Raw genomic sequence first — 288,358 nt, forward strand, 5'->3', positions numbered from 1 at the left:
CTGAGACTCAGTTTTCCTATCAGCAAAGTGGGCCACAGGATCAGAGAAACGGGTGGTCTCTAAGTCCCTTTGCTGTAGGTAGTAGGGGAGGGGGCTATGAGATGCCACCTTCAAATCCAGATCGTGTGAGACATTCTCTCGTAATGAGGATGATCTTACTCCGAGATATTTCACTACCCTGATTGCAGGCTGCGCTATTGGCCAATGAACAAGGTACCAGTTGAGGGAGAGGCGTGTAATGAAATCAGCTATTTAATAGGCTGAGTAAAGGTTTTTAAGAATTGCCATCTCGCATGTTGTGTGGCAGTGGGCGTGCACATTACTGAGCCCTTGTGCTTCTCCTACTCTCCTTTCTAGAGAGAAGATTGAGGCTTATCCCAGGGTTGGAAATGATGTTAGGCTGGGATGAAAATGTAGCCATGAATTAAAACTCCCTAGACTCAGTGGTCGCTGACCAAGTGTATGAATATTTGACTCTCTGTTTCTGCTGTTAATGGCAGATTGGAAGACGATGTGCAGGAACTGTTTCATTTTACTTTACCAGGCTCAACTAATGTAGGTAATTAAGATTCACTGCCTAATTAACTTCAAATGGCTATACAGAGAGTAACATGATTCTGTTACTTTCCAAATATCAAGGTTTATCCATACAATAAAAACAAAATTATGTAGAATCGAAGGTCTCACTATTTGTTTGTGTTGTATCGTTAGTGATGTGCCACCCTTTTAGGATATCACACAATATTCACGCAGTGCCCTCTGTTTACCAAGAGCGGACAAGGGGTCCCAGAGGTTAATGACTGTGCCAGGTCTCACAGCTAGTTGGTGACAAAGACGAGTCTCGAAGAAGCTCTCGTGGTAGGTTAGTGCTCTTTCAAATCAGTCATCGAAAGGATTCCTTTGTATCAAGAGGAATTATTTCTATTTTATCGTTCATGGCTTATTAACCAATTGGGGATCAAGGGCATTTTTGACATTGGGCCATGGAGGGGGTTGGGTGTAAAGGAGGCAGATTCCTTGATTTTCAAATTTACTCAAGTGTAATTTACTTATGTCTCCAAATCTACCAACAATACAAGCTAAACCCCAACCCTGTGCCTCAGGAAAAGATAGTATAAAGGCACACTTGAGAAATAAATTAAGCCAGGAAATGTATCACCCACATTGGGCTCTGAACAATTTGTAACAGGACAAGGCAAAGTAAGTAATGCCCCCTCCCCCCAGTGGAATGATGAGGGGTGCCTGGCTGGCCCCAGGGTGAAGTTCCAGGGCCTAGGGCTGTGTGTGCAGAGTTGCTACCGAGAGAGACCCTAATGCCAAGGACCAAGGGATTAAGTATGAGCTGCATCCTAAGGGTGGTGCCCGCATCAAGCCAGAGAAACTCACTTCAGCCGTTAACTGCGTGTATGTACAGGGTGTGCTCCAGCCGGTAATAGAAGACAAAGTCCAAAGGCCAAAACCCAAGTAGATTCTCAGGAACGAGAGCAGTAGGAAAAAAATCAAGTTCATCACTGGGCCCATGGCTAGAATATTCGTGGTTTATTTACGGCCTCCTGGTCTTTGGGGTTCACCATATGAATTAGTGGATAGATGAATGATGGCACCCTGATGGGACCTTTTGTGCTTTAACATTTTTTTAAGTTTATTTATTTTGAGGGAGAGAAGGAGACAGGTTGCTGAAGGGGCAGAGAAAGAGGGAAAGAGTGAGAATCACAAGCAGGTTCCGCACTGTCAACTCAGAGCCCCGTGCAGGGCTCGAACGCACAAACCGCAAGATCATGACCTGAGCTGAAATCGAGAGTTAGATGCTTAACCAACTGAGACACCCAGGAGCCCCTGTGCTTTAACATTTTAGACAAAGCTCATCCCCAGGAAGGGAAAGTAGAGAGAAGACGGGGTTCCTGAAGTACACATGCCTGAACATACCTTAGCTGACATTTGGGGAGGCAGCTATGTTCGAAAACTAGAAGTTAACTGGGAGAGCTAAAAATGTTTGTATTCTGACCTGATAGCAGGATAGACCAGTGTGCAATAGCACTCTGACCTGGGTCAGCCTTCGGCGCCTTCCTCCTCATTGCGCAAACTTTCTATTGGAGACACCTGCTCACCACCCCTTCACACCATCCAGCCACCCTCATGTCTCTTGGGAATAAATGGCAGCATCTCCACTGGCCTGCCTTGGCCCAAACCTCAGCTGAGTGACCTTGAAAGTACATGTCCTTGCCAGTTTTGCTGTCACTTCTCCCCTGATCACAGCCCCAGGGAGTGGGCAGCCCCAAACCGAAGACTCATTGTAGCAGAAAATGATGACCTCCTAGGTCTACAGCCACTATGGGAGGGGGCCTGGACCAGTTATCGTGCTTGGATGCAACTCACAAAGGCCACCTCCTTCCCAGCCACCAGTGCTTCTTTGCCAACTGAAAATGAATCCCCTACTTTCCCTCCTCTGTCCTCCAAGACCCAGTAGGGAGAGGAGAAAGACACTATATGGGAGAACCTAGTAATCATCAGAGCTTTTACTCATTGTTGATGGCCAAGAGTGGGGGGGGTGGGGAGAGGTTGAACATTTGTATTCTAGAGATAGAATGGGCACAGCAAGTGCACTCCATTACCACGTAGAGGACATACCTGTTTCAGAATGAACAAATTAATTAATGGATGAATGGATTAATTATGTTTATAGGAGATTTGTCCTGGTTTAAAGGCACTGTCAGGACACATTGGCCTTTAACCATACCTCTTTCTGCATGAAGTAACTTAAGCACTACCAGCTACTGTCCGCCTTAGCTACAACCTCAGACAAGTTTGATCAGGTGCCAGCTGATTTGATCTGAGCCATTCCCTAGGAAGGCAGAAGGTCAGGCCTGCAGCCCACCGTCCCTGCAAGAGGCTCTCACAAGCTCATCCTGAATCACCAATGCTGAGACTCAATGCCGAAAGTTGACATTGGTGACCATTTGGAAAGAGCATGTTGAATGTTGAACAAGTCCCAGCCAGCAGGACACCAAGGTTCTGAAGCACAATCCCATTTTACTACTCAACAGGAGAGTGGAAGAGATTCGTCTCAAAAGTTAGCCTAGTGTAGGAACTCAGCAAAGCAAACAGGAGGGAAGAGAGAGCCAGGGATGGAGGGAATGGCCTCCCTCATGAACTTGCTTGCCACGGTGACCTCCAGGGAGAGGTAGTGAAAATACTTTGTGAACCACGTGCTGCCACGGAAGTTTAAGAGTTCTGTAGAGTAAAAGTTAGCTCCTAAATGTCACAATTCAGTAAAGAAATCTGACAGTCTCTTCTAGAAGGACACAGGATTTTCCTGTATGGAACAAGACCCAGTTTAGACAGTCTGTACCCTGGTTCACAGTCCCCTTTATTTTGGAACAAGAGGGGATGATTTCTTTGGCTCTACTGAGAAGTAAATATCCTGGTGGCACAGGCCTCTTGTTCACACTGTGACAGGACTTAACAAAGCTGCTGACACCGGAGTGAGATCCAGGATGAGACGGTAACTGGCTGGGAGGGAGAAGGAGGTATGTGCCAGCGGTAGGATGCACCACTAGGTCAGGGGTCCCCAGGATAACTGCACTCACATCTTCAGTAATTCTTTAAAGAGAAACATGTCCTTAACCATTTGTTAGGCTTTAGGCAACACTGTTGAATAGACAAAAACAAAACAAAACAAAACAAAACAAAACAAAACACAGGTTCTATAACCAGACTGTCCACGTTCAAACCATGGCCTTGTTTCTTTCTAGCTCTAAACCTAGACAGGTCACTTAACTTCTCAATGGACTTGGGAATGATAACAGTACCTACCTTGCTTGTGAGCTTGTTGATAAGGTCCCATGAATGGTCACAGCCACAGGCCAACTGTTTGGTGATTGTCTGCGCTTATGACTCCCTCGAGATGAGCAGGTCAAATGCTCGAATCAAAATTGAATAATTGCAATGGAACAGGTGTTGGCCAAGTGATAGGCATGTTCACAGGCGGTATCTCATGTAATCACATATACTTCAGTCTTTACAACACGGCGAGAGAGGAGTGTTTTCCTTATTATAGATAGGAACTCTGAGGTTATAACTGGTGTTCAAGATGACACAGCTGATAAGTGCTCAAGTCTGGGGTCGACCCAGACCTGCATCTCGCAAAATATCACAAGCAAGAGCTGTGTTTGCTAACATAGATATATTACCTAAACCAGGAGGATATGCATAGACAGAACAGTGGTTTTTGAAGGGTGTCTGAGCTTGACTCCAAAAGCAGTGGGAAATTAAATACTCGGTAGATGGACACAGAATACACTACCATAACCAGAGAGGCATGTAAAAAGGCCTCACCCTTGGTCACAAGCATGGAAGCTACACGCCAGGAGTTCTTAGGCAGAGGCATTTAAAATGCTGCTCCTAATCTTTGATGAAAGCTCAAAGCCCAAAGATCCTCTATTTAAAAATGCCCTTCAGGTTTTGCCCAGCTGACTGGGAAAAAAAATACCCAACTCAAAACCTTGGAAATACCTGGGGATGTCAGAATGTGGTATTTTCACCGAAAACCAAGTAATGAGGGGCCAGGTCTCTAAGGAAGGCTTGGTGAAGTCCATGAAGGCCAGGCTCACCAGAGAGGTAGCAAGGAGGATTCTCTCCCCTTCCTGGACGGATGGTCTGGGACAGTCTCGGGGAGTTGGAGAAAGGGAAACGTCCTGGGGCGGGGACTCATCCCTAACCCTCACCTTATTTCCCACCAAGTTCTCTAGTGAAACTTTCCACCACACCAAAGGGAGAAGAGGTTTTCTTTCCATGTTTTATAGACTTGCTTGACTCGTGGAGTGGTGACACAGAGAATACCATTCTCCTCCCTGTCAACCCTGCGGGATGAACACAGATTATCATAGGCTTTACTTTCACTTAATAGGAGGAAGATTATTGCCAATAATGTATATGAAAGTGCTTTGTAACAAACAAAAGTAAAGCATTATACAAACGTATAAGGCATGATAGTGATCATGGTCAGAAAGATGAATTTTATGCAGCAAAGGAAAACAAAATCTAAATGTTAACATCAGAAGCATAAATAAATTATGGCTTATCTGTACGATAGGGGGCTGGACAACCACTAAAAGTGATTTTATGAATAACTTTTTATTATGAAAGAAAATGTGATTACTGCTATGTGAAAATCATACATTGTATGCCTGCAGGTGAGCTAGACGGATGGATGGACAGATGGATGGATGAAGACAGTGAGAGGGAAGAAAATGACAAAAATATATAAATAGGATTTACCTCCGAGTGGCTGTACCATGCTTGAGCTTTATTTTCTCTTTCATTTTTATTTCTTTAGTTTTACCCTGCCTTGTTCTAAAAACAATTTAAAGTTGTTTACAACACACATACAAGATAAAATTAAATTTGGAAAAACGTAAGCAAGTGAGGAATAAATATGAGAAAGATAAGACAGAACCAGCAGGTTGGCTGGTATATAGAATGTGTTCCGTGAAGCCCTGCACATTAGATAGAGATCGACTGCATATTCACCCCTAAGCTTTCTCTCCACCAACAGAGAGAGAGAGAGGGAGACAATAGACCCTGTGACTCATGAAGACGGGACAAAGCATTAGCAGGAAAACAAAGCAAAATGGTTCTGTTTAAGAAAACAGGAAGGAAAGCTCTCCCAAGGTTCTTGGCTCAAGGGGACACTGTGGAAGGTGCTGAGTGGTGGGGTAATGTTTGTTGTCCTCTGTGACCCAGGGAGTCACCTCCAGACCCTGCCAGTAGCCTTCGTGTAAGCTGAGGACAGAGTGCCAAAGCATAGGAAAGAGGTACAGCCCCTCCTTGTAGGGGTGGTTTCTAGCCCCACGCTCTGTGCTACGTGGCTGTCACTCTGTCCCATCTGATCCTCACCCCTACAAGGTATCATCATCATCCCTCCCAAACCTCGAAACTGGTTTAGAGAATAGCTCACATTCAAGTGAAAGGCAGGGCCAGAATTCGCACTCCGCATGCCTGACGTGTTTCTCCATCTTTCTCTTTATACTTTTTAGTATTTCTGAGCATTGCCAATGATTATGTTTATTTTTACATTATCCACCCTTTTGGATTCCCTGCACCGCCTCTCAAGCCCACCTGGCTCCCACTACTTTCAGTTGGTTTTAAGCATTCTCGAGGCACGTCTATCTCCTCGCCAGAGGAGGGACCTTCTCAAGGATGCAGAGAATGGTCTTGCTCTGTAAGCTCATCCTTACAGGGCAGCTTCTACAGCTCCAACGTAATGCCCATCAATGAGCTGTTTCTATGAGGCGGGTTCTCAAAATGAACCCCAAGCCACTGGGAACACATTCCTGAGCTTCTGCTATGCAGCCCCTCTCTGCCTCACTTATTTCTTTGAATGTTTTTGTCACGTCCCTTTGGTCAATGTTCTATTCAATCCAATATGCAGGGGAGGATATCGAGCCCAAGGAATTTTAAGTGATACTAAACTGACCAAAACATTTACTAGAACTGGTAGTGTTGATTGGAAATAAATGCCCCCATACACTCACACTTGGAGTATCAGTAAGAATAACCTTCATTCTTGGGGCGCCTGGGTGGCTCAGTTGGTTGGGCTTCTGACTCTTGATTTCAGCTCAGGTCATGATCTCATGGTTTGTGAGCTCGAGCCCCGTGTCCAGCTCTGTACAGACAGCACAGAGACTGCTTCAGATTCTCTTTCCCCTTCTCTCTCTGCCCCTCACCCACTCACACTCTTTTTCTCTCAAAAATAAAAAATAAAAAATAAAGAATAACCTTAATGTTTCAAGACAGTTTTACAAAGCACACCAATACCACTGACATTGTACCGAGCCTTTGACCCAGAAATTCCACTTGAGTAGATTATTTTAAGGAGACAAGTATAAATTAGCCACTAGGATGTTCCTAACACTGTTTGTAATAGGGCAAGACTGAAAAGCAAATATCCAAAACTAAGAATTTATTTAAATAAATTGAGATCTATCCTTATAATGAAATAGCGTGCATCCGTGTAAAGATGTGTAAAAGAATGAGTTATATTTATTTACTTTAAAATTATTTTTGTTTCTAATGTATTTAAAACGAGAAAATTGGATTATAAAACAATTTGTGTCACCTGATCTCATTTCTTAAATAAACACTGTAATATTTTTGTGGAAGAAAAAATCTAGAATATACAAGGATATACTCTAAAATATTAATAGTAGTTATTCCAGAAGTAAGGTATTACCAGTAGCTTTTAAGTCCTTCTTTTTGAATGTATGTATTTCTAATTAATTAATTTAAAAAACCATTTTTAAACTGTTAACTTTTGAGAGAGAGAGAGACAGAGACAGAGACAGAGACAGAATGCGAGTGGAGGAGGGGCAGAGAGAGAGGGAGAAAGAGAATCCCAAGCAGGCTCCACACTCAGCACAGAGCCTGACAGACATGGGGCTCAATCCCATGACTGTGAGATCATAACCTGAGCTGACATCAAGGGTCAGATGCTTAATTGAGGCACCTAGGCACCCCTGAATATATTTATTTTTAAAAACTTACCTATGGGGAAAATATATTACCCTGTGAAGAAGAACAAAGAATTTAAAAACAAAACAGGCCAAATATACCAAAGCTTCCGTTTTGCATTTTTCTCTATATGGGAGAAAAGAGCCAAGATACGGATAAAAAGGCTGATAAGCTAGGTCAGAACATTCTTCTGAGTCTGTGCCATTGCCATAGGCAGGGCTAAAGATTGAAAAGCCCTTCACATCAGGTGGGGGTTGATGGAAGACATCCAGGTAAGTATGGAGCTGTCCCTCGAGGCATGCTAAGCTAGGACTGTCCATAAAAGTAACCCAAACCTTTTTCTCTCTAATGCTTTCAAGTTCAAATTTAAAGCCATGGCTACGCAGGGAGATGGAAGTCAACACAACTGTTATACTGTTTATAAGAAAGTTCCTTCCACCCAAGCCTTCCCCATCTTGATTTCGCAAGAGCACACCTGCCCCACTGGTCCCTGCGGCAGCTTATTATAGCTTCCATGCCAGCAGAAAGCACTTGGTAATCAAAGATAATTCTGCTCCCACGTGAATAAATGCAGTTCGGACTTGTCTGTCACTAAAAGGCCTCAAAAGACTAGAAGACATAAATGGATATAAATTTAGTTCTAAACTGTTTTTAAAATACGTTCTAGCATGTTTCATAGCAGAGCAACTAATGGATGTCAGCTCTTCTTTTTCTTGAAAGCTGTTTCCATGCGTTACTGAATAGAAAGATGGTTCCTGGGCCTTTCATCTAAAATAGCAGCCAATAAAGTGAATGTTTTCATTTACCTCTTTCCCTATTTGGGGAAACTTTCATTCTCTAACAAAAATTTATTGCTTATCTACGAGCAAACACAAATGTGAACCTGTCCTGCTACAGTGGCTTTCCAATAAGTAGGAAGCCACTAGAAGCTCCTTTGCTGTTTCAGCCAGACAAGCCACCAAGCAAATTCTGAGCTTCCATGTAAAATGTCAAGGACTTGCAAGGCTTAAAAATGTTAAAAAGTCACACTCCAAAGGGCAGTGGGGATACAAGGCCCCTCATGACTTAACCTCAACTTTCCTCTTTCCATATTCTGTCTTCTCTACTGGAACCAACTTCCTACCCTTGGCTGTCTAGAGAGTGCTGACTCATCCACTCGGACATCTTCCACGTTGTAAAGCATCCAATGAAAATAGCCCTTTCCACATTCCCCAGTAAAGTCAACCACTCCAGGGTCTACACTACACAGAATCCTGTTAGAATCCTGTTATTACATGAGTCACACTCCAGCTGAACAATTTGTCATATGTACCTCCTCTCTACCAAAACGTAAGCGTTTTGAGAGCAATGTCTAGACCATAATTTCTTCTTGATTCCAGAATTAGCACAGTGCTCTTCTCAAATCTAAGGACTCATAAAACTTGATTGACCTGGATGAGTGTGTCAGGTCATCAGAAATAACGCAGGAAAAGGGAAGAGGGAAGTAGGGGGAGAAGGACAGGATGGAGAAAGTGGGGGGTGTGGGACAGGAAAGCAAGAGGGGAGTAACAGGTGAAATGTTCAAGACTATGGTGGCTTCTGGGTCTTAAATTCTGATTGTTGTGGCTAAAATTTCTTTCTTGTATCACATCTATTATCTGATATGAAAAATAGATGAGCAAATAGGACAGTAATACGAAAATTGTGTGCTTCTAGGTGAAAGTGAAGTGTTGGGGAATCTGTGGGCTGATATTAGGACAGAAAGACATTCTTAAAAGTACAGTGAAAAGAGTTGTTGAGAAAATATTGTTAGGTATCTAAATATCTTTCACATATTTTTAGCCACTTGGCCTTCAAAACTCTCTATGACAACATTTGTTTCATGGAATAAATAGTGGGGGAGAAAAAAATATAATAATTCTCTGCTCAAAAAACTTTAGGAAGCATTAAGTTTTTTTTTTAATGGTTTTTCTGCATACCCAGGTTTTTAAAAATTTTCTTATGCATTTGGAATATCGAAGAGCATGCAGAATTTCCCTCGGCTGACCAGAGAATCCCAGTACATCCCGTGACTAGTGTCCCTTCAAACACATCTTCGAAAACGAAGTCCTGCTCACCAGGTAGGTAGATATAATCCTCTCCCTGTTTATAAAGAAGGGCATTGATGCTAAAGAAATGATGTTACCAAGCACATATGGTGAGTACGGATTTCAAAGCCAAGGACCGGAGACATTTGTTCACTGGGATTCCTAATAGCCTTGAATATAATGCAACTTAGATCTTGGAAGTGTTTACTATTTCCTGAATAAAATTTCATACTGCAGGATGAGGTGTGGGACTTTCAGACCCCAAGGCTTTATCTATAGAGTCCCATGTGCACAAGTGGTCCTGAAATGGGTCTAATATAACAGGAGTTTTAAAGCCAAAGACAAGACTTTAGGCTGGGCTCCGATGCTAGGCAATTAGACACAGATGGAAAAGGACACGCTCAGGTCCTGACATGACCTGTCCTCACATAAGTGCTCTTTTTAAAATGTACACTTTTATAGATTTTAATGGAAATGCACGGTAATTTCCTAGTGCCTAGATCCTAGTATGGATGATATTTATTGGAGTAACAAACAACATATACCCGAAAAAAGAAAGATTTTCACATCGCTACTTAGACAAACTCCTTCTGTCCATCAGTGTCACTGGAAATGAAATCATCTGTTTACAATATTCCTCATATAAGAGTAATCCCCTAAAATACAGAAGTTACTTGAATGTATAACCTCCTTTTTAGCATTGTGCTTACTTTTTTCACCACCAAATCACTATAGATTCATACAATCTGTTTTCCAAATTGTTCAAAGCCATCCTAAGGAGCAGGAATGTATTTCAGAAACTCTCAGAAACAGGATGTATTTCAGGAAAAGCACTGCAACAGGGATCAGGAGACTTGGCTTTGTTGTCAACTACTTGCACAACCTTAGGCAAGCCATTTGCTCCTCTAAACTTTGTTGTTCTGATCCAGTGCTGTCCCCTACGGTAGCCACTGGCCTTTGGTGGCTACTGAGCACTTCAAGTGCACCTAGACTGGTTTGAAGTATGCCGTAAGTATAGAACACATACAGAATCCCGGATATTTAAAATGAGAAAAAGTGTATGAATATTTCGCCAATAAATTTTATAGTGAATTTGTATTGAAATGATAGTGTTACAGATCTACTGGGTTGATGAAAATATATTATTAATTTCACCTGTTTCATTTTACTTTTTTTTTTTTAATGTGGCTACTAGAAAATTTAAAATTACATACGGGACTCACTTTGTATTTCTATTGACAACACTGGTCTAATGTGTCAAATGGAGTGGTGGCTTCAGATTACTTCAGGGCAGGGTGGCCTGCCAGTTCTAAACTTTGAAGCTATAGCCTTTGATGGAATAGAACTGGGGAAGGTCTGAGGTATAAACGTTGATAGAAAGAACCAGAAAGGATGATGTTTGAGACAAGGCACTGAGCATTAAAAATCACACTGGAAACACAGGGTATGGTGGAGGGGAATGCAAAGGGGCAAGGGGACTATGGGGAGGGGCAAGGGGACTTCGGGTGCTTTGGAGGGTGGGGTTGGCATCAACTTAACCTTGGAGTCTAAATCAATGTCATGACTCCTAATTAGACTAGCCTCAAAGTTTCTGAAGTGGATCCTGCCATACAGAGCAGGATAAAAGATAATGATGCAGATTTTCTGTATTAGGACTGCACTACTACACGTAAGTTAGAGACGTTCTGGATAATGGATAAACCTAGAGCCAGGGGGAAGCATTATACTCGTTGATATGGAATTTTTCGAGTATGGTTTCACAAACTGACTTATTGAGCAATGAACGTGTGGGGCAAAAAGTGGGAATCCCAAAAGTAAATCTCATGTCATTAAGAGAATCAAAGAAAAGACACTTCAACTATCATTTAATCCAACACCCTCATGTTGGGGATCGGCGCACGGAGGCTCAGACGGGGTAAGTGGAATTGCCTTTGCTTGTGAAATGATGCTACTCACCTGTAGCAAAGTTGAGCAGTATCGTAGCTCAGAAGTGGGTCTTGTAAAGACTGCTTTCCCTCAAGAAGTTCTTAGGAGCTGAATTTTCTCCCCTTGTTTCTCCCTGCTTTAAAATAACTGAAACAGGTGGTATTTGATGCCTGGACTCTTCCTATTAAAAAACAAAGCAGGGATGACCTTTAAATCTTTCTAAAGTAGAGATTAGTAACATCTCTGCTACTGGACCCAGTAAGCTGTTCAACGCTATATAAAGAATGTGACGTGTTGTTTGTTGAGTTAGCTGCGTAGTAAGTAACTGGTTGTAAAATCTTGACACCCCCACCCGATATCCATTATCTGTTGGTTGGCTGGCTCTGCCGAACTGTCTAATAATGGTTTCGTGGTAATAATGTTGGCTTTCCGCTTCCGGTAAATTGGATACTACGTTTGGAGAACTTTTGCTTCTGGCAAAGAGGGAGATCTTCCAGGCGCAGTAATTATTTCACCAAAAACGATCAGAAAAGCAAGATAAATTAAACAAATACACATTTCAAAGAATCAGTGAAGAAATGAGAACTAAGACTCTAAAACTCCAGAGAAGGAAGCTCCTTGCAGAGGCATGTGGAGAACTTTTCCCTTTTTGGGAGGCATGTGCCAATCATTGGTGAGGGCTGACAGCCCAGAACTGGGCCTCTGTCGTGAGACAAAATCCAGCAGAGTGATCTCCATGCAAAAGACTGCAGTGATATTTCCTCTCTCTCTCTCTCTCTCTCTTTCTCTGTCTTTCAAAATAAATAAACTTTTCTTTTTTAAATGGGGTGCCTGGGTGGCTCAGTCAGTTAAGCGTCTGACTCTTGATTTCAGCTCAGGTCATAATCTCACAGTCTGTGAGTTCAAGCCCCCCATCAGGCTCTGCACTCTTAGTGCAGAGCCTGCTTGGGATTCTTTCTCTCTCCCTCTATCTCTGCTCCTCCCTTGCTCTCTCTCTCAAAATAAATAAACGTTTTAAAAAAATTAATTAAAATAAAAGACTGCAGTGACAAAACTTGGGTATCACACTGTCTCAAAGAGTTCATTTTCACCATCAACAAATATACTAACTTCCCATGGTGCACAGAGCAGGAGACTGAAGTGTTAAGTGAATTCTTCCCAAGAACAGAATGGGATTTCCTTCAGGTTTCCAGGGTTAATGAAACAAAACCCACTGGGAGAAGACCCACGAGACCTACAGATGGGAACTGAAAGCTCTAGAAAAGGGGACTGGTCAGTGAGGTATCCACCACTTGTCTAGGGGACACTGGCCTCTCTGAGAAGATTTGGAGACTGAGGATGCAGTCCTAGCCCCCAGCAAGAGGCTGCTGCTGGGATACACAGAACCCAGCAGACCTGAAACTTTATACCCCTTGAAGAGCAACTCCCGATTTCCTGCCCCTCAGCCACTGGTAACCACCATTTCGCTCTCTTCTTCTATGAGCTTGACTATCTTAGATACCTCACATAAGTACAATCATGTGGCATCTGTCCTGTAACTGGCTTCGTTCTCTTACCATAATGTCCTCAAGATCCAGCCATGTTGTCTCAAACGGCAGCATTTCCTTCTTTTCTTAAGGCTGAATAATGAATGTTCTATTGTATTCTACTATGTTGTAATATTCTACATGCCACATTTTACTTGTCCATTCTTCCCTCGATAGACAAGGTCTAGAGATCTGCTGTACAGTGTAGTGCCCATAGTTAACAATACACTTAAAAATTTGTTAAGAGGATAGATCTCCTATTAAGTGCTCTTACCATGATGAAAAGAAGAAATAATGAAAGAAAGGAAGGTAGAAAAAAGGGAAAGTAAAGCTCTTGAAACAATGCCTAGTACATAGCAAGCACTAGTAAACGTTAACAGTTTTAATCCATCCCCCTCCCACAAAAGGAAGAAGCCCACAAAGGTTACTTGGGAAGAAAATAACAAAATAAGAGGTTGGAAGGACCTCAGTACTGAAGGTGGCCTCTGCCTGAAGCCACAGCCCCCCACAGGGGTAAGCCCCAAACCTCTCACTGTGATCCTCACTTCCCTAAGCCTCCTATTCTCTTCATTATGGAGGTTCTCTTGGCCTTATGTTCACACTCCAAAGAAGATGTCCCATCTCTGAGACTCAACAAAGAACAATCAGCCATTTTTTCATCATACTGAATCTGTCAGAATTATCTTTTTGGGTTAATAGCTGCTGTCTTTCCATGACCAATTACATAGACAAAATAATGTATTTGAAAAGTAATCTGCAGCACCAAAGATCAAAGCTATCCAGGGGAGGCACAGGCCATGGAGCTGGAGAAGAAAATAAAGGCATGTGGTTGGGGGGGAGATGTGAAGAAGCAGAAAGGAGAAAGATAAATCTGAAGCCAATGTCATGAAGGCCCACGGAGACCTCATCACCTGCCCCCTGCCTCCAATTTGTACAAAGCATGTATTGTCTCATAATTAGTTAATTTCTCTCAGGTCTCTGTCTCATTCCTCCAACTCCAGGTCAATTGTGAACTTCTCAAGGAGGAGGTCTCGAACATCCCATAGCAACTAGCTCTGCGGTGAAGGCAGGAAAAGGTCACAGAAAGAGAAACAATGCCAGTAAGAAGGGGGGGTAGTTGAAGAAAGGAAGGGAGAAGGGGTAAGACTCAAAAGTCAAACAATACAAAATATATTGTGACATTCTCTTATCACTGAGCATTGACCAAGTCTCATTTAAGGTCTGGTGTGTCCACCTTATAGATGGCTTCCCCGGGTCCAGCCTTAACTTCTTTTCTGATGGCCTGCTCAGAAATGAGCTAAAAGGCACTTAAATGAGTACCAGTAGGTTTCCAGTTCTGCATCATCTGCATCACTTTTAAGGCCACGCAACTGGCCCCCATCCTTGTGGAAAGGCAGTAAGACCCCTGTGAGGATTGTTACACCTGAACAAGAAAAGAAATGGAAAGTGCTGATTTGATATAAAATTAAAAGCTCCTATTTATTCATATGCGTTTGTTGTTTTTCATTCTCCTTGGGTATTTGTTACACGGTCTCCTAAACTAATTACCCAATTACAGAGGGTGAAGGCATTTAAAGGATTAAAGTGAGATCCCTCACATGTAATATGGAGGTAGAGATGTTTATTAATTTCTCCATCTAAAAATGCTCCCACCCTTTCACAGCTGCTGAATTATTCATTAATCTGCCCCCGCCACCCATGTGTTTAACCAGCATTAATCCCTCGAAGGTACCACTAAATACCACCGGTCATTTATACTAAGCCCTTTAATTAATCACATTAGTGGTCATGTGTTGACCCTCTTCTCTCCCACATGCCATTCACACAATTTCCTGGGGAAAGAACCAACTAGAACACACACTTCTAGCAATGGCTGTAAGGCACTTTGTAACAAATTATTCCTTTAAAATTGAAGCCACCAACATTTCAGACAAGAGAGGTCAAAACTGTGGCTATTTTTATTTTGACATACAGATGTGGTTGACATTTTTATTTTGCTCTATGTAGAGGAGGACAAAAAGGTATTATACACAAGGAGGAACCTACTGCTCAAAACTATTGATCCACAAATCAGAGATCTATGGAAATCGGCATGCCCCTCTTCTTCAGTGCCAGTGCCCCTGGGAGATGCATTAGTGGATGCATTAGTATTTCCAACAGAGTACAGTGCAAGAAGAAAAACTCCCAAAACTCCACGAGGGAAAGGGTTGATGTGTCCATTCATGCAGATTCTAGTGCAGGCCTGAGTGACACTTCTGTGTTGCTCAGTAGTGCGTTCGCTTCAATTGGGTGGCCCCACCATGTCAACACGAAGTTTCCTGCCTGGTGGGGAAAGAGAAAGGCAGCTGGAGAATTGCAAGTGGGATTTCCACTGTGTCAGCCTGGGGTGACAGATGTCGCTTCCAAGGCAGGTCATATAGTCCTACTCAACTACAAAGCGACAAAGCTTTTATGCGTCCAGAAGGGAAGGGGAAGCAGGTAATGATAAACAATACTCTTAACGTCTATCAAAGAAAGAGAAGGTGCACCAGTTTTCACTTCAAGTACTTATTGGTTATTGATGTGGTCTGATATGGTAAATGCTATTTTACAAAGAATTTCCCATTGCCTTCCATTTTCCATGACCTTCTCTTTTTATTCTATCTTGTTTTATAGCTATCGCAGCCTATCGTGTTTTCTTCTCTTATGTCACTCAGAGACAAAACCCCAAGTGAATAGGGATTTAGTTGGGAAGTGCCTCAACTCTACCATATATATATTTCCATTATGTCAGTTCTCATCAGGCTTCTTTTTTTTTCTTATTTGTTTAATGTTTATTTATTTGAGAGAGAGAGAGAGAGAGAGAGAGAGCACAAGTAGGGGAGGGGCAGAGAGAGAGGGAGACACAGAATCCTAGATCATGACCTGAGCCAAAGTCGGATGCTTAACCTACTGAGCCACCCCGGGGCCCCTCATCAGGCTTCTTAATCTGGATGCCATGATTCAGAGATGATAGGGACTTCCTAGGGCAATGTGTGTGTAATTTTTCCTATGAAGAGGGCCCATACTTTTCTGCAGATTCTTAGAGTTTTCCCTTTACTGGTCTATTGAGTCCTTGGAGGCTGAGACGGTCTTTGTGATCTTTTGACCTTCCACAGCATCCATCAAATGCTGGGCATGGTCAAGTGGACAGAACAGATTGCTGACAAAGGAATCTAGGAAAAGAAGTTGGGAGGGAGTAGGAGTCCTGCTAGGGAAAATGTATAAATGGGGTTCAGTAATTGGAGGGATGGGATCTGGCCAACAGGTCCGGTAGAAGGGCATTAAAGACTTGGAGGGAAGGAGCCAGGAGGCAGAATGAGGGCACAAAAAGAGAACGAGAATATCTAGAAGACAAGCATTTATGTGCTTTGCAAAGGGCTGGGAAAAATCACCTTGCCCACCCCCACCCCCCACCTCCCGGACAGGGAGGCTTTGCCATGAGAGCTTGCTTAACACTGAGCTCCTGGTTAGAAGAGGTCTGGCTGTGCACCCAGATGCATTAACTGAATTTTCTGGAACAAGGGATTAGCATATACACCAAAGGTTTTTAAATGAGTGCTGTGATTTATTTAGCACGTTGACTCACATATTAACTTTAAAGAAATCATCCCCTACAGTATCATTGTGTGAAAGCTAGAAGGAAGATGAAAGGATGGAACTCTAATGCAGAAAGAATTGATGATGTACACAGCAAACTAAATAAAACATTTATAGAAAAAATTATGTTAAAACAAAATGCTGCCCTACAAAAGATAGAAATCCACAACTAATTACTAATACTACAGCATACTTCAATGTTTTAGGGAGGCTGAAATTGTTTTACTTTTTTTATTCTAAAACCAAGAAAGTTGGGGGCGCCTGGGTGGCTCAGTTAGTTAAGCGTCTGACTCTTGATTTCGGCTCAGGTCACAATCTCATGGTTCATGAGTTCAAGCTCCGTCTCGGGCTCTGCGCTGAGTGTGGAACCTTCTTGGGATTCTCTCTCTCTCTCTCTCTCTCTCTCTCTCTCTCTCTCTCTTTCACCCCTCCTCACCCATGCTCTCTCTCTCTCTCTCTCAAAATAAAGAAATAAAACTGTAAATAATAATAATAATAATGATAATAAGTACATAAAAATGAGAAAGTTGGTTTATTCTGAAATCCCAGGAGGTTCTTTAAAATGTGACAGTGTTTGTACAGTTTCCAGGAGACATGGTGGCTGGAGCTGGTGAGCACAGCTTTTTCCACACTTGGGAGTATTGCCCCGGCAGCTCAGCTGGGCCTGAGCACTGGCCCTCCCACTTGCACTTCCGGGGGAGGGGGGCGGGCATCACTCTGCTTGAATTGCAAAAATTGAATTTTAAATACCCTCCCAACTTTGCTTTGTCAATTGACACCACATCTGTGCTTCCGAAGCCAGCTGAGAGATCCCCAGCCCCACGCACTCGCCAGCTAGGACCCACTGACAGTGCTCTTTCATGACAGCCACTCAGACAACAACTACCATTTCTGAGGATGTGCCTGTGCCTATAAATATGTCGTCAGACCTACAGATGAGAAAACTGAAGCCTGACCCTTCAAAAACATCATGGTACGGATCTGTTACCCATGGTACCCATGGTGGACATCTAATCCCTCAAAAGAGGGGAATCCCTCACCATTTCATCTTTGATTTTACTCCCGTGGTGTCTGCCAAATAGCAAGGACCTAATAATGTCTGCTAACGAGGAGGGGGGATGAACGAGGCTCAGGTAGAAACAAGTTGTCGACACCGACAGTAAGGATCAGAGGTGGAGTTGGAACTGTTGGTGTGGCCACAAAACTACCTATGAAGGTGCCTCTCTGCACCTGTGAGCTACTCTAGCCAGTGGGGTACATTCGGGAAATGAGGGGAGAGGGACATCCCTGATTAGTTTCAGCCAGCTGAGGACAACTGCCCCCATAAAAACTAAATGCTGACTTTTTGCCACGCCCTATATATGGGCGTGTTCTGTATGCTTTGCACGCCCTAATATATATATATATATATATATATATATATATATATATATATATATTTTTTTTTTTTTTTTAACTTAAAAACTGTGGCGTAAATATGGACACAGAAAGATGCATAAGACAGTGAATGTTCAATGAGTTATCGGAAAGTGATCTGTCAGGTAAATGCAGCCCATACATTATAATGTAAAGAGCACTCTCAGAACCAGAACCAGCGAGAAGCATGTCCCTCCCCACTCTCCTACCCTTCAGAAATCACTGTGCTGCCATCAGGATAATAATAATATTCTTGTTCTGTTTTCAGTTTGACCTTCTATACCCTTGCATTATCCTATCAAATTATACAAGTTTCTTAACTGGTAGGGTGTGCAATCACCATCCGTGTCCTAGGAGCCAGATGTCTGGAGTATAGGTCTCGGCACCATGGCCCTGTCCAGCCGCGTGAGGACAAGAGGCAGGGCTGCCTTCCCAGGAGCCCCAGGGAGTGCCTTCTCACCCCTCGGTTTGTTTGGACCTGATCCCAATATTTGCCCAGAGCCTCTGATCCCCAGCTGCTAAAGAGTTCACGTTCAAGATTTCTGAGCTGGTGTCACCTCCCAGGCAGCGCAGTGGGACTCATGCTTACATCTGGCAACAGGCCTGTGTTCCAATCAAGCCCGCATGACTCAGCTAGGGGGATAAACAGAAAAAGGAAAAAGTCAGTAGGGGGCTATCCGGTGCACCTTGTCCCTGCCAGCACAAGGATGTGCTGGCTTGAAGCTACCACACTTACACTGGAGGGTCCCTGATGCTGTTTTATATGTGAACAAACTCTTCATGTAAAAATCCTGCTAATTCAAGAGGTTGGACGGAGTCCAGAAATCACCCTGTCAAACCCTCTAAGATTTGAAAAAAGCAAGAAACTCAGGCCCAGGAAGGGAAGTGATGACTTGTTCAAGGTTGCACACTGTGATAAGGCACTGGGGCCGGTAATGAGGGTGGGTAAATGCAGCACCCAGCAGAGGTGAGGTCCTAATGGTATTTACTTTCCGTTCTGGGCTGGCCAACCTGGTTGGTTCATACTCCATTTCGATGAGGTTCTGGGAAACAAGCCAGCTAACTAGAGGGATTTAGATAAAGCTAACCGGTAGAGTTTCACTTTTGTCCCTGAGCCCGACTTTGAGGCCGGAGTTGAGTGATCCAGGCAAGGGGAGTTCCTCACTGTCCTGCAGCCACACAAAAGACCAGAGGTCACTGGCATAGTCATCAAAAATCCCTGGGGAGGGGCGCCTGGGTGGCTCAGTCGGTTAAGCGTACGACTTCAGCTCAGGTCACGATCTCGTGGTCCGTGAGTTCGAGCCCCACGTAGGGCTCTGGGCTGTCAGCGTGGAGCCTGGAGCCTGCTTCCGATTCTGTGTCTCCCTCTCTCTCTGCCCCTCCCCCATTCATGATCTGTCTCTCTCTGTCTCAAAAATAAATAAACGTTAAAAAAAAAAAATTAAAAAAAAAAATCCCTGGGGAAACTGGGTGGCTCAGTTGGTTAAGCGTCTGATTTCAGCTCAGGTCATGATCTTGCGGTTCGTGAGTTTGAGCCCCACATTGGGCTCTGCGCTATCAGCAGGGAGCCCACTTCAGATCCTCTGTCTCCTTCTCTCTCTCTCTCTGCCCCTCCCCCCATTCACGCTCTCTCTCTCTCTCTCTCTCTCTCGCTAATAAATAAACATTAAAAAAAAAATTTAGGGGCACCTGCGTGGCTCAGTTGGTTGAGCATCCGACTTCGGCTAAGGTCATGATCTCATGGTTCATGGGTTCCAGGCCCCAGTTGGGCTCAGTGCTGATGGCTCAGAGCCTGGAGCCTGCTTCGGATTCTGTGTCTCCCTCTCTCTCTGCCCTTCCCTCGCTCATACTGCCTTTCCTGTCTCTGTCTCTCAAAAAATAAATAAATGTTAAAAAAAAATTTTTTAAGTAAATAAATAAATTAAATTAAAAAAAAAAAAAGGAACCCCTCACACTTGCAGGAGTCTTTAGGGGGTGCTATACGGTTTATACAATGCTCTCACACAGGTTATTGGGTCCCTTGGAAGGGGCAAGTCTGATCATTTTATTCCTAATTTTCAAGGAAGAAACTGAGTTTTTTACCCAGGATCATAAAACTAGCGGGGCCGGGGTGACCGATGCCTATTCCATCATGGCCTTAGGTGACAGGAGGGAAGAGAGCCTAAAAGAGGGTGACACGTGCTTCATGCTGGCCTCCATGACCACGTGACGCTGAAATATCACAGTAGCCCCTTCCTCCATCCCCCACGGTTCTGCTTTCCAAGGTTTCAGTGAAGCCAAGGGGGTTCCCAGGCACACGATACAGCCTCACGAGGTGGACGGTAGCCTAACCTCACGTCACGTCATCAGGTTGGCCTTTTCTCACCGCACGTCACCACAAGAAGAAGGGTGAGCGCAGGACAGTAAGAGATTTTGTGAGAGAGAGCACATTCAGATAACTCTTATGACAGTGTATTGTTATAATGGTTTTATTATTAGCTGTTAATCTCTTACTGCACCCATGTGACAGTGTAAACTTTATCATAAGTATGTTTGCATAGGGAAAACCATAGTATACATCTCTGTGGTTTCGGGCATCCATGGGAGTCTGGCACATACCCCCGCGGATAAGGGGGAGGGCTACTGTGCAAACGGCTCCAGTGACTAACTGTATCTCAGTCATCTTTATATGTCCCCAGTGTTGAAGGGTCTCGGGGGATAATCTGAGTTAAACACAATGTTGCCCATAAAATTTTGTTGGAATCATGAAAATCAGTTAAGTATACCATTATTCTAAAACCGTTCAACCGGTCATTATTTTCTATGGCATCCCTACCTAATTCAGTCAGCACGGTTGAGCTATAGGGAACTTTACAAATAACCTGATTCGTTTCTCTCATTCTGTGGGTGAGGAGACAGGCCAAAGCAAAGGAATTAACCTTCCCCAGCTGACATAACAAATTTCTGGGAGAGTCAGGAGAAACCCCCAATCTCCTGAGCTCCAGTTCCACGTTAACCCACCGACTTTCCCCAACCCCCCGTCCTCCTTTCTCAAGTGCCTTGTCCTCCCTTAGAGCATGGCCCCACCTTCCCTGTTCTTAAGGGGTTTGTACTTAGCGTTTTGTCGGGACTTCTGAGGGTGTCCTGTTTGTCGTAACATTATCTCACTGGACTATCTCCTCCAGTCACCTCCTGCCTGACACTTCCCCTCTCTGAGCCTGAGGTCCTCAATTCCAAAACGCAAGTAACCCCTGTGCCTCCTGGCTCACACTGTTGGGAAGAATAAGCTGATATGCACACCGGAGAGGCTAATTATCAATATTTATTCTTGGATTTGCATTCTATGCAATCTGAGCAAGACACTAGACCTCTCGGTGCCTCGGTTTTTCTACCTGTAATGGGGAGATACCACTCTTCAGGATCTAGTCTGAAGCGATGCCGGAAAGGCACGTGCGGGTATTAACACAACCGAATCTCTTCCAAATAAAATGCATTCAAGTTATCAGTGTCTCCATCGAATAATTATTCCTATTCCACTGATCTACATGAATCACGCTTTTATTTATTGAAGTCACATTCACACTATACCTACTGTGTGCCCAGCACAATAAGGAGAGGAAGTGCGCACAAAAGCAGCAGACCTAGTCCCTGCTTCTAGAAGCAGACAGTCCCCAGACACAATGAAGGAGACACGAATAAAATAGAATGACTGAAAAGGGGTGCAAACGAGCATTCCAGGGAGGTCAGGAAAGTAATGTCTTGTTCCTAGATTAGTCCATGAGAAGGAACACCAGGTCCAGAAAGGGGGAGTGAGGGGCACAGGACATAGGCTTTACCCCACCCCCAGAGTAGCTGGGAAACTGCTTTTGTAAAACTGCCATTTTAGGGGCACCTGGGGGGTTCAGTCGGTGGACGGTCCGACTTCGGCTCAGGTCATGATCTCACGGTTCGTGGGTTCGAGCCCCGCGTCGGGCTCTGTGCTGGCAGCGTGGAGCCTGGAGCCTGCTTCCGATTCTGGGTCTCCCTCTCTCTCTGCCCCTTCCCTGCTCACAGTCTGTCTGTCCCTCTCTCAAAAATAAATAAACATTAAAAAAATTTAAACTGCTATTTTAAAAACAGTCATCACCACTGCAAACAGAGGCAGACACACACTATAAACCAGATACAGAGCGTGGTGAAGATGCAGGGGTGTGCCTCAGCTTTGGTGCTGCCCTGCCCCGCCCCCTTTCTGCAGCCACCCAGCCCCTCAGGGCTGTCTCCCAGTCCCTAATGCAGGGCTGTGCATTCTGGCTCCAGATTCCTCTCTTTTCCATTTACCACCAAAACTCTACCGAATGCCTGCATCCACAGGATGCCAACCTATGGATCCATGCCCACGTGGTCTCCTGAAAAGCTCCTTGAAACTACTGGTATCTTGTCCCCCACCACACACACACACACACACACACACACACCCTGATTCAGTCGTTCCTGAGACCGGGAATGTGAGTTTTAAGGATGCTCTCTGATTGGTTCTCATTTATACTCTTGGTTGACACCTATAATGGACTCAGAGTCTATGTAATTCACAAACTAGAGAGCAGTCCCATAAGAAGGTGCGTGCTAATTCAAAGCCTCCCAGAGACGTGGTGACCAACAAACGACCCGAGTCTCCACATTCCCACTCCAGGTCCAGGTTGCCCTTGTTAGCACAACAGAGTTGACAAAAGGTAGAAAACTAACTCTTCTAGTCCTTCTCCCTTCATTCCAGAAAGAGGACTCAGTGGGGGAGGGGGAAATATATATATTTATATTTATATATATTTATATTTAAATATATAAAAATATAAATATATTTATATATTTATATATATTTATATATTTATATATTTATATACTTATATATTTATATTTATATATATTTCAAATATATATGTATATATTTCAAAGCATTATAAACATACACTTTCAGTGAGTGTCAGTTGACACTTTCAGAGAGCTCAGTCACTTGAGCTTCCAACTCTTGATTTTAGATCAGGTCATGATCTCAGGGTTGTGAGACTGAGTCCTGCATCAGGCTTTACCCTAAGGATGGAGCCTGCTTGGGATTCTCTCTCTCTCTCTCTCTCTGTCTTTCTCCCTCTGTCCCTCTCCCCTGCTTGTGATCTCTCTCACTCTCTCTCTCTAAAACAAAAGAGAGAGAGAGAGAAAGAATTCTTCTGATGGGTGGTAACTAGACTTTTGGGGATGATCACTTTGTAGTGCATAAAATGTTGAATTATAAGGGCATATACCTGAAACTTATAGAATAAAAAAAAAAGAATTTTTTCAACGAAGTATAAGTATAATGTGTGTACTATGTACACTGTGAGAAATACATAAATATTTCCATTATGCCCAAAAATATAGTCAGTTTGAAAATATTTATGTGTTCTAGAAAAGAAAACATATCTTCTATTTGGGAGGTGTAAAGTTTGATCTGGATGCCAATCTATACTTTTACAAGTAAAATAAGTCTATAATTAAGTGGCATATAAGAACATAAATATAAAAATACATAAATATTAATAAGTGTATATATATATGGAAATGCTACATTTTTTGTTTACTAGATTTTTCATAGCCTTATTGATATAAATTAATATCTGAATTGATTTCTATTAATTCTTTTGTGTATTTCCCACATTTCATTATGTAGGTATTATTACACTTTATTTGTTGCATAAAGATTATTTGAGTTAAAATCTCATTTTGTGTTCTCCTTGCTTCATTAACACCTTTTGTCTCATATGAAACTTTCTTTGAGATAGAAAAAAGAGAATATGGTTTCAACACGCAGCTTGCATTTAAAAACAAGAAAACAGAAAACAGAAAGTGCTGTGTCTCAAATTTTCTCTTAAAACCAGCCATGCGAATTAGATGAGAGAGAATTTCCACCAGTTCTTCAACCTGGGAGAAGATGACCTGAGGATTTCATAAGTAGCTACTCTCCTCCATATGGAATTTCTTTTTTGCTTTTCTATAATATATTATTATTTGTGATATTTTGAAAGTCACTTTCAAGATAATAAACTTGCAAAATCAAAGTCTCATGGTTGCACAGGGTTCTTGTGACAAAATAAATAGCAGGGCAGGAGGAAATTGTTAGTGTCTCATTTTAGTTAAAACAACTCATTTTGATGAAGGTCCTCAAGGGCAGAAGGCAATATATACACGTTTCAAATTGACGGCATTACATCTAAACAGAGATATTAAGGGAAAATGCAGTAGAAGATTGTGTTATCCACAAGTGGGAACAGGAGGACCCAGTCCCTTTGGTGCCAGAGCAACATTCAACACTCTGGCTGAGGTCAGCATTCCTGTGCTCCTCAATAATAATAATAATAATTACAAGTGCATGCTTACTTCTACCAAAGAATGTTAATAACCAGAAGGACAAGATTTTCTCTCTTTATTAACCATGAATTCAAAGGATAATTCAGCAGAATACGATGAAGAAAGATCCTCAAATCCTGGACAATGAACACTGCTCATTTTCTGACCTGAGGAAACAGACTTAGATACACAAGGCAAAGCATTAATTGAAAGGAAGTAAAAGAAGGAAGGAAGGAAGGAAGGAAGGAAGGAAGGAAGAAGGAAGGAAGGAAGGAAGGAAGGAAGGAAAGAGAGAAAGAAGGAAAGAGAAAGAAAGAAAGAGAGAGAGAGAGAGAGAGAAAGGAAGGAAAGTGGGGAAAACAAACATAGATGGAGCTGTTGACATTGGGTTTTCATCTTCTCTTCCATCTGAGAAAACTCTTCTATCATTAGGTTATAAAAAATTTTCAATTCTATTAAAAAATATTTATTAAGAACCAAGAGAAACACAGTGTGAGATTAAAAAAGAAAGAAGAAAAAGAAAGAAAGTATCCCTGGTTTTGTTCCTACACCACCAGGGACCCCAAATACTACTAGTGGTCATATTAGTCAGGACAGATCACACTCTGCTGGGTTAACAAGTCAATCCCCAAATCTAGGTCATTGGCCACAAGAAAGCTGTCGTTGCTGGTTTGAGTCACTCGTAGAAAATCTAAATGCAAGTCAATTATGTCTCTTTGGCAGCTCTCATCCCTGGTTGCTTCTGTTTCCAACCCCACCCTTGAGAGCTCCCCCTTGGGAATGCACGGACGGAAGAGGCGAAACCTGGAGAGTTCTCAAGGCTGCTCTCTGCCTCAGGCCGGAGGCAACATATCGCATCAGCTCCCCTTCACCCTGGTGAGGCCCTAACCATGGGGAAGCTGGAAGTAATCTTCCTGTGTCCCCAGGAAGAGAACTAGTGATGAGAACACAGCTTTGTCTCTGCCACAGAAAAACCGTGAAATGTAGTGGAGCATCAGATGCAACAGAGTAGCACAATTCTGAGGGGCTAGGAGTTTTCAGAGGTAAGAATAGAGTCACCTTCCAGGATAGACTAGGCGGGGACTTCAGAGCACCCGCGATGTGGAAGGAACATCATGATCAAAGCTCTAAAGGCAAGAAGTCGTGTTGTGTATTTGGAGAACAGTACGAAAATAAGCCCTGCTGGATGATTATTAATAATGGAAGACAGCAATTCAGAAACAGCTGGGGGTGGCTCATATTTTGCAGAGCTATGATCTGTAGGACAAAGAGTAGAAATACTTTTTCATAAAGCAACTTGCGGTGCATGGAGCCAGTCTGCCCAGGTCACCCCAGGCATGACTCACATGTCTAATCCAGAGAGCTATAAATCACCCACCTCATCCAATTATCCCAATTATCCAGGTAGTCGCCAACCCCCATTGATCTACTTCCTATGGATAGCTCAAAGCCCCGTGTTCTATATCGCCACTACCTCTGCCTTATTCCAGGCCCTCAGCGTTCGTTTATCCACTGCCATGGACTGAATGTCTTTGTCACCCAAAAATTCATGTTGAAGTCCTAATCTGGGGGTGGTGAGCCCTCAAGATAGCATTAGCGCCCTTAATAAGAAGAGACAGAAGAGCGTTTCCTGTCTGTCTGTCTCTCTGTTCTTGCTCCTCCCCCCATGTGGCCACACGGAAAAGAGGCAGCTGTGTGCAAGGCCGGGAGAGGTTCTCACCCTGACCGTGCTGGCACCTTGATCTTGGACTTTGAGCCTCCAGAACCGTGAGATATAAATTTCTTTCGTTGAAGCCAGCCAATGCGTGGTATTTGTTATAGTGGCCTGAAGCTTTATAAGACACCTGATCTCCAGCCACAGCCTGGTCAGTGATCTCACCTCTGCCCCTTTCCCCCTTCAGTATAAATGGGACACTATGGGCCAGAATGGTCTTCCTAACACCCATATCTAAAGTGGTTTCACATAAGGTCCCCCCCAAGCCTATTGCACATTCTACTAACACGAAACCACTTTGAGGTTTTGTGGAAACATCAGATTTGTCATGACCCTTGAGCAATTACATATGCCGCCCCTCTTAACGGAAAGACATCACTGTTATCTTCTCAGAAAAGTCTTCTCCATTCTGCACAGTCCCTCTGTATGACAGCCTCCTCCTGACCCCTCCCTTAGTTACTAATTGCCTCTTCTGTGCTAACTTTTACACGTTTCTAAAACATTTTATAGCTCCTATTCATTTGCTTTCACTCATATCCTGGTCAGCTCTCCGTGTCCAACATGAGGACCACTGGGAACAGGACATGTGCTCTCTTTACCTTGGCTCTCCGGGAGCAAGCCCTATATCTGTTCTGAGCACAAGTTCAATACATGCTTTGAAATCAAATGTCAAGTTAATACTGTGGATAGTATCTGAGCTATGTTCTGGGTCTCATACTCAGATTTAAAATTATGACTCCGATATGACAATAATCATCATAATACCATTATACAGAACATTATAAAGGCAGAATACAGAGAAATAAAGTGCTTTGGACTCAGCAGGGCCGAGTTCTTTAATCATACCTAATACTTACTAAGACCTCATTCTGGGCCAGACACTATGCTACGTATTGTTAATACATTATTTCACTTAATATTCACCAAAACCCCTTCAGGAAAAATACTATTATTCGTATTTTAAACATGACTAAACTGAGGCATATGGGCATTAAACATCTGACCCAAAGCCACACAGCTAATAAGAGTGGAGCCAGGATCTGAATCCAGGCACTCTAAGACAGAACCCACACACAAAGGCTACTCTGCTGTGTAAAAGGAACAAGCTCAGGTACTAAGATCAGAGGCAATGACATGGAGAGAAATCAGGACAGTGTTAAAGCCAGAGAGACGATGGAATGGGAGCCTGGGAATACACACACGCTACGTTCCTTGCCCTCAGTGATTTAGAAATAGGCCGAATGTGCGTTAGGAGGAGTGCTATGTTAAGTATGTGTTTTTAAATAGAAAGCACACTTTATTAACTATGTGCAATATCTGTGGTTAGAGTCAAACTTAGGACAACTGGAAAATAAATAAATACATCATTATAGATATAGATATAGATAGATATAGATACACACACACACACACACACACACAATTACCGGACAAGGAAAAGAAAATGATTCAGCCTTGGTAGTTATAACAAAGCACCATGACACCAGAAGGCAACACCTAGAACAAGTGAAATGTAAATCTAAGTGGCTACTCTACTCATTATGGTTTGAAAATAAGCACTTTTCCCCTTTTACTAAATTCTAAAGTGTCTCTATCAATTATCAATGTATCGATTACAAGCTTACCATAGATGCCCTACCCTATAGAACAGGTTGTACGAGGAATTTAAGCGGGAGGGGAAGGCAGGGAAGATGCAAGGAGAGAGGGAAAGAAACACAGAGAATTCCTCTGATTCACAATTGCTATCACTATCAGTGCAGTTCTGTTCAAGAAATATGCATTAAACTTCCACCTGGTAGCATGGAAAGAGTTCAGTGTTGAAGATCCTGGCTGGGGTGGGTGCCAGGGAGACATCACAGATACGGTCCCAACTCCTAACGAGCTTACAGCCTTGTAGTGCACATAGACAAAGAACGAGCCTATGTCAGATCGTAGGGAAAGAACAGGGTGCAGTAGCAATGCTGTGAAGGGCACCCACGGCAGATTTGGTAAGTCTGGGAAGGCTGCCAGGAGGAAGTGAATTTAAACTGAGACCTGAAGAACAGACTTTCTTGCCAGGGGAAGAGTGGAGGATAGAATCTTAGCAGGCGGAACAGAAGCAGTAACACGAAAAAGAGCAGCAAAGCAGAGAAACAGGTAAAAACAAATCTCCTTAACCAGTACGGCTGAAGCAAAAAGCCAGAGGGCGAGTAGCAGAGGATGAGAAGATCCAGTGAAGGGCTGGATCATGGAGCCGTGCCTGGGCTTCGGATGTTTTCCCAGCATCCGTGGGAGAATTACTGAGGACCGTATGGAGAGCAGGGCAGGGAAAGGGTGTAAAGATATGCATGTTGTACAAATCACTCTGGTTGCAGCATGGGAGATGGCTGAGGGAACCATACTGGGGAAGCAATGAGGTTGCAGCACCAATTTCGACGGGAGTTCCTGCTGACTTGGGCCCAAGATGGCAGCACAGGAATGGATTGATGCAGGAAGAGGAGAAAGATATGCAGGAGGGAGAAACACCAGGAATAGAGTATGGCCACGTAGGGGCTTGAAGGTGATGGGGAACATGATGGTGCCCAGGAACTGGCTCGCAAAGAGGGCAATGGTGCCTGTCCACAAGAGGACATACCAAAAGGGAAGCACCGCGTTCCAGAAGGTGCTCAGCCTGGGACATACTGCCCTTTGGGTGTCTGTGGAACAGCCCCAGGACATGGCTTCTAGGCTGTTGGATATTTGGATCTGTAGTTCAGGAAAGAGATGGGGCCTGGAGATTTCCATTAGGGAATCATCACACAGAAATGTGACGCAAGTCAAAGAAACAGACAAGATGATGCAATGAGAGAGAACGCATTGAGAAGAAAACCTAAGAACTCTTAAGAACAGAATCCTGAAGAAAACCCATACCGAAAGGACAAGTTGAAGGAAATGAGCCCACAAAACATCATAAGAACAACAGCCAGAGAAGTTGAAAGGAAACCTGGAGAGTGAGATACAACGGAAGGTGTAGAAAAATTTTATCTCAATAAGGAGGAAATAGTCTGCTGTGCCACATGCTTCGAGAAGGCAAGTAAGATAAGAGCCCAAAAGCACTCATCAGATTCAATACCAGTGGATCACTGGTCCCCCTGGTAGGAGCTGTTTGGCAGAGTGATGGCGCAGGAGATCCCTGTGGTAGGTTGGGATACAATGTGTATTGACAACTCCTCTAGGACAGGAGTGTATCTCAAAGGAGATGCATAGTCAGGGGACGGCCTTAAGATAGGAGAGAATAAAAGTGTTTACATGCAACTGGGAAAGGAGCTGGGAGAAGACGTAGGATTATAAATGAAGGTGAAGCAAAGAGGTGGGAGGTTCTTGAAGAGACCCAAGGAGACGGCATTCAGTGCACAGGGGTGTGGACTGATCTTTGCCAGAAATGGGGCCGGAAAAAGAACTATACCACAAGGAAATCAAGCAATACAAAAGGCAGAGAAACTGTGCTTTGCAGGACAACCCAAGAATGTCCATCATCAATCAATCGTCAAAGGAGGAATTAACCATCGGGGAGCAGGGTTTCCTTGTTGACTCAAGTTCCTGCTCTAACCACAGCCTGTTAGACAAGTGGACTGGGGTGTGGGAGTTTAAACAACTGAAGAGAGAGAGTAATCCTCAGCTCTGCCACACAGCTATAAGACTTTTTAAAAACCACTTGACTTCACACACCTTTGAATGCAAATGGATACATTTACCAGTTTAGTATACCCAAGTCTAAAATGAGCCTTGCTTCTGTTAGCAATGGACCACAGAACATCTACAGAACATAATTCCAAGTATTTATCCAGAGCCTACTCTTCTAGGGCTTCACTGTACCCCAAAGAATAAGAATGATTTCTTAAATTTGAGAAGTGCTTAACCGGTGGTTGCTCTGCTGCCTCTAGAATGCTTGGGGAGACTGTTTAAAATGCAGATTCCCAGAGCGTATTCCAACATTAGGTTTCCCGAAATCTGGGGTAGAGCCTGCCTGCAAATCTGTAGTTCTACCAGGCTCCTGATGATGCCAGAGGACCATTTGGAAACCCAATACTGCTTCTCACATAGCAAACCTTCTCACACGCCGTCTAATTCTGAGCCTGGGCTAGTTTCTGGGGCACTCCGATGGGTGAAAGCAGAAACAAAACCAAACACTGCCAGCTCAGTAAATAAAATGGTGATCATTGCTCAGGCATGCATTGAGTCAGGCAAGGTGTCTATAATGATTGTGTGCAATGCACTAGACCCCAGGCTCAGCAAAGGGATTATAAATTTGAACTGGATTTGTGGCTTTTCCTCAAAGAATTCTTAGTCCATTAAGGAAGAAAGAAAAGAAAATCAACCAATGATACTAGTTCAGTTTGAAAAGTGTTTTGACACATCCGCCACATCTCAAGATGTAGGCGAGAGGACAGACGCATGTCGGGGGTGGGGACTGATGCTCGAATGGGTTATAAATTTTCATAGATGGTAGATGCGGATGGCAGGGAAGGACCTTCGAAACGAAAGGAAAAGCCAGAGAGCATATGTGTAATAGTGACCCAGACCTACCCAGAGCTCTGCCATCACTGTCATATGGAAGTGACCCCATGCAAAAGGTATGGACTCTCCTAAAAATCTGAGAAGAACACCAAGAAACGACTAATACTGGGCTGAGATATCTTTGTATCATCCACATCCAGGAGCATGTTCAACCCACAAGTGCTACAAGTTTTTCCCAGAGGACATCTATGAGTCTTCAAAGGCAAAATGATAAGAAGCCACTAAAAACATAGGAAGGAACTGGGAAAATGTGACAGTGTGGAATCACAACTTAGAAGAGGGCACCTCGGAAGAAACGGGAAGTGAGAGCATGAGCACATACAGAGGGGTTAAGGGGAAGCAGGATTCTCTTTAGTCTTAGCTGCAAGGGGTTGACCCTGCCATTTGTGTGGTCTAGAAAAAAAGTAGAAGGCAGGTAAGATAGGCACATGGAGGTGAATCTAGAAAAAAAAAATAAGTGGGAGACATAGGACAGTACCCAGAGGGGACTGACGCATCCATTGTTGATTTCCTTAAATCCTGGGTGATGTGAACATGCTGAGACCCTAGGATTTCCATCAATGGAAAGTGGATCTTCAGAGTGAGAACAGACACTAGGGGGAAAGGGGAAGGGGAATAGACGATTTGCTGTTCAGAGATATTTCTAAAATAAAGAAGGGTATACCTATCAGGATAGTTTCCTGCTGTAACAAATAGAAAACATTTTGGTGGCTTTAACTCCGTAAGATTGGTTTCTCCCTCACATCACACTTCGATACAGAACGTTTTAGAGGGGAAGTCTCCTGCTGTCCGTAGTCATTCAGGAACCCCTGCCTCCTTCCATCCAGGGGCTCTGCCATCGTTTAAAGCCTCAGATTCTCCCATGGATCCTCTACATACATCCCAATGGGATAACACAGGTGTATGGGAGATCATGTTAATGGTTTTACTTTCAGGGGCCAAGCCTGGATGTGGCTTACTAAAATTCCACCCATATTCCACTGGTCAGACTCAGTCAGATGGTGCCCATCAAACAGCATAGGCATGCAATTTAGCTGTGTGCCCAGAGGAAAGGAAATGGGATTGGTGAAGCTGTGCTACTGTCTCTGTCCCAGAGGTGCAAAGTGTTCTTTAGCCAAGGTCAGGGTGGGTATGTTGGGTGCCTAAGGTGGTCAAGGACAGGGAGAGAGTTCATGAAAGGCTAAATGTTAAGGAAGGACATACAATTAAAGGTTTTATATATATGTATATATATGTATATATATACATATATATATATATATATATATATACACTCTGCTGTACATATTCTTCACACAAGAAAATGTTCATTTACAAACAATTCAAAATACTGCAGGACACAGGATGTGATCCGCTCCAGGGCTTGCACACAGAAATCAATACAGAGCTTTAGATGTTGAACTAGTTACGGGATAGACAAGGCTCTTACAACCTCAAGAACGAAGCAGTCCCACACCCCAACCAGGGACAGCCTTGGACACCCCATCTTAGGTTAGCTCCTCCCTGGGTCAAAGGACAGACAGAACTGGACAGTTGTCCTAACAAGTAGGACATGGAACCCTCTCCCCTCATCTGCCAATGAGAATAGCTATAGGTAGCATTTATTGAAAGGTCACCATGTGCCATGAACTGTGTGTATGCATGATCGCACACAACTTAATGAGCTACATACTATTTGACCACATTTTACAGTTGAAGGGACCAACACCCAGCAGCTCCAAGTTACCCAGATGGAAAATGTTGAAGGAAAATTCAAACTAATTGGCTTCCAGAGTTTGTGCTTTTGATGACTCTATTTTTCTTTTGGAAAACTACATTTCCTCCCTGCAAAAAGGCAGGATGGGGTGAAGAATAATAGACAAAACAATTAGCAAACAAGATTTTGTGATGCAAATAAAAGCTAAGGTTTTTTGATAGTGAACTCCATTGAGTTGACTGGCCTATTTCTTGGTTTATTATCTTTGTTGTTGCCAAAAGCTACAAAGAATAGATGCATGTTCCTTATTATACGTTGACTCCTCCTTTTCCATATCTCAGAGTCAGTGTGTTCTCTGCCTTATATTTCAAGGTGGGCTCTCAGGGTATTTCTTCTCCCTTTGATTACTAAAACTTTAAGGTTTTTTTGTTTTTTTGTTTTGTTTTGTTTTGTTTTTTGTTTTGTGTGTGTGTGTGTGTGTGTGTGTGTGTGTTTGGTTTTGTTTTTTTACCCCTACAGAAGGGGACGGAAAGGAGATTCAAAAAGTTGCATGCTGATGTTTTAAACTTTTGGCACTATATTTTGAAGCCCTGACAATATTTTTTTGTTCATTATCCTTTAGAATGTTGGGATAGTAAGCAAAGAGGAACCACCTGCTTATGCTGTAGTCTGGAACAGTTATGTGATAGGACGGCTAAGACAGAACACGGCATCCCAGCAAATACCTTGTGAATGTGCACAAGATTTGATCCTGGGATGGACAGGAGGTTAAAAGAGAGAGAGAGAGAGAGAGAGGTTATTCAACACCAAGTGCTGAGCTACTTTCAATGACTCCCTCACCTCCCTCTCAGACACCAGTAACGAACTCTTCAGATATTCCCTCCCAGAGATCACTAAGTCCAGTTCATAACCGGACCAATGACTCACTTCTCAATTTCGGAGGCCACTTGTTCAATTCCCTTGACTTCAGGGCCAAAACCAGTTGTCTATCATTTATAGAGAGTATAAAAAAGGTCATCACAATCTGTGGTCGGTTCCAAGGATGGCAACTTGTATTCTTATAACTTGCACATGGCCAAATTTCTGAAAGAGATTTACCTACATCAAATGTATGCAGATGGTCATTTTAAAACCATTTTTCCAGCTATCCGTATCAAACATCTAATTTTGATAAATCACTGTATTTGAAGATTATGGGATAAACAGAGACCTTCAGAAAGCAGTTGGACAGTGCTTAAACAAAATTGTCTACCAAAAAATAAAAAAATAAAGGTTTTATAATGTGTGTCAGTGCTCAGGTAACTTCCCTGGGACACCAGGTTTGTCTTATAAAACAAGATATATATATTTTTTAACCCAAGGAACAGTACAGACAGGTTAAAGATCGACTTTGGAGTTCCACAGACCCTGGAGAGATTGCTGTCAATGCTATTTGGGCCTCTGTTTTCTCATCTGTTGTGGTGCTTGTACCAGAGAATTCTCTCCAGAGGCATTAACATTAAATCTCACCTACTTAAACCTCTTAGCATAGTGTCTATCCACTTATAAGTAGCCAGTACATGTTGGCTATTTCCATTTTTATTATTGACGATGGAGCCCGTTGTACAGCCGGCATTGTGAAAGACGTCCGGAATACAAAATTGTGTAGAGCGCAGGCCAATCCTCCTGTCCAATCGTTCACTTTGTAAAGAGCAAGAAATTGAACACAGGTTTACCATTAAAAAAAGGGGGGGAGGTTAGAGCTCTAAGAGTCTATGCCAACTGCAAAGGGCGCACAAAGAGGAAGCACCCTAGTCTCCCTGGGGAAAGAGCAGGCTTCACAGAAAAGCTTTCAGAGCCCAGTCTCGAGAGTAGAACCAGATGTCTAAGTGTTATAAGCGTTTTAAACTGTCGCTCTAGAATGTCCTATGTATGAAAGTCGTCTTTTCACATCCAATATCCAGAACTCGTTCATTCATTAACATTCCATCCAGAAATGCAATCATTAATTACTGCTGGACACCCTTCTGCCACGAAACCAAACAAAAATCCCTAAACGAAGGCAGTTCTGGGGCTTGGCCGTTGGCATTTGTGAAGCTCTCCTTTCATAGAAAATTGCAGCCCAAATCATAGGCCCAATTAGGGAAAGGGCTGGCCAAGGTTCAGATTTTTCAGTAGCATTTGTCAAAGGTGCTCCTTTTAAACCGGGCGCCAGTGCTGGGTCAGCAGTTTCACGCGGATCCGAGAAGAAGCTGACGCCGTGGGCACAATCTGCAAAGCATCCGTGCCGGCAGGGAAGGGGTCTGTGGGCAGATCAGCCTACGGCCGTCGGGCACCGAGACTCCTGGGGGCCCTACCAGGGCCCAGGTGCCCGGCTCCGACAGCGTCGCTCCCCGCCCCGGGCCGCCCTCAGTGCCTGGGTACACGGGGGTTCTTCACCCGCAGACCCAGCTTCGTCGCTGGAGTCTGTACTCCCAGACACAGAGCTCGGGCCGTCAGTCACGACCAGCTAGGAAAAGCCGGGGGGCGACGGTGGTGGCGCGCAGCGGCGCCACGCAGCGGCGCCGCGCCCCTCGCGCGCTCCCCGCGGGTTGTCGCGCCTCCACTCCCGGGGGCCGTGCGCGTTCCGGTGCACCGAGGCCGGGCGGGCCGGGGCGGAGCGCGCGCTGGAGACCCGCCCCTGCTCCCCTCCCCCTCTCGCGGAGATTGACGCGGCCCGGGCAGCCGCCCCAACCAATGAGCGCGGCCCGGGGCGGGCCCTGGAACCAGCTGCTCCGGCTACTTAGAGTCTTGGGCTCCGCCGTGGGAAAGCAGAACGGAGTCGGGAGTACCCAGGTGGACCGGGCACCCCAGCCAGCCAGCGCGGACCGGCAGGCGCACGGGCACCGCGCCGGGTACCGCACCGCACCGTTCCGCGCGGGGCAGAGCGGAGCCGCAACCCCACGCGCCTCCCAGGACCCACCAGCCACCGCCGCCTCCGCAGCACCCATGGGGACCAGGAGACTTTAAAGGAGTTTGGGGTTTCGGGAGCAGGGAAATCACGGGTACGGAGAGGCGGCTTTCTTTGCCTTGGAAACGGTTTTTCTTCGTCCGACTGTTTGGACCCTGTGCCGGGTAGGAGGGAAAAGGGGTCTTTTGGCTGAAAGTGGACCTCCCTACTCAACCCACGCCCACACCCGCACCCGCACCCGCACCCAGACACCGCACTGGCTTCCCCCATCCTTCCCTTTCCTCTTTGTTAGGTTATTTTAGAACGGCCTCGCCCTGGCGCAGCCCGACTGGCCCTGCTGGGGAGAAGGCAAGAGAAGTAAGGGGCGGAGCGCACCTGCTTGTGTGGGCAGGTGTGCCCCCGGTGCGTGGGTGTGCGTGCCCTGGCGAGCGTGCAAGCGTGGGGTTAGGATTGTGTGCGAATGTGGGAGTCTGAGTGTGCCGTCGCGAAGGTTCGTCATGGTGTATATGTGACACTATCACACCGATATACTCGCCTGTCTGTGCCTGGACTCCCAGGTGAACAAGCTTTTGCCGGTGTCGTGAGTGCCTGCGAATGTGCCCGAGTGTCATTGTCCGAGGCGCTGTCAGGGGAGGAGTACGACCTAGCGCAAAACTGAGAGGGGGGCTGCGAGGGTGGGGACAGAAATGTGAGCGCAGCTTGCTCCAAGCTCTGAGGCCCGAGGCGCCCCTTCTTCCTTCCAACCTACCCCTCGGTCCTCTCCCGGGTGTCGGTCTTCTCGCTGCTAACAACCGGCTCTGTCGTCCCCACTGGGACCCCTCGCGCCTTCCCGCTGCCTGCCTCTTCTCTTGTGGGAGTTGTACCGGGTTCCCGGATGGGGTCCGAGGCTGTGTGGTGGCGTCTGCTCCTCCCCGAAGGACGGGTGGCTTCTGCACCTGTCCTGACGCTGGGGAGGAGCGGGTGACTCCAGTGCCGGCGCGTGGGCGGGCGGACGGGCAGGTCCCAGGGGCACTGCACGTCCCGGGGAGGGGCAGCTGGACTCTGATCTTGTCTCTGCCTCTCGTCTGTGCTCCCGCAGATCCCGGCTCCTGGCCCTCGCCTCGCCGCGTCATTGATGGGCAACCAACTGGACCGCATCACCCACCTCAACTACAGCGAGTTGCCCACAGGGGACCCGTCGGGGATCGAGAAGGACGAGCTACGAGTTGGGGTCGCCTACTTCTTCTCGGATGAGGAGGAGGACCTGGACGAACGCGGCCAGCCCGACAAGTTCGGCGTGAAGGCCCCCCCGGGCTGCACCCCGTGCCCAGAGAGCCCCAGCCGCCACCGCCACCACCTGCTGCACCAGCTGGTCCTCAACGAAACTCAGTTCTCCGCCTTCCGGGGGCAGGAATGCATCTTTTCCAAAGTGAGCGGCGGCCCTCAGGGCGCCGACCTGAGCGTCTACGCTGTCACCGCGCTGCCCGCGCTCTGCGAGCCGGGCGACCTGCTGGAGCTGCTGTGGCTGCAGCCGGCGCCCGAGCCGCCCGCCCCCGCCCCTCACTGGGCCGTCTATGTGGGTGGCGGGCAGATCATCCACCTGCACCAAGGCGAGATCCGCCAGGACAGCCTGTACGAGGCGGGCGCGGCCAACGTGGGCCGGGTGGTGAATAGCTGGTACCGCTACCGCCCGCTGGTGGCCGAGCTGGTGGTGCAGAACGCCTGCGGCCACCTGGGCCTCAAGAGCGAGGAGATCTGCTGGACGAACTCGGAGAGCTTCGCCGCCTGGTGCCGCTTTGGTAAGCGGGAGTTCAAGGCGGGAGGGGAGGTGCCGGCCGGCACGCAGCCCCCGCAGCAGCAGTACTATCTCAAGGTGCACCTGGGCGAGAACAAGGTGCACACGGCCAGGTTTCACAGCCTGGAAGACCTCATCCGCGAGAAGCGCCGCATCGACGCCAGCGGCCGCCTGCGAGTGCTCCAGGAGCTCGCCGACCTCGTGGACGACAAGGAGTAGCCTCGTGGGGGGGCCACCTGCGCCTCCTGTCTCCCCGCGCCCCGCTCCCTTCCCAGCACCCGGGCTTCCTGGCCGGCGATCCGCGACCCCCGTCCCCCCTCGAGCGCCCTCCTGCGGCGGCCGGTGCCCAGGCTGCACCCTCGCACCCCTCCGCAAGTGGCCGAAAGTCTCAGGAACTGGCCCCGGGACGAAAGGGCAGCTGTGCGCGCCTGGCTGAGCCCCCCCCCCCCCCCCCCCAGTGGTGGTGATGGTGTTGGGAAACCCAGCGTGCGCTTTCCCCTCGAGTTGTAACGGGGGAAAGGAGAAAGGGCTGAAGGGAGCAAGCAAGGACGTGGCTTTCCCCACAGGTCGCTAGTCAGTGACTGTCACCCGACCTCCTATAAAGGGACCATCACCGCCCCCAGTGCGCACACACAGACCAGTCGGAGGTGAGAAATGATCTTTCCAGGGCACAGTTCACCTCCCGTATGAACGTGTCCCCAGATTGCAGGATTTCCAAGAAATCGAGCCTGTCCCTTAGGCACTTGTGAATAAATTCCACAAGAGAGCACTTTGGGACTCCGGGTTATCCCGAGGCTGCCCGGGACTTTTCCAGCTCTCCAGCCCCAAGTCTCCTGACATTTGTATTCCAGGCTCCGGGCAAAGCTGTAATGTTTGCTTCCAGTCCTTTCCACCGAGGGAAGCGACCGCCACCCCCACCCCATTTGCCTGTGAGTCTCCCTCGCTGGCAGAAGGGAAGCCTTCCTGGTCCCGGGAGGAAAATGGCTCAGCTGATTTGGTGAGGAGCGCGGGCCCCGCCCCCGGCAAGGAGACGGTTCACCTGGTGTCTGGGAACTTGAATGTGTGGAGACGGTCGCTTGTTGTTCTTAACCCTAGTTTGCTCCCTGATGGGGCTGCATTTCAGAAAGAGTCCTATTTTTTAAAGGGTTGGAGGAGAGAGAGAGAGGAGGAAGATATGGCAACATTCAAGAAACCAGCATTATTACAACACCATAGCCAGAATATTTAGTTTGGCTTTTCCTAACATAGCAATCTTAGACGGTGGGGAAGTGGAAATAAAGTTTTAAAAGTGAGAGAGCAGTTTTCCAACTATGTCAACAAAGCCTATCGTGTTGATGTTTTTATTGACCATTTTAGCAACATGCTAATAAAATTTCAAATTGAAATTTTTATTTTCATGGCTTTAATCCATGATAGTTTAAATAGTGGGGGCCATTAAGAGTGGATTTAGCTAAGAGCTTAGCTAACATTGCCTTTTCACTCTATTTTTCTCAAATCTTATGAGAATTCTGTTTTTGCATATTGTAGTTAATTTTTGGCTTGAAACGGCAGTCCTCGTAATGGTGAAGGTGTTAATCAATGTGTATGTTGTACTGAATTTCTGTCAGTTAAGGGGTTCACTGCTTGGGTGGAAATTGCTAGCGGGTTCAATGAGGTTTCTTTTCCCCATGTTGTATACCATTACCATTTCACATTTGCATTTCTTTTTCTTCCTCTCCCCTTGATGTCCTTAAGAAAGGACTTTAGAATCGGTGGCTTTTTCCCTTCCTCTTTAGCCAATCCCACAATTCATTCCTGAAAACCAGAAGGAACTTGTAGGACCAGGGCAAATGTGTGTGTGTTCCAAAAACTTAAGGCCGTTGGAAACCCCTTCCTTGGCCAAGGATGTACCAACTTCTCTCCCTGTGCTGCAGCCCCAGCCTGACTGACTGTTAATTGATTCAGTGTTAGACACCTACAGCATCTACGTCCCTTCCCAGGGAATTTGTCAAATAATGGTGTTTAGCTAATTGTGGCAAGCAACTGCATTTTGACAGCTGTGATTTAGTTGGACAAATATGGCCAAAGCCAGTTTCTTGGCATTTCAAAAATAATGCAATAAAAACTAGTCGAGGTTAGCTGAGACTGGAAATGCCTTTTTTCATGATGAAATGGTTCATTTCTGTTTTGTTTTTTTTTTTTGTTTCCACCTTGGATTCATTCCCTGATCTTGAATCAAAAGGTCAGATCAATGAAATATGAACTAGAGTATTTTTCTTAAGCCTATTGAGTGATTTATTTTTTAAAAAATGTTTAAATGCATATGCTTTTCTTTCAGCGCATACAACGGCAAAACTTTTGTAATAACTAACTTAACCTTTGCATGTATGGGGAACTAAAAGTCACTTAATTCCCTAACTTATTCCTCTTTCAAATAGCAGATGGCAGATCATAAACCGAAGTTCTTTATTGTGTCTACCTTCTCCACATTCTTTACTGTGTCCTCCCACTGTATCTTGGCTCTCTGCTGTATTAAACACCATCCTGAACACTTGTTCCAGCAGAACTTCTTGACATTTTGTCCTCCACCTGTCACTCAGAGGGTGGGGCTTAAGCAAAAGAAATGCATCGGTCGATCACACCTAATACTAACATTTTATTTCCTCTGATGGCACATAATCTGATTTTTCTCTTACCGAGACGGTCACTATAAGAACAGAGGACTGGCCCAGCACCTTTATACTTTCTGAGACTCGACTGTCAGTAAAAGTAAGAGTTTGGCCGCCAAAGTAGCATTCGTTCCTGTACTGGTCTGTCAAGGACTGGGTTGATGGTAAGACTCGTACAGATTCACAGTAGGAGAACACTCCTTACAGAGGGGACCCCTGGTCCATGTTAATAACAGCCAATGGCAAAACAATCCTAAGCATCGTGCACCACGGAGAGGATATTCTCAAGATATTATCTAGTAACTTTCTCCTGAAAACGTGTATTTTGAGGGCACTGTTAACAGTGTGAGTGAAACCAAATGGGTGGGTGTTCCTTTGAAAGATGCCATGGGCATACTTGATTTTTTATTTTGAGTGAATGCAGGATCCCCGGATTTTATCAGAGTTCTAAAAATGAAAGCCAGAAGCCCCCTAACATTTTGATAGAGGTCAGGAATTTACTTTGGGTGGGAGTTCTCCTCAAGAGAACGGAGCTTCACTGTACTTTTCATGATGCTGAGTGTGGCCGAGCTGGAACTGGGTTCCACCTGCTCTCTGGTAGAGAGGAAACCTACCCTTGTGCCTCTGTTGCTTGTCCACCTTCAGAGGCTGACCCTGAAAAAGCAAATACTAAAAAAGAATGAACGTTTGTACTCCGAGGAGTGCTTTGCTACAGATTTTGTTATTAAAAAACAAGCAAAAACAAAAACAAAAACAAAAAGCTGGGGAGGAGGAGAGAGGATGGGCATACTTTAAACAAAACCAGGTCTGAGCTAAATAGATACATATATATATATATATATATATATATATATATATATATATATATATAAAGTTCCTCAATATTTAAAAATTTAAATCCCAGTCATGACTGTGTATTATTAAAAGAAAGACTAAATATGGATTCACTAGCAGATAACACACATTTGCACCAGGTTAGAACATCAAACGCAGAAGCAGCTGTAAGGCCAATTATGTGACATGATTTTACCACCTTTAAAAAAACATGTTTGATATTTATCTTCCTCTTTGTGTCGTGTTTCATGGTGAACACTTTTGTTTGAATAATGATTTTTTTTTTCAGAAATGCATGCCATTGGTGTTCACAAAATAGTGAATTAATCTGAATAATCAGTATATCCTAACAGTCTTCAAACATTACTTTATTGGTTAATTACATGTTTATATGTTCTTTCCTTCCCTAAGAGTTCAATCTCTTAGTCATCGAATAAATGGAGCAGAGTGGAATTTCAGTGAAATTAATACCAGAGGCACAAACATCATAGAGCAACCTAATTTCCTTTTGTCCATATGCGTACCTTCAAAGCTTTCTGCTTTCTTGCTTTTAAACAGGTGAAGAGAGTCTTGTTAAGTTTGGCTTTCAGACATGACTTGCCACACGGATAATGGGTTTGTAGGTGAAAAGTACAGACTTTCAGGTTTCTAGAAACACAAAGAACTGTGTTTAGAAAATGGTTAACACCGAACTTGACCTTTTTGGTTGACAATTACTAGCTATTGGCAGAATCTGTGTGTGTGTATGTGTGTGTATATATATATATATATATATATATATATATATATGTATACGTATATATATATGTGTATATATACAGATATACACACACACATTTACACACGGACATCTGTGTACACATACACATTTGCATATACACATATACTTACTACACGTTTACATAATGCATGCATTCCATCTGTGTCCGTAGATACATTCCTACCAACAGCTAGTAATCGTGTTTTCATTCAGAGATATATACAGACGTGTGCACACACAAAGATTATTTAAGACAAAATGGAGAGTGACTTGAGACCTACAAAAACAGGTGACGTTCTCTGGGGTCCTCACAGCTAGTGAACAACTGGACAGCCAGCTGGCCATCCCTGAAACGGAGCATAAAGAAAAAGAAGAAAATGTGGGAGTCGCAGTTAGTTTTGTCTCAATTACAGAAGTATATGTTCCTTGTTTCTCTAACTAGAAAGACTTAAGATTCAAAGGAAAGCTGCAAAGATAAGAAAGTAATTACAAAATAAGACGCAAGAGCAAGTGGGAAAGCTGGAACATGATAAAAGAAATGAATAAGTTTTGCAACAGGGGACGCCTATTCTCTAACCAAAGGCAGGAAAGCCGAGATCTTATTTTCTGACCATTTAATAATTTATAAAATCCCCTTGATGCCATCACTCACATGTTGTATGTTTACCTCATTTGAACCTACAATAGAAGAAATTTGGGTATTTGAAGATGTTGGGGAAAAGGAAAAATCGTCTTTGGCTTTGTGGCTGTGGGTGAGTCGTGATGCTTGCATTTACTGGCAACAAGCACCCAGATGAACAGTCCCCTGTGCTGTGGAGCGTAATCAGTCTGTCTGGTTCACTGCGACTTGTGCTGAGGCACAGAGTAGGTGCTCAGTACATATAAGGCTAAGTGAGGCATGTCTACACCTCAGGTGTTCTCGGTGACACCTGATCACTAGGAAAACCAGGAATCCCACCACGTGGCTTCTCTACAAGGAAACCTAAATCACTCTAATTGAAATTGGCAGGCTTTTCCCACCTCAGAAGACCCCACAAAAATATAATTTATAAGGCTTAAGACTAGTATCAGGGGAAAGGTATTCTGAATATTCTATTTGCTAACAGGAAAAAAAAACTATCAAAGAATCCAAAGACAAAATGTTCTTGTCATTTGGTTAGAAAGGGGAAAGCAAACTAATAACTCTGACTATACCTTCCCACAACTTCATCTCTCATTTACGTCAAGGGGAGATTTTTCTTGCATGAAATCACAATATTACTCCTTCAGAAAGAAGCTTATTATTAAAGCTCTTGCTAAGAATTTTCTTCAGTTATGTAAGGAAAAACCTACCAGAATATGAGCTTAACTCTCTGAGAAAATTAGATTTGACGGAGTTTGGTCATGGGTGTTTTTCTGAATAAACATTATTCATTTATATATGAAAATATCCAAATAATGGCTATGCCCATTGGCTTTTATAATCCAATTACTTTTTTATGTGAACATGAGTTCTGAACTTAATTTTGTCCAAAGGGGAGAGGCTTGTAAAATATTAGGTATGAACAGAGCCAATGTCTTAAATTCCAAGCACAAAATAAATGCCTCAAATGTTAATCTGAACTGTATTCAGTCTTCCAAAAAATAGAAAGAGATCATATAAGGCTACTGCTTATGTGCTTTCCAAGAAAATTCTTGCCATCAATCTACAATATAGACGTTAATGTTCTATTCATGCCACAATGGGAAACTTGAGGGCTTCTCTGTTATGACTATACTGATATTTGCTTTAACAAATACATTATTATTCTAAATTCAATCATTTTCCCCTCCAACAGTCCTGCAACATGCCAGCTCTTTGCTCACTGCCAAGCCCCTTGTTTTCAGATTCTCCTGGGGAATGAGCAAATCCAGGGGGATCGTACTGACAATGATTCTGTAAAACATCTCCCCGGCTCTCGGCACATGCTTTGTTTTGTCCTGCCTTCTGCTTCTCAGTGGAATTGTCTGCCCCAGGTCTGAGCCAGAGAAAAGCAAGTCTCAAGGGTAGGGTTGCCCAATTTGGCAAATAAAAATATAGGCCAATCAATTACATTTCAATTTCAGATAAAGACTAATCATTTTCATATAGGTGTATCCCATGTGATATTTGGGACACACTTATACTAAAAATGATCTTTTTATTTGAAATTCAAATGAAACTGCATGTCCAGGACATCACCTGGCCACTCTACTCAGGGAGGACCTTACATCTCTAAGAAGCCAGAGACCTCTGATCTTTTAGAGTGGACAAATTAAGGACACATCCTCTATCCACAGCATGGAAGTGTATTATCAGATTGCTCATGAGTCTTTTAAGACCAAGGCCAGATTCAGGTCCAGGGACAAGCACATAGTCCAGGAGAAGCCGCAGAAGGAAGGGTTCACATACTCCCTAATCACTGAGAGAGTTGGTTGCATGTTTGTGTTGATGGGTGTTTCATGCATCTCTATTCTTGTACTCTTTTGGTTGTTTTGTTGGACTTGCCATCCTTTATCTGAGGATATGAGGAGCGCTTTTCCAGATACAATCAGAAATACTCTATGTCACTGTTTCTAATCCCACCTGCTACTTATCCCAATCCGGGTCCTCACGTCCCACCTGGCTATCCCATACCTCCCCTCCTGTCTCTATCCTTCTGGTGCCTCTATCCAAATGTGTGTGGCTACAGTGATCTTTAAAAAAAATAATAATGTTTATTTTTTTTTTTGAGAGAGAGAGAGAGAGAGAGAGAGAGAGGAAGAGAGAGTGCAAGTGGGGGAGGGGCAGAGAGAGGGGGAGACACAGAATCTGAAGCAGGCTCCAGGCTCAGATCTGTCCGTATAGAGCCCACCATGGGGCTCTAACTCATGAACTGCGAGGTCATGACATGAGCCGAAGTTGGACGCTTAACCTACTGAGCCACCCAGGTGCCCTGATCTTTTAAAATACACACTCATGCTCACAAGATAAAGACCAAACTCCTTATGAAGCAGTCAGTGTCCTCCATGGTCCAGCCCTTGTCTGCCACCAGCTTATACTAAGGCCACATAAAATAGTAGGCAGAACATGTAGTTTTCATTCATGCTTTCATGACTTTCTATGTTGTCCCCTTTATCTGATTGCCCTTCTTGATTCCTGAGGGGAGAACTCTTATTTACCTGCCCTTCACAGTAGCGCCATGTTACTCCCTGATATGGCTTTGGTAGTTTTCTTCTGTGTGTTCCCACTGAATTTGTTTATACCTCCCCCAGACTCTCCCCTACTATAAATGTTGTTTACATCTGTCTCTCTCTAGACTGAGCTCTATTGGGAAAGGCTCTGTGACTTACTCATTTCTGCACCTGCAAAGTCTAGCACTTGCAATAGATGCTCAGTCAGAGTCTCCTGAATGAATGGAAGAAGTGGGGAGAGGGAGAAAAAACCGGCCCCTCCATAAGAATGTGGGACATACTGCCCGTGGTTTCTCTCTGAGCCAAACCACAGTAAGAATGGGTTAAAAGTGTCAACATCTACATGATTCTCCCTAAAAACCCTACCGTAGAAAATTAGTTTCTGTTTAGAAAATAAGCTAGAATTGTGAGAAATCTATATTAGACTACAGATGATGGGAGATTAGCCATACATAGTTGAAAAGGCTTCTCTGCCCTCATTATACTGATGCCAGCATTTCTTCATGAATGAACGTTATGAGTTTCATTATGATGGAAATGCAGATTTGTCTCCTCTTGGCAATTCAATCTCCACCTAGGTGAGACAGCTCTGTGAGTTGTAAATTTAGAAGGCAGCTGGGGGTTGACTTGCACGAAGTAAAAATGAGACAAGACATTTCCCATATGGGCTACTTTAGTCAGTGGGCCCTCAAAGACCAGAGATGTTCCGTTGGCGCAGAACACGTCTGAAACATCCAAGTCCTGTTCACCTTTTGGAAAGTAACATCTTTCCCAAACTTACTAATAAGCAAATCACCTATGGCATCTGTGGAAGGAAAACAATCCCCTTGCCTAACATTCCAGCAGGGGGAGCAGGAGAAAACCAGTCTTCTTGGATTGATGACATTTGGACCTCTAGCTAGCTGAACGGCTAGAATAACTTGAAATAATTTGAAGTGCAATTGAGCACTAAAAATGTACCTACATTAATGTCTTATAAAATATATATACTTTTATATTTGAGATCTTCCCTGAAACTCTTAGGAGAAGCACCCTGTATTTTTCCAGTGAAATAGTATTCTCTGAGCACCTCTGGACATTAATGTAGTTTAATCTGGTTTTGGTCATGGTTATGGCTATTTGTACTTAAGAAAAGGTATTTTAATTTGAGATTTTTAAACCATAATATCCTGCTGAGGAAAAGAAGTGTCAAAACTCAAGAATGGAGTGCTTCTTTGGAATGAAATACTACTAACTTGGGATTAGATACCTAGGTAAATACGGGTTATGGTAAAACTGCTTTTGCCCAGAGAGCAATTTCTAGAGGAGACAGCAGATGAGATGTTTCATTATGCAGCCTCACCATCCTCATTTCAGAATCAGTGCCCCTTGCGTACATCTGTTTTATTTGTGTGTAATTTTATGAGACAGGATCTACACAAGGAAATGGGAGCAGAGGTAGTTACTTCATCCTCTACAGACCAACAAAGTAAGTGCTTGGCAGCCCAGATCTGTTCTGCCCATGTTACTTCCTTAAAATCTTTAAGGGTTTTCCATAACTTGCCAGATGAAATCCAGACTGCATGGCATCATTCGAGCTGTGCCCCGTCTGTCCCCTATCCCCCAAACTCTGAAGCTTCATCCCTTGACTCATCACAGTAAATTGTCCCTATGAGTCCTCTGTACTGAACCACTTACCTTTCTCCAAAAACCATGTCATTATATGCCTTTGCTCAAGCTTTCATCTACATAGAACATCCTCCCCGCCTTCTTATCCACATGTCAAAATCCTCCTCATCCTTTCATTCACAGGACATTTATTAGCTGTTCCGTGAAGCCCTCTTTCTCCTGCAGTACATTCTACTTCAACAACAAGCCAAATTAATCCTTCTTCACGAGCTCCCATAGTTCTTTATCTGAGCATTTAACATTCACTCTACTCACTTAATATTCCAATTTTCAGCCCCTAAACTATGTCAAACACAATTTACTTAAGTTAATGGGAACCAGATTGCCTGCTGAATTGGGTTTTAATCTTGAGGTAGGGATCTTGGCATTCTGATCTTTGGTTCCTTAGTAGCTAGTATCTGGTCACATTGGATGCTCAACCAATGCTGACTTCATTTGACTCAGTTAACTTAATTAGAAAGCAACTCTTTTGCTCTAAGAACAATGGTAAGCGCTTTTTAAAAATTAATGTTCTCATGGGAGATCAACTCCCTAAACATTTGGTGGGTCCCTATTATAGGCAAGCCTTTGTTTTACATCATGTGGATACAAAACATAGTCTAGACTTCAAGAACTCCATCTGGTAAAGGAGAGAGGTACACTATTAGCCACAATCCACTACAGCCTGGAATGTAGGTCATTACCAAGGTACAATGAAAAAATATACTATAGAAGGTCAAAGGAAGAAGCACTTGGAAGGAGACATCAACTTCAAGAAATGAGTCCTTGACTTGCGTAGAAGATCTGAATGGTGTTTTTAAGACAACTACACATTTTTGTTGAATCTTTATTAACAGATGGGAAAATAGATAATTTTGGCATGTTATTTAAATCCAATAGACACTCTTTTGTCATTTTTATGTAAAATGCTATTTTTAGAGTAAGTTTGGTCCTACAAATTCTGTAGATGTGAGATTTACATATATTGAATCAAAGCCATTTTGCTGTGGAACTACTGAGATTGGCAGGTTATTAGCATTTAATTTACCAGTTAATTCGCCTCCCAGTACATCTCTGCAGGCAAGATTTTGATTGATAGGTGAACTGGTTGCCTAAGATTTAGTTCACAGGGTTAGGACAAATTCTCTAGCGAGAAACTGTGCAAATTTGGGACTTCTTGGGGAAGGGCTGGGGGCCCTGAGCAGTGATGGTTTTAGGCCATCTGAGAAGATGCTCTCATACAGGGAGAGAGGCCAAGGCCACAGACAGGAGGGCAGAACAGTTTTAAGGGGCAAGGTAACTGTAGAGAAAAAAGCCACCAAAATGTCAGAAACCATGAGGACATTACTCAGATGCACTGTGCAAAATGTGTCAAGATTAAGACCATTTTGCCAGGCAGAATTAATAGCTGACACGGAAATATGGCCGGCAGGAAACTGACAACTCTGAGAACTGATACCGGCTCTCAGTCTATATAAACATTCCAATTTCAAAGTGCATTGTGTTTAATTTAAAAATGGCCCTGTGAAGAAAACAGGAAATCTATCAACTTTGACAATATTCCTTCAATTCAAATAACAGAATTTCTTTGAAGAAAAATAAATCTAAGCCTGTTGCAGAAGGACACCCTGAATTTGCTCAGGTCTTTCCCATGGGCTTTGATGCCAAGTGTTGGCTTTCTAAATTCTTCTAGTAATTTTAATACATGTGTCCATGAAATCTAGCATATGATATAAGCAAGTTTTTCCTTCTTGTGTGGAATTCTCATTTGCTTGAAAATGGAGAAATCCCAGATTCTTCACAAAGACGGAGAAATAGTCAAAACGTCCAGGTGTATATAGGTGTGACTGGAGAGCAATTCTTTATGTGTTGAACCTCATGTTAATGAATTCCAAAGACAAACAGCTGACTTTATGCATTTATTTTAATAAGGCCGTGAAAACAGTTCATTTACAGTATAAAAACCCCTTGTCTTTTAAAAATGCTAGACAGAATATTTTAATAAATTAAATTTGTCTGCCTGTCAAATCTGTCAAATTGACAAGAACCCTCAAGGAGTATTGCTGATGTTGTAGGTTTATTCTTCCAATAGGATTACATTTGGAATTTAATATAGGCTGCTTAGTGGAAGAATCCATCCATCAGAGTAATTTTAAGTAACAAACACTAACAGAATATCCTAAGTCTCCAACCTTCTAGGGCCAGGGTGATTCTATTTCCTTTGCAAACTATTTTATTACCCATGATAGTGTCCTGAATATTAGATTTGTCTACAGTGATGAAATAATCTAAGGAGGCAAATAAGTCCACATCATCAGAGTAATAACTACTGACATTACTCAGAGATGTGCAGCCTACACAGTCATTGTCATCCTTACAACTAACCTGTGTCAGATCTCACTGTCCCCTTTGTACAAACGGGGATACTGAGGCTCGACAGGGGTAAGCACCCAGCTCAATATGACACAGCTTGCATTGAGTAGAAACAGCATGTTAATTCAGGTGCTCTGATCTGAAGCCATTATGTTTCTCTGTCTCTCACAAGATTTCCCTGGAACAATCAAATGTCTCCTTCCACCCTTTTCTCGTAGGGAAACTCCACTTCAAGTTTCCTACTAACATGGGGGGGTATTTTTATTATGCCTCTGCTAGCAGTTGGACAAAGAAGAACTCTTAATTTTTCAAAACAATGTACCTAAGAGAAGTAGGTATTAGGGTGTTCAAAATCACAACCACAATCAAACTCTGGACCGACTGTTTAACACATAGGCTAATCGCCTCAATTTGATTATCTGTCTCCTGGAATAAAATTCTCAAACGCATGTCTAAATGTCAAAATGGAATCAAGCTTCAATGTTGAGGTTCTTCTGTTTTTCATCCTGAACTTCAGAAATAGAGATTCACCTGTTAGATAATATTTAAGGAGTTGCTGTCCGTCACCAGGAGTCCAAGGCAGTCCTCACCTCAGAGTCATTTATTGGTCAATAAATATTAAGCTAATTATAGTATTTGGAGGAAAGATCTCTCAAAAGTAAACAGAAGGAAAAAATAACCAATATATACATACTCTGCTTCTAATTCCTTACAAGAAGTCTAAAATTTTGGATTAAAAAAAATGTATACAAGACTTCAATTAAATTTTTCTGGCAGCAGCCTGTAAGAGTTGTACAAAATGATGCCTGTTTTAATAGCTGGCCAGCCCTAACAGCAGGGTAATGGCATGAGTCAGGCCCTGCACAGCTCTGGCTGTAGGACATATTTATACATATGAAGAGACCTGTTTAACTCAGCTACGAGAGCATTACCATGAGATGCTGCAGTGAATGAATGTTTACCCATGGCCAGTCTCGTGAAAGGATATCTTATGTCTCAACCTACGGCATTTCCATTTCTGAAGGAGATTAGTGATTCCTCATGAACCATGAACTCACTAGAGACTGAAATAGCCTGGAATAAATAAAACTAAGTAAGTAAATCATCTAGCAGAGGATGGCATAATGGAAAGAATGTTGGATTTTGAAAACCACATGGTTACAAATCTGACTCCTCACTTCCTGGCTGTGTGATCTTGGGCAAATCACTGCCCTGGGCTCCTATCCCTTTGCCTTTGAAAAGATCATAAATTCTAACTCACAGGGTTAGGAGGAAGTTAAAATTTTTTTATGTTTATTTATTTTTTAGGGACAGAGAGTGCAAGCAGGGGAGGGGCAGAGAGAGATCCAAAGCAGGCTCTCTACTGACAGCAGAGAGCCTGATGTGGGGCTCAAACTCACGAACTGTGAGATCATGACACACACCGAAGTCAGACACTTAACCAACTGAACCATCCAGGCGCCCCAGAAGTTAAAATTTTTAATGGCGGTAAAATTTCCACCTACAGTGCTTTGTAAATAAAAGGCATGCAGTTGAATCCAATGAATCTAAGCTATTAAGTGAATTTTCTTTTGCCGTTGAGACTACAGGTTTCATAATTATTTTTTTTAAGTTTATTTTATTTATTTTGAGAGAGTGAGCACATGAGCAGGGGAGCAGCAGAGAGAGGTGGGGAGAGAGAGAATTCCAAGCAGGCTCTGTGCTATCAGGAAGGAGCCCAGTGCGAAGCTGGAACTCACCAACCTTGAGATCATGACCTGAGCCAAAACCAAGAATCTGTCACTTAAATTACTGAGCCACCCAGGTGTCCCAGGTTTCCTAATTCTTGAATGGGTTTGCATTGTCTCCACTCAGGTGGTAAATCTTTGGAGAGAATGAATCTTATCTTACTCATTTTCTATTCTCCTTAACAGAATTTCAAGTATGTAATAGTTGTTCAAATATTTTGATAAAAATCAAAGATTTACTGAAATTTCACCTAAATAAAGATGCTGTGAGGAAGATACAAATGGGTGTGGTTTTGTTTGTTTGTTAGTTTTGTTTTGTTAACGAAAGCAGGAACTACTCTATTAGGGGAAGGAGAAATAACCCCCTCCCAATATGTTATTCAAAAATTGCATCTCAGCTGCATTGGAACCCCCCAAAAAACTACCTGTGGTTGTGTTTCTGTGGCCAGAGAGTTAGTTCTCCAGGCATTATATCCTCCTTCATGGAGAACCAGTCCACTCTTCATTGCATTCCCTCCTTTCGATGGGCCCAACACTTACCATTAACTTCTCTACCCTTGAAACTGAAAACTGTGTTACATGGTTTGCCTCTGGTGCAAATTGGATAGGGATCTTACACAAATGGCTCTTTATTATAAAAGTATGTTTTCATTGGGTGTTTAGTCAGATTTTTAAAGTAAGAGGAAACTTTTATACATATGCTATTCCTCAATCTGTAGAGACATCTGTTTCTTAGACCCAATCTCCCCTTTGGAGTACCTGCCTAGTTCATTAGCATGGTGGTTTTCAACTTTCTGGATCTTTGGGTTCCTGTAAGTTATTGGGAAGCCCACCAGAGCTTTTGTTTATGTAAGTTACACCCATCAATATTTGCCATGATAGAATTAACAGTCACATTTAGAAAAAGTATTTATGTGTTTAAAATAGCATAAATGCTCTGTCTCTCTCTGTCCCAAAAATAAATAAACGTTGAAAAAAAAAAAAATTTTAAAAAAAAAAAAAAAAAAGAAGGGGCGCCTGGGTGGCGCAGTCGGTTAAGCGTCCGACTTCAGCCAGGTCACGATCTCACGGTCAGTGAGTTCGAGCCCCGCGTCAGGCTCTGGGCTGATGGCTCAGAGCCTGGAGCCTGTTTCCGATTCTGTCTCCCTCTCTCTCTGTCCCTCCCCCGTTCATGCTCTGTCTCTCTCTGTCCCAAAAATAAATAAACGTTGAAAAAAAAAAAAATTTTTTTAAAATAGCATAAATAAACACATTAAATGTTACATAAACAATAATTTTAATAAAAATAACTATATTTTCCAAAAAGAAAAGTGAGAAGAGTGCTATTGGCTTACGTTTTTGCAGATTTCTTTAATGTCTGGCTAAAGAGCAGACAACTGGATTCTCACGTCTCCTTTGCATTCAATCTGTTCCTTCATACATCATGTAACCTCTGCAGAACTCTGCAAAAACATTCGTGAAAGAATTAAAGTAGAAAAGCCAAAATCTTAGGATTATGAAAATAGTTTTGACCTAGTACACCCCATGAAAGGGTCTTAGGGACCCCACAGAGTCCAGGGCCCCACTTTGAGAACCAGTACAATTGGATCTTGCCACAGTCTTCCGAGTAGCTTCCACCCAGCTGCTTCCAGTATTCACACCCAGGAAATCTATCTGCCAAATTGCCACACTGTCAGTGAAATAATTGGCATTAAGTCATAAAATCGAAAGCATCTTTTTTTTTAATCCTAAATACACTCATGAAGGGTAGCTTCTCCCCTGTCACTAGATGAAGTGAGGCAGATCCCTGAGATTTTCTCTTCTCTCTTAGATCGAAGAAAATCCCATTTGTCACTCTAAACACAAAACACAGTCTCACTTGGTACTTGGAAAACTCAGACCCTTGAAGAAGCCAATTTCCAACTTTATTAAAGGTTACAGTCCCTGCCTCTGGGACTGTAGAACAGCTGTAGAGCACCCGCCCTGCCTGTCTTCTCTTTTTTCTTCCTTGATAACTATAGATTCCCATTCCTTTGGAGCGTGTGTGTGTGTGTGTGTGTGTGTGTGTGTGTGTGTGCGCGCGCGCGCGCACCTGGCGGGGTGGCAGTATACATGGACAGGATGATGTATGTGGAGAAGATGGTGGAGAAAGGCTGATAAAGAGATCAGGAAATGTAAGACATCTGGTGCAAGGAACACATTCAAGTGTCCTTTTACTGGATAAACCTGGAAGTGGGCCAGTCTCTTGTCTTCGGAATGTCCTGGGAAGGAATCCTAACTGCTACATTCATGGAGCTCTCCAATCGTTCCCTGAAGTCCTTCTTGCTAGACTTGAGCTAAGGCAGGATTGATCCACTGCACCTCTTGGTGGGGGGTGTGTGGCACTTACAGTAAACCAGCACCCCCTCAAAGATCCTCTCCTTTTGTACTTCCTTGGTGCAAGACTGAGTTATCTAAATGAGTTCTTCACTATCTACAGTGGATTTTTTCTAGTTCTTATTATAGCATCCTACCTCTTTTCTATCTGTGACTTAGTCAAAGCATCCAGTTTAATATCTTGTTATCCACTTTAAAGAAACCAGTACCCATTGGCTGTTCCCTAGCTCCAGGAGCTCAGGTGGCCTCATAATTTGTTGTTTCCTTGTGCTCAGGAAAAGTACTGACAGCTCATAATTGGTCATATTTCTTAGGAAATTTGCATTTAATCTGTGAACAATGCTTGCTTTTTTTTGGTATAATTTGTCTTACATTTTTGAAAGTAATAACTATTCATTAAGTTACATTTGAAAAATGCAGGAAAAAAGGAAAACATTGTCTATAGTCCTACTGCTCATATAAAACCACTATTCACTTATATGTATTTTCTTCTGATAATATTTCAATACATGTCTCCATTTTAGCTGTATTCATATAAATCAAATTTTATATCACATATTTTATCGCATATTGGTATGCTATAGGCATCACCAATGTCAATACAAACTCCATATAAACATCAATTGAATGCTTGCAAAGTATTGTATTAAATGGATATGCCATGGTTTATTTAATCATTATCTTTATTGTTAACGTTTACATTGTTTATACTGTTTAGTATAGAATACCATGCTGCAATGAACATCTTTGGGTAGACTTTTTTTCTATATTTTGATTTACTTCTTAAACTACATTTCTGAAGATGGACTTATTAGGGAAATGGATATGAAAATTTTCAGGATACACGCACCCACACACGTGTCTATATAAATACACACAATTTCACAAAAGGAGTTCATAATTCAGGATGCTCAGCTGTGGAGCATGAGTTTATCATATGCCTGTGTTCATGACACATTATCATCATTAATCCATGTAACCTCTCATTCTTTATTGGTTAATTTCCTTTATTTCCATCATCATTCTTTCTACCACTGCCCTCACCATAGAAGATCAATCTAATATGCTTGATATACATTCCTCTATTTGTGTCTGGTCACAGAAGCATGCATTTTTATTTCGCGTGCACATATGTTAAATGTACACAAATGACATTGTGCTATGTACCTCATATTGTTTCTTACTTTTTTCATCCAACACTTTTTAAGATCTATCCATATTGTTCTGCGTAGATCTCATCTACGATTCCGGAGGGCTGTATGACATTCTGTTCTGTGCATCATACTATTATACTTCTCTGTTTCCTAGTGAGTAGACTCCCCCAGACTGCTTCTAGTTCTGTACCACAACAAGGGTGCAGAGAGGAACTTCCCTGTTAGTGTCCCTCATGCATCTGTGGGAGATACACACCCAGAGAGAGACTTCTGGGTCTCAGGGCAGACCTCTAACTGGACTAAAGTCTGGTTGTTTCCCAGAGTGATTGCTCTGGTTTGTACTCTGTGCAACAGAGCATGCAAGTTCCTGCATTCACACTTTCCGCCAACACTTGGCATTATCCGACTTCCTAATTTTCTCACTCTGATACCAGCAAAGTGATATACTGTGGTTGTTTTCTTTTGCATTTCCCTTAACACCCATGAGCTTATGCATCTCTTAGCATGTACATTATTTATGTTTCTTAATCTGATTGCCTGTCTATATCTTTGTCCATTTGTCTGATAGGATTCAAGGTTCCCCCCCCCCATTGGTCTATATATTATAAACATTAATGATGTCTTCATATGTTTAATAGAATTTTAGATTTTTTTCTCTGAAAATCTGGTAGTTTTGCCTGTTAGTTTGATTCATACATCTTTTAGTTAGCTATATCTAAATTGAATGTACATATATCAAATTGGTGATGAAGTCTATTATTTTGATAAATGCTATTAATTTTTATGTATTAATCTTCTATCCAAAAATCTTGAACCTTTCTTTTTATTTCTGAACATTGTCAGTTACAATAACTTTAAAAAAAAATAAAGCTGTCTGTTTTTTACCCCTAGAAATTTATAGAAGCTCTTCACATGTTGGGGATAATCAGCCCTTTCTTTGCCTGTAAATAAAAGATTATTGTACCCTTTGTTGATTAATGAGTTGTAAACATTTTTGCCTGCATTGGGATGATTTGCCATGCTATTATGGAATAGAATTTGTTAATCTTTCATTTTATAATTTACTTAGAAAGGTCCCCCTTTTGGGGCGCCTGGGTGGCTCAGTCGGTTAAGCATCTGACTTCTGCTCAGGTCATGATCTCATGGCTCATGAGTTCAAGCCCCACATCAGGCTTTGTGATGACAGCTCAGAGCCTGGAGCCTGCTTCAGATTCTGTGTCTCCGTCTGTCTCTGTCCCTTCCCTGCTCGTGCTCATGCTCTGTCTCTCTCTCAGACATAAACATTAAAAAAAAAAGAAAAAAAAAGGTCCCCCTTTTTAAGAATTTTCTTGTGCTCTCTTCTAGGAGCTTTATACTTTCATTATTTTACATTTAAATATTTTATTCATAATTTATTTTGATACAAAGCATGAAGTATGGATCCAAGTTTATTATCATAATGGCTATGTAGTTGAGTAAGCCAAACCATCTTTCACTATTGATTTGAAACATGACCTCTATCATAGGCTACATTTTTGCAATATATATGTGAATCTATTTCTTAATTTTATATTATTTTCCATTGTTCTGTGCCTTTTAATGCTTCAGGTCTATACCATATAAATTATTAGAGCTGTATATTGTGAGGTTAATAGCCAGTAGCACTCATCCTCTTTCATTCCTTTTTCTATCTTTCTTAAATACCCCTATTTATTTTAGTTTAGTTTAGTTTAGTTATTTGCTTTGAGAGAGAGAGCATGAGGGGGGGGAGGCAGCAAGAGGGGGAGAGAGAGAATCCCAAGCAGGCTCAACGCTGTCAGCACAAAGCCCAACGTGGGTCTTGAGCTCACAAACCATGAGGTTATGACCTGAGCCGAAACCAAGTATCCGATGCTTAACCAACTGTGCCACACAGGTGCCCTTATTTTATTTCATTTTATGTGTTTTACCCCACTGACTAGAATATCCGGTATAAGATTAAACAGAAACAATGTTATCAAGTCCTTTCACATCGTTTCTGAGAGTAGCAGAAGAACTTCTAAAATTTCAACCTTAAGCATAATGTTTGCTGTAGGTGTTTAGTAGAAACTCTTTATGAAGTCAAGGAAGTTCTCTTTTATTTCCTTTTTACACTATATACCAACCATCAGATCAAATGAGAAAGACTGACAAGTGCTGGTGAGGATGTGAAGCTCCTGAAATTCTCATACGCTACCGACTGGCATTTAAACTGATCCGGGTTCTTTGGACAATTCCAGTCTCTACTAAGTTTGGAAATACTCATACACTGTGACCCAGCAATTCCATACAGATATGAGGCCCTAGCAATGCGTATACAGGTATAACAAAAGAGGTGTACGAGAACATTAATTGTGGTTTCAGCAGTAGTAGCAAAGAGCTGGGAATAACCCAAATCACCACCAACAGCAGAGTGGATAAAGAATTTGTGCTGTGTTCACATAGTGGCTTCTATAGCAATAAAAGCCAGTGAATTATGCTTACATGTAATAACATGGATAAATCTCATTTACATGATACTGAACAAAAGAGCATATGTATTATTCCTTTTAAAAACAGGCAAACGAATCTGTGGTGTTATATATAACCACAGTGGCTATCTTTGGGTGAGGAGCAGTGAATGGCAGGAGCATTAGGAAGACCTCCGAGGTGCTGGTGGCCTTCTGTCTCTTAATCTGGGTGGTCATTATACGGTTATGTTTTTCTCTATCTAAATACATTTTTTTAAATATCTAAGCTTGCCAAGTGACCAAATAAATGAAACAATGAATGAAATTTGGTGTAAATTAAACTGGAAAAGACCCTTGCTTGTACTGGAAATGACATATGTTTTATTTGGTTTGGGTTTTGTTTTGGGGTTTTTGTTTGTTTTGGTTTTTTTATTTGTTTGTTTGTTTTTGCCCTGGTTCTGCCTCTAATGAGCTATGGGATTTGTTTTTCCAGCAAGTTATTTCCCCACTTTGAACTCCTGTTCCTAATTTCTAAAATGAGGAAGCTGAACTAAATAATCTTTACATTCCCTGCCGGTTCTAAGATGCGGGAAGTCACCTGAATTTCTTATTTTTGATGAACTTTCACTGAATGTGAGGAAGAGCTGTTTCCTTTTGTTCTTTCTACTCAACCAGCAACATCCCAATTATACTTTGGCTTTCCTTAGTAGCTTCCCAGATGATTGTTAACGCAAACTGCCCGTGCCAATCGATAGTGATTTTTCTCACTCTAAATTACATTCTTTATTTGATTTCTATATCAAACTTTTGAGAGTCTGTTTGGCATAATCTATGCCCATATATTTCTGGACCTATAAAACTGAGGAACTGTTTCTGGTGATTCCACCTAAATGACCAGTTAGTTGTCTTAGAAACCACTGCTCCATCACACCCACCAGACTATAAAGGAAATCAGTAAGAACTTCAAATAATCCGCTGATGGCTCCTGGGTTTAGGGATGGCCCTACACACTCTGGAAAAAATCCATCCTCTCTTCCTGTGACAGAAACTGTTCGCTGTATGCCCATCACTATTCTCCCTTTCTGTAGCAGGAGCAACTATCACACTTAGATGTTTATGTGGCTTCCAAGAATAAAGACCATGTGCCAAAGCCTTCCCTGTGCCTACGTGTGGTCATGTGACTGAGTTCTGTCAAATGAGATGTGAGCAGAAATAGTATGTCCAATGCCCTGAATGTGCCCTTAAAGGACATGGCTGCATCCTTCCTTTTCTGTTTTCTCTGTTGTGCTGGCTGGCAGGTAGATGGAGCAGTGAGCAACTTGCCTTCAGAGACAGAGACAAATCCCTGGAAATGTTAAAGATATGTTAGAGAAGGTCAGATAATGGGCCTGGGCTCCCGAGAGATTTATGACTCACATTTATGCCACAGAAGCTAACACCTTTAGGAAAAAGCAAAATAACTTCTATCTTGTGTAAACCCTGTTATTTTGGATTTTTGTCACAAGGCACAGAAACCATATCCTAACTCATATCCTCCTTAAATGTGTTCCTGGAACCACACACCATGACTGGAGCCTGTCTATACATGGAGAGTAAATGGGGCAACTGTTCTATACTTTTTCCTAAGGTTTTTACATTTAAGGTTAACGTTCACGACAGGACAGCTTTTCTCTTCTTCTTAACTTGGCTCTGCATCTTGCACGAGGCCCAAAATCAAAGGAAAGAAAATTCAACATCCGGGCTGCTACTCAAACTGACCTTGAGATATAGGCAAATCAGCCAATTACCGTAGTCTGGGCAGCGTGGTGGAGTGTTTTCAAAGAAGCCAGAGGAAATGGCTTGAGGAGAAGAGCAGTTTAAAATGTAGGGCCATCTGAAATCATTAAAATCATCCATTAAGGAAATAAAGAGGGTGGTTCTTTAGAGTGGATAGTAAAATGTGTTTTGGAAATTTCTCCTGTTGGAGAAACAGAAAATGTCTCTAATGGTAAAGACCAGGAAAGAGAGAGGTGGACAAGAGGCGAAGAGTTAGAAAAGAAACAAATAATTATAAAGGACTAGAGATACAGACTATATAAGCACTATGGTATTTACAAAATTGATCCACCTTAAACATAGTAATTTCTTTTAGGACAGGGGCATCTTTTCTCATACTTACTATCTGCCATTACTGCCGTGAGAGAAGAAGACAGAGAGGATACTGCCCTCAGACTTGGTTACTGACTCAACAACAACTATGTGCTGGGAACTCTTCGGGCGCCTGAGTGAGCAGAACAGAATCTACGCCCTCACGGAGCTCACATAGGGACACATACAAAAAGCAAATCAACAAACGTGCACAATATAATGCCAAATGCCCACAAGAGCAAGAAACAATAATAAAGCATGAAAAAGGCACAGTGAGTGATGGGGGTAAGGAATGTGCTATTGCAGAATGAATGGTGGGTCTGCTTCTCCAATGAACAGATATTTAAACAGAGTTTTGAATAAAGCGACAGACAGCCATATCTAGAGGAAGACCTTTCCAAACGGGCAGAGGCCCTGAGGACGGACAGAGCTAGATTCCTTCAAGCGTGGATGGCAAATACATCACATACTCTCCCCACTTCTGCCCAGGAAAGACAGCCACACAGGGGTCAACCCCGGCTAGTACAGCCAGGCTAGTATAGCCTCGGAATCCTTCTGAACCCAATAGTCCGGTAAACTAGTGATAGGTAAGAGTCAAGACAGGGATCAAAGCCATTTGTTACCACTGCTTTAGAGTGTAGACTTCTAAATTCTACCCATAATCCTATCTTCGGCTTGTTTGATTTTTCCAGTGTCAGGGATACCACCTCCCACTGTATATGGTTGGAAAAAACATCAGGGCCAGGAAAATCTCATTGCCGTGGATACTTTTACTAAATATTTACTATTAAAGTTAAAATATTTATTATATGCACTATTTATCGTGTATTAAAATTAAAATATTTACTCTTCATTAAATATTAACATACTTATCAAAATATTTACTCTTTGGTATCACTATGGGCACTCTGCTAAGTCTTAAGGATCTAGGAATAAAACATTTCATTACCTCATAAATCAGAAAGATACAAAAGAAAAGTCATTTACAATATGGTGAAATAGATACTGTAAGAACTCTGAAAATGGTGTGCCTAACTTGACAAGTAATGGGCTATTATTAGGAAAGGGATCACGGAGCTACCAAGAGCAAAGACTTTAGGCGTAAACAGACTTGTGTTTTCTAGTTGGCCGTTTTTAAGCTAGCGTGTGACCTTTGTGGCATTCAGTTAACCTCCGTGAGCTTTGATATAAAAAACACCAAAGAAAGCACATGGCATAGAGCCCCTAGCACATAGTAGACACTCAATAAATAGTTTTTTGGGACGGCTGGGTGGATCAGTCAGCTAAGCATCCGACCTCATCTCAGGTCATGGGTCATGGGTTCAAGCCCCACGTGGGGCTCTGTGCTGACAGGCCTGGGAGCCTGTTTCAGATTCTGTGTCTTCCTCTCTCTCTGCCCCTCCCCCACTCATGCTCTGTCTTTCTCTCTCATGAATAAACATTAAAAAAATGCAATGAATAAATAAATAGTATTTTGTTAAGGTCAGTTTGAAGCAGGAAATGTTTTTGTGATAACTGCTGCGAGTTCGGATCATCAGTTGTGTGAAATAGGGAAAAAGAAGCGAGATAGACTTCTTTCTATGTGTTTAGTCAAAGAGGCATGAAAGGACCATAACATCTATGGGGATTACATTATTACGGCAGGTACCACTAAGACAAAAGCAATGTGCGAATTAGTTACACAATTCCATTAATCCTAAAACACATTCCAATAGCAGAGATGTTGAAATATGAAAAACATACACTTTAGAGTCAACAAAATTGGTATCTAAGGTTTTTTTTTGGTTTTAGAGCTGTAACATAAAATACAGAAGAGAATGAAAAGAGGCTAGATAAGTAAGCTAGAACGGGTCATGGTGTGTGTGTGTGTGTGTGTGTGTGTGTGTGTGTGCGCGCGCACACAAATTTAAATTTAAAAATTTAAATTTAAATCACAAATTTAAAAATCAGGGCATTATCCTGTGGCCAAACTAGAGTCTTTAAAGATTTTAAGTCAGAAGAGATAGGAGCTGTTTGGAGGTATGGTGGGAAGAATTGGAAAAATGGCCTGACAGCAGTCACTTATGAATATGTGGTATCCTTACAACCAGAGATTGTGGTTGTTGTAAGACTTGACTGTGCATTTCAGTCACCTATGAAGATTTTCAAGGAATATGTCCATTTTGGCAAGTTGTTTTTTCATTGGCATAAAGTTTTTATAATGTATGCCCATTGTCTCTGAATCTCTGTGGACTCTGCAGTGATGTGCCCCCATTCACTGTGTTTTCTATCTTTTTTTGGCTTCATAAATCTAGTAAGAAATTTATTGGGTTTATTATTCTTTTTCTTGGGCTCAAGGGTTGTGTAGAAGGATGTTCCTTTAGTTTCCAAATACTTTCAAGATATCGTATTGTTTCTGATTTCTACTTTAATCCCAGTGTGGAGAGTATATTCTGTGTGATTTGAATCCTGTGAAACCGACTGAAACAATTTGTGAGCAATATAGTGCATCGCAGTGAATATGTCATATGCACATCATGCTTACAGTTGACTATTTATTGACTATCACCCTAAATCAGAAATTTAGACCCAAAGTATAAGTCCAGGCCCAGAAGTTTGGACTTGCATATTGACGTTTCTTTTCTTGTGTGTGGACTGTAACAACTATTTAAAGTATTTACTATTAAACCATCCTAAACCTTTGCACATGAAAAGAAAGGAACTTATCTTGACTCCCTACTTTGCAATGTTTGTAATTCTTTTCCTATTTTTAATCCTCCTGCTTTAGGTTTTCTACAACTATACTGATAATGGGTGTGCCGTATCTGTAAGGCAATTTTTCTTATTTCTAATGGAACTGCAAACGTGTTACACTACTTGTTTGTGTGTAAAGTGTCCTGAATAGTTGTATTTTGAGATTTTTTTCCCTCATAGTTTCATATTATAAATACCTACTATCAATAGCTTTGCACACCTTGGGTTTTTTTTCTTCTTCTTTTGCATTATTTCCTTGAAATAACTCTTCTAAGAATTATGCTATTGGCTAAAAGGGTATGGGTACACCTTGGATGTGCCTATTTGTCTCAGGCGCCCTTCAAGAGGCTGCACCACCGCTATCAATTACCTCCCTAAGTCTCCTCCTTCTTCGCCTTGCTACCATTGCCCTTGACATTGCTACTCTCGAGCATTCCTGTCCTCTTTAGTACACTCCTTTCTTAAGACTCTGGATGGACTCCTTCTATTCTACTTCCAAACTCAAATGTCACCTATAAAACTCTGCAAAATTCCCAGGAGGCCTGGTCACCACCCTCCTCCATTCTAATAACATTCCATGCCCATCTGAAGCGTGACAATTACGGCATTCAAGTTCCCCGTTCTCTCCCCCACCCCAATATGTTGTCAATTGTCTTATTAAAACCCCTTAATAGGGGCACCTGGGTGGCTCAGTCAGTTAAGCATCCAACTCTTGATCTTGGCTTAGGTCATGATCTCACAGTTCATGAGTTTGAGACCCGCGTTGGGCTCTATGCTGACAGTGTGGAGCCTGCTCAGGATTCTCTGTCTCCCTCTCTCTCTGCCTCTTCCCTGCTCATACACTCTCTCGGTCAAAATAAATTTTAAAAAATTTCATTTTTATTTATTTTTTGAGAGAGAGACAGCATGAGCAGTGGAGAGGCACAGAGAGAGAGAGAGAGAGAGAGAGAGAGAGAGAGAGAAGGAGACACATAATCTGAAGCAAGCTCCCGGCTCTGAGATATCAGCACAGACCCCATTACGGGGCTCAAACCCATGAACCGTGAGATCATGACCTGAGCTGAAGTCTGAGGCTTAACCGATTGAGCCACCCAGGCGTCCCAAGTAAAAACATTTTAAAAAACACCTTAATGCCCACAGTAAGTGACACAACAGAAGATATTTGACAAACTTTTATTGACTGAACTTTTATATTCCTCAAGCAATAACAAACAGGCTTTGTTCTGCACAGTCTGGCTAACTGTAAATTAGTTTTATCATTTTATTTTCCTCTTTCTTGTTTAATGGCTTATATTTATGTTTACTCAGTAAAAACCTAGATAAACACCAATCTGGGCTAGCTATTGTGATTTGTGACATAGAAGAATTTTACTAAAGTAAGAAGAAGTTGGTTTTAACCAGAGTTATTTTTTTTTTCTGGATTTCTTTTAAGCATTTAGGAAAGTAAGGTTACATTACCTGTAAGGGACTGTTATCCTGTTAGAACCTCTACACTGGGCAATCGCCAGATAAATATCCAGCTCCCACCTCTATCCCAGGACGGTCAATACAGTCCTTCAGAAAAGCTATTAAAGGTGCTGAAATGAGAATATAAAGCTACCTGACTGCTGCCTGCACTCACCATTTAATCTAACCCATTCGCTATCTCTTCAAAATTCATTCTTATTTCTACAGAGAATTAACGATTACAAAATGACCCGTGTTAAGCTTAGCTACAGTGAGGAACAAAGAAGGTATATAAAAAGTGCCGATCCTATTTTTTTTCTCCATTTAAAGACAACTCCTATTTTGATCAAAATTTGGAGGAAATTAAGATAGGAAGTTTCAAAATTGTGAAAACAATGACTTACAAAATCCACTGATTCAAATATGGGAGGGAAAAATGTTACTCCCCCAGAAAGGGAGAGAATCAAGAAAAGATTGAAGGGAATGGTTAATTACCTAAAAGGCTTAGGAAGAATGTACAGAAAATATAGTTACGGGAAATTATATTTTTGAAAGTGGTCAACAAGAGACAGCATGTAAGTGATTCCAGTCACACAATAATATTAAATAGAGAAAAAAACACCACTCAGCAGGTAAGAGGCTTCTTCAATTCTGCTTCCTTTGAAAGTTACATATTAACTTTTGCATTTGGCAAAAATCACTCAACTTTGGGTCAAGAGTGGGAGCTCGTCAAACATCCCTTGCATAACATGACAAGGAGGATGAAGGGGGATGGAGAAGAAGTCAGCCCACTGGGCAGCCAGGCTGGGGAGGATGAGGTTGTGGCCATGGCTGGGAAAATGGAGGGGATGTCATTCTGTGACTGAGAGAGACACTGGACAGGTGCAGCATTTGGGGCTTAGGATTGGGTGGGATGTCATATCTAATCTGAAAACTGGAGAAGGCTGAATGGCTTGGCATCTCTGAAGGTCCAGAAGCTCTTGAATCCAAAGGGGTGTTGGGAGATAGGCTAGCTGCAGAGATCCACAGTCAGAATAGTCCATGAGGGCCTGTGGGTGACTGCCTGAAATACATTTTGTTGTCAAGCTGTTTTCTGTGTACCAGCCACAGCTTGAAGCACGGTTGAGTGACCTGTTTTTAAATCCAGGAGCAGGATGCATAAAGCCTTGGTAAATATTACCAAATTGTCTCCAGAATAATTTTACCAATTTCTACTCCCACCAATGGAGAATGAGTGGACTTCCTCACCACCTCCTTGCCAGAATAAGGATAAATCCTTTTTTTCTCTTACTTCTTTGTCAAATTGGCAAAGAAGAAAAATAACACCTTGCTTTCATTTGCACTTTTAAGTTACCAATAAACATGTTTTTATATCGTATTTATTTTGATATAAATTGATAGCGTCTTTTAGATTCATTTTTATCACTGCTTTAAAATGTTCATAAATGTTAAAAATATGGCCATTGTCATTTGTTGAAATCTTCTACATGTATTTTGATTCCAGTTATGACCCATGACCTAGTTGTAAGCTATGTCGCCGAATTTCTCAAGATTTTCTCCCAGTGTTTTTTATATTTACAAAATTTGTTTGTTTGTTTTCCAAGCTGAGGGCATTTAAGAGCTAACATTTACTTTATGAATTTTTTTAAATAACTTTACTTTTTACAATAAAAAACTTAATTATCTGGGTTTTATTTTGACTAGAGGCAGTGATATGTACAGGGCAGGCAAGAGAGCCAGTTGAGCAACTTGATGCAGAGAGGGATTTACTAAGAAGTTTAAGCTAATTTTCTGAATTATCGGCAGGGTTAGGGTGCCAAACAGTTGACAGCAATACAGACAAAAAAAAAAAAATCCCCAGGTGCATCATGGGAGCATTCTAGGGGACATCCACTACTGCCCCCCGCTGGGGACTGGTGAGCAGAAACCCCACAGCAGGAGCCCCAGAACAATCAAGTGTCTTTGCCACGAGACCCAGCTTCTTATCACTACTGCCAATTCTTGATGTCCATTTCCGTGCTCCCAAGGACACATGGCTGTGTCCCCTGGGTGGTATGCTAGCTGCAAAGAATTCTGAGAATGTGAATGCTAGGAGCTGACACTACGCGATGCCAGACATTGCCCTATATACGTTTACAGATATTTAACTAAATTTCACAATCTCCTACAGGGCAGGAATTATTATATCCCCATTTTGCATATGACAAAACTGAGACACCAAAAGTTATCACCCCACCCGACAGCTAATGGATGGTGGAGCTAGGATTTGTACCCAGGTTGACAGGCTCCAGAATCTGTGCTCTATAGCTAATGGTTTTAGGCTTCGCAGCCTCTAAGGTACAAGAAGCCAAAGCTAGAAAGAAGTGGGAGTGGGTGGTGAATGAGTCCATTGGCACAGTTGTATACAGCCACTGATCTAACCTTTCCAAAGGACCTTTCAAATCTCCATGTCCTTCATTAAATAACCTTGCTTTTCTTACTGACTTGTAACTAATGGCCTTGTGCACTGAGTGGGCACTCGACAAATATTTGTTGACTGAATGAATGAATATTTTGGATCCTTATTTCAGGACTATCTATTTTGGCCCATTGTCAATTTTGCCATTTAGTGTGATATTTTCACTTGCCATTCAAGATGTCCTCTCTGGATCTGCCCTCTATGTCTACCCTTATCTGTCCCCTACTTTCTGATCTCCGTGGATGGCATCAGCAGGCTCTTTTGCCCCTGGGCAGAAGGAAGAGGGATCAGGCTGGAGTATGTGATGCTACTGTTTCTTCTTGGTCATGTGGCCTTGGGTTAGCCTCTCCCTCTGCTGAAGAACCCAGCTCCTGTCATATGTCCCTCCTGGCCACTGCTCTCCTATCACTGGTTTTGTAACTGCCCTCTCCACTCCACTTCAGGCCTGCGGACTCTCCACTGTTGCTAGCCTGCAGTCCTGCATAATCCCTTTTTGGTCTCTCTAAAATCTGCCCACACTTTTGTAAATAGTCCCTTTATTAAACTCTCCTCAAATTACCTAGTCTGTGTGCAGCATCTGCTTCAGTGAGTCAGGAACAGAAGCTGTTTTAATCATTGTCATTTTCAAACATGTTTTAACATCTGGTAGGAAAAACAGTCAAGATTTTCCCCAACCTCAAAATCTCCTCTCCTATGTCTTTGTTCTTCCAGATTAGAACCACTCTGAAATCTAAATTATAATCTATTGAATTTTAAAAATTGAAATATTATTAGACCTAAAATTACTTTTTTTCTTTCCGAATGAGGACATAAAATGCCTTTCCATTTATTCACATCTCCTTAATGTCTTGCCGTAAATATTTTCAGTTTCCTCATATTCCTCATATGCCTTGCATATTTCTTGTTGTTCCTGGGTTATGTTAGAGGATGAACAACATTTTTTTTCTATTGCAATCTTATTTTTCTCCCCTGTAATTTCTAGCTAGTCATATCTGATATCTACATAAGCAGTTCATTTTTTTATTTTTAAAAGCCAGACACATTACTAAACCTGCGTTCATTTAAACAGGTTGCTAATTCTCCTGAATCTCCTAGATAATTCTCTTCGGTTTACTATATGTGCATTCATATATCTCCTACCAATGATAATTTTACTTCTCCTTTCTTATGTCTGTGGTATATATTACTGAACTGTCTAAAGCTTCTTGAGAAGGCATGATAATGGCCTTTAAGATAAAATCTTGACTTGCTCCTCAGTATAATAGAAATACCTGTAATGATTCAACGTTAGCATTCCATTAATTTTGGATTTTAGATATTCTTTATAATCTTTGGGAAGTGTCTGTATATTCCCAGTTCACTGCAAATGGTTGTATGTTTATTTCTTTCTCTCATTCATCTGGAATGGGTGGGTGATAAATTTCATTAAATGACTTCCCAGCACTTTTACAGATGATTAAAAATGTTCCTTCACTAATACATCAATAAGATGAACTAAAATAATACAACTAATTTTATATAATATCTTTTTGTTCCAAGAATAAAGCCTATGCAGTCACAGTATACTAATTGTTAAATACAATTCTAGATTTCAATTTCAATTTCTGGACATTTTACAAAGTTTTTTTCTTTCTATCTATTTTCAGAATTACAGGCGAGATCCTGGTTCCCTTTTCTGTGCTATCACTGTCGGGTTTTAGTGTAATAAATTTGTAAATATTTCTGTCTTTGCTTTGGAACAATTTAAATAGCACAGGAATTATTCCATGAAAACATAAAATATGTAAAACTGCCCAAGCATGACATCATGTAGAAGCATAAATTTTCCACTAATTTTTTTTTCAACTCTATGGTTTACTCAGGTTTTTCATTCTTCTTGAATCACTTTTAGTCATTTCTGTTTTCATAGGAGATTCACTTGTTTTTTTTTTTTCCTTGAGATATTCAAATGTTTAGCACAGAGCTTTTCATGATTTATTCTTACTCCAAATTTTTAAAATTGTGCTTTGAATTGATCAGTTTTACCCTTTGATTTGTAAATTAATTACCTTCTGATTATCATTGCTTTTTCTCCCCTATGGTTTCTTTAATGCTACTGTTCCTGCACTTAGTAAAATTCCCGAAATTTCATGCTTAATTAACTTAATACATTTGGATCTTTTAAATAATTACATTATGAATATTATTCATTTCACTACAAGTACAGGACTCATCTTCTACCGTTTCCTGTGTGTTTCTTTTACACAGTTTCTAATATGCATATTGTACTTATGTCTGTTTAAACATAGCAATTATTTACACAGTGCTTTTGAGTAACTTTCTATTAGTAGCTCTTTGCTTTGTTATTGCTGCACTTTTCAGCTGTTGTTATTAACTCCCAGGGTTACTTACACTACTGGGATAAGAGACAATAACCTGCAAGTTGTTTCTTGTCAAAGTTTAAGAGCAATACAGTTATGACTTGCTAAAATACACTGCATTGCTATAATATTATCACCCTAAACCTTGAGGTCAGACCCTTAAACAAAGAAGAAAGGGGGCACCTGAATGGCTCAGCTGGTTAAGTGTCCAGACTCTTGATTTTGGCTCAGGTTATGATCTCCCAGTTTGTGAGATGGAGCGCTACGTAGGGCTGTGCACTGACAGTATGGAGCCTGCTTGGGATTCTCTCTCTCTCCCTCTCTCTCTCTCTGCTCCTCTCCTGCCTGTGCACGCTTGTGTGCTCTCTCTCTCTCTCAAAATAAACTTAAAAAAAAATAACAATAAAAAAAAATTTCAAAGAGGGAAATAAACACTAAGACCCAGACACTGGCAAGCATACTCCAGACTCCGTATCGTCCTCCATACTCTGGAAGGGAGACAAAGGCTCAATCCAAGATTGACCATTGGGCCCATGATCTCTACGTCCATCCCTCGAACCCACTCTATAAGCCCCCATGTGCTGAGGCAGATAGGAGTGGGCGGGGAAGTCTGCATTGTCCAAAGGCAGCCTCATGCGCATGTATTTTGCCTTTCATTCAGACACAGAAGAATGGGCCTTGGGCCTGAAACTCTTCCTTACCAAGGGATAAAGAGCTCGCACAACCCATACCAGGCTTATCACTTCCATGGGAATGTCTTCCCCTGGTACTGGGTCAGTGAGTGTTCTTTGTTCCCGGTAAGCAGGCACATCGATGGTGCTGACCAAGGTCTCAGTCTTCAAGAGTTCCTACTTCAGCTGGTAGAGGGAGAGCTCCTTCCACTGTGGCATAAGAGTGATAAATTCAGGCCAGTTGCCGTGTACTGCCTGCCGGGACCTGCTGACACCCATTACCAAAGCTGATCTGTCTCTGGCTCTTTCCCATATGGGTAAAGCTTGTCCTACTCAGTGCATGACTGTGTTTTGTTTTCCTTGGTCACTCTGATACAAAGATGCAGAGGACAAAAGTGTGGCCTTCTGTTCCTGATGGCTGGCAACACAATGGGGATCTTTGCCATTCTCCATGTAGTGGGAGTCCTCCTCTGGCGCTGGGAACTGGTGCCTGGTGTTCTGCTTAACACAGAGGATGGCAGGTGACTTAGTTTCCATATCTTGTCCCTTGTGCTTAGTGGACCCTGCCCATCCCTAAGGGAATTAGTAGGAGAGAGGTGCTCCTGTCATTCTGCCTAGGTCATTAGGCCCTCTCATAGACGTTCATTATATCAAATTAAATAGTGGATGAGAACAATGTCTTGTTACCAGTTCCATGCTATGCAAATACAGAAAGCTATTATCTAAAATTGAATGTGGTACAGTATAAGAAAATAATAATATATAACTTGTAAAAATTTGGAATATATTTGTCCAAATGTCCTTTAATACATTAAATGAGAACAATTATTATTTCTAACAAGTGTATACTTTTCTGGGATTTTCCAAAGTATCTGTTCTATTTTTTCAGGCAACCATTTCAGACCCATTGTGATATGTAAGGATTTGCATCATTTGACAGATGACATCAAGTATCACCTAACAGGTGAAATATTAAGGACTAAGAGCGTAAATTCTGTGCTTAATTTCACAAAGATAACATAAATAGTGAAAGGAATATAGATATCTATAGATCTAGAAAGGAATTTCTACAATCATTCCTTTAAAATAACCCAGGGCCCACCCATACCCCCTGATGCTGTCTGGGCTGGGTTGGGGGGTCATGCATCCTGGGACCAGTCTAGCTCTAGCCCTTACATGTTACTTTTTACAGCACTCCCATGCCATGTCCCTGTATTGACTATTATTTCCTATTTCTGGAGCCAAAGCTTTATTGACAACACCTGTTCTCCTTATCCATCTGGACTGGGGCCTCCTTGGTGAATGGGCTCCATGAATGTATAGAATGATTCACAGAGGGGAGCATGCCAAGAAAATGGGCGGATTGATGAAAACCCGGTTAGCGAGATGTGGAACATTTGCAAGATTTCAGACCAGTGCCTTCGGCAATGAAGGCCAAAGAAATATTGAGGACATTTCAGTCAGTTCTGAATAAAAAAACAATCCTTGATACATGAATAAGGTGAAAGGGCTTCAGAACCAATCTAGAAACATATAGGAGTCAGGATGAAAATGTGAGCTTGATTGCTGGTAAAAGTGGACAAGCAAAGTTGGAGCTGGCTTGGATGAGAGCCCAGACGTGCTTCATCTTCTCCCTCTGCCGACCCCTGCTGCTGCAATGGCATTTACTCTGTGTCACATACAGTCTCAGGAGGACTGAGGGATTCTCCCAGCAGGGGCAGAGCCTGCCCTAATGATTTAACACATGGAAGAGAAGCCGGGGACACATCTGTCCTGCAAGCTAAGGAGGGGCTATGGATCTGTCAGGACCTTTTCCCAGATAGTATCAATCAGGTAGGTCTCTTCTCCTCTGGAAAGGAAAGAGTAAAGTGGAGAAAATGACAGGCTTCCAAGTGGGAGATCTGTTATCATGAGCCAGCCGGGTGTACCAGGAGAGAAAGAGAGCAAGTGAGCATGATTTCCTAATCACTGCCTCTCAAATTATTAGTGACTATGTTAATGGTTTCTGGTGTGTCCCATAAAAAGGTATGAGGTTTCATGACAAAGACTTTCAGCGTGGGGGGTGAGTGGTGCACTGGGGAGTGAGTGGTGATGGGAAAGGAGAGCGCAACATGATGTGTGAAGGCCCCTTGCAGAAAGCCTCCAGGAGGCTCTGACGTCTTCCCTCGCTCCAGCCCTGACCTACATCTGCTTGCTACCAGGTATCTTAGCAATGGGCAACACCCCAAAGCTAAAAACCAAACATGAAGGAAAATAAACAAGTTGTAAAACTTTTGTTCCATGACAGACATACATTATTTCAGCAATATTAAAACCAGAGCCAGAATAAGTGATCAGCACAACCTAGTTCTAACTTATCATATTGTCCAATTCCAGTCAACCCACCTATGTTGGATTGACATGGCAAAGGGATGTGAGGAGAAGGTAGGGCCTGGGGACTCTGAGCTTGTGATATGCCCTTTTGAGCCTATATTTTTGGAATGAAATATATTCCTTGGAAGTGTAGTGAAGTAGAAAAGAGGTGCCAGAAGGGGTATCAGGAAACGTGGGTTCTGGTTCCACTCGTATAACTTCCTAGCTCTGTGACCTCAGGCAAGACACTTGATTTCCCTCTGTATCTAAGTTATCTCATCTGTAAAATGATGGACCAGAAGATGTCACAAATTTCTTCCTAATTTTAAATTTATACATTACTTTCAAGTCTATCAAAGGTCAATACAACATAAAAATTGGTATCACTAGGCTATGTGTAACGAGCTCCGCTAGATTTGTGTAATCTCGTTTAATCCTCCCAACAGCCCTGTGGAGTAGGTATAATTATCCCCATTTTATAGATGAGTAAACTTGAGCTCTGAGGGGTTAAGTGATTTGCCCAGAGTAAGTGGGAGAGCTGAGATTAAAACCCATATGTTGCTCCAAATCTCCCTCTTCATTTTTATCATGTACTCCTTTAAAAATAGCATTTGCAAACTCTGTCAAACATTCAAAACCATTTCATGACCTTGAACTCCTAAAAAATCACAAGACCATCTGTTTTCAGTTCCATTTTTCAGATGAGCAAACTCCAGCTCCTAGAAAGTGAGCTGCCCAAGGACATTAAGGTCGTTAGCATCAGAGCTGAAATTTCTCCCACATAGGCTGAGCAATCTAGGGCTTTTTCCCTGAGGCAGACAACATTTGGCCATTTCTTCCAGAGCCCTGTGTTCCTCAAAGAAACCCCAATCGCTGCGGTAGGCATGCTGTGGCTACTTCTGACTCAGGCAGACAATTCTATTCATTTCCTCGGATGGAGGTTTCTGAAATAACTCTTTTCTTTGACACAGTCATATCTTCATGAGGCAGTATTTGCTGCCTCTTTGATTAAATCCATTAGCTATTCAGACACAGCTGCCCTTCCAGAAACAACATGCCTCCAAAGCCACACATTTGGCAGCTAAATGATTCTGGGCCAAACCAGAGAGATCCAACCCATCCAGCAAATAGGCAAACACGAGCAAAAGCACACAATATCGGAGCTGGAAGGGGACTTTGAAATCATAAAAAGTTTCTGATCCCTCATTGTATAGATGGGGAAACTGAACCTCAATACCAGGAAGGGACAGCCCATGTCAGACACCACTGGAGCCAAGGTCAAAGAGACCTCCCCAATCAGAATTTAGTGGTTTTCCATCTAAGGTTGGGGATCTCAACAGCAAGAGATGAAATCCCATTATGACATGGGCTGGGAGTGGGAAAGATGGTGGGTACCATCCTCACTTCCACGTAGGGATATGCACATCTCAGAGCTCTCTTGTGTGCCTTGTCTAATTTCATTTTCACAACATGCCACAGAGTTGGGTTTTTTGTTTGTTTTGCTGCAGCAATAAACGATGTGGCTTGCAACAACAAAGATTTTTTGGCCCACATACCTGTCCAGTATGTCTTGGCTATGACTCTCCTCCACAATATTTTCACTCCAGGACTCAGACTCCCAGAGTAGCTCTATTTGTGCTAGTTGTTACAGACTGAACTGTGTCCCCTCAAAAGATGTTAAAGTCCTAACTCCTCAGTTCCTGTGAATGTGACCTTACTTGGAAATAGTGTCTTTGTAATTGATCAAGGGAAGATGAGGTCCCTAGTGTGGGCCCTAATCCAGTATGACTGGTGTCCTTACAAAAGGAGGAAATTTGGACACAGAGGCAGACATACATACAGGGACAATACCATGTGAAGACGAAGAGAGAGATCAGATGATACATCTCCAAGCCAAAGATTGCCAGCAAACCACCAAAAGCTAGGGAAGAGTCAGGGAACAGATTCTTCCTTCCAAACCTAAGAAGAAACCAACCCTAATGATACCTTGACCTCAGATATCCAGCCTCCCAAATTCTGAGACATCTCTGTTGTTTAAGCCACATGTTTGTGGTGCTTTGCTAGTGCAGCCTAGAAAACACACTGGTCTTGTTGCAGAGAAAAGAAATAATGGCAAAGCACATACTACCCGCCCCCCAAACCTTCTGCTCACATTCCATTCCGTTGGCCAAAAAACATTACACAGCTAATGTCAATGGGTGGGAAGGCCAATCCTCATATAAGGAGTGGCTCCTCAGGAAGAAGCAATCTGCAACAGCACTAGTATTGCAATAGATAGATGAGCAGTGAGACACCTTGAACTGAGGTCCATACAGGCCATGTAATTGGTGGAACTAGTATGAATTTTCTGCCCCAAATCCTGGGTTGGTTCTTCTGTATACCCCAGGTATTCTAAGTATAACCAAGCCAGACTGCCTACATTTACTTCTATCCTGGAAGGACTAGTACAACTCCCCTTCATAATATCAGCTACTTGGTTAAGGATAATAGAATTATCTTCCAAAAATACATAAAGTAATTTGACTCACACCATAGTCCAGACCCAGCTCTCATTCTTTGGAGCTTGCTTAAAGCCCCTCCTTAAAAAAATCTCATGTGAGCTTATTTCTTGTGAAAATGCATGTATGAATCCTGAGAATTGGTTTGATTGTTGTTTCTTATTAGATAGTTCTGTGTAGATTTGTCTGGGAAGAGAAACCTTTGAAGGTCTTACCATGAGCCTCTTACCATGATTCTCTAAATCTTACCATGAGCCCTTCCTACTCACAATGTTTCAAGAACCAGGAGTTAAATAGGCCAATGAGGCCAGCCAGGCCCACCACAGCACATGGGGCTGTGCCTGCAGGACAGAGCTCTAGGAGGGCAGAGCTGGAATGGACCTTGCCAATAAGGGTGACCAGCTATCTGCTTTGCCCAAGACCAGGGGATTTTCCAGGACAGATATTTTCAATGCCAAGACTAGAAATCAGGATGGTTAGTGACCTCAGGACTCAGTCCCCCAGTGAATCCAAATCTAGAATTTTATATATGGGAAACCCAAGACCAAAGAGGCAAGGGCTTAGAGTCAGAGATATAAGTTGGAAAGGGACATAGACATCACATATCCTGATGTTAGGAAGACCAACCATCCTAGTTTGCCCAAGACTGAAGGGCTCCCAGGAAATGAGACTTACAGTTTTAAAATTAGAACAGTCCTATGAAAACTGAGAGGGGTTGGTCACATCACTTTATGTCCTATTTTACAAACAGAGACGGTGAGACCCAGAGACAAGTGAGCTGTCTAAGGCCACACTGGAAGTAGATGCAGGAAGCATCTGTAATTGGTGTTATACTACTTTAACCCCTAGTATTGGTGTCATGCTAGGCTGCATTAATAAAGCACCACAAACATGTGGCTTAAACAACAGAGGTGTCTCAGAATTCGGGAGGCTAGACATCTGAGGTCAAGGTATCATTAGGGTTGGTTTCTTCTTAGGTTTGGAAGGAAAAATCTATTCCCTGACTCTTCCCTAGCTTTTGGTGGTTTGCTGGCAATCTTTGGTATTACCTGGCTTGGATGCATCCACACAGGAAGGAAATTGCCAGAAGGTGGCTTCTCAAGCCTCAGGGCTCCTTCTGTAGTATATACTACAGATTTTTATCTATCATTCAGTGTCTACGTATTCACATTATCAGGCAGGCTTTCAAATTTAGCTGCACCACTTAAGAAGCCTAAAAAAAAAATGCACCATTGAATGGGAGAGTGGCTCAGAGATGGTCCTTTTCCTAAAACCAGCTTGTTGAGGCCAGAGGAGTTTGACCTTGCTCTGGACCTCAGGGTATTTGTTTTCTAGGATTTCTAAGCTCAGGAGGCCACCTCTACAGGGTTCTCATAACATCAGTCACAGAGAAGAAGTTAAGCCCTTTACTTCTTCCCTAACTGAAGCCACTTACACAATAATCCCAGACAAGAAGAAGATAGACAACTCCAGTTCTGCACGCTGGACTCAATGCCAACGGATTTGTTCTCCTTATCTGATCCAAGCACTATGTCACAGTTACCACATCTGGATGTCTGCCTCCATTCCGAGACTCCAGTCCCTAATGCCCAAGCTTTGTGCTGCCTAGATTCTTCTAGACCCTTAGTTTTAGTGGAAATAGTATATATTGTAGACCTTCCAAGAGCTGGGTTTGAATCACAGCTCTCCTATATAATGGTCACTTGACTTTAATAATATCGCTTAATCTATAGTGGCTTCAGTTTTTATTATCTATCACATTGTTGTGAGGATTGAAAAATAATCACTGGAAAGTGCCTGATACACCAATTATGTAATATACTAGTTATGGCAGTATATAGTATAGTAATATATAGTAGGAGCAGTAGGGCCTATAGTGGTCATGTAATAAATGGCAGGGTTGTTTGTCTTTCAATGACGTATTGTAATAACTGGTTCTCAGATTTCAGAGTCATATCTGGTTTTGAATTCAAGGTCTATCATTTATTAACATTATGATCGGGAGTAATATACTTAAAATTCCTGGGGCTCTGAGTATCTTTGAAATGAAGATTATGGATCCATAGTCCTCATTCTGCGAGGTCACTGTATCTGAGTTTCTACCAAATGGGTACTCAATACTGTAGCTATCACTCAAGGTAAGTTATCAAGATGGCATTGGGTTAGAACATAAACCCTCTTCTTCTGCCTTTTACACCCCTTCTTCTCCAAGAAGTTCCCAAAGAAGGAACGAACACTGAAAACAGTAAATGCCAAATAAACACATAACCTTGAGGTTCCCACCATCCCAAACTCCCAAGGCAGTGCCATGGAAAGCTTCTTTGGTCTTGTTCATAAAGAATAGGTTTTTTTCTTCCAACGAGAACTGAAGCAGGGCATTCTTCTGAAATCTTCCATGTACTTTTTCTTTTTGTGCATAAATTTATTTGAATTATTTAGTTTTTTATCTCTTTGAATTATTTAATTTAATTAGTTTTCTATGTATGGCCGTATATCAGTTCATGTTGCATTCAATAAGAAAACCTTATGGAACATTGATTAAACAAGATGGAAACCTATAAAATAAGTTGAGACACAAGCAATCCATGATTGCTAAGGCTGCCCGCCCTTCTCAGAGACGCTGAATCTATCTTTCTAGGCTTCCATCCTTGTCACATGGCTTTTCGTCTTCAAGGATTTCCCATGGTAAGAAGTTAGCTGCTGGAGGGGCGCCTGGGTGGCTCAGTCGGTTAAGCGGCCGACTTCGGCTCAGGTCATGATCTCACGGTCCGTGAGTTCGAGCCCCGCGTCGGGCTCTGTGCTGACGGCTCAGAGCCTGGAGCCTGTTTCGGATTCTGTGTCTCCCTCTCTCTGACCCTCCCCCATTCATGCTCTGTCTCTCTCTGTCTCAAAAATAAATAAACATTAAAAAAAAAAATTTAAAAAAGAAGTTAGCTGCTGGAGCTCCAGCTACAGTGTCCAGATTTCATGCAGGAAGAATAAAAGAAAGGTAAGGTCAAAAGCCCCGTCCCACTAGCATCAGGCATATCATATCACCTTTCTGTAGCTGCAAAGAAATCCTGGAAGGAAGATTTTTCTGAGTCTCTATTCCTCAAATTCTAAAATGAAACATTAGGCTGTGTAATCACTGTGTTCTCTTCCAGTTCTTAGTATCTGAGCTAAAAAGGGCTCTATTTCCTGGCTCTCTTTGTAGCCAGAGAAACATATCTTTAGGCGACTGACAAAGAAGAGTAGGACTTCGGGAATACTCTTCCAGGGACCTTGACTCAGATGAAAGATCTTTTAGTTGGTACCTTGCTACTCTGTATAACATTAGGGGTCTATTGCAGAGAAAGAAGGGACAATAGATATTAGATAAGCAACTTGCGGTTTCATATAGAAAATAATTCTGCCATAATAATTATGGAATTATATTTTATATTCAAATAATCCATATAATTATATTTCATATTCAGTTACTTTCCATAGGTATACCTACTCCCAAACCTTCCCTCTGTTGCTTTTAATATACCATAATAGTTGCCTGCTATGACCAAAGTTGGTCACTGAATCCCTACTCTTTGGTGTGAGATGTCGGTAGGATCAGTGGAATTTGGATCAGCTGAATTTTCCTTGTGATCTGACTATGTCAAATTATATTCAGTTGGTGGAGCACATTCCCTAGGTTATTTACCTTTACAGAGATAAAGAGCTGTGTGAGTTTATAGTTCATATGGCACATAACTGTTTCTATTTGTTCTAAGTAATTCTCATACAATGTTCACTTAGTTGCATTCTGTGGATGAAAGCTCAGCTCAGTCTCCGCCTACCTAAAACAACACATTCCCCATAGAAGCATAATCACCCAGCATAATCAGAACTGAATTCTTAAATTGTCTACACTATTCAATGTCATTCTATGGATATTTTAAAACATCCCCATTTTAACACTGTATATATGATATTCTTTTCTTAAAAAATGATTTATTTTTGAAGTTCAATAATTTAAATACCCTATAAAATAAAATAAACTGTACTAATAGTCCATTTTCTATATAATATATATATATGTTATATTAAATATATAATTAATTAAATATAATTAATAAATAATTATATTTATAATTTATAATTATAATTATATTATAATATAATTATATAATATAATAATATATAATATATTATATAATATAATAATTATATAATTATATAATATAAATATATTATATTTATATATATATAAATATATATAAATAAATATATATATATAAATATTATATATATATATTATATATATATAATATAAATTATAATTATATTATAATATAATTATATAATTATATAATATAAATATATTATATTTATATATATATAAATATATATAAATAAATATATATATATAAATATTATATATATATATTATATATATATAATATAAATATAATTATAATTATATTTATAATTAATAAATAAATATAAATAATAATTAAATATAATTAAAATATTATATATTTTTATATATATATATATATATATATATATATAAAACTTCAGAAGCAAGACAAGGATAATGCAACACCTGCAAATGATATCACCCAATAACCATGAGATGGTTCGTGAGGTTGACTATATAGCTATTATACTGCTGTTATCCTCTTAATTTTAAACATGAAACAACCAAGACCTAAAAAGCCAGTGACTTCTCTAAAGACAGTGATTCCCTACCCCCTCTCTCATCTGAAAATTTTGAGCTCATTCAATTTGGGGCTTTTTCTGTATTTGCTGTTTCTATAATATGAATCAGGCACTTGACAAGCCCTGTTTGTGAAAAATGACTCATAGTTTTCAGCAGAAATACCAAACTTGACCGTGTACAGCACAGTATTGGGAAGGGGAAGTGAAATTTATCCTATAAAGGAGGAAATGCAGAAAAAAACAAAAACTGCCCTCCAGCACCCTACCTCAAAAGTGGCCTGTGCTTGGTCATGAAGGGAGCAAATTAAAAAATAAATAAATAAATGAAATAAAAAAATAAAGAAGACGAAGAGAGAAAAAAAGACAATAAACGCAAAAGACTTCTGAAGGTAAAATATGTTGTAGAAATGAAGATGTTTAAGTCATTCACGAAAGAAAATAAGGCTCCTTTGTAACGGGATACAGGATGCAAATGCAACAGTGACCTATTCTGTGGACCTATCATTTGAACCATGTCCTGAATTCTATCAAGCTGCTTTTCGATGAGCCTGGAAACATTCTCTTCTTTGGATCAGTGAACAGCAGAGTGTTTATCGAGAGCCTACTATGTACCCAGTCCCATGCTGGGTGATGGAGACAAGGTGAATGCAAAGCTAGGATCTGCATGTAATACGGTTTCAAGGGCTCCTAGTTGCCTCTACGCTCTCTCCCCCACCCCCTTCAGAATGCCCTCAGCAACTTTAATCCCTTCTGAATTCAAAGCTACCTTCAGAAATGCAATGATTTAAATCAAGGCTCTGTGTCCTGTTGAAGTGCGACACAGAGGCTCTATGAACAAAAGCCAGGCTTCAGTCTCTATGAGTCACTTACCTCTTTGTGTAAATGGGTTTATTGAGTGGAGAGAACACAGAACCTGGGGCATAGTGCCCATCACCCCTCAAGGGCTATTCCGGAAGCTGTAGTTAAGCTCTCTGCAGATAAAACCTGGCCTGGCAGATATGCATCTCTCAGCACTAACCAGCACTTTCCAGGAGGAAACAATAAGTAAAATAATTCTTCTGTGGATGGCAACCAACACAGTATATCTGAAGCCATCGCAAATGTGCCACCTGCTTTGAAAGATCCTCCACAACTTTCCTATCACTTCCACCATGACAGCCCCAGGTGCCATAGTTGGGCTACTTCCCCCAAAGTACAGAAATATAAGGTATTTTTGAGACAGAGTGTTCCATTTCAAAAGAATATTCTTTTCCATTATCTCATCTGAGCCACACAACAATCCTATAGAGAATGTATAACAGATTCTATTTTACAGATGAGGAAGCAGGGGCCAAGAAAGGAGCCAGAGAAAGACGGCTACAAGACACACAGATTGGTTTAGGGTTTTCTAACCTCTGCTATAGCATCCCGTCTGTTAGAAAAAAATTCACCTTATAGTTTTATAATACACATCAGTTCACAAAGCTTTTTCACACATTACCTCACTAAATCCATCTAATTGGGCAGAATTTTTTTTCTTCTACTTCTCCCCAAAGACCTCCTTAGGCTGAACTTGTTTCTTGGACTTTTGCCATAAGAAAGCATAGGGAAAAGGCAGACACATAAGGTGAACGTCTATTTTCATAAAACACATAAATAGCCAGATAATCAGACACACAGAAAAAAAAATTATGTGGTTAAAAGGGCAATGGCTGGGGCATCAGGACCCTGTGACTGAATCCCAGATTCATAATTTGTCTTGAACAAGTCAGATTCTCTGAACTCTCTTTCTAAAGCTGTAACACAGCAATCAGATGAAGGGATGGGGGTGAAAATGTTTTGTAAATCGCTCTGTGCATGTAAGGGGTTATAAACATCGACAAGAGTGGCCACTACAGGGAGGGCTTGGAAGTCTTGGGCTTTATTTACCTCCACAAGACACAGCATAAAATAGGTCCAGTAAATTGTTTTGAACAAATGATCAAATGCACTTGTATATCAATAACTTGTGTATCGATAACTTGTGTATCAACAGGTGAGCAGAGCCTGAAATGGTGATGGGGAGAAACAGTATTTGACAGGTAGGAGCAGGGAGGCTGGTTGTAAACTATGCAGGATGTTTCCCTCATCTTGCCTAAAAGCCCTCTGCTCCTCTGATGCAAATTCTCTCATCTACTATACTTCCCTGTGAGGTCACCACCCATGGGCTCCACATCACTCCCTTCTATGCACCAAAGACTTCCAGGTCACTCTCTACCTCTACATCTCTATTCCTATCTTTGTTCGTGATAATTTCAAAATCTGGGTGGATGATCAAATCAGTACAATGGTCTCTAAATTTCTTACCTCCAAAACTCTACTTCTACTTCATTTATCATTCACCTCCATTGGTACATCCTTAGACCTTGTCACTGTTAATAACATACTTTTTCCAACATTTCTATTTTAAATATCCCAACCTTTGTCCACATATTTCCTTCCAACACACACACACACACACACACACACACACACACACACCCCTTCCTCTAGTAGCCTGACTCCAAAATCTCCATGACACTAGCAACTGACCTCATACCTTTTCACATTCTCACATGGTCATGTCCTTAGTTCTGGCTTCAATTTATGGTCTACCACTGTAGTTCCTTTGCATAAACCCTCACCTCTCTTGGACCTCCCTCTCCAGCCTGGCAGCCTAAAAACTATGATTAAACCCTACTCTACTGTATACTCACATTCGAACAGCTAAATAAAACTGGATGGGAAAAAAGTCCACATTCATGCTGATAAATCTCAATGTAAGTTCATTATCATAAACTTCAAATGGGCCTTCCATGCTGCCCCCAAATACACATGCATTTCCATTTGTTCTCTTATTCTCCAAGGTCACTATTTCATAATTAATCTTTCTTCTTCAAAACTCAAAACATTTTTTCCTTCCTCGTTCTCAGCTACTGACATTGACTCATTTCACTAACAAACCAAAAACAGCACGTAAAGTGTCTATATTCTCTTACCACCAAATCCATAAGCCTACCCAGTATCTGTACCTAATTATTATTTCACAGAACTTTAAAAACATGAGTTTTTACTCATGAACATTTTACTCATGACAGTTTACTCATGAACAGCACAGCATGAGTGTTGATCCATCTGAATAGACAGCATCTTTGAACACCCTGAACGGTCACAACAGTGCACAATGCTGACATCTCAGCCCAGTCTATAGCCACATGCATTCATCAGACCACACACACATGTGTGCCTCCAAAATTCTAGCTGCCTAGGCTTTTCCATCTCTGTCTTTGCAAATCATGGAAACTGAGAGCTCTGCTTGGGCTCTCTTTCCCTAGGCTGGGATCTGGGAATGGCCTCCAGGAAGAAAATGGGGAGATCATGGGGCTCATTCAACTTGTTTCCCTCTTCTCAGAGATCACATTGTCCTATGCAGCCTGTTATCCGGTGTCTTGAAGCATTTTTTTAAATATATTTTGACCAATTTTCTAGTTGTTTGCAGTACGAGAGCAATTCCCAGTGTTCACTCCTTCACAAGCCAGAGTGGGAGCCATTCTGACTCCTTTTCTCATTTAACTGATCCATTTAAGACTACAAGATCCAGTTCTCATCCTTCATTTGTAAACTTGGCATATGGTTATTTGGCTTTGACATTTTAGATTTTATTTTATCTTCCTGTGTCTAGGGAAATTTTAATTTCAAACTCCTCTTATAAAAAGCTCAGAAGTCAGTAGTATGGAAAAATTACACTTATTCACCTAATAAAGCTGGAATTAAATTTGTTTTCACGACATACTTGTTTTATGATCTTAAGCACGTCATTACTCTGTGTCTCTGATTCCCCATAAAAAGTGTGGGTAATAATTCCTGCCCCACCCATCTCTTGGGAATTACATATTGATCAAATGAAGGGATGAGTGGCATAGTACTTTGGAAAGAGTAGTGTTTTAAACTGAGGAAGGCAGAAAGAAAATGCAGTCATCTCCATGCCCCCCATCACATATCAGTAACTGTACGGTGATTAACATTCATTATTTAATGGAGACCATGTATCTACCTCCTTAGAAACCAATAACATTATCCCCCCTTTTTATTTTATTATTCTTGATGCAGTAGTTGAGGGAGTGAAAGCAAACTTGCTCTTTTTATGGAGCTACTACAGAATAGAGCTAGAATCTGAACACTGTATCATGCTGCTTGGTTTTAAAAACTTATCTTTCTTGGACATAAAATGCTCTTTTCCTTTGCCTTCAAAAGATGTCTTTTTCAGTCTTTTATGGGCCAACTGGCATGCCTGCCATTTGATGTGTACTGTGTATCTGTAAGACTGCTTATAAATACATTGCAGTTTCCTTTGCATTTCACCATTTTTTTAATGTTTATTTTTTTAGAGACAGAGTGAAAGCATGGGAGGGGCAGAGAGAGGGGGGGACAGAGGATCCAAAGCAGGCTCTGTGCTGACAGAAGAGAGCCTAATGTGGGGCTCGAATACATGAACTGTGAGATCAGGACCCAGGCCAAAGTCGGATGCTTAACCAAAGCCACTCAGGCAACCCTGCATTTCACCTTTAACAAGGCTGTTGTCAGAATTTTGTCTTCATTCCCCAGAAATACTAGTTTACAAATTAGAGCTGTTCCAGGCCACGATCTTATGAGGTTCTGTAGTGGGCAACCCTGAAACATTTTCAGGAGAAATCAGACCATTGCTTATCTTAAGTTTCAAGACCCCTGCCAACTTTTTCTTTTCACAAAAACTGTCAAACCCTGTGGCCTACCTTCCACCAGCTAGTCAAGTTCAGACACAGCGTATGCACATCCTTTCTGTGCCTTTCTAGCAGGGTTAGTGTGAGAAGTTGAATGCCAGGTTAACGAGGACTGGACAAATTCAAAATAAATGTAAATCAAAACCCTGGTTTGACTACTAACTCTGTTGTCTAATATGTGAAGAGATGTCATGGGGAAAACAAATCAGTTATTCTGTAGAAATCCAAAAAGTAGTGTCCAAAGGACCTCTGATAGACTTGAAGGGAGGTACATTTCAACAATATAAGAGGAAGAACATTTTAAGAAGCAGGACAATAACAGAATGAGCTGAGGAAGACATAGGTTCTTTCTCCCCGGAGAAAGGATGAGAGGGTGAGGGTGTGGTGAAAGACCATGTTACCGGGGATTTGGATACAAGAAGTCCTCCACTTGGGAACTACAGAAGCCCCAAGAGGCCTATGAATCCCTTAAAATTTGTGTTTATGAATGCAAAAGGTTTTCAGGGGAGAGGGTTTATAACTCTCTTTAGATAGTCAAAGATCTCCAGACAATAAATCTGGGAAACCCAAGGATATCACATTATGCTTTGATTCTCAGAGGAGATTCCTATTTTGGAAAGGATATTAGATTGTTTGATCTGATGTCCTTCTTTACCTGTAATATTCTGCTTCCAAATTAAGTGCAAGAAGGACTACATAAATAGATCTTTAAGAACTGTAAGCTATAGTTCCCACCTACAGCTAATACAATAATAAAAGGAAACATTTAAACTATGTCTTAGCCACTTCCTGGATCCATTTGCAAATAGTCAAGATGTTTTCTCCTAAGCAGAAGAACCAAATTCAAGTCTGCTTCTGGCCATTGTCCAAAACGTGCCGTCACTCAAGAATTTGATTTTGAAGAAGTCAGTAGGAGGAATAATACCCTAGAATTGCATGAACCAACTACACAAGAGTCCAAATTAGCATTTCCCTTTTGCAAAAGCAGGGACTTCGAGATGCAACAAACCAAGTATTTAAGAAACACAAGCATCCTATTTTAAAACATCTGAGAACGAAAGGGCAGATTCCAAGTGAAAACCCCAAATCGTTTCCCGTGTCAGAGCACGCCAGAGCACTCAACAAGCTGGGTGTTCACATATATCCCCTGGCCCATCACACATGTCATCTTACTCCAGCCCATCTCTTCTCACCTCTCCCAGTCTCTTTTCTTGGCCCAGAAACAACTTTCCTCTGGAATTTTTAGATGTGCCTTCCAGTGCACCCACTCACTGGTCCTACTTACAGAATCAGGACCTTTAAGTCCATTTACAGAATTTGCAAGACAAAAACGGACATGGATTTCCAGGGCTCTAGGCTTCTGCAGCATAGGATTTAAAAATATGCCCTGTATATTTCAATTCCTCATTAAAAAAAACCTTCCATTTACATAAAAAAAAAAAAACCTTTCACTTCTATTCACTCAGGAGGATGGCTCACTTCCACAAGCTCCTAAGACTTTTTAAAACATTTTGAATCTCAGTCATAAAAAGAATGCTCTACCACAAGCTGTTTTAAGTACCTTATTTCTTTGTCCAAAATACTGAGGAATCTTATAGGAATAAATCATCAATATAAAAAGGGAAATATGGAGGGGCACCTGGGTGGCTCAGTTGGTTGAGCTTCTGGCTTTTGATTTCAGCTCAGGTCATGATCTCAGGATTCATGGGTTTGAGCCCCCTGCATTGGACTCTGTGCTGACAGTGTGGACCCTGCTCCAAATTCTCTTTCTCTCCCTCTCTCTCTCTCTCTCTGCTTCTCTCTCTCTCTCTCTCAAAATAAATATACTTTAAAAAGGGGAAATATTGAATAATAAGCATAATAAAAATATTATTTCATCCAGTTATTCTTTTAACAAGTTATATACACAAATTTTTTAAGTAAATTCTATGCAGATTAAGATCTGGATATTTCCTGGCTACAACTAGAAAAAAAATAGATGAAACTGAATAGAAGTAAAGAAAAATAAGTTTAGAAAATAAAATAAACTTACCTCAGGTAGTCAACTTAAATCTAATGACTGTGAACAATATTTTTATGAGATTAAGGTAAAATCACCCAATAATAGTTAAGTTGATGCTTCAGTCATAGAAAAGTAACTTTAAAAATGTAATTGACTTTAACATGTGGCAGTTCTATATTATTATCAAAATAGGGATAACACATGCTCAACTTTGTTCATATCTCATTTCCTGAAACGATGTGCAAGAAGACGGACTTAAGCGTGTTGAACTATCAATCCTCCAAACTGGCAGGAATAAGATAACCAAGAGAACACAAAAAAAAGGACAGATTTTTCTAATGGCCCTTACTTCCAGGATGGAATGTTAAATGTTAAGGAAAAGAGACAAGTTCTGGTAAATGCTAGCCAACTTGAAGACACCTACCTAAGATGATTCCACTTTCAGGAAACAGATTATCCAAGAGAAATCTTCCAAGATTGACTCAGTCATTGATAACCCACTGGATTACTAGGGATCTGAATTAAAATCCCACATTTTCTATTAATTTTATCAAGATACCACAACCTCAACCACCCAGGTTAAAAATGCTTTCAGAGGAAATAAAACTGGCTTGGTTCCACATATGTTTTTAATTTGAAAGATGCCCAAATGGATTTTACTAAGAAAAAAATTCATTTATGTGAAGTAAATATTCTAGTTCAACTGATATCTTTAAATTGTTTTAATGTTTATTTAATTTTGAGAGAGAGGGAGACAGAGCAGGGGTTGGGGAGGGGCAGAGAGAGAAAGAGGGAGACACAGAACCTGAAGCAGGCTCCAGGCTCTGAGCTGTCAGCACAGAGCCTGATATGGGGCTTGAACCCACAAACTGCAAGATCATGACCTGAGCCGAAGTTGGACGCTTAACCGACTGAGCCACCCAGGCACCCCAACTTTCATCTTCAGTATCAATACTATTGCCGTTATTACTCTTACGTTAGTGCTTTGCCTGTCTGTTTACTGCCAGTTGAAGAAGAGACTAGAAATTCTTGACAAGTGAATATGTCTCTGGTTTAAATGTCTCTAGTAGGTTTTGTGATCTCCAGTAGTCCAGTCTAGTCAGACTAGAAACATCTAGGGGGAAAAAAATGTCCTTCAATGCACTTCAGCCAGTAGATGGAATGCAAAACATAAATTCTCTGGTAAAAGATCATGTTGGAACTTTTCATCTTAAGAGATTTGCTGCTTTATAATTCCATATGCACAAGTGTCTTCATGTGCCCTGAGAATAGAGATTACTTGGGGCCAATGTGCTCCCAGGTATCTACATAGGCTGGCAATAACAGAGGATTGATGTCTGCTCAACATCACTCATCATCAGGGAAATACAAATCAAACCACAATGTGATCCCACTTCACACCTGTCAGAATGGCTAAAATTAACTCGGGAAACAACAGATGTTAACAAGGATGTGGAGAAAGAGAAACTCTCTTACGCTGTCGGTGGGAATGCAAACTGGGGCAGCCACTCTGGAAAACAGTGTGGAGGTTCCTCAGAAAGTTACAGATAGAGCTACCCTATGACCCAGCAGTTACACTACTAGATATTTAACCAAAGGACACAAGAATACTGATTCAAAGGGGGCACATGCACCCCAATGTGTATAGCAGCACTATCAACAAGAGCCAAACTATAGAAAGAACCCAAATGTCTATCGACTGGTGATGAATAAAGAAGATGTGGTATGTATTTACAATGGAGTATTCCTCAGCCATAAAAAGAATGAAATCTTGCCATTTGCAACGATGTGGAAGGAACTAAAGTGTACTACGCCAAGTGAAATAAGTCAGAGAAAGAAAAATACCACATAATTTCACTCATTTGTGGTATTTAAACAAAACAGATGGACATAGAGGAAGGGATGGAAAAATAAAATAAGATAAAAACAGAGAGGGAGGGAAACCATATGAGACTCTTAACAATAGAGAACAAACTGAGGGTTGATGGAGGGAGGTGGTGGGGGTGGGCTAGGTGGGTGATGTGTATTAAGGAGGGCACTTGTTGTAACGGGCATTGGGTGTAAGCGATGAATCACTAAATTCTACTCCTGAAACCAATACCACACTATATGTTAACTTGGATTTAAACAAAATCTTGGGGAAAAAAAACCATGCAAGTTTGATATTGAATCTACTTATGGTTTGGTTATTTGAATATTTTCTATCAATCAGTTTGATCTGCACATGGCTGCCTCCTCGCGCACAGCCAGGATGAAAGGCCCACCAGGATTAGGAGATATTTGGTCTTAGCATTGAAAACTGGGAAATAATTTTGTATAGGGAGAGGAGAAAAAGGACTTTCTAGGCAAAGCAAAAACACCTATGTGGTGACATAGAGAAAATGTGTATCCTGCATACAGCAGGAGGCAAACTAGAAAAAGAAAATAAATCCATTTTGCTGTAGAACAACACTCACATATGGGAGCAACAGAAAATGCGGCCCAGGAGGGACACTGTGAGGAAGCTTGGACTTCCAGCTTGCAAGCCTGTGTTTCACTGTGGTGGCAGTCAGGCCCCCCCGGATGTTGGCAACTGGCCTGACGTATTAGTTTCCTATAGATGCTGTAACAGATTACTGCAAAGTTAGTGGCTTGACCAACACTTTCTGATTTATTATCTCACAGTTCTGGAGACCAGAAGTCTCACTAAATCAGGGCATGGCAAGGCTGCATTCCTTTGGGAGGCTCTAGAGGAGAAGCTGTTTCCTTGCTTTCTCCAGCTTCTAGAGGCAGGGTGCTTTCCTTGACTCATCCTCTCTTCCATCTTCAAAGTCAGCAATCACAGAACCCCCGCCTCTGCTTCCCTCTGTGCACCTCTCTGTGAGCAAGCCTCCTGCCTCCCTCTTTCCTTTATTGATGATTATACTGAGCCCACCCACATAATCCAGGATAACCTCCCTACCTCAAAATCCTTAACTTAATCCCATCTGCAAAGTCTCTTTTGCTACATAAGCTAACATGCACATGATCCAAGAATTAGGATCTTGAGTCCATTGTTTTTGCCTGCAACCCCCAATCACAGCCAATTAAATGGAGCCCAAATAACATTAATAGGAAACCTGTTTCATATGGATGATATACAAGGCGTTATTTTAAGCACTTGATAGATGTTAGTTCATTGAGTCCTCAGAGCACTTTTTTTGAGGGATCTGAGACACAGAGAATTTAAACAGGTTGGTCAAGGTCACAGTTGGGAAGGAGTGTGACAGGGATACAAACCCAGGCCATCTGGTTCCCTGAAGCCACACTTGGAACCACCCCACAATGTCATCTCCAAAGTAATTTGAAAGTTTGAGAAAGAATCTTTCCTCCTATTCCATCATGTTTCTTTTCCTGTTATATATTTAAACCTTTACATTTATTAGTAGTGAGATTACGCCAACAGAATGTAAAGAGTGACAATACCCCAGAATAAGCACCCTTTCAGTGTTGTTGGCTCACATTAGTGTCCTCAGCAAACCATAAAGTTATTACAAAACAATAAGATAATGCCTGACTTGCAGCCAGTAGGCTCTGAAGCGCTGGTCTAACAACTGTTTAAATACTCAAGTTTTGATACAGCTTAAAGGATCTACTTGAAGGGAAAAGGTTCTTAATTGCTTCCCCCAAAATTGAAGAATGGAAGAAGGGTCTTGAAAACTTGATTTCCTTACATTTAGGGATGCTTTTGATATAAATTGACTTCCTATAGTTGCTAATGTTTGTTAAATACAGTGGATTCTGAAAGAAAATGAAAAGGCAGAGAAAGTAGCCCAGAAGAAAATTCACAATGAGCTGCTGATAAGATACACAGGGTATTTCCGAGAGAATCTTTAGAGTTGGTGGAATTAAATTACAGCTCTGGGTATCTATTTTTTAAGGAAAATGTGTATTTGCCTAATCCAATTTCAGCATAATTCATATCCCTGTAACACTCCGAGAACACTGGCATATGGTTACATGAGATATAAATTGGAAGTATGATTAAAAATCACTGGCGTTTCGATTTCAATTATATTTCACAAAATAGACTCTAGGGAAAAAATTGTGCAAGCAAGACCACAACCCACTGCAAGATGAGAGGAGAGAAAAATCTCCACATGCACATGCACACACACCTATGCACACACACATGCGCATATCCCTCTGGAGACCTGACCAGGCACCAAATCCCCCAGGTGAACTCCCAACCCTGCTGGCTTCTTCTTGGTGGGCAGCCAGCACTGCCTGACTTGACTTGAAGCCAGAATTCAAAGGTTCCTGGAAGCCATCTGTGATGGCTGAACCAAAGAACAGTCCAGTCTTCTAGAAATTTGGATTCAGAATTTGGATCAAATCATGAGGATCACTGTTTAACCTTGAGCAATCTGGTTAATCTTTCTTTAAAATGACCTTGAAGAATAATTGTGAAGACTAGGTGAGAAAATGCTGTAAATCTCTTGACACATAGTAGGTGCAAAATATAATGTATTTAAGTCAAAAGAAGTTTTCACAGAACTTAGATCAGGCACCTTGTTTTATTCATCTTTGTATCCCTAAACCCTGACAGGATTTCTGGCACATACTGAATGCACAACATATTTGTGGAATTGAAAATAACGATTTAGGCTTTCCATTTTTCTACTCCTAACCCCTCTTATCTCTTCATAGGGATATTGCTCCCAAGTGATATAAAAGGGGAGAGGTGAAAAGGAATCACTTTCATTAAAGAAAGATTTTAAGAGCAAAAATAAATTCTTCCCTCCTTAATCTTGACAGATGGGAATTTCAAGTTCCTCATTTTGTTTTAAGGAGCTAATAAGGAGTTCATAAATCTCAATTACTTCTGCAGAGTTAAAAGCAGCCGCAGGTCTGCTAAGCATGATTCCAATCTCTGATCAGGCGTAGTACCTTTATTGAAACACTGGGAGAGGTGAGGGGCCAACTCATATTTCAACCTTGAGCTGACATCACAGCAGTAAAATTTCCTTCTCAATCTGGTCAGAGTGAAGAAGGAACACAGATCAGTCCAGGAACATCCACAAGATGCCATGTCACACATGAAATTATATATTGTCGGTAGCTTAAGAAATGGCCTCCCTTGAGTTCCTGGAATTGGCCAATCTCCATTCATAATCAATGAAAAGATCAATTAACAAATATTTATCTCCTTTACAAAACTCAATGTCTTTTCTTTCCCAACCACTTACAGATATAGATATAGATATAGATATAGATATAGATATAGATATAGATATAGATATAGATATAGATATAGATATAGATACACACACACACACACACACACACACACATACAGTGGACCCCCTTCTCTCCATCACTCCTTGTATTAGTTTGCCAGGGCTGCCACAACCAAATACCACAGACTTGGGGCTTAAATGTTTAAACAACAGAAATTTATTTTCTCACAATCGTGGAGGCCGGAAGTCTAAGGTGTTGGCTTCATCTGAGGCCTCTCATCTTGGCTTGTAGACAGCTGTCTTCTCCCTATGTCCTCACATGGTCATTCTACTGTGTCTGTGCCCTAATTTCCTGTTCTTATAGGGACACCAGTCAGATTAGGGTCTGCCATAATGCCCTCATGTTAATTTAATTTCATCCTTAAAGACTTTATCTCCAAATACAGTCACATTCTGAGGTACTGGAGGTTATAACTTCAGTATATGAATGGGGTGGGGGGATATAATTCAGCTGATAACATTCCTTAAGAGTCAATCAGCCCCTAGCTCTGGTTGATTCTACTTTTCCAATGATTCTGAAGTCTGTCCATCCTCTAACTGGACTGCCCTACACGAGCCTTTTCAGACTCTCTTCACATTTTATTAATCACTTTTCCCACACACCCAGGCTATAAGAAAGGCATTTTTCTTTACCTGAGTACTTTCCCCCCACACCAAAATCTCTTATATAATGTTCTCCATATGTCAAGCTCCAATTCAAAAGCGAGGTTCTTCTCTAGTCCTAAATAGTATTGGACTGTCCACTCTCTGCTCTCCCTCATCAGCTTACACTGTACTAGTAATTTGTACCAAAGAGGCAGTGTGCTGTAGTAGAAAGAGCAAGCATTCTGGAGCCAGGTAGTCATAGCTTAAAATCTCATCTCTGCCACTACTAGCCGTGCAAGTTTGGGCAGGTCACTTAATCTCTCAAACTCAGTTTCCTTATCCATGAGAATGGTACGGCTATGCCCACCTCCCAGGATTATTGTGAGGATGAATATAAATATATTAAATGCATTAAAATGTCTGGCACATAGCAGACACTCTAAAAACACATTGTTGCTGCTGCTGCTGCCGTTGTTGTTGTTGTGACAGCATTTTTATCTTTTTTAATTTTTATTTTCCACTGACCATTAGCTCTCTGAGCACAAAGACTATAAGTTGATCACCTTTCTATGCCCTACAGCAACAAGCCCGGTGATTTTCATATTTTAGTGCTCAACAAATATTCATTAAAATCATGTTGAGCTCCTCTTCTGAGACCCCTGATGTCCATGACATGTTGCTCAGCACTATAAGGAAAGTATTTATCTCTATAATTGGGATGATGACCATAATAATTCATAAAACTGCTCTGAGGATTAGATAGAACAATCCTTATAAATTATAAAGTGCTATACAAATGTTAACAACTCTTTAGGGAAAAAAATTATACAAGGTGATGTTCAGAGGTGGGGTCGTGTAAGATGGGAAGAAGGTGAATAGGGGAGGTGAGGTTGAGCACCTGAGTGGAGGTCTCTGAAGGGCAGTGAGCTTGACTGACACGGAGATGGTGTGCTGACAAGTAAGAGGCCTAGTGTTGCACTAGGCAAAGTCCTGTAAATTCTCTGCTGTGGGGCAAAGGGTGGGGGATCTATGACGAATACAAGAAAGAATCTATACAGTTGACAGGTGAGGACATTCCGGGCTGTGGCTGAGAGCCCAAAGGACTTCTGTCTCAATGGCAGGTAAGGTACAGAAGAGGGTATCCAAACCATGGGGCAGAGACGATGAGTGCATCGAAAACAAACTCATTAATTCACTAAAACTGATTAAACTATTTATTAACCATGATGGTGGACTCTAGTGTACAGAAATGAGTTCAGATTTCCTATCTTCACAGTCTAGGGGAACAAACAAATGTTTAAACAAACAAGTACAATAAAATGTTCTGGATGCTATGATAAAATCCTACACGGGCTGGAGTGGGGGCCTGGAGGAATGAGTACTCAGTCATACCTGGGAATAATAGCAGAGGTTTCATAGAGATAATGAGCCCTACGCTGAGTCCTGAAGACTCAGTTTTGTGGTGAAGAGCAGGGAAGAGGACATAAGAGGCTAATGAGAAGCAGGAACAAAGGGCTGGGTGCCATGTTAATTACAACAGTTTAATTGAGCTGGATTAGAAAGAAGCAATGAGAGAGAAGGCTGATGTGACTGGCAGAGACGAGGTCATAGTGAGCCTTTTACAGCAAGAAATGTAGGCTGGGTTTTCACCAGTAGGTTATTAGGTGCTACTGAAGCACTTAGGAGAATAACATGAGATTTGTGTTTTAGAAAGATTACAATAAAATGGAAGCAGTATATTCTAAATCCTATTTTGATTAATTAATAAAACAGCAGATACTGAAAATAGTTTTTAGTCCTTTAAGCACCCAGTATAGTGCTAGATATCATGCAAGGTAAATGAGCTAAGTAGTGTGTGTGTGTGTGTGTGTGTGTGTGTGTGTGTGTGTGTGTGTACGCACACACGCGTATTGTCCCTTGGAGCTAAGTGAGGGCTGGACTAGTCAGGTAAAATCTCCATAAGGAAAGAAAGAATTGAGCTGGGCTGTGAAGAAACAAAAAACATCAAGCTAATGAGAGACAAGAGAAATCTAGATACCTAACCTTGCTAAATCTCATTTCTTGTCTGTGAAATGCAGTTGGTCATTAAGCCTACCTTATGTGATTATTAGGAGTAATTGACTAAATGTGCATAAAAAGATCACCAACCGTGCCTAGCCCATAATAGTTTCTTAATCAGTGGTATTTATCCAAATGGTAAGAGAAGAGTAGACTTAAGATATACTAAAAAAAATTGTAGAGGGCTGAGTCAAATTGAGTTAATATGGTGTAGGACTTACTAAATGCTAGTGTTGGTACAAAGTCTCCTCGATGTATCATAGCATATCATATAATCCCTAGAATAGATCTATGGTATAGAAACTATTATTAATATTTCCATTTTACACAGGAGAAAGCTGAACTCTAGAGATGTCACGTACCAGCTCTGACATTTACTTGCAGTGTTACCTTGGCAAACGTTAGCCTCCGGGGGCTAGTTTCTTCACCCACTTCCTCTACCATCTGACCCCATCTGTAGACTATATTTCTCAACTTCCACTGTAATTGCGATTGGCTGTCAGATTGAGTTCTAACCAATGGACGATGGGCAGAAGTGATGTATGTTGTAACTAGCTGAGTCGTACTGGTAGTGGGCGTTAGCTAATGTTGACCACCCTTAAGAAGGTATTATGATACAAGAACTCATGGAAGGATTGGCTGGTTTATAAGTGGAAATCTAGTGAAGGGAGGAAGTTCAGAGATCTGGGAGCATATAGGGTTAGAAAATCCAACTGTACTAGTTCTAAAATCTTACATTTAATCAGTTATAAGATGCACCTTTTTCATATTTTAATGTCTCTGAAATTGCCATGTGCTTTATAATCCCTGTCATTTCACAGTTGCTATCAGCCAGGGTACAATTGTGACAGACTTCTCATTTCCTGTACATATGTAAACTAGCGCTTACTCCTTTGTATTACTGAATAATAGCATCCCTTAAATGTTTCAATTAATAAACCCTTAATAACCATTTGAGGAAGGAATACGAATAATGGTTGTTGTCTGAATGCCTTCTATTGACAGGTAGTCAACCTCTTATAAGATTAAAAACAAAAATCAAAAATGCCAGCATCAAAATTTACAGAATGCTTATAATCAGCTAGAATGAAAACCTTGGGGACAATAATTGAAGACTGTTAAAAAAAAAATGCTGCATCACCAGTATTTTTGATGGCATAAAAGATGAGACTATATGAAAAAACACAGACATCCACAAATAAGTCAAAAAGTGATTCAGAAAATGATTCTGAACTGTGAATGTGAAGAACTATTTTTAGAACTATTTAACCAAATTATTTGCTTATATTTCCAAATGGCATGCTTATAAATGACATATAATATTAAATATATGTCAACTTTCTTTCTGGTATAGCTGAATGAGGTCCTATCAGAACAATCCTCCAGGAGATAACAAATATAAACTTTGGAAAATAATGTAGACAACAACAATAACAACACTGGAGAATTAATAACAGAGACTGGAAAACAATAAAAAAAACACACACAGGAATATTCTAGAGAGGCGCTGTCCCTAGGAAACGCACAATAGCACTGGATGAATTTGTTGCCTTTTAGCCTGACAGAAGACCTCAGCCTTTTCACTGAGAAAAAAATCTGCAGCCTTTCTAAACTACAGAATAGGAGGACAGAAGTTACATAGCACATCCCCAGCAGCTGGAAAAGTGAAGGAAAACGTTCAGAATGGAGAGGCAGAGACCTGAATTCTATGGGAAGATTCTACCCCAAATCTCTGGCTGCACCCTAAATTTTAAATGCTCAGAGAAGACTCTAAGCACTTAAACTATGAACAAATTAACTGAATTGAGGTTTGAGCTGCCAGCAAAAGGATAGCTTGAGCCCAACCGAGTTAATTGCCAGCTAAAGCCAGCTTCCCCAAAATGAATAACATTCCTTACAAGACTATAACATAATTTAACATAATTGTGGTTTTTACAACATAAAACTCACAATTCCCTAATATAATCCAAAAGTAGTTGATGCACAAAGAGACAGAAAAATCTGATACATTCTCAAAGGAGGGGTCAGCAAACTACTGCCCAAGAGCCAAATCTAGCCTTTGGCCTGTTTTTGTATAACTTGTTAGCTAAGAATGGTTTTAACTTTTTTGAAGAGTTTGTTAAAAAATAAATAAATAAGAAGATGAATGTATGACAGAGACCGTGAGAGGCTCCTAGAAAGTAAACTCCTTACTGTCTGTCCTTTTACAGGAAAAGTTTGCTGACCCCTGCTTTAAAGGAATAAAGCCTAGCTCTTGGGTGACTTTTTGGATGTTAAAATCAGCAGACAAGGATTTTAAAGCAGTTATTATAATTGGTCACATTCCCATAAAGGAAGTATGGACTTAAGAAATGAAACAAGAAATCTTAGCCAAGAAGAAAAAACCACTAAGAAATTGGAAATTCTAGGACTAACAAAGGCAGTATCTGAAATAATACATAAATACATAAATAAATATAAATAAATAAAAGCATTGGATGTGCTTACCAGCAGAACAGAAATGAAAGGGGACAGAGTCATTAAATTTAAAGGTAGATCAGTAGAAATTATCCAGTATAAATAACAGAGAAATAAATAAGAGGCTCAGGGACCAAATAAGCCAATATCAAAAGTTCAAACAAGAAACGGGAGTTCGCAAGGAGAGGAAAGAGATTGGGACAAAAAGGAGAAGAGAAGAAATAATGACTGCCATATCCCAGTTTTGAAGAAAGACATAAATTCAAGAAGCTCAATGAATCACAAGAATAATAAACATGAAGAAAAACATGCCTATGTACAGTACAAACTGGTAAAAGTTGAAAACTAAAGTAACAAACTTGGAAGTAGCGAGAAGAGGAAAAGACTATATTCTTATATATATAATACACATATTATAAGACTATATAACTATATAGTATTCCCTATTAAGTATAGGAAAATAATGATTAAATAACTACTGGCTGCTTACTAGAAACAACAGAGGAGAGTGGAACACAATAATTAAAGGAGAGAAAGAAAGAAACCATGCCCACAAATCTATGTCTAGACAAAATATCCTTCAAGAACCAAGCCAAAATAAGCACATGCTCAGTTAAAAGAAAGACTCCAGGGAATTTATTGCTGAGAGAACTAAACTACAAGTAAAATTGGAGGAAGTTCTTCAGCCAAAGGGACATAATGTTAGATGGAAATACAAACCCTCAGGAAGGAATGAAGAATATTAAAAAAAGAAAAAAAGGGTAAATATTTGAATAACTATAAAAACAACTTCACTTCTTACTTTCTTTAAAATACTCGGAACTGTTTAACAGTTACACTGTCTTAGAAGCTTTATGTTTAGTACATATGTAATACACATGAAGAAAAAGATAGGTACCATAAAGAACAAGGATAAATTGACCCATGTAGTTTCAAGCTTTCTACATCTTAGGTGAAGTAGTATAATACTAATTCTAAGTAGATGGTACAAAGTTAAAGGTATGTAAAGTAACCATGAATACCACCAAAAAAAAATATTATATACAGCTAAAAAGCCAATAACTGAAATGAAATGGAATTATAAAATATAATCAAATCACCCAAATGAAGAAAGGGTAACAGAACAAAAGGCGGCAAATAGTAAAATAACAGAATTTAACCCAACCGTGACAATATCACATTGTACATTAATAGGCCAAACATTCCAGGTAAGACAAAGATTGTAAAAACTAATAAAATACAAGATTTCAATATATGCTATTTACAAAATACACACTTCAGATATGAAGACAGATGGATTGAAAGTAAATGGGAGTCAAAAGGACATACTATGCTAACAGTAAACGTAAGAATAATAAGTCTTATATTAATATCAACATTAGTCAATGCAAAGAGCAGTACTAGATAGTAGGAGGAACTCTGCATAATGGTTAAAGGATCCAACCACTAGAAAGATATAGCAGTCATAAATGTGCTCCTAAAAATGGAGCTTTAAAATTCATGAAGCAACAAGTAACAGAATTGAAAGGAAAAATAGATAATTACACAATCATAGCTGGCGACTTAAGTACCCTTTCTCACAAATGGATACTAGACAAAAATCCATCAAAGATCCGAACCCGTATAGATATTGAACCAGTATCAAGTACCGTGACCCAAATGATATTTATAAAACACTATACTTCCCAACTGTGAAATAAACATTCTTTTCAAATGTTCTCGATACAGTCGCCAACTCAGATCATATGCTAAACCACAAAACAATTCTTAATAAATTTAAAAGCTGTGTTCCCTGACCCCAATAGAATTAAATTAAAATCAATAGAACATTTTCTGGAATATTCCCAAATACTTGGAAATTAAATAACACACTTTCAAATAATCCATGGGTTACCATAGATATCATAAGGAAAATTTTAAAATGTTTTGTACTGAATGATAATGCAAAACAAAACATATAATTTAGGGGATGTAGGTGACACAATGATTCAAAGGAATTTTACAGCTTTAATGCTTTAGAAAAGAAGAAAGGTTCAAAACCAGTGACCTAATAGCCTAGGAGCTAGAAAAAATATGACAAAGTAAACACAAAATAAGTTTTAAAAAAGTATGAGCCAAAATTAATTTTTTTAAAAAAAGACATAAAATAGAGAAAATAAACAAAGCCAAAAGATTTTTCTTTGTGAATATGAAAAAAGAAAACTGTTAATTTCTCAAAACTAGGTAAGAGAGAGAGCAAACACAAATGACCAATATCAAGAAAAAAAAAAGAGTTCTTCACTAGAGTTTTTAGGGAATACTATGAGCAACTTTTTGCATAAAATTTATCAAATTATGAAATGGAGAAATTCCTTGAAAAATGCAACTGGCCAAAACTGACACAAAATGAAACAGAAAAATTGAAAACCCTAGTATTAATTAAAAACATTTAATTACTTATCAAAAGCCTTCTCATAAAGATAACTCTAGACCAAGATGGTTTGACTAGTAAATTCTATTAAACAATGAAGAAATAACACCAGTCTTATACAAACTCAGAATTCAGAGGAAAAGAAAACACGTCTCAATCATTTATATGAGAATAGCATAACCCTAATACTAAATCCTGCCAAAAACTTCATAAAAATTATAAATTCTTCATGAATACTGATGTAAAAAATCCTCAGCAAAAATTTTAAAAAGTAAAATCTAGTGATGTATTATATATCTGTGCCAAGTAGGATTTACCCTAAGATCACTGAGTTAATATAACACTAGAAAGTAGGAGAAGCAATATGATTAATAGACGCAGAAAATGCAATTGACAAATATGTCACCCATTCGTGATATAAATTTGTATTCTAAACCCTCATCAAAATAAGAATAAACAGAAACTTCATTAATACGATATAAGGCATCTTTGGAAAACCTAGTTATAACATTATACTTGATGAAATTTGAAATGCTTTCCCCCTAAGATGTGAAACACAAAGATGACTACTCTCACCACTTGTGTTCAAAACTATGTTGAGAGTACTAAAGATTGCAATAACACAAGAAAAATAATTAAATGACATATACATAGAAAAGAAAGAAGTAAAACTATCTCTATTTGCAGATTACATAATTGTTTATATGGAAAATCCTGAGAAGTCTATAACACAATTGGTTGCAGAGAATTTAGCAAGGACTCAAGAGTCCTGGGAAGTGTTGAAAGACAGAGCTTCAGCGAGGAGCAGAATTAAAGTGGCTCTTTAAGTGTGGCAGTACAAGTCAATGGGTCTTCTAACATCATGAAAATTCGTAGGATTCAGCCTCAGGAACACCCTGTCTCTACTCCTTTCCCTGCTCATACTCTTCAATGTCTTTCACTGCTGCCTGACTTCCCATTCACTAAAGAATAACATTTCTTTGAACTGGGTTCTGCTTTTTTCTCAATTCCATGTTAGGCCTCACTCCTGCCCTTATTGTGCTCCAATCACACTAGATCTCTTTTGTTCCTGCAATATGTCCAACTCTTTCTGGCCCAGGGCATTTGCACATGCTGTTCTCTCTGCCTTGAGGACAATGTCCCACCTTAACTCTTCATACCGCCAGCTCCACTAATCCTTCATTTTAAGTGTCACCTCACTGAGATAACACCCCACGCTTACCCCAAATGCATTCTCCATTTCAGTCTTTGGTTTGTTTTTCTCGATGTACTTACCACCACTCATAGTTCATTTTTAGTGGGTTAACTTTTAGGATGTTTCTTTCTTCTAAAAGTAAGAGATTATATGTGTCATGTTCACTTTTGTATAACCAGCAAATGGCATAGTACTTGGCATTTAATAAATTTACTCAATAAATATTTTTTGGGGGAAAGCTGAATCAGCAGTGGCTCACACATAGCTGTGAATACTTCACATGCCTCTGCAACCTACCACTTCAGCCATTAAGGAGGCATCAAAATACTGAGTCTTCCATATTTGGATTTACAACTGGGTTAAGAGCATGGAGTTTGAGTCAGATAGATGAGAGTTTGAATCCTGGGACTAGTCATGGGATCTTGAGCACATTTCTTAATTTTTCTAAGTTAATAGTTCCTTATCTCAAGTGTTTCTTGAAAAAAAATCTGAGTAAAACCAACCTTACTTCATAAAATTTTGTGAGAATTACAAGCCATAATTCATACAGAATACCTGGCACACAGCAACATTATTTTTGGTTATTAGCATGGCTTCTTCTTCTTCTTTTTTTTAATCTTCACTAGATGCTAATGAAGTTCCCCTGATATTAACAAAGCGCGTGGTCAACTCAGAGTAGTGACCCAGGATTCATCTTCAAAACACTTGAGTTACAGAGAAGTTCAACAATATACATTGGAAGCTGGTTTGATGTTTTATGATTTTGACACCATTGCTTTCATCTGGAGTTCAATTACATGAAGAAAGGTGCAATCTCTAGCTCCAAGGAAATTTAGAGTACTCTGCTTATATCCCTCATTTCCATGTGAACATTTTCCGTGAAATAGTCACTAGAAATTATTCTGTATTCCCTAAAAGATCTATTTAAAGAAATGTGCCTGTTTGGAAGAAAAGGGAGACTTCCTTGGGAACTAAAATGTGTTTGTTGATACTCAGAAAAGATATAAACTTGAAATATTTTAGTAGACATGTAATTTCTATACCTAGCTTATTTTCTAGTGCTATATTATCATTAATGACCAGCTCAGAGATAAGACTTGGACTGATCAGCCTCTCAGAATAGTCAAAGAAGTAGCTTTCCAGGGATTTTCCAAGAGGACAGCAGAGTTTGTTCAACAAAAGCTAGGGTCTGCAATCAGATTAATAGCTGAATCCCAGCTCATTTACTTACTAGCTATGTGATTCAGGGAAATTTCTTTAAATTCTCAGTCTCAGGTAAAATAGGAGCATAAATACCTACGGTTCTGTGTGTTAATGAGTGTATATGAGGACCAAGTGAAACAATGAGTATATAGATGCTTTAAAGGTACTCACCATGCACTTATAATCCCAGGTGATATAACAGTAGCAGGTAAGACTGCCAAGTTCAGCTACATTATGGGAAAATGTTGTGATGTTTAGGGTCCAACCTTTCTCATTTCTGTCCCATAGCTCTCCCCAGACAGGAATCGGAGTGATTTCAATAACCCATCACTCACCTCCTCATCTCTCCCTTTATTCCCTATCTTTGCTAAGGGTCCCCCTCACCTTACAGAAAAGTCTAAAGATAAAGCCATGTGTTTGAAGGACCTGACTCCTAGACAGTTCGCCCTTTTGCCAAAGGCCAACCCCAAAACTGTTCCACATTTTTCCTGGTTGTCAATTTCCCAATGGACTCCCTTCCCCCATCTTTGAGTACTCTGAAGTTGTATGTATATACTGCCTGTCCTAAATTTTTAATGGTTTATTTTTTCCTTTTATGTCTTCTACAGAGTAAAAAGGGACAAAAATTTGAAGACCTGGACTATAATGGTGCTTCTGAGAAGATCTGGCTGATCTTGCCATTTTCTTGTTTGTTTTTAAGTTGGATAGGATTTAAACCTTAAACACTTCCTTTAAAACACCTCCACTCCTTTAAAACATTAATCATAAATTGGAACACGTTCAGCAAAACCCACTGATACTCTTCATACAATGAATTGAAATCTCCTAGTAATAGAAAACTGAACCAATATTTTATTGTCATATCAAATCCCATTATTTTTTCCCAGGTTCAATTTGGAACCAAGGCCAATTGAAAAACAAAAGCAAACAATCAAATGAAGACCAGAAGAAAATTTTAAGCCAGGAAGGCATGTTGTGATAACCTTCTGGTAACTGGAAATTTACATCCAGGAATTAATCTGTATTCAAAAGCTTCTGTAACCCCGTTTTATATGACACGTATCCTGGCAGGTTAAAGAAAAGTGGTACCTACTGGGAAAAGATGATGGTGAATTTTGGTTGATCTTTGGGTCTGTCCAGTTTAACTATTTCTGCTTCCAAAGCACTTCGATAAAGTTATTCACTGAGGCTTTATAAAAAAAAAAAAAAAAAAAAAAAAAAAAAAAAAAGGCTTCTATATTAGTTTTCCAAGGCTGCTGTAACAAATTATCACAAACTGGGTGACCTAACCAACATAAATTTATTGTTTCACAGTTGTGGAGGCTAGGAGTATAAGATTAAGGTGTTTAGAGGGTTGGTGCCCACGGGCATTCACAAAGAGAGTCTATTCCATGCCTGTAGTTCCCAGACATCCTTGGCATTCTTTGCCTCATAGACAAATCACTCCAATCTCTGCCTCTCCCTTCATGAAGAGTTCTGCTTCGTGTCTCTGTGTCTTCTCCTTGTCTTTTGAAGACATTAGTCATATTGGATTTAGGATCCATCCTACTCTAGTATGACCTCATCTTAACTCCAATTACATCTTCAAAGACTCTTATTTCCAAATAAGGTAATATTTTGAGGTTCTGGGTGAACACGAATGAGGGGGTGGGCATGATATAACCCCATAGAACCTTTTTTGGGGAAATTAAAACACCTGACTGGGACATATGTGCAGATATGAACAATGTAATTCTATCCATTTTGACTCAGCAAGTATCTATTCATCTAGAAAACAAACAAACCAACCAAAGGCCTTGCCTTTATAACTGGAAAGCAATCACTACAGTGTTTACAGTTTTATGAGTTGACCAGAAGGCAATACTTTTTAGCAGACTGGGGAATGTTTCCATCTGTATACCTTCCCTCTTAACTGGCTCTTACTTTTCTTGTGGCAACACCAAGAGAGAGAAGTTGATGTCAGATTCTCTCTCAGAGGAACCATTTAATTGCAGGGGATCAATAAGAACCCTCAATTTTGTAGTCCCACTTGGGAAGTATCTCCATGGGAACCCAAATATTAAATGACAGTGCCTTAGCATAATACCTAATGTAGAGAACAAACCAGATTTATTTTTATCAAAACTAAATATGAAACATTTCCTTCAAGAATGAAGTTAGAATGGGGAAAAAAAGGTAGTTGAATTGATTGGTAGATAATATGGCCAAAAAGGGACTCAATTTACAAGTTCAAGTGAATAAGAATTTTCCAAACAACTTTCATGGACTGAGCCCTATAGCTTTGCAGAACTATAAAGGGGATTCAATGGAATCAGTCTGGCACACATATAAAAAATCCTGATGCTGGGTAACCTCATGTTTCATAATTCCACATCCTTCCATTTACCTGCCCCTTTCTGGCTTTGAAGATATTAGAGATTAAATATGTACCAGTGATTACACAGCAATAATGATAGCTACCATTGGTAGTGAGCACCCACTATATTCTAGGCACTATAATTTGCATTTAACATACATTATAACATTCAATCTCTAAGGCAAGAATTATTACCTCATTTTACAAACGCGGATATTCAGCTTATGAAGACCACTTTTTCTATCATACAACACTGCCTCATCAGTCCTGGTACACAGATGGATCAATGTCTTATAAGGATGACTCAATAAACCTCCTCCCATCTCATCTGAAACACCAGTTTAATAGTTTCCAATGTAACAGTCTCATATTTTGTCAAGTTTTCATCATTCCTCTGAAAAAAATCAAAGGAAGTTACTTAACCTCTCCAAGATTTGGTTTCTTCATCGGTCAAATGGAAAAAGTAATATTCATCTTTCAGGGATGTGATATAGAATACATACATTAAGAGTTCATTAAGTTGTTTATAATAGTTTTCACTGGATTTTAGTAACTGGCTTACCCTTCAGTGGGGTGACTTTCTGTAGATTTTCCCAAAACACTATGACATAGTCACCTAAGGACAGAATGTGCACGATGTCAGGTGATGGGGAGTTTGAAGAGTTTTTGTGGGAAGAGGAGGGACAGGGACACTGATAACTGTGAATAATCTCAACAAGTTCTGGGAACCACATTGTCACTCTGTGGATTCTGGCCACATTTTCAGATGCTCAAAAGGGCACCTGGAATTCACAGCTTCTGCTGCAGAGCAAGAGGGAGGAGGCTGGAGACAGACACAGGGCCTTCTGGAGGATCACCCCGGGCACACCGTGGTGTGGCACCCATGTGGGGCACTCCAAGTACTTGCTGAACAAATCTATTATTTATTATCCAAATAAAACACTGTACTGAGAATCAGTGTATTACAACTGTAACTTTTACAGCAAAAGTTTGTTTGCTTATTTGTTGGCTTAAACTAACATTTGAATCCAGGGAATCAAAGACTCTTAGATTTGGAAAAGATTTTCTGGAACATTTAATGTCAAAATAAATATGGATTTTATGAGTAGAAGAATTAGGGCTTGGGATTAAATGGTTTGCCAAAGATCACACAGCTAGTTTAGATAAAGCTAGACCAAAGATTCAGTTTCCCTCTGCAAAGAACCTCAAGATGGGGCTTCTCAATCTCAGCACTGTTGTTTGATGTTTCAGGCCAGACAATTATTTGCTGTGGAGGGATGTTCTGTGCATGATAGCAGCATCTCTCCACCAAACAGAAGCCAGCAACAGTCTCCCAGCACCCAGTATGGCCATGCAAAATATGTGCAGACATTGCCAAATGTGGCCTCTGAGTAAAATCACTCCAGTTAAGAATCATCACTGTAAGGGTTTTTTTGTTTTTTGTTTTTTTGGAAAGTTAAGTGGCATAATGAACGTGGATTTGCTTGATAAACAACAAAGTACTAGACATTATTAGATCCAGAAGTTCTGCCACCCGGTGTTGTTCTCAATCTCTCTCACACACACACAAAGGAAATGCTTGGTCAAGAGTGAGAGAAACCCCCAGGGGACAAATTGGAAAAAGGGTTCATGCTACCTTTGGAATTAAACCATGGATTCACCTCAGGATGGTTGATATCATGGTTTCACTCTGCCTAATGAACCCTCCCACATTCATCTGAGTTTGGCTAATTCTCAAGCATTCCCCTTTAGGAAGTCTCCCTGAAGCCCCACTCTGGCTCTCAGGCTGATTGCCTTTCGCTGTGTTCCCATGATCCCTGGCATGTCTCCATTGCTGCACTCAGCATGCTGTGTTACAATGATCTGTTTCCTTGCCTGTCTCTCCCCACAGGCATGAAGACTGTGTATTATCCTTCTTTATCTATTTGTGTAGGGTACAATCTAGAAGATGATCAGTTAACATTTGCTGCACAGATAAATAAATGAGTGATGGAATAATTTTTTAAAACAAAAATGAAAATAAACTGAATGGACAGGCTTTAGAGATGCAAAGATATGCAGGCTTTACACATACAATTTACTGTAAATCATAAATAGAGTGAAGGGTTCCCAGGCTGGGCAAAGATTTATCTCTGAATTTAGCCAGACTAAAGAGCAAGCCAGCAGGTAGCTGCCTATAGCACTGATTCAAAAGTGTTCTGAAACATCTTTGGATAAAAACATGTGTGTGCAAGTATTACAAGAAGATGAAGTTAATCTATGAGAATCTACCTTGTGGAGAAGTATGTGGTGAGAGGCAATATTATGTTAAGCCGGGTTAACTAATGATAGATGGTCTTTAAGCTGTCTGTGAAGGCAGGTAGATGCAGTTTTCTGCAGAGCACTATTTTGCTGAGTGGGAAATGCAAAGTTGGGCCAGGGAGGAACAACTTTGGAATGACAGAGAGGCTGAGTGCTGCCGTCGGGCTCCTGCTTTGATGCTTCTCTAGGCAGAGTTCAACTTCTCCTCTAAAGAAGTGCTGAATATTTAAAGAACATCATTTTGAAGAGAAGCCAAATGATTGGCCTGGCCCCAATTTTAATGTAATTGGAAATATTATCACAATTAAAGAGAGATGCAAGGATTGTATCGGAAAGAATGTCAACAACGGAAGGCTAGGGAAGGACGAGCTGCTGAGGGAGATTTTGGAGTGGCCATCGAAGTCCCCTTAGGGCCACAGGTTACCTGCTGGGCCACTCAAAGCATTCCATCAACCCAACGGTGAGCATCGCCTATGGTGGAGGTGGATACATGAAGCCCCACACAGTTTATGCAACTATCTACCTTTCCCTGATTCCAAGCTTACCAGGGATCTTGACTTCCTGTGTTGTTGGCATATAGGGAGTATACTGGGTAAGCCCAAAAGAAGGGTTGGCCTGTCCTACAGTTCTACATCTCCTGGTAAATAAACAAGATTTTTCCTAGTGTATATACCTGGACTTACTCAGAATAAATTGGCCTTCCCAAACATGATCAACTCTAGTACATTGGCTAAGTTGAGTCTCGTCCTATGAGACTAGGGGCTGGAGCTGGGACTTCTGCGGTTTCACCAAACCAAATTTCACCAAAGCAAATAGCAAGCAGCAAGCCCTCCCAACAGCCAGTCTTACTCTGCCATCACATCTGTCCTTGCTAATGCCTTTCTTTCCGATTTCCCCACAGAGCATTAAAATATCCATCCTTGGGATTCAGTCCAACTGTTTCATAACAAATTGCAATTATAAACTCCTACATTGTGTCACAATAGCATCAATTCAATCATGATTTTCTTGCCAAGTAAGCTCTCCTGAATATAACTATGATTGTTTTTCTACAGAAACCACTCCATCTGGGATGCACAGACTCAGAGAGAGCAGTGCATCTCCAAATCTGACAGATTCCAAGACAACTCACTTCAAATTTTGTTGTCACTGTTTTTTTTAAGTGCCAGTCCTTCCCAGGATTCTGAGAAATGTTCTGGTTTTGTCATTTTAAATCTGTTCTTTCTCTACAAATAGGACCTATTGGTTTGTGATTGACAAGTCTTAGAAAATACAAAAGAAAACTTAGGCTGACTAATGCATTTTTAATATTTACGGGGCACAGACCATATGTGTGTGTTTGGTCTACTGCCTAGTGCTCGTTGGAGCTCAGAATATGAAATAATAAACAGCCACTCGAAAAGCCTCTCATTAGCACAGAGCAGGGTATACACTTTTCCCAGAATACCTTGCAAGTAGTTAGCTCCCAATATCACCCTGTATATAGCAGATGTGGATGTGCTACATAAAGCTGAAGAAAAAAAACCCCAAGATTTATAAATAGCGATATAATCAAGGTAAAGAGCAAAAGTCAAAACCCCGAAACGTCTTGTACATGTTGACTTTCTCTCTTGCCACCTCCCTCCGGTCATCTTCTTCCAGTGCCGAAGCTGGTTTTCTTCCAAACTGGGGAAAAGGAAGGCTTGTGAGCAGTTCAGCAAATATTCCAGCGTCACTGCTGAGAGCACACAACTAGTTGTGCCATCACCCACTGGCTTCACTGTTAGGGGCTGTCAGCACACTCTGTCCGAGGTGTGCACACACCTCTGAAAGCAGAAACTTCCACCCTACCATTCACTCCGCAGAGAATCATCTGCAGAGAATCTTTGTTGTTACCCATCAGCATGGAGTCGTCAAGGAAAATGGCCATCCTCAGGAAAAGTAGGGATAATAAAGCTTCAGTAGAGGGAGTTTCGCAAAAGCACAGCCACATTTCAAAGCCAAACTACCTGGGATGAAGGCAAAGCCGCAGCTGCACCTCCCTAGTGATGGGACCCAGGAAGAGGCAGACACATCTGTTAGCTCCGGTTTGCTTTCTATATTAAACCTGCCAGAGTCCTCAGACGGCAGTCGTTAAGCACTGCTGAAGCTGTCATTCCACTAGGTAATTAAGTTACCCAGGATGTTCCACACCATACTTTGTTGGGGGAAATATTAGATTGTGGCAGGAGTGTTTCAAATTTTTTTTCCCATGGAGTTCACATTGAATATTTCATGTCTGAATTCTTAAATTTCTATTTGGGTCATAACTGGTACTTTTATGGCATTTCACAGCTTCTAAATCACTTCCCTATGCATTCTCTTTTAAGTTTGGTCACTAATCCAGAAGAGGGGACTGTGACATAAACGCGGAAATAAAGGCTCACTGCCATTAAGTACAATTTCTCTGTGATTACTCAGAAAGGGGAGAAGTGAGACTTAAATCCTGGACCTATGATTCCAAATGTTATTCTCTTCAAATCTTGAAACGTACAAATTTTAAGCAAATAGAACACACAGCTCTGGAATGGGCGCTCCCAGACTCTGTGGTAGGCCTTGCATTCTGTCCCAAAGATTCACCTGAAAATACCTAATTTGGACCTTGGAAGTTTTTAAGGCTTACTGAGGTCTGTATATTATATAATGCATGTACATATTATAGAAACACATGCATATACTCATACTTGTGGGTGTGCATGTGTATGTGCACTAAACTATTGGACTTTTTTATTTGCTCAAACAAAACTGTGATAGACTCTCTTCTCAGACAAGTTGGGAATATGGAGGGTACTTGGGAATGAAGGTGGGGTATGTTTGGCTCTAAGAACTAGGAGACATGGAAGAGACCAGGTCCAGTGAACTGCTACTCAAGCAGACCTTATTCAGTGATGTCGGCACTTGTAAAGAAAGAATATGCCATTGTAAATGAATGGTGAGCACAGAAAGAGGAATTGAGTAAAGAAAACTGCCATAACCCTGGGTGGGGAGGGATTGATCACTAAAGGAGTCTTCCTTGGAGGGAAGTGTGAGCAGAAATGCTTCATCAAGCAAGTAACTGTGGGGGACCTTTTATGGTGTCTGAGTGCACAGGTGAGCAAGGCTCGAGATTACTCTCCTGGAGCTCACAGTAAGATAGGGCAACAACAAACAGACCATATGGTGCAGTTGGTAAGTAAGTCTGCCACAGAGGAATGCACAAAAGACTGTGGGAAGCCAGAAAGGGACAGCAATTCCACTGGGGCATTCCAAGGATGTAAGGGGGAAACTAGGAGTCAGAGGTTCACTAGATGAAGTTCACCAGCCCATAGTGGGGAAGGGCAGGAAGAGAAGTGGTCTCAGCATTTTAGGCTTACGTTTAGGAATATGATCAGAAGGCACTCAGGAAGACCCTCCCACCATAGTACCCAGGGTGCCTAGAGGCGGGTGAGATTCGATGATTTGCAGTTGGCCTGCAGGCAAGCGCTAAAGGGCTTGAAGTCATCAGGCTGGGCTGGAGATGGAGGAAACAAGCGACACGTAACTACTCGTGTAGTCTGCTGCCCACTCCAGAGGCCCCCCACTTCTGCGCTCCTACTTCCACAATCAGACCACACCCACAGGGGCCAAACTGAGCCCACATGGGGCCTCACTACCTCCCACCCTTGGACATAATGACTGGTCCCAGGAATGAGCACGTGAGTAAAACCTGGACCAATCAGCAGGCTTCTGTAAGGCCTTTCAGCTATGAGCAAGAGGCATAAAACCCTTTCACCAAGCAAGACCCCAAACATCTGGCAGTCATTTCTCCCAACGAGAAGTAGCCTGTCTCCACTAAGTGAGAATAAAAGTGACACAGGAAAAGCTAGAGAGTAGAGAATGGAACAAACTTTGTGGCTTCGGGGTCTATAATTCCAGATATTTGTAAGGCCATCTCAGCCTTGAAAGTGCTTTGTGGGCCAGTTATCCCCTCCTTTTCTGCTCAGGTTTCTTTGCTTTGGTGTTAGTTATTTGGAACTTTCCAAGGTTCTTAAGTAGAACAGTGGGAATGAGAGGAAGAGGGACAGGATTGCGAGCTCAAAAGAAATGGAATTATGGGACCAGGAAACAAAACATAGGTGCATCGAGTCTTAATGGGGACTAGATTTAGGAGTTGGCAAACTTTTTCTATAAGACAAGATAGTAAATATTTTAGGCTTTGCACACCATATGGTCTTTCTTACAATTTCTCAGTTTTGCTGCTGCAACATGAAAGCAGCTGGAGACATATGTAAATACATTGGCATGGCTGTGTTCCAATAAAACTTTATTTACAAAAACGGGTGGCAGGTCAGATTTAGCCTGAGAGCCATAACTTTCCATCCCTGGCCTATACAGATCACCTTTTTTTGCTTTAATTCGAAGCTCATCAAACCCACTTTTGTTGCCAGTTCCATCTCCCAGATTACACTGATATTAGATGAAGGGGTAAGCTGGGTTGAGGAAACGGGCATCATCTTATTGGAAAAGGACATCTCTGATTGTCTCTTTAAAAACTGGTATTTTTAAAAAAAATATTTATCTATTTTGAGAGAGAGAGAGAGTGTGCACGAGCTGTGGGGTGGAGTTGGGAGGGGGAGACAGAGAGAGGTGGGGAGAGAGAATCCCAAGCAGGCTGTGCACCAGCAGCAGAGCTCCTAGCCATTCATGGAACTCACGAATAGTGAGATCATGCCCTGAGCTGAAATCAAGAGTTGGACCCTTAACTGATTAAGCCAGCGAGGCCCCCCATGGCATCCGTTTTGTACACTACTCTCTAGGTATGTCTGTCAGTGTTTGACCCCGAGCATGAGCTATCTGTGAGTGTACCAAGAAGGTCTAGGTTCTAGCCCTCAAAGCCGGGGCATCAGAAGCCTCGTGGTATCAAATCCACTGAAACAATGACCCCCAGCAAGGCTGCCTGCCTTCTCTTCCCACTAACCCCTTGGCCACAAACATGACCACCTCCCCTCTTGCAAACTTTGTCAGTAATTGTGTAATAGAAACAGCACCCTCGGTGACTCTGTAGGAAGTGCAGCATGGGAAAGTGGCCTGATACCCTATTTCCAACTGAAGTTGAATTTACCCCCTGCCTACTCGTTCTTATAGTTTCTATTGCATCTTAATACTTTTTACCTTCTGTTCGCTCTGTTTCAAACTGCTAAAAAGGTACCAGATGCTAGATTTTCCACTTTGGGCACATCTCTTAGTTTCCCTTAATGCCATTGTGCTCATCTGCAAATAGAGGAACTAAACTCCTTACACAGGGTCGCTCAGCTACTTAAATTAGATAATAAATATGAGAATGTCCATCACAGTGTCTGGCCTGCAGTGGGTGCTCCGTGCACGCAATGTGGTCCCGGAGGGCAGAAAAGGTCCTGGGTTAGTTACGCAGACTCCACGGCCCTTGATCATCTGTCCCAACCCACAGAGAGTGGCTCAAAAAATTATTCACTCAAGTGGTTGCTTCTTCTGTCTGTGTGGCCTGGAACCTGTTGGAACAGGATTGATCCAATACCCTGCAAGCCTCTGAAGAAGAGAATCTAGGGGAAACCAGGCATGGGTGTTTTGTAAATAACTTTAGTAACAGATGGGTGGAGTTAGATATTTTGTCAACATAGAAATCACTTTTCCAAAGTGAGTTTCCCCATCTAAGGATAGTGCCCTTAATTTCTACAATCAAAAATACCTGCCATATGTTAAAATCTTTTGCAGCAGCTCTCAAGTGAAAACTAGAAACTCTCCAGAATCCTTTGCTATGTACAGGCAATTGGAATTAAGGCAGTGAGGAGACTTGCGTTCTCGCACCCAGGCCTGGCTCTCAGGGGGGTCAGCAGGGCACTCTCTACTCTGGGCCTCGTGTCCTTGGTTGGGAGCAAAGAGAGTGAGTCAGTGATTTCTAACACTGTCTGCCTACTTGATCACAGACTAAAATATGCATAAAGATGAGGCTGAAGAACAGAACACTTTTCAGAGAAAGCCTCCCTTAGAATGGTACCTCAGCAGTGGAGTAGGGGGTGGGGGATGTGTGGATTCAGGGGAGGTAGGCTTCAGAAGCGTGTGAAGTTTGGGTTGACAGTGAACCTCCAATGAATACAGCTCGGATGCCCTGTCAGTGATCATGTGATATGTGGTCTTCAGAGCCACACGGATCTGGGTTCAAATCCCAGTCTGGCCATTTATTCGCTATGTGAACTTCAGCAATGTATTTATTCTCTGAGTCTCGGTAAACTCATCTCAAAATGGGCATAGTATAAAGCTTGCTTCCCAAGATTTTTGTGAGAATCACTGGGTTCTGAATGATTCCCCAATACTCCATGACAGGCATTCAACAAATGGCAATGGACCTGAATTCCAGCCCCTCTGAATCATTCCTTCCCCAAAGAAGGAGGTTCCCCCACTTCCCAGCCTTTGCTCAAGTGCTCACATATGGAATGCCATCACTGTCCTTCGTAGCTCATAGAAATCCTACTTTGCCAAGAAATAGCTTCAAGATGGGGCACCTGGGTGGCTCAGTCAGTTGAGCATCTGACTTCGGCTCAGGTCATGATCTCACAGTTTGTGAGTTCAAGCCCTGTGTCAGGGTCTGTGCTGACAGCTGAGAGCCAGGAGCCTGCTTCAGATTCTGTGTCTCTCTCTCTCTCTGCCCCTCCCCTGCTAATGCTTTCCCTCTCTCTCTCTCTCTTTCTCTCTCTCTCTCTCAAAAATTAACATTAAATTAAAAAAAAAGAAATAGCTTCAAGAAATATTTCTTCAATCTCAGTTGTCACTTCACTCACCCTTCAGTTATACCGCCCATTCCCTATCTACTGTGTCAGAAACCATGCTCATTAACTGGAAGGCTCAGGGGGAGTTCTGGCTTTAAGAGTGCTCAGTCTGATGGGAAATAGGAATATGTGGTCCCCTATAAATGCCACAAAGCAAAGACCATGGCAGAAGACAAAAGCATATACAGATCATCCTGGTGGAGTCCAGAGCAGAGAAAACTGCCCGGGCTGACCATGGACAGTGTCACTCCTTTCCCATAGCATCTTGTAAGCTGCCTTTAGCACTTACCTGCTTGCTGTGATTGATTGTGTGTTTGACTCACTCACTCACAGATATGGCAACTCCTGGCATTTGCCCTCTGTTCCTGGGTGCCCCAGCATAAAGCCTGAATGTGAGTGTGAGATGGTGAAGGGCATTCTATCCTAAGTAATCAAGATGTCACTGGTGCTTGGCTGCAGCCAGCTTCCAGGTCCACATCAAAGCTGTCATGCTTGAGTTAGCAAGAATATTTAGCAAAATGATCCAACATCAATGACAAGAAGAAAACATACCCTTTTTTGTTTCAAATGGCAAATCATTGAGTTCTGTTATATGTTTTTTTTTTCATTATTAAGGAAGGAGATTGACCTAAATTCCAGCTTCCAGTTGGGATGATTTCACGCCACATTTGGCATGGGCAACAACAAAGCCATATGCCCGTGCAGGCATGTGCCTGATGTCAATAGCAGCTACCCAGAATGACGCCTTTTACAAACACGTCATAGCAAAAGTTCAAGGAGACTTCAAGCTGGTAACACTTCTATGAAATTTCTCTGGGACTGATTAAAGAGATAACCACAAATGTTTTCAGCCATGGGGCACCTGGGTGGCTCAGTCAATTAAGCGTCTGACTTCGGTTCAGGTCATGATCTCACGGTTTGTGAGTTCGAGCCCCGCGTCGGGCTCTGTGCTGACAGCTCAGAGCCTGGAGCCTGCTTCCGATTCTGCGTCTCCCTCTCTCTCTGCCCCTCTCCCACTCACACTCTGTCTCTCTGTCTCTCAAAAATAAACAAACATTAAAAAAGTTAAAAAAATAAAAATGTCTTCAGCCATTATCATCAGGCACACTATCACAGGTATAACGGTTCACAACTTACAGAGTATTTTCACACACACTTTTTCATCACAAGTGATGGGAATGTTATTCTCTCCATTTCATAGAAAGTGACACATAGACAAGTCAGGCGATGGTACAAGGTCACGCAGGTCCACATCCCAGGCTCTTTCTGCCAACCAGGACACCCCTCTTTGTACACAGGCACATCTAAGAAACCCCAGATTCTAGTGATATCCGATTCCCCCCATGCCACCATGTCACTAACTCTTCAGTGTACAAGTATCAATGTCCCCTCCAGCACAGTCCCTGACAAGCCATCAAGGAGAATGAGGGTGCTGAGATCCAAGGGAAATGACAGGTGCTCTCGAGATCCGGAACGCCTTACTGGAAGGGGGAAATAGACTTACTCTGTGTCACCCCAGAGGTCAGAACGAGAACCCAGGAATGAGTAACAGGTAGACAAGGCCAGGCTCCACCCAGAGAAGAACTCTCTTCTTCTCTGAAATGTACAACTGATCATTTTCAGAGGTGGTGAGCTCCCCACCGTGGAGGCACCCAGGCAAAGAATGGGAGATGTCTTCCTGGCAAGCTGTATCAGGGATTCAAGCATCAGCTGGGCCTGGACCAAATGACTCCTTTAAATCCATTCATGCAGTAAACTTCTGGGATCCTTCTGTTAAATCCTATTGGCTGCTGAGCATGCCTGCCTCTGCCTCCCCCGGCCTGCCAGTCAGAGGAGATGTCATCAAAAAGCATTCCCCTTATCTTGATGACACAGGTAGGCAGCAAGCCCATGCTCCCTTGTGCTTTCTCTCTTTCTTTCTCCCCCAACCCCCCCGCCATGCACACACACACACACACACACACACACACACACAGGCACATACACACACCCCTCCTATCTCTCCCCCAACTAATTGAATGTTGGATGACAGGTACTAACAAACCCCATCACCCAAGTGTCATAGAACAGCTCACAAAACCATAGGCCATTTCTAAAAGAATGCAACCTCTGATCCACATAGAATTCCCCTGTGAGAATTTTTAAAAACTCATCTGTATACCTATTGTCAGCGTAACTTGCATTTTATCAGCTCAGTATATTTTATAACATAAATTGAATGTAATCTCTTCTATGGCTCTAACAAGGAAACTGATATTAATGATGCAATAATAGTTGTCCCTTTCCTAAAAGCCTGACCTATATCAGGAACTATGCTTGAGACTTCACATATATTACCCCAATTTTCACCCTGCAAGTCACATGAGGACCTATCCATTTTATAGATGCTCACAGAGATTAAGTTTCCTGACCCGGTTGGTCTGACTTCAAAGCTCATGCAATTCAAACTCCAAAAAGTATGAGATATTTCCATTGACAACACTGGCTGGTGACAGAGCTGAGATTCAACCCTATATCTGCCTGACTCCAAAGTCGGTGTTATTTTCCCTTGCAACATGCTGTCACAAACATTCCTAAAGGTGCAAACAAAAGGTAAGCTTGGGTTCTAAGTTTTATATATATAAGGTAACTTTTATTTCAGAGCTGCCATTAGGAAAAACATGGTGGAGGGAGGAAATATGACCAAGGACTGAGGTTCCAATACCAGATCGTACGGTTATTTATTACAAATGCTGATTTTTTTTTCCTCTTTCCATTATTTACTTGTTCAGGGAGCTAGAAACAGGAAAGCAGCCCTGGCGATTCAGCAGTTATTTAAATAGAACAGTATGGGGATTGTGCACTCAGTCCTCTGTAATTGGAAACCATTTCTACCATGCACCAATATTTCAAAAGCAATACAACCCAATTCTCTGACCCATGAATCAGGGTTTTCCCTTCTACCAGCATGAAAGATTGGGGCCAGGGAGCACTGGAAGCAAGATTTCTCTTAGGTACAGCTTTTACAGGAGAAAGCTGACAAAGGAGAATCTAGTTGACTGGACTTTTAATTGAATATTAGAATAAATCAAATGCATGCCATTAGCTTTTCTCGTGCAGTGAGTACATGCTAGAAAACACACTCCATATTCTTCAAACTGAGTCACATTCTTCTTTGAACACGTGTAATGGTCCCTGTAACTCAGCACCTTGAAACCAACTCTCTTAGCCATAAATATTTATGTTCAAGCAAGATATGTTGCTGGCAAAAGTCATACGCTTTCACATTCATGATAATTCTCCCCTTATAAAAACATAATGATTTCAACTTCAGTATCCCTGACCATCAATCTCATCTGAAATCATGGCTTTGAAATTGACCAAACCTGACATTATTGTATGGCACTCGATGGGATACCAGATCTCTTGGAACCTCTGTTATCTCATTTGAAAATGGTCATAAATGAGTACCACAATTGGCTCTTGAGAGATTAAAGGAGGTGATAAATATAAAGGGGCTAGCACAGTGTCTGACAGATACTCAGTAGGTACTCAGTAAATATCACTTCTTTCTGATTAAAGGTACAAGGAACATTTTGGGATTATGATATTTGTTCTCTCATCCACATGTGAATGGGAATGACTATTAACAGTGTGTGCCTTTTTCTAACCTAGAGTAGGGTTTGCTTTCTCCCTTTTTCCTGTTCATCACCAGGACCGCCTTCCCATGCTGGGCACCTATAGTCCAGACCCTTTATATTTGTTATTTTATATAATCTGACCCTTACGCTAACCCAGTGAGATTGTCAATATTATCTCCTTTAAATTTTTTTAAGGTTATTTATTTTGAGAGAGAAGGCAAGCAAGGGAAGGGCAGAGAGAGGGCAAGAGAGAGAGAATCCCAAGCAGGCTCTGTACTGCCAGTGCAGAGCCCAATGTGGGGCTTTAATTCATGAACTGTGAGATCATGACCTGATCTGAAATCCAAAATTGGACACTTAACCGATGGAGCCATCCAGGTGCCCCAATATTATCTCTTTCTAACAGGTGAAGAAGCCAAGGCTTCCAACAGATGGGTAGCTTGTCTGAGGTCAAACAACTAGCAAACAAAAGAGCTGAGAAAGAAACCAGGTCTTTCTGGCTCTAAAGCCTATGCTTACTTCCTCTTTTTAAAAATCTTGACCGTAGGACAGTGGTTCCCAAATGGGAGTAATTTTATGGGGCGCCTGGGTGGCTTAGTCAAGTATCTGACTTCGGCTCAGGTCATGATCTCGTGGTTTGAGAGTTCGAGCCCTGCATCAGGCTCTGTGCTGACAGCTCAGAGCCTGGAGCCTGCTTCTGATTCTTTGTCTGTCCCTCTCTCTGCCCCCTTCCATGCTTGAGCTCTGCCTTTCATTGCCTCTCAATAATGAATTGACATTAAAAAAAACTTTTTTTAATGGGAGTAATTTTGTCCTCCTGGGGACATTCAACAATGTCTAGAGATAATTTTAATTTCTGCTGCTTCAGGATAAGGGGAGGTGATGCTATGGTCATCGAGTTTGTACCCCAGAATACTTCCAAATATACTCCAATGTATGGGACAGCCCCGTATGACAAAGAATTATCTGGCCCAAAGTCTCATAGTGCTGCTGCTGAAAAATCCTGCTCTGGAATTTATCAAAGTGTGTCTTATTTTAAAATAAGTGACTGTAATATCATATTTCTGAATTCAGACCTTCATTCCTTATTGATGTGCAGATACCAAAAGATCTTATTTTTCCAAGTTTCCTACAAGGTACAAATCTCTCTACAGTGCGTGTTCCACGTTCATCCTGTCGGTTTCACTCATTTCCACAGCACAACATCTATTGTCTCATGGTTTCCATGGTAAAAGGTTTATCTGTTGTTGGCTTAGATTATTTTTTGCTTGTTCACACCATTCAGAAAACATTTTTAAAAATGAAACTGCCAAGGTCAAATCTAATATATTCTTCCCTCTTTTTCTGTTACTTATTATTTCCTACCTAAAATACATAGCACGCCATGGAATTTAAACAACGCACAGTATCTGTAAAGTGTGTACCAGCTCTAAGATATGAGGGAAGGGGTTATTTATAACATAAAAATGGTACAGCTGATAAGCTTTTTCGAGGTCTAGTTCACTGCCTACCTCCATTTGACAGAGAAGGAAACAGAATCTCAGGTCAGTTGTGATCTACCCAGAGTTAAACAGCAGATTGGCCTAGGACCAGTATAAGAGTACGGGTGTACTGACTTCTGGGCTGGTGCTTTCTTCTTCATGCACTTGGGGTTTCATGTTATAAAATCCAATCAGTACACACATGCTTGGGTATGCACACACATGGACAGGCACATGGGCACCCAGGCATACGTGCACCCATGCACGTACACACACACACTCTCTCTCTCTTAGATTTTCCCTCCTATTCCTTTAGGAGACCTCAAATACTAAAGGCTATTGATATGTTAAGTGAAAACCTAAAACCATGAGTGAACTGCCCTCTACTCTACCGAAGAGATGAATAAGGGCTTTGGACAATCTGGAGTCCAAAATGAGAGCTTGACATACACAGACCAATTATACCAGACATCTGAAGCCCTAAATGGAGTTGCGGGCATTTATGAAGCCTGACATAACATGCAAAGAGTAACACTGGATTATTTTCCATCTCTCTTTCCCATTACATTCCCACACTGCCTCCAGGATTTCCTTGATGAAATATAAAAATGATACACTGATGCCTGACTCAAAAGACCTGAACTGCCTCCCATTTCCTAGATGAAAGCTAAGATCTTCAGCACCGCATACAAGATGATCTTACCTCCCCAGCCTCCTGGAGATACTCATCCTGCTGTCACCCATTATGTCTAAGAGCTTTCCAGAGGATTCCCATGGGCCCTAGAACAAGTTCCTCCAGACCTCCCAGCTGGCCTCCTGGTCTAGTCTCCATGCTTCTTCCTCTGTAGCTGTTGACTCTTGGCCCAGGTGCACTGGGCTCCCTGACAGCCCGGCTGTACCACAAGGAGGGACAGGTTCTCCTTAACTTCCTGTGGTAGAACTCAGACACAATTATGTCAAGAAAACAAAGTGAAGACCCAAGGATCTAAGTAAACAGAAAGAAGGATTTAGCAGCTGTAACTCTAAAGCCTAAACCCAATCTCAGGGTCCCCACCCATATCCCACCTAACTTCTTATCAAATCTACCCTTTCCCCACCATACTTTCTAGGCTATGAGTTTAGACCTCTACTAAATAAATATCTTAGTCCATTTTAGATTGCTGTAACAGAATACCATAGACTGGTGACTTATAAACAATAGAAATCTATTTCTCACAGTTCTGAAGGCTAGGAAGTCCAAGATCAAGGTGTGTCAGATTCAGTGTCTGGTGAGGTCCACTTCCTAGGCTGTCTTCTCACTGTGTCTTCAAATGGCACAAACGAGAGGGAATCCTCAGGTATTCCTTTAACAAGGGCATGATCCCATTCATGAGAGCTCCACCCTCATGGCCTAATTACCTCCCAAAGGCCCCACCTCCTAGTGCCATCACATCGGGGGTTAGGATTTCAACGTATGAATTTGGGGGGAACATGAACATTTAGTCTATACCAATAAGAAAACCTTCCTCTCCCTACTTCTGAGAGCCATAGCATTTCCTGCTTAAGAACAGCCAACAGTGGGGGATGATCCATATCCTTCAGAGTAAGTCCTTGCCACAAAAGTGCAATCTGACCACACCACACCCCAAACAGGGAAATTACACTTGTCTGTGGTATATTTTCTGAAGTTTGGATTGTTCGGTCCCAGCAGCATGTCTCACTGGCCGAGCTCTCTCCAGGTCCCACAGTTGTCCTCCAGACTGAGAGGTGTGTGGCCTGAGCCTCCCATGCTCTGCAGGAAACAAGCCACTTATCCAAAGTCCCCCTTTCACAGATGAGGAAAATGAGGCCCAAACGGACTTGCCTCCAGGCACCCACGCAGGTCCACAGCAAGGCCAGGACTAGGACTCAGGTTGTCCCAAACATAGTCAAGTATTCTCTCTCTTTTAACATGTTCTTGAAATCTCAATAATGAGACATTTTAATTTTATATGAAAATGAATATACATATGAGTAGTCAGCAAGTGAACGGATATGAAAACCCTGGGAAGCACTGAACATATGGAAACCGAATCTGGGTCACAATACTCCTTGGAGACCCATCAGTCCTTGGCCACAAATGTACAAACTGAATTGGGAAGGTAAATTTCATGGCAGGGGTACAATACACACTGTAACTGATTTAGAAGATGTATTTAGAGACCGTTAATAATGCATGTAAGATGCTGAATATGACTTTTCTCATTATAAATATTTAAGAGCACATAGGTTTTAATAGCACCAGATATTACACAGTGATGAGTTTGTATAAATGACGCTACCCACTGGTTACATGAAGCCCAAGGAAAGACATCATTTCCTGTACCTGGAATGATCATAAGAGTGACATTCTGAAATAGAAAAATAAAGTCCATTTTGAAAGACCCCAGAGCTACATAATTTTAATTCAAGGTGAACCTATCATCCCTTGCCACAAGAAGCTAGAGAGACTCAGTTTATGTTACACAAATATAATTTTCCCATGTTATCTTGAGGGTTAGTTTCCCTCCTTGCCTTTTTAGTGGGGTTTTTATAGCAATAATCACATTGGACATTTCTATCTTTGATTCTTTCAAAGTCAAGGAAAACTTTGAATCTTTTTAGATACAAATTCAGCTGCAGTTTTTGAAAGAAAAAAAAAACAGAAGAATTCACAGCTACAGGAGTGCTAATTCCAACTAACTATAAAATTTGATTGAGTGGTCTGTTCAGTAAGTTGGAGCAAATGCTGGTCTCTCCTGGTGGAAACCAGCCACGACACTGTTCACATAAGCTCTTCTGCCAGGGACTGTCACTGAGATGGATGTCTAGTGATTAATCAGATTACAAGATAGTTGTCCCTAGATCAATACGCAGCAAAGATTTCCCTAGAAATAAGCCCCTCATTGTCAGTCCATGGGAAGAAACACAGCAAAAAGCCAGCCACAGAAGTCAAGCATGCAGACTTGGAATTCTAGAACCACAATGTCCCAGCTGAGTGACCTGGGCCAAGTCTCAGTTTTCCTGAACCTCAACTTTTATAGTTGTGAACTGGAGGCAGTAACACCTATACTCCTCTGTCAATGGGATTAGAATCAAGATACTCCCTACTGCCCACTGTCTGACATAGAGTAACCCCTGACACAGGTGAGCCAGAATCAGAGGTGGTAAATGATTGCTCTAAGAACCAGCGGAGTCGTCAGGAAGAAGGTTTATAACACATCATGCACTTTGGTATCGTGTACAAAGAAAAGGCTTAAATTTTTAATTAACCTGGAAATTAAGGTTTGTGTGACCAAGCTCCCTTCATTTTACTTTTTAAAATCCTCTTACCAGATGAGAAAAGTCTAAGGACCCCAAGGATCAAACCAGCTTGTCACATCCCAGATGTCAGGTCGCAGATCCCTGCGAGGGAGGGAGGGATGGGAGGTCACAAATCGCCTGTCCACAGACCATGCAGCCAAGGGTGCGCTCTGGAAAGAAGTGCTGTGTAGACAAGCCAAATACAAAGATGTAAGCACACCATCCGCATAGCTGGCCAGTCTGGGGGTGCCAGCTACCAGCCACACTGAAAGCAGAGAGACAGGACAGAAGTATCTGGACCGATTGCTAAACACGGAGAGCAGAGACAAGAAGCTTTGGGGATGTCACTTCAGTGCCTGCAACCTCCAGTATGGGGAGGCAAGTGGCTGACCATCCTCACAAGACACAGACCAAAGAGATTTACTGGCTCTGGGCTTCCTTTCAATAGTTTCTCAAATAGAATGAACACGATGATTTTGTTATTTATGTTCTTTACTGCACCACCATTCTCACAGATGGGTGTTTTCTCCTGGCCCCTCCCTCTTCCCCCCAGGAGAGGGCATGGTGGCCACCAGAATGCATCTCCCAGCCTTCCTGCTCCTGGGAGCATTACTGGCCGGCACCCAGCGGCTGTGCCTCAAAACCTGCCAGTGCCTGCATTCAGGCCACGTCAGCCACTGTGCCAATCAAGGCCTGGACCAGCGGGAGGCACGATGCCTTGGGTACAAAGTTGAAGAGGTACCAAAGAACTTGGTAATAAATATAAATGATAATTGATGTAACATTTTTAATAAGAATTAATGCAAAAAAAGCCCTGAATAAAATATCAAAATTGTAAATAAAGTCAGAATCAGCATTACTGATTTTCCCTTTGCCTCAGGCTCACACAGGATTCAGGAAGGCTCTGGCTCCAATGACAGGGCACAGCAGGGATGCTACCACAGATAGTTCTGGGGACACGTCTATCAGCTGACTTCAGCTCAAGGACTCACGACTAGCTTTGCTGAACCTTCCTTAGATAGCTCAGCAGTCTTGGACACTGCTCCCCAAATTTCTGTCCTGTTCATCATCCCGGGCCAGACTTGCACAGAGCGCTGACTGCTCTCTTGGCCTGCCCTGATTCTATCCATTTCTACACATGCATTTGCTCTGATATAATCTTTGTGTATTTAATCCTGTCTTAGTGTCTATTTCTTAGAGAACCCAGGTTACATAAAAGAGGATTTCCTTTTCTCTGAATGGCAGGATTGAAATAAAATTTACTACCCAGCAGAGTCTTGGCAACCTGCCTGCCCCCAAGAGGTCAATATTCTCTTTCTCCTCCATACAGAAGCAGGCATTCCTGTGTCAGGGCCCAAGCCCTGAGTTGTGTGTGTGTGTGTGTGTGTGTGTATATACATGCACACTTATGCATACACATGCATGTATTGTACATGCAGGTTTCAAATGGTTGTACCTTCTGGGTAATTAAAGCTTTCTTCAAGCAGAGCTTTTATGTTTTATTCACTGATGAATGAAATGCGTTTCTCAGCCAGGACTATAAACCATGAATATCCATATTAATTACCAGCTTATCATTAACATGAATATTTTACCTTTAAAATACCAGTGCTACAAGTAAGTAAGTGGCTCTAGACCAGCAACTTCAAATAGACTTTTCTTCTTCTTATGCTAAATTAATTCCAAAGCTATGGAAGGTATTTTGGGATTTCTAGTATGCATTTTATTTGTCCATAACCTTTCAGAATCAGCTGGCCACTACCTGGTACCAAGTTACCCCTGGCCATGGTCATGGATTTTGGTGATCTAGACCATGGATTCGACCCCAGAGGTATGATTTTATCAGTGAATTGTTTTAGAGGAATGAGCTAAGGCAAGAATTTCTGATTGTCTTCCTACATCCAGGTCCTACATCCTGCCTTCCAAGCAAAATCCCTCTCTAGTTACTCTATCCATCCCTCCCCACTGACCTCATGTGCCCCCAAGCCCCAGGAGTGGTCCTTGCCATGACTGCTTCAGGAATGGACTTGAGACACAGTACAGGGCAATTATCTAAGAAAAAGTTTACAGGGGACTCTCTAGAAAATTTCTTCCTTGTTCTGGAAAATATCCAGAAGTGACCATCTATTCTTTTTCTAGATGTTGCTATCCATGGATATGAAGGACAAACTGCTAAAAGCAGACTAAGAAGGAAACCAACCCAAAGTGAAGGGCATTACCAAGAGAGGCAGAATGAAGCTGGATCTCTGGTTCACTCTAAAGTCTATGTTTCCTCTGAATTTCCAGATATGTGAACCAATACATTTATCTAATCCAAATCAGTTGGCTTTTTCACTGCTTTTACCCAAGAACATTCTAAACATTGTAAGAAACTTTATCATATAATTGAATAAAAACCCTCATTGCATGAAGATCTAGAAAAACTCAATGGAAGTAAATATTTGGAAGTTTCAATCTCTAGAAATCAGATCTAATGAGGGACTCCAGGAAGAACAGTATCAGCTCATAAAGGAAAAAGGTAAAGGTCTGAATCCTTCCTTCACAAGAATTGCTGTGAGTACGTGAAAAATGAAGAATGACATCTTGATTGAGCTAGGGGAAGAGAAGGATTTCCCTCCAAGAAACGTTGTGAACTTTGAGATTAGGCTGAACATACATGAAAAGGGAAAAGAGAGATGTCTGGATGGCACTTCTTTTAAAGATAGAAAAGGAGGCACGTCAGCCATTATTCCACCAGCACGGGAGACTTGAATCTAGAGAGACCTGGCTGGGCAAAGGCTGTTGGATTTGAAGGGGTAAATAAATCACACCCCTCTCCTTTTCTGAGTTTCAGATCCTACTGAGAAACTGAAATATGTATCCATTAAGGATAAAAATATGTTAGCATTATTTCTAGAGGCTCTGGTTTGGAGAACATAGTTTTAACCTTGGCCACATATAGTTTTTGTTACATCCCTACCCCATACTTTACCTCTCCACCCCATAAGTAATTGAACTTACCTACTCAGGCACAGATAGAACATCTAGATAAATCCTTATTCCTTCCCCTTCCTTCCCTTGAAGGGACAGAATCTGCCTCTTGAAAAGTTTGTTACATGAAGGAAGAGAAATTCATTATAGTCAAGGCAGCTCCTCAAGAAAGAATCAGCCTTGGGCATTGGGAACAGTGTTATCTGTCATTTTAATCTTGCCTAAATGAGAAAGATGGGCCAATGATGTTCAACTCCTAACATTCAGCTCATAAGCTAAATCTCTTTTTTCCACTCAGAGAAATATAAGGGGATGACAAGGGGCTGTAAGTGTTGTTCTAACAATGTGTCTGGGAGCCATTCCTTCATGGACACATAAGGACAAGGGAATACTCTCCCCCTAAAGGGAGGCAAGAACTCTAGGAGCCAATTCCAGAAGCAGCCCAAACTCTGGGAGGCATGCCCCTTAAAGCTGTCAAAGAGTGTTCCTGGAAAATACAATTATAAAACCAACTTCTTTTTTAAGTTTATTTATTTGAAAGAGAGAGCACAAGCATGCAAAAGCAGGGGAGGGGCACAGAGAGAGGGAGAGAAAGCGAATCCCAAGCAGCCCCCATGCTGTCAGCATGGAGCCTAATGTGGGGCTTGAACTCACAAACCATGAGATCATGACCTGAGTCAAAACCAAGAGTTGGATGCTTAACCTAGTGAGCCACCCAGGCGCCCCACCAACCCTTTAATACTAGGACAGCTATACCAAGTAGAGGTGGAAAAATTGAAACAGTTTATCCAAGAAGATGGGGAGTACCAGTGCAGAAAATGTCAAGCATTGTTAGGTACATTTTGAAATTACGAGATCTAGTTCCTCTCCCACACTACACCCTCCTCTGTGGGTGGTACTGAAATCACTATTCATGCCACTGAAGAGAACTTCCAGAACATTCATACTACTTAAGTTATTAGTTAGAAAAGACTAGGTATGCTTAATACTATATACATTTAGTTTTGTCCTAAGTTATATTTTTGACAGCAGGAAAGATGGGTCTTGAGTGGAGACATTTAACTCAGGAAGATGAGAGAAAATAAGATTTATCTGAGGAGTAGATGTTTAATAAACTCAGAATTCAGTCACTTAACATATCTCAGTGCAGGAAAATCCACCCACAAATAGAATCTAGAGGAATATGTCAGGAAACCAGACAATGGGTCCAAAAAGGAAAGGAAGTCAAATTCTATACGTAGCAGAGAAAGAAGATGAACAATTTATGAAAGAAGATGAACAGGGTCATATTTACAAAACTCAGCAAGGCCTGATTGAAAGGAACAGGAGCAAAACAGAAATGAAACACAGCAGGGCAAGTGATGGCCAGGGAGACCGTCCGCTGCTATTGAAGGAACAGAAGTCACTCACAGTGGACAATTCAAAAGCTGAAGAAAGATAAGGAGCAGGTGCCAGAGGGCTTCACTGGACCCTGAGGGCAACAAAATATGAGTCTCATATCTGGTGAGCATGACTCTTTAGCTGACACAAACGTGAGAACAAAATAGAACCTATCGGGGCAAGCTGAAGTCTTTAGAGAGGAAAGCAGTAGCAGCAACCACTAGGACACAGAGTTACAAATGGACTGAGGTCGTGCAGAGCAAAGGAGGAAGACAGAGAGTGGAGGATATGAGAACCTCACCCTTACCCCTGTGCGTGTCTGCTCAAAACAGGACAGAGATTTATCTCTGGCCAAACCCATGTTCAGTTCAAAGCTGGGGACTGAGAAGCCCAGGGCTCAAAGAGAAGGTGGGGGTTTAGGCATTTAGATATTTAAAGGATGGCAGGGGGAGGAAGGACACCAGGTAAGTCCTAATAACTGGGGGTGCCACCAAACAACCCCTGCAATTTTTTAGGAAGTTAGGAATGTTTCCATTTCTGGTGTTAGTCTCTGAAAGAGCAGGCTATATGCAATGGGTAGATTTCTCCTCAGATATAAACATTGCCGCAAGCTCTTGATGAAACACTTCTTCCTACTGAATTCAATCTATGTGTAAGATAATTTCTGGACTGTTAGCACAGTTAGAACTGGCAAGAAGGAAACATGCAATTGTTGAGTTGCTCTCATCTTGGTGTCTCTAAATTATTTTCTTCCTCTAGATACTGCTACATCTTGGCTATGGTCTTTGGCAAAAGTTATGTAGGTCTGGCTTTTATTGTATATCTAATTTTGGAAATATAATCTTGCTTGAGATTACTTCTGTAAGAGCTAGGAAGTTGTCTTTCGCTAATATTCTCTAAATTTTGTAGGTGTATGGCTATTACAATAATCTTATCTGTTGTATGACTCCATGGGCTTTTCAAAAAGTGGGGGATAAAGTAGACTCAGGGTTGGTTTAATCCAATTTAGGAGAAATAGTTTCTTCTTTACTGAAAAAACTATACTTATCCTCATTCCATTGGAATAAGTGTCGACTGGAGCTCTTATAGGGACTGCGATTCTTCCTGAACATCTGAGTGAGACCAAAACTGCCGAAAACTAAGCACAGTATGATGTTGAGAATAGGATTTTACACATGCATGGCTTTGAAGTTTAACTTCTGAGCCTCAATTTCATGTGAAAGGAGGAGAAGCTACTACATCTGTTACCATGAAGTAAGAAAGAGGTAATAACTATAAAACATCTAGTTAATGCCTGGAATATAGCAGGTCTTCTAGAATAATTATTATCTAATTCAGATTCCAAATGTCAATACTATAATCCAATGCTTGCTTGAATAAGCATGGTCATAACTGCCAATGGAAAAAAAAAAGAAAGAAAAAGAAAAAAAGAAAACGAAAACATCCTTTTGATCATCTCCAATGAGGGAAGGGAGAATCTGGAGATGGCTGAAGGTGACTACCCCATCCAAACCTATAATACCCATTCAGCAAACATTTATTAAGTGACCACTATGTCCCAAGCACTGTTCTGGGCACTGGGACTACAGCAGTGATGAAATTCTCTCCTTAGGGCCTAAGATAAAACCTCAAGAACTACTTTTTCCCTGTCCCCAATAAACTGCAACCAATTCCAAGGGCAGTGACCAAATAGTATTGTTCTCATATTCACTACGCAAAAAAAAAAAAAAAAAAAAAAAAAAAATAGAGACTATTCATGCCCGTTGAGTTAACTGGAGCTGAACAGAGAGAGTGATGCCTCAGCAGACCACATAGAACACAGAGAATTTTCCTAGGGAACTGAAAGAACCCCCTAAACAGTACAGTAGAGACCACCCTGGCAGGATAGACTTCCAAGTGGGCTTTCAGGGCGGCCTCTCCTCCCACTGCCTTAGACTGGTCTCCCTGTGAGATGTTCTTCCCTGGGCTTTCCTAACCGATCCTGAAATGATTTTGTACAACTTCTGGAGCCATCGCCAACCATGCACTGGCCTACCGTATCGATCAAGCAGCAGTTTCGCAAATAATTGTTGGGCACCTACTATGTGCAAGCACCTATGCAAGTTCTTTCATATGGTCAACTTGACTTCATTATTGTTGTAAATCTATGACATAGGTATCTTACAAATGAGAAAAACAGACCCGGAGAGGGTAACATGTTGAGGGTCACATCATAAGCAAATGGCAAGGCTGGGCCTTGAACCCTGGTTTCTTGAGAAGTCCAGGGCTCCTTCTGCTTCATCACTCCATTCTGTTTCCAAACTCTTCAAGCTGTAACAGCAAGTCTCCTCAGTTTCACACTCCACTCCACTTTCAAAACAGAAACACAGCACAAAAACAGAAGGCTTCGCTTAGGTAAGATATGAGCTTATCTGTATGATGGTATTTTCAGTTGGCAAGACACTTTCAAACTTGTTATCCCACTGGATCCTTCAAACCATCACCATTTAATGAGGAGAAACAGAATCAGAGAGAATGTTGGTTGTACCACAAAGCTAACAAGGGGCCAATGCAGAATTCTTTCTCAGGTTTGTTTGTTTGCTTCTTACCCCAGTCTAATGAGTACCCCATAGCCCCACATTGCCTCCATAGACTCAGTTCCATAAGCTGGAACTTGACTGTGACAATAGCTGACATCATACACAGTGAAGACATTCAGAATGAGACCTTCCGACAGATTCCTGGGCCCAGTATCAGGAGAAATTATGGGGAAGGATGAGAAAACCCAAACTGGGTTCCCAGTTGTGTATTCTCTATCCATCAAGTAATAGAAGCTGGTCCAGAGGTTCCCAGGAGTTTTGCATGGACCCAGTTGAGGGGCAGAGCCTGAAGTGAGCAGGGGTATGGAGTGGCTGAGGCTGGAGCCTTATGGAAGGCCCTATCAGTGTCTGTACAAAATCTATTTATTCCCTGTCCTCTTCTTCCCTTCTAATGGAGGCATGATTTGTTCAGGTAACTAGAGAGATCCATTGATCCTCAGAAGGGTGGACATACTCCATTACCATCGAGCAATGAATCCTGACTAATTAATGGTGGATTTCTCATTCCCCTTGGTTAGTAATTGGCTGGGAGTGGCCATGACAAATTCTGGTCATGGAGATGTAACAATTCACTGGGTAGACCTTCTGGGAAGGCTTTGCTTTCCTTCTAAAAGTGGAACAGGTTTGTCTGATATGGCCCCTTCACTTATTTGCCCTTCCTCCTTCTTCCTGCTGAGAATGTAACCACGATGCCATGAGGTACAGGGGCCAGTTTATAATCATGAGGCAGGATGTGTGAGGAGAAAAGCCAACATTCTTCGGATGGCAGAGAAGAAAGATGGAAGTAGCCTGCATCTTTGGGAACTTCATTGCACAGGGGCCCAGGCCTAGACTTCGTACTTGTAAGGAAAATGGACTTTTCTATGCCACTGTAGGGCTTTGTTTTTGTACCTTGCAGCCAAATGTAAGTCCAAACGGAAGCCCAAATGCTAACTAATTATTTTGAGTGCCCAACTATGGTCAGCCACATCTCTACTTCCAGAACCAGGGCTACCTTGGAGATCTCACTCTGGGTTCTGACCACTTTGTTTTTCCTTAACCTTTCTTGTTCCTGTAAGGACACTCCTTACTCTGATGCTGTGTTTTGCATTTACTGACTCAGTAATGGTTAGCCTCCTCCTCCCAGCCTCAAAACATGACTGGTTAAACTGGTTTGCAAACCAAAAGATGGAGGGAACAACATCACCCAGGTGACTCATCATGGGAAGTCTCAACCCTCCCTGTACTGGGATAACCAGACAGCCGAGAACAGAACATAGGTATCACCTTCACACCTCAGCAAAGGGTGACAAAGGGCAAGGAAATAACAATTAGTAAACACCAACTACAAGCTGGGTTCAGTATTTGCAACAGTGCCTAGAATGTGCCAAGGGTGTCCCAGGCAACACATGAAACCAACACAAATCTCTGTCCTCATGGAGTTCACCTTCTAGTCGGGAGGGAAAGTAAACAGATAACCAAATAGTTGTATATTCATGCATATCAGAGGGTTTTAGGGGTGGCAGCAGTGTGAGAAAAACACCGTCAGGAGGGGACGATGAAGTTCTGGTGACACTCCCCACGATGGTGGCCTTGGCCTCAACACCCCGATCTGTAGGATGAAGGGTCTGTGCCAGGTTCTTTCATCGCTGATGTGCTCTGAGACTGTTCAGGCTCCATCTGCTTAGGGACTGACGGACTGGCTCACTGTGAAATGCTTGCGGGAGACACTCTCTTGAGAATGAATAACACTCTCTTGTGAATGAAGGGCATTCCCACTAGACCTTAACTCACTTTGCAGGTCACTTCTTCCCTTAGTGGCTCCTGGCAGCACCATTTCCTTCTTTATGCCACTTAGTCACAGTTGGAGTTTTATATTTGTGTGATTAATCATATTTTATGAGGTCCTGACACCCCCACTAAATGTCTATTTATGCTTCACTATTACCACAGTGCTTGGTGCCTAGTACATGCTCAATAGCAATATTGCTGAGAGAATGAATGAATGAATGAATGAATGAATGAATGAATATGCTGTAGGTCATCTTCACTGCTTCAATTCCAAAGGCATTTGATGTTTTTTTTTTTGTTTTTTTGTTTTCTTCAGCATTCTGTCACCGAGCGCTCCACTGATATTTTCCAAAGACTGCTCTTCAAAATGCATGCTTTCAAACCCAGAGGACCTAGGCACATATTCATTCATTTTCTAGACAGAGTAAAATTTTGTTTACATACCATGGAGCGTGTGAGCTGAGGTGGAGGTAATGAATTCATATGCGGAAAACTCTGAAGATGCTTCCTTACAGGGAATAGAATAGCATCTAAGCATGCATGCACACACACACACACACACACACACACACACACACACACTCACGCACACACACAAATACAAAGTTCCTCTATAATTTATAAAGGGGAAGGTGAGTGTAGATGCCAGATTTATGCCCTGCCTCAGGCACTGGGCTGTTTCTGCAGCCTCTAAGCATCTCTCTGCAGACTCCCCTACACAGAGTATATAACCGTGAAAGGCTGTTCTGATGCAGATACCCCCAGATTTTGTGGCGATAATGTTGCCTGCGAGAACAACCAAAAGCATTAAATGGCAGGGGATGGGCTGGAGCACATGGAATCGTTACATATGGAAAGAAGTAGCAAAAGACTGGTCATCTGGCAGCTGTAGCATAAGGGGCACCTGGCCAAAATGCTTCTGGCCTATTCAGTCATATATTTATTAATTATGCATCTTTTAAAAAATCGTCTATAATTCATGTAATTATGTAAGTGCCAAACAGTATATACTTACCATTCCACAATGTGGGGCTGGCCATTTTCAAGCAATTCTACAGCGACATTCAGAATACCAAAGAGCCACTCTGGGTGTTGTTACATTGAGGTATCTGGACTTAGTAGCCCCCAGATGGCCGTCACAGTGAAGTTCTTGTGTCCCGGGAGCCAGTTTGGGGCAGACAATACCATAGGTCGGCCTACACCAGCCATCTTATAAGATGATGCTTTTATTCTAACAGGTGGGTTGCAATACAAAAACAACTAACATAACATCTGGTAGAAAGTATTAGCTCAGACCCTCATTGTTTTCTGACAACAAAGCCAAAAATCAAACCACCATAAAACTCCTCCAAATTGTCAGTGCTATTTTTCCCTACTAACAAGAAAAACAGGGTGACAGGAAAGACAAACCTTTTTCTAGCAGCAACTTTTAAGAGGCAATCATTACAGAGAGTTTTATGTAAGGGACATGGGACAATGGAGGGGGTACTCTTCAGTAGCATTTTTATAGAAGATATAGAAACATGCTTTATCTAGTCATTTCTTATATGGCCCCTCGATAAAAGGAAAGGACATCCTCTTAAATAGCCACTCTCCAGAGACATTTTTATGGGTGTGAGAGTAATGGTAGTGAGACCTCTAGCTTTAGGAGATCTGACTTGATACAGGATTAGTTTGCTGATATTGAAGTGGAAAAGGACGAGACCACACTGCTAATCTCAAGCATCGCATGCTTCCTCAGTAGGGCTGGTGACAGGTGCTGGCTCATAGCAGCTCCAGACACAGGGCTCAGGGGGGGTGGGGGGTGGGTTCTGGACTATAAGAATTTGGCTTCTCATGGGCAGTAGTCACTTTAGACTTCTTTCTTTTCTCTTTCCCCCTTTGAGCCTTTTAACTCTTCCACCATCATTTTTTTCCAAACCTTCTCCTTTGTCTAAACAGAAAATTGCTCCTGAATGCATCATCAGAGAAAGGAAGCCATTGCCACGATGCTGGAGTCTTGCTGCAAAGCCAGCATCTTCTAAGGTCTGACCTGGCTGTGTGTGTGGAGATGGAGTGTTAACTTGGGTCACTGGACAACATGTTAAGTTGATCACATTCATTACAATCACTGCCCCTCTCAAATTGTCACATAGAGAAGTCTGCAATGGCTGAGTCTCAGTTGGTCTGATAGTCCCTGTGCCCAAAATGATATGTTGAAGTCCCAACCTTGGGTACCTGTGCAGGTGACCTTATTTGGACACAGGGTCCCTCCAGATGTAATCAAGTCAAGAGGAGTTTGTACTGGATTATATATATAGATTCTAATGCAATGACCAGTGTGCTTATAAGAAGAGAGAAATTTCCACACAGAGACAACACAGGGACAACGCCATGTGAAGATGAAGGCAAAGACTGGAGTGATGTATCTATAAGTCAGGATTGCTTGCAACCACCAGGAGCTAGAAAGAGGCAAGGAAGGGTCCTGTTCTAGAGCCTTTGGAGGAAGCAGGCTTTGCAGACACTATCCTCTCCCAAACTGAGAGAATGCTCTCCTCAGAGAGCTTCAGTTGTGTTAAGCAAGTTTGTGGTACTTTGTTAGAGCAGCCCCAGCAAGCCACAGTCCCTTAAGAGCCCTCAAAGAATAACCAGAGAGATGCATCAATGGATAAACTAGAAATGTCTGAGATTTTTTGGGGGGATTAATTTTTTCCCAAGCTCATGAATGTCTGGAGACCTGCATGATCTGGTAAATATAATTGTATTTCCAGAAGCCATGATATAACCTTACCAAGTGCATGAGGTCCTGGTGCCCTGAGGTTGGAAGATCTACACTGCTCTGAGTGTTCCTTCGAAAGGGCAGCCTCCCCATGCTTCACTCAGAAAAAACCAGGATTGCGTCACCTACCACTTACCTTTCAAGGGCATCATGAAGATCTGCATCTCTGTAATGTTTGTCCAAGAAATTGGAGCTTGGTGGAGGATTGTCACTGGCTAAATATAAAGTATGTCATTATCCCCCCAAACCTTGGCAATTCTTTGTCACTTTCCTTTTGAAAAGAAAATTGTACTCACCCAAAGCATTTCATTACCACCTGAACTGTCTGTTTGATATAAATTTAGAAACCTAAATTTATAAAACCCCACAGCCAAATGCATTAGAGTTAGGAGCCCAGGGCACCTGTAATATTGTTATTGCAAAAAATAAAGTTTGGCATGTGGCCTTGCTTGACTAGTCAGTCTAAACTCTGAATCATCTCTATTTAGAGAGGCCCCTTCAAACTACTTTGTGGGGTCATTTGTCTACATTTGCCTACATTTTCTATAACAATTAGCTTCCATCAAGTAGATTTTAGAGACTTGCTGAGAATTATACTACCATCTATCTGAATATTTGAGATTTCTTCTTTAATGCACCTATGAAAAGCAAAGTCCCAGTTGGGAGATATATTGACTCCAGATCAGACCTTCTTGACTGGCTGAGAATATACACTGAATACATGCTAAATAGCTGGACAGCCCCATGGATATTGCAAGTAACCCTTCTGACAGCACTTCAGAGGGGTGAGTGGAATCATTTAAAGTCAGACTGTGTCCCTTTTTGTTAAGCTCACGTGTTAGTTTTTCCCAATCCCCAACCTCTTGGGAAGGAGATTCAGATCTACATGATAATATCAGTCTTGTGTTTGGCATGTGCATTGTTGCCTCAACTTCCTCATACATGAAATGGGAAAATAACACCTAGATCACAGGATTGCTGTGAGGCTTAAAATAGCTAATTCTGTTAAAGAAGTTAACCTGGTTCCTGACACATGTTTGATGTCTTCGGTAAAAGTCAGGTGTTATAAGAAGAAGGAGGTAACATAGGAGGAGAAGAAGAAAGTAGTAGTCGTGGTGGTGACAGTGGTAGTAGAATGTGGTGGTGACGGTGGTAGTGGCATTTTAGGCTCTAAGTTAACCTCAGGACACCAGTGAGACACAACTAGCAGCAAAGAATGCGGTAGAGGTAACAAATTGGATTCAGCATTTAAGTATTTCTGTTGAATCCTCTGGACACATCAAGAATATCAGCCAGCTGATCAATAAGCCAGCCAAAAACTCTTGCAACTGTGCCAGCTGCCCCAAGCAGAAGACTGAATGGCCTCAGGGCCACATGATCCAAAAGTCAGGCTGCAGCCACCAGACCTACCACCCGTTGTGGTAAGCAGAAGAGTGGCCTCCTCAGTATGTCTATGTCCTCATTCCAGGAACTTGTGCCTATGTCACATGACATGACAAAGAGAAATTAAGATGGCCCATGGAATTAAGGTTGATGATCATCTAATCTCAAAATAGGGAGTGTATCCCAGATTATCCAGATGGGCTCTAGGTAGACACAAGAAAAGTTCCTTAAATACGGAAGAGAGAGAGACATAAAAGTCAATGTCACAGTGATGGAATCTGAGAAAGATGTGATCAGCGATTGCTGGCTTTGAAGACGGAAGAGGTCATGAGTCTAAGAATGTGGGCAGCCTCTGGAAGCTGGAAAAGGCAAGGAATGGTTTATCCCCCAGAGCCTCTATCAAGAAATTCAGTCCTACTGACACCTTGATTTGAGCCCAGTGAGACCCACTTTGGACTTCTGACTTCCAGGACTTTAAGATAATATATCTGTGCTGCTTTAAACCACTAAGTTTGTGGTAATTTGTTGCAGCCATACATACAACTGAACACCACATCCATCAGTCATCAGACTGAACTATATACCAGCCAACCCCAACCCAGGGCTGTGTTTCCTCAGTACAACGAAAAATAGTTCAACAGAGAATAATCCTCTTAACATAAGGACATAGCAGACCCTCTAAGAGGAGTGAAGTTCTTGACAGGGTGAACCCTTAAGGGGCAGAAATGTGAACCCAAGAGAACAAGTACTTGACCCGGTTCCTCTTTCCCTGGACTCCAGAGCCCCTTGCTCCAGCCAGACTCCCCACATGCTGTCCTCTGCCCCTGTGTTGTGGCAAAACTGGTTTCAGTGGTTCCCTCAGAGCAGATGGGCAAAACACTCTGGGAATGTGAGCAATAGGAAGGTCCTGGGGGGGAGTTTGAGCTCCACCTCTGAGGGTTCCAGTTCATGGAAAGGCTCACAGGGAGGTTCATCTTCCTAAAGATTTTGGCAGACATGTGAGGATATTCCCATTAATGTCAAGCCCTCATTTCAGATATTAGAGAAGGGACTATTTTACAAATTATTGTGAAAATGTAGGTATTGTATTATTGAAGGCTGAAGTACTATTAAGAGGTATTTTTATTATAATAGTAGCATAGAATGGGGGGTAATTAAGGGGATTATGTATTTTACTAATTAGCAAAAATGTATGCTTTTAGTAATACCCTTAATTATTAAAATCTGTCTTGGGGCAAACAGCTAATGCAAGGCTATGAAAAGCCTACAGGGCGTGACCCTTTTTCTATATGTAGTAGTTCTGCTTTAGAAGTCTATTTCATTTTATACTGGGATTCTATAATTAATAGTGACTTTGACTTCAAGGGAGCATTTTAGAATATTAAGAGCAGGGTTAGTCTCATGGGAAATTCAGGATACGTTATTTACGTAGAAACTAACCGCACACTAATTCCTTTGTAATGAACACTTTCAGATCCTCTCCCTTTCCTCCCATCGCTCACCCCTCATCCCAACTCCACCCCATCCCGCTGCAAACTTTAAGTGGCATTTACAAGGTTTCTGAGAGGTTTATACACAACAGCATAATAACATAACTATTTGAATAAATCAACAGATACTCGCAGAGTGCTTATCTTAATAAAGCCGTTACGTGGACCATATTTATTTGTTACACGTCATGCCGAACATGAAAATTGACATTTGTGTGACCCATTGGAATGAAGAGTCAAGGAAGCTACCAGTGAAAGCGAACCAGTCCCATCCAACTGTCCTTGGGCTGAGGAGATTAACATCTAGGACCACTTCTAACTACCTGAGGCATATCACACACCTTGGTTGGGAAGAATCTGGGATAAACAATGAAAGGTAAGATAATGGAAAGGTAGCAATGGCTACCTAGCAGTTAAGCAGTGGGTTCTGGAGTCTCATCTCATCTGTTCCACTTCTAGCTCTGTGGCCTCAGACAAGTTACTTACCACCCTGTACCTCAGTTTTCTTGTTTGCAAAATAAGGATGAGAGTAACAGCATCTACCTGATAGAGTTATTGTAAGACTTATAATTGTAAACTACTTAGAACAGTCCCTGGTGTCGAGTCCTCAGTGAATGTTTAGAATCAAGAGGCTGGGTTCGAGTCCTAATTTGCTGGCCCTAACATTCAGCTGACCGTTTTTGCCTCTCCAGGCCACAGGCTCATGGTAAGTAGACAAAGATTTGTAAAGCTGTTTCATTGTTAGAACACCCCATCCCAGTTCTTCTGGGAGCATCATATTATGTGTGCTCTCCTAGTTTCTACCCCCTATTTGCTCTAAAAGATTCTGCAAAGTCTGTCAGTTTGGTGACAATTGTACTAGCATCTAAATATCTTTGGCATGTTAATGTCTAATGAATCTGGCAACCAGGAGGTCAAGGTTGCCTTTGGTGAGGGCTGTTTTGGAGAATGGCCAGGACGGAAGCCAGGTACGGACAGTCTCTGAGGATTTGGGTAGAGATGTGAAGGAAGAAAATGAGGCACAAACTAGAGAAGAATGTGGCTGGTGGAGAAGTGAGGTTTGTGTGTTTCCTAAGACAGAAATGTTCGCGATGCAAAGCACCAAGATGAAGCATGAGGCTCAGAAACAGGAGAGGAATGGATGACTGACGGAGCAAGACGTCAGAGGTTGGAGAGGGAAATGTAGGATCTCAGAGCCTCTCGCCAGGAATCCGTGGATTCCATACTGGCAACTGGATGACTTAATTGAGCTCTCTGATTTCAGTGATGCCCACAAAAGAGATAAGCACATGTTAAAGTCTAAGCTATCCTCATTTGATTTCTGTATTGCAATTGGTGAAGAAATAAAAGCAAAATGAGAGAGATTGATTTCAGGCTTCTGAGAAGGCCTGGCTGGCACTGATCATGCAGTTGATACTATAATTACTCTGGGAGTCCTTGGGCCGGAGTCCCTGGAGCTGATTTCTGAGTAATCTTACAGGACTGTCACTCCCCACAGAGCTCAAGCCATCCCGTCACCTCCAGGAAACATGCCCACCAGGCAGATCTTCAATCCCTGCAAGCCTGGAAGTCTCTTAGTGGAGCACCTCTGAAAAAGATTTGATTAACAAACAGGCACTACCTCTACAAATATGAATTCCAAGATCGCTCTTCTGACTGCAGGTCCCATAATGTCCCAATTTCTTCAATGTCTCTCCAGCTCACTGTGTCACCAGAGAGAACTAAGTCATGTCACTCTGGCCACTACTGTCTTGAACTTGGCAACTGATTGTTCCAGTGTTCTTCACTGCTGTCTTTTCAAAACCCTTCTTATACCTGTTGATGTGAATGGCCTGGATGGATAAGAGATCCATTCCTTCACTGATTTATCCGCCCACAAGGTATGTGCCAGGCACGGTGCTGGGCACTAGGGACTCACAGATGAAGAAGACATGGAGTCCTCAAGGAGCTCACTGTCCCAGATCGCTCCTCCTGGAGGCACGAGCTAACCAGACTTAGAACCACTGACAACTTCCCAAAGAGCACCATTGCCTCCTTGTCTTTCATATGCTTTTCTCTCTGCTGGGAAACGTCTTCAAGTTCTCTGGAGACCTCATCACGAAGAAGTCTTTGACTTTACCAACTCTCCCACCAACTTTATAACCCTTTCCATCAGTTAGCTTATTTTATGTTGCAAATAATAGAAAAACCCATAGAGCTAATTTAAATAGTGAATACATGATTTGATTCATATAACCAGAAGCCCAGAGGTAAAGGAGACCTCCAGGTTGCCTGAATCCAATGCTGTAGGCTGTTTTTCTGTTAGTGACTCAGCTCTGTTCTTCTCTATGTACTGAGTTCACTTTCAAGCTTAAAGAAGCAAAGCGGCTATAGTATTTTTTCAAAGGATCAGAGAAAGTGGGAAGATACTTCCCATATTTCCCACCACATCCTTCCTTACATATCAATGACCTGAAATGAACCATAAAGCCATTACACCACCAATCCTCATGGCCAGAAGACAGCCAAGGATTCATCAATTTAGGCCTGAGTAGCTCACACCAATTATTGTGGCAAGGGAATACAACTTTCCTGATTAATTAGACAAATCAGAGCCCATTCCTGGAACTGAGGATGGAGGCAATCCTCAAAATTTCGTGGCTGCCTTGGAAGGGAGGAGTGTAGAAGCGATATCAGTAGGTCACTGGCTGATGACATGAGCACAGCATGAGGATGGGCCTTGACCTGAGTGAAAAATGCCTGTAACTTCTGGATGCAAAACCTCCACAGGATCCAGGCGTCCAACCCTGGTCGGAGGGCCTTGGGATGCTAGACCTGCTCTCAGCATATTCCTTTCCCTTGCGCTCTCCCATTCTCAAAGATATCTGGGATATTTGTTTCAAGCACTGCTAATAGGCACACCCAGAACATAACTGAATTATTCACAAGCTGTTCTATTTATCTGCTGGTAGATTGGCCTCTGATGATGGAAAGAAACATTTTCCACATTGCCTTAGTTGGAAAGCTCATTTTTAGTATTATTTTTCATAGGGCAAGGAGACAATCTCAGAATTGTCCCACATCCCTTGACTTATTTTATGTAGATATTAAAGGAAAGGCTCCTTCCTGAAAAGCCACATTTTCTCATCATGGATGGCTAAAGCCAGGATTATAGGATTTCTTGAAAAGAATTCGTGGACAATAAGACACAGCTCCGAGGCTCTGGGTGTGCAGTCCAGCATCACAACAGACTGGAAGTCCATTCACCAATGGAAGGAAAGTAGAGAACTCTACAGTGTGAGGCAAAGAGGCTGCCTGGGGAATGACGTGTGCCTCAGCTCATTTCCCAAAGGGACATCATCTCTCCTCCTAAAATTTTGGAGGTCTTCATGTAGAAAAGCCTTCAAGCTGTGGTGATTAAAATACAGTCCCAGATTATTGGAGCAAGAGGGGCTTTTGAAAAAACTAAAGCGAAGCAAATTAGGCAGCTCCTCCAAGATGATTTCTGTAGAAGAATAACATTTGGAGGAGTCAGAGATGAAAACAACCAAAAATGTGATGCAGCAGAGCCAGAATGGAATGGTGGGCCAGGACTTTGAAACTTGGGGTTGGCACCAAGAATGGAGAGTGAAACTCGAACAACAGGTCATTGAAGGTCATTTCAGGAGTCGGAAATCTTAGGCTCAGATACAAGGCCGATTCCAGAACCAATGTGGGTGGCGGGAATCTGAGGCATTCTGCCAAGGGGTTGTCTGCTGCCTTTGCCAGGTGTTACTGTCTGCCTCCCTCCTGCTTCAGCTCTTGTCATGCAGGTTCCTTCAGGGTATTTTTGTATTTACAGCCCTGAAAGAGTCCACCCAGAATATGGGGAAAGGAGAGAATGTGCAGGTAATGGAGTGCTTATTTTGTGCCTGGCACTGCACTGTTAATTGGGGGTACCTGCGCCCCCCCCTCCTCTCCCTCCTCCTACACACGCTCACACGTGCACACACTTTCATTCATTACATCAGTCCCATGGTCTCTGAGTCTGTCTGGGTGTATCTCCAACCCAACTACCCTGCTTGTCTCACTGAAGAAGGGTGACCATGGTCTTCGTTGCTCAGAAAGGACAGGATTGATATTTCTCTTATTCATTCCAAGAAAAATTCTGAGCATTTCCTGTGCACAAGTATGCTGTCAGATTAAGGTTACAAGGAGTGGGGTACAACAGTGTTTACCAGTGAGGCACTGGGTGGCTCAGTTAAGTGTCCAACTCTTAATTTCAGGTTAGGTCATGATCTCACGATTCGTGAGATCAAGCCCCACATCAGACTCTGCGCTGACAGTGCAGAACCTGCTTGGGATTCTCTGTCTCCCTCTCTCTTTGCCCCTCCCCACTCTCTCTCTCTCTCATTCTCTGTCTCTCAAAAATAAAATAAACATTGTTTAAAAGTGTTTATCAAAGGGCAACGAATAAATTAAACTATATGCCTTCTCAGCTCCAATACATTAAAAAAAAAAACATGATACTTGGGGTACCTGAGTGGCTCAGTCGGTTGGGTGTCTGACTCTTGGTTTCAGCTGGGGTCATGATCTTGCAGCTTCGTGGGTCCGAGCCCCACATCGGGCGCTATGCTGACAGTACAGAGCCTGCTTATGATTCTCTCTCTTCCTCTCTCTCTGCCCCTCCCCAACTGGTACTGTCTCTGTCTCTCTCAAAATAAATAAACTTAAAAAAATATGATACTTGCCTTAAAATTAGCTTTGAGGATATCAAAGAGGGAGCGAGAGCCCATGTGACTTTCCTGAGAAGGAGGCATTGGGCTGCACGTTTAAGGCTAGGCGGGAACTGGCCTGGACCCCGAGGGACCATGGGAAGAGTGGGAGTCAAGGCTCCTGGTAGAATGTGCTGAGCAGCGAGCCTGCCCACTCCCAGGGAACTGCTGTCTGTCTGGCTTGCACATCCAGAATGCTGGAAAGTCCCAAGACATGCTGCCCTCGGAGACATCAGGCATTCACCATGCCAGCATTTTACATCTGGCTCGAGAAACACCTCAGCAAAAAATCAGAGCAACTGTTTTTACCTTGTTTGTTGAGAACTTGTGCAGCCAGACCACCTGTCAATAGAAAACCCCTGAAGGTCCCCTGTTCCGTTTGATTCCACTCATTACAGGCTTCCTGCAAGCATCTGGCCATCCCCGGTGTAAGCAGAGCTCTGGGTCCTTCCTTCACCCTGAACCACCTCTGAACAATTACCAGAGTTTGTCTTGGAGCCTCCCTGCAAACTTTTATCTCCCCCTGCAGCCCCTTGCACAGCTCCCCATCTCCACTCCTGCCCAGGCTCTCCACTCTGGCAGCCACACTTCCTACAGAAGTAGACAAGTGACCCCTCTGAAAATCAGTCTTCACCACATCATTTTCCAACCCAAAGCCCTTTCAGGACTCTCTACTGGACACAAATAACTAATAACAAGTTCGGTGTGCTCTGATAGAGGGGTAGGCATGGAAGTGGAACAACAGAACAGGCTGGAAATCCCAGAGAACTTCCAGTCAAATCGATGGCTGGTCTCAATAATGGAGAAGTATGGGGGAAAGGACAACCAGGAAGGGTGTTCTAAACAGGGAACAGCAGGAGAAGGGACTTGGGGTCAGCGAGCACCCCTGGGCACCAAAAAACACTACAGAAGGGGCTACTGAGGATGGTGAGCAACATCATTGATGTGGGGGGCAGCAAGCCTCTTGATTTTATGACCACATGATCCCAAGATTGCTGTGGTTACACCCCAGGCCACAACGGGTGCAGACCTACTCCCAAGAGTGTGGCTCTCAACTCCCTAAGCCTCCCATCCCCAGGTGCCTTCTGACCCCACATTCTTTCAATGTGGGATTCTTCGAATCGTAAGCTTGCCCTGCTTCAATGAGATCCATCGCCATAGTGTTGCTCTTTCCTATCTATGGCCTTTTCTGTATTTGATGACACACGCCTCTGAGATGGAGGCAGAGGGAAGGTCTCGGAGAAGCCCTTCCTTGAAGACGAACACATTCACAGTGCAGAAAGGGGAATAAAGTTCTATTTCTTGGTAGACCCGGTCCAGCGAAAAACGCTTCTCAGAGCCTGAGGCAGAAGTGTCTATGATTCATGGAGTCATGTCAGAGCCCGTCATATGAGCCTCCCAGGAAAAGAACTGTAAGGGAACTTGAGCTCCAAGGACAATTGCTCTGTAATGGGTTTCAGCACTCAACGCCATGGGCTTTCAAGATTCAGAAGAAAAGATTAAACCCCAAGGGTACAGGAAAACAGTCTCTGTCTATTTGTCAGAGAGTAAGCCTGCCTCCACCTTCCACCCCCCACCCCCCCATCCCCCCCTACCCCCCGCCGACACACACACCAGCTTTCAAGAATGACCTCTACCAGGCCTGGCGGGGCTTTTGTTAAAGTTCAGTCCAGCAGCTGTCTTGGTATTTCAGTAGTTCAATTGCACTTAATGCCTTTCAGTGGATTTTTATAAAGCCCCTACTCTGTGCAGGGAACTAATGTGCAGGGAACTAAGCTAGGGGATGAGGAGACAGGAATAGATGACAGTCATTCAAATCCCCTGGGAGTTCAAATCCTAATGGCCAGAGACAGAATATCACTAGTTTACAAAAGAATGGTTTCTGAAAGAATTTCAAATCCATTGTGTGGGAAACGACATCTCTCCCCTGCTCCAGGCCAACAGGGGACTGGAATCCAGTTCTGGAACACCTCCTCCAGGGATCCCCACGTCCAAGTCCACCATGGGTGCTCCAGGCGGGCATTCAGTGCCTGATTTCTCCCTGGCGAAGAGAACACCAGGTTCTGTGGGAATGAGTTCTGACTGCACAGAGAAGGAGGTGCAAGGACCCTTTTTTAGGCCACTGAAGTCTCCCTGTTCACAGTTTAAAACCGAAAGCCTTGGGGTGCCCAGATGATTCAGTCAGTTGAGCATCTGACTCTTGATTTCAGCTCGAGTCATGATGCCAGGGTCGTGGGATCGAGTCCTGCATTGGGCTCCGCACTGAACATGGAGCCTGGTTGGGATATTCTCTCTCTCTCTCTGTCTCTCTCTCTCTCTGCTCTGCCCCTCACTGTAGAAATTAAATTAAAAAACAAAAAGAACAAAGCCTTTTGGAAGAAGCTCTATTTTGCTGACTATAGAATCATAAGGACTTAGGCGAGGATCACCATCACCACTTTATAAATGAGGAGCCAGAGGCCCAGAGAAAGCGATTTTTTACCCAAGGTCACACAGCAAGCACACTAGAGCCAGAGGATGACCTGGGCCTATAGCCAGTACCCCAAAGTTGTTTCTTTGGCTGATCCTGGAGCTTTCCTACGTGGCACATTTTATTCCCTGGGACAGGACCTGGAACACAGCAGGCACACAGGATATGTTAACTGGTCATAATGATGAGGTTTTCAGGGTGACAGTGGGGTTCGTGGGGCTTGGAGCTGATGACCAAGAAAGAATTCTTGAAAACATCTTTGGTGCAAAAAGGTGATTTTATTAAAGCACGGGACAGGACCTGTGGGCAGGAAGAGCTGCCCCGGGACCATGAGGAGAGACTGGTTTTATACTATGGGGTTGGAGGGAGGTAAAGTCCAGGGGAAGTTTCCAGTGAGATTTTTATATGCTAAAGAAGACTCCCAGGATATTGGAGGCCTAGCTATTGTCCAGCTAAGGTTGTTTTCCCTCCAGCAAATCATTAGCATTAAGACAGTAGGCAGTTCCTGGAGAAACGTTTTACTCTGCCAGCCTCAAGTGTTTGTCATTGGGCTGCAGGTTATAAGGAAATTGAGTTCTATCTGCCATTTCCTTCTGCCTTTGTTCCCAACATCACTATGGAGGGGTGATGTGGGGCTACAGGAAACAGAGTCTAAAGGTTTCTGGGGATTAGGCTATTGATAAGATTACCTTTTTCTTGTCATTTACTAAGGTATTTGTAAATAGATGAAGACTCAGTTCCTGATCTCTATGGTTAACCCTTTGTTTTGCCCCTTTCCTTTGTTCTTGGGCAGCCAGGAGTGCCTGTCAGCTTGCCTTATGCTCCCTCATCAATAATACCAGACGGGGTAAGAAATTTGAAGCTTAGCAAAGTGTGACATCCCTACTGCCACAAGGCCAAGTAATGACAGACACAGGTTTTCTGAGTGTAGGTCAGTCCCTGGCCCACTGACCCTTCCGGGACACCACAGGCACAGCCTTCCAAGGCTACCATGAAATCAGAGGTCACCAGCTTGGGTGGTGTTTCCCTGTTCCGTGACAGATCCTCTTCCAGCATGGAAAGGAGACTGTCTCCCCACTGTTAATGAAGCATCAATTAGAGAAGGTTGCCAACACTTCCCAGTGCAAAAAGCAGCATCCCAGAGCATCTGGCATGGAGAAGAGAGGCTTAAATGATTTCCCTAAGGGGAGAAGTTCCAGTTGTCTGCACCCCTGGCATTGCTGTGTCTGTGGTTTGTAGCACTTCTGGCCCTCCCTTGCAGCCACCACAACCAGTTGTTGCTCAGCATTCCTGATACCCTTTCTTTTTTTTTTTTTTTTTTAATTTTTTAAAATTTATTTATTTTTGAGAGAGAGAGAGAGAGAGAGAGCAGAGGGAAAGAGAGAATCAATCCCAAGCAGGTTCCATGCTGTCAGCACGGAGCCCGATGTGGGGCTCGAACCTACAAACTGTGAGATCATGACCTGAGCCCAAACCAAGAGTCGGACGCTTAACCAATTAAGCCGCCCAGGTGCCCCCTGACACCTTTTCTATATGTTGAGCCCTCAACCAGGTTCTAGAGTTCCAAAGAGGAACAACTACAGGCCCCACCTAACCATCCTCAAATGCAGGGGTAGCCTGGCCACCAACAGCTGGTTGATGAGGTCCTTGAGAAAAGGGATAATAAGCCTCCTCCCTCCCTGGCATGTCCTCAGGGCCAGGCACCATCCTGGACTCAGAGCAATGGATTCAGAACCTTGGTTGCCAAACACCAGATGACTCTGTGTTTGCAAGCCCAAGGTCCTCCCCAGCAATGGGTGCTATTCTCCTCCCTGACTTGACAGGACAGAAGGCAGGACATTGACCAGGGCTATGCCTGGGAACCATCAGCAATAAAACGGAACCTGTGAGGCCAAGCCAGCAATACAAGCTCCCTGAGCCCTGTTAGGCTGCAAGCTTCTCTTAAGGGTTTCTTTGTTCTTTAATCTTAAAAAGAAAAATTTACCAAGATCCAATACATATTGACCAATCTATTAGGTACATTTATATCCGTCATTTTATTTAACCTTCAAAACTCTTTGGTAAGGTAGACAGAAATATTCTATTTTGCAGATGTGAACTAAAGGTCAAAAGAGAGCCAGTGAGCTGGTGAACATTACACCTAGGAAAGGAAAGACGGGAATTCTCACCGAGGTCTTTCGGCCATACTGCAACACTCACTGCTTTGCATTTGTGCAAATATCCCCCAAGAAACACATGTGCATGTGCACACACAGATTGGCAAAGTACCAGACAATTCCTGGGGAGTCAATTCTACCCAAGGATTAATAAAGGATACTAAACTTTCTGCAGATTCCCATAATTTAAGGCAAGCCTACTGCATGTACCAGCGCTAAGCAGAGCCAAGCGGTTAAGGCAGAGGATGTGGAGCCAGGCTGTTTCCATCTATCCTTTGTGAAATCACCAACCTCTTCTGGCTCAGTTTCCTTGTTCACAAAATGGGATGACAGCAACAATATCTACTTTCTAGGGCTGTGATAAAAAGTAAATGAATTAAAACAGATCAACCTATGAGAACAGTGCTTGGGACATAATTTGACTCATTAGCACCCAGCAGGCACAGAGCAAGCATTTTGCATACATTGGCTCTACTTTACCCGACAGCCCTATAGAGTAAGTAGCCACCCTCATATTTTGGGTGAGAAAGCTAACACTCTGAAAGCTTAAATCACTTGTCAAAGGTTAAACAACTGGAAGAAAAGGGAAGAACGTTTGCCCTGTTCTGTGCTAGAGAACCACAATCCCAAAGAATTAAGCCAACATGTGCACTTAGTTCTGATTACCTGCAGAACAGGACAGTGTGTTTGTGTGAGAACACGTGAGCAAGAGCCTTGGCCCATCTCACACTGAAACCTCCACCAGAGGTTTCTGCTGATATCTACTCTCTACATATTTGCTCTTCAGATATTTCATGTTCTTGAGGCTTCTTGTGCAAGTCTGAGCAGAAGAAAACACCATTCTGCCAGCCCTAACAGAAGAGGGACTCAGGAAGAAACTCCCATGAGCCTCTGCTTCCCTGTGATTTTTTTTTTTTTCTTGAAAGCCTCAGAGAGTTTGGATAACTCGGCTTGAAAACACTCCCGATGTTCATCTCCATGTTAACACCCTCTCCGATCATCTGGTATTTATTCTTCATCAGTAATGAAAGTGTCAGCAAGCCCCATTCGGCATGCTTACCTGAACATCTGGAACTAAACGCATGTCAAATGCATTCATTTTAATGTGTACATTTCAAATTATGGATTTGTGACTACCTATCTTGTAATGCCTCAAGAGTTTCCAGCTAGTCCTCATCAAAAAAACAAAAACAAAAACAAAAACAAAAAAACAAAACTTTAGGAAACTGTTTTCAGACACCAGCTACCTTCCTCCTGCTACATCATCATCATCATAATCTCATCATCAAAATAATAGCTATTGAGGACCTACCCTACTAGTTCTCTCTCTCTTTTTTTAACTGAGGTATAATTCACATGCAATAAAATTTACTTTTTTAAGCATATGACTGAATGAGTACGACACATCAACATATCACACAGTTTCACCCCAAAACATCCCTCTATGGTCCTCTGCGGTCATCATCCCCTTCCCCGACTCTTTGACCCTGACAATCAGTGATCTGATCTCTGTCCCTAGAGTTTTGTCATTTCTAGAATATCATATCAATGCAATCCCACTGTATGTGGTCTTTTGTGTGGTTTCTTTCACTTAACAGATGCTTCTGAAGTCCATCTTTGCTAGGCTTACCTAGTCCCTCCCTGGGCTTCCAAATATCCTGGAGCATTTAAAATTATTCAGATGTGTAGCTTCATCCCTCCCCCAGAGAATCCCGTTCATTTTGTCTGGGGTGAGGGGTAGTTTTGTCTTAAAAGCTCCCTGGTGATTCTAATGAGTATGCAGGTTTGAGAACCACCAGCCTATACCATAGCTCATTGTTTTACATGTAAATGCCAATCTTCACCATGAACTTGAGAGGTGTTGTCCCATATTAGAGGTGAGGAAAACAAGGTTTGGGAAGAAAGTTAAGAATCTCACCCAAGATCACACAACGGTGGTTGGAAAAGTGTGATTCAAACTTGAGTCTGTCTTTTCCAGCCCACGCGCCTTCTTTCGTGTCACCACAGGCTAAGGAGAAAATCTCCCACTGTGACAAAGAATCAGTTCTTGCACTCAAAGGAGGCCATGGAAAATTTTTACTTGAAAAAAAACTAGCTCCCGTTATTTGGCTGGAGGTGGGTGGAAAGCATCTAAACAATTTTCAGAGCACAATAACTATGCTTCATGCTTCAACAGTATAAAAATGGCTGAGCAGAAATTTACCAAACTTGCAGGAGGAAAAAAGAAACCACCTCTGGGCTCAGAACAAGCCTGATAAATTCCAACCCAAAGTGTGAGCTGAAGAATGCTATAGGTTCCTGAGACCCAGATTCTAATAAAAACAACTCTGTGATGATAATTCTGGAAAAGGTGGTGCTGGTGTTCAAGCAGGCTAGTCTTGAAGGTCAGATTGGTTGAAAGGAAAGGGAAAAGTTATCTCCAGACTTTGGTTTCTATATATACACTGCTACCCAGGCTTGTCCGGGAAGAAGTTTCTTCTGTTGTTTGTCAGAATACGGAGTGTCATAGACATTTAAAATGAAGAGCAACCTTTTTCAAGTTAGCTAACAGTCTAGGAACCATAGTTTTCAAAGCACATTATTCAAATTCTTTGAATTTAGAAATGCTGTCATCTTTAACAACCTTTGCACTCGTGTGTGGCCAGCGCAAGGCTAGGGGCTGAGAATGCACTTATAAGTCTGGTTTTTCTGTATGTGACACAATATACGGGGACAGTATACCTGCATTTTTTTTTAACAAGAGGAATGTCAACAAATGTCTGTTTTAATAGGTGAACAGTCTCATCTTGACTGGTTCATTCATGGTTGCAATATGTCCACACATCCCACAAGAGTCCTGAAAACCACTGAGCAAGTCAGCGGGGATGGCAGGAGCTCAGACGTGAGAGCATCTATGGATGCCCAGAGACGGGCAAGGAGTTAGAACTGTGCTTCCCAGCCTCACCCCCTCTCAGAAGCCACTCAAGGGCTGTGAAAATCCACCTCCATGGACCTTCCCCCAGAGAGCCGGATGGGACTGTGCAGTAGTTTCCTAGGGCAGCTCTAAGAAAGTACTATAAGCCAGTTGGCGTAAACATCAGAAATTTACCATCTCACAGTTGTGAAAACTACAAGTCCAAGGTCAAAGTGTTAGCAGGGTTGGTTCCTTCTAAGAGCTGTGAGGAAGAGTCTGTTCCAGGACTCTCTCCTGGATTCTAGTGGTCTCCGGCCATCTTTGGCATCCCCTGGCTTGTAGATGTGTCACCCAATCTCTGCCTTCCTCTTCATATGGCAGTCACCCTGTGTGTGCACTCTGTGTTCGAATTTCCTTTGTTTAATAAGGACACCAGTCTTATTGGAATAGAGGCCCACCTTAATCCAGCATGATCCCATCCTAACTTGACCATCTACTTCTACAGTATTTACAAATGAGGTCACATCTGAGATACTATGGATAAGGACATCAACATAGGAATGTGGGGTGGGGGGGTGGGGGAGACACTATTCAACCCATAACAGGATGGGAATGTCCTTCTAACCAATTGCCCAGATGAGCTTCATCAGCCTGAGCAGAAAACCACTGACTTATACTAGAGGCATCATTCTTGGGCAAACCCATACCCTTCATGGGACGAAGCTAAAACAACACACACACACACACACACACCTTCTTTTACCCACTTTCTCCCCAAATACCTCATCTTTGTTTCCCTGAACCCACTTTTCTCAGACCAAAGGAGAAAGAAGTGATTTAAGGGTATAGTGGGGTGGGTCTATGGAAGGTTATTATAAAACATATCCAATTGGGCATCAAGGGCTATCTTTACTATCTCTCCACTGATGACTACAGTAGGAGGCAGAGATTATTTTTACCAAGAGAGTGTCTCATAGTAGATGATGTTCAAGATCTGTGAAAATTTGTTCCTATCTCTAAAGATGTTTGCTATTCCAAACACCAAATAAAATTGGGCATCAGTAAATAACACGTTCCTCTCTGTGACAAATTCAAAGAAATGGTATTGCTCCTTCAGCCACTTGACTTACATTCAATTCTCTTGGAAAAGAACATGGACAAAATTCAAGCATATATTGTGTTCATGTAGAACAGCACAGGAGTGTCGTGAATGTGATGACAAAGGAGAGAAAAAACTACCACTGTTTTTAAGAGTACCATAAATATTTATTCCAAACAAAAAACAGGGCTTTTTTTTTTTTTTAAATTTAAAGGTAAGTTTCCAGACAAGAAGAAACATAAAAAGAATATCTACAAATCACAGAGTCTTCCATACATCCTCTTTGTTACAGAACTTTGTGTTTTGTCTAAAAGGGTAGTTACCTGCGTGGGTGGCCATGTGGAATCCTGGGCCCTTAAAATCCAGTCTGCACATGAGCCAGAGTAATCACTGAAATAGTAAATCAAATCATGCAACTCTCCTGGGCAATGTCCTTCAAGTATTTCCAATTCCACCAGGAATAAAGTCTAAAGCCCATTCTGAACCTGGTCTCTGCCTGCTTCACCGACACCCTCTGGTGCCACTCTTGCCCTTATTCACTGTCCTCCAGCTGTCACACCACCTCCTCCTACTCCTCAAATCCATCAAAATAGTCCCAACCTCCACCTGCCACGCTTGCTTGGCCCTGGCATTTCCCTTGGCAGCTTCATGCAATCTTCAGGTCTTGGTACAAATGTCATCAACCTCTGAGGGCTCGTCCGCAGCCCTTCACTACCCTACCCTGTTTGTTTTCCTCATGACACTTCTACAACTCACCAGGACCTTGTTCAAGCATTGCGTCCTGATTGACTCTGCCTCCTCCCTGTAGAAGGTAAGGAGGATGAAGACAGGGACATTATCAGCCTTGCTTCCTGATGCATCCAGACTGGACCCTTGAACTGCTGAATGAATAAACAAGTGAATGAATGAATTTTCCCTTACCTTAAAGACAGACCGCCACCAAATATTCTGACATGTTATCATGATGTAAGCATCCTGATCTTTAAAGAATCTAATTGATAATTCTGGTTACTCTGACTTGCCATCACAGCTTACATGGGAAGTCGTCAAAAAATCCACAAATGTCCTAGTGATTGCCTCCTTTGCAGTCTCTGGGGACTTGGTCTCCCCCTGCCATGAGGTGAGGAAGAAGAGAACAAGGACAAAGAGCAAGGAAGGGACCCAGAGTGGCATCTTGACATACCGTGACATGTAGAATGGATGCGGCCAAGGGTAGAGGGACTCTGAAGGCAGGAAAGCTCCAGAGTAGCCCAGGTAAGGGACGGACGAAGGGGCCGACCAGAGCGTGGAGGGTGAGCAAGCACAGAAGTGTACCAGTGAAACCCCAGATACATCAGTAGAGGACAGGATCCCTGCTGGGTTGGGCAAGGAGGGAAGCTGCAGAAATAGGGCCCTTTAAGAGGACAACGGCAGAGCTTAGGAGGTTCTTTTGTGCCGATTATAAAATCCCTGATCAGAGAAGACTAAACTATTCTCACAAAAGGAATCCAGCAAATGCCTCTTTAAGAGCAACCTTCAATCTTTTCCCAGTCCCCTCACCAAGGCCAGGGCTTGAGAGGCGAGAGAGGTGCCTACAGTGCAAACCTGCGAGAGAGTCTCACTCTTGGGGGCCCGCATGGGCACGCTAGGAGCCCCTCTTATCACACCCAGTGCCAGCCCCGGCACACATGGTGGACATCCTATAGTCAATTCCACTCCATTTGCATCGGCTGCCGCATCGTGGACCCAGCTGCCTTACGCTGTACCTTGGGCCAGACTCTGTAAAGAGAATAAAGATGAAGGAGACGAATTTGCAATCTAACAAGGGATGTGATGCAATCAGCTTAATAACCGGAGACCATGACACGTTCTTGAGCCAAAAGGTCAACAGAATATGGGAACTGCGTAGGGGAGAAAACGTTCCCTGGGGTTTGGCATGACTTCTTGCAGGATAACACCGTTGGGAGAAACCCTGGGAGAGGACTAAGAATCTGACAGGGGAAGGCTAGAAGTTGAGAGATCCCCAGACGGAAAGGCAGGGCATGAAAAGACAGGGTGTAAGGCAACATTATGCACAAAGTCTGAAGGAAAAGGTTGAAAAGGCATTTTGTTCTTAGCCTATGCAAGTCTGTGTGTCATCAAAGCCAAGTCAGCTCTTCAAAGCTGACATTTTTTTCTGTCATTTTCTTTCTAATTAGTACAGGAGCTAAGCTCTCCAACCTTCATTTTACTCGTACGCCTGCGTTAATGACAGGCTAGGCTATTAGCTGATAAAAAAAAGGCGATTCTCTTCCACACAGGCCATTTAAACTGTGCTCGGGGTTAATTCCTTCAACATACGCTAAAGAAGAGTTTCCTCATCCACACCTAATGAGACTCTGCAAAGAAAGGTAACGGGCATCAGCACGCAGGCCAGGGGATTAAATGCACTAATTAAAATGCAATGCTGCCCAAGCCGCCCAGTTTCCAAAGATCAGCAATGCCAACAAGTCAATGAGGCTACAAGTTCAAACTGGCGAAGAGAGTGAGAAGCGGGGATCCCAGGCGGGAGGCCCCGCAGAACAGCTCCAACCAGCCAGGCGCTTCCCGCTCGGAGACGTGACACGCTTTCTCAGGGCCGCATGTAACTCATAATAACATGATATTATTCTTAGAAGCAATTTCCATTACCGGCCCTGTTTATTATCACATTATTTTCTCAATAGCAGCAATAAACACACTAAACTCTCCCTGTTTGCCCGCACGTTTACTACTGCTCCTAGTCATCAAGAAAGGGGAAGCTTTGAAGAATGCGCCCATCATCAAGGGCACCCCTGGGTTGCTGGCGCTCGCCACCAGCCTTGGAACCCCACCTCTGTGACCTGGGAGGTGGCCAGAGGCCTGACGCTTGCACAAGGGCCTGGGGCAAACTGGGAAGGAACCGGGCAGGCGTGCCCAAACTGAGCAAGTCCAAGGCTGACCACCAAAGAATCTGATTCAGTCTCTCCATGTGTGCTTTCAAACACACAGAAAAGACGTGAATAAACACCAAAGCAAATGTTTGGGCATCCTGAAGAATGTTTTTTTTCCAAGTGTAGGTCGTGGCCCTTCAGCGCATCATGAAACACAAGAAAATAGAATGTACAGCAATAGAGTATTCGTTGAGACGACAACAACAACAACAACAACAACAAAACCTTTTGGTTTCGTGTGTCTATGCAGATATAAGGATGCATGTGTGGGCGCACACTTTGAACCATGATGATCTCTCACCATGGTTGATACAAAAAATGTTTGATGAACACAACAGATGCTTCAAGCCTTCAAAGAAAATGGCAGAGTCCTGAACAAGAACAGTTAGCTTTAGAGCTGGGTCTGAATCCTGACCCACTTAGTAGTTGTGTGACTTTGGGCTTATCACTTCTTTTCTTTTTTAACGTTCATTCGCTTTTTGATAGAGGGAGACAGAGTGTGAGTGGGGGAGGGGCAGAGAGAGAGGGAGACACAGACTCTGAAGCAGGCTCCAGGCTCTGAACTCACAGCACAGAGACCAACGTGGGGCTCGAGCTCGTGAACCGCGAGATCATGACCTGAGCCGAAGTCGGACGCTCAACCGACTGAGCCACCCAGGCGCCCCTGGGCTTATCACTTCTAACTACAGTTCTACTGTATGCCAATAAGAACAAAACACCCGCTTCATCAGGGTTACTGAGGGAACATAGTGGCTGATGTGCACGGTGGAGAGAGCGATGGGGCTGAAACCAGACCTCTGGGTCGTCTGCTCAGCTCTGTGATTCAACAACCATGACTGAGCAGGGCATGTCCCCTCTCCTGGCTTCCTCTCATCCTCTGTCACGTATGCGTATGACATCTACATCACAGGTCCGCTGTGGGGAATGATGAGATTTTAAAAATGTGAATGTGCTCTGTGAATGGAAAGTGCTATAAAAGGTGGGGGCTTGTTGTTTCTATTCTTTATCTCATGCTATGCCTGGTGGACACTGGCAGTCCTATCCCAGAAGCCGCTGGCCAAGGCCCCAGCCTGCATGTTGCTCGGGCCCCTACAGTGGGAGCACGACCTGAGTGGCAGAGCCTCAGACAGAAAACCAGAATCTGGAAAACTCCGTCAGCTTTGCTCTCTTCTGAAAAGACTTCAAGGAGTTTGGACATGCTCAGTGTACTTCTGTTGACCAGGGAAAAGGCTTTTCCAGAGGAGACAGAGTGGAAGGTAGGCAGAGACAGCCTGTGGGAGACTCCATTTTAAATGCATCCGATTATCCGATCACAAACTATTCTCTCTGCTGACTGAAGCCTTTTGAAAACGTTCCAGTCCGCTTTCAACTTGGCCGTTCCCAAGCCTTGCTGAGTACCAAAGTCACCTACGCAACTATTTAAAAATAAAGATTCCCAGGCTGCTCACGGACACTTTGCATCACTTGGCCTAGTGTGGCACTTAGTGAGGTGACCTTTCTTAAAAGCTCCTCAGGTGACTGTGATAACACACCCAATTTCTGAGTCTTCCCAGGGGAAGGGAGACAATGTCATCATCCCGAGTCTTGCATTCATTCTCTAAAAGGACCCAGAACATTTCCTAGCAAGGTGGTTCTCAAATTTCAATATGCTTAAGAATGGTCTCAGGGGATTGTCACCAGCAGGATCCTGGGCCCCAGTCAGAGATTCTGGCTCAGGTAGGGCCGAGGAGCAGGGCTGATAAATACCCCAGGTGCTTCTGAAGCAGATGGCATCGAAAGCAGCCATTTGAAAACTACTGCAAATGACTGAGAAATCACTTCACTTCCCTGAGCCTGCTTCCTCGGCTCCAATTTGGAACAACCCTAATCCCTGTATGTCCCCCTCACAGGACTGCCATGGGGGCCGGATGAGAATGGTAGTGTGTAAGGGCTGTGCAAAAGGTAATGTGCAAAAGGGCTGTGAAGCAGGCTCATTCCATTAACCAGATAGCTGTGTAAGGGCAGAAAGGTCCGCAGGGGCAAAAACCCACCCATTTCCAGTCGATCCCAAACCACATCCTTAAGAGACAAAAGATCACAATTCCCTTGAAAACCACACAAGGTAACAGAAAGACCAAGCCAAGGGTTTTCAGTTTCTCACTCATTCAGCTGCCCCATTCTTACTGAATTCATCCTGATTTCTTTCAGCTACAGACCTAGTGGCAGTGCTTATTTTCAAGGACAAGATAAGCTAGTGTATTTAAAGCCCACATGAAGGACTGAATGAATTAAAAACTCTTCACATGTGTGTGCTGTTCCTGGTAGATCCATAAGGACTCAATCATTAGAGACCATGATCTAGATAACACCGGTTCCCAGCAAAGTCCTGGACTCAGACTGTCAGAGATGGAAGTCACCTAAATTCTTTTATATAAGAAAACTGAGACCCAGAGAAGGTCACACCATCACGGGTTATAAAATCCACCCCATTTGACTCCCACATCACTGGTCTTTTCCCTGCAGCAAAGCCTTGATAGTAAACATTTATATGATATCCAACATATTTTTCAAGCATGCACTTGGGATTCAACGATGAACGGGATATGATCCTTGTCTTAAAGGACCTTTCGGTCTAAGCAGAGAGGTAAGGAAAAGAAATCTAATAGTAAATGATGAGGGATCATAAGGCAAGTTGAGAGCCAAGCACAAACCAGCACATCCCCTCCCCAGGTGGGACATGTGTGACATTCCTCAGTCACTCCTGGCTACCCCAGGACAAAGGAAAGGACCGAAAACAAATGGTTAAACTGATAGTCTCCATCAGTTTACAAGTATCTTAGTAATATTACAAGAAAAGGGCAATCTTATCAATAGCCTAATCTCCAGAACTCCCTACTGTCTTAATGTTAATGCTTTTCTAGAGGGAAAAACAACCTTAGCTTGACAATGCCTAGGCCTCCAGTAATCTGTGAGTCTTCCTTAGTATATGGAAATCCCTTTAAGGAACTTCCTTTTGACTTTATCTCCCCCAACTCCACAGTATATAACCAATCACTCTTCACAACCCTGGTGCAGCTCTTTCTGCCTATGGGTCCCCCTTTAATACAATCATCTTTTTTGCACCAAAGACATCATCAGGAATTCTTTCTTGGCCGTTGGCTCTGAACCCCTGCCACCACTCTAAAACCCCATCAGTAACAATTCCAGGAAACTCCCACAACTTACAAATAAGAGCAGAAAGAAAAAATGCTAGTGATGCATGGTGGGCCAGGCAAGCCAACGTTGGCTGGACTTTGAGGTGTATGGCTGGGCAAGTACCGGGGAGCCATGTTAGCCACGCAAAAACAAACCAAGGGCTGCTTGGGTGGGCAACGAGAAAACAGAGGTCCCTCGAGATCAGACCACACAAAGGGAGAAATGGTGGCAGAGATGCCAGCTGGGTTAGATTAAGATGAGCCTTACATGCCGGGTTGAGGAATTTAGACTGCATGGGAGCAACTGAAGGATTTTGAGCAAGGAAGCAACCCAATATTATAGAATCACGAAATCAGCAGCACTTAGCAAATTTCACAGTGTACTGAATCACCTGAGATTCTTGCAAACTCTGATTCAGCAGGTCTGGAGAGGGACCCAAAATCCCGGCATTTCTAACAAAACCCCCGCGTTATAGGATGCTACTGGTCAGGAGACCACACTTTGAGTGGCAAGATAAGTGCTTATTACAGCCCAGTCGGTTTCAACTCTGGCTATATGTCAGCATCACCTAGACAACTTTACAAAGACTGCTAATAAGTGTGCCCTAGACTGAAAACCAATAAAATCAAAATAGTTGGCAGGGGTGGGGAGGAGATAGAGACATTAATAATTTTAAGTGCCCTGCTGTGACTGCAATGTGCAACCAAAGCTGAGGTCCTCATTCCATTGCAACCTCTTCTAACTTTAGAAGGAAGAGAGAGCAAGAAAATGACCTGCATGAGATCACTCATTTCATGGAAGGCACTGTAAGAGCCTTCCTCCTCTATCACGTAGCCTTTATGCAATAATCTTTAAAGTTAAAAAAAATCTTATATTCGAATGGAAGGGTGCAAATCTTATTTGGGACATTTTTCTGGCAAAGGTTTTGGGTGGTATTCTGTGAGGTTATTTTTAATATTGGCCTTTAATTTTTTTAAGTTTATTTATTGACTTAGAGAGAGAGAGAGAGAGAGAGAGAGCAAGCTAGGGAGGGGCAGAGAGAGGGAGAGAGAGAATCCCAAGAAGGCTCCACATTGCCAGCGTGGAGCCCAATGTGGGGCTCCAACTCAGGAACTGTGAGATCATGACCTGACCCAAAAGCTAGAGTCTGATGCTTAACTGACTGAGCCGCCTTGGTGTCCTGGCCTTTAATCTTTTTGAGTAGCAGGTGAAGAGAAATCCCTCTGAACTCCCCTTCCCATTATGGCAGCTGCATGATCCCATAACAAAGTGTGTAGGAAGCATTAAGGAGAAAAAAAAAAAAAAAAAAAAAAAAAAGACTGGCAATGGGTTGCAACTGTGCTTGGCTAGCTAGAAATTGAATTCTAGAAGTGCAAATAATTTAAAATTTAAAGATTGGGAAAAATAAAAGCAAAAACCCGTGCATTTGACGTTTTTCCTCACCCCCCAGAGGCAGACTGCTCTGATAGGTGAACGCTAGCCGGGTCTCTGTGCCCGTTCCTTCTTGTGTAGCTTACTATGCAACTTTGGGCAAGTAACTATACTCTTGAGCCTCACTTTTCTCATCCGTGAAATAAAGGGGGTGGAATCAGATGATCCTGAGTCCTTCTCCTCTGAACTGCTATAGTTCTAAGTAAAATAGAACTCAGTGGGAGAGAAAAGGGGACAACAACTTAAAAAAAAAAAAAAATCCAGCAGAGTAATGAACTAAAAAAGTGAGGAGTTTAAGGAAGAGAACATTCAACTCTGACAGACAGACATTACTAGTTGCTCTTCCAGTATCCAAGTTCCTTATCTTCCTTCTGATCATAACTCCAGTTATATTTGAGGAGGGTAATGGGACAAGATAAAAAACAAACAAACAAAAAAACCCCTTGCATTTCTCAGACTCTCTTGCAGCTAAGATTGACCATGTGCCAAAATTCTGGCCAGTGAGACATAAGCAGAAGTGGGCTGATAATTTCTCGTAAATTTTGCTTTCCTAATTCAACTGCTATCTCTTTCTCCTTTTTGTTCCTTAGCTCTTCTTCCTGCACAAGATGTATTTCTAGATTTCCAATCCATGGTATCCGCAAATGATTTCAAGGAGTTATCTACTCAGGTATGTAAACAGTAGTAAACATACATCTAAAATGTTGCTAGCAAGATCATCTCTCAAAATCACCAATTCACCAAGAATCACTAGCTCGGTGATTCATCCAATGACCAATTTGTTGAATTGTTGAATCGCTTAAAAAAATTAAAAAAAGATAAACAAGTTTCCTTTAACCCAATTATAAAATTACAATGGTTCTAGTTTCTCAGAGGACAGCTAATGTTAAGTATACTTTGGTTTCTAATTTTTTATATGGCGAATTTCACCTCTCGGGCAGGTCACAAATGTTAAATATTTCATAAAGAATAGGAAAGGTTTCCTTCACCTAGTGGATTTTCAATCCAGGTTACTGCCTTTTCTACCCAGTTGATTTCCTGAATTAGTCATGTGAGTGAAAGAAAAGGGGTGGTGCCATTTCAATAGTGTGCCAAGATTGGCAATATTCTACTCCTTTATCTCTAGATATCACACACGCACCAAATCAGGACACATACACACATCTTACACAAACATGTACACTCAAGCCCCCATCCACGCAGACCTGACTTCCTTAGTCAGGCTGACAAATATATTACGGCACTGTAGACTGTGTGTAAGGAATAGACCATACATTTGCCTACAAAGCACTAAGAACTTAAGAAGAGACTAGGTATCTGAAATTAGAAATACATCTTTATTTTGGTCTGTGCTCTGAAATATATAGATTCTGTCTGCAAGCTTACATCGGGTAATGTAACTCAATTTCTCATCTTTTAATGACACAGAAATTACACAGTACCAATGGAGGCTGTGATGGAGATACACCACTTCTGTATCGCATCTTGATGAGGGTCATTTGAGATGAGAAACACAGTGTCGTTTTACTCTGTATAAACAATGAGTTGCAAAGACTATCTGAGAACAAAGAAAAGCCTCCTGGGCTTGTCTACATGGGCATGGGTGTGTATGTGTCTGAGTGATGAATGCATAGCACCGTGAGCGTGTAAAGCCACTAGTGCAAAACCTTTCCCAAGCTCTAAATTCTGACGTACACACTACAACTCCCTCAGTTTCCCCCTATTCAAGAAATTAAATTCATGAACTAATAGAAGCAGGGAAGGCAGAAGATTGGATTTAAAATGCACTTAGAGAATGAGCCCATGCATTCATTAAAATCCTTGACATTCATGCGATGCATTACAGTGAAATTCAAACTTCACAAAATATAATGCAAAAATTGCATAAAACGTGAGGCTAGACTCCACGAAACACAAATAATTGCTATATATTTTCTAAGTGGTTAATAAAAAAGTGTTTTTTTTTTTCTTGTTTGGTTAACTAAGCAGGTGAATGGGTCCTTTAGCAAATTGCTCTGTTGGGCACTTTTTCTAGCCACTGCTATGGAACTGGAGCTGGGCCTGTTGGTCGTTCCATAGTAAACCAGTCAACTACTCCATAAAGTAGTCTGGGTTGGATTGTCAGTGACTTCACCCAGGGCCTCCCTTATCTTGTGATTGCCATTAACAAGTCATTTTAAAGCATCATAGATATTTTTCAATTACAACAAGGACATTAGTGAGAACAATTCCATTGTTTGATGTATCTGGTGTTTAGGCTTCCAGCTAACTGATATTTATTGTGGTCTAAGCAAGCTTAATAATTCTAAGTCACACTGAAAATCCTTAACTGGAAAGAAAAAAAAAAGTTCTCTCTTTTCATTGCTCAGCTCCTGCGGTGATCTGTGTGCTATCCGCCACTCGTGTCCCACATAACCTACGAGGGAATTGTGATTTCTCTTTAAGAAAGCACAGAATAACAATACAATTTTGTTTCTATCTGTAATTGTATCAAGTACGCACTTTAATGTAGAGTTGTCATCTCTCCTTTATATAAACGTGATCTTTTGAAATGCTAGGCACACTTATTTCTGAGAGGCCTTGGAGGCCTTGGAGGCCTTCTGTCTCAGCATACGCTGACACCACGCCCCCCTCTGGGTGGGTAGGATGGGAGCGCGCATGCGTGCATGTACCTGCGCGGAAACCCAACGGTGACTCACACTCCTTCCGACAGAAGAGTAACATCACAGTTGATACCAATTGAACAAGCCCCTCCTGATGGTCAAAAACAGAGTCCCTCTCACTTCCTCCAGTACTCATTAGCCCCCTCCCTGCTATTTAAGCATCCTATACCCATTTACAAATGGCTATGCCATTGCGTAAATGTAAGGAGGAACTGCAGTCGTCGGCCATTTCATTTATCCTCCAGTGCTTCAACTACCCCGTGGGATGCCCTGCTTCAAGTCTCACTCTTTTACAGTCTTCAAGGCTTGTCCTTCTACTGAAAATCCTCCGATGAATCCCCACCTCCTACAGGATAAAGGAGGAATCTTTAACATGGCGAACCAAGGTCTGCCTAGGCTGGTCTGGATACCCTGTGATGCACACCTCCGGGTAGCACGTGGACTTGACAGTGTTCCTCACCTGCTCACAGCCCCTCCCTCCCCAGCCTCCCCCACCCCCGTGGTGGAGGGATCCCTCACCCTGATAAAGCCATTCTCAATCCTAGAGGATGCCTCCTCATTCTTCACTGTTCCTTTAAGCAAATCACCTCCCCAGTGGAACTTTCCAAGGCAGAATCTGGTGCTCTTGACTTCACCCTCAAATTTAAGTATTTATGTTGTGGTTAATAGTGTCTGCACTAGAACCCCAGCTGCATAAACCATAAGAACATATGAACATATACACCTAGTTTCTCTAAGCTTCTAGGTTGTAGTCTTTAAAATGATAAAAATAATACCCAACACACAGTTTGTTGTAAAAATTTAAATAATTTCCACCCCTGAATCCATGTTTTTCTCAGGACAGTACACTGAATCAATCACCAACTCAATGGCATTTAACCAGATTCTAACATATCTGGCTTCTAGATTAAGATACTTAGTTTCTAAAGAATCTTAGATGAGAAATTATTTTCAAGAAGCCATCATACTCTCTCTTGCTAGGCACAAGACTTACCAGTCCCTATCATGGCCACCTTTGCTTTTGGGTTTTGCAGGCTGCACAATACTGGAGACAATCCAGACGCTCCCTTAGAGCTCGTGAGGAAACATCTCCTGCAATTGAGTTTGGCTATGCCCAGGCAGACCTAACTGTAGCCACTGTGGGGCCCTGAAATATATTCAAGCAGCAGGTAGTGTAAGTTTATAGATCCTTGCTAGGGTCTCCTCCTTAGGGAATAGAGGAATATGACCCTTAGATGTGCTAAGTCTTTAGGGGTTTCTGAAGCATCCATCAAGAACCCTGGTTAAGTCCAGATACAAACTCAGCTCCTATAATTAGCCCACACAAAGGCTCTGTTGTATGTGGTGTCTTTTTATTCCTGTTTCTTTGTTAAATTATGCTTTACCCACTATTGGCACACAGTGTGCTATAAATGCTGACCATTAATATTATAGCCCAGAAAATCCTTGAAAGCAAAAATGGTATCTTTTTTTTATCTTTTTATTTTGATGCAGTACTTAAAACACAATACCCAGAAAGACCTCAATTAATACTATTTGAGTTAACAAATTATGGTTATAATGGGTAATTGTAATTTATAATACACTGATATTTGGTATATTCACCGCCTAATTATCTTAAAAATGATGCTGTTACACAATTTGCCATCTTTCACTGAGGACCCTGAGACTCAGGGAAGGACTAGGGGTCAAAGCTACGGAATTAAGGGCATGGCCAAGATTCATACGCACATGCTATTGTATTTGTTGTTGTTATTGTTCTTGCTTTGAGTTCAAACTTGATAGTCTTTTCAGTACACAATGATGTATTAATTAGCTGAATTTGACCTGGCCATGTTATTCAGATACATATGCCACCCAACAAATGGTTTCTGATATTTTTCTTCTCAACTGGAGCTTTTCGCCAACCTCAGAAAATGCCCCATAACCATGTTTCAGAGTTATAACTAACCCATAAGCTAGCTGTACTGGAATGAAAGGGAAAGGAAACACAGAAGTCATTATCTGCAAAAAGGAACAGTCTGAAATCACTTCTATCAAGTACGAGGCCAGTAATCTCCACTGAATTTCTGAAGGAACATATGTAATTGGATAGATAGTTTCCAAGAACATTCAAAGTTATAACACTCCCAGCATTTAATATATAGGAGTATGTTATTCTTTCAGTAAATCCTGACTATATTAAAGTTTCAGATGACGAATGGATACAATGAAAACATCTCTGAATGCCCCTTGTCATTTTTACTACTTATCCACTCAAAGAGAAGTTCCAGTCAAGTTATTATTTTGCAGTTAAAATATCCTCAGATAGTAAAGGTTCCAAAACCCATGCCTCATTCTCAAGAACATTCCCATAATTTAGACACAAGCTTTTTATTAAATATATAAAGGTGCAAAATTTATAAATCTCATAAAAATCCTTCCCATTTCTGCTCCCTGTGTGTCTGGCTTGCTATAGTTTTGTTCATACTACACAATCATTAATGCTGTTTTACATAACGGAGCCTTGTAGAAAGCAACATGGATAATTTAAATATCTTTAAAGCCTTATTTTTAAAGGGGGAAATGCATCCTTTCATGTATCTAACCGGTGACCTTCTATGAAGTAAAACAAGGGCACTCAGTTCCCTTTGCCTTTCCATGTGGCTCAGAAGGAAAGTGAGCAAGATGATTGCACAGAATGAAAAGTGGGGATTGTAGGACTTCTCTTCAGGTAATGACATTTTTTCTTCCCATTAGCATCTTAACAGCATATGGATTAGAGATAATTGAGATGCACAGCTGTAAGGTCAAGTCAAAACTGCCAATAAAGGGACAGACAGCTTGATGAGATATTATGTGACTGTCCTCAGAAGTGGATGGGAAAGGTGGTAACCCCTCAAATATCTCTCCACCAAGACATACTCCAAGAGCCTTAAATGAGTCTTCCTTTGCTCTTTTGGAGGGAGAGTTGCTAGTGCTATATAGGTCCCAGATAATCCATTGCATGAGACAAAGTATGAGAAACTACTGAGTTATTTTATGAGGGTTATTTATTTATTTATTCATTCATTCATTCATTGTAAATTTTAACCTCAGGTGCGAGCATGGTAAATATTCTTTGTAAATTACAAACTGTTATGTGAATTAAGATGAAATTATGATCATAATGGGAAGTGCTTCTACTCCCCATTGTTTCCCAAGGGCTTGCTACACAGAGAGGGAATCTACCTTTATGCCTCTCCCATCCCCTCATAAGTCACAGGTGAGGAGGGACAGTAGCCCACAGGGAGAATTTGGTCTGGCCCAAGAAAAAGCAGAAACTATACACTGAAAGCATGTTCCTGGTCTTTGTGGAGCTAACTGGGAATGCTTGGAGATAAAAGACAGCTCTTTGGAATCAGACTCTGATGAGCCCCATTTCATAAGTTTGAGTGGGTCCCTTGGCATGGACGAGATGTATGACAGGAAAAGGGAGAAGGTAAGAAGGGGAAGGAAAATTGCTCAGTAATGGAAAACATCATCCCCCTTAGGACCAGGAAAAAATCACCATTCCCTTAGGGAAAAGTTTCTCTTGTATTTATTTAGGGTGTACTGCCTCTGAGAATTATTGTCTGTCCTGGGAGTAATGCGTGCACTGCGTGGGTAGGAATGGGTGTTCAACCCAAGGTTTATCCCCAAAGGCCCAGAAGACCCCAAGAAGAATGTATGTATTTTTTAAGTTTATTTATTTTGAGAGAGAGAGAAAGAGAGAGATGGAGGGAGAGAGAGAATGAGCAGGGGAGGTGCAGAGAGAGGGAGAGAGAGAGAGAGAAAGAGAGAGAGAATCTCAAGCAGGCTCTGTGCTGTCTGCACAGAGACCAATGTGGGGCTTGAACTCAAGAACCATGAGATCGTGACCTGAGCTGAAACCAAGAGTCAGATGCTTAACCGACTGAGCTACCCAGGCACCCCAGGGGTGTGTATGTTTATTTCATAGTGGAGGAGAGATGTGAGAAGTGGCCAGCCTTGAACTTTTTTACAGAAGTCCCATATGCAGTCGGTCGTGAGTGAGTAAGCAACTCGGGCTTTGGGAACTGTGAACTCTTCTGTATAATTGTGGCTGCTATTTGCTGAAATGGCAGGAGGAGGATGGCTCTAGAGTGAGACTGGTCTCTGGAAGTAGATATGGGGGTATCCTAGGGGGAGACTGAAACCGACACTTTGTGGGATTACAAGTGGATAGCTCTCTGAGATATAGCTTATTTTCATACTGGTTACTGAAAACAATCTATTTATATCTAACATTCAGAGTCTTACTCCCAATGCTATAATTCCTTTCAGTTATCCCTAAACCTTCAGGAAAAAAAAGTCTTAGGCAACACAACACAATTGTATTAGTAGAATTATACAAAATTAAGGGCCCAGGAATTAAGAAAGGTGGTCTTCTACACCAACACCTCTGATGAGGCCAGTAGCAACGTCTACTGGAAAACAATGGCCCAGAGTTCCAGGTTGTGAGCGGTAGAAAGTAAGCATAGGTCCAAAGCGACAAGAGCAAGGAAGGCCTTAGATTTCTACAAAGTAGCTGCCTCATGGATAATTCCTGAATGCATATTAGGGAAAACCCCTCTTTCCACAAATATTCTAGTGGAAGTTTTCCCCTGTTTACATTATTACCACTTATTATAATTCTAATTAGCATCAAACTATTCCATAAATATTTATGGAATTGAATACATGGAATAATGTATTCACTCTACAAATATTTATGGAATGCTCTCAGCATACATAATGCTTTCCCCAAAACATGTACATAGATCCTCAAATCTGTGCAACTCATACATACGTGTTCCCATGCCCACCCACACAGAAGTATGTCTGGACACACTCGTGCATACACACATGTATACTCAGTCACCCAATGCACACAAATATACGTATGGAATATAAAGAAAGACACACCATCCCACGTTCTTGGAAGTTGGGACATCAGCTACAGTGTTGATGATCTAAGACCCCAGACACCTGCTCAGGCAACACTGGAAGAAGCAGAACCTCCTGGCTTCCTCAATGCCAGCTTCTCCCAGTTCTCTGCTCTGGCTGCAGGAATCCTGGCAGAGCAACAGCCCTACTCGCTCCCCTGGACTGATAGCCCTGGGCCCCAGGAGGAGGTTGTAATTCAGAACCCTTGACTCTGAATAGGCAGAAACCATTTTTCAGAGAGCTGGGTCCTAGGGAAAAGATTGCTAGGCTGGTTCCCGTCCCAGTGAGATCTCCATCACTTCCTCTGCCTTATGCTGTAACCACATTGCTTATTCCTTGGCTGGCTGTTGGGGCACATGCAGGAGTGCATATCTCAGAGAGTTAAAGCACAGCAAGAACCAAAAGGAGAGAAAATGGCAAGTAAGAGAAAAGGAAATAAAAAAAAAAAAAAAACTACAGGCAGGTAAAGAGTGAAAGGAAGATGTAAATAGTAGATGAACAATAAGCCCAACCCTCAAGACATGATGGAACAGAGACGGGGGTGAAAATACTGAACAAATAAATTCCAAAGATTTGGCGTCTAACAGGTAAATGTTGAGAAAGCAATAGGAGTGTTCTTGTGCTGGAAATCTGATGTGTCTTGTCAAGGTGGGGGTACTCCTTGAAAACCCCAATGAGTAGACCCACCTAAATAGAGTAAGAAGTATTTAAAACTTTACTTAAAAACACAATTTTAAAGAGCATTTAAAAGAAATTAAACTATGTATGTGTAGTCAATAGATTCCATGTTTCCTATGAACGTTTATTGAACATCTAGGAAGCCACACTGAGTATTGGTCTGAAATCTTCTGTTTTCCTTTGTGTTTGAGGTTTACACAAGCCCAGTACCTACATGGACTTGTACACGGGAGAACTTGGTAAATGATGAACCAGAACAATCAGCCAGAAATAGAATGGACAGTGTTTCTAAAAGGACGGAACAAATGACAACATCAGGCTTTCTCTTGCAATGTGCAAAAATGAATAAATTACATTTCCACATCCCCCCCCTTTTTTTTGTATTTGTTCTATTTGAGGGAACAGCAACATTTTATCTAAGACATTTTTATGGGTGCAGGCTAATTGTTTCTAGCTCAGCTTCCCTATATTTGGAGACTTTTCATTATGACAAAATCATTCTTTATTTCTCTGACTCATCCTTCTTTGGTACAATGAAAATACTGGTGATTACACTGAGGTTATGAACATGATCAATGACTTTATAAATATGAGTGCGATAAAGCAAAGTGTTTCATTACCTTTAAAAAGTCCATATTCATTAATATGTAATAAGCAAATAAAACTTATCTGAATTTAATATTTTAAGGAATAAAAATGAGCCTTTTTGCATTAGTTATCAATGTGACTTAGCTTAAGAATTTTTATTTAACCTCTTTAGAAACTTTTAAAAGACACTAAGTCCATTACATAAGATAGTTGGGTCCTAACAATTGGACTCGTCAATATAGCTAAGCAACAGCTAGTCATGAAGTTCAGAAAATGTTAGAGGCCGCGTAACAATTTATCAATATTTCTCATATTAAAGGGAAAATACCACCAGAATGTATCCCCTACTTTTTAATACAAAATATTATAATTCAAAAAATTATTAAGCATGGTGTCATAGACGCCAAGTGAAAAAGATATTTCACAATTTTCAGAATCAAAAAGATAGAGAGTGCAAATATAATAATTTCTAAAAAAAAAAAAAAAAACAAAAAAACAACTCTCCAGGATCTGGAAAATAGATCACTAGTATCTCCTCTGTGAGGCATTTCAAAGGAATGAAGACAGCAAGACCTAGGTTACAGAAAGTTGAGGAATTCTCCAGAAACGATGAGTCCAAAAAGTAATTACAAGTGTCAACAAGGAGACATTTCTGTGCTCCTTCTGTATCAAGATAAACATGTCCTGCCCTGTGTACTCTGTGCCTGTGTTGGGGGTAGTTACCGTATCCGGCCTTAGGTGTACATGTGTGTATTCACACGAGTATCCACCACTAGAGTATCTTTCCTTGAGGGTAAGAAGTTTGCTAATATTCAACTTTATATCATCCCAAAGCCTAGTGAGATACCCTTCAAACAGTATATGCCTAGGTTTACTTCAGTGCAAAGTTCTGTTTCGGCTCTTCCCTCTTTAAGTAATCTCACATAGATTCGGGGCCCAATTACAGAGCTGACAGATGGCATTGCCTATTATCACCAGACATCACAGAACTTGGAATGCCAGAGAGAATTGCCTTCACGTGATCAATGGACTGAGTCAATGCCTTCATGGGTAAAATTTTGACAGTTGCTTAACTGACATATCCCCGTCGCCATCCCCATCTTCAAATCCACACTTCAATAGTAGCCCTACTCTGAGCTCCCAGGAGTCTTGGTTTATCACCCTAGAGGAAAATAACCCTTGAATGAGAGAATGTCAATTCTGGCGGGGATCTAGAGATACCTCTAATCTCTTGGTTCTCAGACTTCATTTTGGAGGAATTCAGAGATAACAGAGATAATCTGCCTCTAAAGTCAAATGAGATAACCCGAAGGGAGTTTCTACTAAGAGTCAAGCAATGAATGAGATACCCCACAAACATTATCACATCATATAATATTAAAAAACCCATGAAGTCTTTCCCTAGTCTTCGCAGAAGAAAAAAAAAGTTACTGAATAGAATTTCTCAATTACAACACTTCTTTGAACAAATTTTCAAATTTTAGCTCTATTGCTTGTCTGCTGGCAGGCAATACAAAAAAAAAAAAAAAAAGCTGATTAATATCACACCTGATATCAAGTGTCTTTACTCAGCCTGGCAGGCTCACTTTTACTTTCTATGTGGTAGGTAGACCTAGATTATTTTTCTCCCACTTATATGTAATTTCTTAAAATTATTTTATGTGGTATCCCACTTGAGATTCAGAAATATGAATAAATATAGAATACTTTCTACTAGAAAAATCTTTCCTGTTAGTACAGAGGAATTATAATCATTTCAGTGCATTTCAGTGCAATTTCATTGCACCAAAACTTCCTGTTTCCCTCTAACCAGGTTCAAGAACACTGCTGTGCTCCACGCCCATCATTTCATTTATAGATGAAGTGAGTGATGCTTACAGAGAGGAAGGGATTTACCCTAAGTCACACAGTAATTTAGCATCAGAGACAAGAGGAGAACACAACGAGTTAATCCTCTTGAAGCCAAGGTCAGTCCTCCTCACTCCTGTAGCACAGAAATAGTTCATCCATGCTAATGACCTAGAACTGGGTTTTCTTAGTTATTTTAAGACTAAAAATCTATCCAAATGTGAATTTTGAAAAAGCTACCAAAAGGGAGAGGTACTTGAATAGAACAATTTCTTTCAAGTAACACACTTAGGTTCACAAGGGAAAAAATGTATTCAAGGGGCAGAAAATTCCCGTTAGTACCTAGAAGCAGTGTATACAGGATAAGTCCATGGCCTTTGCTGTCACTGCTGTTCTGTGAATATGCAGATCGAGATCTAAAACCATTATCACCCCCTGGTAGGCTAGAGTGCTCAGTCCAGTGAGACACCCATTACGGGTAGCAGGTATACACAGCTGGGATCAGGAGTCAGGAAGTAGAGCATTGAGCCACTTCAGTATAAAGGCCAAGATTCATGACTTTTCCCATTCATGTAAGTCCCTTATACTGGGGCACCTGGCAAGTCACCACGTATTACTGAGAGCAAACATGTGCATGAGCTAAAACATCTAGAGGGAAATAGAAATAATTGCAAACAATCCTTGAACAGATCCCAGCTGCATTTTCCAGGTGTGCAAACCTGGGCAAGTTACTTGAACTCTGTGAACTTGAATTCTTTGCAACCTGGAGGATCTGAGCATGAAAGGAGATCACACGTGTAAAGCTTCAGTACATGGCAGGTGCTCAGCGATTCTTGGTCTCTACTCCTCGCCTCCACTCGAACGTCCTGGGTCCCACCTGAGTGCCTAATCCCCTCTCTCTTGTTCTGATGCTGCTACTCTGGGGAAGTCCCATTCTCTAAGCGACACCATTCCTTCCTCTGAGGATGCCTACCTTGGGCAGCACACAAACCTCCCTTCATACATACAAATTCCCTTCCTGGCTGTCAGGCCATAGGTGCGATGCGTAACAATACACAGAAAGTGAAGGCTGACTCAGCACATCTCAAGCACTCCTTTCTGGGTGCAAAAGCTAGAACAAAAATGTCTGTTGCAACAGTCTTTATTTTTCAAAACCCAGCAAGCTCACCTTCTGAAGCCAGCTGGAAAAGCTGATGAGAAATCAATGGCATTTGATTGTAAACCTGTCAAAATGATAGTGACAGCAGTACATTAATGGTGGCTCCCAGTATTGATCCCCCTCCTTCCTTTCTCCATCATCGCACATCACCTTCATACTAATAACAGACTCTTTTTTCTAAATTAATCTCCAGACAAGGGAAATCAATAGTATTTACCGTGTGTAAATTTTCCTATCCTGTAGAGCCAACATTTCCCATTGCTTTGAACTTGAAGACTGGTACTATCCGTAGCACACGCTAGGAGAGGGAGCTACTCACTGTCAAAACGTGGCTGATTTTCTTTAGAAAAGGGCTGTACCAATCCAAGAAAATAACCGAGAGAAAAGAAGAAACCCCAGGGGTCCCCATAAATGTTTAAATGATGCAATTATGGTTTTCATGTAAAACGAGATTTTTGAAGAGGCAAAAAATGCCAGTCAACCAAAGTCTAGTATCATTTCCTGACAGAAAAAATAGACATAAATGAACTTATATCCCCCTCAAAAGCCACAGAATTAGGGCAAGTATTAGATCTGGAAGGGGCATGAGAGAATATCTAGTCTTCTGAGTTCTACCTTTGGGATGCGGTTTTAAAAGAAAGAACCATTTTATGCCAATGGTTGCATCCTTTGTAAAACGCAACATTGAATTACTTTTTATTTGAAATAACACTAGAGAATAAAGTGAGATTTTATAACAGAAGTAGAAGTGACATAGTTTTAAAGCATTTGAAAACCATTGATCTAGTTCAACTCTCTCAACCTAATAGTGGAGAAGCTTTTCCTGGCAAAAAAGTCTCTTTAAGTTCACACTGATGGCAAGTGACAGTTATTTTATGATAATACCAGTAACGGTTATATATACTTGTGATAATACCAGTAAACATTAAAGCAATAGCTATAATTTATTGAGCATTTACTTCTGTGGCCAGTCTGGGTAGACACTTGACATAAGTATTTCTAATCCTCAGAGCAAATCCACATGGCAGCTACTTTTCCAGTTGCTCTATCCTCCTGCCCATGGAGGATCACTTCTGAACCCCCCAGAGGATGCCTGAAGCCACAGACAGTGTCAAACTCTACACATGCTATGTTCTGTCCTATACATACATGCCTATGGTAATTATTAGGCATCTTACTATTAACAACCACAAACAGTAGATGTTACCAACCACAAACAGTAAAACGGGACAATTATAACAACCGAGTATAGCAACAGTTATGTGAACATGCTCTCTCAAAACATTGCATTGTCCTGTATTTATCCTTCTTCATGTGATAACGTAAGATAATAAAAGGCCTGCCTCATGAGAGGAATTGAGGTGAATGACACAGGCATCGTGACATAGAGTTAGGCTACTCTCCATGTTCTGGCAATATGCCAGAAGGAGAATCATTCACTTCTAGACCACAGTTGGCCACAGGCAACTGAAACCATGGATAAAGGGGACTGCTATATAAAGCTGACGAAGCGGAGAAAAGAAGGCTCAGAAATGTTAAAAGATTTATCCAAGATCACACAGACAATGGTCAGGGGATCTGGGACTTAAAACCTACTCTGTTTAGCTCCAGGTCTCCTTTTGTCTTTGAAGAGCCAGGTTGACTCTGCAGATACTTCTAGGAACCACGAATCTTGCACTGTGCTCCAGACAAAGGGTCACCTAAAAATGGTCATATTAGGAAATAAGATACGAATATATACAGAGGTAAGTAATATCATAGGACATAAGTATTTAGTTGCTCAGTGAGTGAAGAATTAGAGTAGGTAGGAGTAGCAGGAAAGGTTTTAGGAAAGACTGGAGAGTTTAGGACAGAAACAAAGAAGGGGAGAATATTTTAGATAGAAGTGGTTAATCCAAACCACAGAAATAGGAACAATGAGATATTGTGGGGGATTGTAAGGTAGTTCTGGAACCATCAGATGTATATAACACAACCAAAAGAAATGCCATGGAAGAAGAGGATGCAGGTGTGTTGTACAGAAGTTGTGATGCAGGGGAAGGGTGGGGACCATGGGATGAATAGATAAGAGAAGAGGCAGGGAGGTTCCCCCAAGAGGTCATTTCAGTGGCCTAATATCATTCCACAAGAACCTGGGCTCCAGGGGCTAAAAAAGAAGGACAAATGGGAAAGACACTGTGAAAGAAAACTGGGACAAAAGTAGGATACATCAGAGTCTGGAGGACAAAGGAAAGGCACGTTGCAAACACTTCACGTTGGTGTTCATGGAATGAGGATTACTGTAAAGACATCAGAAAAGTAATAGTAATGTTATATAGCAGATGGGACCCTCTACTTTGTATAGTGGTTTTCTAGTAACACATTTCTTTTATACACCTCTCTTGGAATGTTTCTAAAAGATTAGCAAATTAGATGTTACTCTCATCCTTCTAAAATGAGCACTCAGGAGCCCAAAGAATTTAAGTGACTTGCCCTAGGCTATTTGATTTTTTGATTTGAATTCTCATAGAGAGTTCAAGTAATAAATGCAGTGAAGCATAAAGTATATGGTAACAGTGAGATGCCAACATCCAAGACTGAACATAGAACAAGAGGCAGTGGGCATCGTCTGCCCGGAGGAGCTGATGCCTGCACAGGATCACACATCTTGTCTTGAGAATTAACATTCTGGTCCTTTGCATCATGTCTGCCTCCCCTGGACCTGTCTCCCTGCTTCAGCCCAGGGCCCTTTAGCCCCCTCTCAATGCAGCAAACAGCCTGCTGAAATACATCAGCTCACATCAGTCCTCTTTGCTCCAAACCACAACCACTTGCCCTCTGAGACCAGGCCAAAGCCCAAGGTCAGCATGTGACCTGCTATGTGACCTCTCTGACCTCATCTCCTTAGCTGCCTACTGTGCTCACTCAGCCCCACCAACTGGCCCCCTTGCTGTGACTCAAACCCACCAAGCTGGTCCCCGCCACAGGGCTTCACTCCAGCTATTCTCTCTGCCCAGAGCTTTTCCCCTGATGACCATGCAACTCACTGCCTCCCCTCTCGAGCTACCACCTTATTAGTCCTCCCTTGGCTTTGCTCTTTACAAATAATAGCACCTCTGCTACCCTCATCGGCTTTGTTTTCCTTCACAGAACTTATCTCCATCTTACCTAATATACAATATACTTATTTGTTGCCTGACATGCAATTCTAGAATATTCCTTTAATGAAAGCAGACTTTTGTCTCTTTTGCTCACGGCTATATCCAGAGGGCCTAGAAGAGTTTCCTCCATATAGCAGAAACTTAAAAAAATATTTGTTAAATGATGGAATGGACAGATTCAACAGCATGGTGAAGCTTGTTTGCTTGTTTTAATATCTGATCCATATAACCCTTGGGTGGCTAGAGGACCTATTTCTTTCCCACTGTATCACAAGCTGGCACTTAATGGCCTGCCAGGGGCTATTCACTGTGGCCACTAAACTTATGCCACGTCTGCCTCCTCTTTAACCTACTCCCCATGTCACCTGTGGTGAAGCAGAACTGGAAGGAGGGAGACTTGCAGGTTCTTCATACTAAGACTCAGTCACCTCCTGGCTCTGTTAATTGTGTATTTAGCCTCCTCAAATCTGGGACTGTATCAGTAAGACGAGGGTAACACTAGCTTCCTCAAAAGCTTGAGAACTGAATAATTTGGTGCTTGGAGGTGATGTGGGAAATGACATTTAAAATCAGCGTAACCGATGGGGCCTGCACTTTAAACAAACACACCAGATGTCTTTTAAACCAAAACTCTTAAAGATATAACCGCTATCCACATAGCAGAAATCAGCCTGGATTTGGATCTAGTCTGGACGTTGATACTCTGCACTCCTGCATGAAATGAAATTCTGTGAGAGGGGGTCTTGCCCAGGCTCTTCTAAACTGGGTCTTCATTTGATATGAAAAGCTAAAAATTTCCAGGATGGCACTGCCACACGCAAACATAAGCATAAAAGGTCCATTAAGCCAGATATGAAGATCTGATAATCATTTACTCTCCTGAATTATCAAATTGGCCAGGCTTTTTGGAAGAATGGCTATTGGGACCTTCTTCAGCAACCTTGATTTCATCAAACACTTACCAGAGGATGCAGAGGATGAACTGCTCTGTTGGGAGAATCCTGGACATTTTCAAAAGGTAAAGGACAAATTAAGGTGCTTCCCCCCACCAGATAACAATGGAAAATTCCTTTGAGCTGATAATGACTGGAATGGAATCACTTCTTGTGTTGTGTTGTGATTGCATTCTTATGTACTTTATGCATGCACTTACTCTATGGACTATGAATTTCTTGAGAATAGGACTTGTATTTTCCATCCTTATGAGTTTTGTCACCTATTGGGATTGACAATTACAGGTGCTCAATAAATGTTTGAAGAAGAAAAGGAGAGTAGGAAGGAAAGGAGGAAGGGAGAATCAGAAGAAAGGAAGAAGGAAAGGAAGGCAGGATGGGGGGAGGGAGACAAGAAAGATTCTACTTCAAAGTTTTAATTTAGCCATCTTGGAAAGAAAATTTTCATAAGACCCTTTTCATAGTTGGTAACTTATACATGCATTTTGGAAAATCTGCAACAGCCAAAATGAAAAATATTCTCTGCCATTTCCTCCTCTGCTGAGATTGAAATGATGTCGCTAACAGTTAGAAGGCATATTTTAAATGAGAAGGCTTCCTTGGTATTCCATGAGATTCCCTTCCCTCATTTGAACAGACATCAATAACACTGAAGCGTCTGTCCCTGTAGTGTCTTCACAATTTAGCACTTGTAAAAATGAGACTTTCCAGCTCATTAATTTGCTTACACAAATACATCCCAGAACCAGTTAATCGCAAAAAGCGACTGCTCTATTTTCATCTTGTGATGACTGTTTCATGCCTGGACTTCAGCATAAACAAGATAGAGAATCCTCATTTCCCACATGGGGCCCTCAAGAGAATCTGCACCCAAAAAATCTACAATAATGTGACCGGTCCTGGTCATTTCTTTTCCTGGAAATGGCAGAGGATGCCATTATTCAATCAGAAGGCAAGGCCATAGCAGCCAGATCAACATGATTATCAATCAACACAGGGGTATAGCCAAATGCTTTAGGTGACATTCCTGAGAGCCATAATCAGATTGGGGTCCCTATTGTACGTCCATAAGATTTTTCCAAAGGCATTGTATAAAATGCTCTCTTTTAAAGTATGCATGTCTAATAGCTACTGTGGCAAGAAAAATCTGCCATTGTTTAAATATGTTTAACATCCCTGTCCTTTAAAACATAGAGATGCAAAGAGCAGAGAATTTATTGACAACATAATAATTGCAGGCTTGCTCTTGTACTCACACTGAACATTGCCTCCCGATTCCCTGTGGCATTAAGTCCAGAGTCAATCTTTGGTGGTATGATATTCACAATCCTAAGAATTTCACCCCTAAGCCAGTCTGCCCCATCCTCCTGCACCTCCTCCAGCTCATGAGAGAACCACATCAGGCTGTGTGCTGCCCCCAACATTCATCTTCCACTTAGAAAACTCCAGTCTTAACTCAGGGTATCCCTTTCCATCATAATGGACATCCCCCATTTTTGCTTTTCAAAGCTAGGTCAAGTCTTCCATAGTCCTGGGATAATAAATGAAATTAACTTCTATATCTCCTGTTCTCCCATAGCACTCCACAATTTTCAGAACATGCTTCTGTTTCCCGAGATAATCATTCCCTAATTAGAACTTGTTCTTAAAACTGACAAACAACAAATGGACTCTGAATAAACTCCTACTTGCCTGGTTGTGGCTAAACCTACTGTAAAAGGTGACTCTACCTGACTTCAGCATAGTCAGGTTACTGACGACTCAGAACTAGTTCCTCCAACTTCCAAAACACTGATCTCCTAAAGGGTATTCAATGTATACATTGATAGCAATGTTTTTAACATTAGAAACCTTAATTTCTGAACATTACTGGCCCAAATACCTTACAGTCATTTTTCATGTACAGCCAATAAATGAATGCTAAGCCATCTTCCAATAAATAGATGAAAATAAAATCATCCTAAAAGTAATTTCCCATGATAGGAGAGACCCCCTCCTTTCTTCTAGCCTCTGTGACTTGTGCATGCCTCTATTCTGATCACTTTATTTACGAGTCTAACTCCCCTTGACAGAGCAAGCTCCAGAAGGGCAAGGGGACTTTTTACTCACCTTGGTGTCTCCAGTGCTGGAGTGCATAGCAGGTGCTCAGCAAATGCTTATGAATAAACGAGTGAAACTGGAAACTGTGCCTAACAGGAGAAGCATAATTGGTTTGCCACATGGAGCAGGAAACTCTCTGAGCTAAAGCTGGGTGATCCCTGGATGGCTGGAGTCCTATTTATTGAGCTCTTACTATTTTCCAGACACTGAGCATGGATTAACTTACTGGGTCTTCAGGACACAACTGAATAAATAAAATTAGACAAGATAAAGGACTTGTCCAAGATCATACAGTCAGGAAGTGGCTGAGCTAGAATTCAAACCCAGAAGCTCTGTGAATCACGAACACAAACCTTACTGCCCACTTACTGCCAGATTCTTTGTGGTCTTAGACAAACCATTACTTTAAATGAGCCTCATTTTCCACACTGGTAACATAAAAGGTTTTGGACCAGCTGTTCTCTAATGTCTCATTCAGTTGTGATATGCTATAATCCTATCAATCAAAATTAAGGAACATTTGCTTTTGAGGCAGCCTCTTGACAGGGAATAAAATAGTTACCCATTTATGGATTCTTCTCATACCAACTAAATAGCCTATTTTGCAATGTAAAGTTTGAAATTTCTTTCTGAAATCCTTTACAGGAGGAGGCAATGATTTTTCTTGCTTCCCTCTAAAAAGAACTCTGCGTGATAGAAAGAAAAGCATCTCAACAGAATAGCACACATTTCCAAGCCACTCCCCTCCTCCCATAAAGGTACACACTTTCCACAGAAAGAATCCAGGCCTTGTATCTTACAATCTTAGAGAGGTTCTTCCTTGATTTACAGTTGTCTAGACAAACTCAGGAGAGTGGATAAAAATAAAACCACCTCCACCAACACCCTTGACAAGTGAATAAATAACTGATGAGTAATTCAAGTGAAGTAGCAATTGAGCATCTACTATATGCAAAACATTGCACTGAGTGGTAAGATGTGGACAAGAAGTGAAAATAAATAGGCATGAGTGGAACACATGGAAAGAACTGGAAAACAGGACCCAGTCCCAATGAACACCCTGCACCAGGAAACCTCTTTGTCCTCTTGGGCCTGTGACCCTCCTCTCCTACCCAGAGACACTGGGGAAGCCTGAGGGAAGGGCATCAGAAGAGAGATCCTACCACATCCCTCCCCAGTGGTAAGATACCTGTTGGTCTGGTTTGGGGATATCACTTCCACCCGCTTAAGCAGAACCAGCAAGAACAAAGGGAGCTTGGATATTACCTATTGACCTAAGAGGATCAAAATAACACTGCACAGATTCTGAAAACTGAACTGCCATTGGGACCATAGAATAAAAGTAGACCACAACTCATAAGCTATTTTCATAGGGTGACTACCTATGAAAATACAGAATTTAAATAGGACCCAGAATCTCCAAACATAATATCTAGACTATAATAAAATGATACCAGGAATCAAGAAAATCACAACTTGATTGAGAAAAAGCAATCAAGGAATACCAACACCCTGAGATGTATGTATCAGATGTTAGAATTCTCTCACAAAGATTTTAAAGCAGTACTGTGAACTGAATTGTATCTAGCCCAAATTCATATATTGAAGCCCTAACCCACTATGTTACTATATTTGAAGTCAGAGCCTTTACAGAAGCAATTAAAGTTAAATGAAGTCATAAGGGTAGGACCCTGATCCAATAATATGAGTGTCCTTATAAGAAAAGATACCAAAGTCCACTCTGTCTTGGCCATGTGAAGACACAGCGAGAAGACAGCCATCTGCAAGCTAGGAGGAGGGCTCTCACCAGAAACCAAATCAGCCAGTGCCTTGATCTTGGACTTCTCAGCCTTCAAACTGTGAGAAAATTAATTTCTGTCACTTAAGCCATCAGTCCGTGGTATTTTGTTCTGGTAGCCTGAACTAACACAAACAGTCATCATATAAATGTCTCAAAAATCTATTACAAATTCTCTTGAAACAAATGAAAAATTGAGAAATCTCAGTCAAGACAAAGAATTTATCAAAACAATCAGATGAAAATTATAAACTAGAAATACAAAAATGGAAACCTTAAAAGTTGAATAGGTTAATAGTAAAATGGAGATAATGGAGTAAAATGGCCTTGGTAAACCAAGGATTTTGTTTTACCTTTGAGGATTGAACAATTGATTCACCCAATCTGAACAAGAGAGGACTTATACTTGGGGGGGAAAAAAACAAAAAACAAAACAAAACAAACAAACAAAAAGCAGCCTGGAGGTCAAGTAGGGTGATTAAAAAAAAAAAAAAAAAAAAAGACCCAAGCTTTGTATCATCAGAGTCCCACAAGGATTGGAGAAAGGCAGTAGAGTAGAAATAGTATTAGAAGACACAATGGTTGAAAATTTCCCAAATTTGATAAAGACACACTCCTCCACATTCAAGAAACTCAACAAACACCGAAGAGGATCAAATCAAGGAAATCCATGCCAAGACATATCATAATTACACTTTTGAAAACTAATGACAAAATAAAGGTCTTGAAAGCAGATAAACGACACATTACAGATAAGGGACACCAATTCAAATGACAGCGGATTTCTCATCTAAAACCATGGAGGGCTTGGAGGAAGTGGCACAATATTTTTCAAATGTTCAGAGAAAAGAACTGTCAACCATTAATTCTACCTGGAGAAATTATCCCTCAAGAGTGAACGGGAAATATCCACATCCTCAGATGCAGAAAAACTCGAAAAAAAAAATTATCACCAGCATACCTACTCTTAGAGATTGGCTAAAAGAAATTTCTTCAAACAGAAAGGAAATAATAAAAGAAAGAACTATAGTAAATTGAGAAGGAAGAAGTGACAACAGAAAGATCACATGTATGTTTAAATGCAATAGAATATCCTTTTCCTCATGAGCTTTATAAATCTTATCTGATGATTACAACAAAAACAGTAATACCATCTGACACCCAAGACAATGATATTTAAAGTGTAGAAGACAAAGAGACCTAAATGCAAGTGACTTTCCCACACTTCACTCAAAGTGGTAAAATGCAGATACCAAAAGACTATTAGGAGTCACAAACATTGTAATACCCAGGACAACCACTACAAAAATTATACAGAAAGATATACTCAAAAATATGATAAATAAATCAGAAAAGGATCCTAAAGAGTTTTCAGGGATCCCACCAGAAGGCAAGAAACGAGAAAGGTAAGAATCATAATCAGAAGAAAGAAAGATAAAGAAAACAGAGAAGTGGTACACTTAAGAGGTCACATATTGATAACAATCTTAAATGTCTGAGTCCACCAATCAAAAAGCATAGATTGGCAGAGTACATAAAAAGCACATAACCTAGCTATATAAAGAAAACCTAGCTATATAAAGAAAATTACTAAACCCAAAGAGGGACATTACATGATGATAACAGCATAAATATACCAGGAAAACTTAATGTTCTAAATGTGTACATACCAAACAACAGACTCAGAATAAGCGAAAGGAAAGCTGATAGAGCTTAAAGGAGAAATAAGCAAACTCATAATTATACTGAGGACTTCAACACCTTCCTCTCAGTAAATTTGAGAACTATGAATGGAAAATCAGCAAGATTTAGAAGATCTGAACAATATAATCAACTAACAGGACATCTAATTAACATACATATTTGGAATGTTCTACCCAATAACAGCAGATTACACTTTTTTTCCCAAGCACCTAAGGAATATTCACCAAGACAGATCATATCCTGTACTACAAAACAGACTTCAACAGATTTAAAAGAATTTGAAACATACAAAATGTATATTCTGACCATATAGAAATCAATACCAGAAAAACAACAGGAACATTCCTAAACACACGAGAATTAAACAATACACTTCTGAATAATGCATATGTCAAAAGGAATTTACAAAATGAATATAATTAATAAAAACAAAAATGCAAGTTATCAAAATATGTAGCAAGTGGCTAAAGCAGTGCTGAGAGGGAAATTTATAGCACTGAATGTTTCCATTAGAGACAAGAAAAGATCTCAAGTTGATAACCAAATTTCCTCAAGAAACTAGAGAAAGAAGAGCAAACTAAACTCAAATCAAGAAGGAAAAATAATAAACACTTGTAAAAGCAGATATCCATAAAATTGGGGGGGGGGGAAAGCACACAAATTTGATTTAAAAAAACCCAGCTTACTCCTTGAAAAAAATTAATAAAATGTGTATGCCTCTAGTATATGTATATGTTCAAACTTATCAAATTGTATACATTGAATATATGCAGGTTTTTTTGTATATTACTTGTATTTCAATAAAACTATTTAATAAATCACATATGTGGCTCACATTATTAAAAAGAGAAAACAGTATCAGGAATGAAACAGATTATAATTACACTTCTTGCAATAGTATGAAAAAATTCACGCTTACAAATTTGCTAACTTAGAAGAAATAAACCAGTTCCTCTAAAACCACGAACTACCAAAACTCAACTAAGATAAAATACAGAATCAGTATAGTACTATATCAATAAGTAAATTGAATCTGTAATTTAAAATATCAACAAACAAACCTCCATACCCAGATAGCTTCACTGGAGAATTCTACTGAACATCTAAAGAATAATCATCAACAATTTCATACAATGTCTTTCTGAAAATAAAAGAGAAACATTTCCCAACTCATTTTATGAGGTCAGAATTATCCTGATACCAAAACCATATGAAGACAGTAGTACAAACCAACAAACAAAACTGCAGGCCACTATCTCTCATGAAAAATACTCAGCAAAATCTAACAATGATAAAAAGCAAATCAAACAATGTATAAAAAGAGTTATACACCATAATTAGTGGTCTTTATTCTACCACAATAAGTCACAAAAGAAAAATCATATGAATTGGCCCATATAAATATGTTGATTTTTTACAAAGTTGCAAAACCAACTCAATGAAGGAATTCTCTCATCTTATATAAAAAGTAACTCAAAATAAATTGTAAACTTATATGTAAAATGAAAAACTATATAACTCAAATCAATCAATCAATCAATCAATCTTTGGGATCTAGGATTAGCCAAAGAGTTCTTAGTCTAGACTAAGCACAATACATAAAAGGAAAATTGATAAATTGAACTTCATCAAATTTTGAAACTTTTACTCTGTGAACAGTCATTTGAAGATAATGAAAAGACAAATATCAAATAGTTGTAAATCAGATATCCAACAAAAAAAAATTCTAAATACATAAAAAACTCTTGAAAGTCAATAAAATTAAAAGAATGAGCAATTAAATTAGAAAATGGGCAACAGATATGAACAGACATTTCACCAGAGGATACACAGATGGTAAATAAGCACATGAAAATATATTCAACATCATTAGCCAGCAGGGAAATGCACATTAAAACCACAATGAAATATTACTACACACCTGTCAGAATGGATAATAAAAAAATTGGTAGCACAAATGTTGGTTAAAATATGGATAACGTTGATAACTACATGACTAATTGAGTGTGAAATGCCACAACCACTCTGGAAAACAATTTGTCAGTCTCTTAAAAAAAGTAAACATGCAATAACACACAGGCCAGCAATTGTATCCATAACTATTTATCTCAAAGAAATGAAAACATGTTCATATATAAACTTGGCCACAAATATTCATAGCAACTTTTATTTTTAATAGCCAAAAAACTAGAATTAGCCCACATGTCCTTCAACACTTGTTAAATAAAACTGATAAACTTCTGGCCAAATCAGTCGGGGCGGGGGGGGGGGGGGGGGGGGAAGAGATGTAAATTATCAATATCAGGAGATGGTACAAACACTACAGATCTGAAAATGATAGTAAAGAGATATTATAAATAAATTTATGCCAATAAATTTGCCCACTTAGATAAGTGGGCAGTAGTTGAAACACACAAATGACCAAATCTCACTCAAGAACAAGTAGATAAGTCAAGTAGCCTTATGTCTAGTATTTTTCTTTTAACTTGTAACTAAACACCTTCTCACAAAGAAAACTCCAGGCCCCAGATAGATTCACTGAAAATGACATCAAATGTTTAGCATGTCATTTGGAAATGGAAAAGGAAAAAATACTCCACAACTCCTTCCCTGAGGTTAGCATTATCCTGATAGCAAAGAAAAAAAAAAAACAAAAAAAAACAAAAAAACAGTCTTACTACAAAAAAAGAAAAATTATAGACTTATAGCACTCCTATACATAGATGCAAATATTTTAAACAAAATTTAACAAATTAAATATGACAACATATTTATTTGTATGTATTTTTAATGTGTCATAAGTGGAATTTATCCTATGAATGCAAGGTTGATTTAATAAACATCAACCAGTATAATTCACTGTATTAACAGACTTGAACATAAAATTCTATTATCATCTCAACAGAATCAGAAAAAGTATTTGAAAAAATCCAACATCTATTCCCATAAAAACTATCAAAAAACTAACAAAGGGAATTTCCCCAACCTAACATAAATGACATCTACAATAAACATGTAGCTAACATCACACTTAATGGTGAAAGACTGAATGCTTTCCACCATTTATATGAGAAGCATTCTCATTTTTACAAGAAGAAAAGCAAGGATGTCCATATTCATCACTTCTATTCAGCATTGTACTGGAAATTCTAGCCAGTAAACTAAGGTAAGAAAAAAAAAAATGACATTTAAACAGGAAAGGAATGAGGAAACATTTATTCACAGATGACAAAAATATGGGCATGACAAAAAAAGTTACCAGAAATAATAAGTGAGTTTAACAAGGTTGAGAACATAATGTCAGTATGCAAAAATCAGTTGTATGTCTACACATTACAAACAAAAATTGGAAATGAAAATTATAAAAATATCACTTATAAATAGTATAAAAATATGAAACACTATGGGATAAACCTGACAAAAGACATGCAAGACCTGTACACGGAAAATTGCAAACATTTTAAGAAAAATTAAAAAGACTTAAATAAATGGAGAGATATACAATGTTCATGAATGAGAAAACTCAATACTGTTAAGATGCTAATTTTTCACAAATTGATCTATAAATCAAAGGCAAACTCAATCATAATCCCACTAGACACTGATTTTAAAATTTATATGTAAGTGCTAAGGATTATAACAGCCAAAGTAACTTTGAAAGGGGAAAAAATGTAACACTAATGCTATCTGACTTCAAGAATTATTATAATGTTTCAATAATCAAGGCAGTATACAGTGGTATCAAGATAAATAGATCAGTGGAACAGAAAAGAGGGTCCCAAAATAAACCCACAATATATTGTCAGTTGCTCTTCAACAGATTTAGAATTTGTGGTAGCAATTTGCAATATCAATTCAGTGGACAAATTTCAGAAATGGTGCTGGAATTGGACATCCACGTGCAAAAAAGCTACAAATTTCAAAATTACATACTGTAAAGTTCTCAGAGATAAGAGAACTAGCTTTTGGTTTTCTTGTTTTCTATCGTTTGTTATTTTATTGATTTCTGTTCTTACATTTATTACTTATTTTCTTCTGTTTATCCCATTTTGCTTATTCTCTTTTTTTTTTCTAGTTTCTTATGGAGAAAACTAAATTCATCTGTTGAAACACTTCTTTCCTAAAATAGGCACTTAATGCCATACGCTTACCTCTAAGTTCACTGACTAGCTAACTCTGAACACTACAGAGGACACATTTTAATAAGTTGTGTTTTCAGTTTTAATCAGCTCAACTTTCTATTTTCGCTTTTAGTTTTTGACCCATGGGCTATTTAGAATTTTGTTACTTAATTTCCAAATATTTAGGATTTTTCCAGTTATCTATTATTGATTTCTAACTTACAGTATTATAGTCAAAGAACAAATTTTCTTTTAATATTTATTATGCTTATTTTATGGCAGAATAGATGGTCTTAGTAAAAGTTCCATTTTTACTTGAAGAGAATGTGTATTCTACTGTGGTTAGTACCCTGTTCTAAAAGGTCAGTTCGGTCAAGGCGGTTGATAATGCTGTTTATATCCTTACCAATCTTATGTCTACTGGTTTCAATTATTTGAGGATATGGAAATTTCTCATTACAGTTGTGCTTTTGTTTGCTTCTCTCGTAGTTCTATTCCTTTTTGCTTTATATTTTTTAATTGATAAACATTTTGTTAAGAAATGACACTCTAGCTCTCATAATATTTCTCAGTCTGTGTACTTTGATAATAATAGAATCATTCATCTTTTATTTTAATGTTAGTATGGAATATCTTATGCCATTCCTTTACAAATGACCTATTTTTGTCTTGATATTTAATGTACCTTTTAGTCAACATAGAGTTCATCCAGTTTTTTTAATCCAGTATGACAGTATCTGCCTTTTACTAGAATGCTTAGACCATTTATATTCACATGCTTATTGACATGGTTGGATATACATCTTCTACCTTGGTATCTGCATTCCTTTTCTTTTTTCTTCCCGCCTCCTTTTGGATTGAGGCTTTTTGGTTTTTGTTTGTTTGTGTGTCTGTTTTTAATGATTCCATACTCTCTTTTTTTGGCTTATTGGATAAGACTTTTTGTTATGGTATCTAGTGTTTGATTTAAAGTGTATCGTATACACCTTCAGTTTATCACAGCCTACCTCCAAATAAAGAGATTGGATTACATTTATAAACCTTAAAACTTTATACTTCCGTTTCTCTTCTGTTTCATACATTTTATTTCTACATATTTTATTAACTCCATACTATACTATTTTGCTTTGCTTTATGGTAAGATTTATATCTACACACTTAACATTTCTAGGGTTCCTCAATCTTGTGTACAGATCAAGATTTTCATTTGCATATCATTTTTATTGTGACTAAAGTACTTCTTTTAATGTTTCTTGTAGGGCAGTTTTGCAGAGGTAAATTATTTTAGCTTTTGTATGGTTATAAAAAAATATTTTCCTTTGGTTTTATTTTTAAAGATATTTTTACTGGGTATAGAAACCTATGCTGATAATTATTTCTCTTTCATGCATTGTTTCTGGTGATAAATCTACTGCCATCCTTATATTTATTCCATTGTTTGTAATAAGGCCACTGCCCTGACCTGTCTTTAAATTTAATTTTCTTGTTAGTGTTGGCTTCAGCTGGTTTTGACTATAATTTCCCTTCCTGTTTTTTGAAGGGAGGGTGGAGGGGAAGAGGCTTAGATTATTTTACTGATTACTTTTCTCTCACCCCCTCTCCTGCCCTGAAGGAGCTCCAATTGCACAGATATTAAGGTGCTTGATGTTGCTACACAGTTCTGCACATTTTTAACTATGTGTCTGCTTCATTTTTAATTGTTTATATTATATACCACATTAAGGTCATGGATCTTTTATTCTGCAATGTTTAATCACAACTTTCCAGCTGAGACCAAACAAGATGATGCTCAGCCTTTTTGTTTCAGTTCTCACACTGTAAACAAATATCCTTTTCATGGTTTAATTAGTGCCACATTTTTCACATTTTTGTGTTTTTATTGCTGATTTTGTTGTTTGAAATGCCCACAAGCACAGTGCTGAAGTGTAGTCTAGTGTCCCTAAGGTCAAGAAGGCTATGGGATGCCTTATGTAGAAAACATGCACGCTGCAAGGTTTTTTCAGGCATGAATTATATGGTGCTATTGGCAATGAGTTCAACATTAGTAACTCAGCATTAATAACTCAACATTAATAAATCGTGCTTCAAAATTAATATACACACATATAATAAGATAGCTTTACATAGAAACACACATAAAACAAAGTTAAATGTCAATCAGTTGACAAAAATAGACTCACAGGAACTTAACCCAGTATTTCTCCTAAGAGCAAAGGTTCAGTATTTGCTAATTCAACATTCATGGGGACTTTATAGAATACAACTCCATGAATAATGAGAACCAACTATATATTAGCTCTGACATGAAACAGATCAATACCCAGGTTCTAACAGAGGTTTCTCATGCTGTGTTCAGTCTGGTAAAAAGAAAAAATCATTCAGGTTAGGTGAATGTAATTGTGTTAGTGGTAAGGAGTTGTGCCAAAGTTAAGAGTAGCTAGAAAGAAAACCAGGTTTGAAGGGTATTCAGAATTATGAATTTACTGCCACTGTCATTGTTTCCTTATACAGAATGATCTTGTCTATTAGAGAAGAACAGTAATTGTCTTAAATTTTCTTCATGGGATTTTTTTGCCTGAAACATGAATCTCTTCATGGTTCCTCAGTTTCACCCACTCAATAAATATTCACTCCCACTATGATGTGCCAGGCCTTATGCTCAGACTTGAGGTTAGAAACTAAGAAGCCTGAGCCTTTGTCCTGCACAGGATCAGAATAAGATGAGAGGAAACAGGTGAGCATTATCAGTAATGTGTGTGACATGGCAGAGTAGATGCATCTGGGGATGTCACACAAGCACATGGAAGATCCCCTTAGTCAGCTTGGGAGGTAGGGTCTTTGGGGAATGTCAAAGGAAATGAAATATAAGCCGATTCTTGGAGATTGGCACTTTTGTCCAGTCTTTCTAGTTGCAGAAGATGAACTGGATGGGGAGCTATACTGGAGGATAAAAGGGGAGTAAGGAGGTCTCAGCAATAATCAAAAGGTGAGAGAAGAGTGGCCCTGACTAGGGCAGTTCTGCTTCCAAAATTTCCAACCATTCACTAGTGCTCCAGCCACATTAACCACCTGCCACTCCCCCCACAAATAATTTCTTTCGTGCATTTGCACGTTGATGTACGATTTTCCCCCTGCCTTCAATTTTATTCCCCGCCTTTGTCTGGTTGGAAAGCTCCCATTAAAATTCTTAAGTACATCTCTACTTTCAAGCATTTTTCCATTAATATCAAGCAGAGCCTATTTCTTCTTAATCTCTATTTTCATAGCTTGCCTCCGCTGCATCAACACCCTTCAAAACTGATAAATTCTTGTTAATCAAATAGAGGTCTTAAAATCTCAACTAGACTGAGATTTGCTTGAGGGCAAGAATTATGTCCTATACATCCCCCACCTGGACAAAGGTGTTGCTACATGCTATAGACCAGTGGCTCTCAAACTAAAATGTACCAGAGTCTTTTGGGGAGTTTGTTAAAACACAGGCAGATATTCTCCAGAGCTTCTCATTCAATAGGTCTGAGCTGGGGCCCAAGAATTTCATTTGTAACAAATAGCCAGGTTATGCTGATGCTGGCCCAGGAACCATATTTTGAGAACCACTCCTCCAGAGTTGTAGGCTATAGACGTCCTAGGTCATGAGGATTATGACCTCCGTCCCCTGTGGCATGAACTTCTACCAAATGCACGCATTTCTGGGCATGTGTATGTATGTGCACAGAAATGTTGAGCAGAAATGCATATACTTTCCCTTCCTGCCTAAAAATGCTTCAATATATCTGTCCTTGAGAACAAAGATTCTTTGTCATAAGTCGCCACTTTGATCAGTTCAGGTTATTCTACTTTAAAAGGACTATTCCATAATGACACACCTACACATGCTATAGCCATACAGCCACTCTAAGTTTCCCACCCATTAGTATGGGCCCTAGAATTATTTTCCTCCATTGCAAATGAAACGAACCACATACAAAAAAAACTATTTTTTCACCCATAATAATCTTGAAATGTATCACCCATCTTTAAAGCCTAAACTATTGTCCTTATTACTAAAATGTTCAAAGGCTGACAATCTAAGTAGAATAAGAAGAGATAAAAAAAAGAAGGAATGGACTTCTCTAAGCCTTCGAGAGACTTATTCTTTGGCCTCCAAAATGACCAAGAATTATCTCAATTTTTTTTTTTTTTTTTTTTAGTTCACATGAGCCAGTGTCGATCATCCTATGGCATTGCCAAAGTAGTTTTTCCTTATAAAATCTATTCCATTTCATTTTCAGTTAGTTGTCAAACCTCCCTGGAGGTACATGTTCTCAGTTCATTTATTCTGTGAAATTTTGCATCACATTTTCTCCTGTTTTCTCTGTAGTCTCCTGATATCTTCACAGTTTCTGTATAAAAAACAATAACAAAAACGCACACTAATGTAGAAATGATTTACATGATCTTTTTCTTTACTTGGATCCAATGTGTATCCCTCAGGTGTATCTATGTAAGTAGTTGTGGGTTTTTTGACATGCTTACTACTTCCAGGGGCTCAAATACAATTTTTTTTAAAAAATATCTCAGTCATGGTGTATTCTCTTTTGTTTCTACATTTTTCACTGAACTTTAAAATGATTACAAAGTCAGCAATTATCTCAAGGTTTCTATTTATTATGGAGTCTAATTTCCTCAGGGTTTTTCTTGTGGAGTTACTTCCATAAATGCCCAAATTCTTTTCTCCAGGTACTTCTAACACAAAGTAATTTTCTACAGCCCTTTGCATTATCTTGATGACTTTTCAGATCACACACAAGCAAGGGCGCCTGTGTGTGTGTGTGTCTGTCTGACAGAGAGGCGGAGATAGGATGAAACTATGGGCTCCGGTATCTGCTTCTCTTCTCTCTTTGATACACTAGCCCTCAGGGGAAGCTCTGCCCAGGGGCACTAAGCTATTACATTTAGCATCCCTGTGGGACTTCACTTCAGAAAGAACATGAACACCTATAGATTTTTTTCACATGATTACGGCCTAACACTTAACTATTCTGATAAGCTAAGAAACTTAAAAATGTCACATGAAGGCAAAGTAATGCATCTGAGCCTAGTTTTCAGAACCAAATGGACCCAGGATTACATGACAGCCTGTCATTCACTAGCTCTATGACACTGAGTAAGCTACATCTCTCTGAGCCTCAGTTTTCTTAGAAATCAAATGGAGGACTCTGAGGGCAATTAAATAAGATAATACATAAAAGCACTGGGAACAGGGCGCCTGAGTGGCTCAGCTGGTTAAGCATCTGACTTCAGCTCGGATCATAATCTCACAGTTCATGAGTTTGAGCCCCACACTGGGCTCTGTGCTGACAGCTCAGAGCCGGGAGCCTGCTTCGGATTCTGTGTCTCCCTCTCTCTCTGCCCTTCCCCTGCTCACACTCTGTCTCTTTCTCTCTCAAAAATAAATAAACATTTAAAAATAAAAAAAAAAAAAAGCACTGGGAACAAATTATATGTTCCAAAAGGCAAGTGCACACGCTGCCTCTTTCAAGCACGTGTGCCCAAAAAACTACACTTCTCAAACATTAAATATGTATATACTGTTTCACATTTTTAACACCTGTTACTCTGTACATCGTCTATCCTTAACTCATGAATGACATAATTAGATCAAGTATTAGAGCTCTTACACCAATATAAAAAGAATAAATTAATTCTTATTGTGTATCTACTTTGTACTAGACTGTAGACTATCTCATCCTATAAACATTACATAGGGATAGGATAGGGTAGGGATTAAGTCCCCCCTTTCTATTGAAAAAGGAGCTAAATTCAGAGAAGTAAAGTAACTCACCAAGAACAGAGCTGGTAAGTGGCAAAGCCAGTCCCAGAACAGATAGGATATGTCCACTGTGTGTCCACAATGTAGCCTGGTGAAGATATGCCTCCAGAGATAGCTGGCTTAGGTTCAAATCTGTGCTCTGGCCTAGGTTAGTTGTGCTATTAGGGGTAATAGTATAATTTACATTTTCTCACTGGCAAAACAGGATTTAAAATAGTATCACGTTCCCAGGGCTTCTGTGAGGATTAAATGTGTTAATTTCTCTAAAACTCTGAGCATAATGATGTCTGGCACATAGCAAGGGCCGGATAAGTAATATCTATTAGCAATTTTACAAAGTGCAAAAATAGGTCACGTCTTCTGCAGGTCAGAACAAATGTGAGTCAGATTTTTAAAAAATAAACAAGCAAACAAAAAAAAAAAACCCTCACATTTTTACATGAAGCACTTTTCTTTAGATTTCTAATATCTTCTGCCCAGAAGGTAGGAGATTAATCAAATGTAGCTCCTGATTTCAGATCAGAACTAAGGTAAGGTCTTCCAAAAACAGCATTCTACCTCCCTTACCTCTCCTTTCCGTATCATGAGGAGAGACTTATCTGGGAAACATACCAAAGATAGTGGGCAATCATCACAGGATTTTTGAGCAAGGAGATAGAAGAGTTGGGTTCTAGAGAGAGTCTTAGACTTTGGTCTTCAACTGGAGGTGATTTTGACCACAGGGATACTTGGCAATTTCTGAGATAGTCTATATGGTGCTACTGGCATCTAGTGGGTAGAGGCCAGGCACACTGCCACACCCCCTACAATGCAAAGCACAGCTCCACCAACCACAACAAAGAATCATGTGGTCCAAAACAGCAAAGTGACAAGGCCGAGAAACTCTGATCTAAAAGATGGAGGAAGAGTGGCTTCATGGAGGGAGAAATAAAAGAGGAGAGGAAACCAGTAATGCAGCTATTGCAATAACCCAGAGCGAAAATGACGAACCTAGAAATACAGGTGACAAAATGCAGGAAGGAGGTGGACAGGAGGGAGATTAACAAAACAGAATTGGCATTACTTGGTGAATACTTAGCTGGAACAGGTGTACTAGTTTGCTAGGACTGCCAAAGACTGGGTGGCTTTAAAAACAGAAATTTATTCTTTCACAGTTCTGGAGCCAAGAAGCCCAAGGTCAAGGTGTAGGCAGATTAAGTTTCCTCAGCAGCCTCTCTCCTTGGCTTGCGGACGGCCACCTTCACGTGGTCTTTTCACTATTTGCGTGCATCCCTGGTATCTCCCTGTGTGTCTAAATTTCTGCTTCTTATAAGGACGCCATTCTGGTTGGATTAGGGCCTGCCCTAACAGCCTTGTTTTAACTTAATCATCACTTTAAAAGTCCTATCTTCATACACAGTCACATTCAGAGAACTGGGGCTTAGAACTTCCACGCTATGAACTGGGGAGGGAAGTAGGGAGGGACACAATTCAGCCCACAACAGCAAGTAAAGAAGGAAGAACAGTTAAAAAGGGCTTTGGTGACTGGAGGAACCATTACCAAGAAATTCAGTTATTGGGGCACATGGCTGGTTCAGTCGGTTGAGTGTCCAACTCTTGATTTCAGCTCAGGCATAATCTCAAGGTCATGGGATCCAGCCCCAGGTCTGGATCCCTGCTGGGCATTGGAGCCTGATTAAGATTCTCTCTCTCTCCCTCTGCTCCCCTGCCCCACTCAAGCTCTCTTGTGCTCTCTCTCTCAAAAAAATAAAATAAAATTCAGTTATCTAATAGTAACAAATCAATTCAAAACTCAGTGGCTAGAAATAACATCAATGTATTATTTCTCATGATTCTGTTTTTTGGTCGATTCTTCTGTTCACACAGCACTGACTGGGGCAGTGGGTTAACTGGATGATACAAATGGCCTCATTCACATGCTGGCAGTTAATACTAGCCATTAGTGGGGAGCTCAGCTATATCTACAGGGTTGGGGCCTCAAAAGGATCTCTCCATGTGGTTATTTGGTCTTTCTCATAGAACAGTGACCGGCTTACAAAAAAGATCATTCCAAAAAGACACGACCCAATGTGCAAGTGCTTATCAAGCTGCTGCTTACATCATACTGGTCAATGTCCTATTGCTCAAGCTAATCACATGGACAAGCCCAGAGTCCATGTGAGGGGGGGAAATCATACAAGGAATGCTGGAAGAGATAGTCCACTGGGGACACCAAATTAACAGGCTACTACAAGCCCTCAGGCCATCCTGTCTCATCTCTGTGATACCACCCTGCACATTTCCCAACATGTATTCATTTACATTACCATCTTCCCCAGTAGACCACACTCCTCAATGACCAGGACTGTGTTGTGTTTATCAAATCCCTCATCACAGTACCTGAAATAAAATAGGCATTCTACTAATACTCAGTGAATCATAGAAAGAGATGGAGAAAAGAAAGTAGAAATGGGAAGAGAAAGACAGGCAAGGTAACTCAAGTATTCCCATGCCTTTTACTTCTGAGTCTGATAATTTAATGTGTCAACTCGACAATATCATGAAGTGCCCAGCTATCTGACGAAACATTATTTCTGGGTGTGTCTGTGAAGATGGTTCCAGATGAAATTAGCATTTAAATGAGTGGACTCACAAAGAAGTTCTCTCCAGTGTAGATGGGCACCATCCAACCCTTTGAGGTCCTAAATAGAAGAAAAAGGTGGAAGGAGGAAGAACTCAGCCCTGCCTGCCTGATTGCTTGAGCTGGAACCTCCATCTTCTCCTGCCCTCAGGGCTCCTGGCTCTCAGGACTTCTGACTTGAACTAAATTACACCACCAGCTTTCCTGGGTCTTCAGCTTACAGACAGTATATAGTAGGACTTCTTAGCCTCCATAACTGTGTGAGCAAATTCCTCATAAATAAACCTCTTCCTCTTTCCATATACATTCTATTGGTCCATTTCTCTAGAGAACTCAAGTACACTGAGGTAGAAAGAAATGACAAATTATTTGGTCTTTAGTTCCTCCTTTTTCAAAAGGTAAAATCCCAGTTTGTATCCTAAGAAAATATGGAGAAAAAAACTGCCAAACTCATTTGGATCAAAACAGGTGACTAGCTGTGAGGCTTAGAGAATACTCATCCACTTCTATGATCCAAAACTATTTTACTCAAAAAACTAGTGTGAAAATATTCAACCAAATATGATCCAAACTACCAACCACTAAGAGTTGTTAGAAGCTAAGCACACACAGTCCCAGGGTGAAAGCCAAAAATTTCTTGCTTTGGGAAGAATTTCTTTATAGAATAAAGCTCCTGGCACTTAACACTTTGTTGTCAGCCAGAGTCTGCCCATGGGGAAAACACCTGAAGGCTGTGTCTATAATGAATAAGATCTGAAGCCTCTGATTTATAATTTCAAACAGAGAATTCACTAAATCCAACCTTCAGCCTCCTTTCTTTCTGATCATTTTCCACTTCCAACTATTTTTTACATGCTGGTGACACTCAGGTCTTCATCTCAAACCCAGATATCTCTTCTCAGCTCCAGACTCGTCCTATCCTCTGTAACCCTACTTTCTGCAGGACATATTAATCTGAAGGACCCACAGGAAGCTCAAATCCAGCAAATCCAGAATTTAGCTCAACACACACACCATCACCCCAAGCCAGCCCTTCCTCCTATATTCCTAATCATATTCAATGGCATGACTATCTACCCAGACAACTAAACTAGAAATCTGTGAGCCATACCAAGCTCCTCTCCTCTGCTCCTACCCTGACACAACTGGTAATTCCTACAATTTTTAAATCTTAATTCAGTCCCTCTTCATCTCTTGCCAGGGATGTTGCAAGAGCCAGACAACTGGTCTCCTTGCCTTTAATCTTGCCCCTCTCCATTCCTTCCCCTATACCACAGCCAGACGATTCTTCTAAAACTAAAACCCATTCTGATTACTCTCTGCTTAAAATTTTGCAATGGCTCTCCCAATCTCACAAAATAAAGTCTACATTCCTTTAAGCCTAGAAGTTTCTGGGAATTGGCTTCTTCTTGCTTCAGCTGTCCCTTATGCTTTGCTGTCCCATCCACATTCTCCAAAACTTCATACAGGTTCAGATTTCAGGAGGGTTTGTATTTACTATCATTATTTCTTCTATGAGGAAAAGTTTCCTCCCTTTACCTGACTCTACTTATTCTTCAAGATTCAGCACAGGAACACAAGTCACAATGGACCCCGTGCTCTCTCCTAAGCCCTCCAGCACACATCCCACCATGTTGTATGTGTGTTTCACCAAGTGTCTGTCTTCCTCACCTGGCTGTATGTTCCCCAGAGGCAGAGATCATGTGATATTATTCATCTCTGTGTACCCACAGCTCAATAAATATCACTTCAGTTTTATGGAAACAATGTCATTGTTATGACACCACACTTTGCAGGTGTGCAGCCAGTCACAGCTGCCAAACCTTAACAAGTGGGAAAGGAACGCATCCCACAAAACTCCTCCTCCACTGCCTGGAGAAAAAAAAAAAAAAAAAAAAAAAAAAAAAAAGCCACAAGCAGAATCCCATCTGGCAGGGCTTCATAAAGTGATTCCACACAATAATTAGCCTCTTTCTTAGGCTCGAAGAGAGTTTTTCTTTTTTTCCTGGATTTAAAAGAGTGCCATTTGTCCTTTTCATTAAGTCACCTTTTACTTGATTGAGACTTGAAAATGTTTCCCCAAAACTCACACCATAATGTCATCATATGTTATAAAATGTTGTCAGGGAAAGAGTTTCTCTATGCCTTTCAGGCATAAAGACTCTTGCACATCACTTACCTGGAAATGCATTACTCTTCACCTACCTCCACCCGCCCCCCACCTCTAAGTGGCAAACTCCTAGTTTTCCTCTAAGACCAAGGATCTTAACTCTGAGACACCCTCCCTCAGCTTTCAAAACTGATCTCTCCTTCCACTGTGCACAATGTGCAGTACTGCAAGTGTCTGTTTGTCTGTCTTGTAAATGATATGACCAACTCCCTGAGACCACAGACAGGGCTCTGTTCATCTTTGGATCCCCATTCCTTTTTACGGTGCCTAGAGTATATAGGAAACCCTACTAAAGGGTGTTTGAACTAATGAATAAATGAATTGGTGAATAAATAATCTGATGAAGATGGTAGAAAGATTCCTGATAAATGTAAATGTTCAAAGTCTTTCAAAAGACTTGAAAGAAAGAGGAATTAATATAAGAAGTAACATATTTATAAATATACTTGTATTAAATTTATTCTCTGAGGTGGTTAGGATTAGGACTGAATAGAGACTCTTATTTTGCCCCTTTCAGGATAATGTTAAGAACAATAAAACTAAAAGTTGGGATTCCCACGTTGGAATTTCAGTTCTGTAACTGGCCATGGCTGCAGCTAGGAGCGCATCACTGAACTTAATTTCCTCACCAATCGGATGAGCATGTGATGTTTCATATTCGCCAAATTATTTCCTGCTGTACACATCTGTAAGCAACTCATCCTACGGCTCCTCCCACCCACTCCAGTTCCCACCCATATAACCCACACGTCCCAGACTTTAACGCTCTGTCACCACTTCCCACACACACGTCCCATTGGTCTCTGCTCCATCTGCTTGATGGGGCGTATGGCGAAGCCCACTCTCCCAATCCACCAGCACCATGAGTCCTGCCACTCTTGTAATCACCTCCTACTTCAGGTCCAAGGAGCTGTCTGCTCACCTTCTTCAAAAAGTTCCTCAAGATATTTTCCTCCCAGAAATTCAGATTTACCCTGGACTATGCTCTACACATGTGAAGGTGCGTAAGTGTGTAACAGTAACACTCATCATTAGTACCTCCTAATCTTTAAAAGTTCTACCTGCATTCATCATCCCACTTACTTTTCTCAATAACCTATAATTCAGTTAATAAAATTCATAATCTTTCAGGAAACTGAGTGCTTAAGTGGTTTTCCCAGAATCACACACTTAGTTTATGGAAGAATGGGGATTTGTTCTCAGGTGGTCTGGCTCCAGTTCTGTGTTCTTTCCACTCTTTCCAGAATGTCTGTCACGACAGAAATTATATATACAGAACTAAAACCAAAGTCTTTGTATACAGTGGGTAGCAAATTCTGTTTAATCATTTGATTAATTTGTGACAGTCTCTACAATGTCAAGGCAAGCCCTCCAGGAGAGGCATAAGATGGTTTGACTGCCAAAAGTCTACAAAGCAGCCAGTAGAGAGAAATAAGCCCTGAAGCAGCAAGACCAGCTGGTGAGGATGCTTGGAGGTGACACTCAGGAAGGAGCCACAGAAAAAAGAATCCCCTGTCTCCATGGTACTGAAACACAGTCTTGTATTTCCATGAACTTGAAATGCTCCTCTAGCTTTAGATCTTTGCACATATTCATCTTCTGCCTGGAATCTTTCCTAACCTACTCTCTTTTTCTCTGGACAATTTCTACTCACTCTTCAAGACTAGGGTCAAGTTCAAACCCTCTACAGAGTTTTTCCTGAGCAGCCTAGGCTGGCCCTGTGCCATTCCTCTGAGTTCCTATGTGTCCCCGCCCCCCATACCATCATGCAATTAACTCAGTTCTGACACTAACTGGTGATAGTGTCAGATCACACAGGTTAAGGTCTCAGCCCCATAAGACTGCCTCCCCCTGCTTCTCTGCCACCTCAGATGCCAGCTGCCACGCCAGATTGTTACCCGTGCTTCTGACCAATTGCCTACACATACACCCAGAGGTTCCCACCCTCCGCCCCCAGGGTTTGATTAATTTGCTAGAGTGGCTCTTGGAACTCATAAAAACATTTACTTATGTTTACCAGTCTAGTAGAAAAGGATATAACTCAAGAACACCCAGGTGGAAGAGATGAATAAGGCACGGTGTATAAAAAGGATCACAGAGTTTCTATGTTCTCTGGATACACCACTCTCCCTGAATTTCCACGTGTCCACCAACCTGAAAGCTCTCTGAACTCTGTCCTTATGGGATTTTATGGAAGCTTCATTACACAGGCATGATTGATTAAATCATTGGCCATTGGTGATTAAATTCAAACTCCAGCTCCTCTCCCCTCCCTAGAGGTCAGGGGGGTGAAACTAAAATTTCCAACATTCTAATCACCTGGTTGGTTTCCCTGGCAACAAAGCCCCATCCTTAAGTTACCTAAGGGCTTTCCAAAGGTCACCTTATTAACATAAGCTCAAAAGATACCTTTATTACTCCCATTACTTAGGAAATTCCAAGCATTTTAGGGGCTCTGTGTCAGAAATGGGCATGAAGACCAAATATATAAATATTTTTTATGTTTTTATATATATAATATATGCTATATATATAATATATATTAAAATATTTATATTATATATATATTTTTGTTTATATATATAAATATATATAAACATATATATATGTTTATATGTTATATATGTATATATTTATAAATATATTTATATAAATATATAAGTCTTCTTATAGATTATAATACCAGAGCTTCCCTAGCCACTTGTGCCTCCCTCTATCATAACACTTCTCACCCCACACTGTAATTGTCAGCTATTCTGTCTTTTTTTCCACTGGACCTTGTGTTCCATGAGAGTAGGGGACATTTCATATTCAACTGAAATTTAATATTCAATTTCATACACCAGATTCTGTCTGAATGACTGGGACATATTAGGTGCTCAGGGTATGTCTGTGAATGAATGAATGAATGAATGAATGAATGAATAAAAGATTTAAATCCCACACAAGGGTTGTTTTCTCTCTCTGCAAATGCTCCTCTGCTTACAGAACCCTTCCAACCTCAGCAGACAAGGAGAATGAGTTTTACAGCCAGCATATTTGCAGAGACCAATGTGTCCTCCAAGATGTCTACAATTTCTAGTTTGCTCTTTTGTGTAACAGAAAACAGCAATGTCAATAGCAAAAGATTAAGCAGCATGCCAGCCAACAAAATATATATATTTCAGAGACAGACTCAGAGGTTGAGACAGATGGAAAGATGGAGAAGAAGAGTATGAAACCACTTACTAGTCCAAAATGGTTTGGTATGCATCGTGGAAAAGTGTAAGGCACAGAAGTAATTGAGAGGAGTTCAAAGATTTACAGTAAGATAAAGAAATAGAAGACCCCAGTCGAACCATGTCATAAACAAATGTGTTTCTAGCCAGTTTCACACTAAAGAGTGTTAACTAGTTAAAAGCATCACCACACTCTAGGGGAAATTATATATTATTTGTAATATTCCTTAAATATGTACACACAAGATATTCCTTTACAATAATTAAATTATAGTAATTAAAGCATAAGATAATTTAATTATAGATAATATGTACCATTATGTCAAGGAAGTTCTCTACTTATTGCCTGTTGCCTTTTTAAAACATCAATTTAAAGAGCTCTTCGGGAACTTTTAAGAAGAAAGGCATAGAAGGATTAGATACAACAGTGCTGGTTATTTTCTTGTTACCCTGAGGAAGTAGCACAGAGAAGCAGCAACTCTGACAGAATGGAGCCTGAACAGAATCATCCTCCACGAGGATGGGCACCCTGCCTCTTCACAGCAGTGTCCTATGGGCACAGGTGGCCGGGTCAGGTCAGTTACATGAGCAGCTACTCTAAGCTCGGGAATTCAGACACACTTTCAAGCCACTGGAGCTGCCACGTAGAGGTGGGAGCTTGGTTGCCAGGAAGAAAACCTGCACACTAATGGGGCCTGATTGTTTTCATAGCGTGAAAGGGAGCTCTCATCCCTGTTTTGCAGAGTAGGTCATTTGATCCTGATTGATAAAGTCATCTGATTTCAATCTCTTGACTTCTCCATCCTAACATCAACGCTACCTCCTCTGGATTTGGTGTTATCACCTTTCTGAGCTTCTTACTCCTTACTTCCTGTTTTTACTCCACTTTCTTTAAAAATAGTCTTGCCTTCTTTTCCAGCTTCAAACTTATAAATTCCCTGCTTTTTTCCCTGGCCCATATTCTACGAGGTCTGTCTTTCCAGATCCTTCCGGAGAAAGTGTTCAGTAATAACACAGCCAATCAAGAGAACTTTACCAGACTAATATAGAGTGATCAGAGGTGGGACTCAAGTAAAAACTTACACACTTTTCTGTCTTGTTAGCAAAATCAAAAATGGCACCCAAAAGTATTAACATAATCATTATATAGAGAATAAGCAGGTCTAAATCTTGAATAAGAGCCCTCACAGTAATTCAAATGTTCCTAAAGAACTGAATAGGTAGCATTTTTCTCATTGAAATAGAGGGACAAGCTGGGTCATGTGTCAGTTGAAAATTTGTATTCAATTTTTCCTTGTTCATACTATTGCCAGAGGAACTGTCAAAAGACAATCTCCTATTTCACAAGGAAATGGCTTATCAATTTCCCCAGAAAATCTGTTCCCCTGAGTGCTTTCACCAAAATTCCAATGTCTTGCAGTTGTGGAACTGTGGAATCAAAAGGGAATCTGAAGAAGCTCTTGACAGGAGGCTCTTGACTCTTCATGGACCCATCGGAGAGTGTGCTGAATGGTACAGAGCTTTGCCCTAGAAAAGTGCCCCTACATACAGTATCTTGCATACAGACCAGCCCACCAAAGGCCATGCACCCCAAATCAAACAGATCTAATCTGATCATCTAACCCAACCACCATCTTATTTAGATAAAGATAGCAAGTGTTGACTTTGCTAAAGTAACGTATCACCCTGTCTACTTTCTTCTCATCACACGGCATGACCTCTCAATGCAAACTGCAGCAATGAGTGCAATCTGAATGGGAAATGGGTATTTGAAGGACAAAACCTCAGTTATGAATATAGGGCTGTAGTTTGATAGAAGATTATAGATCACACTTCAAGTAAATCATTAAAATGAAGCTATCATAATAATATAATTATTGAACATCTACTATACAACAGGCAACACGCAAAATATACTTCATTAATCCCCATCACTACCCTACCACAGTTATAAAGCTTGTTCTATAGAGGGGCTGAATGATGTACCACAATCACACAGGCTATAAGTGACAGAACCTGCGTGTGACCCCAGAACGTGGCACCAGTGTCGATGCGCGGAACCACACTGTGATACTGCTCTGTCACAAGCAGCATCTGCAAAACAAATATAAATGAAGATAGATTTTTTGTAACGAGGTATCTCTTTATTCCTGTCAAGAATCTACAGGGACTCAATTTAAGCAAGGCGTGTTCTCTAGCTTGCAGTAATGAATAGTTAAGAATGGTTCGCAATTAACCAATCAATTTTTCGTATCTTAATCCATGCTTTTCAAGGGCTTCAAATTACTTGGAAGTGTTCTCTCAAGCATTTTAAACATTTCTCCCTATAATCTCATTTACACCATTCATTTCTAAAACGTATAAGAAATTGTTTTACTTGACTGAAGTTTTCATTTCCCCAATACTAGTAACTAAATGAATAGGAATCATAGTTGGCTTCTTCTTCTTCTTTTTTTTTTTAAGAGTAAAAAAGGGTCTTACAGATCATTTAGTCTGACCCGCCCATTTTGTAAGGAGGAAACAGAGCCTGGATATATTAAAGGTAATTTTTAGGAAGCACTCATAGCCAGTTAGACTCACAGGACTAAGACACAGTCCTGCTTCCCTATAGCAGGCCTGCGCCCTATCCCACGTCCCACCGCAGCCATCCAAGGCTTTAAATTTTTCCCAAGGATTACTTCATTCTTTTCAAATGAAAAACAAACTCAATAATATTAGAATTTTTTTAAAGAAGTTGAAATTGCAACTTGAGTGGTAAATTCGCTGGCAATAAAAAATGTACTATCCTCTACTTTTTTTTTTTTTACAATATATGAAATGTGTAGTTTTTGCAAGGCTTAGCTACTGTATCAACCATCTTTCCTCACACTTTTAAAATGGGAATTTCAAAACATTGTCTTAAATAAAATTGAAAAACAACAGAAATGGAAACATTTGCCAGCATACCACGAAATCTTTCAACTAAAACTTCAAAATGAGAAGCAGGGTGGATGGAAATTAAACCTCCCCTCTGCCCGGCTTCCCTGACACTCTGCCCAGCCTCCCCAGCACTTGACCCCCTGGATGCTTGGAGCCAATCAGTTTCAGGCAGGTGGAGACAGAATGCACATCTCTCAGGGCCAAAGGAGCCAAGCCCTGAGCCAGATACTTTGCAAGAAGCTTCATTCTCTACTCACAGCAACTGTCACACCCACTTCTCAGGTAGTCACACTGAGGCTCAGAGATGAAGGAACGTGTCCAAATCTCAGCTGCAGTATTTGAGAGGTAGAACAGGGACTTGAGCTTAGACAGGCCTTTCTCAGTGGGTGTGCTCTTTTCACACACACACACACACACACACACACACACACACACACACAACAATGCCACCTAGGATGGATAAAGAAGTGGCACATATACATACAATGGAATATTACTCAGCCATAAAAAGAATGAAATCTTGCCATTTGCAACAACATGGATGGATCTGGAGGGTATAATGCTAAGTGAAAGAAGTCACTCAGAGAAAGACAAATACCGTATGATTTCACCCATAGGTGGAATTTAAGAAACGAAACAAAGAAAAATAGAGACAAAGCAAAAAACAAACTCATAATTATAGAGAACAAATGGATAATTACCAAAGGGGAGGTGGGGGGATGGGTGAAATGGGTGATGGGGAATAAAGAAAACACTTATCATGATGAGCACTGAGTATGTATAGAATTGTTGAATCACTATATTGTACACCTGAAATTAATATAACACTGTATGTTAACTATACTGGAATTAAAATAATAAAACAAATACCACCTAGGTATTGTGGACAACTGTCTGCCTTCAAGAACTCTAAATATGGGTGAAAGTACAAAACTAGGTAAATAAAATGAAAAAAATGCAGATACAAATATAAATAAAGTTATTGAGAGGTGATTTTTACCCCTAAAATGACAACACAAAATGCTAAGTGTAAAATATGCAAGAGCCCGGTAAATATTTACAGAAAGTGGGAAGAAAGGAGCGAGGGAGGGAAGAAGGAAGACAGGGAGGTCGTCTCCTTCCTTGTCATTCAAAATGTGGTCCAAGGATCAGCAGCAAGAGCATCATCTGAAGGCTGTTAGAAGCACAGACTCTGAGGCCCTGGCACAGACCTACTGAGTCAGAATCTGCATTCCAACAAACCCACCAGGTGACGTGTATGCACAGGAAAATCTTAGCAGGATGGTCTATATTAAGCATCAAAGAGCAAACACCATTGGAACTCCAGAAAGGAAAAAAGCAGGGGTGATCGGAGAAGGCAACTTGCACGCAGAACTTGGATTCGTCTTCCTTGAGATTGTGGGTGGGATTCCTATGAGGTGTTTAGAATTCCCTGGGGAAGCAAGAGAAATGCATGAGAAAGAGCAGGTGCATAGGAAGCAAAGAGGGTGCAGGATGAAGAAAGCAAATCATCCTGCCCAAGGTGAAGGGCACCTGGAGAAGAATGTTTGGAATTTTCCTTTTGTATTTTTACTATGTCCTAGGTTCACATATTCCCACAAGGAGTGTTCCAATTTGGGGAAAGAAAGAAAATTGTTAAAATAAAATAGGTACATTTGGCATCTGGAAAAGATGCGTGCTCTTGGGGAGTAACAGACAGCTGGAATCTTCTAAGACATGTGTGCTGACTCTGTCACCCGAGACCCGTATGCAGAATGCACAACCTCAGTATGCCCCGTGAAGCAGGGGGCAGCCACATGCTGGGCTCCTGCTGCCCATGGGGCACCACACTTGATAGAGCTTTTTCATATTTTGCAGGTTTTATTGGCGTCAAGAAGTTCTGCATGCAGTATCAGTCTGTTGAGTGGTGTTGCTACCATATAAAGTAGGCAGCATATGGTCACTGATTTGCTGAGGGTTAACTTGTCCCAATGCCTTTCTCTAGACAAAGCAAATTCCATCCAAAAAAAAAAAAAAAAAAAAAAAAAAAAAGGCTGAGTCCCTATGGCCCTAGTGATTTGCTGTGATCATTAAATGCTAATCATCCAGAAATCCAATGCATATATGGCCTTAGAAATGAGCCCTGACTCTCTGCATCTAGGACAATCCATTTGTTCATGCAATAGACATTTACTGGCATTGACCTCAAGTCAGGGGTTTGCCATCCACTGTGGATTTAGGGAGAGGAAAAAATGGCCCCTGAATTCAAGTAACTTACAGCTACCTTGCAGACAACCAAGCAATTAAAATCCTATGAAAAGTTTGCTAAAAAGGGGAAAGTCCGATCTTTGCAACTTGGAAATAGCAGCAGCCCCCTCAGAAACTATGTGAGGTAACAAGTATTTGTTGTTTTAAGGAGCTAGATTTCCTTGGGGGTGGGGGTAATTTGTTACAGAGCTATAAATAATCAATACACCGTGAAACTAATGAGGCTTAAATTTCAGGGCTCCTCACTTGCCTTGACCTCTTCCAAAATCCTAAGATGAGGGGGAGGGCATCCCCAAGCCTTAGGTCAAGGGGAGGGGGCCCTCCAGCAATACGCTCACAAGGTCACAAGTTTTTGTAAATATGCAAATTTAAGATCCTGGATTTTGTGACGTTTGAGACATTTGTTAGAAGGTTTAAAATTGTAATTAGTTGTGCTTTTTTAATTCAATCTAAACAGACATCAACTTTTATAGTGAAATGAATATATAGATATGCAAATACACACACACATATGAGACATGGTGCATATGAGATGTGTGATGTGCTTAGTGAGATGTGTGTTCGATACTACACATAAACAGGATATTAGTTGGATAACTAAATACATTTCATTTCCCAGTGTGGATGAATCCAGAGCCACCCAAGCAATCTTGCCTCACACCTCCTTCCATCCCTTTCTTGTGCCACCTCCAGACAGAGCTCTGCCCCTTACTGACTTCTCCAAGGGATTCAGTCTCACCAAACAACGTGTGATTCTCTAGTGTTTCAGGAGACACTGGCTGCATCATGAGAACAAGATCACACTGCAGCCCTCTAAGATACTCCATCACCACATGGCTAACTTTCTTTTAGGTCCCATCTGCTCACCATTTGATCTGACCCCAAAGCCCCCAGTCCCAAAGTGCCACCTTTCTGTTACTTGCAGAGCCCTAGAAAGCTTGGTCTCATCCCTCCTTGCCTGCCTACTTTTCTCCTGAAGATGCCTCCCTGGAACTCTAGGGAACAGCATGTCCCAACTCATTGTAAATCCATGCTGGACCATCTGGATGAGCATCTCCTTAAAAACAAGCCTGAAACATGATCCACTGGCTGCATTTACTGCAGATTAAAGATCACATTGCATCCATTAGTAGTAGGACTTAACTGAGAAATGTTAATCAGAAAAGACCAGAGGTAAGTGCGTCTCCGGTATATCACACCCATTCCAAACAAATATAACTCACAGCATGACACAGAAATTAAGGTCTAGCAGTAGTTCAAAGAGGAAAGGTACAAAAAAGCAAAAGATAGGATGGTCCTGGAACTCAAAGGAACCTGCATCATAGAAATCAGTACCTTATTTACCCTGAGTCGTGATTCAGTTTCACCTATCAGATTGTCCATATTGTTAATCTGAATCATATGTTTTGTGGTTTTGTTTGTATGTAATTTGCAAATATGTTTTGATTTTGGATCCACATAAGGACTATAAGCATGAAGAACTTGAATGCATTTCATATTGGTTCGTGTATATGTCAACATTTGGGGCTGGGGTGGGGAGGGCGGGGCTGTGGGCATTTTTTAATGTTTCAGAAATACTGGCTTAACATTTTAGAAAGTGATAAAAGAAAAATACAAAAAGAATTCTCATTAGTTAACATATATGATAAAATTGGTTTCAGGTGTAGAACTGAGTGATTCATCACTTACATATAATACCCAGTGCTCATCACAAGTGCCCTCCTTAATACCCATCGCCCTTTTAGCCCATCCCCCACCCACCTCCCCTCCAGCAACCCTCACTTTGTTCTCTATAATGCTCTCCTATGTTTCACTTCCTTCTCTTTTTTCCCCTTGCCCTATGCTCATCTGTTTTGTCTCTTAAATTCCACATGAGTGAAATCATATGGTATTTGTCTTTCTCTCTCTGACTTATTTCACTTAACATAAGTGAATACTTATTTCACTTAACATAATACTCACTTAACATAATACTCTAGCTCCATCCGCATTATTGCAAATGGCAAAATTTCATTCTTTTTGATGGCTGAGTACTATTCCATCATATATATACATACACATACTATGTCTTCTTTATCCATTCATCAGTTGATGGACATTTGTGCTCTTTCCATAGTTTGGCTATTGTTGACAATGCTGTCATAAACATCAGGTGCATGTGCCCCTTCAAATCAGTATTTTTGTATCCTTTGGGGGAATACCTAATAGTGCAATTGCTGGGCTGTAGGGTAGTTCTATTTTTAACTTTTTGAGGAACCTCCATACTGTTTTCCAGAGTGGCTGCACCAGCTTGCATTCCTGCCAACAGTGTAAGAGTGTTCCCCTCTCTCCGCATCCTCACCAACATCTGTTGTTTCCTGTCCTGTTAATTTTAGCCTGTATGTTTTTTATTTTACAAAGCTCCATGGAAAATATTGTAAATGTGTTACTACATTGGGGTTTAACAATGAATATAAAGAGCAAAATTTTCCTCTAAAAAAATAAATAAATAAAAAGATAGAGACAAACCTAGAAGCTGACTCTCAACTACAGAGAATAAGCCGACGGTTACCAGATGAGAGATGTGTGGGACCATGGGTGAAATAAGTGATGGGGATTAAAGACGGTGCTTGCTGTGGTGAGCATCACTTGTTGGGATGTGCTGTACTGAAGTGTTGAATTGCTATATTGTGCACCTGAAACTAATATTACACTGTATATTCACTACCTAGAATTTCAACAAAAATGCAAAAAAGAGAGAAAAAAGGCATTATCTCCATATCAGTTATTCACTCATTTTCCTTCATTTGTTCACTCACTCATTTGATACATGTTTATTGGTTGCTGATTATATACGGGCAAGAGTCATTTGAAACATTGAGTAGAGCAATAAATAAGTTAGCCAGGTCATGATTCTCTGCACCTTACTTTCTAGAAAAAAGAAAATGGAAAATAAAACATTTTTAAAAGACTATTTTAAAATGTGATGTGTACACAGGATGAAGTAACACGGGGTGATTTGAAAACAAGTGGCTGGGAGGCTCTGAGTAAGGAAAGGTCTTTCTGTGGAAGTAACATCAAAGTTGAGACCTGGAAAGGAGCAGCCGTGTGCAAAAACCAGAAGATTAATGTTCCAGGCAGACAACACAGGAAGTGCTAAGGCTCTGGGTGAAATGGCTGGGGAAAAAAATGAATAAAGGAAAAAAGGACAGATAGGCAGGTTTAGACCATACTGAGGCTTTTCAGCTGTTTGAAAGAAATCTCTATTTGATTCTAGGTGAAGTGGGAAGCTTTTGGAAAATTCCTAATAACAAGATCTGGTTTATACATAGATCACTCTAATGAATGTGTGAAAAATAAAACTAATTCTTCAAAACAAGAGTGAAAACAGCGAGATAAGTTGGAAGGCTACTGAAGTAGACCAAGTAAGAAATTATGGTGGCTGGGTGAGGGGTTGGCAGTAGGAACGGAAAGAAGTGAATGGATTTGGGATATAGTTAGAGGTATGAGCTTCAGGATTTACTGATGGACTGAATGTAAAGATTGTATTAAGAAGGTGAAAAAGAGGGGCGCCTGGGTGGCGCAGTCGGTTGAGCGTCCGACTTCAGCCAGGTCATGATCTCGCGGTCCGTGAGTTCGAGCCCCGCGTCAGGCTCTGGGCTGATGGCTCGGAGCCTGGAGCCTGTTTCCGATTCTGTGTCTCCCTCTATCTCTGACCCTCCCCCGTTCATGCTCTGTCTCTCTCTGTCCCAAAAATAAATAAAAAACGTTGAAAAAAAAATTTAAAGAAGGTAAAAAAGAGAAGATTCATACATGATTGTTGTTTTTTAAAAAAATAAAACAGCATGGATATAAAAAGTTATTCTGGGGCCTCCTGGGTGTCTCAGTTGGTTAAGCATCTGACTCTTGATTTCAGCTCAGGTCATGATCTCACATTTGGTGAATTCAAGCTCCACATCAGGCTCTCCACTGATTTCTCAGATCCTGCTCGAGATTCTCCCTCTCTCTCTTCTCTCTCTGCCCCTCCCTTGCTCGCATTCTGTCTCTCTCAAAATAAATAAACTTTAAAAGAAATAAGGTTGTTTTATTGATATTAATTATTTTTAAATGAAAATATATAATCAATACTTTTTGCATTGATACATTTTGTATTCCTGGCAGTGATTTTTTTTTTTCAGACAGTCAAGGCTCCAAGTCAACTGCGGAAGACAGAGGTCTTTGTTAGGTGTCTGAAAAGAGGCCCAGAACAGAGGAAGCCAAAGATGGGGACCCAGAGCAATGGGTGACACCACAGGAAGTAAGGGCACAGGGGGCCAGAGCCAGAGATGAGATTCAACTCAGCTGCTAAGGCCCACCTGTGCTGCACAACTGCTTCCAAAGAGTCAGCAACACCTATCTGTTCGTGCTGAACAATAACAACTCCTGTCAGTATTATCATCGTGTCTGGGCCTCGTCAAATGAATGGGCTGTGACTCTGCTGAGGTGCGCGGCTGGTGCCAACCCATTCCCATACCTACCTTGTGCTAAGGGAGAAAAAGCTGAACAAGGTGGCCAGGAGGTCATATCCACCAACCCATTCCCATACCTACCATGGGCTAAGGGAGAAAAAACCGAACAAGGTGGCCAGGAGGTCATATCCACATTGTTGCATTTTATCCCATTATCATTCATGACCATTCACTTTATATGATGTTACAGATTTCAGAACTGAGAAACAAATAAACAAGGTGCATTTCTAAGATCACACAGCTATTTGGTGATTTAGTCCTATGTTCCTCCTACCGCACTATTAAACACAGCAGTTCAGTGCTTCTCAACCTTTTTCACACCACGCCACACACAGAAACTGGTATTTCGTACAGGATGCTGGGGTAAAGGGACAAGGATGCTTGAGGCCTGGTACAACGCCCTCAGGGGTTCCATCTGTCTCGGGGCTTAGGTGGTTGCACAATACATTCGGTTTATAGGGTTCTTAATCTGATGTTCCCAAATTTTCCAAAACCTTGGAAAGTTTTTAAAATATAGATTCCCAGGCCTCATCCAAAACATACTGTTTAAATTGCTTTCCTCTGTAAACAACACAAAATACTGACTCAAAATGTCTTAAACAATTAATAGGAAGTTCCGGTGTTGCTCAGTTATAACATGGGTTTATTTCTCCACAGTCCCATTCTGAGTTCATCAGCTTTGCCTTCAGGCTGGCTCCCCTCCTTATTCAAACATGGTTACAACTGAGGGTTGATGGGGGGTGGGAGGGAGGGGAGGGTGGGTGATGGGTATTGAGGAGGGCACCTTTTGGGATGAGCACTGGATGTTGTATGGAAACCAATTTGACAATAAATTTCATATATTGAAAAAAAAAAAAAACATGGTTGCAACACTTCCAGGCATTAAAACAGTTTCTGTTATACAATGTCCAGCAATAAGCAGCAGCTAAGGGACTGTCTTTTTTTATGTCTCTTTCTCAAATTTTGGATCTTGCTCAGAAGCATCAAAACAGATGTGGTCTCATGCAATTAGCCCAACGTACTTCACATGATTAGCCTCACATAAATAACCACAACCGGGTCATATGCCTACACACACGCCTACAAAAAGGGAGGGGGAGGGGGAGGGGGAGGGGATCATCCTTATTGGTTTATACCACTTACGATTAACCCCTGCAAGTAGAGATAGAAATATTTCCCCCTGATTCAGTGAACAACCTATCAAAACTGGGGTTTGCCAGTTAGGAAGAAGAGTGGGTAAGAAACCATTCTTGGATGCTACGTGTTTGGATTGCCAAATCAAAAATCCCTGAAAATCTCTAAAATCTATTTCTAAAAGAATTATAATATGGTGATGATGATCATCCAGGTTTGGGAACCACTGTTCTGAACTCAGGGTTGCTACCGGCCCATTTGTTGCTTTTGCATAAATTAGTAGAAGATACCTCCTTCAGGAGATGTAGCCTCGGGGGGGGGGGGGTACAGCTGTGAGCAGACGGCAGCTTTGTCTGAATGAGAAAAAGTAGCCCATTCCCACTCACGCGCACCTCAGGAAGCAGGGCAAGGGCTGTGCTTTTGTCTCCCAACCCCTCTCTCCTCACTGAGCCTAGTGGCATGCTGATAAATATTTAACCACCAGCTCCGTGTTTGGTGGGGCATGCCAATTTCTGTGGTGCAAATACGCCCACCATGACCAAGTTGAAACTCCTGATGTAACAGGGTTGGGAAGTGATGTTCACCCTCAGCTCTCACAAGAGGTATGAATCATCATGGCACACACCTTGGTCATGGAACCAGCCAGGGGAACATCACAACCTGTCCAGCCAAATGCAACACACCTGCCAGAAATGGTACCTTGCTCTGCATGGCGAGAAACCACAAAAATAAAACCGTAACACTGGCAAGGTTTTATAAAAATGAGTTCTTAGTTCTAAAGACAAACTCTTCTAACTGCATTTTAAAAATCACTGTTTCAGAACCACCCCCACCTGAAATGATACTCCATTTCAAAATTAATAATGAACAGAAACTATATATTTTAAGTAACACGACAATCAGGACTATAAGTTATTCCTCATTAGTGGGAAAGAAAATCTTATACAAAAAAAAAAAAAAAAGAACTCAAAAGAGGCTAAGGAATTAATCACTTTTATAAATAGTGTCAAAGGAACGATTATACCTTTGGATTCTGTTGAAAGCACAAAATTTATTTTAGAAAATTCCTATTCCTGATACTGCCTAATAATATAGAGGAACCTTAAGCAATCTATTACTTAGTTATGTGATTATTCCTTTGCCTCAAATACTTGGTGTTTTATATAAAGCGTGGCATGTCCCTTTTTTTTTTTTTTTTGTTATTAACATGTGGTCCAAAATTAGGAGGTTGGTATAGCCTAGCAGTGAAATGTATCATCTCTACGTCAGGCTGCCTCAGACGAAGCCCCAACTCTACTACCTGCCAGGGGTGTATTCTTGGTCCCGTCATTTAACTTCCCTCCTAACTCCAGTATCCACGGGGATGACATAAACGTAATAACAGTAACTGTATCCCAGGACTTGTAAAAAGTGGAGATGAGATCATTCATGCCTATGCTTAACACTTTTCCCAGCACGCAGTAGATACTCTGGAGACATTAGCTTCAGGGCGCTCAGTCATACAGGCAGATCTCCTGACCAAAAGCCTGTGGACTCTGTCCAACCAACCAACCAACCATCATGACAGCTACATTGTAGGCATTTCTCAGAGAGTTTATTATATTGATGGAGCATGCAGTCTACGTCAGGCTCAGAACAAGTATTCTAATTCACATGTCTTTTATTTCGCGGTCATGGCTGTGTGATTTTACATTTACACTTCTTTTTCCTCCTCACTGTTCGTGTCTCCCAGAGGGTTCTTATTGCCTCCACCCTACCATTTATGTGTTTAGTCACCCACTTAAGACTTAAAGAGAGAAGAAGTCCCTGACCTAAGTGGCAACAGGAGATTCCTGTGTATGTTTACAAACGGTGGTGCTTTGTTGACAGGGATGTTTTTTCTGTTTTCACTTTTTTGTTTTCTTGCAAAAACCAGGTAGACTGGCCAGGTAAGGAGCAGGAAGAGGTAGAAAGTGAACTTGGATAGGAGATGAGAGCTTTTGACACAATGGCAGAAGAAGAGAAATCTTCCATTACGTGGACCAGGGAGCTGACAGCAAGGAGACTCGGAGATGTGCATTGCCAACTAAAGACCAACTAAGGACCACGCCTCCTGCCCACACCCACCACCTCTCCATTATCTATGGACAGCACACTTTCAGTGATCCTGGCCCCTATAGTAAGTTTTCAGAGGAAAAATGGACGGACAACTTCTGGCAGGATGGACAACTTCTGCCTTTCATAAAGGCTAGGAGCGGCTGGGAACTTCTGGACAACTTCTGCTGGCTACAGCAGCTGGGAAGACACAGAATGAGTCATTCTGTATCTAATACATCACCTCTGTTATACATGTACTGGTACAGGTGTTCTACATCAGAATTTCTTGACCTCAGCAGTATTGACATTTTGGCTAGGCAATTAGTTGTTATTTGGAACTATCCCATGCATTGTGATAGCACCTGCCCCCTACTTGTAACAACCAAAGATGCCTCCAGATAATGCCAAATGTCCCCTGGGAGGCAAAATCACCCCTGGGTGAGGAACGCTGTTCTACACAATAACCAGATGACAAAGCCATGATCCCCATGGCACAAAAGAAACAGAAACATAGATAATCTGTAGGTTGCCCAAGGTCCCAGAGCTAACGAATGGCACGCCTTGTTTGAAACATGCATTTCTTCATTACTCTGCCTCTCCTGTGATTTCCAAGTCTATTTCAGAATCTTTAAGACTGTAGGCATTTCACAAATGTTTGTTAAATTCATCAATACATGAATGAACTTGGTAACTACCCACATTTTAATTCTCCAGGTTCTAGTCCTCCATCAAAGTAGATAGGCAGAAAACTCATACTTAGTCACGAGATCCACTGAGGCTCAAGTGGTGACATTCAGCCAAGTTCTCACCAGCATACAGTGGACTGTCATTTAGAAGAGCCCAAGTTACACGAGGTTATGCTGAAACTACTAACAGATCAGGGATCATAGGGGTTGTGTGACAGACCCAGGACCAGTTGTTAATTTCTCTGGCACTCAGGGTTCTCGTTTGTGAAATATTCTCACCTCACTCTCCTGTGAAGCCCAGAGATGGGGCAGGTAAAGTGTCTGTGACAAAGTCTGGCACCTGGGTGACAGTCAGTAGAAACTCTTACCACCCTTATTATCACTACTTGCTTGCATAAACTGCCTTCCTGTCTGTAGCACATAAATCACACAATAGCAGGATGCTGAGCCCTTCTTCCCTTTATGAGCAAAGATCCTGGATCATGGAAGTGTGCATTACAATTCATATAAGGAATACGAACGAGCCTTGGGGTACCTGGGTGGCTTAGTCGGTCGAGCATCTGACTTCATCTCAGGTCATGAGCTCACGGTTTGTGAGTTCAAACTTTGCATCAGGCTTGCTGCTGTCAGCACAGAGTCTGCTTCAGATCCTCTGTCCCTCCCCCTCTCTCTCCCTGCCCCTCCCCTGCTCATGCTGTCTCAAAAATAAATACAAAAATAAAACAAAATTAAAATTAAAAAAAAGAATAAGCACGAGCCTGGTCATGGGTGTCAGGAGACCGGGATTCTTGTTCTGACCCTAATGAGCCATGGGAAGGTGACTGTGTCACTTGACCCTCTGAGACTATTTTATTGTCTGATATGTAGGAGACACATGATAATTCAGATCTTTCCTAAATCTCTTGTTCTTTGAACCTGTGTCTGTGAGATAACCATCTGCTGCAGTAGTAAAACAACAATCTCCCCGAAGCCACTTCAGTGAACTATTATGGAATTTAGATTCGAGTTGTTAAAATCAATAATCAAATCACCAAACATATAAGTTAGCTAACGTGACTTGATTATTTCTATGCATGGCAAATAACTTGGATTTAAATATTTATGATTTTGCAGCCAGTTCAGGAATGCAGTCTTCTGTCATGTATTGAATAAAGATAATCAATGGAAAATAATGCCTCCCATCAAGCTCCAGTCAAATTGAATGTTGAACAGCCTAAGTGCAGACACAGCAGATTTAAAAAAAAAAAAATCAATCTTCTAACACTGGGCCTAAACTTATAAATACTGAACAACCCACTCTTTCCTCTAGAACTACTCAAATTTCTGTCTCTGCTCCTGTGTTTGTGACATTCTTTCCATCTCGAATGCTCTATTGACTTTCAAGGCCTATTGCAGCCGGACAATGAAGTCTCTTGAATCTTCTCATGAGATGCAACACCAGCTGCCTCTAAGTTCATTTAGTCAAAAATATTCGTTGCACAGAATACTATTCGTTACATAGAACACTTACTCTGCCATATTCCCTGGAGCTCAGGGCAGCGGAGATGATTACAAAACCACACAGAAGTATGCACTTTCCTTTGCGAGCACCTCATGCACTGAAAGAGTAAGGTAAGAAGACACGGGCAAATTGGGGAAGATGACCCAAGAGAAAGGTGGGAAGTAGGAGAGAGCGACAAGCTGGTGCCATTGCTTTGTTCTTTAACCATTGCACCTTTGGTAAATAAGGCACTGTTTCAGATGAATAAGCCTATGGAGAAAGGGTAAGAATGATTTGCGTAAGCTGGCATAAGCCAGGGCAAGTTTAATGAGGGGGTGGACACAATCAGATTAGTATTTTCCAACCCTGACAACAACATGGAAGGTGGAACAGAGAAGGGCAAGACCAGGTAAGAAAACAGACGAACAGTTAGGAGGCTGTTGAAGCAACAGACAGCAGATACCATAGCAACAAGGACAGAAGGCAACAAGAACAAGTGAACATGAGGACAAAATTTGAAAGGTTTTAAGGGGTAAAATCAACAGAACTTTATTGAATGTGGTGATTAAGAGAGAGGGCAGAGTCAGTGATGATATCCTGATTCCTGACTTGGAAGATGAAGGGAATGGATTCACCCATAGGGGGTTCAGCAAGCACAGCAGATTTTGGGGGTGGAGTAATGTCCATTTCAGATATACTGAGTCTGAAGTGCAGTGGAAAATATCAGTGCAGATATCCATGAGGCATTTAAATATATAAAATCAGAAGCTCAGAAAAGTGATAAGAAAGGAAGATGTAGGGAAGGAGGAGCCAAGATGGCGGAACAGCATGGAAGTTTTTCTGTGTGTCTCGCGTCCATGAAATACAGCCAGACCAACACTAAACCATCCTACACATCTAGAAAACTGATTGGAGGATTAACACAACAATCTGCACAACCTGAACCACAGAATTCAGCAGGTACGCAGCACGGAGAGGTGAGCTTGGGAAGTTAGAAGGCACAGGAAGGGAGGTGCTTTTGCGAGCAGAGAGAAGATGGAGACTGGGGGGGGAGGGGGGGAGAATACAGGAAAAGCACCCCTCTCCAAAAGCAGCTGGAGAGAAAGTGGAAAATTGGAAACAACCACAGGGACTAAACTAAAAAGAGAGAAAGGAGAAAGGAGAGGGTTTAAATTCCATTAAGACTGTAAACAAGGGAAGCGCAAAGTCTGCAACTCCACAGCTTGATACCTGGCGGTGCTCTGGTGGGAAGGGCGAATCCTAGGAACAGAGTGGGGTCCGGGAGGTTCTCAGGCCACACGGGGAAAGTGGTTCCACTGCTGGAAGGACATTTGGTAGAGACTGTTGAAGCCACCTGGTCCCAGCAGACCCCGGAAGGCAGACACATTCGTTGGTGCTGGGGCAAGTTCGTTGAGGGTGAAGCCTGGTGCCAGATGTGTGTTGCGATTTTCCATAATCCCTGAAACGCTGATGCTACTCTGTCTCACGATCTTTTTTGGGACGGGCTGGCACCTGGCCGCAGTCTCGGGGTACAGGCAGCAGCAGGGTCCAGCAAGTGTTCCTGGGTGCAGCCTACATTCGGCCATTGCTCATTCGGCCTCTGATCAGTGAGACCCTTCCGCAGAGGGGCAGAACGGGTCAAAGCTGCAGTCCTTCAGAAGTAAGGGGCTGGGGAAAACAGCCACAATCTGAGACAAAACTCGGGAGAGAGGTACTGCCTGGGGCCCGGTCATGGAAAGTGGAAAAGCGGGGAGTGGATGAAAGCTGAAGACAAAGGACAGGTACACAATTGCTGATCTGGGAGAAGAGACTGGGTAGCTGGATGGCGCCATTTTCCCGCTCCCACACATACACACCTATGAGCACTGCAACAATCCACCCCAGTAGGCTAGCAGCGCCATCTAGTGGAGAGCGGAGTGGAGCTGTTACACCGAGCCCCGCCCAACTGGGGCCAGCTTCGCTCTTGAAGAACACAAGTCTCACCACCCGCTTAGTTTATGGACTACAAACGCTACATAGACTGACTCTTAGGGGAAAACGAAATCACTTCAGTCCTACTTCAATCTGTCAGCAGGTTCATCTATACAATTTTCTTTTTCTTTCTTTCTTTCTTTCTTTCTTTCTCACTTTTACACTTCTTTTCTTTTTCTTGAATACATAAAGAGAAAAGTTCATTTTTATTTTCAATTTTTACTAAAAATATTTTTCTTTAATTTCTATTACTATATTTTTTTAACTTTGTGTAAATTTTTTCAAATTCTATTTTACTTCCATCATTTTATTTTAGTCTACTTCAGTGTATTCGCCTTTTCAAATTTTTGAATGATTTCCTTTCCTTTCTTTTTCTTTTTTCTTTTTCATTTTTCTTTTTCTTGAATGCAGAAAGAGAAAAACTTCATTTTTACTTTCAATTTCTATTAAAAATATTTTTAATTTTTTTTACTATATTTTTTGCTTTTACGTAAATTTTCTCAAATTCTATTTTACTTCTATCATTTTTTTTAGTCTACTACAGTGTATTCACTTCTTCAAATTTTCAAACGATTGTTTTTCTTTTTTTAAATCTTTTTTCTATTTTTCATTTCTTTTCTTTTTCTTGAATACAGAAAAACAAAAAATTCATATTTATTTTTAATTTTTATTAAAAATATTTTTCTTTAATATTTTTTCTACCATATTCTTTACTTTTGTGTATATTTTTTCAAATCCTATTTTACTGCCATCATCTCATTTTAGTCTACTTCAGTGTATTCATTTTTTCAAATTCTCAAACGATTTCCTTTTTGTCCCCCCGCTTTTTCTCCTCTAATCTGTGAAACCACTCAACATCCAGACCAAAACACACCTAGGATATAGCATCATTTACTCGATTTGTGTGTGTGTGTTTTTAATTTTAATGTTTTTTAAATTTTAATTATTTTTATTTTAATTTTCTACCTCATTAATCCCTTTTCTCCCTTCAAAATGACAAAATGAAGGAATTAACCCCAAAAGAAACAGCACAAAGAAACGACAGCCAGGGACTTAAACAACACAGATACAAGCAAGATGTCTGAACCAGAATTTAGAATCACGATAATAAGAATACTAGCTGGAGTCAAAAATAAATTAGAATATCTTTATGAAGAGATAAAAAAAAAAGTAAAAGTAGTAAGAATGAAGTTAAAAATGCTATAACTGAGCTGCAACCACGGATGGATGCAGCGGCGGCAAGGATGGATGAGGCAGAACAGAGAATCAGCAATATAGAGGACAAACTTGTAGAGAATAATGAAGCAGAAAAAAAGAGGGAGATTAAGGCAAAAGAGCACAATTTAAGACTTAGAGAAATCAGTGACTCATTAAAAAGGAACAACATCAGAATCATAGGGGTCCCAGAGGAGGAAGAGAGAGAAATAGGGGTAGAAGGGTTATGTGAGCAAATCATAGCGGAAAACTTTCCTAACCTGGGGAAAGACACAGACATCAAAATCCAGGAAGCACAGAGGACCCCCCCATTACATTCAACAAAAACCGACCATCAACAAGGCATATCATAGTCAAATTCACAAAATACTCAGGCAAGGAGAGAATCATGAAAGCAGCAAGGGAAAAAAGTCCCTAACCTACAAAGGAAGACATACCAGGTTTGCAGCAGACCTATCCACAGAAACTTGGCAGGCCAGAAAGGAGTGGCAGGATATATTCAGTGTGCTGAATCAGAAAAATATGCAGCCAAGAATTCTTTATCCACCAAGGCTGTCATTCAAAATAGAAGGAAAGACAAAAAGTTTCCCAAACAAAAATTAAAGGAGTGTATGACCACTAAACCAGGCCTGCAAGAAATTTTAAGGGAGACTGAGGGGAGAGAAGATGAAAATAAATAAATAAATAAATAAATAAATAAATAAATAAGTATTACACACACACACACACACACACACACACACACACACACATACACACACACATACATACACAGAGAGAGAGAGAGAGAAAGAAAGAAATGCCAAATGCAACAAAGATTAGAAAGGACCAGAGAACAACACCAGAAACTCCAACTCTACAAGCAACATAATGGCAATAAATTCATATCTTTCAGGACTCACTGTAATCATCAATGGACTCAATGCTCCAATCAAAAGACATAGGGTAACAGAATGGATAAGAACACAAGATCCATCTATATGCTGTTTACAAGAGACCCACTTTAGACCTAAAGACACCTTCAGGTTGAAAATAAGGGGAAGGAGAACCATCTATCATGCTAATGGTAAACAAAAGAGAGCTGGAGTAGCCATACTTATATCAGATAATCTAGACTTTATTTTTTTTTAATTTTTTTTACGTTTATTTATTTTTGAGACAGAGAGAGACAGAGCATGAATGGGGGGAGGGTCAGAGAAAGAGGGAGACACAGAATCGGAAACAGGCTCCAGGCTCTGAGCTGTCAGCACAGAGCCCGACGCGGGGCTCGAACTCACGGACCGCGAGATCACGACCTGAGCTGAAGTCAGCCGCTTAACCGACTGAGCCACCCAGGCGCCCCATTCTAGACTTTAAAATAAAGACTGTATCAAGAGATGCACAAGGGCATTATATCATAATAGAGGGGTCTATCCATCAAGAAGACCTAACAATTGTAAACATTTATGTGACAAATGTGGAGGCACCCAAATATATAAATTAATCACAAACAAAGAAACACATCGATAGTAATAACATAATAGTAGGAGACTTCAACACTCCACTCACAGCAATGGATAGATCATCTAATCAAAAAAATCAACAAGGAAACAATGGCTTTGAATGACACACTGGACAAGATGGACTTAACAGATATATTCAGAACATTTCATCCTAAAGCAGCAGAATATACATTCTTCTCCAGTGCACATGGAACATTCTCCAGAATAGACCATATACAGGGAAACAAATAGGCCTAAATAAGTACAAAAAGATCGAGATCATACTGTGCATATTTTCAAACCACAACGCTATGAAACTCGAAATCAACCACAAGAAAAAATTTGGAAAGTTAACAAATACTTGGAGACTGAAGAACATCCTACTAAAGAATGAATGGGCTAACCAAGAAGTTAAAGAGGAAATTAAAAAGTATATGGAAGCCAATGAAAATGATAACGCCACAACCCAAAACCTCTGGGACGCAGCAAAGGCGCTCATAAGAGGAAAGTATATAGCAATCCAGGCCTTCCTAAAGAAGGAAGAATAACCTCAGATACACAACCTAACCTTACACCTTAAGGAGCTGGAAACAGAACAGCAAAAAAACCCAAAACCAGCAGAAAACAGGAAATTAATAAAGATTAGAGCAGAAATTAATGATATCAAAACCAAAAAAACAGTAGAACAGATCAATGAAACCAGAAGCTGGTTCTTTGAAAGAATTAACAAAATTGATAAACCACTAGCCAGTTTGATCAAAAAGAAAAGGACCCAAATAAATAAAATCAAGAATGAGAGAGATCACAACCAACACAGCAGAAAACAATAGTAAGAGAATATTATGTGCAATTATATGCCAGTAAAATGGGCAATCTGGAAGAAATGGACAAATTCCTAGAAACATATACACTACCAAAACTGAAACAGGAAGAAATAGAACATTTGAACAGATGTATAACCAGTAAGGAAATCGAATTAGTAATCAAAAATCTCCCAAAAAACAAGAGTCCAGGGCCAGATGGATTCCCAGGGGAATTCTACCAAATATTTAAGGAAGAGTTAAAACCTATTCTCTTGAAGCTGTACCAAAAAAATAGACATGGAAGGAAAATGTCCAAACTCTTTCTATGAAGCTAGCATTGCCTTGATTCCAAAACCAGACAGAGACCCCACTAAAAAGGAGAACTATAGACCAATTTCCCTGATGAACATGGATGCAAAAATCCTCAACAAGATATTAGCCAACCAGACCCAACAATACATTAAAAAAATTATTCACTACAACCAAGTGGGCTTTATACCTGGGATGCAGGGCTGGTTCAATATCCACAAAACAATTAACATGATTCATCACATCAATAAAAGAAAGGACAAGAACCATATGATCCTCTCAATAGATGCAGACAAAGCATCTGACAAAATACAACATCCTTTCTTGATAAAAACCCTCCAGAAAGTAGGGATAAAAGGAGCATACCTCGAGATCATAAAAGCCATTATAAATGACCCAAGGGTAATATCATCCTCAATGGAGAAAAACTGAGAGCTTTCCCCCTAAGGTCAGGAACAAGACAGTGATGTCCACTCTCACCACTGTTATTCAACACAGTATTGGAAGTCTTAGCCTCTGCAATCAGACAACACAAAGAAATAAAAGTCATCCAAATCAGCCAGAAGGAGGTCAAACTTTCACTCTTCGCTGATGACATGATACTCTATATGGAAAACCCAAAAGATTCCACCTAAAAACTGCTAGAATGGATTCATGAAATCAGCAAAGTTGCAGGATACAAAATCAATTCAGAGAAATCGGTTGCATTCCTATACACCAACAATGAAGTGACAGAAAGGGAAATCAAGGAATCGATCCCATTTACAGTTGCACCAAAAACCATAAAATACCTAGGAATAAATCTAACCAAACAGGTGAAAAATCTATACACTGAAAACTATAGAAAGCTTATGAAAGAAACTGAAGAAGACATAAAAAAATGGAAAAAGATTCCATGCTCCTGGATAGGAAGAACAAATATTGTTAAAATGTCGATACTACCCAAAGCAATCTACATATTCAATGTAATCCCTATCAAAATAACACCAACATTCTTCACAGAACTAGAACAAATAATCCTAAAATTTGTATGGAACCAGAAAAGACCCCGAATAGCCAAAGCAATCTTGAAAAAGAAAACCAAAGCAGGAGGCATCACAACCCCAGACTTCAAGCTATACTACAAAGCAGTAATCATCAAGACAGTATGGTGCTGGCACACGAACAGACACTCAGATCAGTGAAACAGAATAGAGAACCCAGAAACGGACCCACAAAACGTGTGGCCAACTCATCTTTGACAAAGCAGGAAAGAATATCCAATGGAATAAAGATAGTCTCTTCAGCAAGTGGTGCTGGGAAAACTGGACAGAGACATGCAGAAGAATAAACCTGGACCACTTTCTTACACCATACACATCAATACACTCAACATGGATGAAAGACCTAAATGTAAGACAGGAAGCCATCAAAATCCTCAAGGAGAAAGCAGGCAAAAACCTCTTTGATCTTGACCACAGCAACATCTTCCTCAACACGTCTCTGGAGGCAAGGGAAACAATAGCAAAAAATGAATTCCTGGGACCTCATCAAAATAAAAAGCTTCTGCATAGCGAAGGAAAAAATCCACAAAACTAAAAGGCAACTGACAGAATGGGAGAAGATATTTGCAAACGACATATCAGATAAAGGGTTAGTATCCAAAACCTATAAAGAACTTATCAAACTCAACACCCAAAAAAACAAATAACCCAGTGAAGAAATGGGCAAAGACATGAAGAGACATTTCTCCAAAGAAGACATCCAGATGGCCAACCGACACATGAAAAAATGCTCAACTTCACTCATCATCAGAGAAATACAAATCAAAACCACAATGAGATACCACCTCACATCTGTCAGAATAACTAACATTAACAACTCAGGCAACAACAGATGTTGGCGAGGATGTGGAGAAAGAGTATCTCTTTTGCATTGTTGATGGGAATGCAAGCTGGTGCAGCCACTCTGGAAAACAGTATGGAGGTTCCTCAAAAAACTAAAAATAGAACTACCCTACGACCCAGCAATTGCACTACTAGGTATTTATCCACGGGATACAGGTGTGCTGTTTTTTTGTTTTTTGTTTTTTGGTTTTTTTTTAATTTTTTTTAACTTTTTTTTTTATTTTTATTTTTGAGACAGAGAGAGACAAAGCATGAACGGGGGAGGGTCAGAGAGAGGGAGACACAGAATCTGAAACAGGCTCCAGGCTCTGAGCTGTCAGCACAGAGCCCAACACAGGGCTCGAACTCACGGACCTCTAGATCATGACCCGAGCGGAAGTCGGCCGCTTAACTGACTGAGCCACCCAGGCACCCCTAAGTGTGCTGTTTTGAAGGGACACATGCACCCCCATGTCTATAGCAGCACTATCAACAATAGCCAAAGTATGGAAAGAGCCCAAATGTCCATCGATGGATGGATGGATAAAGAAAATGTGGTGTGTATGTGTGTATGTATGTGTATATATATATACACATACATACACACACACACATGTGTATATGTGTATACATACACACACACACACACACACACACACACACACACACACACAATAGAGTATTACTTGGCAATCAAAAAGAATGAAATGTTGCCATTTGCAACTACGTGGATGGAACTGGAGGGTATTATGCTAAGTGAAGATGGCCAGTCAGAGAAAGACAAAAATCATATGACTTCACTGATATGAGGACTTTAAGAGACAAAACAGATGAACATAAGGGAAGGGACACAAAAATAATATAAAAACAGGGAGGGGGACAAAACAGAAGAGACTCATAAACATGGAGAACAAACTGAGGGTTACTGGAGGGGTTGTGGGAGGGGAGATGGGCTAAATGGGTAAGGGGCATTAAGGAATCTACTCCTAAAATCATTGTTGCACTATATGCTAACTAATTTGGATGTAAATTTTTAAAAATAAAAAAATAAATTAAAAATAAATAAATAAAAGAAAGGAAGATGTAGGTTTTTTAACCTTGTGTGTGTGTGTGTGTGTGTGTGTGTGTGTGTGTGTGTATGCGTGTGTGTAAAATACAACACATGTCCAGGAAAGTATGTATATATAAATAAATATAAAACTCAATAAATATAAATATCCACATAACTCCCACTCAAGTCAAGAAATAGAACATTTCCAATTCCAAAAGCTAGCTTTTCCTAATCACAACCAGGTCCCTTCCTCTTAACAGAACTACTGTCTTAATTTATGGTAATCATTTCCTTCTCTTCCTATTTTAGCACTCAATTATACATCCTTAATCACTCCAGTTCAGAGTAGAGTAGAATTATACCTATTTTGACTTTTATACAAATGGAATCATATGGGGCACATTCTTTTATGTCTAATGTCTTACCTTCAACATATTTGCAAATATGTTGTGCTTTGCTCTGTATTACTACAGTTCATGTCTTTTCACTGGGATATAGTACTCATTTTTTTTTTTTTTTGGCTCGGGGATCCCTGAGTTATCTTGGTTATTATGAATAAAGTTGTTATGAGCACACTTATCACCTGGTAGACACATCTGTTGGGTAATTAACTTGGAATGGAATGGCTAGGTCAAGAAATTGCATAGTATTGCCAACTTTAGAAGATTGCAAACTATGTTTTTGGCAACCATACCAATTTATACAACCATCAGTAGTAAATAAGGGTTCCAGTTGATACACAACCTCACCAATACTCAATACCGGGTGTCTTTTTAGTTTCAGCCGTTCTGGTGGGTGTGTCAGGGCCCCACATGTGGCATTTCCTTGCTACCTAATAAAGCTGAACACCTGTCCATCTGTGTATGAACCATTTAGATACCCTCTTTTGTGTAATGTCTGTTCTATTATCTTGCCTGGTTCCTCCTTCCCGTCAGGTTGTCTTTCTGTTATTGATTTATAGAAGATCTTTATACTTTCTTTTCTAATTTTTAAAAATGTTTATTAATTTTGAGGTGGGATATCAGAGAGAGAGGGAGAGAGAATCCCAAACTGCAGGGTTCAAACTCACAAACCATGAGATCATGACCTGAGCTGAAATCAACAGTCAGATGTTTAACCGACAGCCACCAGGAGCTCCTAAGAGCTCCTTTTTTTCTAGGTAAAAGCCCTTTGTTAGTTACATGTATTGCAAGCAGGTTTTCTCACGATTTTTTTTTTACTCTTTAAATGAAGGTTATTGATGAACAGAAGTTTTACATTTTACCATATTCTATCAAGTTTTTTCTTACGCTTAATACTTTAAAAAAAAATTTTTTTTAATGTTTTATTTATTTTTGAGACAGAGAGAGACAGAGCATGAATAGGGGAGGGTCAGAGAGAGAGGGAGACACAGAATCCGAAGCAGGCTCCGGGCTCTGAGTTGTCAGCACAGATCCTGATGCTGGGCTCGAAACCACGGATCATGACCTGAGCTGAAGTCGGACGCTCAACTGACTGAGCCACCCAGGCGCCCCTGCTTAATACTTTTTTTTTTTTATTTAGTTAAAAAAAAAGTTACCCCAATGACATGAAGATATTCTTCTCAATTTTCAAGAAATGTCATCATTTTGACTTTCACTGATTTGGCATATGGCTTGAGGTTGGCATCAACTTATTGCAGCGCCATGAATCAAGCGCTTGTGTGTGTTGTGGGAGGGGGGGGCGGTTGTATCTGTCTGTAAGTCTGTGGGATCTCAAGTCTGTCCCACTTGACTATCTGCCTATCCTTTACTCCCTTGCTATCTTACTTACTGTAGCTTCAAAACCAATCTTTGTATTTAGTGTAGCAAGTTCTCTTTTTCGAGGGTGTATTAGCTGTTTGGGACCCTTTACTAGTCCACAGAAATAGAATAATTCTGTGCATAGTCATACCAACTATTGGACTTTTGCTGGGAATCAAATTGAATCCATACATGCATTTAGGAATAACTGACAGCTTGATTAGGTTGAGTCTTGCACTCCATGGACATAGAATACGTCTCCATTTACTTAGCTTTTATTATTTTCTCCCAAATTTTCTGCCTAGAGGTGTTCCACATCTTTAGATTAGATTCATTCCTCTAAATTTGTTTTCTATTTTTTTTTAAGTTTATTTATTTATACTAAGAGAGAAAAAGAGAGAATCCCAAGCAAGCTCTGTGCTGGCACTGTCAGCACAGAGCCTGAGGTGGGGCTCAATCCCACAGAATGTGAGATCATGAGCTGAGCCAAAATCAAGAGTTGGACGCTTAACCAACTGAGCCACCCACGGATCCCTAAATTCCCTTTTTAATTTTGCTAAGTGACCTGTGTATCCTCTTAGATTTGTGACATGCAAAATCATACCATTGGCAAATGATGATGGTCATGGACACACATAAAAAAATCCTTAACAATGTATGAACATACTGAACTGTCATGTGTCAAAAAGGGCAATCTATCATGTCCAAACTAGATATTTCAGAAATGTAAGTTCTCAAGTCAGATTGCCCTTTAATGCTTCTTCTTGGTAATATCCTGGTCAAATTTTACTATTCAAGTCATAAGACCAATAGGAAATATTATCATGTCTTCTCTCTCAGTAGGATTTTATATAAGATTTCTTCCTTAATTATTTGGTAGAATTTTCTGGGAAAGCTATATGAGCCTGGATTTTTCTTGGTGGGAACATTTTTGTTCATGGGGCTGAATCATTAATAGCTATAGGCCACATACAACTTTGTACCTCTTAGTTACCCCTAAATTTTGCTTTGTGAAAGCTTACTTCTCCTAGTAGTCCATAATCCTCTTGAAAGCCAGAACTTTGTCTTCTGCTCATTTGCAACTCCAGTACATGTCTTAGAATCTGGCACCTTGCAAATGCCCAGTGAATCTAATTTAAATAACTACATTATTCATTTGGGAATCGTTCTCAATACTTAATACCAACATAATAGGTATGTATTTTGTCTAATGGTCTTTATTTACCTCACTGGTGTCTATGGGAAAGGTTAGTATCTTCTCCAAGGACTAATAAGGGCCCCCAGAATTTATGAGCACTTAAGTACATCAGCAACCTGAGGGTAAGGGAGAGACAAAGGGAGAGGAAGCCTTTGTGATCTGTCTGGAGGAGTCTCCAGTCTGCCAGAGGAAACAACACGCACATGCCAGTTTAGAAAAACTAAACACTTTCCTTTCTAGTTCTTGAAAAACACGGATTTTAGATAGCATTACTGCTTTCAAGGGTTACACTGAGCAGACATAGCCCTTCCACAAGTACTCCTTTGAGAAATCTCAGGATGATGCTCTCCCCTCCATAATTTAAGTGTTCTATTATGTAGTAACTTATACTTTACTACTGGGCTTAAAATTTATATTGCATTCTTTAAGAGCCTGGCAATGCACTGCAAACAGGCAACGAGAAACACCTTGGAAATACTCTTATAACATCAGCATCATTCTGATTCCCTAGTGGGAAAGGAGGTGAGGCAGCGTCGTCTTGGTAAGTACAGGTCCTAGAAGGCCAGAGTGGAATGTGGGGCTTCTCACATTCATTGTTCCCTGTGCCAATTGCCAGAAGGGAGGACCATGCAGCAGACCTCGAAGAACATATCTAACCCATCAGGAGAGCAATAATGTCCCCAGCGAGGATAAGGGCTGAAGTCTGGAGCCAAGGGTCAATGAGCAAAGAATGGCTAAATTCATAAAACAAAGAACAACCGATCAAGACACAATTCAGGGAGGGAATCAAGCAAGCACGAGTGATCCCTGGTTTCGTTCTCAGCTATTCCTGGCATTCTGTGTGTGAGCCATATTTATTTAAAGAATCTATGATAAAATAATTAGCTTTTAAAGAAAGGGATAGCATAATTTTTTTTTTTTAATCCGAGAGACCAGGCTTTAACCTTACCTTGGCCTTCTACTTGCTGTGTGATCTTGTAAGAAAAAACAACCACCACCACCACAAGCAATATGTAATCTTTCTGAGTTTCAGGTTCTCCACCTGTAAAATTAAAAATAATTTTAAGGTTGAATCCACAGTTAAATGAGATAGTGCATGTGAAATTTCTTAGCAGGATATTGGGCATTTGGAAAGCAATTCATAAATGCTATTTCTGCATACAGTCTGTATTGATTAAGGTAATATTAGATGCTACCGTAAGTAAACCTTGAATTCTAAGTGACTTACCTCAATGAAACTTCTTTGTTCACTCACATTGGAGTCCAATGTGGGTGTCTGTGATTGGGTGGCCTTCTACAGTCTAATGCAGAGATTCAGGCTTCTTGGTTTTGTGGAAGCCCCTGCTCCTATGATACCACTGTCCCCTCCACTCAGTCAATGAGGGCAAAGGAAGATTGTGAAGAAGGCACACCCACTTCTTAGACATTTTGACCCAGAAGTGACACATCAGTGTCATGTTTCAGGAATGCTGAGATTAGGAGACTCTATTCTTATGTAAAAGTTCTGACAAAGCTTCTCATCTTCCCCTCTGGAGACCCATTATCTTCATTACCCTGAAATGTGAGCAAATCTGTTCTGGGGTGGAAAGGGAGACATTTCTATCTTTATCATCCCAAGGGTGATTAAATTTGCTCTAGGAGGAGTCGCCATATCTTTCCAAGACCATTTGCTTCTATAAACATTCTTGCGAAGATAGTAGAAAACAATTTGGCTGTTAATACCTGGCTGTGTAGAAACCTGAGAGATTCAAGGAGAATTATCTCCCAACACTTATAATACCTATTTTTTGTAGACAAACTGAGATTTAAAAAGCTTACTGCCTTCCTGGAGGTCACCTGATGGAAAGTAATGAGCAAAAATAAATAAATAAATAAAGGCTTCAACCAGGTCTCCTTTATTCTCAGACTGTGAATGCCATTGCACAGCGCTCGGAAGTTAAACTCAAGAAACAGAAGAAGTAGAGACAGAGCGTATATGCAAATCCCACTCTCCGGTTTATAATAGATGCTCTAGTCTTAGTTCCTCAGCCTTTCGGAGGGTCAGCTCCCTCTTCTACTGACTGTAAACAGACACCTTCGTGGTGAGCTTCTTGGAATACCCAGCACCATACAGACCCAGAGCGCTGCAGTGACGAACAAAAGCTGCAAAATCATACTACTCCAGCTACCTGAGCTGTTATTTACTATCTGTGTGACTTTGAGCCATTTATTTAACATCTCCTTGACTCAATTAAGGCATCTGTACAATGGGTATAATTATAGAGTCTACATGGTAGGTGCTGTTGGAAGGATTAAATAAGATGATGCATAGGCTCAACTGGTTAAGCATCCAACTCTTGATTTTGGTGCTTGCTCTCTCTCTCTCTCTCTCTCTCTCTCTCTCTCTGCCCCTCCTCTGATCACATGCTCTTTCTCAAATAAATTAAAAAAAAATAAGATGCATATAAAGCACCTAGAACAGTGCATAGCATTACATCAGAACAATGCACCAAGTGGTAACTTGTTATTATTAGATACAGTGTGCAACTGTAATTGTTGTAGGCTGCTATCACTTCTGCTGCTCTAGAGAGCCCTCTGTGCATGGGACTTCCTCAAGGACCTCCTCTGGGAAAAGGGCACATAACAAGTGGATCACTTGGTCTCCCAACCCACTTCAATCAGAGCAGCTTTGGCTCTACACCCAGCATGGAGCCCAACACAAGGCTCAAACTCACAACCCTAAGATCAAGACCTGAACTGAGATCAAGAGTCGTACACTTAACTGACTGAGCCACCCACGCACCCCAGAGCAGCTCAGCTTTGATCTTTATTATTCATTGTTGGATTTCCTCCAACAAGGATTTCTGTATCAAAAGCAAGTAAGAAATACCTCTCTCCGTTTTGCGGCTCCTTACCTGTACAAGAGCCTCAATAAGTCACTCCCACCTCTCTGGGCTTGTTTCCCCATCTGTAAAACTTCAGGAAGGGGAGGGCAATAGAGACTCAAACCACCTTCCCCTCTTGCTCGCTAACTAACCTTGTACATCCTTTGTATCAACACCCCTTTCAACTGTTTTATTTTTTAAGTATTTATTTTTGAGAGAGAGAGAGAGAGGGAGGGAGAGAGAGGGAGACAGAGGATCTGAAGCAGGCTCTGCACTAACAGCAATGAGCTTGATGCAGGGATTGAACTCACAAAACGTTAAATCATGACCTGAGCTGAAGTCGGATGCTCAACTGACTGAGCCACCCAGGCGCCTGTTGCCTGTTTTTAGTAATGGACATTTCAGTGTGAATGAGTAGGGTAGCAGGTCCAGAGGGAAAGGGCACGAGGCGCCTGTAAGAACTGTGCAGGCTCTCCCTTTGCAGTGAGTGACTACCAGTTCTGGGGGTTTGGGCCAAATGGGTGATAAGAGAAACACTGACTCTGGATATAGATCTATGTTCTCCAACCTGGTGATACCAGTAATATTTTTTATCTCCAGCTGTCTGTCTCCTCTGTTTCTCCATTGATTCCTATGGTGGTGGGGCAGAAAATGTTTGGTTCCTAGTGTGTTATAAATTGCTAGTTCAAATAGCCCTAGAATATATTACAATAGCAACACCAATATTATACGGATGCACATTAATCTAGGATTTTCTGTATTTGGTTTTTGAATGCAGGAGTCAAATTCCAGAGATGTGAAATGACTTGTCAAAGCCTGAAATGGCAAAGATATAAGTGGAATCCATTTTTCCAAGTACCTAGTCAAATATTCTCATTCTTCTTAATCAAGTACTGATTAAAATATAATGGTCAAATGAGGTCATGTGGCTGAAAATTGATGTCTGAGGGCATGGGACTTCCTGTTGAGACACAGGGGTATTTCTGAAAAATAGTAGTAAGCAGATTTAATGACGATCAGCAATTAGAGTCAATATTCATTTGGACCACAAAAAAAGATGATGTGAGATGCATCTTGGTTTAACATTTTCCACGATATCCTCACCATTCAAAAAGGGCTTTGGAGAACTCTGATACTAAGACACTACTAACAAGTACCAGATCTAACCGTGACACTCTGAACAATAATGATGATATATACTTGACTGGGTTAGTCATAGAAACACCACCAAATTTTATGCCACAAAGATCTTGAATGGTTTACAAGCTATGCAGAGGAATGGAAAGCAAACAAAATAAACTGGAAGAGCTTAAGAGTGGCAAATAAAACCTCCTATTGGGTAAATGAAACAAGCTGCTATATCATTAAGTGGAGTTTACAGACTTGTCTGTGGCTAGGTCAGGACGCCAGCCTTGCTGGCCACATTCCAGGAGTCAATAAAATATGAATTGAGCCATAGCAGTCTTCTGAACAGAAAGCAGTCCAAACCACTTCTTGACAGTTTTGCCTCGACATCACAGCTCAGGAGAGCAGAGGGGTGACAGATTGGTAGATTAATTATGTTATGTTTGCAAATGATATAAAAAGTCCAAGGAAGCATGGAGTCAGGCATCTCTCAGGGAAGACCTGACCAACCGGGCTAGACGAGCAAATATAGGAATGTTCTACCTCAAGACCCAGCCAAGGGCAAACATCTTCATTTGGCAGGGTCTGTATTTTGAATGTGAAGTTTTGAGCTGCCCGCTGTGGCTTCTCTATTTACCAGTTCAGCAAGCATCTGTGAGCACTGGCATGTGTGTGAAAGTGCTCTGTAAACTGAAAAGCGGTTGCAAGTAAGGAGTGGTTATTATTGTGAATCAGAACACTGTCAAGATCATGTGCATGATTGTTAAAAAAAATAAGAAAGATAGTGTAGTCCCTCCTGTCTTCTGAGAGCCTGGGTTTTTTGTTTGTTTGGGAACATGTTGATATAGTTTGTGTCCATACATTTTTCTTAAACCCGTTTACATATATTTAAAAAAAAATAAAAAGGAAATTGCAGATTTGACTGCTTACTCTGGTCTTGGAACTAGTAAATGTTTTCCTTTCTAATCATTGTGACAGTCATGCAGAGACAGGGGGGAAAGGAAAAAGTATGTCCCATATCAACCAAGTGAGCTAGGATCCACTTTTTACTCTGCTCTGTTACTAGACCTTGAGGATCGCTACACCTTTGATGAGGCGCCTGCCTTCCACGTACAAGGTACCGCTGTGTGTTTTACGTGGATCATCTCAATTATTAGCTTCGTTTTACAATTAAGGAAATTGGAAGTCAGAAAGGTTAAGCACCTTGCCCAATGTGATAGCTTACAAACAGCAAGGCTGGAAGCTACATCCACATGGGTCTGGTTCCAAAGCTTCTGATCTTCCCACTGCCCCACGCCTCCCATCTGGTTGGTACAGTCAGGGATCCAGATTAACATAGTCCAGGTGCTTCAGGGCATTTATTTTATCTCTTTTTAATAGTTGAAGTAGTTGTTTTAATTTTGGATTTTAACAGGACAGTAATAATAGGATTTGTTGAAAATGACTGAAATTGTACTCTGGAAACACTCGTAAGTAAACTCCTGACAATGACTAGGAAATAAGGTTCCGTGTAGAAGTACCAACAGGGGCACCTGGCTCACAGGTTAAGCATCCTACTCTTGATTTCACCTCAGGTCATGATCTCACAGTTCATGAGATTGGGCCTGCTTGAGATCCCCTCTCTCCCTCTCTCTTTCTGCCCCTTCCCCACTGGTGCTTGTGCTCTCTCTCAAAATAAATACACATCTTTTTAAGTACAAAGATATATTCATACAACAGACGTGTGGTATTACCTGAAAATCCTTTCTCACCAAAGCTGCTGTCCTGAGACTTTTCTCATTATTCTACAGCTAAGGCTGTAGACGTGGCTAGTATATTATCTTGGTGTGTTTTAGCCCAGGGATCAGAAGCCTTCTGATTTCTTCAGGGATGTCACTAGCTATGTGCTTTCCCTCTTTTTATGCTTAGTGCCCCCAATAAAACAGGGGCTTTGCAGCTAATGTGTCTTGTGTAGTTCATCTGTATGGCTCTGTCTTCCCAACATCCCTTTCCCTCTATCTTCCTTTAGAAAAATATTCCTTACCACACTTCCATGTGGTTCTGATAAAGCTATGAACTATAAAGACACACGTTGGCTTATAGCAGAGAGTAGGGGATGGAGGGATTGCTGAGAGGTGGTGCTCATGAACCAGTCTCTGCCCTCATGGTCCTCACAACTAGTAGAAGGAGACAGGAAACAAGCAAATTGTATTGTATGTTAAATGCTGTTGCTGTTGACCCCAAGCCTGATGACAACCTCCTATCTCAAGTACCTGCACCTTTACGCCTGTCCACTGAGGATATTCCCCTGCAACCAGATTAGTGCCTAGACCTTATGCAGGGCTGTCCAGAAATGCAAGATTTCACACGCTGAGACTCTGTGGAAAATACTTCAGCTTCCCTATCCTTCGGGTGGATAATACTGAGTTTATTGTAAATGGTCATTCAGGAAGTCTCTAGCAAGACTGAGCCTCAGTCACTCACAGTGGTATCCAGCTCATAAATGCACCCACTGCTGGCTTCACCCCTACTGTGCCTCACTTTCCGCACTCCCTCCCTTATGTATTAGTGCCCCAGGATGTGGGCTGGTTAATGCAACAAACTACAGCCCCCACTTCTGCACCTGGTTTCACTGGGCTGCACCTGTCACACCCCATGGTCCTCCTCCGCTCTCTCTAGAGTCCTCTCACTGCCAGCCAGCGCTGCTGCTGGTCTCAGTGGTTTTAAGGGTGAGGTGACTGAATTCCTTATCCATGAGGTATCTGAGCTCCATGAGGTATCTGACCACCATTTCCTCCTCAGGTTATGGCCCCTGCCCTTATCTATTTTCCACCAAAATTTGGCCCCAAAGTAGCAAGAGATATCCCAGATAATCACCCAGATGTCAAACATATTCTACTCTGTGCTGCACAGCCAGAGTGGCGATTCCTTTCCCCACCTGTAGGACCACAGGCACAAAGGGTCAACACTGATGAGTAATAGCCATAGAGTTGAATGGGGCTTCTGCTTCTAGCCATGAGAGAGTAACAGGCACTGAATTAATTTTCCTACTTTCATTTAAAAACTGAACAAAATACATTAAAAAAAAAAAAACAATGATTTTCTAACCTTGGCCAAAGGCAGAGCTTAAGAGTGGTCCCTGAGAGAAGGGAAACAAATCAAGGGATCCCTGCAAATGCCCCAATTTACTGCCTGTGCACAACACAGGGGAGGGAAATCTAAACTGAGCTCGACGCTCAGTTTCCCCAAATGGCAGAGACAGAGTTTAGATTTCAGAGAAGCCAGCAGGATAGAACCCAGAGAGCATAGTACCAGAGAAGAGAGCACCTCACAGAGAGAGACAGAACCCCAAGGAGTGGCAGAGGGCCCCCTCGAGTCTTTGCCTGAGTACTGATCAGAGCATGGGTGTTGAGAAAACTAAGGAGTCCAGGGAAAATCCACCAAGAAGGGGCATTCTGAACAATCCTCATGACTCACACAGGTCAGAGTCAGTCTGTGTTCCTGGTGGCTAAATGAGAGAGGCCTTGGGGCGCCTGGGTGGCTCAGTCACTTAAGCATCGGATTCTCAGTTTCGGCTCAGGTCATGATCTCATGGTCGTGAGATCAAGCCCTGTGTCAGGCTGAGCATGGAGCCTGCTTAGGATTTTCTCTCTCTCTCTCTCTCTCTCTCTCTCTCGCCCCTCTTCCCCACTCATGGTCGCTTGCTCTCTCTCTCTCTGCCTCTCTTTCTAAAATAAATAAAAATTTTATAAAAATAGGTAAGCAAGTAAATAAATGGAAGAGGCTTCCAAACAGATGGACACTGAGTAGAATCCCGAAAAGAGCAATGCCTCTGCAGTGGGCCAAATTAGCACTAATTAAAGGTTCTTCAGGTCCTAACAAAGCTTAAAGTCAAGCCTCAAGTAATTCAAATTATATCCATGAAATTTAACTGTGTGCCAGGGGTAAAAAAGGCAAAAAAAAAATTTTTTTAAACACTAAAAATCCAGCATACAACACATATTCACAATATCTGGCATCCAATAAAAATTACAGCTATTCAATGAATCTAAAAAAAAGTCACCTATGGCAAGAAGAAAAAAAATGTATCAATAAAAAAATTAAGCAGATAAAAGTTAGCAAAGATATTAAAGTATCTATTACAACTACACTCCTTATTTTCCAGAAGGCAAACAAATATATGAAAAATATTTAAAAACCCAAATCAAACTTCTAGACATGAAGAATATCCTGAGATTAGAAATACACTAAATGGAATTGACAGCAGACTAGACCCTACATAAAGATAAAGATTGGTGAAGGCACAGTGATAGAAACCATCCAAATTTGTTGGAGAGTGCACCACACTCCTAGGGACAGAGAAATGCAGGTAACACCATGCTCAGTAGAGGAGACACTCTAAACAAGGGAATTCCAATGAAGTGTCCAAAAGCAGGTGGACCAACTACTAGACAACCTAGAGGAAGCCACCTGAAAGTACACAAGTGTAACAGTGTCAGTCTTGGGAAAACACTAGTTCTGGGGAAGAGGGAACCAGCTTGGAGAAAGAACCATCCCTTGAAGACTTGCTAGTGACGGAAAAGAAATAATATTACAGAGGTAGAAGACACTACTGAGCAGCACACATCCCCCAAAAAGAAAGAGGAAAGGGGGCATTCATTTTCTTTAATACACACAAGAGGGGACCCATGAAAAAGGAAATCCAGTAGGTACAGTAGGTATCCCAAATCCCCCAAATCTCTTCATAGATAAATTGTTTATTGCTATTTCAAAAAATCCAAGACCTCTCAGAATAAATAGGAAAAGATAGCAAAATGCATGGGAAACCACTGTAAGAAGGAAATAAAAAGGGAGAACCAAAAACTCTCAATTAAATATTCTATAAATTGCAACCAAAGTACAGAAAAACAATAAGAGGCCAGCATGTAGTTAAATAAGCAATGCCAAATATAAACTAACACCATGAATTAGAAAACCAAAACTCAGGAAAAAACTTATATATAAAGTATGTTGAACAAATTTAAGAAAGAAGTTGAAGAGGGGCACCTGGGTGACTCAGTCAGTTGAGCATCCAACTTCAACTCAGGTCATGATCTCACAATTTGTGAATTCAAGCCCCACATCAGGCTTGCTGCTGTCAGTGGAGAGCCTGCTTTGGATCCTCTGTCCCTGTTTCTCTCTCTGCCCTTCCCCAGCTTTCTCTTTCTCTCTCTCTCTCAAAAATAAATAAAAACATTTTTTAAAAAGTTGAAGAAAAAGACAAAATCATCTAAGAAATAAAAAAAAAATTATAAGGTAATACGGAGCATAGATTTTGCTGAAAATAAAAGAGGCAATGAAGAGAGTAATGCAAGAGCCAGGAGAAGAAAAAAAACTCACAAGGTAAAACTCAAAATCTTTTTCAAAGACAATCAAAGAGGATCCAGCATATGTATAATGTAGTTTCTGAAGAAAATGAAAATAATGGAATAGAACTAATATTGAAGGTTATAATCCAAGAAAAATTTCAAAATAAGGCCTGAACATTCATATTTAAAAGACCCACAATGTAATTGGGAAAATTTACCCTGAATCTTCAACTTTAAGGCATATTCTAGGAAAACTATTGGACTCTAAGGCCAAAAATAAAAATAAAAATAAAAATTTTCTGGCCTCCAGGGCAATGGAAAAAAGTTACTTACAAAGAAAAAAAATTGGCATCATTTGGCATCAAATTGGCATCAGGTTGGCATCATAGTTCTGAAAAGCAGCATAGAAAAAATTTTTTATGGCCACAGAGAAAGGATGAACCAAGGATTCTATAGCCAGTCCAGATGTCCTTCAAAAATCAAGTTTATCAGTGATCAAAAAGAATGAAACCTTGCCATTTGCAACACGTGGATGGAACTAGAGTGTATTATGCTAAGTGAAATAAGGCAGTCAGAGAAAGACAAATATCATATGATTTGACACGTGTGGAATTTAAGATACAAAACAGATGAACGTAAGGGAAGAGAAGCAAAAATAATATAAAAACAGAGAGGGATAAATCCCTAAGAGACTCTTAAATACAGAGAACAAACTGAGGGTTTCTCATGGGGTGCTGGGTCGGGGGAAGGGCTATATAAGTGATGGACATTAAGGAGGGCACTTGTTGGGATGAGCACTGGGTGTTATATGTAAGTGATGAATCACTAAATTCTATTCCTGAAGTCATTATTACACTATATGTTAACTTTGATATAAATTTAAAAAATAAATACATTTAAAAAAATCAAGTCTAAAGCAGAACAATCATAAACATTTAAAAGCTCAGGGAATACTAGATTTAAGAATATTTTCCAAGGAATCCACTAGATTGTTTGGCACCTAGGGCCTCTGGATCAAATCCAGTTGACCACCTGTTTTTGTTTTATTGGAACACAGCCATACCTATTCATTCACGTATTATTTATGTCCTGTGTTTGCACTGCAATGGCAGAGTTGAGTAGTTACACCAGTGACTGTATGGTCCAGTAAGCCTAAAATGTTTACCGACTGGCCTTTTACTAGGAAAAGATTGCCAAAGGCTGTGCTAGAGAACGGACTTTATCTGGATAAGAGATAACTGGGGAACTTGCCAAAATGAGTATAAAATACATGTAATTGTAAATCTCAGAGAAGAACAGAGATGAGGATGGGGGGGCAGGGAGAAGAATGTATCAGTGCAACCTGTTCTAACAAAGTAACATGGAAGGGAAGGAGAAAGAATAACTCCATTGATTGCTGCTTCTGCCATTAGGCTAGCACTCCCAGCACTTCCCCTGTCAATGTCCACCCCCCTTATCACCACACCCAGGTGGCCACAATGCTCAGCTCAATGTATGCTCAGTGTATTAGTCATGACTAATGCAAATAATAGCTCTGATCTTAAATCCAAAGTTTTATTCTAATCTATTTAATCCTATTTTGTCAAATGTTGAACCATACTTTAGCTATCAGGATTCATTCTGCCCTTCTTGACAAAGAGCATGACTAAGCAGACTCCTAGAACCATTTACCCAGACCCACACCCCAGTCTTCACCCTCAAAATTTTATCATTGTAAGAGGCGTCATGGAAAGATGAACCTAGGAAAAGGTAAGATCTTCTCCCAAAGCGGAACAAAAACTTGCCTGAACTATTAATGCCTCCTTTTCCAAGGCTCCATGCTTAGTATTCCAAAATGGAGTCACTGGGAAGGTCCTCTCAACTAGGACATTTCCATGCTGTCAGCTGCATCGAATAAAAGGTGATCCTCAAAAAGAAATTATCAGGGGAACAAAATAATCCAAAACGTGTTCTGCATAAGAGAAAAGTTTAATCACTCTTCCCACTAAATTATTCATCATCTAGCATCATGGCCTAAACATGTTCCTAAGAACTACATTTTGTCTTTAATTCTCCCTCAGAGAGTTGTGAGAGAGAGCTGTGCCTTTCCCAGAGAACGAATAAGCCATTAAAAAATGACACGCTTATAGTAGGAGCTTGATAAATTTAGTTAATGATAGTGCTCAAAAATACAATATGCTCTAATACTCTGTCCAGAGACAGGCAAATCAGTATCGTTTGCATCTCTTCAGCTGCCCATCCACACTTTTGTTATTTTATTGTTCATGTGAACTGTCCTGCATCTCCTAGTGATAACATTTGCCTACATAAAATCTAAAATTAGATGTCACAAGGGGAGATAGTAGGCATAAGCACAGCAGTGAAAATGTATGGAACTGGTAAAATGTGCATAAAATATGTCAACTTAAGCATTTGCCTAATTTCATTTACATATTAAAGATTCTATTGAAAGACATGGTAACTTTTGTGCTTAGTCGGGATAAAGAAAATGAAAAGAAACCTCAAGGTGTATACACATCTCTTCTTGATAAGCACTTTCTTTTCCTTTGCAGATGTGTCCGTATTTTCTCCAGAAAGCATCTTCATTGTTTCTAATATGACAAAGGTAAGATGATATTAAATATATGCATCACAAAGTTAGTACTAGTGTGGCAGTTTACATTTTGTTCCCTTTACCTGAACGATACATTTCAAATATTTAAATGCTTTATTTTTGTGCTCACTCTTGCCTCCTTTTAACGTGTAGGATACACAAGAAAAGTCATCAACGCAGATACTTAGGTCCAAGTTGCTATGAACTTGGAAACAAAAACAGGGCTAATCCACAAACAAACAAGCAAAAAACTGGAAAATGACATACAGGCAATGTTCATGGGCAGAATTTCAGGGCAAAAAGTCACTAAGATCAGAGTCAAGAAACAGGCATTCTAACACCAGCTGCACCACTACAAGCAACATGACCTTGTATAAATCAACCTCTCAGGGGGTCTCCCCCCCTCCAAAAAAAGGCTAGATAGTAGAACGTGAAGGAATTTAAATATGACATGAGAGTGGAGCAGTGGATAGCTACCCAGAGGCAGATGCAAGGACTCTTGCCAGCAGAGAGCACAGATTCCCTCAGAGCCCAGGATGCCCAAACCTGCCATCCTCCAGCCAAGCATCCTCTTTGTAATGGCAGGCCTCAATCAAAGATGAACTCAAAGTACTAATTTTTATACAGAATTGTGCTTCTGTTCAAATTTCAGCACAGAGCTGTGTTGCAAACAAAGCCAGAACACAAAGAACCCTAAAGAACTCTGGGAACCACTCCCTTCATCCTAAACCTCACTCACGCCAGCACCAGGATCTGACTACGAGGCTGGAGCAGTGTGGCCACTGGGCAACAGCTTGAGAGGCTTCTGCTGCAGAAGAAGAGCCACTGCCACGTGCACAACCTCTCACATGCATACTCACTAGAAATCCTAGAATCTGACCACATCAGAGTTGTGGTCACTCACCCAGGAACAGTGAGAAACAGGACAGGATGAGGGATAGGGGAAAAGATCAGAAATTCTATTCTAATCAACAATTTAAAGCATGCCGCACAGGGTTGAGTGAAATAACATAATTTTGTACTTATATAATAAGTAATAAATAAGAGTCTATTGAGCATCTATTAGGTGCATGCCCTGGCCTAGCACTAAAAATATTGCAGTGATCAAGACACCCCAGACCTCTTTCTCAAGTACATTCATTCCAATTTGAGGAGGCACATAACACAAAAATAAACAAAAATTTAAACACCAACATCTGTTATGAGGGGAATAAGCAGGGTGAGCTTACTCCAGGGTAGCTGGAAGATCACTTTCAATAGTGTAATAGGGGAAGGTCTCTCAGAAGACATGTCACTTGAGCTGAATGATGAGAGAATTTAGCCATACAGAAACAAAAGGAAAGACAGTTCCAGACAGACATAACTCTAAGTGTGAAGGCCCTGAGGTAAGAGGAAGAAAAAAAGATTTTGGTGGATAGAGAATATGAGAAGAGAGAGGGGAAGGATATAAGGTCAGAAAGGGGGCTGAGTCCAAATAATATAGGGCATTGAAGGCCATGTCATGTTTTAGGTTTGAGATTTTTATTCCAAGTTCAATGGGAATTCATGAACTACATTAAAAAGAGGAAAATATATAATTTTTGTATGAAAGTATTACTCTTATTGCTGTGTGGAGAATGGGATTGGGTGCTAATAAATCTGGACGCTCAAAAAATCAGTTATTTAAGCAAGAGATAATGGTGGCCTAGAGTTTAACACATTACCTGGTAGTAGAAATGGAAAGATATGGAAGGATTTGAGATGTTCCTTTAAAGTCAGAAAGATGAGAAATGTAACGCTTTCCCAATAAGATCAGGAAGAAGACAAAGATGCCCCCTCTCATCATTACTTTTCAACAATGTACTGGAAATATTAGCTAATACAATAAGACAAGAAAAGGAAATAAAAGGTAAACAGATTGGGAAGGAAGAAATGAAACTGGCTTTGTTTGCAGATGACATGATCATCTATGTAGAAAATCTGAAAGAATCAACAACAACAGCAACAACAAAAGCTCCTGGAACTAATAAGCGAATATAGAAAGGTTGCAGGATATAAGGTAAACACACAAAGGTCAATCATATTCCTACATACCAGCAATGCAGGAGTAAAAACTGAAATTACAAATACAATACCACTTGCATTAGCACCCAAGAAAATGAAATATTTCGGTATAAATCTAGTGAAATATGTATAAGAGCTGTATGAGGAAAATTAAAAATCTCTGATGAACAAAAGCAAAAAACTAAATACATGAAGAGATATTCCATGTTCATGAATAAAAAGATTCAGTATCATCGCGGTATCAGTTCTTCCAACCTGATTTATAGACTCAATGCAATTCCAATTAAAATCCCACCAAGTTATTTTGAGGATATCAACAAACTGATTTATATACAGGGCAAAAAAGCCAACAAAATATTTCAATGTCAAAAGAAAGAGAAGACAAACCACAGAGTGGGAGGAGAATTTACAAAAGACACAATCGATGAAAAACTGTTATCCAAAATACACACACACACAACACACACACAACACACACACACACACACACACACAAACCTCTTAAAACTCAACAATAAGGAAACAAACAATCTGATTTTAAAATAAGACAAATACCTTAACAGATAACCTCACCAAAGAAGATACACAGATAGCAAATAAGCCTATGAGAAGATGCTTCATATTATTTGTCATCAGGGAAATGCAAATTCAAAACAACAATGAAAAACCTCTACATACCTCTACATACCTCCCTACATATCTATTAGACTGGCCCAAATCCAGAACACTGACAACACCAAAATGCTGGTGAGGCAATGGAGCGACAGAAACTCTCATCCATTGCTGATGGGAATGCAGAATGGTGCAGCCACTTTGGAACGCAGCTAGCTGTTTCTTATAAAGCTAAACATATTCTTACCACGTGATCCAGAATTCATGCTCCTTGGTATTTACCCAAAGGAGCTGAAAACGTAGGTCCACACAAAAACCTGCACACAGATGTTTATAACAGCTTTATTCATAATCGCCCAAACTTGGAAGCAACCAAGAAGTCCCTTCTGTAGGCGAACAGGTTAATTAACTGTGATACATCCAGATAACGGAATAGTACTAAAACAGTGCTAAAAAGAAATGAGCTATCAAGCCTTGGAAAGACATGGAGAAATCTTAAATTCATATTAGTAAGTTAAAGAACCAATCTGAAGGGGCTACATACGCTATGATTCCAACTATATGGCATTCTGGAAAAAGCAAGACTATGAAGACAGTAAAAAGATCAGTGATTGTCAGGGTGAGAGGGAAGGAAAGGAGGTGGTTGGTAGGGATAAATGTTCAGAACAGAGAGGATTTTTTAGGGCAGTGGAAATACTCTGTATGATACTATAATGATGGATACAAGTCATTATACAAACCCACAAAATGTACAACAGGAGTGAACCCTAATGTAAACTATGAGCTTTGGATGAATGTGATGTATCAGTGTAGGTTCATCAACAAGTATAACAAGTATACCACTCTGGTGGGGGTTGTTGATGGGAGACGCTATGCACATATGGGGGTGGGGAGTAGATGGGAAATCTCTGTACTTTCCTCTTAATTTTGCTGTGAACATAAAACTTATTTTAAAAACTTAAGTTTAAAAAAAAGTAGACTGATAAGATTTGCTAATGTATATGATACAAGGAGAGAGAGAGAGAAGGGAGAAAAATCAACGATTATACCTATGTGTGGGTTTTGGGATTGAGTAATCAGAAAGATACGTATGTCCTTTTCTGAGATACAGACTACTAGAAAAGTATACCTCTTTTGGCATTAGGAGAATAAAAGAGGAGGCAGATCAAGAACTCTGTTTTGATGTCTATTAGACATTCACAGGAAGATGTCCAAAAGGCAGTAGGAGTGATAAATTTGGAGTTCAATGTATACACAAGGACTAGAGACATAAATTTGGGATTCATCGACATACACACTGAATTTAAAATCCAGGTTGTAGGTGAAGTCACCCATAAAGAGATTTTTCAGTATGAAAGCAGAGGTCCAGGACTGAGCCCTGGAGGACTCTTAACATTTACAAGTCAGAGAGAAGGATGCAAAGAAATTAGAGAAGCAAAAGTCTGTGAGGTAGGAGGGAAAGAACATTCAGGCAGAGCAGATAACAAGTAGATCAGGAAAGGGGATGACAATGATGTGGATTGTTGTTACAGAGTTTAAGAGAAGAAAAACAAAGGAGTGTCCATTTGAATGACATTTGGTAATCTTAACAAAAACAGCTTCACTGGGCAGTGAAAACAGAAACCAAAATGGGCAGTGAAGAAATAAAGAGAACCAGCAACTTCCTTTGAGAAGCCTGTTACCTAGAAAAGTAATAGGGGCAGTAGGATGGGAGTATGAGATCAAGTAACCCAGCCCAGAGCAGATTTCTAACATACAAAGCATGTCAGCCCTGGTTCTAGCACATTCCATGGCACTCATTTCCTTCAAGAGAAGTTCCAGACTCCTTGGGCTGGCAAAAACCACACACAGACTGGCCTCAAACAATGATTTGAGGCCTCCATTCCTGCCTCTCCTGTCCTTCCTCCTGTCCTCTTGTCCCTCCCAAACCATCTACAATATACTCATACCACAGTAGTTATCACTCTATCATTCTTTCAAGCCTTCATGCTATCGTACACATTGTTATTTCTGCCAGAAATGTCTTTTCCTTCCCCAATTTCTCAATGCTTGAGGTTCAGTTCAAATGATCTCCTGCATGAAGACTTCCAGCAAACCTGCAGCTTCTCCTCCTCACTTGCCTTATACATCACTCCACGGGAGCCTTTATATCATCTGTGAACGTGTCTGTTGCTTGACTATGTATCTCCTGAAGACTGGGACTATCTTTTTCCCTTCCTATAACTTGGACCTGGCAGAGGCCTCTAGACCATTGACTATGAAATATAAACTGAATAGATGTACCTATAGGTATTATCAAAATAACTTCAGTCAGTGGTTCCATGTCACCCTATCATACCTGGATCTGTATCCACACTGGCTTATCCAAATCTGAACACCATTCCTTTTCCTCCTACCTTCTTCAAAACACAATGCCCAAGATAAATAAAATGAGAAATGTGTGTTAAACAAAGGAGGAATAAAGTGATGAATACTCAGTAGCATCCCAAGTTTGGGTAAATGCATATTTGCTCATTTTAATTTCAGGAGCCTAAGGGCCATTCTCCTATTTCAGACAAATTCAGATCAGGAGGCCAATATTTCCTGCAAAACTGCGCTGTAAAATAAAAAGGAGCTGAGGGCATGGTTTTTGTTTTATTTGAAGCAAGATCTGGGTAGATAAACATGATCCCAAAGGAAATTTAAGCTAATTGGCCACTAACTCCCATCTGTCTTGTGTTCACATCTATAGAATGTATCAGTTCCTCTCCACCCTCTCTCCACAGACTAAGGTTCCTGCTAGTCCCTGTACAGCCTACACAGCCCCAGATCCATCACACCATTTCCATCGTGATGACTTTATCCTCTGCTAACAAATCTTCATTGCCTTCTCTGGTCTACAAAATCAAAAACAAACTTTTCATCTGCTGTTAAAGGCTTCTACAATCTGGCCTGCCTCCTTGCTGGCTATTCCTTTCCCCAAAGAATTATAGAGTTGCAAGGTATTAAATTAGCTGTTTCTGTTTCAGAATGACATCTCTTTACATACCCACCGAGTTCTCCCTAGGAGGACTGAGCGAGCCCAGTGACAGCAACATCAGGAAGACCCGTACTGGGATGTGAGTTTCTGGGGGCTGAACTAGACCAGACAAGCTATTTTCCCTCAATGGTCAATGTATAAAGATGTAGAGAAAGAGTCTGAAATGTTGAGTAATTGAGAAGGACATTTCATTCTTAAAGTAAAAGCCAGATAAAAGTAGCTGGGTGTGTCCAAAGAGAAAGTCCAAAGAGAAAGGTGAAGACATGAGTGAGAAAACCAGTTATAAGGTCAGATGCAGGAAAACTAGGAAAGATTTGGAAGTAGAGTTTGAGGCCAAAGTGAGTAGCTCTGAGCAGAGTGCAAGAATCACTTAAGGGTAAGGGCTTGCTTTGGGCTGAAATGTTTCCCCAGTTTCCTCCCTATGGGTCTATGCTTGGATAGTGTCCTCCAACCAGACCCCATCACCACCTGCTCGAATCTTATTTGCCCCAGCAGGGCCCATCACATATCTCTACTCAAGACGGTATTTTCTGGGGCACCTGGGTGGCTCAGTCGGTTAAGCGTCCAATTGTGGTTCCGGTCATGATCTTGAGGTTCGTGAGTTCAAGCCCCATATCGAGCTCTGAGCTTGCAGCTCAGAGCCTGGCACCTGCTTTGGATTCTGTGACTCCCTCTCTCTCTGCCCCTCCCCCGCTCATGCTCTGTCTCTCAAAAAATAAACGTTAAAAATATTTTTTTTTAAAGAAGGTATTTTCTTATCCTCCTAAACAGAAGTGCATCCATCCCCCTTTCAATTCCTAGGACATTTTGTATGCCCTTGTCGTGACCCAATTTGATCATCTGTTTGACAGTGATTTAAGCTTGACTATATGGTTGGTAAGAACAGAGGCATCCAGTTTTATACCTGGGCAGCCGCTACCTATGACTTTACACACTATAGCTGCTCAACAAACATTTCCCTCACCCACCACTTAAATTGCCATAGTGCCATCAAGAAAACAACAGGTTTTGCTAATATTTTCTATAAATACTCTGAAGAAAAACATTGAACCGACTGATTCAACACACCCTTGAGGAGAAAAATCAAGGCTGAACGTCTCCAAATCCAAGGTGGACATCCTGTGGAAGTACAGAAACTAAAAGAATTCCTTGACACCAAAATGAGTCCTCATAACTCACACTTAGAACACACTTCTACGATTTCTTAAAATCCAAGAAAGAGGTATAGACTTCCCAGCCTTACTACATATGGAGCTTTGAGGAACAGATACATTGGTCTGGGAGAAAAGTCTTTCTAGATTTAATTTCCAAGCTTGTCAGAGGAAAGGAAGTGGAATATGTGTGAGATTAGAAATGCAATTCCTCCAATTGCTAGATGTGTAAATTTGACTACATTTCATGGCCCTGCTGAGGTTCCAAATCTATAAATGGAAATTATGGAAATTGCCTTATAGGCTAGGTCATAAGGAAAACACAAACATGAAATCACCTGGAAAAATTAGATGATCAATAAATGTATGCATCATTTCACCAAGGAAACCACATACTACAATTAAGTGCACTAACATTTTAAAACTGGAAGGTGTTAACATGTGTATGTACTTGTATGTAAGTTTTAAATAAACTAAGATCAGTTCAGAATATGTGCTTTGAAGTAATGAGCTACTTCAAGCAATTTACTTGAAATGTAATAGTGTACAAACTCCGACATCATCTTCCAAAGAAATTAGATTTTTTTTTTCTTTAGAAGACCTACTGTTTGCAAATGTCAATACCTATCTTTCCCGAATCATTTCTGCCCTTTGGGGGATGGGGAGAGGAGGGAAAACTCTGAAAAGGAAAATTTATCCCTTATTCATAGTTCCTAAGGTTTTTGTTCCTAGAGCCCAAAGATGCATTTCACAAAAGAGATAATGAAAGATTTTTAACCAAGGAAGTGGAATGTATCATGATGTAAGATATAAATTTCCATATCTTCCACACAGCAAAAAACCCTATCTCAATACTGGCAAATGGCCTTAGAAAAAAAAAAAAAATCATTAGCATATGGCATATTTCACAATTTTTAACTTTTTTTTTTTTTTTTTTTTTTAGCAATCCTAAGCACTTTTTACTGATAAGGGTATTACCTACGCATTATCTATAAGAACTTGAAAATTATTTTGCTGAAAGTTGTGAAGTTAAAACTTATTGATGGTAGTTGGTAATCATGGTCTCTCAGAATAGCAGGCCCTAAAACCAAAGTAAATGCCTTAGACTTCAGCTTCAAAAATACCCATTGGTGAATGAAAGATTATGAGCAGCAAACCTTTTTTTAGAATAAAAGGTTTAGAGTTACCAATTTCTACAAAAATTACCACCTTCTTTCTTGCCAAGTTATTCCCTGGGAGATTTGAAATTGAAGGGAAAGTGATTTTGCAATAGATACATTAGCATAAATGTGCCACATCTAAATTTTTGTTAATCCTTCATGGCCACTGCCAGAGAGACACAAAAAGGCAGAGCACAGAGCTGGGATGGGGGGACAGGAGCCCCTATTCTAAACCCAGACAAACCCTATAGAGAAAAAAGTTCCCACTGAATCGATATCATATAAAAATAAAACCATTGAGAAAAAGGATTGTAAACTGTTTTGTTTTTTTTTTCTAAAACATAAAATGAGTCAGGTTAACCTGAAGCCCATTTTAATTTCTAATACTGCCCTCCACGTCCAGGTACCTGGCTCTGACACAGAAAAGCCCTCGAGAAGCGTTTGTAGGAAGAGTGGATGCCCCGGTTTGAAGGAAGGGAAGCCATGTCTATTGAAGACGCTCACCGAATGAGGGTATTTTCCAGACACTTGCCCAGCATACAGGATCTTCCTCAATCCTCAGACTTACCTGTGAAATTGATTTTGCCATCCCTATTTAAGAACTAAGTGTGAGGGGGCAGAGGGAGTAGTCTGAGCACCGCTGCATCCCTGGGAGCAGCACCACCGCAGAGCCAGAGGCCTCAACCCGCGCCTCTCGCCGCGGCTGGGCTGGGCGCCGCCATGACTCTTTCCCAGAATCCTGTTCTGCACAAGGCCCGGTTCCCCCCACTCCCCATCCCCCCTCCTCGGGCGCCCTGGACGCTACCTGCTCTGCCCTCACCCAGCTCCTACCATTTTCTGGAACACCCAGGGAGGCAAGAGGGAGCTGTTGGTGTAGTAAGAAAAGTAGTGGAGGTTTGGAATCAATGGAGATTCAAATCCCAGCTCTGACGATTATGTGGCGGCCAAACTCACCCACCCTTTCATTAAGCCTCGGTTTCTTCTGCAGCAACCTGGCACTGAGACTCCCGCCCAGGGTCACTGAGAGGGAAGCCGACCAGTGTGGAGGAAACAGGAAACAGAGAAGAGGGGACAGGAGGCAGCGCTTATGACAATACTCACCCAGAGGGCAGCACAGGCTTTCTGTCTCCTCTGAGGGTAGAAAGAAAGAAACATACCCCAAGCTCACACCAGTAAGATGTTAGCACCTCAGGCTGAAGCAGAACCAAAATGAGGCCTTACACCTGTGACGAAGGAGGAGGCTGTCGCGGTGCAAGTAGATCCAGACCATGTAGGAGGACACCTGAGTTCTCCCCGCTCTGCTCCGAAATCACTGCCTGATCTTCTTGGAACCCCGTTTGCCCTTCTACTCAGTGAAGTGTTGGGCTATACGGTCCTTGTGGTTATTTTATGGAGACTCCTCCTAGTTCTAGCTAACTTAGTTTTAATTAGGAAGTTCAGCCTCTCTTTGGCAAATGTCTTTTCAGCAACAATCGATTTGATAATATGAGCTCTTTTCTCTTTTGTGTATGTAATAAATTGTCTTATGGCTGCCATCAAATTTTTTGCATTCGGAAGAGAAGTCCTGCTTGCCATAGTGTATTTATTCTTTAAATGGTCTGTTAGTCTGTTTATATTGTATTTGTATTATTTTATATAGAATTCTAGCGACTTTATTCCTAACATTGGTCTAAGATTTCCTTTGGGGGGGGGGGGGGAGGGCAAGGTGAGGGATCATTCCTTATCAGGGTCAAGTCCTAAGACTTTATTCATTTCTTTAAATGAATTGGAGCTCTTTTTCTAAAGCCCGGGATAATTTAATTAACATGAGGATCATCTGTCCTCTAAAGGTTAGAAAAAACTCAGCTGTGAAGCCATCTGCTCCTGATGCTTTTTTTTCTAATTGTTGATCATTAATTTTCTTTCTAATGTCTTTTTTTTTTTTTACAGTGGTTGAATTTTTCAAGGGTTCTACTTCTAGGGTTGGTTTTGATTGTGTGACTTTTGTAAAAATAAATAAATAAATAAGTTGCATGTGCGAAGAAAGAGTTGTGTGTCATAGTGTTCTTACTCTCCTCCACGCATATGACTATCACCTTTTCATTTCTAATTTTAAGTATTTCTATTCTCTCTTTTCCTTCATCCAATTTCTGGCCTTTTCAAGAAAAACTGCTTTTGAATTTACACATTGCTCCTGCTATTGTTTAGCTTTTTACATTTATTCCAACTTTTCCCTTTTAATATTTTCTTCTTCCTAGTTTCTTCTGTTGTATTTTCTAATTTTTTACGATACGCAGTAATTCCTGTATCTTTGTCTTTCTTCTTTAAGACACATATGTCTGAGGCCATATACTTTTATTTGAGTTCTACCTTATGTCTCATAATTCTGGCAGGAAGCAGATCCTGTCGCTGTCCATTTGCACTCAGTAGTTTCACTTTCCATCTTTCTCTGCTCTACCTCATGCTCCTGGAACCGCCCCTCAATGGGCTCTATCACTGAGATCCTCTTGCTGGATGGACGTCAGTTGGGTTTGACCAACGAGAGACATCAACAGGAAATAGGAGGACAGGTAAGAAAAGCTGTGCCTTGACTGCCCCCCTGTTCATCCCACCAAATCTTGGAGTGGCAGCAACTATACTTCTCCTATGAAGAGGCCCTACCTTGACTTCAGCTCGTACTGGGGTTCTCTAACATAGTTCCTAATTTTGTCAGTCCAAACCTCGGGGTGAGAACACCTTTCCACTGTTGCTAGTCTCTGCGTGCCTTGATTCTCTTAGCCTTGCTGAAACCTTTTAAAATAATTACTTTACTCATATCTCTTCAGCTGAACCATCTGAGTGGAGTTCTGTTTCCTGGTGGAACTCTGGTACAAAGCAATCATTGTTCTCGAAATAGTTTAATTCAAACTTGTTTTTCTTTTATCCAGTATCCAGATTTTACTTAGGAGAGTATCTCTTCATTTCTAAAACCTAAGACTCTGTGGTTGTCATCTTGTTTTGAATGAACTTTAGAATTATGGACTTAAAAAACAGCTCTCATACATGTCTACTTAGTAAGCTGCTGGAGGGTGTGCACCAAGATGAGAAAGCAAACCAAGAAACAATACATGAGGCACAGTAAACAGTATCCAAGAGGCAGGAGACTAACAGATTTCCCTGATGATTGGAGAGGAAGCCCTCAGATGCCAGCAGTACAACCCAGAGTAGAGAAGGAGTTGGTGGCCAACAAAAGGGTGTTTCTAACAGTATGTGGATATTTGGGACTGATGTCTTATCTGATGTGTCTGCATTAAGAAAACATGTTTCGGTACTTTAAATAGTTTGGTTCAATCGGTTGAGCATCTGACTCTTGATTTCCACTCCGGTCAGGATCCCAAAGTCCTGAAATCTAGTCTAGCCTTGGGCACAATGCTGAGCCTGGAGCCTACTTAAGATTTTCTCTCTCACCCTCTGCCCGTCTCCATGGCTCATGTGCTCTTCATTTTCTCTCTCTCTCTCTCTCTTTCTCTCTCTCTCTCAAATTAAAAAAAAAAAAAAGCTTGGAAAAAAATTTATTGATAAGTACCTAGACAACTAAGCAAATAGAAAAAAGCTAATCATTCACAGAAAAGTGAAAAATTGTACAGAAAAGGAAATATCATAGAATACTACATGGCTCATGTGTGACCATATGTTTAAATGACCATAATGGTATAAACACTGAATATTATCCCAACTAAAAATTGGAGCATGGAGAGGAATTATAAGCGTGCAAAATCCTTAGTTCCATAGTAGAATGTCAACTCACAGTATGTAAATTGACATTTCAAAAAAGTGGCATATTAAGCATATTATTTAAGAATCAGGGGGTAAATACCAAGAAGAGCTCACAAAGTTGAAAGAGGTTGGTTCTGAGAAGCAAGATTTAGGAGTGTAGATGAGAGGGACAGAGGAATGGTGTTTTCTTGTTGTTGGCTATTGTAAGCCTTCTTATTCTCTTTGACTTTTTCAACTATGCAAATATATCACTTTGATAAGAAGTTAAATGTTTAAAATAGAAAACCAAAAAAGCTAAGAAACTCAGGTTTCCTTCACCCAGGAAACCGGGAACAAAACAACAAAAACATTCTGGGGAAAATGAGGCCATGAACACCATAGTATGAATTGTGTTAACCAGCTCCTTTGTCTTTATCTCAGCAGTCCACTAATTCAGGGTTCCCTAGAAGGCTCTTTCAGACATGTGGGAAGGGAGTGTAGCCTAACTCTGCTCCTCAAGAATAATAGAGACCTTGCTTCAGCTCAGCTAAGACACGGTCTTATAGTTTTCATATCAAGGTTCATTACATTCTCAACACCAAATTAGTATGTTTTTTTTTTTTTTAATATTTTTCAGATGTGATAATTTACTGGTTGAGACTTGAGAGCAGTTTTATTGTTTTTTATGGCAATTTCATTTTCCCTTAGTCATTCTCCCTCCTACACTCTGGCACTTAACAAATCTTCCTTCAGTGTTTGGGGGGATGGCTCCAGAGCATATATCTGGAAGCCCATCCTCAGCATAACAAGCCAATTAGCTGCTAAGAAAAACACTGCAGGGTTCTCTTGCCATTTATTTTGACTTAAATTCTGTCTTAATAATAGCCCAGCAAAACATGGAGCACTGACAGCGTGTCAGTACTGCAACTATCAAAACTTCCTTCTAGACTTTGTAGGACCTTATTAAAGGTACAAGAGGCAGAGAGCCCCAGACCTGCAGACCATTAAGATGGGAGTCTGCAGGCCATTTAGAAACATTACCCCCATTTAGGGAGGCTTAGTCTGTTAAGTGCCCAACTTCCACTCAGGTCATGATCTCATGGTTCATGGGTTTGAGCCCCATGTCAGGCTCTGTGCTGACAGTTCAGAGCCTGGAGCCTGTTTCAGATTCTGTGTCTCCTTCTCTCTCTGCCCCTCTTCTTACTGTGCTCGCTCTTGCTCCCTCCCTCTCTCTCTCTCTCTCTATCTCAAAAATAAATAAAACATTAGAAACCTTACCCCATTTAAACACCTGGGGTATGACCACAGGAAACAACTATAGTTCACTCATCATGACGAGCTGCATTGTTGAAGATTACAAATTGTTGATAATTTATAAACTTAATATAAATGTGGTGTTTTTGTAAAAATTCATGTAAAATTTGAGCACATAATGCAAAAGAAAAGCAAGGACATCTAGCTCCGAGATTTCCAAGTCCTATTTTGAGGACCCTCGAGTTCAAGCAAATATATCAGGGGTCTCCATGACAATCAGGAAAGGTGAGCAGTGATAATATGTGACCCCTGAGCCGCCCCAAATCTATGCAGTCCTATTTTATCCATCATTTTACACATAGAAAAATTAAGTTCTCCAGGAAGGAGGAAGAAATTCATCTAATATCATACAAGTAGCAGGTGGCAAAGCTGGAACCAAATCTAGGTGTTTGGATTCCAGGCTCAATGTTTTCAGCAGTGTCTTTTGCTGTCCTTCCTATTTTAGGTGTGTTTCTATTTATAGAAACTAAAAAAAAAAAAAAACGTATCCCTTTCTGGAGAATGATGGAGATGTTACCACCCTGCATTTTCCCTAAGGAAAGAAGTTTGATAAATTATTTAAATATCCACTTTTCTCTGCTAAAATGTACACTGTGTTTTTCTCTAAGTAAAATGTGAAAACACATATTACTGAGCCATTTGTATGCAACATTTTTCTTCTTAAAAGCTTCTCTTCTCCCATATCCATTGCTTTGGAAACCTCTGGAGATATTATAATGAAATATTGATTGCCTGCTCTGTCATCTCCACCCCATTCCTATTTTCTAATGGTCCTACAACTCCAGAATAATTTTTGTTGAGAAAGCACTAATTCAGAAACATGCTTCTACATTTGTTTTGAAGACAAGAATATTACATCCACTGTGGACTGGGTACCAGCATTGTAGCGTGTCAGCTGCTATTCAAGATGGCTCCTATTGGGGCCTCACATTTCATTAGCACCAAGGACTTTGAGTAACTGGCTTCCGAAGGGATCTTTTAATTCCCAAGAGATGACAGCTTCAATTAGATGGTAGTGGCTAAAAAGCAGAGTTTGATCTTTGGGGGTGAGGAGGAATCATTAGAGGTTCCACTGTGGGGGGTGCAAGTTCAGCTACTGGAAAAGACTGGAGGTAAGATGCCCCTCATAGCACACCCAGAGGCTCCATGGTGGACACTTTCCTGCTTGTGCCAGATTGGAATAGGGAGCAGTGCTGATGGAAGTTCTCAAATCTCTTTATAAGACAGGAGGAGTTTGAACTGATGAAATATGTTTAGGATTTAGAATCAGAAAAACCAGAAGAATGAGAAGGCCATTCCATTGCTTACGATCTCAGTGACCCTGGATAATTTAATTAACCTTTGCTTAGTTTTCCCATTTGTCAATGGAGATAAATAAGGGCTACCTTTGTATTGGTGGCATGAGAATTTAAACAGATAATTCAAGTTAAATGCCAACATATGCCTACAAATCCTTAATAAATGTAAAGTCTCTTCTTCCTGGAGGAAGATATTTGTATATCTTTATGTATATATATATGTGTGTGTGTGTGTGTGTGTGTGTGTGTGTGTGTGTGTGTGTTTCTAAAAAGGCATGGAGTAGTTTTTCCCAGTAAGACCTAGGAGGTGCTACAGAAATCAGTCTCCCATGGAAGGTCACTATGAAATAGATCCATCTATGAAAATATGCCATTAAAGCAGAGGAGAAGGGGTTCTAGACTGGAGGAACTACTCTTCTCTTGCTGCATAATAAGCCCTCTTAAAACTCCACAGTTTAAAACATCAACCGCCTTGTTATCTCTCATGGTTCTATAGTTGGAGCCCAATGGGAAGTTCTATAGCTCTTACTCAGGGTCTTTTATGTGATTTCAGTCACATGGTGGCTAACAGAGAGTCATCTGGGAAACTGAGACAACTGGGCCCCTCTCCCCCTTCACACAGTTTCAGGGCCTCCCCTCCCCCATCTGCTCTCCCCAGCAGCACAGCTGGGCTTCTAACATGGCAGCCCAGTGCTTCCAAACACATGTGGTCCAAGAGGAAGGAAATAGAAGCTTTCAAGCCCTCTTCAAGCTTGGACTCAACGCCCAAGAATATTACTTGCTCCACCTTCCATGTTAAAGCAGTCCCAAGCCCAGTCTAGATTCAGAGTGCGGGGTCAAAAGAGCTATCCAGACAGGCCTCAGAGGCCTCTGTGCAGTCCGAATGGCTGATGTGCTTGGGTAACACTAGCTCCATCTCCTGCCTGCAGAACATACTCACCAAATAATGTCAAATGACTGAATGAACATGTAATTCTCCATAGTCCAGATTAATGCTTTCATTTTTGGTTAAATAAAATCAAGGAGGGTTACATTTGTGGCTGGCTCACCTGTAGCAGCTGCCATTTAGAATGTTGTCAGGCTCGGCGCCCCACGGGCTCTTCAGGGAGATTATTTTCCATGCCTGCTTAACTAGCAGTTGTGTTGATAGGCCATTCAGGAGCTTTCAGTAGAAACGTTGCTGATTTTACCACCCAATATTTTAAAAAAGAATATGCCCTGACATGATCATAACCAATATAACTTGGAACGGGATGTGTGGTTGCTATTTTCAAAATATTTCCGTTCATTATGTCAGAGTCTTTTCAAAACAAAGATGTGGCTTTTTTTCCCCAGCCCATGTATCAGGCCAAGGTTTACCCTAGAAAAGAGGCCACCTAGAGCCTGTGATTTCGGGGGCCCAGGAAAAGAGACAGACCTCCAAATCTGTGGATTTCTCACCTGCTGATTGTTTTCTGGGAGCAAACTATGTATTTCATTCCATAAAGTCACATCTGGTTTAGAAGGAGGACAGAGTGGGTAGAATCCTCACCATGTATCCATGACTACTGATAAACGTCCCAGGAGGGCAGGTTATAAAAGAACAGGGGGAGATGATACCAGAACAAAGAGATCCCTAAAAGGTAGGAAGAGGGCATGGAAATGAGTTTTTTGAGACAAAACTTCGGTTACATCCTTCTCCCAGCCACACCACTGCCAAAAGATAAGCCAGCTCCAAGCTCAAGTTCATAAGGAATGTTGACTCTGCTTCTTCTCTCCCGTTTTTGGGATTTTTCAGCTTAATATTCAAGAGGCCCTCAGTGACCCAGCCTGTCTTTCTAGCCTCCTAAGACACATAGCAGTGTGCCACAATATTTGTGGAAGGAATAAAGGCATGAATGAGACTATCCCTTTCCCACTAAACATGCCTGCTCCAGCCACATGGAAAGCCGTACTGTGACCCAAAAAAACAAAAACACAGAGTTTTGCTACTTTTGCCTTCTTTTTTTGATGTGTTCTATCCCATGAACTTGCACCACTGAAATTCTATTCTTCCGTCATGGTTTGATTATAAACACCATGTGTTTTCAGAAGTCTTCCCAAATCTCTGCATTGATAAAGAATTCCTTCTCTCTAGATCATCCAATCACTTCATCATTACTTCCAAAAGAATAACTCTAAGTGTGCCCGGTATTACTTTGACAAAATTTCTGAATGGCAAATTAGGAAGTGGGGATACAGTTCTGAATAGAAGGCAGACCATGCTTCAATACTAACCACACGCAAAGGCTTGAAGAGCTGAATCTCCATGCCAAGTCTGCTGTTGCAAGTGGCTCTCGAGATGGTAAGTGATGCTAGAGGTCAAGAGGAAGGCAAGGATCAGATCACTTACTGTCTTGGGTTCCACCTCAGGAACTTGAACTTCCCAGGGAGTGATGGAGAGTCACTGCCGAGATTTAAGCAGGGATACGGACCATTTCTTGTCCATCTTTGTAACCTAGGGTCAACAAACACAGTGCCTGGAAATAACCACATGGGCAGGAATTCAGTGCTTACTGTGTGCCCAGCACTGTGCCAATCACTTCACATACATCAGTTAGTAGGCTCCAATGAGAGTTTATGCCATTAAAATGAATGGAATTTCAGCTCCATCCTATCTAGCGCAAAAATAGAAACTGTCATTATAGCTTCAGCAGAGAGAGTTAGAAAATTATAAGTTTAAAGAAGTTTAGTCATGAAAAAGGAGAAGAATAAAGGAGAGAATTTGATTATTGCTCAGCTAAAGGTCAAACCAAAAAGATTCAGGTAATAAAAAAGGATGGGTAATTTTTTTAAGTGGTAAAAGAGCTAAAAAGGATTTTATAAACACTTTAGGGGAGGAAAAGATAAACCACAGAGAAAAATGGGTCTTCTAATAAATGAGTGGGAAAAGAGAATTAACAATAAATGAGAAGAGCTGAAATATTGAACTCATCCTTTGCAAGAAAAATGAGAGGAAATAACTTAGATTCTGAGCAAGTAATAAAAATCTTGCAAAATACTTAATAGGGATAGAAATCTAGTGAGGGAATATTCATTAAATTTAATTTATCATTTTTAAATAGACAGCCTAAAGCCCTCACAAGGTGGTTTGCCACTGGAATCAGATCAGTTCGTTCCCTCCCTAATTTGGCTTCTGAAGACACTGCCCCTTAGGAAAGACACCGTCAGTATCACCCCCTCAGGGTCAGCTTCTCACTAGAATGCAAAAGGGACATTTTGAGGAAAAATTTCACATTCATACAAAAATCATGCAGCTGTTTTTCATCAGAGCAAAATAATGATCAAAAATCCCGGTTTCAAAGAAGTCAGGCTCAGAGGGGTCCATGCTGGCGTTCCACGTTGACTTTTTATAGTCAGAGAAATCAAGGCTCCGGGGGAGGAATGGCTGTCCCACGATGACGCAGCCACATCTGGTGGGATGTCAGACTTAACACAGCCTCACCCAGGAGCGTGCAGCAGGGCTTGCAAGAGGAGATCCGGGTGAAGTTATCACCTGCCCCAGCTCCTCTGAGCCTCTCCTTCTCCACTGCCCTGTTAGGCTGGGTTGGGCGCCCCCTTCTGGACACTCAGAGAAATATGGGCATTTCTCAATCTCTGCTTTCACCCTGTTTCACCCTGACTTGTCCTCTCCTCTTTTTCCTCCAGACTGCGAGTTCTATGAAGGGAGGGACTACACCCTATTAAATGGTGTCACCCAAGTGGCTACTCAGTAAATGCTTGTTGAATGAACAAATGGATACATGAACAAAGTGAAGACTCCAAAAATAGATTGTTGAAGACCCTCGAGATGTAACTATGAAACCAGAGTGGAGACTCTATAATCAGGAACACATGTGCTGTCCCCATGCCAGCCAGCACCCACCCGCCTCATGGAGAGGCACCTGGAGAGCTGGACCAAAAACTCAACTCTCTTTGGTGACCCTTTCTTGTTCCCTGTGGGCTCCTCCTCAGGGAATAATTAACCAACAAAGAGCCTGGCCTGCAAAGAAATAAGCAGGATCTGCGTAATGCCACTGACCTATTCACCTGCTTCCCTTATGTGGCTTGAACTGAATGCCATGCAGGGAAAGCGGCCCAGCTGAAGCACTTGAAGTCTGGGAAGAAATGGTATTCATCACAATGAAGGCAGGGCAGACCACACGCGGCTCAGGTGTGTGTTCAGGAGGCTGTGAGTGGAGGTGACTTCTGAGCAGGTGCCTAGTCTCTCCTGGAATGCCTTCATTGCTCAAGTCCAAATCCGTTGGGCCCAAAGGTGGCTTCCCCAAGGGGGCTTGTCTGACACCCCAGTCAGAAGTACCTTCTATCTCTAAACTCACAAGGCATCTTCTTGGTCTTACTGTTAGCCTTTGTCACAGTTGGCTCTATATACTGATTGTGCAGTGTTGTCCATCGGGAGCTTCCAGAGGGCAGGAAATATTCCGAACTCGTCACTTTATTCGTGCTCCCTAATTCGATTTCCAGACCACAGCAGTAAGAGTGGTCGTAAGAGTGGTAAGAGTAGCAGGACTTCATAAGAATCGTGGTGAGTCACACAGCTGAGGGCAGCAGCAGCATCACAAGCGGGGCACCTCTGAACACCTGCTATTCTGCCGGGCACTACGCACAATGTGTGTCTCCCTATTTCACCTAATCCTAAAAGCAACCCTAAACAGTGTGTGTTTAGTATCTCCTTTTTACAGGCTTCTCCTCTCATAAGAAAAAAGAAAGATAAGCGGGATCAAATAACTTACTTATAGGTGACAGAGCCAGGATTTTCACACCCACGGCTCACGGACATCGGAATCTGCTCTCTAATCAAATGGGTGCACTGGCTTGGCTACTAAAAGGTGCAGAAATCCTGCCACTGGCTGCAATGTCAACCTGACTTCAATGTCATCCTGAATTCAAAGGCACCACTTTTCTTTTCCTGGAGACCCACCTTCAGCCTCCACTGCTCCTAAATGGGCCGCCGTGCTCCATCTTAGAGAATCTGGGAGTTGTAAGGCCCTTGGAGATAAGCTCACCTGGGACAGAAGCCCTGGAAGTTCACGGCCTGCCTAAGTCACTGGGGCTGAAAAGAAGCAGCAGCCTGGTAATCTGGCTCCCAGAGGCCAGACGCTCTCTTTGTTATTCCTCAGTTTTTCTGACGTTGAGATGCCAGGCTCAGTAGAAAACCCATGCGGAAGCACAGAACAATTGCCTTCTGCTCAGTCCACGATGTCAGAGTCCAGGGCTGCTGTTATTTAGCATTGACGACAAGGGAAACACCATCAGCATGGCCAATTTCCCCTGCTCTAGTCTGCCTCCTGTCCTTTCCACCCCCACACCTACTGTCTGTGAGTTGACAGCGATCCTTCAAACAGAAGCTCTGTTTATTGGGGCGCCTGGGTGGCTCAGTCAGTTGAGCCTCTGACTTAGGCTCAGGTCATGATCTCACAGCTCGTGAGTTCAAGTACCGTGTTGGGTTCTGTGCTGATGGCTCACAGCCTGGAGTCTGCTTTGGATTCTGTGTCTCCCTCTCTCTCTGTCCCTAACCCACTCTCATTCTGTCTCTGTCTCTCTCAAAAATAAATAAACATTAAATTTTTTTTTTTTTTAAATCTTACAATTTCTGTTTATTACAGAGCTGAGAGCTGGGTTTCCATGCCTGCCCCCAACCTCCTGGTCAATGAAATTAACAGCTAGGCCTCTTGCCAAATGCATTTGCTTCCTGTCCCTCTTCGCTACAATTTGTGTCCCCTTACTGCCCTGGCCGCTGTGGGGTAAAGAATGCCTGTTCCCTCTACTGGCATCAGGTGAGAAGGTGGGTCTCTGGGCGGGCTAGTTTGCTGCTCCCTTTCTCTCATGATCAGTTCATCTCACCTCCCATGGAGGCATACCTAATGGAATGGTATCTATCAGAACCCCAGTAATGGGTTCCTAAAGTACTTGACTGTCCCTATGAATGAGGCACATTGGCACATAAACACAAGGCCTGAACAAAATTCCAAAGGTTCCTTCCTGTTCTATCCACAGTGAGATACTGGAAAGGACACAGTATCTCATTTCCTCTTGTGTAAACGTGGTATAATATCCACCATGGTTCTGAGAAGTCAGTGAGGCTAAATAGTAAAGTACACACAAAGCAGTAAGCGGTGTATGGACACATACTAGACATTCGGTGGCCAATAGTTCTTTCCTTCCCCTCCAACCTTCCCTCCAGAGGCAGCTGCAATGCAGTCACTTTCCCCAAGCCCTCGCTGAGTGCCTTTCTCCACCCCAGCCCAAATTATGAAGATGTTTCATTGACACTCATAATTTCTCATGACAACGGTCACATTCTGAGTTTCATTATTACTATTCACGGATCTCTGAGTCCGTGACAGGGATCTTGTCTTATTCCTCTGGCTTGTGGCAGGTGTATGGAGTTTCACTGGATTGAAATGGATAGGACTTCACACTACTGGCACCACCCTGAGCTTGCTGTGTGACCTCTCTTTGTACCTAAACTCACGTACTTACAATAGAGGAGGGCAAGGCTAGAAAAGAGGCTGCTGTCTGAGGCCATCAGCTTGCAAATCGTCCTCCTCACATCTGCAACACCAGCATCACCTGGGAACTCCTTCGAAATGCAAAATTTCAGGCCCCCACCCTACACCTATTGAAGCAGAAATCCTAGCGCTGGGTCCGAAAGATCTGTGTTTCACTGAACCCTGCAGGTGATTCTGATGCCTGCTTATTGAAGATTGAGAACCACTCACCTTGGAGCTTCCGAGGACTCCCAGAGTTGTATGCAAACAATGTGTGGAGTGTGTGTGTGTGTGAGTGCACATATGTGTGAGCACACACAAACACACGTGCAGGTTCAGTTCCAGACCGCCACAACAAAGCAAGGATTGCAATAGCATCAAATAAATTTTTTGGTTTCCCGGTACATATAAAAGTTAGGTGTACATTATACTCTAGTCTATTAATTATTCGATAACATTATGCCTAAAAAAACAATGTATATACCTTAATTAAAAACCATTTTATTGCTGGGTGCCTGGGTGTCTCAGTCAGTTATGCATCCGACTCTTGATTTTGGCTCAGGTCATGATCTCATGGTTCGTAAGTTCGAGCCCCACATCTGGCTCTGTGCTGACAGTGCAGAGCCTTTTTTAGGATTCTCTCTCTCTCTCTCTCTCTCTCTCACTCATGCATGCTCATTCTCTCTCTCTCTCTCTAAATAAACTTTTAAAAAGTTAAAAAAAAATCACTTTATTGCTAAAAAAATTCTAGCCAACATCTTGAGCTTTCAACGATTCATAATCACTGACCACAGATCACCAAATATGACACAGATACATTAAATGAGCAAATGCTATTGGAAAAATGGCACCACGAGACTTGCTGGAAGCAGAGTTGCCCTGAACCCACTCATAAAAAACACAGCATGTGCGAAGTGAAGTATGTTTGTATACGTATACTATGTTTTATACTAGATCACATATACTGTATATTACACAGTACAGAATATGTAATTAGGCAAGTATGGATATATACTCGCATGTCCTTTCCCTCAAGAGAGTCTGCATAACTTTCATTGTATTCCCAAAGGTTTCATGACCTTAAAAGGAGGTGGACACCCCTGGATAAGCCTTGCCCTGCAGTTCCTTCCTGATAAAAAATATCTTGAGTCTTACTAGAAAGAAGAAGCACATGTGACGATGAACATAAATGCTGCCTAATTGCCATGCTGATTGATTAGACGAACATGAGCTAAGGGACCGGGGAAAATGTGCCAACGTGGAGTTCAAAATGGAATGGTCTTTTTTTAAAAAAATTTTTTTAATGCTTATTTATTTTTGAGAGAGAGACAGAGGGTGAGTGGGGGAGGCACAGAGAGAGTGGGAGACACAGAATCTGAAGCAGGCTCCAGGCTCTGAGCCGTCAGCACAGAGCCTGACATGAGGATTGAACCCACGAACCTTGAGATCATGACCTGAGCCAAAGCCAGAAAGTTAACCAACTGAGTCACCCAGGAGCCCCCAAAATGGAACAGCCTTTACATAAGTCTGCCAACTGCTTCCAGGATGAAATCCATCCCAGACCTCTGTCCCTCCCCACACCCTGGTGCCAGTGCCCCTTCCGTCCCTCAAAAATCATAGGTTCTCAGAGGTAGGAGGGTCTGCAGAGTTCAGCCGAGCCCCAGCTATGTATTAAGACCCACTAGGGAATTGTAGAAAGTACCAGAGGCAGAGCCTCCTCCCAGAGACTCCTCCATAATTGGTCTCTATTTTTAGAAGTTCCCCCAAGTGATTCTAAGGCATCGAGGGGAGTGTTTCTCAAAAATTATTGTGTCTGTCTCCCTGCACTGCAACAAAACCAGGTCACTTTTAGGCGTATCCGCCACTGACCCTGCTATCAAATGGTAGAGGCAGCAGCAGAGGCTAGGGGAGAAGGGCTGTAAATGAGGACTCGGAATTAGAATTCATTCATGAGCTCAGATCCCTGCTTTGCCGGTTCCTGCTCTCAGAACCACCCGGAATCTCATGATCTTTGTAAACGGGGTTTCTTTGGCGGTAAAAGAAAACAACAAAACAACAAAACAAAAACAAAAAAATAGGGGCGCCTGGGTGGCTCAGTCGGTTAAGCGTCCGACTTCGGCTCAGGTCATGATCTCGCGGTCCGTGGGTTCGAGCCCCGCGTTGGGCTCTGTCTGACAGCTCAGAGCCTGGAGTCTGTTTCAGATTCTGTGTCTCCCTCTCTCTCTCTGCCCCTCCCCTGCTCATGCTCTGTCTCTCCCTGTCTCAAAAATAAATAAAACGTTAAAAAAATTTTTTAAAACAAAAACAAAGCAAAAAACAAAAAGGAGAGTCCACATGCTGAGAAGGAAATGAAGCCAATGAAGGAATTTGTAAATGGTGAGGCACTTAGGTGTGGTGATAAAATGATGCTCCAGGGAGGGGGTGGGGGGGATGAGGGCCCACTGACCATCTCGGTGGGAGGCTGGTGACAAGCTTGCCCTCAAAGAGTCAGGTGGCACTGGGAGGGGAGGTGGCGGCAGCAGCCCTACTGAGCTTCTTCCCCAACCTTTTGGAGTGAGGAGCACTGAAGGGTTAACCTACTCCAAAACTGATGCTCTCAGGCTCTGCCTGCTGCTGGCAGGATTGCTTTTGTTCATGCTAATTAAAAACAGGTGCATTTGCCTGCGACTCAGGCTGGGAGGCCTTCTCAGGCCTGGTTGTCCTGGAGACTGCCATCTCCACAGGCAGTCAGTTTAGGGGGAAGGGTTCTGGCTTCATTTGCATGTGAGAACTCTGGTTTCACCTGAGCTTCATAAAAAGAACAGAAAAAATTATATGTGCTTAGCTGTTCTCCGGGAGAGAAAATGGCTTGACTATTGCCGCAAAGGCAAAAAGTAGCAAAGAATGAGTGCGGCTGCTTTAAAGGCTCCCGGGCAAGAGCGAGCTGCGGCTGGCAAGCCAGAATTCGGGTTCCAGAGCTGCCTCAGTGCCTCTGTCTGACCTTACACAGCTGGACAATCATAAATAACATTGTACACTATCTCCTTTAAGCCTGTTTTTATTCCAAACTTAAAGAGGTGAAACTGAGGTACCAGGGGACCCGTTGCTCAAAGTTACTGGGTAAGCACGAGCCACAATTCAAATCCAGCTCTCCTGTGCTTTCATATCTCCACCATGCTGCTTTCTCCTGCTCTGAGCTTCCAACTCCTTCACAAAATGAGGAGTTCACGCTATCCTCAGCTTCCTTCTTGCCTCCCCGTCCAGAACACGGGTCCACCCCACTGTGGAAGAATAGACTGTTTTTCCTCCCGCCTAAACCTGTTTTGCCATCTCAGAATCAAGACCCCTCAGCCAGTCCGAGCCTGGGTTTTCTGACCCAGCTAAGGAGTGGAGGGGTAGTTGAGAGACAACACTGAGAAAGAGACCAGAAAGCTGGTGGATGATATGGACGTCAGAATGAAGCCAAGGTCTGATTTATAGTGGCTAGGATCTGCACCCAAGGATTTGACATCAGATTATAACCCACCCATCCCCACTTTTTAATCTATGGCTCTTGAGCCAATTTAACTGGATTTGTCTTCAGTGGGGCTGTTTATTGCCATTTGAGAAGGCAGGCTTTCAAAATTATGAGAGCCTTCGAAATTGTGTTGGGATGGTGAAGAATCCGAAGATAAGAATTCCAACACTCCTTCCTAATTTCCCCACACAGCGTGAAGCAGGGTGAGAGGAGTCTAAGTTAGTGCATTACCAAGAATGACTTGGCTGGATTACAACTTGGGAAAAGTTTAGCAAAATCAACTTCTTTTCTCCAAGTCAGTCACTTGAGGGTTTGAAAACTTGTGTCTCTGTTCCTTCCTTTGAACAAAGAAGCTCAAAGTTACCTCTCTGAACCTTCCCCTCAAATTTAGCTCTCAAATGTTGTCGAAAGCAAATTTTCGAACAATCTAACAGCTTTTCAAGATCACTCAACTTAGCTGTCACTCAACAACTCTGAAGGAGCTGTAAAAAAAAAAAAAAAAAAAGGCAGAAATTGCACTGGTCTTGAAGTCAGAAAATGTGCTTTTGTTTTTTATCTCTACTTTGTTTGACCTTGAACAAGTCACTTCCCTTTTTGACTTAAGGATTTGCTCACCTATAAGACAGAAGAGCAAGGACCTCTGCCCACCCCCCCTTTCTGCCTCAGGAATCCATGAAGATCATCTGGGATGGGAAGGATACGTGCCAGGCAAATATGAAACACTCTCATCACTTACAAAATCATGCTGGCTCTTCCTCAGGGCCGGGGATCATGAGGCAATTGCCCAGTGGTAGCACAGGACAGTACATGGGTTTTAGAATGAGGCACACTGAGATCACACCCCAGTTCTACCATTGAAGACCCTCTCCTATGACCTCTGAGCCATATTTTCTGCTATAAAATAAAAGTAAGATATCACTCATTTGTTGTCAAGATCAAAGAAAATGATTTAAACCCCAATAGCTAACATAAAAATCTCCTTCTCTAGTCTAGTGGTTAAGCACCCAGTTTCTACTGACGGTCTGGTTCAGACACCCTATAGAACTTCTTAGCTGTGTGGTCTTGGACAAGTTACTTAACCTCTCTGTGTCTCAACTTCCCCATCTGTATAATAGGGAGAATTGTAGTATAGTCATAAGGATGAGTAAATTATTTAAAAAGTGCACAGAAGGATGCTGTCCATGGTAAGTGCTACCTGTCAAGTCATTTTAACAAGAACGAACACACATCTCTTCTTTACCCAAGCTGCACTAGTAGACAGAACTAATCATAGGAAAGGGTAACCCTAACTCTGACCTTCATCACCACCTCAAAAAGACGAACTCTTCCAATCAGGAAAATCTGCCTCCCACAGGCACATACCCAAAACAGAACAAACACAGAGAGAAGAATCCCATGAAGTCACCACCATGCCAAATGACCTGGTGGCTTAGAAAAGAAGTGAAAGGGGAGACACGGATGTGTCTGACAGCCCTCTTCGTGTTTCTCTGGTTTAGATCTTTCCTTTCATGTGCTTAGTCACTGCAGAAACTGGGAATCCATCCTCCAACACACTGAGCTTCTCTGGGTAACTTATAAAATTTCTCACCAGGTATTCATTTAAAAAAAAGAAATCCCTTTCACAAGTCAATTTAGAAGTCCTATGGTGTTCATCTGTTACAAGGGGATTTCTATCTGAAATAATGTTATAGGCCAAGGTTTCATTTTGCCTCCTATTCTATATCCTGGTCTGGAGCTATTTTATTTTAAACAACACAAGGCATAGACTGAAATTTCCCAAGAGCATTTCAAAGAGCAATTTCTCATTTCCTGCCCCTATGAATTTATGTTCTTAAAATAGAATTGTGCTAAACATTTTCTTCTGAAATCAGGTTAATATGAACATGAAATGAGAAAGAAAAAAACTTGAAAGGAAAGAACATTAAACCTCTTACAAAATGCATTTATAAGAAGCTGTATCTTCCTCATGAAAATGAAAACAAGCTACTCATTGGCATTGGAATGTATTTAACTTCCATTCATTCATTAATTCACAGATATGTGTGGAATGCCTTCTATATCCCAGAGGCTGCCATCAGCACTGGAGTTTATAGTCTGTCGGGAAAGAAGGACAAGTAAAGAGATAAGTAGAATATAGGCATGTGCTGTAGTAGAAGCAGGCACGGGTGTGAGTGGAGTTCAGAGCTTGATACCCCAATCACTGAAAGGTGGTCAGGGAAGGCTTCCTGGAAGAATATCCCAAGACCTGTAAGAGTTAGGTAGAGAAGAAAAGGGCCTTGACTACAAGGAGGAACTCATGTCTAAAACCACAGAGGCCCAAAGGTCGGGAAAGAAAGCAAGGGTAAAACATGAAAGTCATAGAGCGCTAGAACATGAGGCCAGAGAGAAAAGCCAGGACCAGACCAGGGAAAGACATGGAACCTCAACTAAGGAATTTCACTTCTATCCTGACAGGTCTAGGAAGCCAATAATGGACTTGAAGCAAAGAAATAATGTCTTCAAGTTTGGGTTGTAAAGGGATAACCTGGTTACAGTGTGGGTAGTGGAGTGAAAGGCATTAAGGCACGGGAAAGGAGACCGGTAAAGAAGCTTCTATAATGATCCAGTGAAAAGTGATGAGGGCCAGAAGAAAAGGCAGTGAATGTGAGAAAGGAGAAGCAGGCACAGCTCTGAGGGTAATTGGAAGAAAGACACCAAAGACTTGTGTTTTATCATCTTCCATTCGCCCCATCACTGAGGCAAGGATTTCTGCCCTAGTGGTGGAGATGACCAAACATATCACACTTGACACTGGACAGCAGATGAGACAGCCATTTATGAGTCACATATGTTTACAACCGGGGCAGAGGACATCACACACAGCACAGGGCCACATGGGGAGTGCCTGGGAACAGACTGCACCAGCAGAAATCATGGGAGGCAGATTTTATAGTATCAGTAGGGTGAGGTGCCCCGTGCTTTCCATGGAAGGATGTAATGGGCTTGTTTGAACAATTCTGTGAGCTGGCAGGGAGATGAAACCTGTTACTTGGGTGTAAGCAGGAACCATGCCTTGTCCCATGATAAAAAGCATTATTTAGCTAGGGGACCTTATCTGCAAGAACAGAATTGGGAACAGAACAAATGGTTAAGCCATTTGAGGGTCTTCCTGATTTTACCGGATGTCAAAGAAGCACATAATAGTGAGTCAGAATGTTGGGTCCTACACCATAGCATGTTACTGAAAGAACATAGAAGGAGAGAGGAAAGTCCAGATATCTCTGGGATATCTGACTTTTGGGATGATGATACACTTCTCTGAGATAAAGGGTTCAGAAGTTGCATATTTTAGAGAGATCATCATGTGTTCACTTTGAGCACATAGAGATGAAGAGACAGAGTATGAAGTTCATAGGTCAAGTTGGAGATGCCTAATAAGTAACCGCATATAGATATCTGGAAGGTCAGGGAAGTTTCACTCTCCACCTTCTGAAATTCTTTCTCTTTACATACACCCTATTCATGGTTTTTGGCTTAAGCTACCAAGTTTTGGAGTGTTTGTTATGCAGCAAAAGCTAACGATGCATGCACATTGTAAAGTAAGAATGAGAGCCAAGTTTCCAGTGAACGACGGGACTGACCCTGGAGGGGCAATAATGGAGACAGAGCAAGTGCATGTGACGAGTTTAATTTCCTTCCTATTTTTCTAGACAATCAGCTTATTATCAAAGGTTTCTGGTGAGAAAAATTATTATTTATATATCGGCTGGTTCTTTGTGGAAGAGCATTTAACAAAAGTTAGGAGCCCTGTGTCAGGAGGTAGTATAGTTTAGTGGTTAAAGGCTGAGACTCTGGGGTCAGAAAGAATTGCATTTGACTGTAAACTCCTTGCTTCTCTTTTATAAGCTGTGTGACATGGCACAAGTTACTGAACCTCTCTGAGACTTGTGTGGGTTTTTTTTTTAATCTGTAAAATGGGGATAATGATGGTACCTATTAGACTGTCATAAAGATTAAATCAAGATGCTTGACAACATGCCTTGGGGGTTGCTGGTATCCTCTCTGCATTAACCTGCCTTACGATACAGAGAAAAGCCAGACCCCCATTCTCTGACTTTTGTTTCCCAACTGCAAAATGAGAAGTTTCCATTAGAAAATCTCTGAGTCCCTTTGCAACACTAACATTCTATGAAAGCAAAGTATTCAATACTTATAAGGCGAAAACATTCTGTGCATTTTTAAAAGACATTTAAATAAGTGTATTGCAGCTTTACAGGAAATTTTCATTGTTTTCTTGGATTTTTTTCCTTAAAAAAATATCAGAGAGCTGCTTGTCAGTACCAAGATAAAGCATATCGCATCTAAGTTATATCCCGCTGACAGTCTGTTTTGTAGCATTGCTAAATATCATGCCTGGATTGCTTTCAGTAAAAAAAAAATAAGAAAGATAGCATACATCAAGTCCAAAGAGCAATTTTTCTCACTGTAACTACTGTAAGGTGCCACAGCAATCTTGCCTAGCAGATGGACCACTGTGTGATGGTTAGCTGCTAAGCCCTGTTTGATAATTTATTGGCTCTTCCTTGTCTCAGCAGATGCCTCATGTATGCAGATATGGCTAAGCCCACAGTCTCTGAGTCTGAGGTTATTTTCTTTCTGGTCATCCCAGCAAGGCAGACAGTGCGTCACATGTACAATGTTTATTGTTCTCTTCCCAAGCCTGTTCTCAACTCCCTGTCCATAAGGTAGGCCAGATTGTAACATATTCCTTCTTTGTCACCCATGAATAATATGAGAAAACAGAAACAACACATGTGCTTTTTCATGTTCCTCCCGGAAACAAGTCATGTGCTGGCTGGACCACGTGCAAGAAGACCCAAGGATTCTGATCTACATAGAAAGGGTCAGAAAGTTTTAAATGAATGTATCAGTTACCTGTTGCTACGTAGCAAGTCACCTTAAATTTGCAGCTTGGAATAATGCACATTTATTATTTCACAGTCACTGTGGGTCAAAAACTGGGCATGATTTAGCTGGTTCCTCTGTTACAATCTCTCACGAGATTGCAATCACAGTGCTGGCCATGAGTGAGGACTTATCTGAAGGCTTGACTGGGGAAGAATCTACGCCAAGTTCACTCACAAGGTTGTTGGTAGGATTCAGTCCCTGAAGGCCTTTGTTTATTGCTGGCTTCTGGCCAGGTGCCACCCTTATTTCCTTTGCCAGATGGGCCTCACCAACATGGCAGCTTGCTTCATCCAAGCCAGAAGGGGGAGAGTCTACAGGAAGATGCAAGTTACTGACTTCTATAACCTAATAACAGAAGTGTTGTCCTTTCACCTTTGTCATATTCTATGGTTAGAAACAAGTTGAAAGGAGATCATTACACAAAGTGTCAATACGAGGAGGCAGAGATCATTGAAGGAGATTTTAGAGTCCGCCTGCCACAGCAGAAGTCAAAACTAGGCTTCCACGCAGGGTTAGGCAGTGGGGACCATACGGCCTGGACATTGCTCTGCTCCCTCAGCCACATGCCCTGAAGCAGCACTGTGGCCACCCTGGATAAGAAATACAATTTATCTGACATTTTACACAAAGGTACCATATGTACTAAAAGTAGCCTCCAGTCAAAAATGCACATGCCTAGGGAGAGGGGCACCTCCATAACCAGGAAGAGGTGCGGTCTATGATAAACTGGCAAGGTAATGCTCCCACCCAAAGGCATTCAAATTCTTCCTCCCCACCTCTTCCTACCACGACCTCCCAGATACAGCCTCTTCCAAACAAATCACATGTGTGGGCCAAACACAGCCAAGGCCTCCATATGTGACCCTTTTTGTATAGCTTGCTGCACCTGAGATTCAGACCCTTCCTTCTGGGAGGGGAGAGGGTTCACAGTCCTTGTGAATTTGTGTTCCCTTCCATGCTTAGTCCCGAGAGCCAGCCATGGAGTAATGGAGTAGGGACTGCCCTCTCTAGAAGGCAGGTCTTAGACTGCTGACCTCACTCTACCATGGAATCATTTTGCCTCGCATCCTAGTTCTTTGTGCTTCATCCATTCAGTGAGGGATTTCTGAGCACCTACTCTGTACCAGACACTGCTGGAGGCATTTATAGAAGGATGGAAATGAGATTCTTGCCCTGGAGAAGGAAGAAATCCATGCAGAGAAATCAATGCAATGAAGTTTTCTCTGTACATAATCTCAATCTGACCCAAGCAGAGTTGGGGCATAAAGGGATGATGTCAGAAAAGAGTTCAGAGAGGAAGAGATGTTTGGTTTCACTAAGCCTTTTAAAACTAAGTGAAGAGAAGTACTGTGGGCCAGAGGAGAGCATGCAAAGTCAAGGAGCGTCCTCTTAGTGGCCATATCTGTAAAACAGATGCAAGAGACTGATGCCACCCGAGAGCTGCAGCCCCAACCCTGAGGGTCACCTGGACCATACTAACAAGTCTGCACTTAGCCCTATGGGCAACAAGAAGCCCCTGAAAAGCTTCTGACAGAGGCCACAGGCATGATCAGATCAGCATTTTATAGAGCTCACTATGGCCTCAGTGGGGACAGATTAGAGAGGTCATGCTTAAAGCTCTGGGCCAGGCATGAAGCTTCCTCAGTGATCCAGTGGGGAGGGAGGTGAGGTATGGATGGAGAGATGTCAAGGGGCAGGGTTGATGGGAGAATGATGGTGAGAAGCTAGCCTGCACTGGGACAGGAGGACTAGGGGTGGCACAGAGGCAGCCAGAAAAAGAGTTCCTGCCAAAATCTCAGAACCATTTAGAAGGAGAAAGGAGAGTATAGGGGGCAACTCAGTAGATGGTAGCACCAATTTCCAGAATAATTAGCATAGAAACTGGAGCACCTTTGAGCAGAAAGATGTCAAAGCTGCTTTTGTACATGTGGAACATCATGTTCCTGTGGCTTATTCCAGTTGAGATGAACAGTGAACAGGTGTATGCACAGGTCTGGAGCTCAGGGTAGTGGTCTTTGCCACTTTCTTAAAATCATAATTTTTTTCTCTCAGAGAGGATGGTTTTAGGCCTGTCCACCTAAAAATATATAGAGTCTTAATAAATAAACTTAAGAATGCATGTTTGGATTTTAGCTTTTTACTGTTGCAGAAAAAGGAAATGAGGTTTCTCTTATTCATCTGTGAGCCTAGAAGGTGTGATGTCAGTTCCGAGCTGCTAAGAGAAAGAAGTTGCTCCTTGAGCATGAGATGCCTTTCAAGTTCAAACCCAGAGCAAGGAATGACCTGGACTTAAGGGACCATCTTCATGTCATGTGTTGTGAGTGAGTGAATGAGTGTAAGCGAGCATGTGTCTGTGTGTGTGAGTGAGCATGTGTGTGTGTGTGTGTGAGCGTGTGTGTGTGTGTGTGTGTGTGTGTGTGTGTGTGAGCGTGTGTGTGTGTGTGTGTGTGTGTGTGTGTGTGATTTGTAAGCTTCAGAAGTCATCCTCCCCGAGCACTATACCTGACTGGAATCTAAAGAATGGTAACACATAGAATTGCAAAATATAATTTCTACTATATATTTTTTACAACTCATCTTTGCTATAATGACAAATATGTTGCTAAACGCTTCTCCATCTTCCCTACCAAAATCTACCCACACTCACACCCTTTTTCAAACTCAAATCTTCTAGCCTGCCATTATTAATATTCAAGGAATATTTACTGACTATCTGCTACATGCCAGGAACCCAGGTAGGTACCTGTGTGTTCAGAAATTGAAGGTCCCTATTAAAATGAAGATGTCACCTTGGAGATAAAGCATATGAAACTAAAGGTGACTTTGGTATTTTACCAATTTGGGAAGGCTGGACCCTGGCAGGACCTGAGTGACCAGACAGCAGTGACTGAGGGAAGTTGTAGGAGGAGGGCACAGGCTATGGGTGGGGGAAGGTGGGTCTGCTCTGGGTCCTACTATTTCCCGGGTGTACTTGAGTAAATCACTCTCCTTTGCTAGACATTGACTTTCTCATCCATAAAATAACGACATAGATTAGAGATCATTTAAGTTTTACTGATGGTGAGATGGAGGCATCTGAAACCCTGTTGGGAAGATGGTAGTTTTTGAGAAATGGTTGGTAAAGGGGCTGGTTACTCACAGAAGTAAAAAAATATCAACTACAACTCACATTACTATTTTCCCTACTACTCATCTTGGGTAAACAGTGTTTACTTATTCATTCACTACTGCAAGCCAATCTCGGGCCAAGCTCTACATGGACACTGGAAATAGATACTTCCGGGTTCCCCTTCCTTTTAGGAGCTCGGAGTTCATGGGGAGCAGAGCTATGCACAGATCACTGCAGTGGATGGTAAGTGCTGATGGAGTTTGTACAAAGTTCAGTGGATGCCAAGAGGGCTAAGTATGGCAGGTAGGCCCACCAGAAGTGACACTTCATCCATCCAACATGTGCTTCTCTAGTGTTTGCTCCAGAACAGGTGGTAGTCCCGCCCTCTACAGTCCCAAGGTGAACCAGACAAGGTCCATACTCTGCAGTGAAAAAGCATACATTAGAGTTCAAAAGAAAAAGTAGAGATTTATCTATTGAACAAGGGAAACAAAGATATCCCAGTACAGAGGAAATAGCACAGGCCACAGCTTACAGTGTAGAAGATGCAGGGACATTAAGGAGCTTGCAAGTGAGCTGCTCTGGCCTATCCCAGCCAAGCATGCATTCTGAGGAGGGAGAGGAGATGAAGTTTAGGGACAAGGCAGGTGCCCCGTGCCCTGCAGCCCTGTGGACCACCCAAGCTGAGGAAGGGGATGCACAGGAAGGCATCAAAGTTCTCTAAGCTGGACATCTGAGGGCCTGATCAGATGTACATTTTTTGGAAGAATCTTTTCTGCAGCTGGGAGAGACTAGTTTGGAAGAAAAAAAGACTGAAAGCAAAGTTTTGCAGTCATTTAAGAAGGTGAATTTTGGAAAAGAACTGCTACTAGACTCTCTTTAGTCTACTTTTACCTCACTAGCCTGGACCTTTCTTTGCATATGTAGTCATTTCTGCATGCCACGTTCAGCCAACCCTCTATGAAACTCACGTACAATGCACCTGCCGCGGTAAGGACACATCCCCTTTCTGATATTCCCAAGAGTCTGCACATCAATGTGGAGGGTGGAACAATCTCGAAATTTAAGGGGAAAGAGATTTTGAGTGATACAAACTAAGATCAATCCAAGAACAACACAATCAAATAATTTTTTTCCAGGGAGCTTCTCCGGAACCTTCAGAGAACACTGAATGCAGGTTACGGCCACTGAGAAGATATAAGAGATTTTAACATCTCCCGAAGCATATGCAGGAATATGTAATGGACTACTTGGTGCTCATTTGAAATTCTGCTTCAGACTAAATCTCCAGAAAGAAGTTGCTTTATATTCCTTTTACTACCAGTGCCTCACAGCTGAATCCACAGAGCCACAGGCCTGCCCGCTACATCTCCTCTCCAGACATACGCAGCAGGCTTCCAGCGTGCATTCATTTATCAGACATTGACATTGACAACTGAGCAAATTTAAGGCAACTCCTAAATGCTGTCCTCGGTGGAGCAGAGATACTCCAGGGGTATCCCCTCTGGTTCCTTGTTATTTCATGTATAATAGCGTCCCCTAGTTATCTGAAAAGACCAAGCTAGAGGTTTCCTTTTGACCAGAAAAAATGGCCTTCTGTGAACTTCAGTTCTCATTTTCTCCTACAAAGTAATGAATGCCAGCAGTAGTGAAACCTTTCAGGGAAAGGTGCTGAAGCTCTCACTTCGTTTTTTGGCAGTTCAGAGAAGTGGAGGAATTTTCCTCCCCCTATACAATCATTTCTCCAATGAAAACCTCATTTAGATTCACGCGTGATACTTCTAAAATGCAAGCATATCCTACAGGAGAGCTTTCTCTGCTTTCCCACCTTCATTTGAAGTATATTGATTCTATGATTCTCCAGCACCTCACTGAAAGCTGCCTATTCCTGGACTGACAGTTTCGATTGGAAAGACATGTGTGAGATTTAGACAAGGGTAAGTACATTTCTACAGTGACTTCTATTTCCCCATAGCTTCATGACATAAAAGGTATGGCTTTTACAAAGACCAATTTTCAGACTCAGAGCCTAGCACCCCCAGGTCATGCAGATGAGGAAAGTCTACATGGTGCTCACAAATTTTATTATAATTACGTATCAATAATAATTACTCATGTTTTTACTCTTTTTTCCAATATACAGAATTCTCACAAAGATATCTCATGAGCACTTCCACAAGGAGATTTCTAGGCACGGTCCCTAGCTCTTCCCCCCCCCCCCACCCCCGCCCCACACAAAGAGATATTATTCTAGAAATTTCCCAACTAGAAATATTCACAAACCCTAGAACTCAGTTCTTCTCTTGGTATCTGCCACGACATAACAAGACTACCCACTCCCAATTTGTCAATTATTCACAAAATCATCTAATGTAGCCTTATTTGTGACCTATAAAATAAGCTTATAAAACTTTAGGTTATGATTATGTAAAAGTTCAGAAAGTGTCCAGAAAAGCACTTTGTGAGCGGCATCACCCTCTGCATTTTGGCTCGTGTGTCTTCTCCTTTTGGAATGGAATTTTCCCCTTTTCCATATGACAAGATTATATTCATCTTCAAAGTCATTGTTCCAATGGAATATTTTCTGAATCATTCAAAGTCATTGCTCCAGTGGAATATTTTCTGAGTCCCCACCCACATGGAGTGGTTTATTCAATCCCTTCTCAGTGATCCTCACATATCCTTGTTCTTGCTACAGTTCTCATATGGCTAGTTGTATATTTTCTTGTCCTCTTAGTAGACTGTGAACCACAAGAGGGCAAGAACTGTGTCTTATTGTTAAATTAAGCTAAATTAAATATGGTGGAATGGAATGAAATTTAGTCATCCAAATTTTCAAATCCCCCCCCTCAGATCATTCTTCCCATGAGAATACACTCCTAATTTCAAAATAGAAGTCAATGAGAATGTGAGATTCACTTGTAAGAATCCACTCATCCTGTAGCCTTGTTGCCCCTGTTGGCCACATTTGTTCTGGAAAGTCTGCACTGCCTCCTAATGCAGTGAGTCTGAAAGTTGAGTGTGCTTAGAAATCCCTCAGGAAGTATTCAATTCATATTTCTGGGAAGAGTGTGATTGGGCCAAAATGCTACAATTTAACAAATTCGTTAGTGGTCCTGATACAGGAACTCATCAAATCTCACTTTGAAGAAACATGGTCTTGGTGAAATTAATAGAGATCTCACACCTAGTCCCCCTGAAGCTCAAGAGGCCTGAAACTCAGAGCTCCTCATCCAGCCACCACCTGTCATATTCTAGGCTTCCCTGGAAAGTGCTGGCACTCTGCAAGGCTTTTCAAACAGCAGCGAGGTAAACTAAAGAGTTCTGATTGAAGGCAGAGTGACCTTCATTCCAATAGGCTCCTCTAATGATTGGCTCTGTCCCAGAGTATAAAAATTGGGGGCAATAACATTATTCCAGTTAGCAGTTGTGCAGATAAGGAAAAATGCATATAATAGTTCCTGTTATATAATAGTTGCTCAATAAGAGAGAGCTTTCTTCTTCCTTTTTTAAAAAAATTGTGGTACACATAACCTAAAATTTACCATTTTTAAAAATTTATTTATTTATTTATTTATTTATTTATTTTGAGAGAGAGAGTGAGCACACATGAATAGGGGAGGAGCAGAGAGAGAAGGAGAGAGAGAATCCCAAGCAGGCTCCGTGCTGTCAGTGCACAACCTGATGTGGGGCTCAATCCCACAAACAGTGAAATCATGACCCAAGCCAAAATCAAGAGTCAGACACTTAACTGACTGAGCCACCTGAGTGCCCCTAAAGTTTACCATTTTAATCAATTTTAAATGTACAGGTCTGTGGCATTAAGTATATTCACTCTGTTATGCAACCATTACCCCATACACATCTAGAACTTTTTCTTCTTTCCTGACCGAAACTCTGTATTCGTTAGACACTCACTCCCCATTCCTCCCACCCTTCAACCCCTGGAAACCACCATTCTACTTACTGTCTCTATGAATTTGACTACTCTAAGAACCTCATATAAGTGTTCTATGTGTCAGTTTGGCTGAGCCACAGTGCCCATATATTTGGCCAAACATTATGCTGGATGTTTCTGTGAAGGTGTTTTTAAATGAAATTACCATTTAAATGAGTAGACTTTGAGACTGCCATCCATAATGTGGATGGGCTGTATCCAATCAGTTGAAGGTCTGAATAGAAGAAAAGAATGATCTCCCCTGGTTAAGAGGGAATTCTCCAGCAAACTGCCTTCAGACTTCATCTGCAACACTGGCTGTTGCTGGCTTCCTCGCAGACTGCATTTGGATTCAAACTGCACCTCTTTCCTTAATCTTTTGGATTTGACAACCCTCCACAGTTGCATGAGCTAATTCCTTAAAATAAATCTCTCTTTATACATGTGAACATATATTGGTTCTATTTCTCTGGAGAATCCTGCCTAATACAAAGGAGAACCACTCAATATTTGTTCTTTTGTGACTGGTGTATTTAACGTAGCATACTGTCTTCAAGTTTCATCCATGTAATACCCTGTGTCAAAATGTCCTCCTTTTTAAGGCTGAATAATGTTCCATCATGTGTACATACCACATTTTGTCAATCCATTCATCTGTCAATGGACTGCTGAGTTGCTTCCATCTTTCGGCTGTTGTGAATAATGTTGCTGTGAACACAGGTGTAGAAGTATCTGTCTGAGATCCTGCTCACTTTTGGGGGGAGTGGACTCAGAAGTAGAATTGCTAGTTTGTATGGTAATTCTATGTTTAATGTTTTAAGGAATCACTATATCATTTCCACAGCGACTGCACCAGTTATATTCTCTTTAGCAATGCACAGGCTTCCAATTTCTCCATATCTTTGTCAAGATATTTGGTTATTTTCTGTTTTGTTTTGTTTTTGGACAATAGCATCACAAGTTTGGAGTATTATTACATTTTGGTCTTGATTCTCATTTCCCTCGTAACTAATGATGTTTAGCATCTTTTCGTGTACTTATCGGCCATTTGAGTATCTTTGGAGAAATGTCTATTCAAGTGCTTTGTCTACTTTTCAATTGGGTTTTTTTTGTTTTTTGTTGTTGAGTTATGGGAGTTATAGAGAGAACTTAATTATTAACAAGGGTTATGGATTTTTTCCACAGGGTATCTTGTCTTTTATTCCTTTATCTTTTTCGTATTTACTGTTTTCCACTTTATTTTTCCCTTTGTCTTAATTTCTCAAGACTTGTTAGCTTGCTACTTGCTAGTTTTGTAGGTTATTAGCCTCTTCCTGTTAATCTCATGCTGTACCAGAAACATTCAAATGAATGTTTTCTTCCTCTAAACCCCTTCTAGTTTCTTCTTCTGACTTGAGAACTCCCTAGTGTCATGTCAGGAAGACCTAGCTGCACGATCTTCTGCCTTTGATTCCAAATGCCAGTCTCCTGACTATATAATGACTGGAATCCTGGGGTGACTACTTTTATTTCTAAGTACATACCTTCCCACAGCACATAGGAGGCAAACAAAATGCTTTTCACAATAGAAAGAAAAAATATAAGAGTTAGATATATTTTTGTTTGTGAGAAGCTTATATCATACTTAGGGAGAGCTTTGGTAGAAAAAAAGAAAAAATATAATGATTATTTACATAAGATATGGTTATGTAATATAAAATAAATACATAATTCAATGTAGCAATATTAGCATACTTCTCATTTTTTGGTATATATAACGGGCAATCATTTTCATGAGTCATATTTTTGTCACTCAAATATTTCTTCATTGATTTTTACCTGAAAGAAAACTCAGTTTAGTTTAAAGAGTTAGTCAGGTTGGTATTTTTTTTAAAGACCATGTATGTCACCATGACATTAATTGCTACGATACAAATCACACAATAGGATTTTATAAATCCTATGATAGTTGGAAAGAACCAAAGGGAAACAGTGCCCTTTGCAGAAATGAAAGAATTTTGGACAGGGAAGAGCCAGAGCTGGAATCTGTTCCTGTAGGTGCATCAGTACCCTCTCCACCTACCATTACTATGCTCTCGGAGGGCAGAGGTTCAGCCCAAGGTAAGCGCAGGGTCAGCCCTTAGTCCCCATGTTCCAGACAAAACTCTGGCATTCATTTGTAAGCAAGTTCTAGGTGACCTTAAAGCATCTGGAGTGCAATAGATACCTGGCTGGGAGCCTGCTCCTAGGAGTAGAACTTTACAAGGGTCAGACTTGAGCCAGACAATCGTTTCAAACAGTCTGCCCTTTTGTCCTCAGTGTAGGATTAGAATAATGTGGACCTCTGCTTCCAGCATGGACTAGAGAGCACCAGAATTGCCCGGAGTGATGTTTTTTTAAAGTTGTGGTCCAAGACCAGCAATTTCAGAATCAAGAAGGGGAGGGGATGTTTATTTAACATGCAGATCCCTGAGTTCTATCCCAGACCTACCGAATTAGAGTACCTGAGGATAGCCTTGAAGAAGATCTACTGTAACCAGCTCCCTCAGTGACTCTAAGGCTTGAGAGCCACTGGCTGAGATCTAGAACTGCTAACATATGTCAGAATTATATACCAAAATGTTCGCTGACATTTCCATGGTCAGCAATTTTCCCCATGACGAAAAGGATTTAATGTTGAAATAAAAGTTTGACTTTTTTATAGTTCTTTATATAACACATATTAAATGGGACTTTTCTTTGTTTTTGAGTTTCTGTTCAAGTTCCAATGTTAAGAAAAATGACCAATACTCAAATATTTTAAGGAGAAAGCCAATGCTTATAGGCTTTGCCAAGAGACAGCAAAATCAGTGCTACAACTCTATCCCACCCTAAAATTCCAACTTATACAAACTTATTATAATTATTATTATTATTATTATTATTATTACAAATTCAAAGGATACTGATCAGAGTGAGAGTTTCTTTGAAAAGCATTGTCAACCTAGAGAACCATGGCACCATGCCTGTCCTTCCCACGGGAGGTTGCTCACCACTCCAGTCTGCAGCTGTAAGACGCAAAGCCTCAGTGAATTTAATTTTTGACATTGGGATCACCCCAGGGCTGGATGTTTGCTGAACTGCAGAAATTCACAGCTTCATCCTAAGCTGCTTAAAGAGGAACTTGGTACAAAGAATTCTTGGGACAGCTTGGCTTCTGACCCTTAAAGTCTGGTATGGTACCAAGACCGGTGATTGGGGCTGCCCCAAAAACAAAGACTGGAAAGAGAGGTTCTTCAATAGGAGCAATCTGTATTTTCACTGAAGGAGGGCCAAGGGAGCAGCTGCTCCATGGCCGAAGGTACACCCTCTTGAAAAGACCTCACCCAAGACAACCACAAGGAAGAACAAGGAGCCCCCAGAAGACAGAGGCTTTGCAGGTAAACCACTGAAGCAGCAGCTGAAGAGGACACATAAGAAGTCTGTCTGTGAGCACACTTACCGGGTCAGGGAATACAAAGGGGGAAGAATTGGAGTGGGTCTCTGAATATCCCCATGGAAAAGTCGGCATCTGGGAATCTGCTGCAGAAAGGGAAGTGACTCAGATTTCAATAACGCCAGTCATGCTGGACTTTGCCCCTCTCCTTTACCTTACCCTGAATTATAATCCTGAAAACTACAGAAACTTCACAGGGGCAAGGAAGGGGGATCAGAAGAATACAATGGAGGGACAGTGTAGGACAGACCCTGTCGTGCCCATCACATCTTGCTGTGGAATTTTAGAGTCAGCATGAGCTGAGAGACCGGAGGAGCATGGAATAGGATGAGCAATGTAGGTTTTGATTTAGATTGGACTGGACTTTTTAATATCTGAAAATCAGACTGCCCTTGCACCTGAGAATGGCTGAAAGCTATGGGCTCTGCCAGCAAAATCATCCAAGGACCGGGAAGTGATATCTGACAGAGCAGGATTGACAGGGGGAAAGGGTAAAATAAAGTCGTTTTCTGCTTGCACTTTTTGGAGTCTCACCTGTTCAATAAACCAATTAAAACCCTGTTGTCACCAGAAGCCCATGTGTGGTTTTCGCCAATGAATCCTGAATGGACAATAAAGCTGAATATTTTCTATGTTGTCAGCATAGGACAGCTGGCCAGACTTTGACATTGGAGACTTAAAAAAAAGATCCCAAAGAGAAATGGATCACATTATTGACCAACTGCTTGCAGAAATATTGCTTTTTAAGTCCCAACCCTTTGTAGTAAACACCACTTTTTAAATTATTATTATCACAAAACAGCAGCTGGAGAAACCAGAGAAGGGGTAGGAAAATGAAGGTATTTAATTGCCTAAATCTCACGAGCTCCATTGCTAACTGAATATCTACCCTTTTCCAACAGAGAGTGAGAAGAAAGTCAACTCAGCTTTGGAATGGGGTTTCTGTGAGCACAGTGGCTGGTGCAGGGAGCTCTTCACTGAGGGCAATGATGTTGGAGTACTGAGGCCAAAAGACCAGAAAATGAATGAATGAATGAATGATGAATACCTAACAAGAATGTTAGGGAATATGATCCCCAACACCACATTGGAAGAACTGATAGCCTGGATCCATGAAGACGCCATCCTGATGAGGGAGCCAGGGGAACATACTGGTAGTGATCTCCAAGAATTAATTGTCCAAGAAACTCCTGGTGTTTGTAGTTCCTTTTTTGCAATTACAAGGGCATGGTGTGTAGGTGGGCTTGTTGGGTTTAAAGAATCAGAAGTAGACAGACTCCTATCTCTTCTACATCATCGATTCCAGGGAAGGCCTACGGGAGACAAATGTATGTGCACCACAGTCCTGGGTGATCTGTGACCACACACAATGTGTGACACAAATTTGCTCATAAGCAATTGGTACGTTGGGAATGATATCAAAATAGTGCAGAAGTCACAATTCACAGCATTTTCTCCCAGCATGGTCTTGTGGTACAAGTAACAACAGCTGCACATAAGTCCACGACCCAGCTGTGGGCAGCAAGACTTGGGAGGACCCAGCACTCAGCGCTATGGTATGTACCATATGCACCTTCTTCCTCCGGGTGTGTTTGGCCACATGGTCCGCTTGTAAGAGCTCCCTACATGATTCTGCCTGACCTATGTGCATTTTGCTCTTGTCTCTTGCAAGAGGCAGCCCAGCCCTTCCTTACACCCCCTTCTACCAGAGCACTTCTACACTTTTTACAGTCCAATTCCATATATACTCTAGTATTTTTTTTTTACTGTGCTGGTGTTTCTGTTAAGAATCTTATTACTTTTTCTGGTGGTATGGTAACAAGGTTGGGTGACGTGGGCATGATTTTCAGTGCACAGTTCTGTAGAATGTGAGGTATTCCCAGATTATCACCTTACAGCAGAATCGTGTTTGCTTCCTTCCTGTGGCAGCTTGGCAGAATGAAGTTGGAAGAGTGAGGGTCCCCGATTCCACCCCAGGTGCATCTCAGGACCTTCAGGGTAAAGCTGTACAGCAACCTGGCCCTTCGTCCTGTTTTTCCCCCCTTCCTTGTCAATGCCTCTCTGGGCTGGCATGGAGTAACCTTTGAGACCAAGATTTCAAACCGGGCACCTAGCTCCTCTAAAAGGCCTCGAGAGTGACTGGTAGGGACAAAACAAGGGAAGAGAATTACAGGCAGAAGTCCACGGCTCCCCACTAATGATCCACTTTTATCGCTTTCATAGATTGGGCTCCAAAAACAGTAGATGTGGGAAAAAAAAAAAAGCTTTTAAACCATCGCTGGGCATCATCTAACCTATTTCACAGTTGAGGACATTGGGACACACAGCTAGCTGATGACCGAGCCAGGAGGAGGCTCCTGCTTTGCAGGTTTGTTTGGCTTTGCCTTTACTTTCAAAGACCAAACTGAAGAAGAGGGTTTATATAACTTGCCCAAGTTTGCATAATATTAAAGGCACCAACACGACCAAGGCATCAACTAGCTTCCTGAATGCTATTTCCTGAACTGAATCCCTAATCTATGCGAAAGAAACTGCAGGAACACTCAGTACTTTTAAATTATGCTGGGGTTATGGCCAGACTGCTAAAAGGGAAGGCAGTTATGGCAAAAGCCATTGTTTATACTCCCACCCTCCTTTTTGTTAGTTTTCCAAAGCCCTAAAAATGTAAAAGTCTCCTTACAATAGATACCGTCAATGTGGTTTCTATAGTTACTTTTGATAATGAAAAAAGGCACGTTTAGTTGAGATTGGAGATACTGGAGACATTAGAACTAATATTCCACTGAATACTGTTAAGGCAGGCAGCTCCCTGCAAGCTGTTTTTTGTCAAAAGAAAGATGCTTCTACGCAGGAGCTTTATTCCTCGCTTATCATATACAGTTATAAAGTGTGAAAGCTGGAGCAGTTTTTCAAGGCCTTCTACCACAATCCCCTCATTTTACACAGGAGGAAACTGAGGCCCAAAGAGGTTACATTACTTGCTCGATAACACACAGTGCAAACTGGCAAGTCTGGGGCTCACGTCTAATTTCCAAACCAATGTGCTTTTCACTCTACCATTATCCTCTCTCTCTCTCTCTTTGAAATGTGTTTATTTATTTTGAGAGAGAGAAAGAGAGAGAGAGAGAAGAAGCAGAGAGAGAGGGAGAGAGAGAGGGAGAGAGAGAGAGAGAGAGAGAAGAGCAGGGCCCGAAACAGGCTTGAACTCAAGAACCACGAGATCATGATCTGAACCAAAATCAAGAGTCGAATGAGCCACCCAGATGCCCCTCCACTTTCCTTCTCTTAATTAACAGACACCTTCACTGAAGCCAGATGGAACAAAAATATTTTGTGTGTAAATATACTCCTCAAACATCAACAGTTCTTTCAATAACCTTCTAGTCCTCTCTTTGTCCATAAGCAACCATCTTTAAAGGTGGAGGAAAAAAACACAAAACATAAACCCCACAAGTTCAATAAAATGATGGATGGTCCAGGGCGACAAGGTAACTAATTATTAACTGTAACATTAAACAAGGAGTTAACAAAGATTAATCTTCCAGTCTTATGCAAAGTACACAGATAACTCATTAGTTTTGCTAATTCCTCTTTTTTTCTGGCATCCTGAATAAATGGCCCACTTTAAAAAGAGAGAGAGAGAGAGAGAGAGAGAGAGAGAGAGAGAGAGATCTTGCCTGTGAGGGAGGACCTAGCAAGCCAGGGGTGAGCAGGTTTCCTGAAGGATATCCAAAGTCAGCAGAATTGATGGGAATTCAGTAAGAGGAGACTGTGATACACGAGCTGTTTTCCCAGCACCGCCACGTTTGTGATAATCTCTTCAATTACGTGGAGCTGCTTTGCAATTATTTTTGTCCCAATATTAGAAATTCTATAACCGGCTTTTCATCTCGAATTTTAGCTACTAGAAATAAAAGTATTTCATTTTGAAAAGACTTGTTTGTATAACATCTACATGTATCCACGTGGAAGGTACACTATTCTAGGGTGAATCTAACATATGTGGTTTTCCCTTCATTGAATTGGAAAAAACATAGTTGGTTTTTGAGGGGTGCATATATGGGAGACTCATATAAAGCACTTTGATTTTAAGTAATGAGGTCCCCAGGGAAATGTAAACCCCAGGATCTAGCAGACCTCAGTGGTCTGAGATTTTACAAAAAGCAAAGGGAAGATTGTTTTCTATTAAAATAATGTTTATATTATCAGAGGACTATGAAAAGTAAACTTGACCCCATTTTCTCCACTCCTAGTCCCCCTCACTCCCCACGGGCAGCCATTACTCACAGCTTGTTTTAAAACTCTTCCTGTGATGTCAAATAATGTAATCCAACCTCTCTGCCTTGCTTTGTCCGTTTTAGATAGAAACGTCCGATTTTCCAGTATCAAAGTGGGATATAAACAATGATGAAATTACACATTTATACAAACTTCAACATCTCCCCCCTCTTCCTCTTGCTTCTACTAGTGCTAAAATGTAAGCTGAGGCACATTAAAGTTTTGAAGAGTTTCTCGGAGAAACTATCCATTAGAATAGGGCAGCACAAACCAAAGTGGTTAAGAATGCCCCACCTATGGGAGCGAGGGGAGAGGTTTTTATAGAGAAGATACAGAAGCAAAACAAGGAAAGTATCTGATTGGTCACAGCTTACTCAGTTACCTTATTTGGGGAAGTCTCATTGGCTGTTTGTGATTGGTTTTCCTTGGGTCTCACTCTCTAACTCAAGTGCATTGACTCCAGCTTGGGTTTCGGTTTGCTGACTGACACAAACTATCACGACATTGGAGCCACTCTAGTCTGATAGACTCCTTGCTTAATTACTTTGACACTAGTTAAGGATTATTTATGCTCTGTCAAGGTTTATAATACTGAAACCCTCATCTGTAACTTCTGTAAGTCTTTAATACTGAGACTACAGGTTAATTCAAAGATAGAAAGAACCAAGTAACATAACTGGACCTGTAAAGGAAAAAAGTCCTATGTAATACAAAAGAGAATTTTCCAAGCAACCACGGTCTAATGAAACCTCTTTTCATTTCCATGTAGTTTTTTTCATTCACTTAGGTCAGTGCAGTTGTGCCCTCTTTTATACCCTATCATCCTCTTTTGTGGATTTCTTTTTTATTCCGCTAAAATAGCTCCTAAAGAAATTTTTTGCATATAGGGTACGTGAAAGGGGAGCTCTGAAATCATGTATGTCTGGAAGTGTTTTTATTTTGGCTTTAACTTGATTGATGGTTTGTCTGGATATACAATTTTAGATTCAAACCATTTTCTCTCAGAATATTAAAGACCATGCTCTATATCTACTCCCCCAAAGCTGCGAATGAAAACAATCTATGTTGGCCCAATGCTTGTTTCTTTGTAGATGACATGTATTTTTCTCTCTCAGAGGCTATAAGATTTTCTTTCTATCCTGGGATTTCTGAAATATATATTTTTCATTAATCCAGGATATATATTTTTTGACTAATCTAGTTCAGCCCTCAGTGCACCTTTCTATGTGAAGATTTAACTGCTCAACTCAGAAAATAATATTCCATTTTTTTTCCTTTGGATGACTTCATTTCCTGCATTGGTTTTGTTTTCTCTTTCTAAAATTGCGTTTGGATGGATGTTAATCCCTTGGATCTGTCCTTCACGTGTCTTAATTTGCTTCTCCTGTTTTCCACCTCTGTCTGTTGATCCTACATCCTAGACTTTATCTTCGTGATCAGTCAGTCATATCTGTGTCCTTATCCAGGCCACCCATTGACATATTTTCATTTCATCATAATATTTCTTTAATTTCCAATGTCTGGTTATTTGCTGACTGCTCACTTTTTCATATGGGCCTTTTCACATTACACTGACACAATATACTCTCAGATCTAAAGATAATGAATAGTTTCTTTAAGTGTCTTATTGCACCTTGAATTTTCTCTGTTGTTTATTTAGGTCCTTTTTCATGCTATTGGGTTTTGCTCAAATCTAGTGATTCTTAGTTTTCCAATTATACTCATGGATGGAGGATAATATGGACTCATTATGGGTACTGTTAGGGTTTTCCTCAGTAGTTGCATAAGTCTGTTAGGCCAATAACCCTCTCCCTTTAACCAGCCCATTACAACAGGCTAAGTGCCATACCTGTCTGCTTGCTGGAAATACATCTCCAGGCTATTTTAGAGTTCTGCAGCAGAAATTTTTGCATGTGCCCAGGCACAGATCCTTCTGGTCTGTCTTCTTCAGGATGCTCATCATGCCCACATATTCTTGACTCTGCTGCTAGACCTCCCTCTTGTTCACCCTTGGGTGCCAGTCTGAAGCAGGGCACCAGAAGAGAATCTGTTGTCAGTAAAACCCTGGCCCACTCAACCTCTTCCAAACATAAAAGTACACGTGAATATGTGAATGCTGAACCTCATCTCCCAAACCTTCTCCAGATAGTGCCAGCCTGGAAGTACTTCTAGGTTGTTTCTACTGAAACAATCAGAAGAATTAATATATCTACATATAAAGTGCAAGTCAACACATACTAAATTGGACCAAAAACCAATGTGAGAGCACCACACCCTTGCCAAAATAAGCACTGAACAGGAAAAACCTCAGCAGAATCAGGGGATCTTTTAGGAGAGAGGCCCAAGATTTTTCTGCTCTTCCCACGAAGATAAATAAACTTCCATTGGCACAGGTTGATCCATTGTCAACCAAAATCTCATTCGTATATTTTTATTTTTTAGTTTCGGGGGAATGAGAATGGAGAAGTAAAGGCTTGGAAACTGCAATTATAATGGATTTATGGGTGAATTGGATATTAAAGTATCTTCATACCTACATCGGTTTTCTCTGTTGTATCCCTGAGAGCCAGTCTGGGGCAGAATGAAGAAGGATTCTGCTTCAGGTGAAACTTGAGCCTATTCAAGGCAATGAGAGCATTCTCTGAGAAACAAGGTAGAAGAATGTGGATGTAGCAGGTCACCTCATCTCTAAAGTCCTCTGTGACCATACCAGGAATAAAAGGCCACCAAGCTGATAAATATGGTGTGTCCATGGTCTTTCTTACTTTCTCATCTTTAGCCAGTTTGGGGCAGATGCAAAGTTGTGACTTATTGAAAGAGCTTGGATGGTGGGGGAGTGTGGACAGAGGGGAGGCAGAGTGATGTGCTGGAGAGAAACAGATGGATGGGATGAGAAGGAAATAGGGCACCAGAGTGGAACCTGCCACCAAGTAGCCAATCTTTTGACGAGAAATGGACCCCATGGCACTTACAGGCCAAGGCCATAACCTATCTCCAGAAAGTGTGGGAAGCCCTGCTGATTAAGAAGCAGGGTTCTGCTAAGAGAATAGCTTCTAGAGAAACCTAGGGATGTAATTCTAAGAGATTATTGACAAGGGATTCTTGATGCTGTGGGCTTAGAACCATAACACTATTATAAAACAGGTATATTAACCTCCTAGGAAAGGCTATCAGCTTAAGACAAATCCTGATATTGGGCACCTGGGTGACTCAGTTGGCTAAGTATCTGACTTCAGCTCAGGTCAGGATATCACGGTTCATGCATGTGAAACCTGCATTGAGCTCTGCACTGACACCATGGAGCCTGCTTGGGATTCTCTCTCTCCTCTCTCCGCCCCTTTCCCATTCACTCTTTCTTTCTTTCTCTCAAAATAAATAAATAAGCTTAAAAAGAAAAATCAAACTCTGATATATAGATTTCACATTTTAAAAAATAGAAAGAAGTAACAAAAGAACAATGCAGGGGTGTGGAGGGAAGAGGCGGGAAACTGTCTTACAAGCCCCCTTCTCTTAGGGTTAACCCATCAGATGAGCAGGGGAGAGCCAGGGAAAAACAGGCATTTCTCTTTGAAGCAGAGATTTTTATGTCTAGGAGGAAACCATGAGTTAGGGAAATTAAGGGACGTTACACAAGTTGCTCTGCTAATGACAGTCAGAAATTTGGAACCTGATCAGTCTCATTCAAAATGAGATCTCAAAATCTCCATGCACTAACAGAGAGTACACTGAGAAAAAATTGGCAAAACATTTCTCTAAAAGTTCAACTGTGATTTACATGAAAGGTATCATTAACACCAGGTTCTGTCCTGCGTGGACAATGCCTAGACACAATATTCCTTTAATTTAAATTCAAGTTAGTTAACATACAGTGTAATAATGGTTTCAGAAGTAGAATTTAGTGATTCATCACTTACATATAACACCCAGTGCTCATCTCAACAAGTGTTCTCCTTAATGGCCATCTTAATCACCCATCTAGCCCATCCCCCCCACCCAACTCCCCTCCAGCAACCCTCAGTTTGTTCTCTGTATTTAAGAGTCTCTTATGGCTTCCCTCCCTCTCTGTTTTTATCTTAGTTTTACTTTCCTTCCCCTATGTTCATCTGTTTTTTTTTCTCTTATGTGGAATTTAAGAATTTATATTTGTCTTTCTCTGACTTATTTCATTTCGCATAGTATATTCTAGCTCCATCCACATTGTTGCAGATGGCAAGATTTCATTCTTTTTCGTTGCTGAGCAATATTCCATTTTATGTATGTATGTATAGATATAGATGATATAGATAGATAATAGATATAGATATAGATATAGATATAGATATAGATATAGATATAGATATAGATATATAGATATAGATATAGATATATATAGATAAGATGATATAGATATAGATATAGATATAGATATAGATATAGATATAAATAGATATACCTAGATAAATAGATAGATAGATAGACACCACATTTTCTTTATCCATTCATCAGTTGATGGACATTTGGGCTCTTTCCATCATTTGGCTATTGTTGATAGTGCTGCTATAAACATTGGGATGCATGTGCCCCTTTGAATCAGCATTTTGTATCCTTTGGATAAATACTTAGTAGTACAATTGCTGGATCATAGAGTAGCTCTATTTTTAATTTTTTGAGGCACCTCCATACTGTTTTCCAGAGTGGCTGCACCAGTTTGCATTCCCACCAACAGTGTAAAAGGGTTCCCCTTTCTCCACATCCTCACCAACATCTGTTGTTTCCTGAGTTGTTAATTTCAGCCATGCTGACCGGTGTGAGGTGGTATCTCATTGTGGTTTTGATTTGTATTTCCCTGATGATGAGTGATGTTGAGCATTTTTTCATGTGTCTGTTTGCGATCTGGATGTCTTCTTTGGAAAAGTGTCTGTTCATGTCTTTTGCCTATTTCTTCACTGGATTATTTGTTTTTTGGGTGTTGAGCTTAATAAATTCTTTATATAGATGCGCAATTTTAATGACAAGAGAGAACTATGCTCCTTGCCCCTTTCTCTTACAAAGCTTACCAAGCAACTGTACCCAAGTAACCTTCTTTAACATTTCAATACAATTGCAAGCAGTGTGATTATGATTATCTGTATTACCTAACCAAAGAAATTAAGGTCCATAGCATTTAAATGTGCTGCCCTATTAACTCTGAACCCTCTTTCCAGGCAATCCTCCACTCACGTGGCGTGGCCACGGGAGTAATGCATAGATCAGGAAACCATAGTTCAACAAAGCCCTCTCCATTTGGCATAACCAAGGAAGCAGATTGTAACTTCCATCCAGAACAGCCTTTCTTAGTGATACAAACCCCTCCATGTCTCACCTTCCACTGCCAATTGCTGATATCAGGATACCCAACCTATCAGGATCACAAGTGCCCTTACACCACTCACCCCTATTAAGGACACACAGTGTCATTTCCTCACCAGGGGTACAGACCCTACCCACCCTTCCACAGAAGTCTAGAAGTCCTGGAAGGATTGGGTGCACTGGTTGGGTGCCCTCAGGGCAGGGCTCTGACATGTTGCCCTGGCCTGGCCCTGAACTGGTGGTTCTGATAGAAGTTGAACACTGACAGCTGGATTTCTGTTCCATACAAGTCACTACTACCTTCCACCCTCATCCAATTTCTCGTCTGTCTAGTTTTTACATCTCTACTTCTGTTTCCTGTTCTATCGCTTGCCGTTTCCTATCTCTATTTCAGGAAGACTTGAAAAGGCATTCCTGTACACTGTGCAAGACAATGGTGTAAAACTACTGCTTTTCTTCAGTATTTCAAAGCACCCTAGAGCACTATGGACTTGGATAAAGACCTTCTGGCTCCAGGCTCTGTGGACTTTCCTCTCTATCCCCTGCTGCCTCTTGGCCTCTATTTCACCATCTGCAAGGTTTGAGGTGGGACTAAGCCAAGGAACCTTAAACTGAGTTCATAGGCTTTTGAAGGATTCTTCAATGGGCTTCATGAGAAATGCAAACCCTCTGAACCTCTTTACAGACCACATGTGTTATAAAGATAGACATGCATTTTTCTGGGAAACAGTGCCTGTGGAATTTCTTCAAGTTTATTTATTTGTTTTGAGAGAAACAGAGATAGCATGAGTGGGTGAGGGGCAGAGAGAGAGAAAAAGAGAAAGAGAGAATCCCAAGCAGGCTCTGCACTGCCAGCACCGAGTTCAATGTGGGACTCGAACCCACAAAACTATGAGGTCATGACCTGAGCCAAAACCAAGAGTCAGACGCTTAACCAACTGAGCCACCCAGGCGCCCTGGGAAATTTTTTAATAGGTCAAAGATGACCAAAAGGTTAAGAATCACTTTTAGAGGTTATGTCAAAGGTCTCTCCCAGCCCTAACATTCTATAAACCAACGCAAAATGCTAGCATGGTCTTATTTAATATTAGTCTTATCACAGGTCAGAGGACTTAGAAGGAAACATACAGATATCTGTCTCAATAAATAAAAAGGGAAAAAAACTCAGGAGAATTTTTGGCTCACATGAAATCTTATTCAACCCTAATACATTCCAGAGCATGGCCTGGCCCTTCAGCCTCTGGCTTGCCCTGCAGTAGCCAGCAGGCAGCACCCCCACAGAACTAGTACACAGGGAACAGAATCTGAAATCTCTGATTAGACTCCATCTTCCCGAGAGCACAAATCTCCGCTACGACCTCTCCAGCTGCTGCTTGAAACTCCAGTAAAAAGTAACCTGACGCCTCACACGTCTGATTGCTAGGAATTTCTCACATTGAAAGGACATGTACTTTCCCAATGTTTTCCAGTTCTATGTACCGGAGCCACAGGACAGAATTGTAAACCCTTCTCTGCCAGACAACGGGGCAGGTGCAAGCGGGTCCTCACTGCCACCTGAGTCTTCCCTTCTGTCTTTAACAATCCAATACCCACCATGACCCTCCAGAGACAAGATGCTACCTAGGGACCTACTCTGGGTTGTCAGGGCTGCTCCTGATGAATGGAGTCCAGACTTGAATATACCACTTGGGGAAAGTCTAGAACTCCCAGGAAAGACCAGAATCCTCACCTCTCCCTCACACATAGCTCCATTCTCCAACTTACCACATAGCAACAAGCGCCTGCCTACATTCTGACTCCCTCACTAGACTGCAAGCCCCCAAGAGAGGGAACAATCCTCTCCTTATCTTAACACCTTCAGCCCTTTGTCCCAGTCCTTTTAAACATGTATGAAATTCTACTATGTGCCAGGCATTTTTATAGACACTTGATATTCAGCTGTGGACAAAACTGACAAAATATTTGCTCTCCCGGCACTTTGCAAAAGGGATGGAGTGTGAACCGAGGCAGGGTAGAATTTGTCACATAGTAAGCATCTAATAAAACATTCATGAATGGATAGAGTAAATGGCCAAGGGAAAGGTAGGGAAGACTCATAACCCACTTAGTAAGTGCCTTCGTTCTTCCGGTGACAATCCACGCACCTGTGGAAATTCCAAATGTCCTGTTTCTGCATAAATGCGTCAGAGGGCTCTGGGAGAATGGCAGGCCTCCTTCCCACCCACAGCAATGAGGGGAAGGAGGACAGGCAGCTCACTTCAGCAGAACATTTCCATGTAAACCTCTGCAAGCTTCGAGAAGCGTTTGCCCTTTCTTCCATGGCTACTCCCAGGAAGAACAAAAAGCTCTTTTTAGAAATCGCTGACCCTCATCTAAGTGCAAAGGAACGTGGACGCTTCGGGTGCACACCTCTCCTGGCCTTCAGCCCTGGGCTTTCTTGCAGATGCTCTTTTCAGGAAGGAGGAAGGCAGAGCAGATGGATGGTTTGCTGAAGGGCTCAAAATACTTCCTGGAGTATAGAAAGCAGGGTGATTGCTGTTCATGCTGCCGCTGTGTGTCACCCACTCCCAGGGAGGGCTGCGCTCAATTAGGAGACTTGAAACTCAATTGTCATAGCGACAGATTATCTGATTGTCAAGATTTTCTGCTGATTTTTTTGTCTTAGGAATTGGTCCTATTTTCAGCCGCAGAGTGTTGTTGGATTTAGCATCTCCAGTCCCTTCTACACTCTTGCGTATTCTGGTCTCTGCTTTCTCGACTTACTTTTCAACATGTAAACATAATTCCCGCACAGAACAAAGACTCTCTGCTGGTTTGAAGATGGGTTGCAATGGCCGTTGCTTCTTTTATGCAACTGGCAGGTTCACTACGTCTCTCGGACTAGTTGGGAACTTTTCCAGCAGCGTCACCGATATTCCAGACCCCAAACCATGGAATATTAGATTGGGGGATGATGCTTCAAGAAATTGTCTTCCACGGGCTCCTGGGTGGCTCAGTCAGATGAGTGTCTGACTTCACAGCTCAGGTCATGATCTCACAGCTTGTGAGTTTGAGCCCCACGTCAGGCTCTGTGCTGACAGCTCGGAGCCTGGAGCCTGCTTCGGATTCTGTGCCTCCCTCTGTCTCTGCCCCTCCCCTGCTCGTTCTCTGTCTCTCGGACTCTCAAAAATAAATAAACATTTTTTAAAAACTTTTAAAAAATAGATTATCTTCCAAACTCCCTACTTTATCATATAGAAACAGGCTGAGAAAAAGGAGGGGATTTTTCCAAAAGTTTCTCAGAGAGTCTAAGCTAAGCCAAGGTGATTTTGCTGCCTCATTTAGGATTCTCCCCCCAGTGTTCAGGGCCTGCCAGCTGACTTTAAGGGACCCTGAGTCCCATTTCTCACAGGAAAATAGGGAATGTCAGATCTGGAGTCCAAACCCTCTATTGACACATGGGAAGAGGAAGGTCAGGAGAAAGGAAGGATGACACAGTGTGCTCAGGCCTAGCCCACGCACATGGTAGGGGCTCAATTCAGAACAGCTTAGTCTGAAACTGAAGTGGAAAGTGATTTTCATTTATGCTGAAAGCATAACGTTAGCGGTGTGGTCCCTTTCTTTGGAATCTCAAGCCCAGTAAAGAATGGTAAGACCCAGCTTCCACTAGTGCAAGAGCACGGAGCCAGGGGCCTCTCAGCAGAGCTGGCTTCTCTGAATACACCAACTTCAGCAAAGGACACACAAAGGTGGGTCTCCTTACAGTTTTATTGCAGCTAATAAACACTATGTTCCTTCTGTACTCATTCTGAGCATGAGGCTATTCGCATATTTGCCAGGCTCTTGCCTTCCATGCTTGAAAACACTTGCATAAGTTAGCAAATGAAATGCTATTTAAGCAGAGCTTCTAGTCATGTTCCTAATCAGAGACTCTCAATGGCTCACCAAAACCTTCAGAATGAAGGGCCGTCAGATACTTTTGCAGCAAGCTTTCTGCACCTGTATCAAAGAGCCTCTCTATTCCCTCAATCCTACGCATAAGCAGAACTCAAAGGGCCACTAAGGGTATAATTTCTTAGCAACTTCATGTATATTTCCACATTAGAACCTAACTTTAATCCAGAAGTTGGAAACGTTCTTAGTTGGCAAATAATGAGTGTATCTGCTATAAAATTAGCTACTGATTATGGTTCCTAGAAGCTACATAATTCCACCGCAGTGTTAACCTAGAGAATTCATAGAATCCCAGAATCTAATATCTGGAAGAAAATCGTCTAGATTCACTAATACATCCCCTCCTCCTCCAATAATTAACACAGTGCCTTGCATGTTGTAAACATTCAAGAGATCTTTATGTAATTATTAATTAATTAATTAATAATCCTCAATCCCACTTAACCTCTGGAGACTGAGTCTCAGAAAAGAGGTGTGGTTTGCCCAAGCTCACAGAATGTCAGAGTCAAAATTTAAAATTAGGTGCTCGGATTCTTTGATTTTTACTTACTTTTCACTTTTCTTACTCACTATATCCCTCATACGATCCCTTCCATTTTTTAAAATTAATTTTTCACATATTATAAAAATAACCTCAAGATAAACTCTTTTCTTTTCACTTTTTAAACTTTTTTCAGCTTCACTGAGATATAATTGACATATAACATTGTGTAAATTTAGGGTATACAACATGATGATGTGATATATGTATACATTGCAAAACAATGACCACAAAAAGGTTAGTTAACACATCCATCACCTCACCTAGCTACCTTATGAGTGTGGGTGTGGGGGTGTGGGGGTGTGTGGTGAGAACATTTAAGATCTATTCTCTTAGCAACATTAAGTATCTGATGCAGTGTACTGATAACTGCAGTCACTATGCTGTACGTTACATCACAAGATTCTTGATCTCATGGAATCTAAATCACCTCCCCAAACCTCCACCTCCTAATACGATCACTTGGAGCTAGGGTTTCAACATAGGAATTATGGAGGACAGGCAGTCCATAAAAGACATCTATTTTTTTTTCCCCTTCCTCTCCCTTTGGCTCTTTGGAAATTTAATCATGCAAATGTGTTCAGAACCTTCTTGGTTCTAGGCCCCGTGCTAAGCAAGCAGAACTCACAGATAATTTAGCGTCTGATCAGAGAAAGAACAGAAAACAGAAAATTGAGGCTGATGGGATAAGAGCTATGGGGAAGGCTTGCCTGTATAAAGTACTCTGGGTAAATGGAAGAGGAGCAGGTTCATCTGGCCTGCCAGGTTGGGGGCATTTCATACTCCACACTGGTCTCCATGCTGCCAGTAATGCATGCTTTTAAGCAGAGAAATGACCCGGTCAGCGGTGTTTCAGGATAATCTTTCCAGCAGCGAGCATTTTTTAAGGTCAGAAACACCCAGCACTCAGCAGAGAACCCAACAGAGAGGTCAGTGATTCTAGTAACACTGATGGAGTTCCTACAATATGCCAGGCTAAGGACACATAATGTGGAGAGTAAAATCCCCGCCCTGAGAGAGGGAGACAGTCACGTAAACAGTCTGTTAAGTGCTAGGAGATGAGTTCACTTAGGAGAAGCAGCTGATCCTGTCTGGAGAGTGTCAGCCTGGCTGCTCAGACAGGATATATAAGCTGGATCATGATGGAGAGGTAGCAGTTAACCAAAAAATGAGGCACAAGGCACGAGAGGAGATGAGCAGGGAAGAATGTTCTGGGAAGAAGAAACAGCATACACAAATGCTAAAGGCAAGAGAAAGCATGTGTCAGTCAGCAGCTGGCCTGGCTTGGTGTGGCTAGAGCTGAGATGAGCGGGACAATGGATGCGGCAATGGACAGGACACGTTTATCCCCCTGAACTGAAATGGCTGCGGGGAGAACATAAAACCTGGAGGTGAAAGCATAAAGGCAAGGAGACCATGGACGCCAGAACAAGGCGAGTCTGATGGGAGAAGAAAGATGGGAGCTGGGACCGAGGTGGTAAGAGTGGAGATGGAGAGAAGGCACTGGATGGGACCAGTTGACTGAAGATGGGGTCATCACAAAGACACCAGCAGACAGAGGGGCAGGATTCACGTCCACTTGAGTACAAGGTACAAGAAAACCTTAAGAACACTGCACAGGGCACATGCCTCTGCAGGGGTCTCTACCTCGAAGAGGCAAACTCCCCCTTGGGATTCTAGATCCCAACAATGGGATCTCCTGACAGAAAGACTGCCAATCGAGATGAGAGCTCCCCACCCCCATGGAATATCTGTTTTGGGTCACCACCAACTTTCCTAGACGTTTAGCTACTCACCTGCCTTTCCAGGTGCAGAAAATCAGCAAGAACCCCTGCCGGTTACTGAGACCAGTCTCCTAGGGGCTCCATCCACCCAACATGTCCAGGCTTTAGACGTGCCCCAAATACTATCCCATGGGAAATGAGGAATGAGAGAGCACCAGAATGGCTCCC

At 41.4% G+C, this 288,358-nt stretch overlaps 1 protein-coding gene and 1 long non-coding RNA gene across 3 annotated transcripts; one reads left to right on the forward strand and one right to left on the reverse strand.

Moving 5' to 3' along the window:
* Nucleotides 1–14,967: 14,967 nt before the first annotated feature.
* On the reverse strand, nucleotides 14,968–241,267 carry LOC132689251 (uncharacterized). Its single transcript, XR_009614935.2, has 5 exons — nucleotides 241,117–241,267; nucleotides 221,604–221,696; nucleotides 167,933–168,036; nucleotides 51,538–51,645; nucleotides 14,968–15,349 (listed from the first exon to the last, which is right to left on the reverse strand). It is a non-coding gene; the product is annotated as an uncharacterized LOC132689251 (long non-coding RNA).
* Nucleotides 35,110–39,576, forward strand: LRATD1 (LRAT domain containing 1). Of its 2 annotated transcripts, none has more exons than XM_078444967.2 (2): nucleotides 35,110–35,363; nucleotides 36,348–39,576. In XM_078444967.2, the coding sequence occupies exon 2, from the start codon at nucleotides 36,384–36,386 to the stop codon at nucleotides 37,260–37,262; it is 879 nt and encodes a 292-aa protein (XP_078301093.1). In that variant the 5' UTR covers nucleotides 35,110–35,363; nucleotides 36,348–36,383; the 3' UTR covers nucleotides 37,263–39,576. The 2 variants fall into 2 exon arrangements, with proteins under 2 accessions (XP_078301093.1, XP_078301095.1); XM_078444969.2 differs by having other exon boundaries at nucleotides 35,318–35,433.
* Nucleotides 241,268–288,358: the final 47,091 nt, after the last annotated feature.

The sequence above is a fragment of the Panthera onca genome, chromosome A3, assembly GCF_046562875.1.
Source record: "Panthera onca isolate mPanOnc1 chromosome A3, mPanOnc1 haplotype 2, whole genome shotgun sequence".
In the NCBI taxonomy this organism is placed as follows: domain Eukaryota; kingdom Metazoa; phylum Chordata; class Mammalia; order Carnivora; family Felidae; genus Panthera; species Panthera onca.

What these genes read in the sequence shown, in the direction of transcription:
- LRATD1 (XM_078444967.2), top strand. Translation starts at nt 36,384, where the DNA reads ATGGGCAACCAACTGGACCGCATCACCCACCTCAACTACAGCGAGTTG.